Source organism: Lagenorhynchus albirostris, chromosome 8, assembly GCF_949774975.1.
Source record: "Lagenorhynchus albirostris chromosome 8, mLagAlb1.1, whole genome shotgun sequence".
Taxonomy (NCBI): domain Eukaryota; kingdom Metazoa; phylum Chordata; class Mammalia; order Artiodactyla; family Delphinidae; genus Lagenorhynchus; species Lagenorhynchus albirostris.
In genome coordinates, this window is record NC_083102.1 from 18536032 (window position 1) to 18824389 (window position 288358).

The 288358-nt window shown below is 40.8% G+C and overlaps 2 protein-coding genes and 1 non-coding gene across 4 annotated transcripts in view; all 3 read right to left on the reverse strand.

The window, feature by feature from the left end:
- Positions 1 to 18672: 18672 nt before the first annotated feature.
- Positions 18673 to 137457, reverse strand: LRGUK (leucine rich repeats and guanylate kinase domain containing). Of its 2 annotated transcripts, none has more exons than XM_060156646.1 (20): positions 137137 to 137457; positions 129910 to 130017; positions 126278 to 126359; positions 115393 to 115493; positions 111665 to 111746; positions 102115 to 102239; positions 93931 to 94074; positions 88508 to 88588; positions 86877 to 86963; positions 85429 to 85535; positions 80380 to 80499; positions 67883 to 67979; positions 63700 to 63813; positions 61480 to 61681; positions 60763 to 60858; positions 40493 to 40632; positions 32318 to 32406; positions 30354 to 30473; positions 24003 to 24151; positions 18673 to 18939 (listed from the first exon to the last, which is right to left on the reverse strand). In XM_060156646.1, the coding sequence occupies exons 1-20, from the start codon at positions 137455 to 137457 to the stop codon at positions 18809 to 18811; spliced, it is 2496 nt and encodes an 831-aa protein (XP_060012629.1). In that variant the 3' UTR covers positions 18673 to 18808. The 2 variants fall into 2 exon arrangements, with proteins under 2 accessions (XP_060012629.1, XP_060012628.1); XM_060156645.1 differs by having other exon boundaries at positions 40493 to 40635.
- A 32791-nt stretch (positions 137458 to 170248) lies between these two features.
- EXOC4 (exocyst complex component 4) overlaps positions 170249 to 288358 on the reverse strand; it is an 815814-nt gene continuing 697704 nt past the window's right edge. The window contains exons 15-18 of the mRNA XM_060156642.1: positions 239014 to 239155; positions 229474 to 229652; positions 226454 to 226613; positions 170249 to 171705 (exon numbers count right to left, since the gene is read on the reverse strand). Coding sequence (XP_060012625.1) covers positions 171468 to 171705; positions 226454 to 226613; positions 229474 to 229652; positions 239014 to 239155 — 719 coding nt within the window. The 3' untranslated portion in view covers positions 170249 to 171467. The remainder of the gene's footprint in view (positions 171706 to 226453; positions 226614 to 229473; positions 229653 to 239013; positions 239156 to 288358) is intronic.
- Positions 246407 to 246513, reverse strand: LOC132525005 (U6 spliceosomal RNA). The gene has a single exon (XR_009542140.1). It is a non-coding gene; the product is annotated as a U6 spliceosomal RNA (small nuclear RNA).

Below are 288358 nucleotides of genomic sequence, written 5' to 3' on the forward strand. Positions count from 1 at the left end.
ACTCATAAATTATGTAATTACCCATAAATTATGTGTCAGTTGGTTTAGGTTATGGAAGAATATTAGAAATTGGTTCAACTCCAAAGGTTACTCGGAGAAATGAAAAAAATTATTATTGTACTTTCACAATTTAAAAATGAAAATGACTAACTCATATGTCAAAGGAGTTGTCTATCTTTCCAAAAAGTTATCTAGGAAAAATTGCCCAAAATGCTAGTAATGGGAAAATTTAAAAGGAAGGGTCTATTGGAAATTTCTATATAATGTGATGGGTTGAGCTGACATGGATGGGTCCCCCTCCTGTTCCAAACCCATAGATATTCTGGGGGAAAGTGTAACAAGGAAGGGAGGGAGGGAGGAAAGAGGAAAGGAGAAATATTAAACTACGAACTAGGAGAACATATTTGTTATATATGTATATCCTTTATATATATATAAAATAAAGACTATCCAGCATTTATAAAGAACTCCTGAAGTCAATAAGGACAAGACAAACAGCAGAACAGAACAACAGGAAAAAAAGACACCAACAGTATTTCACAGAATAAAAAACATCCATTGGCCTCTAAACATGAAAGGATGCTCAATCTCATTAATAATTAGGGAAATAACATCCTAAAACCAGAGTGATGTATCATGTCACAGTCATCAGATAGGCCAACACGGAAAAGTCAGAAAATGGCGTGTGGACAAGAACTATACCAACAGGAACTTTTTATATACTGATGTGGAGTGTAAATTGGTACAACTGACTTGGAAAAGAATTTGATGTTATCTTTGAAAGCTGAAAACATGTCTGTCCTGGGACCCAGAAATTCCACTCCTGGCTCTACCCAATGAGAAGCTCTTATACATGTGTACCAGCTGACAAATCCAAGACTATTCATGATAGTGCTGCTTGCTTTGCAAAATAAAAATAAATAAATGGAAAAGACCAAAAATGTCACTGACAAGAGAATGAGAAAATGGAAAAGGAATGAATGAACTATAGCTTTACCATCAACAAAGATGAATCTCGAAGACATACTGTTGAATGAGAAAAGCAAATCTCAGAAGATGACAAAGTGAATGATAGTATTTTCATAGCAACATCAAACAATATGTACTATAAAGAAAACACAAGGTAATGGGAAACTGAAAATTGAGGACTGGTTAGCTCTGCCTCCTGGGGCTTACATTTAATAAGGGGAAATAGATAATAAACAAGATAAATAATGAAAATGAATGTTAGATGGTGAGAGTGCTGGGGAGACGAAGCAGGGAAAGGGGGTGAGGGGATGGGGGCTTTAGACAGATTTTACATGGGTTGATCAGAAAGACCTAAGACAGTGATGTGTGAGCAAAGACCTGGAAAGGCGAGGGAGCGAGCAGTGTGGTTATCTGGGGGAAGAGTGTCCGAGATAGGGTTACAGGCAAGTTCTCATCAATAGCTTAACTTCATATGTGCGTCAGAACCAACCAGCATCCTTCACCTTAAAGCTACCTTGCCTTTCTGTTTTTCCTTCTTTTGTCTAGCTTTCTGAATCATATATTGACTGGGTTTTTAAGGACCTGTCCCCCAAACAGGCAAGTAGAGTTATTATTTAGGTAAAATTATTGGCCCAAGAAACAAATCTTCATTTGGCAGAATTCATAGTTAGATCAGGAATTCTGCTACAATTTACAAGTACTGTAATTTCAGGAAGAATAGATCTCTGTACCTAAGCTCAATGATCCAGTAAATAAAGAATTTAAATATTCCACAGTGGCAGTTGAGAATACTTCTGATTTTACAATTGGTAGGAAGGTACTATAACTTATAGGAGTTAGAGAATTAGAGGTATGTATTAGATAATAGAATTTTCAAGAGAACATTATAAACTAGGGTGAAAATTAGATTTGGGGCTTTAGTATCTGGCATTCTAATTTAACATGCTGTGAAATTCAGCTCATCAAATTGCTGAACTAATCTCTCATGACAACAACTGCCCAGGTTAACAAAAAACCTGGAGCTTTTCACATGTTAATCAATAGGAGAAAATATAAAACCGCAGACCTTTCTCCTTCTTAAATGCAAGCAGGAAGTACGTGACCTTAGCTGAGTCACTGTGATTGCATGGAGGCCTTCTAATTAGTGGATCAAACTGCTCTCACCTTTCATAGTTCCCGTTCAACACAACCTGCTGCATCTGCTTTTTAGAGGCAGTGACACCACAGATTCTGTCTTGGTGCTCGGCTGGTTATTACATGGAGGAGCTGTTATTTATGTGTTGATTTCATCATCTTTCTAAACAACACCTTTTGCTATCAGTACAGTTTGGGATTGGGATGTTTTCATTAATCAGGTACTTCAGGGAAGAGATTTTACACATGTGACCACTTCTCCAAAAAGTACGAACATGATAATATATGATGCTTATGCACTTGGAGATCTGAGTGGCAAAAATGCAGCATCTCACCAACATTGCCATGAGAAGTCTTTGTGCAGGGGGTTTGATATGGTTTGGGAGAAGAGGGTCAGGTCAGTCTCTGGGTGCCCTCACATCTCCTGCCCCCCACAGGGACTCTGCTTGAGTCCCGTACTGAGAGAAAGCACCTGAGTACAGAATTCTAGGTGGTGCTGGTGTTCAGTGGCTTTCAGTCACAGCCCAGGTTTCATTTTTTCCCCCCATTTCTCTTTTGGTTTTTGGCTTATTTGTTTTATTAAGGAGATAACTATTGTGTGTATATAAAACTATTCCATAAATATAAGCCTATATGTGTGTATTATATACAGAGATATGTATTATTTTAGTGAGTTTTTCTCTATTTGTATTGTTTTGTTTATATTCTTATCCTATTTTGCAGTTTATTTAATCTCTGTGTTCTATATTTTGTCTTTTAAAATGTATTATTACACATCCTAATGTAACACTTGTAAAATACTTATTTTGAGCTTTTAGTTTAAAATAGTTGTTTTGCTTTCTCAAATGTTTTTCATTTAACAAGTCCATGGAGAAAAGTCCATATGGAGACTTTTTACTATGGATTTTTTTTCTTATTTTAGTTTTTATTTATTCTTATTTTTTGATTTTTAAATTCTTGTTCTTAAGCTTTTATGTATCTCACTAATTCAATTTTTAATCTTTCTATATTTAAATTATTTTATTCCTCACATTGTATGACTAGAAGTGGAAAGACTGACTCCATGTGACCTACACATAGCGTGAGCATATCAATTATTATCTACATTAGGAGGCTTTTGAGAACGAAAGGGAGCCCTGTTAAGAATCTTGCTGGCACAACAGGTATAAACTGGGACAGCCCCACGCAAACTGGGATGCATGATGACTCAACCCATAAGGGAAGTTTTAGGTCCTCCCCCACCTCAGCATTCCTAGGCACCATGAAACACAGCAGCATTTCTGGTTTTCCCTAATAGATTCTTCATATCTTCCAAACACGTGTTGCCAAAAGTACTTATAAAAATAAAAACAGCTAAGATTTATTGAGCATTTATCATTTGACAAGCACTTTATATGAACAGTTCTGGGGGAAGAGGGTGTGAACTTCCCCTGAAGGTAGATGTAGCTTCTTCCCAGACTGGGATGGTGTAGCTATTCACAGTAGGCCCTTCCTGTGCTACGTGAGTTTCTGAATGCTCAGATACAGTGGTCTCTGATATCCTTCCCAGTGGATTTGGGGTCAGCCTTGCCAACAACATGCTACCACACAAGAGGGAAAAAGTCAGAGGGATGGTCTACAGGCAATGATCGCTCAACAGTCTGGGCTGGCTTGGTGAAATAATACATAACCATAGGGAGGTGGCCCCAGAGGGGCCCCTTGCAGGCTGTCCCCTTACTCTGTACCTTTTTCTAATTACGTATCCTTATGCTTCTTTGTAGTTTGACTATCCTCCCTGTTGACAAAAGGAATTTCCTGGTACATGCAGTTCTTTCCTCTCATTATAAGGCACCTGGGGAAGATGGCTAATGCAAGGGTTAGCCCTAGTGGGGCTTCTTTTTAAAATGGGAGAACCAGGGACTTCCCTGGAGGCGCAATGGTTAAGAATCCGCCTCCCAATGCAGGGGACGCAGGTTCAATCCCTAGTCAGGGAACTAGATCCCACATGCATGCCACAACTAAGAGTTCGCAGGCCACAACTAAGGAGCACACATGCCACAACTAAGGAGCTCGCGAGCCACAGCTAAGGAGCCCACCTACCACAACTAAGACCTGGCACAACCAAAAAAACAAAATTAAAAAAAAAAGGGAGAACCATATATCTGCTGACCACCTTCTCAGACAGAGCCCTAACTGGACAGCCATGGCCCTCTTAGATTGCCAGAAGTTTAAAGGAATCCATCCTACTCCCACAAACTGACCTTAGCTGCCCCTGAGGAAAACCTGGTCTCTTGCAATAATTATCACTATCATATTTTATGGAATCTAAGATGTTACAAATTATACACCATCATTTTATATTCCACCAAGAAAGAAAAACAATGCTGCCAATTCGGCAATGGCATGCCATCAATTTAAAAAGGTGCCCTTAGTTTTAAAATATTAAAATATTGAATATTGAATTAGTTCTAATTTATCAGTTAGAATAGAGGAAACACTTTATTTTTCCTTCAGTTTTCTACCACTTGATTATTAATTTTCCACCAAGACCCAACACAGGGGGTTGGAGACTTGAGGCTGGAGACCTCACTCATTACAGCGGGGTTCATTACAGCCCCTACACCGCTACCCCACCCCCAGGTCTGTGAAATGACATCTCCATCGGTCCCTCCATGACTGAGCCCGGCGGTGGAAGAGACGGAGACTTGAGTGAGTTGCCTAAGGTCAGACTCCAAGCTAATGGCTGAATCAGGGGTTGAACTCAGGAATTCTGACAGCAGCCTCACATAACTAATAACCATTATATCATAGCGCCTCTCCACATATTTAGACAGGGCCTCTCAAAAAATTGCTTTTTTGGGGGTGGAATGAGGTGGGTAGGGATTGTGATTTTATATTACACAGTCTACATTGCAGGACATTATAAGAGATAGCTGTGTCAAACTCAAGACTCTTCAAGGCCTGTAAGGTATGGAGAATGTGGTCCACATGTTCAGACAGCACCCACTTTGGGAAAACTAGGAAAGAAATGTCCCCCAAGTCTCATTACCAAGAAAGGCTGTGCTGCTTCTGGGCAACTACTTGTCTTTATCTTAAGGTCACCATGAATCTTGAACCTGTGGAACTGCTCGTGCTTCCTTCTTTACTGTGACTACTAGGAAGCTTAATTTTGTGACCCTCCTCCAACAATTAGGGCTTGCACTTGACATATTAAAGCATCATCTTTTTTCTCTTTGCCTCAATATCCTTACTTTTTCATGTGTTATCTGACTGAATTGAATGCACCACTGTACACGTCCTCAAACCTTTTTGGAATGCAGTGGTAGACCATATATACGTACATACATACATATGTTCATCTTTATGAACTTTTGAAAATTTTGTGCTTCCTGGAAATTGAAACGTACATGTCCAGGTTAATATGGCAACATATAACCAGCTACCTATCCTAACTTCCCATTCAATAAATAATGAAACACGCTGCCTTTATAAAATCCAAACAAAATAACAGTAACAAAAGTAACTGGTACTAGGAATGAAATCTAAAGTTAAGTTCATATAGAAAGTCTTGGAATATTTATTGAGTGCAGGATCCTGGGAGAGTAGAAAGAAAATATATCCTGGGAAAAGCAGAATAAATATTTTAAAAATGTAAAAAGAGTTCCATCAGCTCTCACCTCTTGTTTTTCCTACTAGAATACAGAAATAAGATTACTCCATTACTGTAGAACTATTTTCTGAAATGCTTCCCTTCCCTCACTCTCCCTTCAGGCTTTTAGATTAAGAATTTGACAATAAGAAAGTAATCATATAAAAGAATTGGTAGTAAATACTGACATTACTGAAAAGTCCAGAGAGAAATAAAATAACATTAAGTATTGAGTATAAAGCCAAAACATCTCTTAAAGATTTATTTGGGGAAAATAGAAAGCGGGGTGAGGGTCTATAAACTGAGTCTACAATTCCTAATTAAATTTATAACTGTGGGAATGGAAAAGGCAGGGAGAACTACAAACATTTTAAATTCCAAGATATACATCAGGGTAGGGAAAAATATACCTTCCAAATTACTATAAGTGAAAAGAACAAAAAAATATATAGCAAAAGACATAAACCAGTAAGTGAAATGGTCAAAAAAGAGTCTCAAACTGTCAAAATTTAAGATGAAACGATAGAAAAAGGACTGAGCTCATCAGTATTAAAAAGAAATAAAAATAGTTTTGCTCCACAACTGAAAAGGCAGAAACCCAGACTGAGTTAAAAAAGAACATCCAACTGCATGTTTCTGACAACAGTGAGACCAAAATCAAATCACATGGAAAGAATAAGAGTAAGAGGATAGCACAAAATGTGTCAGGCAAATAGAAATAAGCAGAGGTGACACTGATATTACCAAAGGAAAGTTCAAAGCAAAAAGGATTCGATGAAACAAAAAGGACTCTTTTAGGACCCTTTTATATTGAAACAAGGTGAAATCCATAATTATGAAATAATAGTCCTGAGCATTTATGAGCTGGTTAACATAACATCAAAATCTAAATAGCAAGAAAACTAAAAAACTATAAAAAAGCAAACAAAATAAAGGAAAAACATTTTTATAGCGAAAAACTATTTGATATGTAAGAAGAGACAGAAAACAAAAATACAGTGAGATACTATAATACCAAGATCGTTTATGACAGAGCAAATTGATAAAAATAAGAGGATATATTTACTCAGCCATAAAAAGGGACGAAATTGTGCCATTTGCAGAGATGTGGAGAGACCTAGAGACTGTCATACAGAGTGAAGTAAGTCAGAAAGAGAAAAACAAATGTTGTATAATATCGCTTATATGTGGAATCTAGAAAAATGGTACGGATGAACTTATTTGCAAAGCAGAAATACAGACACAGATGTAGAGGACAAACGAATGGATACCAAGGGGGGAAGGAAGGAGTGGGATGTATTGGGAGACTGCGATTGACACTACTATGTATAAAATAGGTAACTAATGAGAACCTACTGTATAGCACAGAGAACTCTACTCAGTGCTCTGTGGTGACCTAAATGGGAAGGAAATCCAAAAAAGAGGGTATATATGTATACATATAGCTGATTCACTGTGCTGTACAGCAGAAACGAACACAACATTGTAAAGCAACTATACTCCAATAAAAGTTAATTTAAAAAAAAGATGAGTAGAAGTCCAAACTCGAAAACAAAGAGGATATATGTAGATAGTTTTAATAATGTAATTAGAAAAATTGAATTAGTAGATGTAGCAAAATTTTATACCATAGACTTTCTTTTCAATCCCATTGATGATTTTTTAAAATTCAGCACATGCCAAGGCATAAGTTTAAAAAATATAAATTACAAAAGCCATATTTTCATTTCTTCATTATAATCCACCAAAACTAGAACTTATAAGAGAACTCTCAAAATAACTGTCAGCCAAAAAAAAAAAAAAAAAAATCCCAAGACTATGAAGATAAACCCTTTAGAATTGTACTGTTCAATGTAGTAGCCACTAGTAACATGTAGTTATTCACATCTAAATTAATTAAAAGTATGTAAAATTAAAAATTCAGCTCCTCAGTCATACTGGACAATGTAGATATTTTTACATATTTCCATCATCACCGAAAGCTCTATTGGACAAGCACTGCTTTTAGAGAATAGATTTCATGATCATACATAAGCAAACGCTTTATAAGAAAACACAGAGTTAAAATCTTCTCTATTTAAAATAAATCTTCTCTATTTAAAATAAATATAGACCAATGACAAATTGGGATGGATATTTAAAACAAATGGGGACCCCATAGTTAATATTTAATAGACAAAGCTCTCACAAAAATATAAAACACTGACATCCCAGGATAAAAATGTAATAAAGATATGAACCAACAGTTCACTAAGATGGAAATACTAATAAAAAATAAGCATATGAGAAATATTAAACCTAATCAATAAAATAGCATTTTTCAACTATCAAATTAGTAATGATAAACAATTATGTGGGAGTGTAAACTGGTGCAGCCTCTATGCAGAACAGTATGGAAGTTTCTTAAAAAACTAAAATAGAGTTACCATGTTATCCAGCAATCCCACTCCTGGGCATATATCCAGAGAAAACTCTAATTCAAAAAGATGCATGTACCCCAATGTTCAAAGCAGCACTATTTACAATAGCCAAGACATGGAAGCAATCTAAATGTTCATCAACAGATGAATGGATAAAGATGTGGTACGTACATACAATGGAATGCTACTCAGCCATAAAAAAAAGAAATAATGCCATTTGCAGCAACGTGGATGGACCTATAGAGATTATTGCACTACGTGAAGTAAGTCAAAGACAAATATCATGATACAATTTATATGTGGAATCTAAAAAAAAAATGATACAAATAAACTTATTTACAAAACAGAAATAGACTCAGACATAGAAAACAAATTTATGGTTACCAAAGGGGAAAGTTGGGGGGTGGGATAAATTTGGAATTTGGGATTAACACATACATACTACTATATATAAAAGAAATGATGAGGACTTACTGTATAGCACAGGGAACTATATTCAATATCTTGTAATGACCTATAATAGAAAAGAATCTGAAAAAGAATACATATATTTTTATACATATGTACAACTGAATCACTTTGCTGCACACCTAAAACATTGTAAGTCAACTATACTTCAATAAAATAAAAAAATATAAACATTAAAAAATTATAATATAGTTTATGCGAATAAGGGTGTGGTGAGATGGTCAGTCATCTGCTGAAGACAACAACAACAAAAAAATTGATAAAATCATTCTAGAAAAGCCCCCACTCTATCTTCCAGGAGCAGTGGCTCTCGATCCTGACTATCCAATTGAATCACTCTGGGAACTTTAAAAAAATACAATGCCTTAGCCCCCATCCCTACAGATCCTTATTTAATTGGCTTGGGATGGAGCCTGGACACTGGTGTTTTTTAAACTTACGGAAAGAGTGATTTGCCAATCCAGTTGAGAACCATTACTCCACAGACAACTTCAAGGTCTAGGATACAATAGAAATCCTACTTGAATGTGGGACCTGAAGAGCAGGGGTCCACTGTTTGGCTTCCCATACGGAGCTCTACCAGGCAGCCAGCTGACTGCCAGCATATCCCATGACTGACTGCCCAACATATCCATGTTCTGGGAACTCAGCAAAGAAAGAAGACTGCAAGGGTGTCAAGGCAGAGAGGGCCTAAGACAGACCCCTTGCCCCAGACTGGCACAGCAGAGCAGCTGGTTTCTTATGTGCTTTCACAAAGAGAATCAAAGTTACATTAAAAACAAAAAGTCAACATACCTGGAGTGGTCAAAATAATAGGGATGTGTCAGCAGCTATAGGCATGGTCCCTGGAGAGTAGGCAAGACCCAAGAATTTCTCATTAATGCAGGAATCAGATGCCTCCCGCTGATGCCTTAAAACTCTGTAAACCCTTAGAAGTTGGATGAAATCCCAGGTTAAAAGCAAGAGAGAGGCAACAGAATTGATTGAGATTGTCCTGAATTGATAGGGAATAAGATTAAATTTCTTTCACTTTGGATTTGAGCTTAAAATTAAGAGTTTGTGGCCTGAGGTATCTGTACTCACTACATACACACATCGTCCAGCTTAATCATCAAAAAAAATCCTAACAGGCGATCCTGTTATAATCCTAGGTTTATGGATGAGAGCACTTTAGATAGAAAGCAATTTACATTTCTAACATTTTTTTGCTTTATATACTTTGATGTTATATGACCCAATTCCTAAGCGTTCATGACTGTTATACCTTTGTAATGGGATGCACCTGTTTTAATGTAAAAGGGTGTTTTATGTATCATTTAATGATTTTCATCTTGACCTCTTATTTTGTCTGATTATAAAATCACTACCCTACTGCTTTTTTAAAAATTTGTGTGATGTTTACTTTTGATGCTTCTGTAAGCATGCTTTTTTTTTTTTTTTTTTTTTTTTTGCTGCGTTGGGTCTTCATTGTGGTGCACGGGCTTCTCATTGCGGTGGCTTCTCTTGTTGCAGAGCACGGGCTCTGGGGTGCACAGGCTTCAGTAGTTGTGGTGCGTGGTCTCAGTAGTTGTGGCTCGTGGGCTCTAGAGGGCAGGCTCAGTAGTTGTGGTGCACGGGCTTAGTTGCTCCGAGGCATGTGGGATCTTCCCGGACCAGGGCTCGAACCCATATCCCCTGCATTGGCAGGTGGATTCTTAACCACTGCACCACCAGGGAAGGCCTGGTAAGCATGTTTTTTATGTACCACTAACTTTTCCACAGTCAGCAGGTAATCTGGGAAGGGAGGAAGGAGAAAGAAGAAAGGAAAGAAGGAAGGAGGAAAGGGAAGGGAAAGGAAGGGAAGGGGAGGAGAGGGGAGGGGAGGGAAGAGGAGGGAAACCCAATCATAGTGAGAGGGTGTTTTTTTTAACATTTCAGTATGAGTAAGTAGAAAAAAAAAACAAACTAAGAAAATAACAGTTCGGGGACTTCCCTGGTGGCACAATGGTTAAAAATCCACCTGCCAACGCAGGGGACATGGGTTCGAGCCCTGGTCCGGGAAGATCCCACAGGCCACGGAGAAACTAAGCCCATGCGCCACAACTACTGAGTCTGTGCTCTAGAGCCCGCGTGCCACAACTACTGAGCCTGCGTGCGACAACTACCAAAGCCCCCGCACCTAGAGCCCGTGCTCAGCAACAAGAGAAGTCACCACAATGAGCCTGCACTCCTCAACGAAGAGTAGCCCCCACTCACCACAACTAAAGAAAGCCCACGTGCAGCAACAAAGACCCAGTGCAGCCAAAAATAAATTAATTTAAAAAAAAAAAACAGTTCAAATAATACAGTAATATGATTGAATTAATATATACCTCAAATTTTTGTACCCAACAAAGAAAACACCTTCCTTTCAATACTCTTTCACTGTAAAACTCATGGTAAGCCAGGAATTAAATGAAAATTTTTTTCCAAAGATTATCTGCCAAAAATCTACAGCAAATTTCACACTTAATAGTGAAACATTAGAAATATTCTTTTTAAAATCAAAAGTGAGACAAGGATGTCCACTATCATTGTTTCTACTCAACATTGTATTGGAAGTTCTCTCCAGGTAAGTTTTTAAAAGAAAAAATAATGAAATGAAATTTTAAAAACAGAATAATAATAGGAATGTAAAGAAACGGGGGAAAATTGTCATTTTTTATGATATTTGCATGGAATCCTGAAATAATCTGCAAATATACTGTCAGAATATATAATACACCTGATAATTACAGAAATGAATTGCATTCCATACACCAGTCACAGAAAATATAATCTTAAAGAATATTCCACTTAAGATAACCAAAATAAAGGGTACCTAGGAATAAACCTCACTAAAGATACATATATCCTTTATGGAGAAAAGTATACAAATTTATTAAAGGAATTAAAGAAAACGTACAAAAGGGAGCATGTTTAGAGAAGGGGAGATTCAATATCATAAAGAAAACAAGCTTCCTCAAATTTATGAACTAAATGTAATTCTAACTAACTTTAAATAAGGCATTTGCAAGTTTGATAATGTCTAAAATTACTTGGAAAGCAAAATGTGAATAACAGTCATGATAATTTTGAAGAAAATCAAAGGGCATAACTTGTCCTACCAGGTTGTAAGTCTTATTATAAATGTATAGTAAATAAAACAGTAACATAGAGCAGAGAACCCAGAAACAGACCCAAACAATTATAGAAATAATATGAGAGACAAGGTCTTACAGATTAGAGAGAAAAAGAGGTGTAACAACTAGAAAAAAATTAAGTCCTACCTCAGAGCATACACAAAGCTCTATTGCAGGTAGAGTATAGACCTAAATTGGGAAGGCAAAACTTTTTTGTACAAAGCATTTAGAATAATATCTAAGAGACTATAGTTATGACTATGGCATAGGGAAGGAACACATAAGACATAAAAAAGCACAAGCTATCAAGAAAAAGTTTGAAAAATTTGGCCATATTAATAACTTTTACTCATTAAAATATAACATTTTTAAAAGGTGAAAAGACACAGCCTTTGAAAAGATGTGCAATTCATATAACTAAAGAATTAATAACCAGAATATATAAATAAATCCTGCAAATTGGTAAGAAAAAGATAATAACCCAATTTAAAACTAGACAAAACATATAAATAGGCAACTCACAGAAGATGAGCCATAAATGGCCACTAATCTTATAAAAAACGTTCAACTTTCAGGCTTCCCTGGTGGCACAGTGGTTGAGAGTCCGCCTGCCGATGCAGGGGACATGGGTTCGTGCCCCGGTCTGGGAAGATCCCACATGCCACGTAGCGGCTGGGCCCGTGAGCCATGGCCGCTGAGCCTGCGCGTCCGGAGCCTGTGCTCCACAACGGGAGAGGCCACACAGTGAGAGAGGCCTGCTTACTGCAAAAAAAAAAAAAAAAAAGTTCAACTTTGGAGAAATCCAAAGTACCACAATGAGTTTACATTAACACCTATTGGATTAGAAATAAAAAGATTGTCAATTCCACTCGTTGCTGAAGATGTAGAAAAATAAAAACTCTTACATATTTGTGAGGGCATAGCAAAGTAACCAATATCTGGTAAAGTTAAAGATTTGTATACCTATAACACAGCAATTCCACCCCTATAGAAGAATTTTTTCAGCTGCACCTTTTATAGTAGAAAAAAACCTGAAAACAAATTTAGCATTCATCAAGAGGAAAGTGGATACATTGTGGTACATTCTTACAGTGGAATAGTACACAGCAGTGAGAAACCTTAAAACTAGACCAACACAATGTTCATGGATTAAACCCATAAACATAAAGTTGAGAAAAAGTTAATTGATGAATATATACAGTATAAAATAAAGTTTAAAGTCATGGTGAACAAAAGTGTATATTGTTTAGAGATAGAGACATGTACCAAAGTCTTTATCAAATAGAAGAAAGTCTCCTCTATTCCTAGATTTTTATCATGAATGGGTGTTAATCTTTGTTAAATGGTTTTTCTGCATTAATTGATCTGATCATGTAAATTTTTCTTGTTTGCCTGTTATTATGGTAGATTACATTGGTTGATTTCAATTAGTGAATCAGCATCCCTGGGTTAAACTCTACTTGGTCATGGTGTATAATTCGTTTTATGTAGTGCTGAATTTTATTTGCTGAAATTTTTAAAGGATTTTTTGCATCTATTCATGAGTGATACTGGTTTGCAGTTTTCTTTTTTTGTACCATCTGTCTGACTTTGGTATCAGAGTAATATTTGCCTCAGAAAATAAGTTGGGAACTGTTCCTTCCTTTTTCATTTTCTAAAAGAGATTATGTAGAATTGGTATGAATTCTTTTGTAAACATTTGGTAAAATTCTCCAGTGAAAGCATCTGGGCCTGGAGATTTCTTTTTCATAATTATGAATACTTTAATTCAATTTAATTATTCAATTCCCATAATACATCAATATTTATAGGGTTACTCAAACGATCTATCTCATACTGTGTGAGTTGTGGTAGTTTGTTTTTGAGGAATTGGTCCATTCCATCTAAGTTGTCAAATTTGTGTGTGTAGAATTGTTTGTAGTATTCCCTATTATCCTTTTGATGCCTGCAGAATCTGAAGTTTCATCCCATTTCACTTATAATATTGGTAATTTGTGTCTTCTCTTTTTTCTGTCAGTTTAACCAGAGAGAGGTTGTCAATTTTATTGATCTTTTCTAAGAACTAGCTTTTTGTTTTACTGCTTTTTCTCTATTCCTTTTATGTTTTCATTTTCAATGATTTTTGCTCTGTGTTGTTTCTTTCTGCTTATTTTGGGTTTATTTTTATTTCCCAGGTTCTTGAGGTAGGAGCTTATTGATTTAAGAATCCTCCTCTTCAGTTTCTTTTTTTTTTTAAACATCTTTATTGGAGTATAATTGCTTTACAATGGTGTGTTAGTTTCTGCTTTATAACAAAGTGAATCAGCTATATGCATACATATATCCCCATATCCCCTCCCTCTTAAGCCTCCCTCCCACCCTCCCTACCCCACCCCTCTAGGTAGTCACAAAGCAACGAGCTGATCTCCCTGTCCTATGCAGCTGCTTCCCACTAGCTAGCTATTTTACATTTGGTAGTGTATATGTCCATGATACTCTCACTTTGTCCCAGCTTACCCTTCCCCCTCCCTGTGTCCTCAAATCCATTTTCTAATAGGTCTGCATCTTTATTCCCATCCTGCCCCTAGGTTCTTAATGACCTTTTTTTTTGTTTTTTAGATTCCATATATATGTGTTAGCATATGGTATTTGTTTTTCTCTTTCTGACTTACTTCACTCTGTATGACAGACTCTAGGTCCATCCACCTCACTACAAATAACTCAATTTTGTTTCTTTTTATAGCTGAGTAATAAATAGAACTACCATATAGTTTCATGTATTTTTAAATTCCCTTGAGACCATAGATCTCTCTTTAATTCTCCTAGGCCCAAAGATTATTTAAGACTGTGTTGTTTCATTTCCAGATGTTTGGAGACTTTTCTATTATCTGTTATTAATTTCTAGTTTGATTCCATTGTGGTCAGAGAACATACTTTGTATGATTTGAATTCTTTTAAATTTGTTAGGTTTCTTTCATGGTCCAGGGTATGGTCTGTCTTGGCTAATGTTCCATGAGAACATTCATGAAACACTCTTGAAAAGAATGTTTATTGGGCTGTCACTGGACTGGAACGTTCTATAAATGTCAATTAAATCCTACTGGTTGATGATGTTGTTGAATTATTATATACTCTTGGAGGTTTTGTCTAATTGTTCTATCAACTGTTGAGAAAGAGATGTTGAAATATACAACTGTTTCTCCTTTCGGTTCTGTCACTTTTTGCTTCACGTTTTGTAGTTCTGTTCTTTAGCGCATACATAGTTAATCACGTTATGTTTTCTTGGTGGACTGACCCTTTTATCCTTATATAATGTATCTCTATATCTTGTAATTTTTTTTTCTCTGAAGCCTACTTTATCTGATACAAATATTACCACTCTTCCTTTCTTCTGATAATGGTTGCATGATATATGCAAACACTTTTCCATTCTTTTATTTTCAACCTATGTTGTTAAGTTTCAAGTGAATTTCTTGTAGAAATGATATAACTTGGTCATGTTTTTTTAATCCCCTCTGCCAACCTCTGCCTTTTAATTGGTGTATCTAGACCATTTACTCTAATGTAACTGTTGGTATGGTAGAGCTTAAGGCTGCTTTTGGTATTTTGTTTAGTTTTTTGGTTCTCTGTTTTCTATTTCCTGACTTCCTACGTGTCACTTGAACATTTTTAAAATTCCATTTTTATTTAGCTATAGTGCTCTTGAGTGTATCTCACAAAGTAGCTTTTTTAGTGGTATCCTAGGTATTATATTATTCATATATGACTTATCACTGTCTCCCGGTGTTGACATTTTAACCGTTTGAGTGAAATGTAGAAAGCTTACCTCCTTTTAAGTCCCTTTACTCCTGTTTATAATTGCCTTAAATTATATATACCTTCTACATATATCGAGAACCACATCAGACAACGTTGTAATTTTTGCTCAACCATCAAACATAATTTAGAGAACTCAAGATGAGGAGGAACTTCTATTGTATTTATCCATATTTTCACTATTTCCACTGTTCTTTTTCTTTATGTTTCAAATTACCTTCTTTTATCATTTTCATTCTGTTTCAAGAATTTTTTTTTTTTTGGCCATTCTTTTAGGCTATGTCTGCTGTCAATATATTCTCTTAGTTTTCCTTCACCTGAGAATGTCTTGATTTCCTCCTTCATTCCTGAAGGACATTTTTACTGAATAGAGAATTCCAGATTGACAGGTTTTTTTCTCTTAGGACTAGAAAATGTTGTTCCATTTCTGTGGTTTCTGGCAGTACTATAGTTTCTGATGAGAAATATGCTATCACTTGATTTGTTTTTTCCTTATAATTAAGATATTGTTTCTCTCTTGCTGCTTTGAGATATTTTTCTTTGTCTTTTTGACAAAGTTTGATTATGTGTCTTGTTGCAGATTTATTTGGGTTTTTCCTGTCTGGGATTCATCATCTTCTTGAATTTGTAGGGTTTTGGCTTTTGCAAAATTGGGGCAATTTTCAGTAATAATTTTTTAGCTCCATACTCTTTTTTGTTCTTCTGGATCTCTAATGACATAAGCATTAGATCTTTTCATATAGTCCTACATGTCCTTGGAGCTCATTTTATTTTTCAGTCTATTTTCTCTCTGTTGTTCAGATTAGGTAACTAAAATTGCTCTGTCTTCGAGTTCACTGATTTTTTTTCTTCTGTCCTCTCCATTTTACTGTTGAGTCCATCCAGTAAGTTTTAAAATTTCAGTTATTGCAATTTCAGTTCTAAAAGTTCCATTTGTTTCTTCTTTATATCTTCTATTTCTTTTCAAGACTATTTCTTTGCTAAGATTGTGTCTCTTTTTCAGTTGTTTCAGTCATGTGCATAATTGCTTGTTGAAACATCTTCATCACAGCTGCTTTAAAATCCTTGTCAGATAATTCCAAGATCTGTTTCACCTCTGTGTTGGCATATGTTGATTGACTTTTCTCATTTAAGTTAAGGTTTTCCTTATTCTTGATAAGTATTTTTTTTTATTATTATATCTTAGACATTTTGGATAGTATGAGACTCTGAATCTTATTTAAACCTTCTGTTTAGTTGACCTTCTCTGACACCATGCCAGTTGGGGAGAGAGCACTGAGTCATTACTGCCAGGTGGAGGTAGAAGTCTAAGTTCTCCACTTGGCCTCTCCTGACACTTAGGATGGGAAAAGTGGGAATGATGCTGTATTAATGCTGAGTGGGTGTGGAAGTTTAGGTCCTCACATGGCCTCCATTGACACTGCAAGGAGACAGGTCAGTGGTGAAGGTGCTGGACCTCCACAAGACCTCTGACACCACCTGATGGGAAGGGGAAAAGGTGCGTCATTACTACCAGGTGAGGAATGGCAGTCTAGGTCCCTAAGTAGCCTTCAATGATACTCTGAGAGGGGGTTCTTATTAACACTGGGTGGTGGTAAACATCCTGGCTCTCCACAAAAATTTCCCTGATACTATCACATCAGGGAAGAGAAGGGGAACATTGTTACAGCTAGAAAAGTGTGGAAGCCTTTGCTAACAAGGGTGAGAAAAAGGATGGGGCCAGAATTTTACTCACAGTATTTAGCTGGAGTAAAGCAGTCCTTGTCTAAAAGGTTTCTGTGTTGCTAGTCTGCTCCTTTCCTAGTCTTTTAGCTAGAAGGAGCAGGCTCTTTGTTGGAAATTTTGTTGTCTGTATCATTAGTGTTTTGGGGTTTTAGCTTCTCCAGCACCCAGTTTAGGATAACTAAGGCAAAACGAGACCCAGGGAAATTACCATTATGTCATTACTCAGGTCCCAGGGTCCTCAGGTGGTCTGCCTTCTTCCTTCTAACTCTCAATCTTACCTTTGTTTTATATATAATTTCTATGCTTTTAGCTGTGCTTAGTAGGAGAAATTGTTTTTTAAAAGCATCTCTTCCATATTGTTTGAAATTGAAACTATTATTTTTATATCTTCCCTTGTGTCTAAAATATTTTATAATAACTTTTAAAAAGATTAGATGATGCTGGTGAATCCTTGGGGCACAGCGACCCACTCTCTGCACCCCTACTTTTCCAGAGAGCATTGCCTCCCTTCTCCGGCTCAGCCTGGCACTCTCCTCCACGTTCCCCCTCCCAGTCTCTCCTACCCACCCCAAGAAAAGAACTTTAACCAGCTCCTGTTGAGAACAGGGTTAGGTGGAAGATAGGAGCCAATAGCAAATTGTGTTACATCCAAAAATGAGTTACGGGAAAGGGGATTATCAAAGGAAGTTTTGAGATTTTTTAAAAAGGAAAGCATTAGAGGATTTTGATATTTAAAATATTTAACAATTAGTGCCGTACTATGGGAAGGCTCTTGTTCCCATGAATCACCATGCACAGAGGATTCAGAGGAAAGACCATTTACCCATCCAAACGGGTGCATTTCAGTGTTTTAACAACCAGCATAGTCTCGCTCACACAAATCAGCCGAATACCAGCCTCGCCTATAACTGCTCAATTTTTCTTCTGCAGATGGCAGGAAGTGAAACCACAAAGACAATGAAAATTGCTTATAAACCTTTCATAATCAGAGTCAAAAAAGGGTGAAATAAAAGAAATACCTGATTTATTTCTTCATATTGCTAAAGGAATTTGAGGTATCATGTTGGTCAGAAGTTAAATGGAACTCCATAATTTTTTCATAATGAGAAGAACAAAATATTTCAATCCTGTAAAGTATACACTAATGCTATAAATGGACGCATTGAAATTTTAAGAGCACAATCTTCATTGTCTTTATCCCACAATCACTATGCATGTAGCAAGGCAGAGATCTTGGGAGATTTTGCCATCTGATATTTCAGAGCAGGAAACAGCTAGAAAATTCATTCATAGCTGTGGGAAAAACTGAAATTCCATTTATAAAAGCTAAGAATAACTTACATTTTAAAAAAGATAGACACTATTCAGAGAATCACAAAAGAAACTGAGAGAATTAAGGCATATAGAACATTCTTTTGTAGGTAGTTGGTTGAGTGAGGAATAGCCAGGATCCATGGCCAGGGGAGACAAAGGGACTGGACATGATCAGAGCAAGTTTTCCATGTTAAGATCAAATGTCAGGTACGGGTCTACTTGCGGCCCTGAGGGATCGGAGGGAGGGTGGGTTTGGTGTTGGAACCTGGGCGACTGATGCTTGAGATCGTGTGTCTTCTGTGTTGGAGAGACCCTTTTCCACATGGAAATACCTGTTTATGTAGTGCTGTAAAACATTAAGGAAAAAAAGATACGGTATGTATAGTTAACCCCTTGGTACACTAAACAAAGAAAATAAACATTGCATGATGTAAGAACCAGAATAACTTTCAGAATTCATTCATAACAAACTATAAGAAATAAATGACACCCAAATAAGAAAAATAAGGGATGAGGTTGAGAATATATCATGTGCGTGGTTGGACAAGCCTTGGGCTGGGTAGACTTGCCCAATGACCAGAAGGTTGCTACAGCAAGCAATTCCTATGCTACTCTTCTACCCTGCTCATTCATACCCTCTGTAATAATGCCCTGCACAATATTCCTTTTCAATCATATGTGAGTAGACTTAGCACAGACACAAACACACACTCTGAAGTCCTTCCTAGAGAAAACTCATCTAGTGCCCTTTAAGACTGGCTTGTTAACCAAGGAGGAAGACACCAAGGATGAACCACAGAGCTAGGTTCCTCTGGGGACTATGGAAGCAAGAGGAGTTTGGAAGATGAGACTGAAGGTGGAAGCATAGTGTCCACAGAGGAAGCCGAATTCTCAGTGGGGAGAAATCAGTGTAGGAGGGATTGAGAGAGTGAGGTAGAGGATTCTACAGGAAGTGAGCAAAATGGAGTGACCTATAAGATCGGGAAGACGCAGCTTATTAAACAAACCAATGCAATCCAAAATGTTAAAGGCAAAATGGACCTTTTTAAGGTATATTTAGAGCAAGAATGGCATACTCCTTGAGAAGATGAGATCCTGTTAACAGAGGACAAAAAAAGATAAAAGGGACTTCCCTGGTGGTCCAGTGGTTATGACTCCACGCTTCCAACTGCAGGGGGCGTGGGTTCGAACCCTGGTTGGGGAACTAAGATCCCCACATGCGGCACAGCCAAAAAAAAGAAAAAAGAAAAGGCTCCTCCTTATTTTCTACTTTTTTTTCATCATGGAGATATTTTTTTAAGCTGGAAAGGGTAACAAAAATATCTTAAGCAAATAAAGGCCCCGAAGAAGAAAGAAGACAATAGAAGAACAGGGCTCCCTTCTACATCAGTTCCCTTGTCCACACCCAGGTAAGCTACCTCCCAGGGTGCTGAAATAACTGACAGAAGTACTTTTAGAGTGTCTGGTCTTTGAGAATTCATTGCAATGAGAAAAGTACTGGAGGCAAATAATATTGCCATTTAAAAAATATAAATAAAGATCTACAAACCAGCACACCTGACTTTAAACCTCAGCAAATTCCAGTTTATTAAAGAAATGGTTTGTGCATTCAGAAAGAACTGTAGTGAGTGATAAGTGTTGGAAGGGATTTGCAAAGAAAAATTATTTCAAATTAACTTAATTTCCCTTTTACTTATGCAAGGGTCAACAACCTATAGCACATAGGACAAATCTGGTCTGCAGCCCATTTTAGTAAATAAAGTTTAATGGAAACCAGCCCATGCCCATTCATTTACATATTGTCTATGGCTGTTCTCACACTGCAATGGTAGGGTTGAGTGGTTGCAAAAAAGTCTATGTTGTCCACAAAGCCAAAAGCATTTACTGTCTGGTTCTTTACAGAAAGCTTGCTGACCTCTGAGTTAGAAAATACGACTGATATAATGCAAGGCACGCATCGCAGTTTCTTGTGTGAAGGCACTAGAGAGATGTGAGTAAGCGTCACAAAGCAGGTAGACTCTCCCTGGAAGTCAGTGTCCAAAGACTTGTCACAGGATGTTTCTCTTAGCCAAGTCCTGGGTCCCAATGTTGACAGCAACAATGACAAAGGCATAGGTGGCATGTTTGCTGGCTGAATAGAAATTTATAAAGTAGTAAATATGGAAGATGAATCAAGACCCCAAATGATCTGATCAAGTTGGAATGTGGGGCTGAAACCAAAAGGATGAAAAGCTGAAGATAAAAGTTGCATTTATGTAAAAAAAAAAAAAATCAACAGCACATATACTGGATGATATAAACTTGGTTTGGCAGTTCGTATGAAAAAAAAAAAAGGAGGGTTTAACTGACCCAGAGCCAGTAGTGTGATGTGATTTCTGAGAAAATCACCACAGAAAGATGTTGGCAAGATGGCAGGTTAGGAAGCTCCAGGCCCCTGTTCTCCCAGGGAAACATTAAAAGAAAAACTAGAGGGCATCCCTGGTGGTGCAGTGGTTGAGAGTCCGCCTGCCGATGCTGGGGACACGGGTTCGTACCCCGGTCTGGGAGGATCCCACATGCCGCAGAGCGGCTGGGCCCGCGAGTCATGGCCGCCTGAGCCTGTGCGTCCGGAGCCTGTGCTCCGCAACGGGAGAGGCCACAACAGTGCGAGGCCCACGTACTGCAAAAAAACCCAAAAAACAAAAAACTAGAGACTAGCTAAAGTAACTTAATAGGAGCTCTGGAAATCAGTCAATGATCTACAGCAACCAAGTGAACGCCCAACCATGAAAAAACCACATTAGCAAGGGTAAGAAATCTCATGTTTTTACTCACCTTTGCCCCTCCCCCTCCCAAGGGGCTGAAGTACAGTTTGGGGGAAGAGGGGCCTGGCTCCCAGTTCCCTCCTGAGAGCCCATCTAGCGGCAGCCTGATTGGCCTCTGTGTCACCTAACTCATAGCCCAGATGGCTAGAAGTGGCACAGCTGGGATCTCAGGCTAGAGGAAGCTATAGGAAGCAGCGGGCCGGGCTCCTGAAAAACCCTGAGGAGGCACAGACCTAAAGACGCCTGGGACAAGAGATTCTTACTTAAGGAACACCACAGAACAGCTAAGGCCCCAAGAAAAAGCAGGAGAAAGATGCTTAGGGCAATTAATACATTCATTTAAAAGCATCTGTGTATACTGGGGAACTGGGGAAAAGCACACATAGAGGTCAGGGAAAGGGCATGCCCAGAAAGGGACTGAAAAGACCCTGAGCCTTCACACTGGACTGACCCTGGGCTCAGAACATGCCCCACCAGTCAGCGAAGGGCGTCCCCTGCACGGAGCCAGTCCACGTCCTGGGAGAGGTAGCTGCTTTTTCAAATGCCCAATTTTCAACACGGGATCACAATGCACATAAAGAAACAGGAAAACCTGGCCCATTCACATGAAATAAATCTCCAGAAACCATCCCAGCAGAAAACAACCACAATCTTTTATGTGTATAAAAATTTACAATCATAATACCTAGCAGATATCCAGCACTTTACTTCTTACTTACACCATACCCCACCTTGCTGGTCCTGTATTATTATATTATGTATTACATTATAATATATATATATTACAGTAATATAGGATATTACCATATTATTGTGGAATGGATATTATTATTCCTAAGGCTCAGACATTAATTGATTTGCCCAACACTGTACAGCCAGACAATAGTAGAAATGGAACCAAAACCCAGGTCTTCTGATTCCTAATGCAATGTTCTTTCCACAGCCCTGCCCCACGGGTAACAGCCCCCCTTTGCTCTGGCCAGACTATGTTTGGAATGTAGTTTTCAACTCTTAAGTATCCCATTTATAAGGAAGGATACAGGAAGAGGAGAGAAAATGAGACGGGAAAGGTCTGGGAACACGACCTGTGGGAAGCCAGAACCATGATGAGCTTTAAGGACATGTCTGTCCCAGGGCTCCTGGGTTCCCTCAGGCTCTGAAGTGGCAGCTCACAGCCTTTAAAAGAGGGCCCAGAACACTTCACACATCCTGTGAGATGACATAGTATGTCTACTTGAGAATTTGGGATTATATCCTGGAACTTGAGTCTTGGGACTTGTAAAAAATTAGTAACAGAAACCTCCATGCAGTGGAGCTGGGAGACCAGAAGGGGGAGCCTCTCACGCCCTGCGACCATAGCAGAGCCCCAAAGGAAGAAGTCTCCTCTTCTTTCCTGGCAAGGACTCAGTCAATGGAAAGCCATGGACTCTTTCTTGGTTTACTAAAGCTCTCCCAATTCCCTTTCCCTCTATAAGAAGCTTTCTCCTTCCTTTGCCCTGTGCGGCCTTGCATGTGGCTCACTGTGGTTGTAGACCCCGAAGTGATCACTAATAAACCCATCTTGGCTGGAGAAATACCTGGCAGTCTGTTTACTTCAGGCCAACAGATTCTAATTTATTGCTTCTGTCCTCCCTTATGAGTAAAATGCTGGAAAATACCCTATCTCGGTCAGCTGTCCTGAATACAGCTACACCTGAAGAGGGCGTCCACCTCTGAAATGGTTAGAAGGTGCCTGATTCGGGACCTTCCTTCTGGAGATGCCACCTACTGTGTCCTATTGTCCCTGGCGACCTAACAGGTCTGTACTCTTTCTGGCTCCCATGGTCACCTGAGGAAGCAGGGGATTCTCAAGTCTTCTTCTGGTCTCAGGCAGACCACCCCACCTCCCGCAGGCTACTAATATTGGCTTCTCTTAGCCTCCAGGTCCTAGAGAATTCCGCCCAATTTATTCATTCCTCTATCAGTTGCTCACAGAGCCCCATAATGGGTTACTCTCTCCCTTTTCCATTTTCACCTCTAGCCCTTCAGCCTCCCCACACTGTTTAAGGTCTTTACTCAATGTTCTTTATGAACATTGCCAGAGACAAAAATGCGATGGCCATGCTGTCTGTGCCAGGAGACATGCATTCGCAAGTCTGTTGGGGAGCAAGGTGTAAAAAGGAGGTGAAGAGGAGGGGCTGGCCTGATCCTTCAAACCCCAAACCACCAGGATTCTGCCAGACCCCCAGGGCAGGAGACTGGTCAGTGATATGAAAACTTCCCTGCGTTTCTTCACCTTCACTGAATGTAGCCCAAGTTGCTAAAACCTCCTTTCGAGAGCACGTGCCCCTCATCCCAGAACACCCCTGCAGGCCGTGTGGCCAGATGGGCAGAGCAGCAGTCCACTCTAAGTGGCTAAGCAACCCTGGGCACATTTCTGATCTTTTTTAACTTTGTTTCTCATCTATTACAATGGGGGATAAATAACCCAGCCTGCCTCAAAGGAGAGATTCTCAACTTTAAACACACATTTAATTTTAAAAAATCAGAAACAGAAAGACAGTGGGAAATAGATATAATTATAATATTAATACTTATATGAGATCAATATGTAAATGACTCATACCTTTTAGGGCCTGATCCTCAATATCACCTATTGTTGATTCTGGGTGTGAATAAATTCTGTCTTCCGGAGGCCGAAAAGGCAAGTCTTTTGACCATGGACAAGATTCAAATAATGCAGAGTATTTCATGGAATCACTGGAATCCATGCCACTGAAAAATGAAAAATGAATATATCTTTGAGATGAAATACCATTAATGGCCATATGATCATTGGGTTATCTTTGTCAAATCATTCAGTAGTTTGCAAACATATCTCTGTTGAGCTAAAGTTTTCAATGATACATAGGTACCAAGACCTATTAGCAGCTGATATGTTAAGTACTGTGTATATTAGCATAGACTTCTCATCCATTATACAAAACATCACTGAATATCTTCTAAGAGCAAGGCATCCTGAGAGGTGCTGGCGTCTATAAAACAAGATGGGTCAGGCATGGATCCTAATTCCTAGGACTTCAGAATCAAGTGCAATTTATATAGGGCAGTCCTTGGACAGAGAAAAATGAAAGCGTGTTAGGGGGCCTGATCTGGACCACACATTGGGCATACCTGAGGCTAGTTTTTTGTCCCCCTTTTTAGGACAAGGTTGGGGTGTGACCTGGGTGCCTGAAGTCTCTGTGTCTGGGCCAGTGGGCTTCCTACCAGTTGGCTGCTCTCCTTTGGGCTCCACCTGCTTCCTGGCTTCCTCTGGGGGAAGCAACTCCACTGCGGCAGAGCTCATCCTGCAGAGCGAGCACTGTGAACAGCTGAGCATGGTTCGTGGCAAGATTAAACATTATTTCTTGTATTTATTAATTAGCTTTTGTGAACTATTTACCTCTTTTCTTCATTTCTCTTTTGAGGATCTAAATGTTTTCCATATCAATTTATGTGAATATATATGTTATATATTATATATTGAATTATATATTATAAATTAAATATATAACATAAAACATATATGAATATTATATTCAATATATTATATATGTTAGATGTTACATATACTATATATCATATATAGTATATGTTATTAATATATATTTTATATAGCTTCCTGTTTTCCTTTTTAATTTGTTTTGGACCTAGAGCAACTTAAAATGTTTATATAATCAAAATATATTCATCTTTTCTTCTGCGATTTTACTCATTTCTTTAAAAACATTTCATTAACACTTTAATCAGCCTACTAAATACATATAGTTAGAATTAAGTCATATAGAAGGGCTTAAAATAGAAAGTAACGGTGACCCCAATTTCATTCTCCTGAGAGCCAACCATTCTTAAATGTTCTTCGATATTCTGACAATAAACATTTTATTTCTAAATGTCACTGATTTTTATTGACTTGCCAGTTTTAAACATATCTTTGATACAGATTTCTGCTATGATCAAAAAGGATTTAGCTAACTTAATAACCTCCCCCCATTTTTCTCCCCACAAACAGTTCTATCACTATTTTCAGTTCCTCCATCGGTCAGATCTACATCTTCATGTATCATATTTAACAATCCCCATTTCTTGTTCCATCAACAGCAGATGATATATACTCACTTGCCATCTCCACCTCCTAAACTCTGTCATTGGAAATTTTTACTGTCAAAATTGATTGTATTAAGTTTTTTTAAAAAAAATAATTAATTATTTATTTATTTTTGGCTGTGTTGGGTCTTCGTTTCTGTGCGAGGGCTTTCTCTAGTTGCGGCAAGCGGGGGCCACTCTTCATCGCGGTGCGCGGGCCTTTCACTGTCGCGGCCTCTCTTGTTGCGGAGCACAGGCTCCAGACGCGCAGGATCAGTAGTTGTGGCTCACGGGCCTAGTTGCTCCGCTGCATGTGGGATCTTCCCAGACCAGGGCTCAAACCCATGTCCCCTGCATTGACAGGCAGACTCTCAACCACTGCACCACCAGGGAAGCCCTGTATTAAGTTTTGTATTCATAGTTATGTCTTTTCATAATTTAGCTAAAGGTTGATTTAAAATGTTGAAAATCAATAGATAATTGTTTACTGCAAAGCCTAGTAGGTGGCTATGATTATGCTTTCTTCTCTGTATTTCCAACGTAATGATTCCCATCTCAGCAAAGAAGTACGAGTCTAGGATCAAGTTCAAGTTGACCTCCACTTGTTCACATTCCACATTTAACTTCAGTTCATACACAGCAGTAGCAAAGGCTGATCCAAATTGGGTCTATTCAAGATAAAGCCTGTCATTTAAGTGAGGGTGTCCACATCTTACCAGGATGATGTTATGACTACCAGAGATGTAAAGGGTAGAAGCAAGTCTCAATGAGGTGTTCCCAGGAGCTCTATCACTGGAAACACAGTACAATTAGCTCTCTGGGCCTGTCCTTGACCCAGGATGAAATACAGTGGGTGGTGTAGGCATACTAAGGGAACACGTGCAATGTGTCTGAATGGCAAGCAGAGGCTGCAGCTCTTGGGCGGTAGTTCACGGCTTGAATCCAGAACCAGTGCTCCTGGAAAGCTTCCATATTGCTGAGCATGGACATGGGCTGCTCGCTGGACCTAAGCTTCCTGTCAACTACAGCCAGGGCCAGATGGCATCAACATTCCCAGGCAGGGATACTCCGGGATGGGGCAATCTCCCTGTGCCTAGGGGTTCTGCTCAGAAGTTTTGACTACTGGTTATCAACTAGAGAAGTCTAATGGCTTGCTTGAAGGCGGGGGTACCTCTTACTGGGTTGGACAGAGTTCTTGGGTCTGTCTTCCTGTTACTAGACAACAGCTTTTGGACCCCCTCACAGAATGCTAGCCCCCTTCAGGTAGAACACCCACGCTCCTCGAAGACTTTGTTTCCCAATTTCTTGCTTCCATGTAAGGTAAGTGAGCTTGTCCAAGAAGCGCTTCCTAGAGAAGTATATAAACTGAGACCAGTACTGCCAACATCTGGATTTTCCAGTCACTGAACAACTCTCTCCTCTACCCCTGCAGTGGAAAAGGGCCGTGATTAACCCATGCTTGGGGTCTTCTCTCTAGAAGTATGACCAGACTGAGTCTTTTCCCCCTGAACACAGACGTAGATGCATTTAGGTTTTATGGGTTACATCTTTTATTCCAAACTATAGAAGCATAAAGATGTTCTTCTTTTTTTAGTAAAAAAACCAATAATCCATAGATTTTATGGCCAAATCTCTAAAGTGATATAAATAGAGTATGTTGAAGGGAACTTAGAAAGAAAATGGCACCAAAAATTTCACTGGATTTTTTTCGGTACACGGGCCTCTCACTGTTGTGGCCTCTCCCGCTGCGGAGCACAGGTTCTGGACGCGCAGGCTCAGCGGCCATGGCTCACGGGCCCAGCCGCTCCGCGGCATGTGGGATCTTCCCGGACCGGGGCACGAACCCGCGTCCCCTGCATCGGCAGGCGGACTCTCAACCACTGCGCCACCAAGGAAGCCCATCACTGGATTTTTAATATATATTTTATTTGCCTGCTAGGGTTGCCGTAACAGAGTACCGAGGATTGAATGGTTGAAAGTCACTGTCTCACAATTCTGGAGTCTAAAAGCCCAAGATCAATGTCAGCAGGGTTGGTTCCTTCTGAGGCTGTGCAGGAGAGTCTGTTCCAGGTCTCTCTACTAGCTTCTCATGTTTTGCTGGCAATCTTTGACCATCCTTGGCTTCTGCATCACCCAAGCTCCCTTGCTCTGTGTGTGTGTGTGTGTGTGTGTGTGTGTGTGTGTGTGTGTGTGTATGTCCAAATTTCTCCTTTGTATATGGACACCAATTATATTGGATTAAAGGTTCACCCTTCCCAAGTCTGACCTCATCTTAACTAAATGCATCTGTAATGACCCTACTTCCAAATAAGGTCACACACTGAGGTACTGGGATTAGGACTCCAATATGTACATTTGCGGGGAGTTGAATTATGTACACAATTCAACCCAAAACACATATGTTTTGGTCTCTTATTTTTGGAAAAGAATGCCTCTTCATTTAAAACACACACCAAAAAAGGGATCACAGAGCAAGTTCTGCCTTTCAAACGATTACTTTTCTTTTGTATCAAAGGAAGTATTAAGAGTAAATGAAAATGCTTTGAAAGTCAGGAGTCAAAAAGTGGCTGGGAAAAAAAAAAAAAAGTGGCTGGGTTGAAAGGCACATGTGTTACCACGAGGAAAGGGTCAGACTTGAGTGAACGTCTGACCCACCCTTTTCACTGTGGGAACAGATGATAAATAAGCCCACTGCAGCCTAGTAGGCATTTTATTTTATTTTATCTTTTTAAATTCTGCTATGGACTGAATGTTTGTGTCCCTACCCCACCCTGCCCAAATTTATATATTGGAATCCTAACCCCCAATATGATGGTGTAAGGAGGTGAGACCTTTGAGAGGTAATTAGGTCAGGAGGTGAAGCCATCATGAATGAGATTAGTGCCCTTATAAGAAAAAGCGAAAGACAGCTTGCTTCCTCTCTCTGTTTTCCACCATGTGGGGACACAGCAAGAAGCCAGCCATCTGCAAACTAGGAAGAGGACCCTCGTCAGAACCCGGCCACGCTGGCCCCCTGATCTCAGACTTCTCAGCCTCCAGAAGTGTGAGAAAGAACTGTCTGCTGGTTAAGCCACTCAGCCTACAGTAATTTGTTATAACAGCCTAAACGAAGATATTCTTTCTCTCACTGTACTCCTATCAGGCTACCTAACTGTACTAAAAAATCCAGAGTGTGAATAAATCCTCAGAGATCTACAGTTTCAACACTGTCATTGTAATTTGTTAACTAACTATAATCTAGAGTCTCTAGTATCCTGTGAGATGTGCAGACTTGGGTGGCCATTTAGTGGGGCCTGTTGTTTTTCATCATCAAATTTATGAAAGGAAACCCAAAGTATTACAATAATAAAACTCAGAAATAAAGGAAAGCATTACTCCTTTTTTAAATTGACACTCTCATTATGACACATCACCCTCATAAAACATCTCTTTGCTGTGGCAGACTTTTTAAATGACATATTAATATTTTAAAGTTATATTAATACTTCAAATATTATAAAATGCTCATTGTTGAAAATATCGGGAAGAACAAAGAAAATAAAAATTGGCCACAATCCCACCACTAGAAGATAATAACTGATACTATTTTGGTATATATCTTTTTAGTGTTTTTTTTCTATACATACACATGAATATTTTTAAACCTGTATTATGCTGGATATACATGTGCACCTGATATTTAACACACCATTTATATTATAAGCATTGATTTGTATTTAACTCTTTATAATTTATCTAAAATTTGTTTTAACATATAAAGTGATATAAGAAACTTAATTGTATCTTTAGGACCTATTTTTCCCATTTACTGAATATTTCATCAAATTCTCATGGATTTTTAATAATTTTTTTAGGATATAAAAATAAACCATATATATCCTATACAGACGATTTAGAAGTTACAGGAAAAAAGATAAAGAAGAAAATGAAAATAACTGATAAATCTAGAGGAAGACCCACTGCTAATGTTTTAGTGTGCTTGCTTCCAGTCACTCTTGTCTACTTTGTTGCCATGCATTCAGAGAGACCAAACCCACGGACCCCTTCTAAAGAGTTCTTTACTTGATTCTCTGTCACTGCTCCGGCCACAGATGATTGGATAAAGGATGGTTGCTTGACCTAAGGGCAACAAATCTATAGACCAGCCTGTTACCTATGAGGGCTCTGGCTAGAGATTCTACTCAAGAGTGGCACCCGTAGTAGATAGTGATTGACTCAACCAGCCAGATCTTTGCTTGGGAAGTGTGGATTCAAGACCTATAGAGACATAGTCAATGGTAGTGGCAGAAACAGCGGAAGTAGAAAAGGAATGTAATAGAATACCCACAAAAGCCAAGCACTAAAATCAGTGGTGAAGGGTCTGATCTGGTCTATACGGGGTTTAAATATCAAAAAGGGAGTTATTGAAAAGCTATTTGGTAGTTTATAGATTTAACGGAAAACTAGAGAACCCGGTTTTTAAACCTGGCAAGAGCAAAGGTAAGCTAGGTGCCAAGAACACAGCCAAGTTGCAATACAGGAAGAGACTGGTAGACACCATTGCTTGCGCTCCACAATGGATTCTTGATTCTTCCACCACTGGTGACTTGAATGATCTCTAACTGCCCCTGCATCAGTGTGGCACTCCCTCAAGTTTCAAAGTCCCAAAGAGAAGCTTCTTAGGTTCCAGTGAACCTAGGTTACAAGCCTGTGCCCTCCCTAGAGGGCCAAAATCTATTCTATTCAAATTCCATAGTGGGAGTTGGGGCCCTGCTTCCCAGCTTTAGGAATTCCCTGAAGTTTAAGGATGAGTGCCATCATTTGAACTAACCAGCAGAAAATAACTTATTCTATCCAATAAAACTCAACTCACCTCTTTTCAGAAGGTTCAAAGGGAGTTTTAAAGTAACCTCCATAAAGCTCGAAACTTTTCTTTAGTTCTAAAGCTGTAAAACAAGGTAGACTGTCGATGACGGGTGCTGGTACTAGACCCCTGAAATTGGAAATTGAAAAAATCCACAGAATTTTGTAATAATACCAAGCGTACACACATGTAATACCTAAATACTGACCTTTACACGTCCCAAGTAAATGCATACACCAATAAAACCTATTTGGAATAATGTAATATATACACTCATAAGCATTCACGTCAGAGCTTGCCTTAGACACTGGCATTATTACATTCTAATTTGTAGATTAACCAAATTTGTATTTTTCTGAATATTCCTTATCAATTAAGACATTAATATAGGCAGATTTTCTTCCTACTGATTGGTACATATTCAATTGTAAACGCTCATTCATTTGTTATGTGAAGTCCAGCAATATATCAACTGCTATAAAAACTGAAATAGATATTTTCCAGTTTTGTTTATAATCTAATGTTTTGAAATAATACCAGAAAATATTTATAAAAATTCTAATATTGTACTTTCAACTGAACTCTAGCATAAAATATCTATTTTTCATCTATACTAGCCTGTTTCCCCAGAGTGACTTGAAAAGAATCATTAACTATTTTTAGTGAATAAATCCTACTGCTATTCACTCTAGACTTGCTAAATAGAGGTGCTATGTGCAAAGCAGCCCGACTGCATATAAATGCATGAAAATTCAAAGCATCCTTCTGCCCTAGTATAACCCATTTGGAGCTCAAATTTAAAACAGCTTAGTGTCCACAGTGTTTCAATAGGCATGGCCACTCTGCTGGTGAGAAGTCGCACAGGCCCCAGCTTTAGCTGCTCTGGGGGACAGTGCCCATCTCCTGGCCACCACCTTCCCATCCCCCCAGTAGAACTTTGTATATTCCACACAGCCTGCCTCTTGAATCAGACTACCCAAAGATAGCTTGCCAATGTGGAGAAAATTAACCACACTTTTTTTGCTATATAGCAGACAAAGACAAAACTTAATTTATATTGGTTAAAGATTTTTAACGGATCGCTTAATATTGCAGACAATAAAGAGAAGTGAAATTGAAAAACATTTTTAAATGGCTTTTGTATTCTGCTTCCCCGACTCACCGCACTTTAAAAAGCTCTTTAAAACACTATAATTAAGGTCTTGTCAGTGCTCTTAGTGACTTTCTGAAAACAGGGATCTCACTTTATTACTCAAATTTTCCAAAAGGTCACACAGAAAAGAGAATTCAGAATACTGAAGCCTATAACATTCATGAGAAAATAAAACACAAACATCTCATAAACATCGTGGTTATTCACTTTGAGTAAATCTTAAAGTCTAAATGTGCCTCTTCACATGTAATAATTAATAGTACAATAATTATTATAGCCACTAATATCTATGAAGCCTCTACTATGCATCAGGGACTAAGTGAAACATTGCATATTAAGGAATAAGAATTCATGGCTTAATAAAGATACAATGGTCCCCATCCTGATGGAATTTACAGTTTAATGTGGAAAGGAGACATTAAACAAATGATCCCACAAATCATTAACTACTATTTTTTGAGATTCATGAAGGACAAGTATAGGATATTCAACAGGATATAATTAACCTTCCATCATCAAAGCCTTGGCGAAGGCTGATACTTATATTCAAACACCACCAGAAACATCATTCTTTGCAGTCTTCAAAGACTGCAAAAAATCATCAGTTTCTAGTAGCTGTGAGTATATTGTGCCTTTAAATATATATATAAATGAAAGGGAAATACAACTTCTAGTACTAGGTTTACTATTGAACCACTGGGTCCATTTTAGTACAAAGGTCCCTGCTTGTGTTGATGATTTAAGATTCATTTGGTATATTTGGATACTAAAAAATCAATTTAAAGATGCCCAGGTGTAAATAAATGTGATAAATCACTACCTTTGAAACAGGGATGTGTGATGAGGAGGTGTCTTTCCCATTAGGGCCTGCCGGGCTGTCTCATACTGTCTCGCCATAGACTCTCTTTCCTAGGCAAGAAATATGATTTAAAATTATATTGAAGTTAAAAATATGTCAGATGATTAAAATAGCTATAATCATTGTCTTCTTGCTAGAGACTGCCAAATGTGTGGAAAGAAAAAGGGAAAAAACATGGGCCTAAAAAACAATATTTGTTCAGTGGAAAGAAAGAAAACTTTATAAATAAAATAGAAATATTTTTATGAAGACTACAATTTAATATGTAAACTTTTATCTGACATCTAAATAATAATGAGGCAATTTTTTATTAAGATATCATGTTTATATATATATTTTTATCTTTTTAATGAGATTATCTCTCAAGGATACAGACTATTATTGTCTTTTTAGTTTTACCAGATCTTAGCACACCTAGTAACTAACTGATAGAATATATCCAACGATGTTAAGTATGATCCTGAAATAGGACAGATTGGGAGGTCTTCCTCCTATGTTTCACCAACACCCCATCACTATCACTAAATACTTGGTGAGCATTTGATTATGGGGATACAAAGATACAAAAAACATAGTCTTGGGACTTCCCTGGTGGTCCAGTGGTACAGAATCTGCCTTCCAATGCAGGGGACGCGGGTTCGATCCCTGGCCAGGTAACTAAGATCCCACATGCCGCAGGGCAACTAAGCCCGTGGGCCATGGCTAGAGAGAGAGCCCTCATACCACAACTACTGAGCCTGTGCGCCTCAACAAGAGAGCCCACGTGCCGCAACTACAGAGCCTACATGCTCTGGAGCCTACATGCCACAACTAGAGAGAAAACCCACATGCCACAACTAGAGGGAAGCCTGTGCACTGCAACGAAAAATCCTGCATGCTGCAACTAAGATCCGATGCAGCCAAAAAAAAGAAAAGAAAAGAAAAGAAAAAAAAAACATAGTCTCTGCATTCAAAAGGTTTATAATCTGGTGTCAAAAGGCAACTGAAAAGAGGAAAAAACCAAAGATAGCACATGCTGTTTTATAACTATACACGCCGTTGAGAAATTCTAGGTCAAGCTTGTGAAATTGTTCCTTAGACACATGACACGAGAGCTAACATGCAGACTCATTGAACACAGTCTCTCAGGTGGATATTTGATTGCCAAGACCACTTTACTGTTCCCCTGACCATCATCTCTGTGGTTCTGCGTAAGCATAATGAGGAGAAAATGTCTGCTGGGTAGGAGGGAGGGGATTTATAATGGGATAAGAAAGGAAGAAACAAACTCTACTTACATTTTAACACTTAAAAACTATTTTAAATAGTTCCATAAATACATCTAAATTGTCTCATATTACTATAAAAGTACTACATATCAACTAAATCCACTGTCTTATTCTGTTGATTTGTTATTATTTTTCCCCCAATCACTCTATACTAGTATATACATTTTCTATTGTGATTTTACTTTATACCACCCTTATTTTTTCCTATATTGATCCCTGATCTAAATTATATCATGGCTGGGAAGATGACAGTGTAGTGGAAGCATAGTTTGTGGACCTTCCAGAATTTCCATGTAAAAACAGATATAGCAACTAAATAGCAAAATGAAAACATATCAAACATTTACAAGAAAACTAGGTGACAAGCTCTCCTCAAAGCCCCCAATACAGGTGACAATAACCACAACACCTGCATGGTATCAGTGTCTATGTAAGAGGAAGCCAAAGAAAGAAACAGGGTGACTAAAAGACCTGAGAACAGGAGAGCCCCAAGATAGCTAAGAAGTATTCACTAGGAAGCACAGCAGGACAATTTGGAAACCACGGATGAAACATAGGAGGGGTTGTTTCCATTCTAATAGTAGGTAAGAATAAGGGGTCCACAGTAAGTTCTGCAGGAGCTGGATCAACTGTGAATTCTTGAAACTAATCCACTAGGGCTCCCTTCTAAGACAGGGTTTTACACTAAAAAAAAGCTGATGGGGGTGGAATAAAAATTAACTGGGAAAGAGCAAACAGAGACATAGGAAAGAGGAAATCTAGACCAAAGCGGGAAGTGGAACAGAACCAGGAAATCTCAGGAAGGAAACTGCCATATACCTTGATACTATTTGAAAAAACCACCTTCCTTCTAAATGTTTGAGAAAATGAATTTCACATAAAAATGAGAAAATTTCCAGTCAAATCCAATGCAAAGTTATAAGAAATAAGAGGAAAAGGAGAATAACATCTCTGTACACAATGAAGGGGAAACAGATAAAATCTATAATCTATTTAAAAATAAACTAAAAGACATTAAGAAAATGACACAAAACATGAAGGAACAAATAAATTACAATTTCTGCAAACTCACAAATGAGGTGCTGGAAATCAGGAAAGAATTAGAATATACAGGAAAAAGTCGCTTAGGAAATGAAAACTAAACTAGAAGAAATACAGGAGTGAATAAACACAACAAATAATGACTTAAGAGAAATAGAAAATGAAGGAAAAACTTTAACCTCAAAAAGAAATGAAGAAAGAGGTAAAAAGATTCAAGAGAAAATGACAAATATTTAAGATAGATAAAAAAGATCCAACATATCAACAATAAGAGATCTTGATAAAATAAGCCAAAACAAAGAAACAGGGGCTTCCCTGGTGGCAAAGTGGTTGAGAGTCCACCTGCCGATGCAGGGGACACGGGTTTGTGCCCCGGTCCAGGAAGATCTCACATGCCGCAGAGCGGCTAGGCCCATGAGCCATGGCCGCTGAGCCTGCGTGTCCGGAGCCTGTGCTCCGCAATGGGAGAGGCCACAACAGCGAGAGGCCCGTGTACCGTAAAACAAAACAAAACAAAACAAAACAAAGAAACAGGATAGATACTAAAAACTACAATTCAAGTGTAAAGTGTAACAGACTGTTATCAACAGGCAAGAATGCAGGAAATATTTTTCCCACAGCCCTTTCTGTATCTAGTAGAGAATAAGCTTAGGCAATAAAACAACTAGAGAGACACTGACCTGAGGTCTAATGATGAGTATTAAGTATGAAGGTATTTGATAACTAAGACAAAATGAGAGTTAAAAGGGAGAGAGGATATGAGGGCACCCTCTGATAGTACAGCTATAACATAATCACAAACAATGGCGGGAGGAACATTTGTAAAAACACTTTTTTATAAACTGCTTTCAGTTTTTATAATGGGTGCTGGTAGTATTTAGTATTGTTATTCTGAGACTCTTCTGTGTGTCATGTGGTTAAAACAAACGAGAAATTTAGTAAGATATTATAATTCTATCATCGCCTCTATCTCTGAGAAGCAGGACTCTCAGCGTGGAGAAAAGAAAAAATATGTAACAGAGAAGGAGTTAAGTAAAAATGCTGAAGTCTTGAATCCAAATTGGAAATATTAACTTGAACTCATGAAATATTTTATCTATCCACAGAATAGGCCTAGAAACAATGGCCACCCCAAGAGCAATGAGCATTCCTAGCAACCATGATGTGTTTTCTTGTACAACCATCTCCCACTTGAAGAAACCAAGACTTCTTGGACAAAAGACTGATTCCAGGTCTAGGACAGGTAATGAACAAAAGAGCATAGACTATCTCGTCATACCAACCAGTAAAATGGGTCACGTTAAAAGGACACAGGTGTCAACCTGCAGAAGCTCTAGCTGGCCAAAGATAGAATAATTTGAGTTTCGATAAGGATAAAAAATGCAGTGGGTGGATAGCCTTCAATATGCACAAATCAAAATCATAATGATTACAAATGATATTTTAAAATTAGTTGGTCACCTTCAGAGAATAACAGGAAACCAATTCATTATCTTGAAAAAGGCACTTGGACTGCTGATCCTACATGAACTGTACCACTTGGTAACTAGGTGGCAGATAAGAGAAGTATCTCTTTATAGTGTTATTCCAGCTAATAGATATAGTGTTGAACACCATGCCCTGAAAAATGTACTGAAGAGAAGAAAGCATTTTTCTTTTGGAGTCGAAATAGACACTTCTAAGCTGTGTTATCTCTGACAAGCTCCCTGAGCTGACCTGCCTCACAGTAGTGAAAGAAAATAGTGCTTAGTAGATGTAGGGCCCAATATTTTGTCATTACAGGTCCACTTTCTCACTGACCTTCATATCTTTGGGTGCTTTTTGATTGCACTGGCCTTATCTGCCACACACATATATTCACTAAATTGGCTTTGAATGAATTGGTCATTCAGCAATTTTTTTCTAGAAAATTGGCTTTCAGTAACTTGGGCTGCTTCAGGAGTAAGGCTGTCCCCTAAGGAGATCAGAGGAGCTGGTTGGAGAAACAGATACAATTGAAGTTCTGAAAATAAAGCTTCTCCTAGAAGGCAAAGATCTACTCACAATAATTCCACAGCAAAAAATCTTCACACAAACACACACATGAATATACACTTACCCAACCAGTTATGACATGTGGCTATGTGACTACCCAGGAATAGGGCTGGTTTTCAGAAGACACACACAAAACCAGCTCTGTTGTTTTGTAATCACACCTTGACACGCACGTGGTGACAAACCACACACAAGGAAAGAGTAGAATATTAGAATAGAGGGGGTAAACCGAAAGACCTCACATATGCAGTAAGTTTAGGGTAGGTTTCAGGAAGAATGCAGTGTTCAACGTAAGTGGAAAGGGTGCTTTTGAAAGAAACAGGACCAAAAAAGCACTGACAATGGGAATTCCTATTTAGTCCATCAGTGTCAAATGGCTCTCTTGACAGTTTCTACAGGTAAATACAAACATATTAAATCTACAGTTAAGACCCCAAAAAAGCACAAACATTTCTATCTTTTTCTTTTTTTGGAAGATTTATGATATAGGTTTTTGACAGAGATAGTTGCAATTACTTTCCTCAATCCACCATAAAGTTCCAAAAATACATAGGGATTTATGTTGGGAAAGTAAACGAATAACAACATCTCCTGCGGGTTGCAATAAGGGGTTCATGAGATAATTTACACAAAAGCCCTTTCCAAACTATAAGTGACATATAAAGGCTATTTATGGCCTCCAATATAATCATAATATCTCATTAAAGCTTCTGTGGTGATGATCTTAAAAAGGTTTTGCTCATTTTGCAGCATTATAATGGCTTGGCAAGAGGTTAATAACTTATGAAATATCTCAAAATTTGATAAATACTTAAAATTTCAAAATAGCATTGAATTCATAATCTTTACAAGAAAACGAGGTACTAAAAATAATCTTAGGCAAGTTTACCCCATACATATGACAGTGGCAATTAAGTACTACCTTTGTTCTAATTTTTGAGGGGTGAATCTGTTGGTTCTTGGGGGATTTGATTTGCTTTTCTATGAAACTACTCTGTTACATTATACCTCCACCAGTACTGGCAGGCAAAATTACCAGAACCTCAGGCTGCAAGGGGTTTGAGCGCTGTTGCCATCATGGATGAGAAACTGCCCACCCTCTAACACAGGACACAGTAGATTTCTACACTAGGCTCTAGATGCCCTGGATTATGGGGGCTGAACAGTTTCTCAGGGAGGTGACTACAGGTAAGGAGTGGTGCTGGACATGTCAAAATTACATAAGAATTTTTGACAACACGTGGTCCACATACCTGCTCCCCTCCCGCCACCAAGGTGGCCCCTCTACTCTCGCATTGCCTTTTTATCATACCCTCCACTCTCCAGTTCCCCCATACTGTTCATTAGTTTTATATTGAGATGTCGGAGATGAATTACAGCTGAAAACCCACTGTGTGCGTGTTGTGTGTGTTTTTCATCTGTTCCTCTGTTCTTGCTCCTGGGTACCTGAGTGCCCTTGACCAGAGAAAAGCTATCTTTAGGGACTTCCCTGGCGGTCCAGTGGTTACGACTTCACCTTCCAATGCAGGGGATGTGGGTTCAATCCCTGGTTCGGGAGCTAAGATACCACATGCCTCGCAGCCAAAAAACACCAAAACATAGAAGCAATATTGTAACAAATTCAATACTTAAAAAAACATGGTCCACATAAAAATAAAATCTTAAAAAAAAAAAAAAAGAAAAGCTACCTTTAATTAGGCCTGAAAATTTTCTAACAGGTAATATTCAGATTTGTCATATTTAAATAAATCATGGATACCCACTAACAGGCAGAGGGTGTGACTCAACGGTGTGTATGATATTGTGCGGCAGGACAGTCTAACTGGGACATGAGCTGGCTCTGGTTGTCAAGACACAGACTTGTAATTAAAGAATAAAGGTGGCTAAGGATGTGTGCTCTGGAGTTTTTACAGTCTGGATATGCCATGTCCTGGGAGATTAAAAGAAGACCTTATATTTGAAAGTCTAAGCTCCAAGAAGCATGAAGCTGTACAGGACAGCAGGTGCAGAGAGAAAGTGGTAGACTGACTTGAAAAGAGCTGGGTGTCCCAGGACTGCAAGGACAGAGGCTGACGGGCTCCTCATGTCGAGTGCGCTCCCAGGGTGTGGTGAGACCTTGGGGGTCGGCACTGGGTGAACATACAAGCAGGAGAGGATCTGGAGAATACCAGAGCCCCTGGCTCAGAATGGAACTCCGGGTTTCAGACAAGGAACATCTCCATGGTAACCATGATAGTCTGGACCAGAGGCCCTTCCCTAAGTTTGTAGCATGACATAAACCTCAGGATTCTTGAACTTAATCCAAAGAATGGGAGTGATCCCCACTCCTAATGACTGATATTTGATTTCCCACAGACCCTGGTAGGTGGGAACAATTCCAGAGTTAACTTATTTTGGATAAATAAATAGGGCATTTCCTGTACTCCAGTATCATGATACAAATTTATATTATTTTTAGATGTTTAGAGTGCACCCATCCCCTGCTGCTTCTAAGAGGCCAGAATGTGTATCAAGTGGCCCTGCCTTTTGCCCTGCCACTGGTGACAGGACAAGCAGTTTAATTTGATCTGTGTGGTATGGCTAAAAAGTCCAGCTGTGCCAATTAGATTGCTTTGCTTTCCACAGTATGAATTAAAGAGACAGAGAGAAGTGGTCAGGAATTGTGGGCATAGAGCCACAGGCAGAGAGCCATGGTGAGTCAGGGCTGGCACGTGTGCAAATGAGTTCAAATTATGTGGGAGGGAAGCTGAGTGAGTGGAGGAGGCCAGCCAGGAGAGAGAGGACAACAGAGCACGGGAAAAACAGAAGCAGAGATGAGAGGAACTTGATGCCTTTGGGATGCACTTTCCAACCCTATTTCGTTCCTGTGAGATCTGTACTTCATCCCTGCTCCCGATGCACTGTGAATCCACTCATCATATATTTTTTAATAATGGAACTACCTCTTACTTAAGCTGACTTTAACGGGTATCTGTTCCTTGTACTTCAAACATCCCATTCTTATGACTTAATCAGAGCAGAATGTATAGCTATGCCCATGTACACCACAGCCCTAGACTTTTCAACTGAAGTAACCAGTCTGATTCTTGTGACCACTGCCCATGGTTCTGACTTTAGAAGACAACGTGATTATTTGCTTAAAACAGGCAAGGCTTAGGGAAACACGACCAAGGAGCTGACAACCAAATCAGAAGTTCTGTCCCTTCTGAGGCAATGGCAACAATCTAGGTCTCTGTGTTCCCAGACCATCACAGAAAAACCATCACAAACAGAAAAGAGCATGACCTAATATGAAGGTAGGGCCAGCTTCCACATATCCTGACTTCTCTGAGTTCTCAAAGAACGGGATCTTTTAAGTCATAGGATGGGTCTAAGTACTGCAAGGTTATAAGACATGGACTCTTTGAGTGGACTCACTTTGAAGGCTCAGCACAAGAATACTCAACAGTATATCCCAACAGTAAAGCAAGTTTTCCCTTGAAATACATATTCTACAGTATTAATTCCATGTAGTTCTTGTCTATGCTTGTTAAATAGGAGAACTGAGCGTCAGAACTTCCACTGGGAGCCTGGGGGAAAGGTACTCAAAAAAATCTACACTGTATATTCTGTTTTTAGAACCCATGCCTATTCTTAGAGGTGTAGAAAGAGGGGGAAAAAACTTGTCTTCAGCTGACACCAGTCAGAGGACAGTTTTGGTGAAACTTATTAGTCTTGAAATATCCAATGCCCTTTTTGTCTGACTTTTGTAATGCTCAGTTCCAGCTTCCCTCACCCCTCTATCCCTTCTTACCGCTGGTATGTTTTTGCCTGAAAGTTTGGCCCATAATTTCACAAAGTAGTTTCTGTCTGCAAAATCCAGGGACTCAAATTCACTCGAAGCTCTAAACTTCTTCGAAGTCTTTTCAGGTTTCAGCTGAGGTTTCTTAATATCTGCTAGGGAAAAAAGTAAAGTTTAAAATAAAAGGCATAAAATTGGATAAAGCAACTTTCTGAAGTAAGAGAATGTTTTATATGTGGATTTGCCCAAACACAATAAAGTGTATACTTAAAGTCTGTGCATTTCAACTTGAAAGTAAGATAACTAAAAATTTATGTCTCAGAACACGATAACAATAATAATTATTATTGAAAATTATAAAGTCAGCCTGCAGCACCTAGTAGACATGTCCTGGGAGTACCCTTAGTGTTCAAATAATACAGACTTATGAATGGAATTAAAGGAAGTAAAACTTAACAAAAACAATGGCTTTCAGATACTTAAGTGAAAAGTCCCCTTTATAATTACTTTCCATTTGACAAAATTGTCCTAAAAGGCTAAAATCATCATCATCATCATCATCATCATCATGCAACACTAAGAAAAACCTTTTTAAAAGAATGGAGTGGATGATGAGGTCAGTATTTAACAGAATTTACACATAAATACTGTCTAATGTTCCCTACAAAACATCAGAATGTCCAGAGGCCTAGAATATAAAGAATTTAAATTTCTATCACTGCTCATGTATAGTGGGCCCAGGTGTACATACATTTGGATTTATTAGGAACATCAACACTTACAGTATTGCTACAAAAATGCCAAAATAAATAATCTCCACACCTACACTAGCCAATATGGCTGACTGAGCAGATGTGGGAAGCTATCCCCACCCAAGACAAAATAAATAGTGGATAATATATAACAGAAATTTGTTTTTATCACATAGCAAAACTGAAACCAAGCAAGAAAAATTTCCAGGTGCTGGAAGTGAAGTGAAGATTCCAAGTCAGAGGAGTGGAAATTGATGTCAAGAGGTCAGAGAGTGCCTCAGGGGCTGAGGTTTCTGGACTGAGAGGCAAGGCCAGTCCCTGTGTGCTTAATGTACGAGACCTGGGCTCTCTATTAGGCGAGAAGTTGGAAAGGGAGTGTCTGGAAATCTCAGCCCACAGACCTCAGGACTTAGCCTGGGCACAGTCTCACCTGGACTGAGGGTGGAGACACCCGTGGGAAATCAGACCTCTACTCCTGGGCTGTGTGCTGGTATGGAATCTGAAATTGAACTCCTACCAAATTGTGTGGCAATCCCTAGCTGATAAAAAGAAGGTACAGGGCTTCCCTGGTGGCGCAGTGGTTGAGAGTCCGCCTGCCGAGGCAGGGGACATGGGTTCGTGCCCTGGTCCAGGAAGATCCCACATGCCGCGGAGCGGCTCCTGTGAGCCGTGGCCGCTGAGCCTGCGCGTCCGGAGCCTGTGCTCCACAACAGGAGAGGCCGCAACAGTGAGAGGCCCGCGTACCGCAAAAAAAAAAAAAAAAAAAAAAAAGAAGGTACAGGCTGGACTTCCCTGGTGGTCCAGTGGGTAAGAATCCACCTGCCATTGCAGGGGACACGGGTTCAATCCCTGGCTCGGGAAGATCCCACATGCTGCGAAGCAACTAAGCCCATGAACCACAACTACTGAAGCCCGCATGCTCTAGAGCCTGCGTGCCACAACTACTGAGCCCGCGCACCATGACTACTGAAGTCTACACACTCTAGAGCCTGCGCACCACAATTACTGAACCCATACACCGCAACTACTGAAGCCCGCATGCTTTAGGGCCCATGTACCGCAACTACTGAGCCTGTGTGCTGCAACTACCAAAGCCCGCACACCTAGAGCCTGTGCTCCGCAACAAGAGAAGCCACCGCAGCGAGAAGCCCATGCACCTCAACGAAGAGTAGCCCCCACTTGCCGTAACTAGAGAAAGCCTGCGTGCAGCAACGAAGACCCAGCACAGCCATAAACAAATAAATTTTAAAAAAAAAGTAGGTAAAAGGTGTTGCAGACAAGTAAAAGTGTTGAACCATGGTAGGGAAGCCTAAAGCTCCACAACCCAGCACCAGTCTTGAGAGAGGGGGAGAGACTCAGAAGATGCAACAAATGGGCAAATCCACAGCCAAGAAATTCCAGGTGATAGAGCATTCTGGAAAGGACATTGAAGTAATTATGTTCATTAACAATCACAGAGGTAACAGGACACGATTATTATGTGGAAACATACTCTGCTAAATCTTCATAATGGAAAAGCCATTCAACCCGTATCGGTTGAGCACCTACTATGTGCCAGACAGCGCTCTGGGTGTTGGGATAGAGCAGTAAATAAAATGTCCTTGACCTGTGGGACTTACATTCTAATGTTGAAGACAGACAATAACACCAGATAATGTCAGGTAGTAGTGATAAGTGCGATGAAGGACCAGGCAGGCAGATAAGGAGACAGTGAGAGACAGCATGATGGCCAAAGGAAGTCCTCCCTAAGATGGTGACATCTGCACAGTGATCTGAAGTCATAAAGAAGGAAGGTATTCAAATATCTGGGGCAAAAGCATATCAGGCAGAGAGAGTGGCTTTGTATAAAGACCCAGAAGCATGCTTAACACAACTGAATTACAGTAAAGAATTCAGCATGGCTGAAACAAGGCAAACTAACAACCAAAAAAGAGACGGAAGGGCTGAATCTCATGCTCATTAAAAAACAAACAAACAAACAAACAAAACCAAAACACTTGTCCTCTTGATGGGACTCTAAGAACACTGTGAAAAAGACCAGATGAATCTGAAAAAAAAGATGAAATTTAAAGAAATAGAAGCTATATTTATATAATTTCCATAGAAATGACCCTCTCTATGTATAAAAGCTTATTTAAAATATAGTATATATTTGTGTCAGGGTTCCTTCTTCCAGCTTTCTCAGACGTAAGCCAATTGTACTATGATGTAAACAAACCAAGTTCTATCTGATGATACAACGCAGCTGTAATTCAACAGTTTAATGTCTTAATGGTTTCTCAGCAACAAAACAATTTGGGTAAAAATAATGTGTTTAGATTACTATTAAACTACATTGTAATGCTACCACTTTAGGGACTCGGACTCCTATAATAAAGAGTTTCATACAGTTCTTAATATAGTTTCAAATGTCTTAATACATTAATGAACAAGAGATCTTACTTCTCAATAAAAAAAACAACCCAGTTACCAGTGTTATAATACCCTGCAATCAAGTTTCTTAAAGTGATCTTATTCAAAGTATCTAAAAGTCAACCTTGAGGCAACATTAAATTATATATATGTTACTGTACAGTCCACAAAAATGACCAAGTTCTTCAGTATATAAGCTAGGTACATTTACTTAAACACCTTCAATGAAGCCTAAGTGAATGTAATGACGTGTGACAGATTTTCAAGCTATTTTATGGATTGGTATCATTACCAAATATAAGAAAATATAAATGAAATATCTGGAACAACCAGAACTACATCTCAAATTAATTCAAAATAACTTAGACCTTTTGTTTAGAATTATCTCTCTTTGCAGTCAAGTGAATTAAAATAATATTCGTATAAAACATTTTAAACGAATAACCACAGAATCCAACCAAAATAACAAGTGCAGTAGAAGCCATGCACCTAAGATAAAACATCTGTGTATATTTCATAACACATTATGACACAGACTGTATAGGGCCCTTTACTGCAAAAAAGGAGAAAATAAAAGATGCTGATGATCTGATATTATAGGCACACAGCCATTTCAATAACTAGTAATAAAATTAGAATTTGGGGGTCAGATTGTGTATATTTTGAAAAACAAAAATCCCTATTTTGATAATCAATTTTTCTACAGCAGTAAGGTTACTTGTATAGCAAAACAACTAAGTCAATCTCCTGTCTAAAAACATGAGACCAAATTAATATTTAAATAAAACTTTGCCAAAAAAACACACAAAAAATCAGCACCAGTGTTTGTCTCTCTTTGAAAACACTTGGAAATGTATGACTTGGAAGTAGGCTTTAATTTTCATACAAAAGTTCTCAGATAGCCAGAATCATTCAGTTTTTCCCACTCAAATGGGGCTTAAAAAACATGTTTATTCTGGTAGTAGTGAGGTTTTTTAAATCAGCAAGAGTAATTTACACTACCATGATTAAATACATATACATATGTAAAATGTAAATAGCTATAAAAATCCCTGTAAAAGTCTCAATGCTGAAATATGTAACCATAAAAAGGACCAAAAGCAAATTAAAGCATAATAATCTGCTACACAATTTAAAATATTTATTTATTTTTGATAGGATAGTTGCATAATTCACGGTTAAGGGAAATGCTCAGTTCATTAGAAAGTATTATCACAAAACTGAAGGTGCCAAAAGAAGCCATTTTTTCCAGGACAGAATTAAATCTTATAAGTCTTGACTATCTGTGTTTCTGAGAAAGGAATAATAGCAACCAGAAAAATAATCATTTCACATAATATCCATAAAAATTTTCCATAGCAAAATAAGCTTTTATAGTAGAAAGCTATCATATAGTAATAATGTTCATGCTATACATGATAAAATGAGTGCACATACTAAACTATTCTAACAGTAAAGTGCTATATTCTTGAGTGTCCAATCAAAGGAATAATCAGCTATTTAAACAGAGAACAGATTCTACATCAGGACAAAGGAAGCATGTGAATGGGCCTTCTCACACTGAAAGAATGAGGTACAAAAAGAATGCTTTTTTCCATTGAACTTCATACTTTGAAATGTCTTCAGTAGAGCTGAACTAATGGGTTAAATATTTGGACATTGTATAGAGGATGTCCTAAATAAAACATAAAACAATAGTACCATGAATTTCAGGGTTTCTTTTAAATGAATGAGTTTATCATGAAGTAGTTAACTGACACTTTGAAGGAGAGAGGATGTAGGACAGATAAACTTCAAGAGTGGAAACTTGATGCATAAGATTTGGACATGTACAGAATTTGGGATAAGGAGAGAAGGAAAGGGTAGCTATGGCTGACAGAAAATAGGACAGAAACATTCAGGGAGCTGGAACACAAACTAAAGGCTTCCTCTCCTTTGAGCAGTACGTTTGATAACTAAATTTCCGATGTGACTTCCACCCAACCCTACAGCCCCACCTCTGCTAAGTGTAGTTTTCGTTTGCAAGAGCTCATCCTTCAAGAACAACATTTTCAAAGATGTTGTTTCATTGGTCACTTCTCAAGCAAAGACATCTTTTGTCTTTCTTCCCTTTGCTATCTTTGTCCTTGGAAACCAAGGGTCTTTAGATCCGGTACCATGTAGAAGCCAGTCTCTGTTTCAACCTACCACAAAGAGAAAACAAAATGCCAGCTATCTGGTAGTTTATTCCTGAGTCAAGTAACTTGATGCCATTTACCATCTAACCTAGACGAAACACAGAATGTAAATGCCTTTGATATTATCAATGACATAATAACAATAAAAATAATAGATAACATTTACTGAGCATGCTACGTTCTAGGCGCTATTACAAGTCTCTTCCATGTGTATCACACGTCAATTTCATAATAACCTCGGAACTGATGTCTCCTCACTCAGTTCTCCAAGCTGCAATGCTACCTGTGAATGTGCGTTAAAGAATCTCTTGATCTCAGTAACATTTTCCTGAACTGCAATTTCTTTCCAATATAATCCTAATTCTGTTTAAGGCCCTTTATTCAATTAAGGTTGTCAAAAATTTTAAAGGATTTTCAGAGAAGACCACATCATTTGCCAAATATTTCCACCAGTCCTTTCCAATTAAGGATAAAATGCTACTGGGACTTCCCTGGCAGTCCAATGGTTAGGACTTCGCCTTCCAATGCAGGGGGGTGTGCGGGTTCGATTCCTGGTCAGGGAGCTGAGATCCCACATGCCTCGTGGCCAAGGAACCAAGACATAAAGCAGAAGCAATGTTGTAACAAATTCAATAAAGACTTTGAAGATGGTCTACATCAACAACAAACAAAAATCTTAAAAAAAAAAAGGATAAAATGCTATTTAAAAATTTTTTTTTTTTACTGCTTACATGTTAATGCTAACAAACACTCATATAAGTACTTACTATGTGCCAGACATTGTTCTGGGTGTTTTTCAATATATTAACTCATTTAATCCTCACAATAATCTTGAGGCAGGTACTTCTATTATCTCCATTTTATATTACATGAGACCTTTGTAAACTGCTCAAGGTCACACAGCTAGATTATACTGGAACTGGAATTTCCAATGAAAATTTTGACTCAGTGTTATCTGAAATCATGAATTTCTAAGGTTACAAACTTTTTAAAAAATGTCTCCAGCTTTTGCTAATCAGGACTGCTCTCTCATCATCACCTTTGAGATGAACGATTTGGTGGTCTAACATTATTTATCATCAACACAAAGAAACAGTCTCTTCTTATTTTCTTTTCTGAATGCCTGTCAATAAAGAAATGTGATTTCTAGAATGATGTCTTTAAATTCATTTATGGACAGACTGTGATTTGGAGGAACCTTTACAGTAACGAGGTGATTTTCAGTGTTGTCGTGAAACAAAAGGAAAGGGAACCAGCTAAGGACTTAGTGGTTAAAACACTATCGATCAAGACTGGTTTTTTTAGCTTTACATAAGAACTTTATACTATGCATAAAAATTTTCAGTATACCTTATCCAGAGTCCTAACACTGACAAAGAGCACAACTGCTAATACACTGAATCCTTCCGCTGTCACAGAAAATAATTCAGTATAAATCACGCCAATCCATCCCACCTCACTTGAAGGCAACCTGAGCAGGGTAGTACCTGGTCAGTAGGCCTCTAAGAACAGAACCATAGCAAACCTCCAGAGCACTCAGTACAGGGTTTTTCAAAAACTGCAGGCTGCAGACTAAATTGTGAAATCAGTTTAATAGGTCATGACCAGTGTGTTAAAGAATTAAGATTGAATAGAATAGAAGGTATCAGAGTTTATCACCACAGTGAAGGTATTTCATTATACCTTTGTTTCCATGCGTGTAGGTCTGTGTGTAGGTTATGATATTATGAGCTGTACCCCTAGTTACCGGTTTTGGACTAGAAAGTTTGAAAGCCACTGATCTAATGAGTACTAACTCTGCAATTTTCTAGTACTAGGCTCTCTAGTTAATAAAATAGGCTGCCGGGTTCTTCAGAGCCAGCCAGTAGAGCTAGCTGTAGTGAACAGATCACAGATTATAAAAGGAACCTTAAATTTCAGCCAGTCCGACTAATCACCCAACCTAAGGAGACTTTCTGTGAGATTCCCATCACAGAGCATCTAAGTTATGGGGAGAGCCTGTCTGCTCCTCTGTACATGACTCTGACTCCTAGAAAGTTCTCATTAAGCCAAATCGAAATAGAATATTAGGGTGCTGCTTTCACAGGACAGCTTTTCATATGTGGGAATTTACTTCTATATAACTTTTTCTGAATACACACAGGCTTGTTGTAGAAAATTTACAAAATACTAAAAAGCATAAAAGAGAAAATAAAAATTACCCATAATCTAACAACCCAGAGCTGACAACTGGAACCATACTAGCTGTACCTCCTTAACCTGCTTTCTTCTTAATAAGTAACAAATATGTTCCTCTTCCAAAATTCTACAACATGATTATAAGGGCAACATACAGCTGAACCAGAACTTTTGGCCCATAACTTATTTCTGAAATCCCATTAGCTGGCTTAATTATTTCCAGGTTTTATTACAAAGACATTAATATGAACACCCTTGTACATACCATATTTCCTTATAATTCTTGGATTGGAATTGCTAGGTTAAAGACATGCAATATTTGGAGGCTTTGACAGGTACTGTAAAGCTGTCCCCAGAAAAGTTGTGCCCATTTAGCTTCCCAATGATGATAGAGAAAGTGCATTGACCCTCAGCCTCACCGAGAACAGGCATTTGTTTTCCATCTTTGCCACTCTGGTACCCAAAAAAGTCTATTCTGTTTTGACTTAAGTGAGAGTGAAACTTAAATACTTTTTGACATATTTTTTGGCCATTTTTACTTCCCCTTCTGTAAATTACTACCAAATTACCCTTTGTCCAATTATCTTTTGAGGTTTGAAAAGAATTGATTTAGCTCTTTAAATATTTGAAGAAGGCTCTTGCACCCAGTGGAATTATCATCTCTGTTGATTTGAATACTAAATGCCAGACTTTTTTTAAAAAGCTGAAGATTGTATTAGCTAATAGAATGACTAAAGTCCACAACGTTCTTTTTTTTCCCCATAAAGATCCCTTTGCTGAGGAACATAGCATATGAAAGTGATATGAACTTTGTTTGTAAATGTAGATGGAAAATGACAATTTTTTAAATATTTATGTTCTACAGTTAAAAAGCAGAAGTTCCCCTTATACTGAGAAAAATCAATAATAGCTGTTAAAAACCTCTCACCAAGGGAGGAGTTGGTAATCTTTTCTATTCCTTTCCTTGAACAACAAACAAAATGTCCAGCTGCACTGAATCTGAGATGTTAATACGACCAAAACACAAACACGAACCTGACACCATCATGGACCCCGGGGAAGGGCGTTAGAACTTCTTCCAAGTCAAAAGATGGGAAATTTGGCGTCTCACTTTGCATGAGAACCCTAATGAAAATGCAGCCCCAAATGCCTTAAGGAGCCTCAGAAACAGCTGCCCGAGGAGGAGACCAAGGAAATTTCTATAGTTTTTCACCTCAGTGAGGTACTAGTGCCTCTAAAATGCCCCATACAAAGGTCCTAAAGGTGGGTGGGTATCCTGATTTTCCTCCTCTCTTTCACAGTCTGCACTCCCTCTACATCCAGTCCAATATCTTGAATCTGCCCATTCCTGCCACAATGCCTTATTTCAGGCCCTTACTAACTTCCTGTCAGGACTAATGCAATAGCGTCCCAGCATTCCTGCTGCCATCTAAATTGCCCTCTTTAAAGTGATCCTCTACGCTGACTCTAAACAGATGCCTCTAAGATAAAAAAAATTTCACCATTCAATGGCTCCCCATTGTCAGAAGATCAAGTTTCCAATCTCACGAGCACAGCACAATGTGCCCTTTGGAGCTACGTACGCCTATAGCTCTCCTGACACTTCGGTCCAGAAGGTGCTACGCCTGCTCTTCCCTCCACGCTTAGGCATATGCTGTTCCCTCGTCTGAGACCTTCCCTTCCCTTCCATCAGTCTGCTGACTGCTCTGCAACCTTGAGGACTTGGCTGAAAGGATGACTTTCTCTTGGAAGTGTTTTCTGATCCAGTTCTCACATCCCAGCCTGAATTCAGTGGTCTTTCTTAGTATTCTTATGGCGTTCTGGGAGTTTCCTTCTCTATTTGATGTTAACCCTATCCTAGCGTGCTGTGGGGCCTCCAGCTGCCCTGATCACATGTAATGAACCTTCCTAATGAAGGAAGTAATGTAATGAACCCTTCGTCTCCCTTGAGAAGAGAGAGCTCCTTGGAGTGTCCTCACCATCTTACTCTATGTAGAAACTATCACAGTGTCTGGCATATATGAAGTACTCAATCAATGCTTGTTGGGGGACTTGAACTAACTTAAGAAAAATAAGTTATGAGATGTTAAAAAATTCACCTTATTCATTTCATCTTGGACAAACCAGACAAATCAGAGTGTAATTATTAGTATAACATAGGCTCTTCATTATACAAGAAGAGTCCTGCATCCTGGATTATAAAAATATCAATTTTCTCTACTGCACTTGAAATAACACTTGACATACACACAATTTTTGTGGACACATGCTCTTTGTGTAAGATAAGACACGTTTACACAGGCATGTAGTCATCAGTTACATTTTTAAAATACAGGATGCCAAACCCAGCTTAACATGTATACATAGTAAGTACTCAATAAATATCTTGTAAATTCTTAAGAGTCAAATATTAAACTGGTTGCTCTGCTTACGGTTATTCTCTTTTATGTGAATGCTAGGGTTCACAGGATTGAATGAAGTCTCACTTCCCCCTGGTCAAAAGGGCCATCTGAAAAAAGTGTAAAATCCGGAAAGGCAGGACAGGCCATGGAGAACAGGGAGCCTAGTTATTCTGATGGGAGGGATGTAAATTGCCAACAGCCACTCTGGAGAAGTGTATGGTGTTTCCTGAAACTTCTAAAAAACAAAGCAACAGAGCCTAGGGCACTGCCACTTATGGTCCTATAGCTTAGGGAAATTAAAATCAAAAAGACACAGCCACCCCAAAGTTTGGGACGGCTCTGTTGACAAGAACCTCGTCGACGGTACAAGTTAATATCCCAGAAAGCGAAAAATGGATAAAGAAGTTGTGGTACGTACGTACAATGGACTATCACTCAGCAATGAAATCTACGTCAGCAGGCCCGTAGCCCAATGAGTATTGAACCCAATGAGTATATCTAAATGTGCCCTGTCCCCAGCCAGAGTAAATTGGCTGTGGAATGAGCATCTGACCCACGCTGGGCCAATCAGAGTCTTTCCCTGAATATAATTTTTTAAATCTTAGGACCAAGGAGCATGTGAGTTAATCCCTTTCTGGTAGTGGGAGGTGCCAGATATAATACCAAATGTAAAATGTAAGAGCTACTGATGGTCATGTTCCCTGCCATGTGCAGAAACTGATATATAGTCATTTATATCATAGAGAGGAAGCCAACACGGAGAAAAAAACAGAGATGAGAAATGATAAGAGTCCTGGAGATGACAAGATTCTAGGAGATGACAAGGGTCCAGCAGATGACGAAAAGACTGGAGATGATGACAGTTCTGGTTATGTTCAGAGATGGTCCCCAATCTCTCTGAGGTTCTGCTGCCCCTCTGCCCTCCCCAGAGTTTGGTTGAGTGACATACTCCCCTCCCTTCTAAAAGATTCACATAAGCTGGCTCAGGTTGGATTCCTGTCACTTGCCAGCAAAAGAATCCTGATGTTATGAATAGATAAATAAAAAATGTGTTCGCCTCAGTTTTCTCCCTACTAATTCTTTTAACCAGCTGGTTTGGCATAACGAAGGCATGAGCTAATTTACATGAGGTTCCCCTTCAAAGAGAGAAGGAAGGTGTCCATTTCAAACAAAATAAGTTTCAGGCAGTATAAGCCAATGCAAATCCGAAGCCCTCGATCACTTGTCATGGGCGTAAAAAACCTGTCCTCTTCCCACAAATTAACTGTGGGTTTGGAATGTTTGTGGGAGAGACCAAGACCCAGAAACTGCAAAGGATTCCTTTCTCAGAGTTCTTTTTGCTTCTGGATCCCTTGATAACGCAAGAAGCATGAGAGAATTTTCTAATCTACAAGTGAATTTTCCTAATGAATAAAAGAAAGCTTAATGGCAATTCAGCACTGCTTCTGCCAGAGCCTGAAGTCAGGCTGGAGTTCGTCCAAGTCTGGACACAACGCCTCCCGGCCGGCACCAGCCTTTCAGACCAGCTCTCTCTGCTGGAGCAGGGGCACTGCTTGCTGGTGAACCCCACCACAGGGCTGCTCTTCCAGGCTGCGAGGGTGAGCCACAAAGGTGGCACACATGTGCGAAGGTTAACTACCTTCTAATAATGCAACGGAGGGCCTCCCATCTATGCTGGCCAGGGGCTGCAGAGCGAAGCCGGTGTGCAGACCACAGCGCCCTGGCCATAGCTTTCCACTCTGGATGGCACTGCTTTAGGGGGCGCAGACGTTCATGACCTGGTGGCCCAGGGACGGCTTACACCTTGGTGCTCTGCCTGCCCCGAGCTCACAGCCTAACCTTCCAGTTGCCCTGCTCCCCAGCAGATGCCTGATTCTGGGGTGCTCCCCTGTGTTTCCGGGTGCCTCTCTCTTTGGCTTGCTGCCTGGAAGCACCGTCCCTTTGGACAGAGTTCTCTCTGGTCTGACTGGTCCCCTGATGGGCTTGAGTCTCTTTGACAGGCTGCTGGGCGGGGACCACACCATGCCGCTCTGGGGGTCCGAAGCAGCCTCTCCCTTCTGAGACCTTCCCCTTCTATGAACCTCTTTCTTCTCGCCTTGGGTGCTCCCTGGGTGCTGACTCTGCAGAGGCCCCCTCACTCTGGAGAGGTCTCCTTTGTGGGGGATGACCCCCTGGAGTTGGCTGATCACCGCTGAGCGTAGTTATATTTTCTTGAGATAATCCTCCAAAATTGTCTCTTTTCAAAGATGGTCCTTTCTTGGACATGGCTACTTTCTGCGAGGAGGTTGGCATGGGCCTTTCTTCTGGAATAATGTACTTTCCCCCTTCTCTCTTCCTGTATCTGGGCATCTTTAGGCAATGGTTCAGCGTGGGATGGTTCAGGAATGGCTGGTGATTGGACTTTCCCTCTCCAGTCCCCCTGAGGGCTCCGAGGAGGCTGGGGGCCTCTGGGGGAGCCGGCTTACTCTGGGATTCTGGCTGCAAGGATGCCTCGTGGCCTCCAGGTGGTGCCCTTTTCAGCTGTGAGGGCCCTTCAGCTGTCTCTGTGGATGGGTTTTTTGTTTTCCTAGTTCCTGTCTGCTGTACTGGCTCTTGGTTTGGGGGCAAGGCCTGTACATCTGGAATCTTCTTGCTGGAGGAGCAGCCTGCCTTGGGAGCGTGCCTCTCCTCTGCAGGCCTCAAATCATGAGGAGCGGCCCCCGTGTTCTGAGGCAGCTGTTCTGAGAAGGGGGCGGGAATTCGAGGGAGCTTGACTACCTGAACCTCCCCTTCCTCGGGCGGATCGGGGGCGGCCTGTGGTGCCAGCTCCTGCCCCGGGGGCCTGATAAGGGGGAGCTTCACTTCCCTGACTCTCTCTTCCTGGACTTGCTGGGGACTGTGGCCCGGATGGGGGCTCAGGTTGTGTAGCTCTTTGGAATGGGGGTTGCTGGTGGGAGGAAGTTTACTGGGGTCTCCTTCCTGAGCTAGCGGGGGCCTGGGAGAGGGAGTCATAGTTTGATCTGAGGCTGTTCCGAGAGCCTCCTGTCTGCTGGGTGGGGGGAGTTTGGGTGTGCGCCTCCGACTCTGGAGAGGAGCAAGGACCCGGGGCTGGGGCAGCCTGGTGGGAGCCAGCCGGCTTCTGGGAGGCAACGTCACCGGGTCTTCCCTGTCCTGGGTCTGTTTGGTATTGGTTGAGTCCTGGGGATGCGGCAATTCTGGGTAAGGAGTGTCAACCCGAACAACTTCTGCTTTGGGGATTCCCTCCTCCAGAGGTTGCTGAGAATCTCCCAGAGGTGGTCCAAGCTTCTTGGCCTCGTCGGGACCAGAAGGATCTCTTGGAGGATCACGATGGGAACTGCCGGGTGGAAGACTGGCTGACCCAGTTTCCTCATCCTGGGTTCTCTGGGGGCTAAGGGATGTTGGGTCAGATCCCTGTGGAAGTTCAGAGCGGAGAGGGCCAGTGGAGGTTACCTTGGCCTCCCCTGAGTCTTCATCCTGGTCCAGCTGAGGGCTGTGGGCTGACGGTGGGTCAGGGTGCTGAGAAGGCCCTTGGTAAGGAGTGATGGCAGACTGCCCCCCTTCACCTGCTTTCACCTCAGGTGTCTAGGCCTCATTCCCAGGGAGATGTGTGCTTACTGTTTTTGAAGAAAGATCTGAGTGTTGAGCATCCCCTTCCTTCCAGTTTGGGGATAAGTCTCGGGCCTGCTGGGGAACACCAAGCGCTGATGAGCTGGGCTGTGGTGGAGGCACAGCGCTGACCTGGCTATTGGGAGAACGCTCTTTCTGACGGGTTGCTCCCTCCTGAGTCAGCTCCTGGTTCTGGGAGGGAGCTGGGCTCTGATTTTCAGGGACCTTTGCAGGAATCTGCATTACAGAGAGATGCTCTGCCATGTGCTTGCAGTTTCGCCAAGTGCCCTGGGGACGGGGCCAGGTGTGCTGGCACCCCAGAGGCAGCCCCCGCTTCACTATAAAAGGAAGTTAGCTCAAAACATCTCACCACATACGATGATGTAACCTTAGAAATTGATAACCAAAACGATCTTTTCTTTTTTTTGATGCACCTGGGATCTTGAAAAGAATAAAGTTACACATATCGAAGAATTTAACCGTTCCTTCTCTGTGGGGATACTAGTGCCTATAATTCACTTACTTAGTGGAATTAGAGCAATATTTAGTCACCTGAAAACAGAAACTTTTATGAATAAACACAGAGAGGCTTCTTCACAGAACCAAAATTTATATCTAGGTCTGAAAAAGTGGCCAGAAAAGTTTCTAAGTGAATGAGATATAAAATTTCACCACCTTAGGGGTCAATGCTGCTTTTCATGGTAGAAACTAGGGAATGGACAGCTAAGCCAGATGAAGCCCCATTTGTTTCCTTGTTTACCAGCCTTTTTCCTTGTCCCATAAAGAAACTGCGAGCTCTGTGAGGAGTCATGCCAGTTTACCAGTACCTAGCAAGGTGCAGAAGCTCAGCAGGCACTCGGTAAATAAGTGGTGAATGGAGGAGGGAAGGAAAGAATAGATCTGATGGAATCACAAGGCACCGTGGCTCAGGGAAGCTGCTCCTGAGGACCCACCATCCAAGCTGCTTGCCACCCCACCCCCAGGGCAACCACTTCCCTCCAAGTACTACCCTGGCTTCAAAAATGGGTCTCAGGGGCTTCCCTGGTGGTGCCGTGGTGAAGAATCCACCTGGCAATGCAGGGGACACAGCTTCGAGCCCTGGTCCGGGAAGATCCCACATACCGCGGAGCAACTAAGCCCCTGCGCCACAACTACTGAGCCTGCGCTCTAGAGCCCGCGAGCCACACCTACTGAAGCCCGCGTGCCACAACTACTAGAGGCCGCGTGCCACAACTACTGAAGCCCATGCGCCTAAAGCCCATGCTCCACAACAAGAGAAGCTGCCGCAACGAGAAGCCCGCGCACCACAACAAAGAGTAGCCCCCGCTCGCCGCAACTAGAGAAAGCCCGCACACAGCAATGAAGACCCAATGCCGCCAAAAATAAATAAATAAATAAATTTATAGAAAAAAAGAAATGGCTCTCAGAGGGGCCACTAACCATGCCAGTGTTGCAGAAGGGGGTTGCTTCCTTTAGTCACCACCACTGGAGCATGTTCTTAGAGTGATTCTGGTCTCCTGACACAATCGCCCCAGCAGGCACTTGTTTAGGGTAGAAGCCCTGGTATGTTCTGGTGACCCGTATATCATCGTAACCCAGTCCTTAGGACACAGCTCTGAAATGCTAGTGGTCACTTCGGAGGCGGCACACCGGTCTGGAACAGCCTTGAAGAAACTAGTCTCAGCTTACTCTGGGGGAGACCTGAGGGTCTCTGGGGGAGAGTCCAAACCGCATCAGATCTCAGCGGTGAGCCCAGGGTGGTCTATCCCCAGAAGCCAGCCAGGCTCCTGGCCACCAGCCCTTCTCTCCCCACAAAGCAGGAGGTGCTCGGACTACTCCGGGTTCTTCCTGAACCTCCTAGCCTGGGAGTGTACCCCGAGCACCCAGTCAAGCCAGGTGTCTCCAGGGACCGGGAGGAGACGGGGAGAAAGGAAAACCTTACCACTTGGTGGGGTTTCTGAGCGGCTGCCCTGTTTGTCATTCTGATCACCCTAGTTTACAACAGTTATAAATTAAAACACAAACTTAGTCAAGAAACAAGGTTAAAATAAAATGTGAGAACAGTAAAAATATCTAGACTAGGCAAGTTCATAGAGACAGAAAGTAGATTAGAGGTCACCGGGGGGCTGGCCGGGAGTGGGGCGGGGTGGGTGTTGGTTATTTTGCTCAATGGGTATAGAGTTTCTGTTTGGAGTAGTAAAAAATATTTAAAATAGGCAGTGAATACAATTAACGCCTTTCAGGTGTACATCTAGAATGGCTAAAATGGAAAATTTTATGGTTTGTTGTTTTTTTACCACAATAAGAACGTATTTTTTAACAAAATAGAAAAATATAAGAATAGTGAAATCCAATGCTGAAGGTTCTTTCCATCTAAGCCCTCCTGGTTTCCTATGATCAGAGTTTTTCCCCCCACTTTTGCAATTTAACAATTCACATAATTTGCCAAGTGATACCATGACCTTTATTAGGGACAAAGGCACCACTTTATGGACTAGTAAACTGCTCAATTTTCCCCTCTTTGACTCATCATCACCATTATCATTTTTATCTATCATTAGTCAGAATTCTAAATAATGATTTTCAAATAAAATTTTATTTTATGATCTCTATAGCGAGAACTCAGGGTGGTGGTTGGATCAGCTATTTAAAGCTTTGCAGGAAGTACTATTCCAGAAATCAGTTGTAAAGAGACAAATGGAGAGTAAAGGCATGCCATATACTGAGTTCTGAATATAGTGAGTTTTTCCTTATTTTATAGACATAATATTGTTTACTCAGGAGTTTTTTAAATCTTCCTGCTTTAGAAATGAATATTACCTGCATTGTTATAGGGGAAAAAAAGACAATTCTGTACCTTAATTGATATACATTTTTAATTAACGGTAGATCTTGAGGGTTTATAATCACTCTGTACCCAAAGTTACTATTTTATACATGCATCTAATGGAAATTTAATTAGTGTCTCCTCTGGTGAAGGTTTGCACTTCTGGGTCCAGGCTGATGGGCCGCTGTACTGAAATCTGGATAAACATTGGGCTTTCTTTCTTCACTTTATTCCACTCTCATCATTAAGAGCAGAATTTAAAATTGCATTCTCAGTTACAAATTAGTAACATGGAATTACTAAAGATAAAGCTATGTATTATTACTTCAAATATTTGGCAATCATTTTCACTTTGCACTGACACAGGATTACTGCTTCTATGAAAACAACGCCGTTGTCCATCAGATTTCTCTCTGTACTGAAGCTGAATATACAGATGGACGCTCTAGCCTAATTAGGGAAAACCTCAACTCTGGAAGATCAGATTCTAAAATGTTCCAGAATATTATACAGAGTTGTTTGGGTTTTGTTTCTTAGAAATGGGAGTTCAAGTGATTTCTCTAATCAAGTTAATGATTCTTGATGAAAGTTGGAATGCAAAACTAAGGCTTCCTATTTCCAGTCCAGTTTTTTAATTGCTCAGACAAAAAAACTGGCTTTCCTAGAATCTTAAATATTTTTAATTTCTTACCTTTGACAGCTCAGTTATACATAAAAATTATTCCAGTATACTAAAATTATGGATTTTTGCTTCTAGGGATCCCATTTACATTTATGTAAGTTATGTACGTCTTTACGTAGATATAGCTAAACCACAGAACCTAAAATCGGAGTGATCCAGCTCAGAGGGGAGGCCAAGAGTTGAGAGCCAGCCAGGCCTGTGGCAGTGACCCTCTGGGGCTCTGGGCCCTCCTCAGGGAGTCACGAGATTCATTTTGAGGTGATTATGGTTGGGCTCTGCTCTCCTGCACTGCACCTGTTAACATCTGGCCCGCGTGTACCTCACAGCCCTGAGACTCAGAGGGGCCGCTGGCTCTACTCCTGGGCCACCAGAGACACTTACTTATAAGCTTATTAATAAGGACTATGTTAATTACAATTTTTAAATACTTGAATAATATATGGCTTCCACAAAAATCACGTTATGTGCAAATTTATCCTTAAACTATCAACTGAAAAAAAGTAACTTCCTCCACAGATGAACTGCATAAATAAAATAAAGGGTTTGGCTTCTTAAGAAAACACATTAGTTTACAAATAGTAAACTTGTCAGAAAAACTGGCGTCTATTGAGGTCAATGATTTGGTATATTAAGTACAAACCTGCCCATCTACTTTTAAAAGCTGGGATTCAATTAGTCAGTAACTGGATGGACCAGTTTCAGGTATTAAATGTATCTGAGAGTGAGAACACTCTTACTTACAAATTCCATAATTCATACTTTTCATTAAATCAGACAGGTCTAACCTAATTAGCCCAAATAAATGAAGTTTCATAAAACCCTTCAAAACAGGAGTCTATTTTCCTATGCGTACATTATCTGGTCTGTTAATTTGCCAAGTGGCAGCTACAGCCAGTACTCAAGTGCTCCTGATGGCTGCAGAGCAGGGCAAGCTGGGGGCCGCACCCCGCCGCCATGGAGGCTGAGTCTTGCTCAAGAACCACAGTTGAGAGGCGCCCTCAGTGCTGCTGATGGAAAACCACGCTTGTCTCTGTTGCTCGGAACTGCTCAGGCTCAGGGGATCGACTCAGCTTTCTCCAGACCCCCGAGGGGCTGATTTAAAAGCCACAGCACCAACTTATGAATTCACAATGGGAGATGGGCCTGGCACAGGGATGGGGCAGGCTGCTCTCACCTAGGGGGCAGCCCCATGGGAACAGATCCATGCAGGGGACCAAATTAAACATCAGAGGTTGCTGGACTAGCAAAGATTTAAAGCAAAGGGAGCCAGATTTCCTCAAGAGAAACTTCCATGGAGCTTCCATGGAAGCCTCATTAGATACAACTGGACAGGCTCAGCTTTCTAAAGAACAGACCTGACGTGGAGGAGGAGGCCATGCGGGATGAACACCACCCAATGCTCACTGGACGTCCCCCTCCGCGACACAGCACAGCCCTCCCTCCGCCAGAGGGGCCCACTTTCACAGCACGCACTTTCTTCTGGTACTTTCCGGCTACTTGTCTCCTAGGAGACTCAACTGGAAGGAAAACCTCGGTCATTATCTGTTGGTTGTTACCATTTTCACACCGACCTCATTCCAGAATTCCATGGGCACCTGATCTGGAGAAAGTGTGTAGAGTTGCAAAGCAGCACCGTTAGTTTGAACTCCGGCAAAACCGTGACCGGGCCTGCTTCTGCCTGGCCAGGATGCAACCTGGCCAGCAAGATCCTACGTGGGCAGAGTCACAAAGGCTAAACCACACGTACACACAAAGCTGTGGAGCATCTGCACAGCATCGGCACAGCAGCAAGAGTCTTACGTTATATTCTACATTATGTGATACGTGAATGCAGTTCAGTCCACTGGGGGGACATGCTTTTTATTATTATTATAGTGGTGGTAAAACATAAAATTGTAACATGTAACATAAAATTTGCCATCTTAACCATTTTTAAGTGTATGGTTCAATAGTGTTAAGCACACTCACATTGTTCTGCAACCAATTCTCAGAACTCTTTCCATCTTGCAAAACTGAAACTCTGCCACCATTAAACAATGCCCCTGTTCCTCTCTCCCCCAGCCCCTGGTAACCACCCTCCTTCCTTCCGTCTCCGAATTTGTCTACTCTGGGTACCTCATATAATTAGAATCATGCAGTATATGTGTTTTTGGTTATTTCATTTAGCAGAATGTTCGCAAGGTTTATCCATGTTGTAGCGGGTGTCAGAATTTCCTTCCTTTTTAAGGCTGAATACTATTCCCTTGTACATATAAACCATATTTTGTTTATCCATTCATCTGTCAATGACTGCTTGGGTTACTTCCACCTTTTGGCTACTGTATTGTGAATAATGCTGCTGTGAACGTGGGTGTACAAAGGCTGTGCAACACCTGCTTTCAGTTCTTTCGGTTCTTCCACCCAGCAGTGGAATCACTGGATCATACGGTAATTCTATTTTTAACTGTTTTGAGGAACCACCATACTGTTTTCCATGGCAGCCACACCATTTTACATTTCTAATTTCTCCACATCCTTGCCAGCACATTTTCTATTTTTTGTTTTGTTTTGCTTTTTCATAGTAGCCATCCTAAGGGGTATGAGGTGGATTTGGGGGGAAGCTGTTAAATACATCTCAAAATACTCATGTACTAAAATTCTAATTTAGGGCTTTAGAATTCCTAGATTCCAAGGAGATGCACGCATATATCCCACGTCATTTGCTGTGCATGATTCATGAGGCAGGTGGGGAGCATTAATTCCATCTAACAAGACAGAAGCTCAGAACAGCTAAGCAGCCTGTCCCAGGGGGCAGCAGGGCCAGGACCAGGCTCACATCCCCCGACCAGTGCTCTTCCGTTATACTCTGTAGTGCAACATTTTGAGGACTATGGAAATGCAAACAAAGGGGGAGAGAATCTCTTGGATTGGGACAATGCTGTCAAGCAGAACACCACCTCAGCCCCCTTAGGAGCCAAACTTCCAGGAGGTGGAGTTCTGAACTGTGGGGCTGACCCATACCTACCATGAGTAGGTACTCCAAGGTACTGCTTAAAGGAAAGTCTTGTGAGGTCCATTATGGTCACCTTGACAAGCAGAGGGACTGGCCCAGAGGGCTGACTCATGCAGCTTATTTGTGGGGACCAGAGGAAGTACAGGGATTAAAGAGTCAGAACCAGCCCCATGGGAACAGGTTGATGAGTCCCCAAATAACAACCCACAGATTTGTTTTCCTTTCCATGCCGAACAAAAGGGACAGAGCAGTACCTGTGGTTGGAGCCAAACTCTTGGCAGTTGCCTCCAACAATCCAAGGTATTCTCTAATGAGCTGACTCAGAGTTTGGTAGGCAACATCCAGATCATCTACAGTAAGGAAGAGAATGTATGTTAAAGCAACAGAATTATATCAAAATAGAGCCAATCTGTGGTGATGGTTTTTTAACTAGATCTACTTTTATGAATACTGTGGTAGGCAGAATTCTAAGACCCAATGACACTTCACCCTTGTATAATCACCCCCCCCACTTGAGTGTGGGCAGAACCTGTGAACATGATGAGCTACGACTCCTGTGATTACGTTAGGTTATATGGCAAAGGCATTTTCACGAATGTAAGTAAGGTTACTTATCAACTGAGTTTGGGCTAATCAAAAAGGAGATTATCTAGGTGGGCCTACTCTAATCACATGATCCCCATAAAAGGAGGTTTTCTGGTTGCAGAAGAGGAAGGCAGAGACTCGAAGCATGAGTAGGATTTGATGGGCTATTGCTGGCCTGAAGATGGAGGGGGCCATGTAGGTAGGACCTGAGAGCAGTCTCAAAAAACTGAGGGTCACCCTTGGCAGATAGCCAGCCAGCAACCAGGGACCTCAGTCCTACAACCACAAGAAACTGCATTCGGTCAACAATAAGAAGGTACTTTAGAGCAGATTTTTCCCCAGTAAACTTACACTTCAAAAATAAAACTTTGCTGAAAGTTACTGACCTGCATTGATTACTGCATCAAAATATCCTGGATATTTCTGATGAATTTTAATATAAAGGTCTACTCTGGAGACAGCAAATTCAATCTCTATACGACTGAATAATCCTTTTCTCCTCAAGTAGCCCTCATATTTTTTCTTGTCCATGGGTACCACCAGGATGTATCGAGGCTCAAAATAGGAATGTTTTAAACTTCTTACACCCTATGCATTTAAAGAAAAGATAATCAGTTAGAAACAGAGACACAATTTAGAAATCATTTAGAAGATACGTGACAACATGGGTGTAATAAGTACTGAGGAATTTATTTTACCTGTATAATTAGCTATTATTTTCCTACAAGTATCCCAGGATTAGGTTACTTCTCTCTGCTCATCAAATATCACATTATCACTGGAGAAATAAGAATTTGTCCTACCTGGTTATCCTCTAACTAATCATTCTAATGCATATGACTCTTAAAAGAGAAAACTGCTAGAGACAAATAGGTATGCTCACTGCATCTTTATTACTGAAAAGTAATTTCAATTCTACATTTCAAAAGGCATCCTTGCAGCCCCAGGAGATAGAGATCTTACCACAGAGCAAGGCTCCTCTGTTACCCTTTTGTCATCAACTTGGGCCCTTCCTGTTCCTAAACCAGCAACCTGGTTGGCTGGTGCCTATCATATCTCACAGCCTGTACCCAGAGCATTGGAAGGCCAACCTCATGATAACCTGCTAACCGGGAGCCCACACAACCAGGGAAGCAGTGGCAGGTAGTGCTCTGAGGATCTGGAGGGCTGGGTCAGGGCTGCAGCTCTCCAGCTTCTGTGACTCTGTGCAAATCCCTCAAGCTCCCTGAGTAATCAGGGTCCTCATCTGTGAAATGGAAGAGCTACTCCAAATGGACTCTAAAGTTTCTTCCACCTCAATCCTACCATCAATAATTTAACTCAATGTTCAAAATCTTTGTTTTTAAAAATTCAGGGGGAAGAAATACAGGATCTTTTCAAAAACAATGTCTACAAGAGTCAATGATGAGGACAGTTGGGAAAAATGGTTTAGCTTGGAAGAGTCAGGAATAAAGCCTGGTTTATGGACTCAACCTCTTAGAAATGAGTAGGAGAAAGCTCTCAGGAAGGAAAAAAGTAAAACAGGGGCCAGAACTCAGAACCATTAAACTGGAAAAAGTTAGACACAGGAGCTGGTGAGTCTGCACTCAAAGTTGCATTAATTTTTGTTTCTGCCATGTCCAAGGAAGACATTTTAGGGAAAAGGTCTTTCTTTTGGCTAATTAGCATAGAAACAAAGTAAACCTTCTTAAGGATGCACAACCAATCAACTGCAGAATGATAAGAATTGCAGGATTTTTAAGTTAGGAAAATTAACGAACTGGAAGAAATGTGACCAGTTTCACTGAAGTGAGGCAACACTTAGACCAATACAAAGGGCTGAAAAGGAATCCCAGTCTCCTGCTCTTGGAAGTCAGAGAGGAAAAAAGTTTTAAGGGAGATTCAAGTCGATAGTAAAGGAAAACCAAAAAACCAATCAACTGTCTTTGAAGATCTCAAATAGTTAATAAAGCCACATATTTTTAAAACAAATGAGTAGGAAATTCCTGGTTTTACTCTGGAGTTGATTTTAGAGAGACTTCTGTATATTCTAATTACAGAAGATCACTGGGGGAAGATACTGGGGAAGAGAGAAAGATCTCCTGAAATCTGCAAGTCTAAATTGCTCAAAGTATGAAAAGATAGTAAACCAGTGAGCAGCTGGAATCAAATGGCAGCATGGCCCATGCGCCTTCCCTGGAGAAGGAAGGGACAAGGTCAGTGGCAGGGCCCTGCCACTGTCCTGTGTGGACAGGGAACCAGTTCCACACCCTGTAGGAAACATTTTATCTGATATCACTTATACAGAGACCAGTGCTCTAAAAAGAAAAACGGACAATTTAGTAAGGAAATAACTTAGAAAATAAATCTTGAGTGGCAGTTTTACTCCATAGCGTTTGGGTGATGTCTAGTATTGTAATCCAACTCCTGTCATTTGAATTATTTGTATCTTTCTTCCCCTAAGCTAATTACGAACTTAAAATCTCCCACATTTGTATGCATTCCTCTTGGGCCAAGCAGTGTTCGGCCTACACACGGTAGATCCACACACTGTAGCCCCTTCCCCAATCCCAAATATATACACATTTACGCATTAAAAAGAAATCGACTGAATGAAAAGTACTTACTTCTATTTCCATATGAACACAGCTTGCTAAACCATCTCTTGCGATATCTTCTATGGTGTCCCTACTTAATCCATACTTGTGATTACCATAATTAAAGGTTAGAATAAATTTCCCCTGCAATGTAAGAAGTACAAAGATTTTCCTATAACAGCTGCCATCACGGAATTTAATATAAATAAAATGATTTGATGTCTTACTTTTATACGATTCCACAAAACGTATAAATATTAGCAATTGTATAAGGATGACAATGGGTTGATGAAACTTAATACCAAACTGTGATACAGAAATTCATTCAGAATTCCCAGCTGGCCAAAAAATATTAGGCTTTTGGAAATAACCAGCTGACCAAACGTTAGAGCGGAGTGAAGGCAGTGAAGCTTATGATAAACAGATCATTTTGCTTACTTACCCACTTCCTGCCAAACCTGCACTGTAAACCTTCATTACTGAGAAAGCAAAACTAATAGTTCACCCTTTGCCTCAGCCATTTCGGCTATGCCAGTACACCAGGTCTCCCCCAAAAGCTTCCATTCTCAAGTGCCTTGCATTTCCAGATAAGCCTGAAGGCCATGAATTACAGCGACATCCATAAACCTTTGCATCCTGAGATAAGCGATGAAAAACAGACCCATCCTGCTTTTCCTTATAAACATAGCTTTTTATTGAAACTGCCCCAAATGTATTCAGCATCAGTATTGTGTGCCCTCTAGTCATCTGAGGTACAAATACTGCCTTCTTTCTATATTCTGGAAGCCCAGTTCTTCCTGAAACTGTAGTCTCGTGCAAAAAAAAAAAAAAGCAAGTAGAACACATCTCTCAAAATTGTTTGAACTGGGCTTCCCTGGTGGCGCAGTGGTTAAGAATCCACCTGCCAGTGCAGGGGACACGGGTTTGAGCCCTGGTCTGGGAAGATCCCACGTGCCGCGGAGCAACTAAGCCCGTGCGCCTCAACTACTGAGCCTGTGCTCTAGAGCCCACGAGCCACAACTACTGAAGCCCACGCGCCTAGAGCCCATGCTCCTCAACAAGAGAAGCCACCGCAATAAGAAGCCCACGCACAGCAACGAAGAGTAGACCCCGCTCGCCGCAACTAGAGAAAGCCCGTGCGCAGCAATGAAGACCCAACGCAGCCAAAAATAAATAAATGTATTAAAAAAAATTGTCTGACTTTTCCTTTGATGATATTATATTTATTAGACAACAAGATTTAATCTAAACTGGGATGTTGATGACAACAGAAGGAATAAAAATGTGGACATCCTTAGCCACCGTGACTCCTCAGATAACATGATTTTGAAATAAATAATGAAGTGAAAACTCCCAAGGCCAAATCCCATCAATTGAAGCCCAGCAAAAGGCAGCGCCGTCATTAAAAACAGTAGCAGTCAGGGGTCTTTGATGCTGCCCTGTGCCTCCTGGCCCAGATGTTCTGGAGATTTGCGTGTGTGTATGTTGTGGGGGGGGCGCTGCCTGGCGGGGGGTTGTTAGAAGGCTAGGAGACGTACGGTGTCCCTCAGGAGGGTGGGTCTCTGGGGGATGTGTCTGTTGCGGGTGATGAGGAAAACCCCCATCCACCATAATCAGAAGACATTTATGTCATATATTCTATAAGTTAAAGACCCAGCAATAAATATCCTTTTACTTTACTCCCTCAATGTCATACTGTGTTCTTTGGGACAAATACTGTGACTCCTTTCCTTTTACCATCTATCTATATTATATCTATATAGATAGACACCTGAGTCTCCCGTCAGGTACGCCATACTTTATCTTGTTTACTGTGACTCACTCTGTTTTCAGAATGTATACTTGAATCACTTTTCAGATATATACTATGAGTTTGTTTACTTGTGTGTATAAGGGCCTCCCTCTGTGGATCCCAAAAACATTTTCTGGAAGGATGTAAGGTTGGGAGAAATCTTGCACTGTACTTGTGTATGTAAAACAGGCCTTGTTCCACTGATTTGTTAAGAATTGAGATGAGTGGTCCCCCAGCTTCTGGAGGGTGATACTCCTTTCACTGCTTCCTGCCTGTGGATTTCTTAATAAATAGCAATAATCATATCTCAGAGACCTCCAGATCTGTGATCTTACTTCCACAAGAGTACAAGAGTCTCTGCAGGTAAGTGACTGTGTATATGGGCTTAAGAAGGGTTCACGCGTCTGTGGGCACATGGGGGGATGATCTTTGTTTTTGGGGGGGGGTGTGGAGTGTATATGGAAGCATGTGCTAGTCTATGTGTACCTGTCAGAGTGGAGAGGTATGACTGTCCACAGCAGGCATGCTGGGGTGGGGTGTGCCCGGGCTGTCTGTCAAGGGGTACTGTGACTTGGGAGGGGGCAGGCTGGCTAGGGGAACGTGCATGGAGAGGGGCTCTGTGTACAGAGGCTGAGTGTGTGGGCGTGGTTGGCTCACCTGACAATGTGTCACGAGTTTCTAATCTCTAGGTTTGTCTCTCTTCACGAAACAGCCTCAAGCTCACTTGAAAGAAAAGAAGATTTGAAGCAAAATTCAAGTTGAATATGTTGATGCCCTTACAGTGAAGTAATATGTTAGCAGAAGCAGGAAAAATGAGTACTTCTCAAACACACAAGCACTCCCATAGAGGGAGTAAAACTAGAAGACTAAATATAGTACAAAAGTACAGTGATTTCTCAGACTAGGAACCGAACCAGACTTACTTGATTACAGATATGATAAGGTATGAAACATCAGAGGAGCACATGGGGCACTGAGAACAGTGGAACTAAATCAAGAAAAAATGCCCCAGACTCTAACAAGAAATTAACATCAATTTTGGGAACTAGCTGTCTTTCAACCCAAAGAGTCTTAAGAGAATGCTTCTTACTAATATCAAGATAACTCCTCAGGTTTCTCGTAATGGCTTTTAGAAATATAAAGTCTCAGAGTACCCTTGGTGCATAAAACTGAACTTCTAAAACATAGCCCTAGGAGAGAAACTCATAAAGAATTTCCAAGATGTTCTTTTGACAAGATTAAAGGGAAAATGGCCTAGGGATTATAGGGTTTTTTCACTTGGGTTTCTCTGTGAATGCAAGAGAAAATACGCACCATGTGTAAAGCTGGTCATTCAAAATTAAACTCGTGGCAACTGCAGAGCCTATGCTTAAATGCTCCACAGTTATGAGCACAGGTATAAGCCAGGTCTATTATTTGGGGATGGGGCAGAAAAAGAATGGAGGATGGAGAAGGGGAGGGAGGGGAGGAGGGATGTAGCTGTAAGAGTATCACTGGTTAGATGGTAATCTTTCAAAAGCAGAAGCATAGACTAGTCCTTAATCCCATCCTTCAGGAAGCTTCAGGGGAAAAAAAAAAGAGTTGTGTAGGATTCATTTGGTGATAGAAAAAATGATAATATAAACAAAAATAAGGCCCAAGGTGAAGAGAAAATAAAAGGCTTACAGATCCATCGGTAGTGATGAAGATATGAGATGTTCTTTCTGTTTAACTGAAGTCATGGGTGAATAAGGTCGCCCAGAGCTTCAATGAAATGGACAAGGGCAGGGTAGTTATCCTCACCTAGGAAAGACACAGACCTCAAAGAAATGAGGAAACTTCTCCTGTCTACTGTCGAGAGCTTCCACATGCATTAATGACCTCCAGGACTTAGGACTTCTCACACAGCGATGTTATGGTGGAAGGTCAACTCTGTGTATGTTGGAAGACCAACTGGCTGGGACACACCAGTGTGAAATGGTGTTTAGGGTCACAACAATTAGAAAGCACCAGTGATACCAAACAGAGGGAGTGGTCTCTGGACAGAACACGCCAACCCCCAACCCCCGGTAAGGGCTCCATTCCCAAGCTTGCTGCATCACATCAAGTCTTTGGGAATTGTTTATCTTGAGTCAAATCTGACCAATAGAGCAGCACCTGATACACACAGATCTCAAGGTCTTTTCACGGTGCTTTCTTCCATTTTCTTAAAACGTCTATTTATTCAGTGTCATTGGAAATTTACAATATTTTCTCCAAGATCATAAAATAAAGCAGCATGTGAACAGTGATGTATCAAATGGTTTAAGAAAAAAACCAACTCAATAAGAACACGTCTCTCAGGAAAAACACAAATATAATTCTCTTTCTTAACACTATTTCCTAATATTTCTACCACAGAACATGCATTTCTTGTGCATTAAATATAAAGAGCAGTCTTACCATGTTTAGCATTTCATCAAAAACTTCTTGAGAGATAAAATGATAATCAACCCGCTCCCCTTCTCCAAAGTACGGCCGTCTTGTGGTGTGACAGGCCCTGAAAACAGAACGTAGAGAACCTCGTCTCTTTCCATTAGTTTGAAATTCAAAATGGAAAAGGTTTTGGTGTAAAGTATGTTTTCAAAAATTAAAATTGATCCACGAAACATAAAGTAACGTTATTCTGAAAACCCCGAGTTCTGGCAGTGCTAGACTACATTCACTTGCTATACTTCATAGGGATTATAAAAACTTTCAGATTATCGACACCAAACTTTCACTCATTGTTCTTTATCACCTTCTGAATCACCACCTCTGACATCACATCATAATACTTTAAGAAGTATAACAGTATTTATTACCCATACACTTTCCACCCAAGTGCTTTCATGCTCTCTCTGATCTATGGGCTTTTTCTGTAACGCTTCCCTCCCCGCTCCTCTGCCAGGTTAGCCCACTTGTCTTCAGGACTCAATTTAAGGGTCACCCCCAAAAGGCCTTTCCTGACCACCTGTGGATGGGTTCTGCACCTCTTCTTTATCCACCCTGAGCCTCAGTGCCTGCCACCAACTCCTCCCAGCCCCTTATTCAGGACCCCATCTCCTCTGCTGCTTGAGGGCAGAGACCAGCTCATTCCTTATTCCTGCCACACTTACCAGTACTATGTACGAACCTCCCACGGGAAGCCATGATTCCAAAGCTGAATGGCATTCTCAGCTCAACCAAAGAGGCCTTTTCTGCCCACTACCTGAAATAGCATCCCTACCCCAGCCCACCACGCCCCCAATTACTCTCCATCACCCAAACTGCCTTCTCTTAACTGTTTTTTCCTATCTTCTCCAGCAGGACATACAAATCATGAGGAGAGGACTTTATCTTGTTGATTTTATCTGCCACTGCATTCCCAATGCCTGGCCCACAGTAGGCATTTACTAAAGATTTGTGACATGAATGAATTAATCGAACATGTGAAGTGGATGGCAGCTGTGATGAGCTCCATTTTAAGATGACTATAAAAATGACTTGCCCGAGGCCACAGAGCAGGCCAGTATCGGTCCCAGAACTAGACTATGGGGCTCCCATCTAGACCAGGACTGTTGATTTCAGACCATGCTGACTTCCCAATGTTAAGTTCTGGGAACGCAAACTGATTTTTAGATTATCCTATGGTTTTAAAACAGGAGATGCAAGTAGCTAGACACTTGACATGCTATTTCATTGACTCCTCGCAAAAAGACATGAGGTAGGTGCTACTGTTTTTATTTTACAGATGATGAAACTGAGGCACAGCAGTAAAGTAACGTGACTAAGTAACAACCACAGGATGACACCAAAGTCAAGTCCTTTTAGTATCACACTAAGAGGGTAAACTCACAACCTCAAAATCTTCTCCACTTCAAAGTCAAAGACAGACAAATTTTCTAATTCATACCGCTGTTCCCCTTCCTTAAAATCAAGAATTAGCTATAAGGGAGGGAGATGCAAGAGGGAAGAGATATGGGAACATATGTATATGTATAACTGATTCACTGTTATAAAGCAGAAACTAACACACCATTGTAAAGCAATTATACCCCAATAAAGATGTTAAAAAAATAAAAAATAAAAATATAAAAATAAATAAAAAAAAAGAATTAGCTGTACTATAAATTTAAAGGTCTTAACATTACATTTAAATTGTACACACAGGAAAGAGCACATTTTAAGAGAAGGCTGTCAAAACACCATGATGTTTGTTGTGCTGTTTGCATGCACTGGAATTTCTTTATACCCCTTGGCAGGGACCTGAGACCTTCTGTCTACTGGTGTCCTTGACAGTCAGGACAGATAACTCGCTGACTTGGCATCCTGTACCACACACCCTTAGCATAGCCTATACACACTGCACTGAATTTGCACTTTCCAACAAAGGAATTGAGTAGCAGGGATTTTTTCAGAATTTCTAAAAGGAAGACAAAGCAAAGAAGCAATCTGAAGCTTCTAGGCAGGTAAATAAAGAGATGGCTTCACTGACACGGAGAAAGCTATGACAGAACCAGCATCCACTACGGAACTTTCTATTAAGAAGGACCTAAGATGACCTGTGGTTTTTTGAATCTGTCATCCAATTTTCACATATAGAAATGTTCGCTGTGTAGTATGCTGCCCAAATATGAATGTCTTGAAAAGGAAATGCTTCACAGTGAAAGCAATGTTTCATTAAACTCAGAAAAACATGACACCAGATTTGAGACGAAGCAATTTGCTTGGGCCACCACCTTCAACATCGTTCCTCTCTCCTGTCTAGATATAATTTCAATTGTAAGTTACATTTCCATGAGTTTATTATTTACTAGTTAAATCATGGAAAATTAATTAAATCATGGTTTGCAATGGGAGCCATACTCCCTGTTAGTTTCATTTAACAGACAAAGAGCTGTGTTCGCGATTAACCTCAGAATACAACACTGGCACTGAAAGGCTAAGGGTGAGTCAGACATTCTTAAAGGCCAATTCACTGGCCAGCTGTCACTGAGGATCCTAACACACCAAGTCCATGGAGAGGAGGAGATGATCAGGAGGGAAAGGAATCTGGAAGGCCAGGCCAAATAACGAAATGTTACTAAATCCAGGAAAATGTAAGAGGAAGAAGAAACAATGCCTAAGAAGGACTAGCAGGCAGCTGAGGAAGTAGAAATTTTTTTAGTGTGATTCAAAAGAATTTAGAAGATTAGAATCTCAACTCTGGACCAGATTGCTTCAAGAAATAACTTGTTACTGCACATATTTAGGCAGAGGCTTGGCTGTGAGCACATCCAAATTCAAGCACATTTATAGCATGCCATATTGTTAGTAAGGGAACTCTTTCACTGGGTGTCCACAAAAGCCCACGTATTCCTAGGGCATTTGGTAGGCAAATTAAATTGGTCCCAATGCCCAATGCAAATATATGTCAATAAACTGCTGGACACAATTTAAGAGATCACGAACAGAGAAGATTCCAGCACATACTGTGTCTGAGTATCAAATTCCAGGAAGCCACTACTCTGTCCACTTTCCTGTAACTGCATACCACTTTCTAATTCATGCCATTATCACCTGTCACTATACCCTAACCAGTCTCCTCATCTCCAGCCTTCCCTCCCCAAGCACCCTCCCAAACTGCCCACAGGGGACACTTTCTAAAATGCAGCTGTGATCATGACACTCCCCTGCTTAGAGACCCCTTATGATCAGACCCCTGTCTATTTTTCTGGTCTTCTGCCATCTTCCTCCATGCTTCAAGCTTAGCCACACTACAGTGTACTTTCAGTTAATCAAATGTGCCAGGCTTCCCTGGTGGTGCAGTGGTTAAGAATCCGCCTGCCAATGCAGGGGACATGGGTTTGAGCCCTGGTCCAGGAAGATCCTACATGCCGCGGAGCAACTAAACCCGTGTGTCACAACTACTGAGCCTCAACTACTGAAGTAGTTGTGCCACAATTACTGAAGCCGGCATGCCTAGAACCCATGCTCCGCAACAAGAGAAGCCACCACAATGAGAAGCCCATGCACCGCAACAAAAGAGTAGCCCCTGCTTGCCGCAACGAGAGAAAGCCTGTGTGCAGCAATAAAAACCCAACGCAGCCAAAAAACTCAAATGTGCCTGTTGTTCTTTCTGCCTGGATCTCAGGCACCTGTTCCCCCCTGCCTCAAATCTCACATCCCACTTATTTTTTATTTCTCCTGTCACAGAGGCTCTTTACTTCCCTCATCACAGCACCCATCAAACTGTCTTGTTAGCATTTACTTATCTAATCTCACAGTAGAGTGTAAGCTGCCAGGAGGGCAAGACTCACGTCTGCTTGTTTTACAATTTTATCACTGGTACAATGCACGTGGATGGTGCTCAAGAAACACTGCCTGAAGGAATAAATAAACCATTCTACTAGTCTGTCACACCTGTATAAAGAGACATTAGATTAGATGGCTCTTGGGGAGCTACAGCTCATACCATCTCATTTAGCTAAATAGCTGCAGGCTTTTATTTTACCATATTATAGTGCTAAAAATAAAATATAGTTAGTAGTCAACACCATGAAAAAGGTTACACAAATAGAGATTGCTATAAAATAGAGATCTAAGGAAGAAGTATACAGTTTTACTTTCATGACTATTCAGATCACTTTCAAGGCCTTAAATCTGGAAGATGAACAGGCATGCCAGTATTGCTTTCTGTTTCTCTCATTACCCAGCACTTTTCTAGGGAGCCACTGATTTGTATGGTACTGTTAAGACTGGAAATAAAAGGAGAGACTCCGAAGGCAGTAAATGCCTATCTCTAGGCCACTTGTAACTAATACAAGTAAAGAAAGAACATCCAACCTATTTCTAAAACCAAGAACAAATGGTAAAATCAGATCCTTGGACAAGAGCACAATCCCTCAGCCACTCCAATATCTGTTATACCACCGAGCCATGTTTTTAATATTTATACATCGGGATATGCAACTTACCATGTGAAAATTTCATTGAATGTCTTGGTCTTGGGTGAATGCAATTTAAAAAGGAAGACAAGGGCTTCCCTGGTGGCGCAGTGGTTAAGAGTCCGCCAGCCGATGCAGGGGACACGGGCTCGTGCCCCGGTCCGGGAAGATCCCACATGCAGCAGAGCGGCTGGGCCCGTGAGCCATGGCCACTGAGCCTGCGCCTCCAGAGCCTGTGCTCCGCAACGGGAGAGGCCACAACAGTGAGAGGCCCACATACCAAAAAAAGAAAAAAGAAAAAAAAAAAGAAAGACAAAATGCTGGGAGAAAATGAGATAAATAGGAGGGAAAGAAAACATTCAAGCAAATGGCAGAGAAATGAGACTGTATTCAGCCCTTTTTTTTTCCATTTAATTAAAAATCAATAAAATATATGATGGATAAAAAATAAAAGAAAAGAAAATTTAAACAACAGCAATCAACAGTCCCTCCCACCAGGAAACTTGCACAAGCTTCTTAGATAGCCTCATCCACCAGAGGGCATACAGCAGAAGCAAGAAGAACTACAATCCTGCAGCCTGTGGAACAAAAACCACATTCATACAAAGATAGACAAGATGAAAAGGCAGAGGACTAGGTACCAGATGAAGGAAGAAGATAAAACCCCAGAAAAACAATTAAATGAAGTGGAGATAGGCAATCTTCCAGAAAAAGAATTCAGAATAATGATAGTGAAGATGATCCAGGACCTCAGAAAAAGAATGGAGGCAAAGATCGAGAAGATGTAAGAAATGTTGAACAAAGACCTAGAAGAATTAAAGAACAAACAAACAGAGATGAACAATACAATAAGTGAAATGAAAAATACACGAGAAAGAATCAATAGCAGAATAAATGAGGCAGAACAAAAGATAAGTGACCTGAAAGACAGAATGGTGGAATTCACTGCTGTGGAACAGAAAAAAGAAAAAAGAAGGAAAAGAAATGAAGACAGCCTAAGAGACCTCTGGGACAACATTAAACACAACAATATTAGCATTATAGGGGTCCCAGAAGGAGAAAAGAGAGAGAAAGGACCAGAGAAAATATTTGAAGAAATTATAGCTGAAAACTTCCCTAACATGGGAAAGGAAATAGCCACACAAGTCCAGGAAGCACAGGGAGTCCCATACAGGATAAACCCAAGGAGAAATACACTGAGACATATGGTCAAACTGGCAAAATTTAAAGACAAAGAAAAAGGATTGAAAGTAGCAAGGGAAAAATGACAAATAACATACAAGGGAACTCCCATAAGGTTAACAGCTGATTTCTCAGCAGAAACTCTACAAGCCACAAGGGAGTGGCATGATATACTTAAAGTGATGAAAGGGAAGAACCTACAACCAAGATTACTCTACCCAGCAAGGATCTCATTCAGATTCGACGGAGAAATCAAAAGCTTTACAGACAAGCAAAAGCTAAGAGAATTCGGCACCACCAAACCAGCTCTACAACAAATGCTAAAGGAACTTCTCTAAGTGGGAAACACAAGAGAAGAAAAGGACCTACAAAAACAAACCCAAAACAATGCAGAAAATGGTGAAAGGAACATAGATATCGATAATTACCTTAAACGTGAATGGATTAAATGCTCCAACCAAAAGACACAGGCTTCCTGAATGGATGCAAAAACAAGACCCATATATATGCTGTCTACAAGAGACCCACTTCAGACCTAGGGACACATACAGACTGAAAGTGGGGGATGGAAAAAGATATTCCATGCAAATGGAAATCAAAAGAAAGCTGGAGTAGCAATACTCATATCAGATAAAATAGACTTTAAAATAAAGAATGTTACAAGAGACAAGGAAGGATACTACGTAATGATCAAGGGATAAATCCAAAAGAAGATATAACAGTTATAAATATATATGCACCCAACATAGGAGCACCTCAACACGTAAGGCAACTGCTAACAGCTATAAAAGAGGAAATCAACAGTGACACAGTAATAGTGGGGGACTTAAACACCTCATTTACACCAATGGACAGATCATCCAAACAGAAAATTAATAAGGAAACACAAGTTTTAAATGACACAGTAGACCAGATAGATTTGATTGATATTTATAGGACATTTCATCCAAAAACAGATTAAACCTTCTTCTCAAGTGTGCACGTAACATTTTCCAGGATAGATCACATCTTGGGTCACAAATCAAGCCTCAATAAATTTAAGAAAATTGAAATCATATCAAGCATCTTTTCTGACCACAATGCTATGAGATTAGAAATGAATTACAGGGAAAAAACGTAAAAAACACAACCACATGGAGGCTAAACCATACGTTACTCAATAACCAAGAGATCATTGAAGAAATCAAACAGGAAATCAAAAAATACCTAGAGACAAATGACAATGAAAACATGATGATCCAAAACCTATGGGATGCAGCAAAAGCAGTTCTAAGAGGGGAATTTACAAAATAAAATTCTACTTCAGGAAACAAGAAAATTCACGAATAAACAACTTAACCGTACACCTAAAGGAACTAGAGAAAGAAGAACAAACAAAACCCAAAGTTAGCAGGAGGAAAGAAATCATAAAGATCAAAGCAGAAATAAATGCAATAGAAACAAAAAAACAATAGCAAAGATCAATAAAACTAAAAGCTGGTTCTTTGACAAGACAAACAAAATTGATAAACCATTAGCCAGACTCATCAAGAAAAAGAAGGAGAGGACTCAAATCAATAAAATTAGAAATGAAAATAGAGAAGTTACAACAGATAAACAAAATTGATAAACCATTAGCCAGACTCATCAAGAAAAAGAGGGAGAGGACTCAAATCAATAAAATTAGAAATGAAAATAGAGAAGTTACAACAGACACCACAGAAATATACAGCATCCTAAGAGACTACTACAAGCAACTCTATGCCAATAAAATGGACAATCTGGAAGAAATGGACAAATTCTTAGAAAGGTAGAACCTCCCAAGACTGAACCAGGAAGATAGAGAAAATATGAACAGACCAATCACAAGTAATGAAATTGAAACTGTGATTAACAATCTTCCAACAAACAAAAGTCCAAGACCCGATGGCTTCACAGGTGAATTCTATCAAACATTTACAGAAGAGTTAACACCCATCCTTCTCAAATTCTTGCAAAAAATTGCGGAGGAAGGAACACTCCCAAACTCATTCTATGAGGCCACCATCACCGTGATACCAAAACCAGACACAGATACTACAAAAAAAGAAAATTACAGACCAATATCACTGATGAATATAGATGCAAAAGTCCTCAACAAAATACTAGCAAACAGAATCCAACAACACATTAAAAGGATCATACACCATGATCAAGTGGCATTTATCCCAGGGATGCAAGGATTCTTCAATATATGCAAATCAATCAATGTGATACACCATATTAACAAATTGAAGAATAAAAACCATATGATCATCTTGATAGATGTAGAAAAAGCTTTTGACAAAATTCAACACCTATTTATGAAAAAACTCTCAAGAAAGTGGGCATAGAGGGAACTTACCTCAACATAATAAAGGCTATATATGACAAACCCACAGCAAACATCATTCTCAATGGTGAAAAACTGAAAGCATTTCCTCTAAGATTAGGAACAAGAGAAGGATGTCCACTCTCACTACTATTATTCAACATAGTTTTGGAAGTCCTAGCAATGGCCATCAGAGAAGAAAAAGGAACACAAATTGGAAAAGAAGAAGTAAAACTGTCACTGTTTGCAGATGACATGATACTATACATAGAGAATCCTGAAGATGCCACCAGAAAACTACTTGAGCTAATCAATGAATTTGGTAAAGTTGCAGGATACAAAATTAATGCACAGAAATCTCTTGCATTCCTATACACCAATGATGAAAAACCTGAAAGAGAAATTAAGGAAACACTCCCATTTACCACTGCAACAAAAAGAATAAAATATCTAGGAATAAACCTACCTAGGGATACAAAAGATCTGTATACAGAAAACTATAAGACACTGATGAAAGAAGTTAAAGATGATACAAACAGATGGAGAGATACACCATGTTCTTGGATTGGAAGAATCAATATTGTGAAATGACTGTACTGCCCAAAGCAATCTACAGATTCAATGCAATCCTTATCCAATTACCAATGGCATTTTTTACAGAACTAGAATAAAAAATCTTAAAATTTGTATGGAGACACAAAAGACCCTGAATAGTCAAAGCAGTCTTCAGGGGAAAAAACGGAGCTGGAGGAATCAGACTCCCTGACTTCAGACTGTACTACAAAGCTACAGTAATCAAGACAATATGGTACTGGCACAAAAACAGAAACATAGATCAATGGAACAAGACAGAAAGCCCAGAAATAAACCCACGCACCTATGGTCAACTAATCTATGACAAAGGAGGCAAGGATATACAATGGAGAAAAGACAGTCTCTTCAATAAGTGATGCTGGGAAAACTGGACAGCTACATGTGAAATAATGAAATTAGAACACTCCCTAACACCATACACAAAAATAAACTCAAAATGGATTAGAGACCTAAATGTAAGATGGACACTATAAAACTCTTAGAGGACAACATAGGAAGAACACTCTGACATAAATCACAGCAAGATCGTTTTTGATCCACCTCCTATAAAGTAATGGAAATAAAAAGAAAAATAAACAAATGGGACCTAATGAAACTTTAAAACGTTTGCACAGCAAAGGAAACCATAAACAAGACGAAAAGGCAACCCTCAGAATGGGAGAAAATATTTGCAAATGAATCAATGGACAAAGGATTAATCTCCAAAATATATAAACAGCTCATGCAGCTCAATATTAAAGAATCAAAAAACCCATTCCAAAAACAGGCAGAAGACCTAAATAGACATTTCTCCAAAGAAGACATACAGATGGCCAAGAAACACATGAAAAGCTGCTCAACATCACTAAGTATTAGAGAAATGCAAATCAAACCTACAATGAGGTATCATCTCACACCAGTTAGAATGGGCATTATCAGAAAATCTACAAAGAACAAATGCTGGAGAGGGTGTGGAGAAAAGGGAACTGTTGCACTGTTGATGGGAATGTAAACTGACACAGCCACTATGGAGAACAGTATGCAGGTTCCTTAAAGGACTAAAAATAGAATTACCATATGATCCAGCAATCCCACTACTGGGCATTTACCCCGAGAAAAACCATAATTCAAAAAAATTCATGTACCAAAATGTTCATTGCAGCACTATTTACAATAGCCAGGTCATGGAAGCAACCTAAATGCCCATCGACAGATGAATGGATAAAGAAGATGTGGTACATATATACAATGGAATATTACTCAGCCATAAAAAGGAACGAAATTGGGTCATTTGTAGAGACGTGGATGGATCTAGAGACTGTCATACAGAGTGAAGTAAATCAGAAAGAGAAAAACAAATATTGTATATTAATGCATATACGTGGAACCTAGAAAAATGGTACAGATGAACCGGTTTGCAGGACAGAAATTGAGACACAGATGTAGAGAACAAACGTACAGACACTAAGGGGGGAAGCGGCAGGGGGATGGGGTGGTGGTGGTGTGATGAATTGGGAGATTGGGATTTTCATGTATACACTGATGTGTATAAAATGGATGACTAATAAGAACCTGCTGTACAAAAAAAATTAAATAAAATTAAATTCAAAAAATAAATAAATAAAATAAACAAAAGCAATGATTTGCCCCTGAAGATGTGCTTTGGTTTTATCATTTGTTTTAATTAGAAAGTTGCTGCATGGAATAGTAGTACTATCTGACTTTCTCAATGCTTGAAATTACTAGCTCCCTAATACCTTTTCTTATCCAGTGATATGTTCTCTGATCCTTGCTTTGGTGAATGATGTGCTATTGAACGAGCCCTGACCTCTGCCCCCATGAGGGTGCATGGTTAGGCAAGGCTTCTGAGCCTGTGAGGGAGGTGGATGCATGAGTGTGGGGTATTTATGGGTGTCTTTCCTCTTGCTACTAATGCCATCCAGAGGAGAAAAACAGCAGTGGCAACAGTAACAGTAGAGGAGCAGGAAGCTAATTTTAGGATTATGTTTTGTCATCTTGTGCCTCCACACAAACTGCATATGATGCTAACTAAGGTCTGAGTCCCCTACCAGGTTGTAAGTTTCATTAAGGCAAGGGCCTCACCGATCTTGTTCCCACTGTATCTTCAGTACCTATCACATGGGAAGAACTCAATAAATATTTATTGAAAGAATGGATGAACAAATGAATGAATCCCTTCATCTCTCCATGTATCCATCAGTGGAGGTTGGGAAAAACCACCTATGCTTCTTACCACAGTTATTTCCCACTAAATTTTGCATATAATACCATTAATTCATTCATCCATCCATTCACTCAATCACTTAGTGTTTCATTTAGCAAATATTTCTCATGCATTTATTAAGTTCCTGGCCTTCTGCTGAACAATGAGAACTCAGTGGTGAACAAAGCTGACATTGGTCCCCACCCTCATTGGGCTTACAGTCGAGCATGGGAAACAGGCATTAAATACATCATCCCAAGCTTGACGGATAGACATTCTAATAGGGGAAAAGCAGGATTTAATGAAAATGAACATTGAGGGGGCCTATCGAGGTGAGAATGTTGAGGCCGACTGGATCAGAATCCTGACGATGAGTTAATAAACACCTCTAAGAACACATCTGGCCCAGCGTGCCTCAGAGTGCATATCACAAACAAATATGAAGGATAGGCTATGAACCATTTGCAACAGAATTGGTGTCAGAGATGTGAAAGGACTTCTAACCAGGGAAAGCTTTGGTTTATGTAAGTCTTTATGTAACCAAAGTCTTCAGCAAAGCTTTGGTTTGCTGAAAGGTTCCAGGTTTATACATTAGCACGATAGTCAGGATACACCTTCCTGCCCTAATTTGATCGTCCGTTCATTGTGCTCCACTTATCTTTTGAAACAGGTTCAGTACCGCTGTATAAGCATGACACTCTGTACTTTTTAATTCTGATATTAAGTTTTAATTTATTTTGGTTGCTTCAGGGTGTTTAGAATATATTAATGAGTAAATTATTCTACAGTATTTGTATTCTGGATTTGTTCAAATGAGGAATGTAATTTTAGATCTCTAGATAACTAGACCTGTTTAAAATAGTATTTACACTGTCTGAACATGTGTAGCTTAAGGGAAGGAACCTGTGTGCAACAGCATTAGAAAATAATGTGCATTTCTTTTTCTTGCTGTCCTATATATCTTTGCAGTCACATTCTCAGCTCACTGACAAACATCACTAATCCAACAGTAATGTCTCTGCCATACCTAAAACAATAAAAGAGGAAACCAGTTTAAAAGGTCACAGCAATAACTAAACCTGAGACCCAGACACCTTTAAAAAGTCTGTAAATCCAGCTGAAGATTTTCTAGGATGGTTCTAGGCTTTTGGATATATTCTGCTATTTTAACTGAGTCATTAGGGAACCACACAGCAAAATATCTGCTCCAGAAAACTGAAAGTGTATTGAATGCTAACCTGAGGGAAAGGAAAAGGAAATCTTTTGCTGCCATTTCTCTTTCCTTCCTTCTGAAATATCCCTCAAAAGACAAAGACCCGCGTGGAAATAAAGCAGCTGACGTGCTGGCAGCGTGGGCTCCAACAGAGATGAGGAGAGGCTGTCACCGGTGCACAGACCCACCCACCATCCATCACAACATTGTGATTCATGTTGTCACACCACATGGCAACAGGAGGAGCCCGTGTTCCAACACCATGATGCTTTATTACAACCACGTGTATTTCCAAACCTTGGGGCGTGATTTCGGCTGTCACTGAATTAAGTAAAACATTTGGAGGATTAAAGTAAAAAAAAAAAAAAATACAGTGAATATCACAGTGTAATAACTGGCAAAGAAGCTCATAAGCCTTCTATGTACATTTTAATAGCCAACATTAGCAATATCCGACATTTTACAGCCTTAACAGCCAATAAAGAAACTTACCCGTATCTGAAGTAAGTGCTGAACTGTCTGCAGAGGCGGTGAGCGAGTTCTTGTTTACCACATGCTTGAGGACCAGCTAATACCAACATGGGATAAGGGGCATCCAGACTAGGAAGGGTGCTGCAACAGGGCAGAGCAGACATGCATATTAATGCATCCAGTGTGTAAAGTGTCCATGTCACAATCACAATTAATCCAGTAATCCAGCATTTACTATATGTAGACACTCTATGGAAGGATGGTCCTACTTTCCAGAAGCAAGTCGACTGCAAAACAGCAAAAATATTTACCTTAACAAGATTTTTTAAAGGAAAAATATGGTAAGAGATATTAATTCTTGGTTGATAAAGTATTCCCCCCAAGAACTTCAAAATGAAAGAAATAAGACTGCCCTCTGAGAGGTAAACTTTAACATCTGTATCTATCCAATTAGAACACAGATGTGAAACTAACACAACATTGTAAAGCAATTATACTCCAATAAAAAAAAAGAATACTCATGGGCAAAGAAAACAGTAATCACTGAAATTTACCTGAACAGTTACTATATGCCAGGCGCTATTCTAGGCGTCTTACATGCATTACCTCATTTAATTAGCACAGGAAGCTGTAATAACACTTAACACATAAAGAAACTGAAGTACAGAGAGGTTAATTAACTTGTTCAAAGTAACAACTAATAAGTAAGAGCTGATATATGAATCTCGGCATGGCTTCTGGTCTAAAAGACCAAAGGACTAATTTATATAAAATCTCTTGCAACATGCAGAGCTGAAGTGTTTGGGTTCCACTCAAGACACAAATTCTAGAAGTATGGAATAAAATATAATATTTTGAAAAAAATCATGGTTGAGGTATAGATTCTGTGAAGAATGGGGGCAGTGCAGCATAATTTTTCAATCCCTCTGAACACTCACAGGAAAACAGAAAAACTTGAGAACAAAAGCCCATGGAAAATGTGGGTAACAAACCAGATGAAAAGCCACAAACCCACAAGACTTTTACGGCACTGGAAGCTGGGCAAGAGGAAGAAGGAGGAAGCAACGGGCAGCGTCTGAGAACAAGGGAACCCAAAACAATGGGTATCCAGCAGAAAGCAGGCAGGTTGAAACTGCAACGTCCAAAAGCCTACATGTGAATACTCATAAAAGCTGTATTTGTAGTAGCCAAAGACTGCAATCAGCCCAGATGTCCTTCGATGGTTGGTTAAACTAATTGTGGTGCATTCACACCAAGGAATACTACTCAGCAATACAAAGGAATGAGCCACTGATATATTCAACAGAGGCTAAGTTAAAAAAAAAAGTCAACCCCAAAAGGTTATACATATACTCTATGATTCCATTTATATAGCCTTCTTGAAATGACAGCATTACAGAGAAGGGGAACAGATTATTGGTTGCCAAACGTTAGGGAAGATAAGCAGGAGGGAGGTGGTTGTAGCTATAAAAGGGAAGCAAAGGGATCCATGTGATAAAACTCCTGTATCTTGACTGGAGTCATGCTCATATGAATCTATACATGTGATAAAATCGCATAGAACTAAATGTACACAGGAGTACATGCAAAACTGGTGAAACTCGATAAGGTTGGTGGCTTGTATCAATGTTAGCTTCCTGGTTTTGATATTCTACTTTAGCTAAGCAAGATATTACCACTGGAGGAAACTGGGTGAAAGATATCTAGAATTTCTCTGTATTATTTCTTACAACTGCATGTGAATCTAAAATTACCTCGAAGTAATTTTTTTAAGTAATTAAAGAATTTTGAGAGAAAGTGACAAATATTGAGGATAGGCAAAGGAGACCTTCTTCCTGAAGAAAAAAACCAAAGATAAGGAACAAATATTAAAGACTGTCATTCAAGAAAACCTTTCTGAAATTAAAAAAAATAAAATAACACTATACAACATACCTGAGAATATTAGCCTAGAACAACTGGGCTATAAATGTTGTAACAATAATACCAAGACATAGTCTAGTAAAATTACTGGGCTTAAAAAAAGCTGGGGGGATTATTCAGCTAGAAAAAGAGAACACATGATTTATAAGGGGAAGAAAATTAGATTGTCACCAGTTTTTTGACAGCAATGTTTTGCACCAAAAGAAAATGGAGAAACCCTTCTAATATTCTCAAGGGAAAAAGTGTGAGCCATGGACTTTACATATAGCAAAAATGACTTTCAAGTGTAAAGGGCAGAGAATATTATCAACATGCAAGATTTCAAGAGATACTGATTCCACAGCTCTTCCTAAGGAATCTGCTAGAGAACAAGCTTCATACAACCAAAATGACTCAAGAGGAGGCATCAGTTGTAAGGGCTGGCAGTGAGCAATAAATATGCCGTTACCCAGAAAAGTAAGACTAAATGACAGCAAAGGAGAAAGTATAGTGTGTGATGGATATATGTTCTGACAATATAAATACAGTACACTATTTTTAAAATGGAGTGATTGATGCTTATATAAAATATATAGAGTAGGCAAATTCAGAGAGACAGAAAGTACACTGGAAATTACCAGGGACTGGGAGTAGCAGGAAATGGGGAGTTATTGCCTAATGTTTACAGAGCTTCTGCTCAGGCTGATGAAAAAGTTTTGGAAACAGATGGTGGTGATGGTTGCACAACATTGTGAATATAATTAATGCCACTGAACTATACACTTTTTTTTTTTTTTTTTTTTTGCAGTACGCGGGCCTCTCCCGTTGCGGAGCACAGGCTCCGGACGTGCAGGCTCAGCGGTCAGGATCTTCCCGGACCGGGGCATGAACCTGTGTCCCCTGCATCGGCAGGCGGACTCTCAACCACTGCGCCACCAGGGAAGCCCTGAACTGTACACTTTAAAGTGGTTAAAATGGCAAATTTTATGTGTTTTATATATATATATATATATATATTTTTTTTTTTACCACAATAAAAAACAATGAGGGAATGGTTAATGGGAGGAACATAGGCAAAATATGTTTTTCATGTTTCCAGTAATTATTACTACTGGTATTCTGACACTGTTGTGGTGTAATATGGGACTTTAAAAAAGAGCAATTATGGGATATTCCATCTTCCTCTGTCTTTGGTGAGGGAGAAAAGGAGATACAGATGTAACAGAGATGAGATTAAGTAAAAGCTCAACTACAGTCTTGAAATTGAATTGTACCAATATGAATTCAGGAGGTGTTTTAGCATCTATCTATAGATGGATCTATCTAAATACAGATTAGATAGATATAAAAGATTGAACAGATGTAATAGGTAGGTACAAATAGGCAAGATAGGTGGATGGATAGATAGAAAGAACAGATAGATGGATCAATGAATGTAGGGAAGGAAGGAAGGAAAGAAGGAGGGGAGGGGAGGGAGGGGAGGGAGGGGAGGGAGGGGAGGGTGGGGAGGGAGGGGAGGGTGGGGAAGGAGGGGAAGGAAGGAAATATATCCCTAGCTCTGTCCACTAAAAGACGTGGAAACAATGATCAACCCAGTGCCATGTTTGTCTCTAGCACCCACATTATGATTGGGAAATACCATTTCTCACTGAAACAAACCAGGGCTTCTTGGAGAAATGGCCGATTCCAGAGTTTGGACAGGACTTGTACAAGATCAGCCTGGAGAACCTTGTCATAGGTGAGAGCAAGAAAGCTATCACTGACTACCAGGCCAGAGTCAAGGTTCTGCCATGTCATTTCAATATTGGATCCTCACCCCAATCCCGCCAGAAGAGGGGACAGTGATTCCCAAATATCACAGCCTAAAAGTCCCAAGACCAAGAGTCAGGGTTCCTCTCCTAGAGCCTGACTCCTGGGGCTGCCAGGGAGCTGCGTCCTGACTCAGAGTGGGAAGGGCATGGCACCCCTGCTCCTGCCTCCGTGAGCTTTTCAGAGTGAGCCCTGCTCCATCCCGGAGCATCTGGGGCTGCTTGGCCATTTGCTCTTCTCTGCCTGACAGTCAGAAATGATCCAGAAATACGTGTTTATCAGACATTGCTGTAAATTTCTTTGATACATATTTTTATATAAATGTACCCTAAAGCATGAAACAACTAGCAATCTCATAAACTAGAAAAGAAATACAATGAGGACATAAATGCCCTTCTTTTAAATCAAATGTGCTTTTCCAGATGTATGCAAATAAATGATAAATCATTTCACCTAGAGAGCTACCATAAATATATAAAACTGTCAATGTCTACATTATTAAATTACATGTAAAAAATCATGTCCTAGACGCAAAATAAAACATCTTCTCTCTGTGGGAAACCAACTGTGTGAAGTACAGGAGCAGACCACATGAAGAAGAGAAGCCATTTATAACCAAGAGATTTTACAAGTAATTTTAAAATGCCTTTGGGCATTGATAGAATTTCTGTATTATACTTATAGCGTAAATGGCCATCTGCTCCAACAGACTGTTTAAAAAGATATGGAGAAATCGTGGTAAATTTATCTTCGAACTCAGAGGTGAGAGATGCTGTTCCTGTGTTCAACCAAGCTGGATGACTTCTCCCTGCTAGGTTGCCTGGGGCTCAGGGCAATCACTGTAAAGACTGTTTCGGGTTTCCCTCAGGTGAGGAGGGCCTCCTTCTAGGGACTCTCTAACGTATAACCTGCGGTCTTGGGTGCTCTTTGGCAGGGGTATCTAGCATTCACGCACAGCTAAGGAGAAACTGACAATGGATAGAGATCGTCACAATTCTCTGTTAATGAGGCTAAGGTCTGTGGTTCTATCCTACAGCAGAAAAGTTGGCAAACTTTTTTTCTTTTTCATTTCACCATCCTATGTCACAGGCTAGCCACCATTCAAGGGTCCAGATGAAAGAGGGATGTTGAATCTACTCATCACCACACTTGGGAAAATGCCAACAAGTGAGCCCCACATTCAAACATGTGATGGTAATACACTATATCTGAGACTACACAGCCTGTCAAATAAAGACCTGATCCCCTCCCTCAGAGAGGTGAGAAAGGAATGGGTCACAAAATAGAGGGCTAGGGAAATGATGAGGTTGTCCTATGCTGGCTACCCCGTGTTCTACCCAAAGGGTCCCTAAGAAATACCTGTCAAAGATCCTCTGTGGCTGCATCAGGCTGTTGAAAACATGGGTCATGTGATCTTGGGCTGCGGCCACTTCTGGGGGAGGGTTGTATTTGTTCACTGCCGCGACCTTTTCCAGAATTAGAAATGCAAAGGGAAAAGAAAAAAAATTCGTTTTAAAAGGAAGACAAGCCTTAGATTTTCTATAATTAAATGTCCTAGACACGTGACCAGGAATCTGTGTTCTGTCTTCATGTCTACTCTAACTTTCCTAAAACCTAAAGAATAATAATTATTTTAAAGTATTGAGCTGGAGCCCCTTGGTCACCTATTTCTTTATACTCCCTGGTTTGAAAGGAAAAAAGCAAAATCAAAACCTCTAAAGTCTAAGATGACCTTTAATATAGTAAACATTTCAACTTTTAGGATGAAAAGAAATAAAATTCATAGCTCTAGATTCCAGGTAGTTGTTACTGCAGAATTTTTCCTCATGCCATCATGCCAAGAACTATTCCTACGATCTCAAATTCTACTAAACCTCCCCCTCTTTTATTGTAACTTTCTCTTTTCAAAGATATGGGCCTTTTCCCCACGATGGACAGTTCTCCGTCCCCCGGCCTTGTCATCCCTGTAAATACACTATTCTTGTCTACCATACCTTTATCTAATGCGTGGTTTTAAATGTTATTCCCTTCGCACAATGTTAAAGGGAAAGAGAAATCTAATAAGTGCCTTTGAGTGAGAGAATGATAACAGACTTGCATCTGTAACTATTTTTTAACCAAGATTTCAGAAAGGCATTTATGAACTGGAATATCTGCCTCTTTGCGTATTTATACCTGCTTTTTCATTCCCATCTCAAATTTGCATCCAGTGTAAGAAACCCCTCATTAGTGGAGATTTCAGCTGACACCAGTCATGACAGCATGACAAATTAGCTTCCACAGGTATGGAAGGGGCTGGCAGGTGCTAGCATTCAATGTCTGGTTACTCTCAACTTGTGTCCAGAAGAATCATTATCTTAAAGAGTAGCATAAAGGATTTAAAAATCAGAGTATTGATTTATTTGAGTCCTTTTCGATGATGTGTTAGAATGACATTATAATTCACTTCATTATTAAGTGAACTTTTCGAGTAACACAGATAGGATCACACACCCTCCAAATATGATAGCTACCATCCAAACTAACAGTCGGCTATACTGCTGCCAGCCTACGTACACGGGGGCTGCTTCTGTTTCCCACAGCCAGTCTCCTCACTGTACCAAGAGCAGGGCTTTCACTGCATTTGTGTTGACACTCAGCTCTGCAGAGGGTGAAACAGATAGATCCTAGGACAAGGAAACGCCCCCTAAATAATGACTGTACATACTGTTATGTAATCATTTATGGATTGTATTGGTCTTGCAGCAGGCAGCATGAGCTTTTGAGCCTATCAACTCATAAACACAGGAAATGATACGATTACATACCTTTTCTTCCACTCTTATCTTCTTCTGATCTAATTCTGTTAATCGAAGTAGCATAAAAATTACGAAGGAACAATAGTCAGATTCTTCCTGTTTAAAATATCAAGAGGGTTATTCAGTTACCTTCCTTTTCCACTAGCAGTCTACTTTCATGAGCTTAGGGCTTTCACCTACTAACGCTGTCATTCATTCACACACACACACCCTGCATAGGTCTTTACATTTTCAGCTTACCAGTCCCCTTATATTAACAACTCAAACACAGACTGTGCCTTGTAACTTATAAAGCTTTTCAAATGTGTGATCTTGTTAATCTCCCTGTGAGATAAGCAGGACAGCTCTGATTATGTTCATTTCTAGAGAAAAAAACAACTGAGGCTCGGAGAAGTGAAGTATTTCATCTAAGGTTCTATGGCCAGTGACCCAAACCCTATCTTCTAATTCCAAGGAGTTTCATTAATTTCTAATTATTTATTATTTTGTATTGTTTTATATTAATTTGTATGATTAATTATGAATTTGTTTTACAATAATAAAATGATATTCACTTACAGAACAACCCTCATATTACTCCCTGTCATCTTCTGTGTTAGGATTACCTGCCTTTTAGAAATATAGTTACAGTTATTTTGTATTAAGAAGCTACATCTCTTTGAAGGGAAAGACATTAAGTGGGTGATGCATTCTGAGGATGATATACATGAAATGAATATACAATAGTACCTTTTGTGTACTTCAAAGTGCAAATGTGGGGGAAGTTTATATATAAATGAGTTAACATGTGAAAGGGTTTGTGCTATTTATTTATGCAAACACCTAGATGCTCTTTATGGATCTGGAACTGGGAGGGATGGCCACTTTAAACACTTTCTTTCCTAGGGATGCTTTAAATTGCCTGCCACTATTCTCATACCAAACATTGTTTTTATTTTTAGATCTTATTTTTCATTTTGATTTTTTGCCTGCCCGGATACGTTTCTCAAGACACACACAAAAAGAAAGGTACTCAGAGATACATACAAATTCAAGAGTCTATGGAAAGGCGAGTGAAGGATATAGATAGAAAGGGGAATGAATGACATACGCACAAAGAAGGAGGGACAGATCTGAGGCGAAAGGATCTATCACTGGGGGAAAAAAAAAAGAATCCTGAAAAAGTCTGAAAGTTTGATATCCATAGGTGAAGAATCAGTAGGAAATACATGATTTTTTTCTATAAGCATTTTACAATGCCAATTTTACAACAATCCCAAGGCGAATTTCTTTAAGTGTCTAATCTTAGACTTTCCCCTGTTATTAAATAGGAACCACATTCCGTCTACACCTCAGGCATCACGCATTCCTTCATGTAAAAGGACATTGCTCTACAATCTCAATAGCTCCCGCCTGATAATCTTTATTACCACCCGGATGAGTCACAAATGACCACACAGAGTAGGCAACCAGTATTCAATTTCAGGCTTTACATGCACCTATGGTGGTACATAGGTGCGACTTTGCTTACACCTTCTAATAGAGAATGAAGATAAACACACCTTATTCACATTCCTGATGTTCTATCAAAAGCACTTCATGAAGAATTTCAAGAAAGTCCTCATCCCTCTCCTCTGCCCCCAACATAAAGGATGTCTCACCCGAATTGGATTTCTTAGAAGATTGAGAACTCGAAGGAGACGTAGGTTTTCAATGTATTCTATTTCACCCAGCTCAGCAATCTGTTTAATCCAAAAACAAACACACACACACACAATATAATCAACAGACTAAATGCACCAAGACAACAGAGAACGTAATATAAGAGGAGCTACTTTGGATCCCTTAAACTCAGCTTATTTTAAAAATTGCTCTTGTGACTATCCAGCTTTTTAATGAGACTCCACAAAGCTACACAGAACAAGGGAATTATTGCATGCTCCTTCAGTAAATGCAAACTCACAGCCACATTTCCTTTTTTCCTCTCTGGATAGACAACAGTGAGGTAGATGTTCCTCATCTCACCCACGTTTATCTTAAGGCAGAAATTAAATAGTACATAGAATCAGAGAAACTGCAAAAAATGCACGCAAGGGCTACATGCTTCTCCCCATCACTATTGTGCCTAGCCTCCAGCTCCCCAATCTCCCTCCCCAACGCTGCTTCTGCTGGTTACTGTGGTCATCTGTGGCTGGGGAAGCCTTCTTACTGCATGTACATGTGGAGCTCTATCAGTTTTTCAATGAGATAATTGTTTTAAGAAAAGGTAAACATGGGAGATTGTATGACATATTTCTTTTCTTTTTTTTCTTTTTTTTTTTTTTTTGCAGTATGGGGGCCTCTCACTGCTTTGGCCTCTCCCGTTGCGGAGCACAGGCTCCGGATGCGCAGGCTCAGTGGCCATGGCCCACGGGCCCAGCCGCTCCATGGCATGTGGGATCTTCCCGGACCGGGGCACGAACCCGTGTCCCCTGCATCAGCAGGCGGACTCTCAACCACTGCACCACCAGGGAAGCCCATGTATGACATATTTCTTGATGTGAATGTTACATGACTATTCACCTTAAAATTCTTTGCTAAACTGTACGTTTATGTGTTATACACTTTTTTTGTCAGGTAATGTTTCATGACTTTACAAAGTAAGAGGGAAAAAGGTTGCTTGATAGTTCCTTAATTTGAGCAGGGATAGAGCTTGGGTGGCAGCAGGCCTGAATTCTCCACTAAACTAAAGACAAACAGTTTTCCTTGAATGTCCTGTAATTAGCATAATTATAATCTTATTTCAGATGTAGATGCTGAACTTTTACAAAAAATTAATAATCACTTTTTCATTTCTATTTCTCCCCAAGTCATTTCTGCATGCATGGTAAGATCACTCCAACAGCAGAGTCACTAATAGTTCCTGAGTTATCCAATGACAAAATGCAGTTGAAATGTAAGCTATTCCCAAAGCTAAATCAGGGGAGGAGCACATGTGCCATGTTCTAAGGATGCCATTTTCAAAGACATAATATGAGAGGCCAATTCTGAGTTACAATATACAACCTGCACACATTAATCTGGTTATAGCAATGTTATGCTTTTTCCATAAGATGACTAGACTCTCCATTAAACTGCTATTTGGATCATCTACAAGATAAAAGGATCAATTTTTAAATACTGTGCTATTTGGGAAGGTGGAAGAGTCACTTTGGTTCACACCGCTCAATCAATCAATAGATTGATTCCCCTCTAGCCTATAGCTCTTGTGTTTGGACCTAACACAAATGTTAGGAGGAGATGTTTCCTCGCAGCCAACATGTCTCACCAACGCATCCTGGCCACGTGCACTTGCAGACATCGCTGGTGGGAGGGGATGTGCTTGCTACACATGCATAAGCTATAAACCAGCTGTCCCACCTTCAGGAGGTTTATACTGAAAAGATCATCAGACAGACGAAAATTAGATACATGAGCATTCGGTCTAACGTTTTGGTAAAAGTTTAAAATTTTCTCAATTCTGAAAAATTCCATCATTATGTGATTAAATGAGCCATGGCACAGTCCCACAATAGGAACACTAGGCAACCATTTTAGAAGATGGTAACATCGATGGTGCTTAACATGGAAAGATCTTGTAAATGCTGTGAACACTATGAATAGAATAATCACAGACTATGTAAAATATTATCACTAAGATGTCAGTTGGGACGAACCAGTCTTTTGAGAGTCAAATGAGAGGGATCCAGCTCCCCTCCCAGTCCTTTCAAAGGTAGGATGAAGTGGGTAAGGGCAGAGGGGAACACATGTGGAGGCACCTGGCTACCAGTGCCCACCTCTGCTGAACTGGTGATGTGCACCAGACACGGGCCATCCTGCATGCGCCGCCTACCCCGTCCTGCAGACCTCACCCGGCAGCAGACCCACCCTCACGTCTTCTCTCTTCAAATGCCAAGACCCAAGGCTGTGTGTGTCACAGGCGATCACAAAAGGTGTACAGACACAACTCCCCCAAACCACCTGAAGTGAAACACTGCCAGAAAGATTATATTCTGAAAGGAACTTCAGCCATCTGATGCCAAGAATGTCATACCAGCAGCGCTGATCCCCAGATTCCAGTCTACACTTCTTCCCTGATCTCCTCTGCCCCGTTGGCCACTCCCCACCAAGCAGAAGCCTTTCAACTTCCACTATGTAGGGAGAAGTTGGCTCCTTTCTTTGACATTTCCTTTTAAGCCATGCTCTCCAAGCCTAACCATCCAGACCTAAAGAGGCCTGTTAAGTCTTTTTCGTAAAATACATGCTAGATAGAGAGAGAGATGAAATAATGACACCAAGTAAGACTCAGAGAAGTAAAAGAGCAGTCTCTAAGTAACTCCCAGACCAATATCTTGCTTCTAGAAGAAAAGGCTGAAGTTGTAATAGAGTTAACATTTGGGGGATAAGTTTTAAATGATAGAAATGACTTCAAATCTAACAAGGATTGTAGAGTGGAGAGTGGCAAAGGCCCCCAAATCACCAGCTCATGATGAATTTGCAAAAAAACTTAAAAGAGATGTTCAAACGATCATGTAAAGCTACGGCAATGTTTCAACAGCTTATACCAAGTAAATAATACTGATAAAAGTGCTCCCAATAAGATAATATTCCTAACATCAAGTTAATCATATGAGAAGCAATAGCTATGTCATGTTTCTCTTAAATGATAAATCTTCCATCCTCGATACATAGTATTCTCAGTAGTGCTAGAGAAACCTCTGAGGAAATCTTTGGATGGCTTGGCTTACAGAATATTTCACATACTGTTGGTTGTTCCCCAACCTGCCCAGCGGGGAGTGAGGGAATTGTGCCATTGTTACGGACCCCATCGCTTGTTGCCAAAGGATCCCTCCTTTGGGACGTGTGGCCACTTTTTTCTTTTTTAATGGAGTTTCTTCAACATTTGAAAATTATAAACTCTGTTCTTCCCTAATGATCCCCCTTTTTTTCTTCAACTATTTCAAATGTAATCTGAAAAGTCTCCTGGAATGGAAGAGAACACCATACTATTCATGAGGTCTTTCTAGACCTGTGCTACCCAATATGGTAGTTACTAGCCCTATGTGGCTACTTACCACTGGGAATATGGCTAGGATAAATTCAAATGTACTGTGCAAAATACACAATAGATGTCCTAAACGTAGTATGAAACAACAGAATATAAAATAACTCATCAATAATTTTTATAAAGATTACATGTTGAAATGACAATATTTTGGATATATTGGGCTAAATAAAGCAAAAAATTAATTTCACCTGTTTCTTTTTACCTTTTTATTGGGGCTACTAGAAAATTTAAAATTACACATGAGGCTCACATTATATTTAAGCCAGAAAGCACTCTTCTAGATCATGACAACACCACACACTTTTCTGAAGGGAGGGCCATTAGCATTTCATTTAATGTATTAGCCTGCAAGGTTAAGAACACTGACTCTGGGCAAATCATTCTGTTTGAACCCTGGCTCTGCTATTCACTGGATATGGTATAACTTTGGACAAGTTACTTAACGTCTCTTTGCTCTAGTTTCTTCATCTGTAGAATAGCGATAATAATAGGGTTATAATGAGGATTAAATGAGATGATATATGCAAAGTGCTTAAAACAGTGCCTTGTGCATAAATACGCAATGAAAATCTCTGCATTATTTTATGACTGTAATTGTCATTATTATTACCATTACTCCTTTTCCTAAATCCTGAGATGCACTGAGTTGAAATGTAATGAGTGCATTCTGCCATTTGAACACCACCTGTATGTATCTGCAAACCATTTTAATGACCATTTCATGAAAAAGACACTAAAACCATATGAGACAGAGATTGGGCTGACTTCCTAAGACAGGTGGGACAGTGAACAAAAGTCACCCACTAGAATTAACCTTAGAAGTTAACAAACAATTTAATATGTAAGTCAAGTGAAAATGAGGAGGAACAGTTTTTGCCTGTGATTAAAAATCCACTTCTTCCCAGACCTAAAGATTGCCTCCTTCTCTTGATTTTTAGAAATCTAACAGCTAATGGAAACTCATTGGAGAAAGAGTCATCAGACCCAGCTGATAAGCACCAACACAGCCGAATAGAGAAATATCTCCACAGGAACGCATCTCACTCCAGCTAGGATCTATGTCTCTTTCAGGGTTAGCCAAAATTTTCATCTTCAAGAAGAAATAACCATTCGTCTTCCTTATGAAATCTTTCCCCAAAATATGAAAAAGTACTCGAGATGAATAAAATCACAATGTAGATCTGATTGCATAAGAGGTGAGTTATAGGTACCAACTTAATACACCATGATTAGGAGCACAAATGCTTTATTAAAAATAAAATGTAATTAAGAGTGAAAGCCGGGCTTCCCTGGTGGTGCAGTGGTTGAGAGTACGCCTGCTGATGCAGGGGACAAGGGTTCAGGCCCCGGTCCGGGAAGATCCCACGTGCCGCGGAGCGGCTAGGCTCGTGAGCCATGGCCGTTGAGCCTGTGTGTCCGGAGCCTCTGCTCCAAAACGGGAGAGGCCACAACAGTGAGAGGCCTGCGTACCGCAAAAAAAAAAAAAAAAAAAAAGAGTGAAAGCCAATTGGTGAAGTAATGTGTGCATTAAGCCAGATAGGGTAATTTGAGTAAGTCCAATCCCCAACTCATTCGGGTTGGGAACGTACCCTATTGTTACAAATAGGATATAAGAATTCACTTCCTGTGTCTCTTCTCATTAAATGGGACACCGGCAACACCAGCCTGAGACTATTCTCTTGTCTCTAGTTTCCCTCCTCTGACACGTCAGACATTCCTCATGCCATCTTTCTACCCCAAATTTCACACGAATATATCTACTTCACAAAGTCATGTGCACCTGGTTGCAGTTTAAACCTTCAAAACAATGTAATTAGGAATCTTCAAATTTTCAAAAATTAAGAATTATTACTATTTAAAAAAAAAAAGCAGTCCTTCAACTGTTGCTCCAGGAGGTTTTCTAGAATAACTTTCCTGAGCTGGCATTGAATGTGATAGCACTTGAGAAATAATTATAGACACTAAAACCAAGACATATAAAGTATAATATGACATTACCTTATTATCCTCAAGGTTGATCACTTCCAAGAAGTCATGACTCTCTAAGCCTTGGAGGCTACTGATCTGATTGTGGCTCAGATCCAGGATCTGCAGGACCCTTAGGTCATCCAAACCTGTGATCTTCTCAATCTGGTTATTGCTCTAAAATTGACAAAATACACTTAATGTCCTGAAGGGAAAAGTGTAATGACAAGTTTTCATCCTGGATACTGCCCCAAACCTCTTAAAATCAGTAAGACATTCTTGTCCTCCCCTCCCATTCCCATCTTTCACCTCCCTAAACACATATACATACACCCCAGAAAGAAATCCCAGTCTTTCAGCTGGAAGACTCAGAACATAATATTTTCGCTAGAGGTAAAGCAGATGAATGTTTGAATCAATAGGAAAGACAAAAGCTAGGTAGTATAAGCTTCTGACATTGCTAACCTCAAGCTTAATGGCAGCATGGCTCCAAGCTTATCTTTAGAAATGTAAATTTAATGCAATTCTTTCATCACCATCACAGAAAACCACTTGAATACTGTAACTCCCACATACACTCTGTTTTCAGAAATATTCTGAATATAATCACCTCATATCATGAGGACTGCAGTAGTCTGGTACCTGCCTCCACTTATTCATGCTCTTGTACAGTTTCCACCTCTTGAATCCAGGATAGACCTGTGACCTGCCTTAACCAAAAGAATACAGCAGAAGTGTCCCGGTTCCAAATCTAAGACTTAGGAAGGCCTGGCAGCATCTCCTCTTGTGTCTTGGAGCCCTAAGCTGCCATGTAAGAACTCTAGCCACTCTGCGGGAGAGAATCTGCGGAGAGGTCACCTGGAGAGGAGCCCTGAGACTAGACAGAGAGGAGAAACCCAGCCATTGCAGCATCCTGGCTGAGCCCAGCCCCCAGCCAATCTGCTAGCTGGACGTGGCAAGACCAGCAGAACCGCCCAGCTGGGCCCAGCTTAGATTACAGAACTGCTAGCTAATAAAATGGTTAACTAATAAATTTCTCCATGCCACTCCACATGGGGTGGCATGTTCTACAACAATAGATACATAAACAAAGTTCTTAAATAATTCACACGTAAGCATCTTCTTAGACAATACCATGAAACAGAGAAAGATATAAGACTTAAACACTGTTCTTCTTCCCAACCCCCCTGTACCCATAACAACAAATTATAGTGATAACAATAATTTGTATTTTCTTGTACATTTCCCAACATTCTCAAAATTCCTTGGGTTCTTTAGCCTTTGAGGTATAAAACTATGCCACAGTAAAGTTAAACTTTGAGTTGAGAAGCACAGTAAAGTGTAATTTTGAGATCTCAATTAATGCCACATTATACCCATCCTTAAACTTTTTTTTTGGCCACACCATGCACGCAAGATCCCAGGTCCCTGACCAGGGATCGAATCTGTTTCCCTGCAGTGGAAGTGTGCAGTCCTAACCACTGGACCACCATGGAATTCCCCCCATCCTTAAACTTTTAAAACTTTTACTAAGCACTTTAGAACTAAAAACTTAAATTATAGTATTCTCTACCATCTATAATATTTTTCCTGGTACATGCTTCCCAAAGTATTTAATAGTAAGAGTTCATTTTCACTCAACTTTTCATAAGATTTCACTTCAATAATGAGCAAGGTTTATGTTCATTAGTATAATTCTATGGCTGTTTAAAATATATTAATAGAATGCTGATAATCTATAAAACTGGATTATAGTACATGGGGGTTCATTAAACTATTCCTTTTATTTTTATATATGCTTGAAAAATCCCATAATAAGAAGGAAAAATACTCGAAACTCCATTTGCCTAAGTCAAATTTCCTACTGTTCAAAAAAGTTCTAGAAAGTGTAATAGAAAGGGGAAAGAAAAAAACTACAGTAAACTGAACATAATATCCTTATTAATTTAACTTATTGAAATAAGACCTCAATATCCTATTTAAAATATGCCCACATATCAAATTTATGTATAATACACCTCTTCCCCAAAGACCTTTGAAGTGCTGTAGATGTGGAAGATGAACTGTAATTCTTCTTTAGAGTGTCTCTGATGGCTTTCAAAGTGGTAGATGTACAAGAACAGACTGAGGCATAGAAAAGTTTAATTACATAACCTGTGGTCATAAAAGAAAGCAGAACTGAGAAGTATTACGAATCAGAATTTCTGAGTCAAAGTTATCTATTAAAACCCTATATCCAATGATGAAAAACTGATACATCTCTTCTCAAAGTGCACGTCTAGTGCCTGCATGAACAGTTCTTGCTTGTTTTATCATGATTAGCAGGGAAAAGGCGGTCTTTAGAGAGAAACTAAAATGAAATGAGAAATATTCTCGATCTCCCAAGTTGGAAGAGAAAAAAAATGGCTTTTACTAAGACAAAATGATGTTTGAAGTTTGGAATGTATTGTCCTTACTTGCTAAAGGAGGTGGTTGACAGAGCAGACCATAAGTGAACCACATTTCCCCCTAATATTTATGGTAAAAGTTGATGGAAGAGGGACTCTCCTGTTGGCGCAGTGGTTAAGAATCCGCCTGCCAATGCAGGGGACATGGGTTCGAGCCCTGGACCGGGAAGATCCGACATGCTGCGGAGCAACAAAGCGCGTGAGCCACAGCTACTGAGCCTGTGCTCTAGAGCCCGCAATCCACAACTACTGAAGCCTGCGTGCCTAGAGCCCTCTTGTTGCTCTGCAACAAGATAAGCCACCACAATGAGAAGCCCGTGCACAGCAACTACAGAAAGCATGCACGCAGCAACGAAGACCCAACACAGCCAAAAATAAATAAATAAATTTATTTTTTTAAAAAAAGTTGATGGAAGAGAATTAACTGGTTTGTATGGTGAATTGTTCTTTTTTCTCTAAAGTGTAAAGTGAATTACTTTCAGTAGTAAACCAATTGGATTACTGATACCACAAACCTTTTAAAAGTATTAAAAACTACTGAAATAAATGAGTATCATTTTATTTTATGAATTTTATTAATATATGGAAAAGAAAACCTTCCTATTCTCAAAAAGTTTAAGGAAAATGAATGATGGCATATTCTGTATTTTCTAGTTCATTTTGGGTGATGAGGATGGGGGTTGGGAACAATCCACCTAATCTACTTATAGGAAAAATAAGCCTTTTATGCTTCTTCTAAAAGCTACTTGAGATGAAATTATCAACACAGATTATTTAGTTATTGAAACAAAGTCTTAGGATGAAAGTGCTATGTGATGTCATTCTTAATAATCAGTTCAATTCTCATTCCCTTAAGCACACCCCCAATCTCTTTCCACACATCATGCTCCACTTAAAGTTTATGGGAATGCCAATGCAAAAAGATATGTAAATAAAAGGATAAGGTTCTAACAAGCTGCAAATTAAATAGAATATACTGCCAATAATCCTTCAAATTATCATAATTTTAAAATGTGACTTTCTTTTATAATTTTTAAATTTGCAATTCAGCCTACCAAATTCATTTTCATTTATGCTTTGCTTACATGCCTTAGTGGACAGAAAACAGAAAAACTCAAGGAAATTATTAAACCTTTCCATGCTTCATTTCCAACCTCAGTACTCGGAACCAGTGCTTTACCCTCACCTAACTCACTGTAAGAAGTGAAGGCTCTTGAAAAAGCACTTCAGGCTTAACACATAGCCAACCTTCAGCTGTCTGTGGTTAAATTAGACAGGAATTGTACATGTATATGTCAAAAATCTGCAGATAACCCAAGATGTCATTTCAAACAACAATGTTCGGGGCTTCCCTGGTGGTGCAGTGGTTGAGGGTCCGCCTGCCAATGCAGGGGACACGGGTTTGTGCCCCATGTCGGGAGGATCCCACATGCCACAGAGCGGTTGGGCCCGTGAGCCATGGCCGCTGAGCCTGCACGTCCGGAGCCTGTGCTCCGCGACGGGAGAGGCCACAACAGTGAGAGGCCTGCATACCGCAAACAAACAAACAAAAAAAACAACAATGTTCAACACTCTCCTTTGGGATAGTTCACGTAAGAAATAAGCTACTAGCCTCATGGCTTAAAATCCCCCCATCCACCTCATGACAGATATAATAAAGAATCCCAAAGCCATCCAAGGGTAAGAAGTGAGAAGGAGAAGGAAAGGAAGAAGAAAGAATCCTAGATAATCTACAAACTATATAATCACCCCCAAATTAATGAGCTAGACTGTTATTTCAAAAATACTGTATATATCTTTGGAACAACTATGATCCTGCTGGTTTTAAAGTAAATTGTATTTTCATTCAGTCAGAGTCACACTGTCATACAGCTTAAGAAGCACGCTCTCTATAGGAAAAACATTAAAAATTTTAACTTCTTGATGGGAATTGTTCATTTATTCTCAGCACTAATTCTGGTTTTCTCGAATGGGAAACTGGCACATAGACATGTAAAAGGACTGCCAAATTCAGTGCCCAGTGCTTCATTTGAGAGCAATGAAGTTTCAACTGCAAGAAATATTATGTTTAAATATGCTTAAATGTTATTTCATCAATGAGACATTAAAATATATTCTATTTTTTAACATCTTCAGTGGAGTATAATTGCTTTACAATGGTGTGTTAGTTTCTGCTTTATAACAGTGAATCAGCTATACGTATACATATAGCCCCATATCTCCTCCCTCTTGTGTCTCCCTCCCACCCTCCCAATTCCAGCCCTCTAGGTGGTCACAAAGCACCGAGCTGATCTCCCTGTGCTAAGCGGCTGCTTCCCACTAGCTATCTATTTTACATTTGGTAGTGTATATAAGTCCATGCCATCCCTCAATTCATCCCAGCTTATCCTTCCCACTTCCCACGTCCTCAAGTCCATTCTCTACGTCTGCGTCTTTATTGCTGTCCTGCCCCTAGGTTCTTCAGAACCATTTTTTTTTTAAATCCATATATATGTGTTAGCATACGGTATTTGTTTTTCTCTTTCTGACTTACTTCACTCTGTATGACAGACCCTAGGTCCATCCACCACATTACAAATAACTCAATTTTGTTTCTTTTTATGGCTGAGTAACATTGCATTGTATATATGTACCACATCTTCTTTAACCATTCATCTATCGATGGACACTTACGTTGCTTCCATGTCCTGGCTATTGTAAATAGAGCTGCAATGAACATTGTGGTACATAACTCTTTTTGAATTATGGTTTTCTCAGGGCATACGCCCAATAGTGGGATTTCTGGGTCATACGGTAGTTCTATTTTTAGTTTTTTAAGGGACCTCCATACTGTTCTCCATAGTGGCTGTATCAATTTACATTCCCACCAACAGTGCAAGAGGGTTCCCTTTTCTCAACACGCTCTCCACCATTTATTGTTTGTAGATTTTTTGATGATGGCCATTGTGACCGGTGTGAGGTGATACCTCACTGTAGTTTTGATTTGCATTTCTCCTATGATTAGTGATGTTGAGCATCCTTTCATGTGTTTGTTGGCAATCTGTATATCTTCTTTGGAGAAATGTCTATTTAGGTCTTCTGCCCATTTTTGGATTGGGTTCTTCGGTTTTTTTGACATTGAGCTGTATGAGCTGCTTGTAAATTTTGGAGATTAATCCTTTGTCAGTTGCTTCGCTTGCAAACATTTTCTCCCATTCTGAGGGCTGTCTTTTTGTCTTGTTTATGTTTTCCTTTGCTGTGCAAAAGCTTTTTAGGTTCATTAGGTCCCATTTGTTTATTTTTGTTTTTATTTCCATTTCTCTAGGAGGAGGGTCAAAAAGGATCTTGCTGTAATTTATGTCATAGAGTGTTCTGCCTATGTTTCCCCCCAAGAGTTTTATAGTGCCTGGCCTTACATTAAGGTCTTTAATTCATTTTGAGTTTATTTTTGTGTATGGTGTTAGGGAGTGTTCTAATTTCATTCTTTCACATGTAGCTGTCCAGTTTTCCCAGCACCACTTACTGAAGAGGCTGTCTTTTCCCATTGTATATTCTTGCCTCCTTTATCAAAGATAAGGTGATTATACGTGAGTGGGTTTATCTCTGGGCTTTCTATCCTGTTCCACTGATCTATATTTCTGTTTTTGTGCCAGTACCATACTGTCTTGATTACTGTAGCTTTGTAGTGTAGTTGAAAGCCAGGGAGCCTGATTCCTCCAGCTCTGTTTTTCTTTCTCAAGATTGCTTTGGCTATTTGGGGTCTTTTGTGTTTCCATACAAATTGTGAAATTTTTTGTTTTAGTTCTGTGAAAAATGACATTTGTAGTTTGATAGGGATTGCACTGAATCTGTAGATTGCTTTGGGTAGTATACTCATTTTCACAATGTTGATTCTTCCAATCCAAGAACATGGTATATCTCTCCATCTGTTTGTATCATCTTTAATTTCTTTCATCAGTGTCTTATAGTTTTCTGCATACAGGTCTTTTGTCGCCTTAGGTAGGTTTATTCCTAGGTATTTTATTCTTTTTGTTGCAATGATAAATGAGAGTGTTTCCTTAATTTCTCTTTCAGATTTTTCATCATTGCTGTATAGGAATGCAAGAGATTTCTGTGCATTAATTTTGTATCCTGCTACTTTACCAAATTCATTGATTAGCTCTAGTAGTTTTCTGGTAGCGTCTTTAGGATTCTCTATGTATAGTATCATGTCATCTGCAAACAGTGACAGCTTTACTTCTTCTTTTCCGATTTGGATTCCTTTTATTTCTTTTTCTTCTCTGATTGCTGTGGCTAAAACTTCCAAAACTTATGTTGAATAACAGTGGTGAGAGTGGGCAACCTTGTCTTGTTCCTGATCTTAGTGGAAATGGTTTCAGTTTATCACCATGGAGAACAATGTTGGCTGTGGGTTTGTCATATATGGCCTTTATTATGTTGAGGTTAAGTTCCCTCTATGCCTACTTTCTGCAGGGATTTTATCATAAATGTGCGTTTCTTTCATTGATTGATTTGCGTATATTGAAGAATCCTTGCATTCCTGGGATAAACCCCACGTGATCATGGTGTATGATGCTTTTAATGTGCTGTTGGATTCTGTTTGCTAGTATTTTGTTGAGGATTTTTGCATCTATGTTCATCAGTGATATTGGCCTGTAGTTTTCTTTCTTTGTGACATCTTTGTGTGGTTTTGGTATCAGGGTGATGGTGGCCTTGTAGAATGAGTTTGGGAGTGTTCCTCCCTCTGCTATATTTTGGAAGAGTTTGAGAAGGATAGGTGTTAGCTCTTCTCTAATGTTTGACAGAATTCGCCTGTGAAGCCATCTGGTCCTGGGCTTTTGTTTGTTGGAAGATTTTTAATCACAGTCTCAACTTCAGGGCTTGTGACTGGTCTGTTTATATTTTCTATTTCTTCTTGGTTCAGTCTCAGAAGTTTGTGCTTTTCTAAGAATGTGTCCATTTCTTCCAGGTTGTCCATTTTATTGGCATATAGTTGCTTGTAGTAATCTATCATGATCCTTTGTATTTCTGCAGGGTCAGTTGTTACCTCTCCTTTTTCATTTCTAATTCTGTTGATATGTCTTCTCCCTTTTTTTCTTTATGAGTCTGGCTAATGGTTTATCAATTTTGTTTATCTTCTCAAAGACCCAGCTTCTAGTTTTATTGATCTTTGCTATTGTTTCCTTCATTTCTTTTTCATTTATTTCTGATCTGATCTTTATGATTTCTCTCCTTCTGCTAACTTTGGGGTTTTTTTGTTCTTCTTTCTCTAATTGCTTTAGGTGTAAGGTTAGGTTGTTTGAGATGTTTCTTGTTTCTTGAGGTTGGATTGTATTGGTATAAAATTCCCTCTTGGAACTGCTTTTGCTGCACCTCATAGGTTTTGGGTCATCGTGTTTTCATTGTCATTTGTTTCTACGTATTTTTTTATTTCCTCTCTGATTTCTTCAGTGATCTCTTGGTTATTATAAAAATATTCTTAATAGTTGCTAAAAGTATGCCTTCCTTTCTCAGTGTTAAAGTCAATCTTTTAAAAAATGGAATTTGTGTACCAAATTAGAAAATCATTTTACTTTAGCATGAATTATTCATCTCTCTCTCTCTCACACACACACACACACACCCCACACACACACCCCAGATATGGAAAGGAGCAAACAGAACTAAAGACAATGCCATTTCATGAAGGAATTAGCTCTTTATAAAACTGAAAAATCCTAACCATCATTCATATATTTACTAAGACATTAACTAGTACTTCTATAAAGAATAACAGTTTTGTTAGACTCACCAGACAAAGTATTTTGATAGGTAACATTCCTAAGCCATTAATGGTTGTGATCTTGTTCTTGGCCAAACTAAGGTGGGTAAGACTGCTACACAGCTCTAGTCCGTTGATTTCAGCTATCTCATTGCCTATACACCATGACTATGTTTAAGGAAAATGGTATTAGAAACATTTGGAAGAAAAAATGAATTAGTGTCAAATCATCATTAGAAAAATCAGACAACAGCATAAATAAAAAAGTACTCTATGCTAATATAGGATGAATGCTAAATCTTAAAATGATATTTTTTTCATATAGAAGTTAATAGTGCACCAGGTAAAATTAGTTTGTTTTTTTTAAAGGCATAGCTTTTGAGTGTGCTCAGTTGCCTTTGTGTTCATATGTGACTCATTTAATCAGTGAGGAAAAACACTTCAGAGTGGTTCAAAGCTGCCACCTTGGCAGTGTTTTTTCCTTGGTTCCTGAATGGTCTCCATGAGAAACCCTTGTACTTTTCCACAGGCAGAACTGAATCCAGGGTTGCCCTGGAGAGGCACATGCACTTTATCATCCCCATAACCAGGGAAACAGTCCGGGAGGTGTCATCTGCAGAAAATCGGTGATACTGAGAGGAATAGCCTTTTCTTCTATCTATATTGGCTTCTCTTCTCTTTATAATAAATGAGGCCTAAACTCAGCCTTCTTTTTTTCCTCATCTGTTGATTTTCTAGTTATTTTAAAATTTAACTCTTAGCTTTTGTTTTCCATCCTTATAGTCACCTAAAAGTACAAACTCAAAGTCACCAATTCTACTTACCTCTCTCTGTCCTCAATCTTTCTGGCAAATTTCTAGGATTTAATATCACTTCTCCCCCCAAGCTCAGTTTTCCCTCCCAAGTAGCCTAAGACATCACCATTTTCTCAGCCACTTGTAATCTTCAGGGCATCCAATCATCACCAAAACCTGGCAGATTTTGCTTTAAAACATCTCTTCAAATATGTCCTTCCTTGTCATTCACCCCTCTGCCAACTTAATTCAGCTTTAGTACCAATGGATACCTCTAACATCCATTTCTTCCTGCCCTCAAGTCACCTTACACACTGTAGTCAGGTTAATTTTTTTCAAAATATTGACTGGATATCACGCTTCAATTAAAAAATTCTCACAGGACGAATTCCAAATTCTTCACTCTGGCATTTAAGGCCCTTTACTTTAAGCAAAACCTATTTATCGAATTTCATCCCCCATAATAATCCAGTGAGAATGCTCCAATTCTGCCAGGTCAATCTTCTCAATACTTCTGGAATATACCCCTTGACTTTCTTAATTTTTTAAAATACTGCTTTCCTACTCATTTCTAAACCCTACCCATTCTTCAGGACTTAATTTGAAATTCCACTTTTTAAAGTTTTTTCTCTTTTTTAACATTTGCATTAAACCAACATCTTAAGTATTTCTTTTTGACAACCTCATTTCTCTACTTCTATTAGTTTTTAATTACATAAGTAAATACAGGTGACAGACTGGGCGAATATATTCACAACATATAGAGTATAATACAAAGAATTACTATCTAGAAAACACAAAGAATGACAATTACCCAATAGAAAATGGGGCAAGAATATATCCAGGAAATTCCCAGAAGAGCAAATCCAAGTGGCTAACATAATAAACGTATGAAAAGACACTCTGCTTCACCTGTAGTCGGGAGAAAGCAAATTAAGATGCTATCCTTTGCCTATCAGTTTGGCAAACATTTTAAAGCTTTTGAAGAACAGATTCTTTCATACTACTGGGTGAGAGGGTTCATTATGGTATAGCCTCTCTGGAGGCAATTTGGCAGTGACTATTACAGTTGTAAATATCAGAGCAATTCCAATTCTTGGTATCCACTCGAGACAAACTCTTTCTTCCTCAAAGCCTTTTCTGGTCAACTTCTAACACCCCACCTATGGAGATTAATCACACAATCAACAAACTTTTTAAGAGAAAGGAAGGGACTGTAAGTATCACAGAAATGTACATTTTGCCTCATAATTATTTGTAGTTACCCTAACTCTACTACTTACTAGTTACGTGATGTAATTTCTCTCTGCTCAGATTTTTCATCTGTAAAATGGATACAACATCAGGCTGCCGTGAAGGCCAAAAGATAGATCATGAGAAAAAATTTAGAAAATGTATGTGAGTGAGTTGTACAAGTACCTCACAATTATAAGGCATTGTTATCGTTACTAAATTACAAGCACATGAGGCCAAGGAATCACATCCTCTGCCTCTTGGCCAGCAGCACAAAAAGGAGGATCAGGCCAGGACTGATTCTGAAAGAACAAAGACAGAGACAGAGTTTAATTAAGAAACTAAAAGCAATGATGAGAAAATATTGCCAAATGGACCAGAAATTCCTCGATTTTCCCCACTGGTTCCAGAGTCAATCCTTGGGCTGAAGCATAGTTCGGCTTGTTGTCAACATGCATTTCAAAACCACTTTCATAAAGCTTCCTGCCAGACTAGCTCTACAAATAGACACTTATGCTCACAAACACGATTCTTCTTTCTGCTTCCATTTTCTTTGGGCTATTTAAACAATCACTCTATAGATGAAATAAAATATCCTCAGTGTAGCAATCTTTGGTAAGAAAAATTAAGCACGGAAAACTTCAAATGGCCATGTCTTAATCTAGCAGAGGAAGCAACAGTCTTTAAGTCCTATTTCAGGAGCACTAGTGTCTTGGTAGCTCAGCTTCAACAGAAACGAAGATACTCTGAATTATGACAGAGAGTAAAACAAATGCTTGTGGGTGGCTGAGTCAGGAAGCACTCCCATGGGAAGCAGGCAAGGATTAGAAAACTAGAAAACAGGAATCTGGACACTGTTAAGAGATAACGGGAACTGAAAAGGAAAGCCTGTATACAGTAATTTTCCAAGACATTAGAGGCTGTTCCCTTGGTGCATCCAGCTTACTCTCTAGCTTTGACTAGTAGGGCAAGTCATGTCTTATGAAATTAGTATTGCAAGGGCCAAAAGGAGGAGGAATACAGATGGCCCCCTGCAATCACGGCCATGGCTTCTGCAGCTGCCACTGCCATCACTCACAGCACTGGGGCAAAGGGTGAGGAGCTCACTGAACATCTCTGCTGAGACATAGGTTCATTTCACCGAAACCATCTCCTATTTCCCAACTCTTCACTCCCCTTTAAATTTCAAGGAATTTTAGGCACTATAAATTACAGGTGACCCTTGACAAACAGGTCTGAAATGTATGGGTCCACTTATACATGGATTATTTTTTTTTTTTTGTACTAAATACATACTACAGTGGTACACCATCTGTAGAGGTTGGTTGAATCCACTGGTGCCCAACCGCGGATACAAAGGGCTTACTGTAAAGTTATGTGTGGCTATTCGATTGCTCTGGGCGGTCCCCTAACCCCCACCATTATTCAAGGGTCAACCGCAATCAAGCTCTTAAGCAAAGAGTACTTTTCACAGTGGCGCAAGGGCTTCCCCTGCTAATTACTCCCATGGTCACATCATATGTGACTGCCAGCAATGCCAACAGTCAATATGCAGGACTGGTCCATCCGGAGCTCTAAATTCAGGAATACCTTTATCTCTCCAATCTCCCCTTTTCTTAAGAACCTTCATGAAATGTTACTTGCCCTTCCTCCTAACATTATTCTTTCATGTTCTTTCATAAGTCTTGGGACATTCCGATAAGAAGAAATATAATCAGATAAGCCACTAAACTGTTACAATGAATTAGCTTATTGAGTTAATCCTCTTAGATATAGTTTAATTTTAAAAGGCTACTATCAGGAGAAAGAGACTCAAAGAACACAAGATCATCATACTGCATTCCAGCTCTAAAATTTTATGATTCTGTGAATAAATCTTTTACAGTGGAATGTTAGATCCTCGTGGAAACTGAGTGAAGGAATCCAAAGGCACATAAGCATAACTTTACAGCTAGGGAAAAGCCCAACAATATATTTTTACATTTGGGCAATGCTGTCAGCAGTTCACAGTGCTTGACATGAATTATTCACTAGTCAGCATTTGCTCTTATTCATTTGTCTACAACCATAAAATATGGGCCGGGTGTACAGAAAACAGTTACTAAGAAATAAATAGGAAATCCATCACAATTCTCTTAGTGGAAAGAACCACAATGATGACTTTAATCAAAACCAATCCTGAAGGATCTATATCACCTTACCGGTGAAAAATGTTCTTCACTATGGGAGTGAATCTCTTTAAGAAATGAAACATGCATACACTTTAAATGGCTATGTGATAAAAGTAGTAATTATTCAATGAATTGCAACATGAGAAGAACAATGGAATGCAGAAGACTAGTCTCAGCTCAACCACTTACCAAATAATATCGGATGTTTCCCTGAGTCTCAGGCTCCTCTCCCATAAAATAACAGCACTAGATGATCCCTAAAGTCCTGTCTGGATTTAAAAATTCTATAAATCACTTTTTAAAAACTTCATGATTCTATAATCATAGAATAAATTCCAATGATCAATTAATATTTATAGATAAAGAATAAACTGCATCCTTTCTTAAGACTAAATAAATATACTAATCCTCGGCAAAGTTTATCATCTTTCGATTTGGGGTGATTATCAATTAATCATCAGTTGCCCACCTACAGAAGGAAAAAATAGCATAATAAGATTAACTAAAAAAGTTGATATTTTATAGTTAACAATTCATTCTGAGGTATTAACATAATCTACTACAATCACATTGTCAGCACTACTAGCTTGATTAACTGATTTGTTTTTAATTTTAAATAACTGCTTTTAATATTGATAATTATACTTCTCTTTTATTTTAAACAAAAGTGCAATTTTTTTTCCCTCAAATAGAAAACACAGATGCTCACTAAGGAAATCTTGAATAAATACAAAAAGTTTAAAAAGCCAAATTTCTAAAGCATTTAAAAAAGGACAAATGGAATGGCAGCAGATGAGAAAAGCATGACATTCAAGATATAACAGACAGGACTGATTAGCTTAGAGCTGTGGATCTCAAAGTGTGGTCCTCAGACCAGACAGGACTGATTAGCTTAGAGCTGTGGATCTCAAAGTGTGGTCCTCAGACCAGACAGGACTGATTAGCTTAGAGTTGTGGATCTCAAAGTGTGGTCCTCAGACCAGCAATGCCAGCATCATCCCAGAACTTGTTAGATATTCAAGTTCTCAGGTACCACCCCAGACCTACTTAACCAAAAGCTCTGGAGGGTGGGGACCAGAAACAGGAGGGTGGGGACCAGAATTCCAGGGAATTCTGATAGAGCTGGACTTTGACATTTGGTAACTAACTGTTTTCAAGGAAATTAATTTCTAAGTTTCAAATTTAAAAAAATTTTAATGAAGACAGGCACATAATTGGCCATACATGGCCTGCTTTTATTCACTTTTAAAAATTTGATGAGTATTCTTGAAACCACCACCATTCCCAGCCCAAGAAGTAGAACATTAGCAGTAAGTTACATCTACCTCTGCACACCTCTCCTGTCACGTCTTGACGGCTCCCTCTCAGAGATAACCCCTAGGCTGAATTGCCTATTTCTTCTTCCCTTTCCCCTTTGGTTTTATACCTAAATTATATTTGGTTTGGAATTCCCTGGTGGTGCAGCGGTGAAGAATCCGCCTGCCAGTGCAGGAGACACGGGTTCGATCCCTGGTCTGGGAAGATCCCACATACCGCGAAGCAACTAAGCCTGTGCGCCACAACTACTGAGCCTGTGCTCTAGAGCCCGTGAGCCACAACTACTGAGCCCACGCACCGCAACTACTGAAGCCGGCACACCTAGAGCCCGTGCTCCACAACAAAAGAAGCCACGGCAATGAGAAGCCCGCGCACCGCAACTAGAGAAAGCCCGTGTGCAGCAACAAAGACCCAACGCAGGCAAAAATTTTTTTAAAAAAATTTCTAATTAAAATTTTTTAATTTTAAAAAATTTTTAAAAATTATATTTTGTTTTATTAACAGTCAACTTTACTGGTGCATGGAGATATATACAGTTTATTCATTTTCACAACTATATGATAATGCTATTGTATCAGTATACCATAATTTATTTATGCTCTCTTATCAAGGAATATTTGGGCTATTTCAATGTTTTGCTATTACAAGCCTCCAGGTACACGTATGCTAAACTTCCTATGTATAGGAATGAAAGTGCTAGATCATAGAAAACGTGGATGTTCAACTTTACAAGATTGCACAAAACTGTTTTCCAAAGTGGTTGAACAAATTTCACACCCATAAGGAAGAAAAAGAGAGATCCTCTTGACCTATGTGTTCTCCAACACATGGTATTTTTAGATTTCTTACATTCTGTCAACTGAATGGATATAGTCATGTTTGTTAGCCTTTCTGATTCATTTTCTATAAAATTATATTTACACATCTTCTCCCATCTTCATATCCAGGAACATACTATATTTCCCTTTAGTCAGGTCTTTAATATCCTTCAATAAAGTTTTATTATGTTCCCCCGACAGGTCTTATTCATCTTTAATAAGATACATATTCTTGTAAATGGCGTTTCAAGGCGGTGTTTTCTAGTTGCTTGTTTGTGGTGTAGAGTAATGCAATCGATTTCTGTTTATTGAAGTCATATCCAACTACCTTGTGGAACTCTCAAAACTATTATTTCTAGTAGTTTATTGCAAGTTCTTTTTTATATTCTGTAGACAATCATATCATTTGCAAAAAATGACTTTTTCTCCTTATCCATCTTTATACTTTGCTTTCATTTCTTTATCTTATGCTGCTGAGTAAGACCTCTTAAACAATGACGGTTAGAAGTGGCAAAGGCGGTTATCTGCTCTTGTATCCTTGATTTTAAAGAGTGCTTAGAACATGTCCCCAGTTAGGATAAAGTTTGTTTCAAATATTTCTGTTGACATTCTTATCAAGTTGAGGAAACTCCCTATTACTAGTTTACTAAAAGTTTTTATTGTGAATGAAGAATGGATTCTATTAAATTTTCTGTATCTATTGAGCTTCTATATCTATTTATCATATGATTTATTTCCCTTAATCTGTTCATGTCGTTAATGACATTTTAAAATTTTCTAATGTTAAACTACCCTTACATTCATGAGATAAACCTAACTTGGTCATGGTATATTACCTTTTTCATATACTGTCAGAATCGGTTTGCTAATATTTGTTTAGGATTTTTACATCTATATCACAAGTGAAATAAGCCTGTCATTTTCTTTTCTCTTACTGTTCCTTGTCTGGTTTGGGTAACAAAGTAACCTCATTAAAATGAATTGTGAATATGCCTTCTATTTTAAATCTTTGAAAGAATTTGTTCACTTTTGAAAGGTTTGTTCTTGAAAGTTGGGATTTTTTGTATGCAGATTTTTAATTTAATTGATTTTAATTTGTAATGAACTAGTTTTATAGGTATAGGACTACTCAGGGTTTCTATCTCCAAGTCAGTGCTTTGGTGTATAACATTTTTCTAGGGATTTATCTATTTCATCTAAGTTTTTAAATGTTCTGGCATTAAAAAGTTGTTTAGAAATTCTTTTTTATCTCAAAGCTTTTAAGTCTTTTCAAAACTCTAATTACATAATTATACACAATATGATATGCCTGAACAGAACAAAAGGAAGAGGCATAGTTAGTACTGTTTAAAAATTAGCCTACTCTCTTTTCAAAATTGTAAGCTATCTAAGAGGTAGTTTATGAAGGGGAGCTAGTTCTGGGTGTCTGTCTTTGCATTTTTAACAACAAAGATGAGGAATTGTGCCACAGTATTTACATTCTAATTATGTGTCTATGTTCTGAATTCCAATCGGTTCTGATGTAATAAAGCTTTTTACACTTTGGAGATAAGACTCCATTGTTACATCTAAAGTCAAGTTTAAAAAACCCTGATTCTTTCCTCTGTTGACATTTACAAAGTCACAACAGTTTAGCTTTTTACATGGCAAGATAAATTTATGTAGAAATTAAGACTTTCATGATAGAAATGTTTTAAAATGCATCCTCCATTTTCAGTCCAAAATACTGTGAAGTTTTCTCTGGCAATTCCATGCTTGCACATAGAATATTTTCTGGGAGACAGAACTCCAGACTTTCGTGCCACCATTCTCACTCACGGTACACTGAAGAATAGAAGGAGCTCTGGATGCTCAATCCCTTTTGTCTGGTTGGAGTTTAGGGGGGCAGCTGACAGCTAGACCAGGGCTCCTCAAGCTTTAATATGAACTCACATCACCTGGGGGGTCTTGTTAAAAATGCAGATTCTGATTTCAGAGGTCTGGGGTAGCATCTAAGAGTCTGCATTTCTAAGAAGTTCCAGGCAATGCTCACACTGTTGGTGGTCCCTAAGGAGCATTCTTCTAGATGGCCTGAGATGAGTAGATCTCTGAGCCAGACAGCTTCTGGGCCGTCAGACTCTATCTCTTTCCAAATGAAATATATATACAGTCAAGCATAAAGTGCAGGTTCTATGGACGGCTGCCGGTAATGTGTACTACTTTTAGTTTGTCATCAAAACATTTCATTTTGATCATTTTCTCATTCGGCTACGTTCAGGAAAACTTGCTTGTTTCAAGAGCACCCTCTAAATGTCCACTAATTGCTCATTTTCACACACAAGTTCTAAAGAGAGTGATGTGATGTTTTAAGCTTTCCATCATATACAAATAAAGCATTTTTCCTACAAAATATGTCTTCAAGAAAACGTACCTTCTGTTCTCCCCACATCTCAGCCTCATTACTAGTGTGTACTAGCTGCTGCCACATCCCTGGAATGAGGTATCCAAGGGCAATCAATTCGTTCTCCACTCTGCCCTGAAAAAATCCTCAGGGGGGTAGAAAGATACTGAGAAAGGGAAGGCGCCGCTCCCTTTTCACCCAGAGAACACTGGTCTCTAGGGTAAGGAAGAGATTCAAGCTCATTAAACTCACAGATTCCCAGTCAACCCCTTAGGGTCCAGAAGCTGGAGTGTGTCTATGTTAAGGTAGGTGCTCTGTTTGCACAGGAGCCTGGCTCATGCAACAGACATGTTCTGGAATTTGGCTGCGAATCAAAAATTGTTGGTTTTACTTTTTTAAAATTTTTATGAAAGCGTCATTTGAGATACACTAGAGAGGACTGCTAGTTCAAGGGAGCTTAGTATGAATTCTTTTGTAAAATAAATAATCACTAATTTGGGCCATATCTGGATTTTCAGACACTGAATTTACATAAAATAGGGCCCCAGTTTAAGTAAATTTGAAGAAAGGAGTCGGGTAAAACAGAACTTCTTATCTGGTTCTAGAATTAAAAATAAGCCTATGTTTATCAGAAGAATGACTGTCTTGTTAGCTTTTCAGGTGTAAGATGTTCTTGGCAAGCTCTGATTTGCACTCTACTCCTTGGTCAGTAAAATATCCTCATTCTGTGAATATCAATTCTTAACCGTTTAAATGAGTCACACATCTCTAGTAAATTGCCTATCCCACACTATTTCAGGTCATCCAGTACACATGTATTAATGGGCCTCTTAATCAAACTTTCCCCTTTAATCATTCAAAGGATACTGTCCAAAATTAGTTTCGTGAGAGACTCATATGCCGACAAATCACACATTTCTGAAATCTGGTTGTAGGAAAAATCCACCTTCTGATAAGAGAAAGAGAGCAGGATGTTATACTTTCTCATTCATCCTAACCACACAATTACCTGCACAACAAGAATGTATTTTCTGATGAGGGGTTACAATTCATAGTTGAAAATACGCTCAGGCTAACATACTTCCTTTGTGTTTAATCGTTTCCTAGCTGGGACCCTCGTCTGCCCACTTTGAGGGGTACTAAGGGGGAGACCCTTCCCCGTGGCTGGCGTGGACAGCCGCGCAACAGAAACGCTTTCTGTTTCTTCAGTCACTCTCCCCATTTTCAGCACTTATTTTAAACTTTCTTGATCTTCCTTCAGAGCTTACCTCAGTTTCACCCTTACTAACCACCATGTCTTCGTTTTCGCTGACGCCCAATAGCCTGTGTTCATTTAGTTTATATGCACATCTTGCTTCTGGCTTCTTTGCCTTCTCTGTTTCTGGCTCAATTTACTCTCCTGTGTCACCCCCTAAAGGCCAAAAAGTCTTTCTTATTCATCCCTCAGGCCATACCTCATCCACTCAGCACCCTTTCTCAAACTTGACTATCTTAGGAAAGCATTTTCAACAATATTGGTTGTTCCTACTCAAAAATATGAGAAAGAAAAACAACATTAAATAACTTTAATTATTCACCTACTGGCAAAAGATAAAAATATATATATATTTTTAAACACTGCTTTAATGTGTTAGGCACATGGTGATCATTTTCTGGAAAACTATCAAGCAATTATATAATAAGTACTATTGTTATCTTCTTGTGCCCTTTAAAACAGTAATTTTACCTCCCCCAACCCATGCACTAAGATTATTTTTATCAATGTATTAAATACTAAATACTTTAAATACTAAAAACTTTAAATACTGGACACTAAAAAAAACTTCTTTGAAAACAGCTCAAGTGGCAAGTGTAGAAAATTGGTTAAGTTGATTACAATACAGCAACAAGACTGCATAGTAAGTAAAATACAAGTATGTGAATCATGTGAAGAAATAGAAATGTGCAAACAAATCCGGTTAAAAAAAATCAGAAACAAAATTTTATGCATATGCAAATTGCAACTATGTAAAATGCATTCCATGACTTAATTAAAAAATCAGTTTGGCATGAAAAAATGAAATTTCTCATTCGCGTTTTTCTCCTATATAATAATGATGGGCTAGAAATAAACTTATAATTATCTAGGTTTACTTATAGCTGACATTTTTCCATCAACACCTTTCATTCTTGTGCCACAGCTTGTGTGTGCTCATGATACCTAGCTAACTACACACCTGTTGGGACTATATGCCAATACTGTGCCCTCCATGCACTTATGATACTGGGCTTGTTGAGAGACCTTAAAAGGGTTATGATATTGCCCTGACTCCCACTGGGAGTTCCACTGGAACCCAGAGCTTGTAAGAAGTGCCCATCAATCAAACGAATCTTCTTCACCTACTAAGAGCAAAACCATTCTAGGAAATACAAAAAGGGTACAAGTATAAGCTCCTGCTCTTCGGGACATGTATGCTTTCTTTGGTTGGTGGCACAAGGCACATAGATAATAAATGAAACATAAGCAGAGCTTTCCGAGAGGGTGAGACATTAAACACAAGCGTGATTTACTGGAAAAATGGGCTTTGGGTCTCAGACATGGGATTCAGTGCCAGCCCTGTGACCTCCCAGCAAAGGTTAAGTAAGTTATTTAACCTTTCTGTGCTTCAGCAAACTCATCTGTAAAATGGGACCATCCCAGCTGCCTCACAGTTCTATTGGGAGGATTTAGTAAGACCCTGCATTGAAAACATTGGAAGGCCTCAATCATTCCCCTCCCAGGTTCACAAAGGGTTCACTTAGGGTTCACATAGGGTTGAAGTACCTTGTCAGGGGCACTCCGGCACTTTGCAAGCACTTTCCTAAAGTTACCAATACATCTGCTCTTAATCCTCTAGGAACTGAAACACTGAGGTATCTGCCATAACGATGGAAACACATCATCATACATTTGTCCAAACCCACAGAACGTACAACACCAAGAGTGAATCCTAATGTAAACTGTGGGCTTCGGGTGATTATGATGTGTCAGTGTAGGTTTGAGTGTAACACATGTCTCACTCTGGTGGGGGATGTTGATGATGGGGAGGCTGTGCATTTGTGGGGGCAGGAGATATATGGGAAATCTCTGCACTTTCTCCTCAATTTTGCTATGAACCTAAAACTGCTCTTAAAAAAAAAGATGGGGTATCTGATTTGTTTTTGTTTACTTGTGCAGTCTTTTGGGGAGGGGGTGAGGCAAGGTTGTGAATGAAAGAAACTCTAGTCAAGTTTTTCCCAAGGAAGGGGGTCACGCTCTTGCCATGGCTGATTTCACTGGGGCTTAGGGCAAAGCAGAAGGGGACAGCAAAGGAGGGAGAATCAAGACAGCTCTGCAAGAACAATTCCTGATGACCTGGAGACCACAAGGCCCCATACTGAGGACAAATAGGCACCTTGTGTGGCTTTTCTGGATAAAGGAATGTCACCACAGCAATAACTGTAATTTCAAAGGGAAAAAACTCACTACTGATAAAAATGTAGCAATGTGAAATAAAAGAAGAAAAATTAAGAAAGGCATCTCACTGACAGTATGGAGGATGTCAGATTCTTAATTTCAAACAGACTTATATTTGTGCAAGCTCCAGCAGAATACGTTGGATCTACATTAATTTGGCTTGTAAACAAAAGAAAACTAATAGGTAATAAAAGGCAATCATTGATGTCCACTCCTTAAAACAACTTTTTAATGAAATATTTGAGTCCAATAGAAAAATACTTGTCCCAAGCTGCGGCAATGGTTCCCAAATTTCTCAGCACATTAGAGCCACCTGGGTGGGGTCTTTTAGAAATTCCCACACCCAGGCCTTACCTTGGACCACTTGAACCAGAATATCTGGCAGTGGGATCCAGGCATCAGTAGTCTTTAAAACTCTCCAGGTGATTCCAGTGTGCAGAAAATCGGAGTACCATTAATCTGTGACCTCTCTGCTTCCGTGTGGTCCATGGATCAGCAGCAATGGATCATCAGGAAGGCTGTTAGAAAGCAGGGCCTCAGGCCCACCTCAGACCTACTGGATCAGAACCTCATTTTCACAAGAACGCCACGTGACCTACACACACGTTAGAGTATGAGCCACCGTGCTCCACAGCAGAGTAAGCTGCTCTATCAACCACCATTCACAGAGTTTCCTTCTGCCTCAGAAATGCAAAAGCAAGTGCAGAGAAGCAAGAATGAAGATCTGAAATCTCCGCTTTCTAAACAAAAGTAAAGGTTGGATGAATAAAGAAGGCAAAATTTAAGACCCCAGGAAATTTTTACAGAATTTTCAGGTATAAAATTGTTCTGCTATGATAAAAATACACAAACAATAACTAGTATTTAAATGAAGCAGAGAAAAGGGAAAGAAGTTAGTTCATTGGTTTGGACACTAGGTTTTAGCAAAGTTTCCGAAAAAGATAATCTCTTGAGAGACTATCTCCCTTTTCTAAAATAAATGATACACAAATCCTTCTCCTTTTTTATTTCATTTCTCCTCTGTCTTATTCTCTCTGAATTCTCTTTTAGTGCTGTTTTGCTCATTAATGTATTTCACAAACCAGTTAACACATGTAATTAGTGTATTAATAAAATCTACCTTGAGATTTTTGGGTGGTTTGAAATTGAAGAATGTCGTCAGTTTATTCTGAGAAGCATTAAGTTCTAGAAGATAAGGCATACAGCTCACACAAGACAAATCTGGGCGATAAAATGAATAAAGAATAAGGTAAGTAAATAAAATAAAACTTAGATGAAGTCATTAAAAACAGCATACATTATATCAGAACATTTTAAAACTATACCAGTTGGAAGCACATCTTAATTATTCCAGATGAGTGAAATGAATAAAAATAGGAATATGCAAAACACACACACACAGTGTGGAAAAGGCACCATGAGTCCACAATTTAACCTTCTTCTCCAGGGCCGCCCACCTGTCCCATCCCCATCTTCCATCACAACCAGGAAAGAAATGACCAAGGCCTCCTTGCGGCCCAGCTCACTCTCCCCTGAGTTGCTAACAGTCAATGCTTCAAAAATGCCAGCCTTGGGGGACACCAAGATGGAGGAGGAGTTAGACGTGGAGATCACCTTCCTCCCGACAGATACATCAGAAATACATCTACGTGTGGAACAACTCCTACAGAACACCTACTGAACGCTGGCAGAAGACCTCAGACCTCCCAAAAGGCAAGAAACTCCCCCACGTACCTGGGTAGGGCAAAAGAAAAAAAGAAAAAACAAAAGAGACAAAAGAATAGGGACGGCACCTGCACCAGTGGGAGGGAGCTGTGAAGGAGGAAAAGTTTCCACACACTACAAAGCCCCTTCGTGGACGGAGACAGGGGGTGGCGGTGGGGGGGGAGGGAAGCTTCGGGGCCGTGGAGGAGAGTGCAGCAACAGGGGTGCGGAGAGCAAAGCAGAGAGATTGCCGCACAGAGGATCGGTGCCGACCCGCACTCACCAGCCCAAGAGGCTTGTCTGCTCACTCGCCGGGGCGGGTGGGGCTGGGAGCTGAGGCTCGGACTTCGGGCGGATTGCAGGGAGAGGACTGGGGTTGGCTGCGTGAACACAGCCTGAAGGGGCTAGTGCACCACGGCTAGCCTGGAGGGAGTCCGGGAAAAGGTCTGGAGCTGCTGAAGAGGCAAGAGACCATTGTTTCGGGTGTGTGAGGAGAGAGAATTCAGAGCACCACCTAAACGAGCTCCAGAGACGTGCATGAAATGCTACGGCTGCTGCTGCCGCCACCAAGGAGCCTGTGTGCCAGCCAGCACAGGTCACTCTCCACCCCTCCCCTCCCGGGAGCCTGTGCAGCCCGCCACTGCCAGGGTCCCGGGATCCAGGGGCAACTTCCCCAGGAGAACACACGGCGTGCCCCACTCTGCCGCCGCAGGCTTGCCCTGCATCCATACTCCTCCCTCCCTCCGGCCCGAGTGAGCCACAGCCCCCGAATCGGCTGCTCCTTTAACACCGCCCTGTTTGAGCGGGAGCAGACGCCCTCACGTGACGTACACGCAGAGGCAGGTCCAAATCCAAAGCTGAACCTCGGGTGCTGTGGAAACAAAGAAGAGAAAGGGAAATCTCTCCCAGCAGCCTCAGGAACAGCGGATTAAACCTCCACAATCAACTTGATGTACCCTGCATCTCTGGAATACCTGAATAAACAATGATTCATCCCAAATTGAGGTGGCGGACTTTGGAGGCAATGATATATATATATTTTTTTCTATTTTCTCTTTTTGTCAGTGTGTATGTGTATGCTTCTTTGTGTGATTTTGTCTGTATAGCTTTGCTTTTAACATTTGTCCTAGAGTTCTGTCTGTCCAGTTTCTGTTTCTTTTCTTTTTTGAGATAGTTTTTAGCACTTGTTATAATTGGTGGATTTGTTTTTTGGTTTGGTTGCTCTCTTTTTAAAATTATTAATAATTATTTTTTATTTTAATAACTTTATTTTATTTTTTCCTTTCCTTTTTTCCTCCCTTTTCTTCTGAGCCATGTGGCTGACAGGGTCTTGGTGCCCCAGCCGGGTGTCAGGCTTGTGCCACTGAGGTAGGAGAGCCAAGTTCAGGACATTGGTCCACCAGAGACCTTCTGGCTCCACGTAATACCAAATGGCAAAAGTTCTCCCAGAGATATCCATCTCAACATGAAGACCCAGCTCCACTCAACAACCAGCAAGCTACAGTAATGGACACCCTATGCCAAACAACTAGCAAGGCAATAACACAACCCCGCCCATTAGCAGAGAGGATGCCCAAAATCATAATAAGGTCACAGACAACCCAAACACACCACCTGACGTGGTCCTACCCACCAGAAAGACAAGATCCAGCCTCATCCTCCAGAACGCAGGCACCAGTCCCCTCCACCAGGAAGCCTACACAGCCCACTGAACCAACCATAGCCACTGGGGGCAGACACCAAAAACAACAGGAACTACGATTATGTAGCCTGTGAACAGGAGACCCCGAACACAGTAAGTTAAGCAAAATGAGAAGACAGAGAAACACACAGCAGATGAAGGAGCAAGGTAAAAACCCATCACCAAACAAATGAAGAGGAAATAGGCAGTCTACCTGAAAAAGAATTCAGAGTAAAGACAGTAAAGATGATCCAAAATCTTGGAACGAGAATGGAGAAACTACAAGAAACGTTTAACAAGGACCTGGAAGAACTAAAGAGCAAACAAACAATGATAAACAACACAATGAATGAAATTTAAGATTCTCTAGAAGGAATCAATAGCAGAATAACTGAGGCAGAAGAATGGATAAGTGACCTGGAAGATAAAATAATGGAAATAACTACTGCAGAGCAGATTAAAGAAAAAAGAATGAAAAGAATTGAGGACCGTCCCAGAAACCTCTGGGACAACATTAAATGCACCAATATTCGAATTATAGGGGTCCCAGAGGAAGAAGAGAAAAAGAAAGGGACTGAGAAAATATTTGAAGAGATTATAGTTGCAAACTTCCCTAATATGGAAAAGGAAATAGTTAATCAAGTCCAGGAAGCACAGACAGTCCCATACAGGATAAATCCACGGAGAAGCACACCAAGACACATATTAATGAAACAATCAAAAAATAAATACAAAGAAAAAATATTAAAAGCAGCAAGGAAAAAGCAACAAATAACAAATAAGGGAATCCTCATAAGGTTAACAGCTGATCTTTCAGCAGAAAGTCTACAAAACAGAAGGGAGTGGCAGGACATATTTAAAGTGATTTAGGGGAGAAACTACAACCAAGATTACTCTACCCAGCAAGGATCTCGTTCAGATTCGACGGAGAAATTAAAACCTTTACAGACAAGCAAGAGCTAAGAGAATTCAGCACCACCAAACCAGCTTTACAACAAATGCTAAAGGAACTTCCCTGGGCAGGAAACACAAAAGAAGAAAAAGACCTACAATAACAAACCCAAAACAATGAAGAAAATGGGAATAGGAACATACATATCAATAATTACCTCAAATGTAAATGGATTAAATGCTCCAACCAAAAGACACAGACTGGCTGAATGGATACAAAAACAAGACCCATATATATGCTGTCTACAAGAGACCCACTTCAGACCTACGGACACATACAGACTGAAAGTCAGGGGATGGAAAAAGATATTCCATGCAAATGGAAATCAAAAGAAAGCTGGAGTAGCAATACTCATATCACACAAAATAGACTTTAAAATAAAGACTATTACAGACACAGAGAAGGACACTACATAATGATCAAGGGATCAATCCAAGAAGAAGATATAACAATTGTAAATATTTAGGAACCCAACAAAGGAGCACCTCAATACATAAGGCAAATGCTAACAGCCATAAAAGGGGAAATCAACAGTAACACAATCATAGTAGGGGACTTTAACACCCCACTTTCACCAATGGACAGATCATCCAAAATGAAAATAAATAAGGAAACACGAACTTTAAATGACACATTAAACAAGATGGACTAAATTGGTATTTATAGGACATTGCATCCAAAAACAACAGAATACACTTTCTTCTCAAGTGCTCATGGAACATTCTTCAGGATAGATCATATCTTAGGTCACAAATCAAGCCTTGGTAAATTTAAGAAAATGGAAATTGTATCAAGTATCTTTTTCGACCACAACACCATGAGACTAGATATCAATTATAGAAAAAAATCTGTAAAAACTACAAATACATGGAGGCTAAACAATACACTACTTAATAACCAAGAGATCACTGAATAAATCAAAGAGGAAATAAAAAAATACCTAGAAAGAAATGACAATGAAAACACGATGACCCAAAACCTATGGGATGCAGCTAAAGCAGTTCTAAGAGGGAACTTTACAGCAATACAGTCCTACCTCAAGAAACAAGAAACACCTTAAATAAACAACCTAACCTTACACCTAAAGCAATTAGAGAAAGAAGAACAAAAAACCCCCAAATTTAGCAGAAGGAAAGAAATCATAAAGATCAGATCAGAAATAAATGAAAAAGAAATGAAGGAAACAATAGCAAAGATCAATAAAACTAGAAGCTGGGTCTTTGAGAACATAAAATTGATAAACTATTAGCCAGACTCATCAAGAAAAAAAGGGAAAAGACTCAAATCAATAGAATTAGAAATGAAAAAGGAGAAGTAACAACTGACCCTGCAGAAATACAAAGGATCATGAGAGATTACTATAAGCAACTATATGCCAATAAAATGGACAACCTGGAAGAAATGGACACATTCTTAGAAAAGCACAACTTTCTGAGACTGAACCAGGAAGAAATAGAAAATATGAACAGACCAATCACAAACAGTGAAATTGAGACTGTGATTAAAAATCTTCCAACAAACAAAAGCCCAGGACCAGATGGCATCACAGGTGAATTCTATCAAACATTTAGAGATATCAAACATTTAGAGAAGAGCTAACACCTATCTTTCTCAAACTCTTCCAAAATATAGCAGAGGGAGTCATACTCCCAAACTCATTCTATGAGGCCACTATCACCCTGGTACCAAAACCAGACAAAGATATCACAAAGAAAGAAAACTACAGGCCAATATCACTGATGAACATAGATGCAAAAATCCTCAACAAAATACTAGCAAACAAAATCCAACAGCACACTAAAAGCATCTTACACCATGATCAAGTGGGGTTTATTCAAGGAATGCAAGGATTCTTCAATATATGCAAATCAATCAATGTGATACATCATATTAACAAACTGAAGGATAAAAACCATATGATCATCTCAAATAGATGCAGAAAAAGCTTTTGACAAAATTCAACACCCATTTACGATAAAAAACCTCCAGAAAGTAGGCATAGAGGGAACTTACCTCAACATAATAAAGGCCATATATGACAAACCCACAGCCAACATCGTTCTCCATGGTGATAAACTGAAACCATTTCCACTAGATCAGGAACAAGACAGGTTGCCCACTCTCACCACTATTATTCAACATAGTTTTGGAAGTCCTAGCCATGGCAATCAGAAAAGAAAAAGAAATAAAAGGAATCCAAATGGGAAAAGAAGAAGACTGTCACTGTTTGCAGATGACATGATACTATACATAAAGAATACTAAAGACACTACCAGAAAACTACCAGAGCTAATCAATGAATTTAGTATAGTAGCAGTATACAAAATTAATGCACAGAAATCTCTTGCATTCCTATACAGCAATGATGAAAAATCTGAAAGAGAAATTAAGGAAACACTGCCATTTACCATTACAACAAAAAGAATAAAATACCTAGGAATAAACCTACCTAAAGCGACAAAAGACCTGTATGCAGAAAACTATAAGACACTGATGAAAGAAATTAAAGATGATACAAACAGATGGAGAGATATACCATGTTCTTGGATTGGAAGAACCAATATTGTGAAAATGACTGTACTACCCAAAGCAATCTACAGATTCAGTGCAATCCCTATCAAACTACAAATGTAATTTTTCACAGAACTAGAACAAAAAATTTCACAATTTGTATGGAAACAGAAAAGACCCCGAATAGCCAAAGCAATCTTGAGAAAGAAAAACAGAGCTGGAGGAATCAGGCTCCCTGACTTCAGATTATACTACAAAGCTACAGTAATCAAGACAGTATGGTACTGGCACAAAAACAGAAAGACAGATCAGTGGAACAGGACAGAAAGCCCAGAGATAAACCCACACACATATGGTCACGTTATTTTTGATAAAGGAGGCAAGAATATACAATGGAGAAAAGACACCCTCTTCATGGTGCTGGGAAACTGGACAGCTACATGTAAAAGAATGAAATTAGAACACTCCCTAACACCATACACAAAAATAAACTCAAAATGGATTAAAGACCTAAATGTAAGGCCAGACACTATAAAACTCTTAGAGGAAACATAGGCAGAACACTCTATGACATAAGTCACAGCAATATCCTATTTGACTCACCTCCTAGAGAAATGGAAAAAAAAATAAACAAATGGGACCTAATGAAACTTCAAAGCTTTTGCACAGCAAAGGAAACCATAAACAAGACCAAAAGACAACCCTCAGAATGGGAGAAAATATTTGCAAATGAAGTACCTGACAAAGGACTAATCTCCAAAATTTACAAGCAGCTCATGCAGCTCAATATCAAAAAAACAAACAACCCAATCTAAAAATGGGCAGAAGACCTAAACAGACATTTCTCCAAAGAAGATATACAGACAGCCAACAAACACATGAAAGAATGCTCAACATCATTAATCGTTAGCGAAATGCAAATCAAAACTACAATGAGGTATCACCTCACACCGGTCAGAATGGCCATCATCAAAAAATCTACAAACAATAAATTCTGGAGAGGGTGTGGAGAAAAGGGAACCCTCTTGCACTGTTGGTGGGAATGTAATTTGATACATCTACTACGGAGAACAGTAGGGAGCTTCCTTAAACATCTAAAAGTAGAACTACCATACGACCCAGCAATCCCACTACTGGGCATTTACCCTGAGAAAACCATAATTCAAAAAGTCGTGTACCACAATGTTCATTGAAGCTCTATTTATAATAGCCAGGACATGGAAGTAACCTAAGTGTCCATCGACAGATGAATGGATAAAGAAGATGTGGTACGTATACAGAATGGAATATTACTCCGCCCTAAAAAGAAACGAAATTGAGTTACTTGTAGTGAGGTGGATGGACCTAGAGTGTGTCATACAGAGTGAAGTAAGTGAGAAAGAGAAAAACAAATACTGTATGCTAACACACATATATGGAATATAAAAAAAAAAAAAGGTTATCGAGAACCTAGGGGCAGGACAGGAATAATGATGCAGATGTAGAAAATGGACTTGAGGACACGGGGAGCGGGAAGGGGAAGCTGGGACAAAGTGAGAGAGTGACATGGACTTATATATACTACCAAATGTAAAATAGATAGCTAGTGGGAAGCAGCCGCATAGCACAGGGAGATCAGCTCGGTGCTTTGTGACCACCTAGAGGGGTGGGATAGGTAGGGTGGGAGGAAGACGCAAGAGGGAGGAGATATGGGGATATATGTGTATGTATAACTGATTCACTTTGTTATAAAGCAGAAACTAACACAACATTGCAAAGCAATTATACTTCAATAAAGATACTTAAAAAAAAAAATGCCAGCCTTGGAGGAACTAAAGCCTGAGATATTCCTCTTGATAATTAGCCCCTAAATAACTGCATTAGGTGTTTTCAGGAAGACTAAAAATGCCACAATTTGTTCTTTGTTATAAATTAAATTTTGTTTTAGATGGACTGAATCTTAAATCTCATTAATTATTTGAAGTGATTTAAATTATTGCTATTATTTTACTGTGATTTTGCGCTGCTTAAAAAGTATGTCTGAGTTTTGCATTTTATCCCAAGCCAATGTTCTGAACCTAGAATACTAAGTCAAGGACTATTGTGCTAATACTCGCCTCTAATGAAAATATATACAGGACATAAAAATAGTGAAGCATCTTTGTTATGGAGCGGAGGCTAGCACACCGTTGTAAAGCAATTATACTCCAATAAAAAAATGAGAAATAAAAAAAAGGAAGAAATCATGGATACATGTAAAAAAAGAAAATAAGAATGGATACATGTAAAAAAAGAAAATAAGATAACAGAATAAGATCAAACATACCAGTTTTGATAACCAATATTTAGCTATATAGATAAAAGTTTAACTTTTTAAATAAAATAGAAAAACAATGAGAAAATGATTTTAAAAACACAATCTGGGGACTCCCCTGGTTGCTAAGTGGTTAAGAATCCACCTGCCAATGCAGGGGACAAAAAAAAAAAAAGAAAAAGAAAAATAGTGAAGCATTATGTTGCTTTGTTCTGGGACTTTACAGCAGGTGGACTTTGGGACAGCAGGAGGATTAGGGAAAGGCTCAGAAAGAATCACGTGACAAGGATTTACAGCCCCGTCTCTACCTGTAACTTGCTTCTCCACCCATCTTTTAACTCTAGATCACACAACCAGCAATCAAAGCCCCGCAGAAGATGGCCTCTGGAGGAGAACAGAGCCTCCACACCTGAAGCCCAGCAAAGTGCTTCTACCCTTCACCAGGGGACAAGGTCACTCCCAGGCCAGGAGAAGGAAGCATAGCTGAGTACTGGGGCCCTGCCCTGGAGTAGGTAGAGCCAGAAAGGTGAGGGGCCCCTGACCCCATCCCCCCAACAGCTTTCCTTCTCAGGGTCACAGAAGCCAGAAGATCTCCACCAATTTCTCTGGTCTAAACCACAGCCTTCTTTAGCCTTCTTTAGCCTGTCTTCTTTATGAAATTGTTCTAGGAGGAACAGAACACTGAGACATCAACACTTTGGTGGGAATTCATGAGCAAATCCAGAAGGGCTGCTTGTGAGAGGAAAGCTAAGAAGAAACTGTAATTGCTTTACAAGTTTTGCCTATTTGTCCCATCTGAGCTCAGTTCCATATCTGTCAACGGTGATCGCGACCCTCTTATTTCCACGGGCCCCCATGCCCCCTTGGAGCTGATCTTTCTGTGGGCAGGTAAGTGCTGTACCATGGAGCTCTGTCTTGAAGCAAAAGCAGCAGCTACCACTTGGACGGTGAGTACATTTCACACTTTGTAGATGCTCAATGCTTTCGAATCACTTTGATAGGAAAAATCCACCTTCTGGGTTGCTGGGCTTCTAACGCTCCCTACTCGGTGTAGTGACCTCCTTGTCCACCAGATGGCAGGAGCTCCTCATGTCTACAACTGTGGTTCTCAAAGTGTGGTCCTGTACTGGCTTCCAGGGAAACTAATCAGAAATGCAAATTTTCAAGTCCCACCCCAGATCTACGGAATCAGAAAGTCTGAGGGTGGGGCACAGGCATCTGTGTTTTAACAGGTCCCCTCCAGGTGATTCTGATGCAAGTTGAAATCTGGTCCATATCAGGTCATCAATAAAGCTGTTCTCTTGAAAAGAAAAATATATACTGTGCCTTACACACAATAAGTTCTCGAACACTTGATGAGTTAATAAAGGGGGACATAAAAGACTGAAGGAGACTGATCTGAAGAGGAAAGCTTCATTTACTACCGGGGACTGCTTGCTCAAGGGGCAAGGGTATGAAGCCACATCTCTTTCCCCTTTGCCGCGCACAAAAGATTGCTGGAGTCTCCCCAACCCTGCAATCCCTTAACCAGTAAATGAAACCAATCTTGGAGGTATGGGGTGTGGGGAGAGCGCCTGCCATTAACACTAAAAATTCTTTCCGATGATAACTTACCTGGCATTTGACTTAAATGACCCTGGGAAGGATGGATGTGGCAAGATGGGCCATGGGCTGACAATTGTTGAACCTGAATATTCATTACAAACCTCTCTACTTGTGCACGTTTGTAATTTTCCGTAAAGAAGTTTTATGAAACTAGAAAAAAATTAACAAAAAGCCTTTCAAACAGTAGCATTTTAAGAATTAAAATATGCTAGAATGCTTCTTAGCCATTGAAAAGAGTGAATTTTAATTATTGCAGTCAGATGGGAGGAAGAAATCAGAGAAGTCCATGTCAGCAACACTTAATCGTCTTATAAAAAGCTAAAGTGGGGCTTCCCTGGTGGTGCAGTGGTTGAGAGTCCGCCTGCCGATGCAGGGGACACGGGTTCGTGCCCCGGTCCGGGAAGATCCCACATGCCACGGAGCGGCTGGGCCCGTGAGCCATGGCCGCTGAGCCTGCACGTCCAGAGCCTGTGCTCCGCAGCGGGAGAGGCCACAGCAGTGAGAGGCCCGCATGCCGCAAAAAAAAAAAAAAAAAAAAAAAAACAAGCTAAAGTGAACAGAAAGGTGATCAATGAAGAAAGAAGCAGGTCAGAAATTTCAAATAGGGTCAGAAAATTAGAAACAAGGATCAAGGTTTGAAGAAAATGTGACTAATTTCATTCAATGTGAGCAAGGTATCACAACAGATACCTTATATGGAACCACAAATGGCAGAGTCAGACTTGTAAGAACCCACTAACTATATGGAGACAGCAAAGAGAGGGGGAAAAAATAAATTTCTGAATCCCTGGTGTTCAAATAAGAACAGAAGTAGCTAGCCAGGATTAAGATGTAGATGCAAATGCAAAATAAAGAAAAGCATCCATTAAAGGGGGAAAAAAGAACTAATTCATCTACACTGAATAAACTAAAAGAGGGAAGGAAATGGGAATCATCAAATATTCAGGAGGCATTAAAGAAGTAATGATCCATCTCTTGAAAGGAAAAAGCAAAGCAAACATTCCATCTGACGCTCTTTAATATCACTGAGTGGGTCTCAACCATCGCATAATGTAGCATGTTTGCTGACCTCTGCCTTTTTCTTTTGTCATCAGTTATAGGTGCTTTTTTTCCATGGAAGACAGAGGATCAATGTGTAAAGTGATCCACAATAGCACTTATATCAAGTTTGGTAGTATTAAAGTATATTACATTCTGCAAAGCTTAAATTTTTAAATAATTCAGCAATCCACTGACTTACTAGAATGACAATTACATACCTTCAATTTTATTTACTGAAAGATCCAACTTCTGCAGGTGAATGTATCCACAGAGGATGCTAATGTCAATTAAATCAAGACCCTGAGAAAATAAAAGGTAAAAGATTTAATGTTGCTTTAACAGATGAGTACTCAGGCTTCTCAAGACATCTGGAAATAGAGGTTGACAGAAAGAAGTCCAGAATTTCCTTTGAAAGTACAGTAGAAGTGAGGGAATAAAATCTGAAGCCTACTACCAATAGGGTCTCAAAACAGACTACAAACCCCATCCAAAAATGCATTCTTCTGAAGGAAATAATAGCTTGGAAAATTAGTGTTGTTAGCAAGAACATACACAACATGAAAAGGCAAATTAAAGTGTGTTCATGAAGACCTTTAGAGCAGAGTTTTATATTTAAAAAAACCCACACATAAAAGCAATAAAGCCAAAGCCTTTATCTAGTAGAAGAAAAGAAAAAGCAAATGCCTAGAATTCAAATGAAATGTTAGAAGAGTTCACACCTAATCGAGTGATCATTAATAACAATACTTCTTAGGCTTCCTCAGGCTTCAAAGCTCTCTCCCAATAATCTCATCTGATCAAACAAACCTGTGAGATCCGTAGGGCAGATTATCCCCAGTGTAGGGATGAGGAATGTGAGGTACAAAGAGGTAGGTAAATAGCCTAAAATCACTTAGCAAGTTAGCAACACAAAAGCAGCTCCAAGTCTCCTGAATCTTTGTCCGAGATCCCTTCCATGAAATCTTGCATCAGTGAACATCACGAGGGGTTGGAGGGGAATTTGGTCCCTTGGAACAAAGACTCATGTCACTGGTTTACGTTGTGATGTCAGAGTCAGAAAAAGCCAACCAGTGTCATGATAAGCAAGTTCTCAAATATAAGAATGATAATAAAGGCCTCTAGAACAATAATAAGTAAATTACTGATGACCTACTACATACAAGGCATTAAGCTTGGCATGATGAGAAACACGTACAGAGTTGGGCTAGAGCTATATTTTGCCTTTAAGAAACTTACGACTTTGGGTAGGAGAGAAACTGTGTACACAAGTAATTAGAGAAAGTTAGAAAATTATGTGCAACATAAGTTAAGACATAAGGCGGGAAAAATCACTAACCTGGCCAACCCTAAGAAAGTGTATTCAGTAAGACAGGCTATTAGGGCAAAGTAATTCAACATGTAATATCTCAAATGTAAGGAGGTCAGTGGCAAAGTAAGAAGCTTCAGTCCATCTAGCTGAAATAAGATTTAAAGGATTGTGCTTTCTTGTAGATCAATTTAAGGCGTAGCACTACGTACATACGTAGAGTATTGATTGAAAAGGACTTGTGTACAGATGTACCGCTACTGGAATTATCTTCCATTCCAAAGTCTGACATAGTGCAATGCACACAGGGTCCCTGTACATTACTGCCTGACTGGCTGAGTCATCCATAAAATGCTGTAAAGTGAAAACAGTAAAAGATTGGAGCCTTCGTATGCTGTTCTCAAAGGACATGCCATGAAACCAGCATGGGTAAAAAGGGCTTAACATTTGTTGGACAGTTTACTAGTTCAAATCCGAGATAAAACAGCCTTGCTATGAATTGTATATGCTTGAGGCAAATTAGGGTGCTGTAGCAAAATTTCAGTGTGTTTTTTTCACCTACATATCTGCATTTACTCTGTGGACCTTCACGGAGCAGTTAATGCTTTACAATACAAGAAAGCAAAAGAAATAAATTAATTTTCTAGGACTATAAAGAAACAAAATGAGGAAAGAAGCCGAAATACTGAGTACTCTGCTCTTACAGCTTCTCATGATAAATTTAGAGTCAAGATTCTGTGCTGGACCTACTAGAGAATGGACTTGAGGATATGGGGAGGGGGAACGGTAAGCTGTGACAAAGTGAGAGAGTGGCATGGACATATATACACTACCAAACGTAAAACAGATAGCTAGTGGGAAGCAGCCGCATAGCACAGGGAGATCAGCTCGGTGCTTTGTGACCACCTAGAGGGGTGGGATAGGGAGGGTGGGAGGGAGGGAGGGAGACGCAAGAGGGAAGAGATATGGGAACATATGTATATGTATAACTGATTCACTTTGTTATGAAGCAGAAACTAACACACCATTGTAAAGCAATTATACTCCAATAAAGATGTTTAATAATAATAATTCAAAATTGATAATACACTTAAGTGTAGAAGATAAAACATTAAGGCCTCTAGAAGAAACTAAAGGGAAATATATTTATGATACTTCAATAGGCAAAGATTTTTAAAATTGGACACAGAAAGCACTAATCATGAAAGAAAAAATATTGATGTCACTCAAATTTAAGAAATTCTGTTCATTAAGAGATATCATTAAGAGAGTCAAAAACCAAGCCACTGGGAGAAGATAATGTGTACATCTGACAAAGAATACATATCCAGAGTATATATCCACAAATTAATAAAGATGGACAATCCAATAAATATACGGGCAAGAGACTACAAGAGGCATTTAGCAAATCTAAATGGCCAATAACATACAAAAAGGTACTGCAATAAAATACCACTATACTCCCAAATATCCTTTTGCCACCGGTTTCATAAAAAAAGGATCCAAACAGGGACTTCCCTGGTGGCAGAGTGGTTAAGAATCCATCTGCCAATGTGGGGGACGCAGGATCGATCCCTGGTCCAGGAAGATCCCACATGCCGCAGAGCAACTAAGCCCATGCGCCACAACTACTGAGCCTGTGCTCTAGAGCCCGCGTGCCACAACTACTGAAGCCCGTGTGCCTAGAACCCATGCTCTGCAACGAGAAGCCACTGCAATGAGAAGCCCGTGCACCGTGATGAAGAGTAGCCCCCGTTCGCCGCAACTAGAAAGCCCGCGCGCAGCAACGAAGACCCAATGCAGCCATAAATAAATTTTAAAAAAAGGATCCAAAAAAAAAAAAGAAAGAAATCTACAGTAAAGAATATATCAGTATACCATATTTTAGTTAAAGAGAAACATTTCAGAATAATTTGGAAAAAATAAGTGTTTTCAACTTCATGTCATATATAAATGTAAGCAAAATAGATAATATTGATTGATAAAGAAATACATACATACAAAAAAAAGATTCTGTGCTGGTATTGAAATCTTGAAAATTGATGAATAACAATACATTTTTCTCTTTCATAATAGCTACCTTTTAGAAAGTGAGCTACAGCTCACAGCTACTGATTTCTTGCCATACTTAGGGGGAAAAAAGTCAATACAAAAATATTTTGTTCCCTTGGATTCAGATATAAATTGTAGTCCTGGCACTGATCAGAAAGAAAATTCTTAAAGAGTTTTTGATTGGTTTTACAGAATCAAATTCAACCTCCTGGAAGGAAAGCATTGATTACTATAAAACAGACTGCTTAAGATGAAAGAAACAGACTGTGAAGGAAATGAAAACAAAGGAACTTGGCGGGGGGCAAGGGGGCTGATTATTGGACTGGCCAGGGCTCCTTGATGTCAAACATAAATAACTCATCGCCATTCTCCATCACATGCAAGACTCTGAGATTTGGGGGCCACCAAAAACGGTATGAGTACCAGAGAAAATGGATGTGGTCCCACCAGTGTCAAGATGTAGCCAGCCAATGGTGAGCTTCTCATACTCACTGATAAAGTCAGACTGAGGTAGACCTGCTCAGTCCCAGAGCCTGAGCGCCCCAGTTTGTAGAGTTTCTCAGCCACGACCTCCTGTCTCAGGACCCCATCAAATTCTCCCTGCAAAAAAACCAGAGAGGCGGACAAAGAAAGGATTTCCATTAGAAAAGAAGTAATCCACCTCATCATATCCAGCACTTATTTACTATATTACATATCTGGGAGCTGAGCCTTCCAAAATTTACCAAAGAAAACTGTGTTGTTGGGACTTCCCTGGTGGCACAGTGGTTAAGAATCCACCTGCCAATGCAGGGGACAAGGGTTCGATCCCTGGTCCGGGAAGATCCCACATGCCGCAGAGCAACTAAGCCCATGCACCACAACTACTGAGCCTGTGCTCTAAAGCCTGCGAGCCACAACTACTGAGCCCACGTGCCACAACTACTGAAGTCCATGCACCTAGAGCCCATGCTCCACAACAAGAGAAGCCATTGCAATGAGAAGCCCGTGCACTGCAACCAAGAGTAGCCTGCTTTCGCCGCAACTAGAGAAAGCCTGTGCACAGCAACGAAGACCCAACGCAGCCATAAATAAATAAAGGAAATGGTAATTTTAAAAAAAAACTGTGTTGAAGACCCATACATATTACATATGATTAAGAAAATATCGGTCAAATCAATGTATTGCTGCTGAACTTTCAGGTGGTTGCTTGTATTAGGTATTCAAAGCAGAATTAACACAGTAGCAGTAGAAGCATCAATATTAGTGATGACAGCTACGTTGATTTAGTGCTTCTGTTCTGGGCACTGTGCTAAGAGCTCTCAGTGGGTCCACTCATTTAATCCTCCTGACAATCCTGAGGGAGGTACGCTTAGCTCCATTTTACAGATGAAGAAACTAAGGCTCACAGAAGTTAACTTGCCTGAAACCACATAGCTAGTATGTGACAGAGCCAGAATACAAATCCGAATCTGTCTGACTCCAGGGCAGTTCTAACCACTACACTTGACTGCTTGTCCACAACCCAAAGGATGGTTACATCAAATTAAGGCAATTACTTCTCTACATCTGGTATTCTTGCTGGAGAAAACAGGTCCTCAGTTCACTTTGTACTGGCTAATTTTGCTGGATTCATACAATTTACAAGATTAATTAAAAGGGTAATATCATTTGTAGAAGGAGCTTGGCCCTTAGTGTATAGATACCCTGGACCAGTGGTGGCCCAACACACCCCTCCGCCATTTATGACAGATAGAACAGATAATAGATGGACTAGTGCTGTGTTTGTGCTGCCTTCAGCTCCATTATGACCAACACACTAACATCAGCACGAGGACACAAAATACAAGTAACCACGTCAGTCACGCCAATATTACTAACCAACTGGTATAGGGACTGTGATGGCAAAACACTCTCTCAGGTCTTCTATATTCATTCAAGGACCAATGATGCTGCTCAGGCTTCTAGTACTAAGGACATAAGTATGCAGGCTTGTGCTACTGTAAAGAGCTTTCTTTCCTCCCCCATTTCCACTAACCCAGAGAAGCAAATATCACTCAAATGGAGATACTGCACAGCTGGTTTGAACCCCAGATCTGCCATTTTGGATATATGACTTTGGGAGACAAAGTTTTCTCTGAGACTCATAATTTTTCATCTATAAATTTTTCATCTATATATTATTACTTTTTCTTAATGTTTTGGAGAGAATGAAAAATAACCGTGAACATAAAGCTCTTAGCGTGGTGCCTAGAACACAGCAAGTGTCCCCAGTAAATGGCAGCTGATAGCACAAACTGGTGAATTCAGAAATTCCACATCTTATTCATCCATACCAATCAACCTGTTCACAAAATGGGGGAAAGAGATCTACTTTTCTGAACAAAGTTACAATTTTTTATAGTAGGCCTGGGAAGGAGTAGAGGTGAGAGAGTGTTACCTTCCCTCCCAAAACTTTCCATGTGGCCCACCCCCTCCATTTCCTGGGAACAAGAAACTACAGAATCCCTTATTTACAGTAGGTGGACATCTGTTTTTCAACACAGCCATTGATACAGAGACTGGACACACTGTCAGCACTGTCCCAAAGCCCCAGGGCAAGACTCCTCACGGCCACCCCCTCACACATCCTTTGAGGTTCCTGCCATTTGCCAGTGTCATGTCTTTCCCTTCTGGTCTTTGGTCATCTTCAGACCTTGACCAGCCCTATCTGTATCTTGGGTGGTTTCAGAATCCCTAAGGAGGGCCACTCAACACCCCGACCATTCCAAGTACATGCACACATACATGTTCCTTTATTTTCTCAACTCCAGACACCTTAAAATTGATCTCTAGCCAACTTCAGCCACTCACTCCCCTGGGCATGCCCTGGACTTAGTCATCATGCTAAACTGCTCCACCCTAGAAACCTCAGACCTCAAGTCTTCCATTGCTCTCGACTCCCACAGCTGCCCATCCTTCAACCTTTCCAACACCTACTGAACTTGGTCTCTGACCACAACAAAATCTCCAGTCTGTTCAGCCTTCCCTTTACCTCAGAGTCTATCTGTCCCCTCCTAACTATACTTCCTTCTCTACTGGGTCTCCCATGGGCAATTTCAATGTCTCTCTACCCTCAAGTCTCTGACTCCTTGGCCCCTGACTGCAACTGCTCCATGTGTACCCAAACCTGAATCAACTTCACGCTCAACTACTGCCTTGGGGCAGGGATTATGTCATGTTCATCATCCATTTGGGATAAAAATCTTTCCAGCATACGAAGCACAGGTCATCCAAGTACACAAACTATTTCAGGAGTTTGATAAACTACAATAGAGGTAGGCGGGGTGCTTTCACTAGGAGCAGGGCCCCCATTTTATGGCCGTTGTAGTGGGGAGTAGGGGGTTAGCAAAGACTTCCTCGGTGAGAGAACCACTGAGACCCAAAATTGTGAGTTATTCTGGCAAAGGGGAAGAAAGGGCAGAAGAGGGCCAAGAGAGTATTGCAGGTACAAGGGGCAACATGTACAAGATCCCAAAGGCAACGGCGAGTATAGCCCGTTGGGGAAACTACAGAGTTCAAATAGCGAAAGTGTAAGGTGGGGAGGAGGGATACAGTACCTAAGGCATGTTTGGTGCTAAAACACCGGCTGAATGAATAACAAGACTACTTCTCCCCCCGAGGGGCTGAGTGGGCGGGAAAGGCCCACTCTGGTGCCACGTTCAAGTCAGCTTCTAGCTGGGCCTCGGCGCTATGGTGCTATTATGGTCCCCTTCTTCCTCAGCTGCCTTTCCTGTCCCACCTTGCTGGTGAGATCTCCAGCCCCCTCCTCAAGCTGTCAGGTGCCTCCACTCCTTTGTCCTCACTCTCAGCAGGGGACCCTCTCAGTCCTTCTCTTCCACTTCCGAGGCAAGGTAGGAATGGTCAGACATCAGCCCCTCCACATCGTGCACCTGTCCTGATGCTTCCTGCTGGGGTCTCAGAGGAGGTCAGCTCCTTCTCCACACTCAGGGTCCAGCACCCTCTGTTTCCCCAGAGACCATGTTCAGGGATCATCAATGTTGCCCTCTTTTGCCTGTGGTTTCAACTGGTCACTCTCCACTGTCATTCTCCAAGCTGTCACTTCTCCAGCTCTATGAGCATGTGAGTCCCTTCTGTCCTACAAGGGCTCTCTTCAGTCCTGCATGTTCCTTTAGCTATAGCTATAGTTTCCCTTAATAGCCAAGCTAGTTTCCCCCTTGTTCACCTCCCATTCACGCCTCAACTTGCTTCACTTAGGTTGCTGCCTTCACATCACAAAATCCACATGGGCCAAGGTCTACAGTGACTGTCAAATAGGCAAAGCTAATGAACCCTTTTTTTTTAAAGAAATATTTATTTGAGGCTTAATAATTTGTTGGGTTTATTTTATTTTTTAAAGATTTTTTTTTTCCTGATGTGGACCATTTTAAAAGTCTTTACTGAATTTGTTACAATATTGCTTCTGTTTTGGTTTTTTGGCTGCAAGGCATGTGGGTCTTAGCTCCCCAACCAGGGATGGAACCCGCACCCCCTGAATTGGAAGGCGAAGTCTTAACCACTGGATGGCCAGGGAGGTCCCTAATGAGCCCTTTTTGGGCCTCTTCCCACTTAACCTCTTGGAGGCATAACCCACGCCAATGTTCTCAACACCCTTTCTTGCCCTGGCTTCCCTCCTGTTCAGCTCTCTTCCTTCTCCTTTTTCTCTTATCAGTCTTTTCCAGTTTCTTCCCCTGAATCCTCTTCATCTGCCTGCCTCTGAAATACCTGTACCCCCAGGGTTTTTTTCTTGGCCCTCTCCTTCTCTTCTTTCTTCTCTTCCTGGATGATCTCACAGACTCCAATGCTGATGATTTCCAGGTCTCTGACCCTGAGCCCTCCTCTCCTGATTTCCAGAGGCCTATGATTCACATACCCAACTCTTGAATGCACAGCTCCACCTGTCCCTGTTTCCCATGGTGGTCAGTGGCCCTAATATTCCCCCCGGAACACGCCACAGACCTAGCAGTCACCCTAGACTTCCGATATTCAATTAGTAAGTGTTTCATCTTAAATATTTTAAATACTATTTCTCTCTAGCTTCCTTTCCATTCCCATTGCCTTAATCCAGACTCGCGTCTCTTCCCCAGAGATATTGCTCCTCTTTGCACTGATCTCCCTGCCTCCAGGCTCACCATCTTCTTATCTAACCTCCCTTGGCCAGAAGAGCCGTTCCCTGCTGCTTAGAGTCAAGTCCACAGTCCCTACAACAGCACAGAGCTCTCCACAACCTGGCCCCCACCTCATCTGTCTTTCTGCTCTCACCTATAACCCACCACTTGGAAAAGCTGCCGTCTGCCTGCCCACACACCACCTCTGCACCCAAGTAAGGGTTGACTTCCTTTCCAGTCTTCTGCCATGCCTGCAACCCGGCTATCATCTGTACACATCTCTTCATAGGATGAACACTCACTCTTATCTCACCTTGAGAGCTGGGACCATGTATGTCCTCCGTCACACTCTCATCTTTTTCTACCATTACTGTAGCTATTATGTATTACATCTCTAATTTTCTGAGAGCCTGCACTGTATCAGACACTATGTTAAGAACTTTAACATAGACTTTCCCATTAAATTTGATGTTCATAACTATCCAATGAGCAGGCATTATCATCCACATAAAGTTACTGGAGTGGTTTTCGTGCAGCAGAAACATATCACAGGCCCAGACATTTCTTCTGCCCTGTAGAGTCAGAGTACTTCCAATATAGCAATCACTTGTGAATGCTTGTTCAATGAAGGCTAAATTAATGAAGTCACCTGATGGGCTGTAGTTAATAGATAAGAACAGGTAAGTTATTACTTGGATTAGTAACAGTGTAAATAATATATTGTGGTAAGTAGTTTACACATAGGATCTCATTAAATTTTCACAGCTCTCCATGAGATAGATAGTATTATAATTCCTGTAGCGCAGATGCGACACAGAGAGTATGAGTAACTTGCTCAAAATCTCACAACAAACAAAAGGCTTTATACAGATCTTTGAATTCCAAAGGCAATATTCTGAACAGCTGGTCTGCCCTAACTCCCTCAAGTTCATTGAGGCTAATTACGTTATAGGCACTTAATAATCATTTTGACCATCAGAGCATTATAAATCTTAATCGGGCTAGGATATGTAAAATAAATCACTGAACATAAAAGTCCAAATGTTTCCTCTGAAAACTTTTTGGTTTATTCAGCATATCAAAACATATGAGACACTATAAAAAGGTAAAAGAGAATGTGAGAACACAAAACAAATATTAATTTTAGAATATAAATAGAAGAAATAATAAACTTTTTCCACACAAAAGCCTACAAGCCAAAAAGGATTAACTAGTTCAAGTCAACCCCCTCCCTCTATGGTTTGTTAATGGCATATTGAAGACAGATTAACAATGGTACTAATGAACCCCACAGCTGAAGAACATGCATTAATTAGAATAACCTGGTGATTCATTTGTTAATTCCTCTGGGGTGGAAGCCATACAAACACCTGAAAGTTGTAAAAACATCTCTACAGTTTTCCACTAGTCACTGTTAAGCATGGCAAAGTAAATCAACAAAAGATGAACAAAATAAGTAGTAATTTTCTGTGGTCCACTTTAAGCAAAACTGATGTGTAACTAGGCCTGTATTCTCTGTATTATATCTACTTCTGAAAAGAATTTGAAGCAATTTATACTGTGAAGAAGGAGGAAAGGGAAGAGAAAAACCTAATCTAAAGAAAAACTACTGAAATTAAGAAAAATACTGAATTAAGAAAAAAAGTTATGTTTCTTGGCAGGCAAGACAAAGAGGAAAACCTAACAGTTTATCAAAAGAAAGCAAATCCAAAGAGTGGATATATGTATATGTATAACTGATTCACTTTGCTGCACACCTGAAACTAACACAACATTGTAAATCAACTATACTCCAATTAAAATTTTTTAAAAAAGAAAGCAAATAATGTATTAGAAAGCCAAGAGAAAGAAGTGACATGATGTGAAGTGGAAAGGGATAAGAAGGCAGGCAACGGGCTAAGGAAGGAACAGGATGCTAATAAGTGTAAGTGGAATTGGGTCATGTTTAGAAGAGGTATTGTAGAAAAGAGGGAATCTGTATTAGTGTGAAAGGCCAAGCTGCCAACGAGGCACATTACAGGTGGGAATGTTGGGAACATTCCCCACATCCTGAAATACTCTCACAGTGAGCAGTGTTGTTTGTATAATGCATCATATACCCCTGGCAGAAATAATATATCAAAACTTTCAAGTCACTTGGTCTTTGAGGAAGCACTTAGATTATTTCAAAAGGGTAATTTTCTTTTTTTTCCCTAGAGGAAGGAGGATGAAGGGACTCCTTCATCGGGGAGAGTGTTGGAGTATTTCAGTCATGAGGAAACGGTGCAGGGGGTTCAGAAGTAGAAGTCTGTCTATTCACAACACCGTCAAGCCATAACTCCCATACAAATAGAACTTTTTCCTCAAAGATGCTGTGTAACTTGACTCTTAAGAAATCAAACGAAAAATAAAGGATATACTTGAAGATATTTCAGGCAAAGGGTGAGGAAATCGGGTAACAGAAATGGGAAGGAGAGAGAGGGAGTCTCAGAGCAGTAAGGAAGAGGCGTTCCTGGAGGCAAGGAGCCCTAGGAATGGGCTCAGCCGCAGGCTGGTGAGGGGTCCGACCGCTGGAGAAGGAAGCGAGGGGGTAAGGGGTGGGGGGAAGGCACACCTCAAACTTCAGCATTTCGGACTCTGAAGACTCCTCGAACTCCACTTTGCCCTCACCCTCTCCCTCGCCCTCTTCCTGGTCATCGTAATCTCTGTCCACGTCCGACTCTTGATAGCAGTGAATGAGCTGCTGCAGTAGGTCGGAGGAGGTTTTGCGGAAAGTATTTTTAGGTCTCTGCCCCATGCGAAAAGGAGACCAGAGAAACTGACGTTCCTTTTCTGAGTGCAGCAGTTTCGACTGGGCTCCAGTTCGTGAACTGCTCACGGCTCCCTGGAGACAGGAAGGCTTCGGCAACTGGGGATCTCTCCCGGAGGTCGCCATCTTATTTACCGGGATTGCCTAGGAGACTGACGCCAGGGGAGGAGGCGCCGCAGGGGATTTTGGGGGCTGTAGTCTCCGCCCCTCCCTGCGTCCTCGCTTTCAGCTTGCGCTGCCATTGGTACGCGACTTTCCGTGTGTGTGTGTGTGTGTGTGTGTGTGTGTGTGTGTGTGTGTGTGTGTGTGTGTGTGTGTGTGTGTGTGTGTGTGTGTGAGATCGCTGGCTTTGTTTTTTTTTGCTTGTCTTGCTCGTTTTTCACTTTTCTCTGCACCCCCTTTTTTGTGTTCAACTGTTTTCTCTCAACCTCGAGGCCCCTCTTAGATATTTTTCATCCCGCCCTGAGATCACCGGTGAGCACCCTATCCTACTTCATTCACGGAGGCTCTTTACGCAGAATTAGTGTTAGATGTCTCTAAAGCTGTCTGTCTGAGAGCTAATAACACTGATATTTTACTCTATGCAGAGTGCAGTGCGCATAAATGAAATAGAAGGCATGGTTCCTGTCCATATTGCGGATAATAAAGAGAAACTACCAGACAACGACTGAGAGTTGGTTGGCAATTAACTTACATTTTTACACCTAAATGATAAGCCATGTCCTTGGGTAGAAAAACTGGCAGTGGTCTAACAATCCAAACAGAGACAAACAAACGACTGTCAAACTGACACTGTATCCGAAAGCCTCTGTAAAGCTATTAGCATCGCATAAATAATTGTATTAGTCAATGACCTGCATTGGTAATTATTTTTATTTTGTTGCATAGGTTCTCTTTGCAGTTTTCTAAAATACTCTTTCAAGATTTCAAAGCATGATTTTATGCTAGCGTGATTTCATGTAACCCAAATCCCATCGCCTTGAGCTCCACAAAGTAGACACTGTATAGAAAAGCAGAATGAAAATTATAGTAACTATTATTGCCATAGTGATGACAATAGAGATCCTTGTGGGGAAGTCACCCTCATCCTCCTGGCCTTACAGGGCCTTTTCTCCATGCTTCAATGACAGCAGTTGCAAATACAAAATGATCCTGTCAGTGGCTGTCAGGGGAGAAGGAGAAAAAAATTCTTATGGACACCATCCATTGACTGTTATCTTTCTCAGTGCTTGAGGGCCCATTAAAACTGACAGAAAGCTTTCAGAATTACCTTCCTTCATTATCTTGCTAGTCATAAATGTAAAGGCCATAATGAAAGTATCTCTTTCTGCTAGGCTCATCTTACTGCTTGCCTGCTTCTTTTTTTCCAGTGTCTTAAAAACTCCTCCAAGGGATTTTTCTCTACCCTCACCCCCATAGGACATAGCTAGCTAACTGACATAAGGATGAAGGGGGCAGAAAGTATAAAAATGGAAACCCAGTGTGTTTTTTGTAGTTTTCAATAACTTAATCAGCATTTTCAGCAAAGCAAGCTTTGCCACTGTCATTCTATTGAGAAAAGTGTCTTAAGGCAGTTAGTTAGGACCTGTTAAAGAGTAAATTTCAAAAAGTTAAAAAGAGGGCTTCCCTGGTGGCACAGTGGTTGAGAGTCTGCCTGCGGATGCAGGGGACACAAGTTCGTGCCCCGGTCCGGGAAGATCCCACATGCCGTGGAGTGGCTGGGCCCGTGAGCCATAGCTGCTGAGCCTGCGTGTCCAGAGCCTGTGCTCCGCAACGGGAGAGGCCACAACAGTGAGAGGCCCGTGTACCGCAAAAAAAAAAAAAAAAAAGTTAAAAAGATGATTACCATACAAAAATAGAAACACGTGTGAAAGATTTTATTCAACACATCAATTTATGAGGGAACCAGTAAGATGTTAACAGGGTATTCAGAGTCCACAAACAGAGACATTCTGAAATAAGTCCACTAGGTTAGAGATAAAACTGGTTTATGCCCTACAGGACATTAAACTCTAGCCTTTAGAGTTATATATTTCTAAATGTTTCTCTCTTTTCATCTGCACATCTACTCTCTGTCTATCCCCATTCAACAGATGAGGTAACTGAGGCCCACAGAATTTAAATAACTAGGCCCAACGACAAGCAGTGGTGCTGAAATCCAAACCTAGAATGACCAACTCCACTGTCTACCTTCAACTACCGCTTTTGCAGGTGGAAAATGTGAGGCAAGATAAAGGTACACAAGATGTCTCAGAAAAAAAATGTTATCAGCTAATGTTCTTAAACATAAATAAAAGAACTCAGAGAATAACCCTTTCATATAGAATCATAGCATGTCAGAACTAGAAAGAACTTAAAAGCCCACGTTATTCCAACTCTCCCTTTTATAGAAGAAGAAATTGATGGCCCTCCAAGGATAATGACTTACCCAAACTCACCTGACTTGTTAGCAGCCAAGCAGGAATTAAAGTCAACACCTCTCCTTGCTCAATCTTTGCTGTCGCTAGTTCACCAAAATTCCCCCTATGCTGGAACTGTATGAATAGAATCCCCTAATTTGGAATTCTGGGCATCAAAATAGAAGGCATTCTCTCTATAAAAGTTATTTTACCAGGTAGAGAAGACAGAATTAGGCAGAGGGAGGGAGGGGAGGGGAGGGAATATTTTGTCAAAAGTCTTCCTATTAGCATAAGACGTCAATAATTGCTTCTATTTATTCATTGCTTACTGTAAACCAGGCCTGTGCTACATGCTGTAGATATGTCTCAGTTAATTATTCCAACTGCTCTCCAAAATAGGAATTGATATCCCCATTTTACAAAGGAAAAGAATGATGCTCAAAAATGCTAAGCAAGTTGCTCAGTAACAAAATTTGTATCCAAACCAAAATTCCAACACAAGTCTTCCTGGATCCAAAGCCCCTGATCTTAACCATTAATACTCTGCTTTCTCCAGAAGTATGAATTAGTTTCTCAGGAAGTAATTGTGAGGCACAGAGAGTCTGGCCCTGGTGAGGTACTAAAGGTGTGTGTGTGTGTGTGTGTGTGTGTGTGTGTGTGTGTGTGTGTGTGTGTGTGTGTGTGTGTGTGTGTGTGTGTGTGTGTGTGTGTCTGTGTGTGTGTGTGTCTGTGTGTCTGTGTGTGTGTGTCTGTGTGTGTGTGTGTGTGTGTGTGTGTGTGTGTGTGTGTGTGTGTCTGTTGGGGGCCAGGCAGGACAACAACTTAAGATTAAAATGATTAAAATGTTAAAATGATGACCAGAAGGGACTATATACAGTCTTTTGGAAGAAGATATGAGGATGTTATGCTAGGACATTCAGAAGAAGATCGAAGAAGAGCAGAAGGAATTCGGGAAGAAATCATCGCAGAAGGGATAGAAAGGAAAGGGCGTTTGAGAGACATGAGGTTTAATAACCAAAGCCTCCCAATGGCACCAAATAATAAAAACAGAAGGAAGGGCAAACAGAAGTCAGGTGAATGAACTGTGCTAGAAATCCCACCACAGCCACACGCTTCAAAAAGCACAACATACTTCATCTAGTTAAGAGCAAGTTTGCAATGGTGGCGCTCTGTGGGAAAGCAAACCATGCAGGCCGTGATGTAAAACACAGGAAATACACAGATCATTATTATCAGCAATTAAATTACACAACCTATGTAAGAGGGGTCTGTTTCAGGTGCTGGCGATATAAAAGTTAAAGTCTGTATCTCTTTAATCAAGAGATTTGCATTATTGTTGGGGCAGCAGGATACAGAGATTTTCTAAATGAATTAAAAGTACACAGGAGAGGGCTTCCCTGGTGGCGCAGTGGATGAGAGTCCGCCTGCTGATGCTCTGCAACGGGAGAGGCCACAACAGTGAGAGGCCCGCATACCGCAAAAAACAAACAAAAAAGGACACAGGAGAAAGTAAGTCCCACCTGATTGATTTCTAGTTAATGTTACAGGCCCTCAGGGAGGGACTGAGTTGGAGGCAACAGGACCACCACTTTCCCTTTACCACTCTTGGAAAATAGGACTCACTCCTTGAGGTGGATAAAGCAGGGCCCCAGCCTGGTCCATGGGAGTGGTCTGTTGAGATCAAAGCTGTGTCCCAAGACAGGGATGCTCAGAAGCTTCATAGATGAGGTAAGAATTGAGTTAAGGTCTTCAAGAAAGGAGGAGAAACACAGGAAGAGGTGCTGGACAGTCCCAAAATGGGAAGTGGCATAAATAGAGGCAAAGAGGCTGGCCTGGATGTTTCAGGAAGAATCTCTGAGAAGTCACTGATATTGAAAGAAAACCTGCTCACAGGAAATTGGAAAGATGGGGAAGGGTGCTGCCTTCCTGGGAGAAATGGAGCATGAGTGAAGAAGTGGATGAAACTGGCTCATGTGTCAAAATGTCTTAGCAGAGCCTAGGGGATAACACTTTGAAAGAGGGGGAGAAAAGATGGGCCTGGTGAGAGATTCTGACAGCCATGAGGGGAAGGCAGGAACCTTATAATTCTTGTAATGGACAGTTTCACATAGATGATGCTTTCCCATGAGATCAATAGGAGACTCTGTTGGTCTCTGATATACTGTGTATTTTGGGCACTTTACACGACATACATCTACACCTTATGGCCAAACTTCCTTAGTTACCTCTCTTCACTGAGGGCCCCTCCTTTCCTTGCAAAAAGTGCCTTGTCCATAACAGATGCTTTATAAACATATATTGACTACACAAAAGCTTGGCTTTACAGTGAGAATATGGAATGTAGCTGCCGCTTCACTCCTCCTGAGTGAAATCACACCTGTGTAGATGAGTGTTGGGAATTAAAACAGCAGGATGCCTGTCTCAGAACAGAGTATCTGGACTCTCAAGCTGCCAAAGAAATAAAAAGACACAAACCAGCATTCAAAGCGTCTGATAGGACTTCTTTAGAGTCAGACCTGGCTAATCAAAGCCAGTCCTCATGCCTGCCTCCCAAGGTTACAGAGAGAGTTAAATGAGATGAGTGTGAAATTGGCTGACTCACATTCAGCCAATGGTGTGAGGGGTAGATTGCAAATATGGCCACCGATTCTTCTTATCCCTGTACACACCCCTTGCAGTGTGACTTTAGCCCCTCCCATCAAGTGGTAGAGTCTACTTCTCCACTCCTAGAATCTGGGCTTGGCCATGTAACTCGCTCTGGCCAACAGAATAGTAGCAAATGTGGTACCAGCAGAGACTTGGAAGTGCTTGGGCTTTGGGACGCTGTGATCACCCTGTGAAGAAGCCAGGGCCAGCCTAGTGGATAATGAGAAGTAATGGCCTAGCTCTCTGGGGCCTTGGCCAGCTACTCCCATTGCCAGACATGCAAATGAAGCCAGCCTCGGTCATCCAGTACCAGCCACCGACCTGCCAACTGATCTAAGATTCCTGAGGGAACCCAGCAAAAACCAGACCAGAAGAACTGCTCAGTCAACTCAAAAAATCATGAACTAAATAAATGGTCATTTTAAGCCACTAATACCTGGGATGGTTTGAAAAGGCAGCAAAAGTTAATATAGAGTGCATGAATTGCCTACAGTCTCACCCAACTGGTTAGTGACAGATTGAATTTAGAATCTTTATCTTTGACTCTCACTCAAGTGATTATTTTCATATTGGCCTTTGCTACTGTCAGTATTATCTTCCATCAAAAACAAATATTTGCTGCTATAAAGCCCAAAAGAGAGCTGCAAATCTTTCCAACAATGCAGGTGTATTAGTTAGGGCTCTCCAGAGAAACGAAACCAATAGGATATTTATATAATATTTACAATAAGGAATTGCCTCACATGATTAGAGAGGCTAGAAGTCCCAAGAACTGAAGTTGGCAAGCTGGAGACTCAGCAGAGCTGATGATATAAATTCCAGTCCAAGAGCAGAAGACAGATGTCCCAGCTCAACAGTCAGACAAGCAGAGTTCCCTCTCATTCAGTCTCTTTGTTCTGTTCGGGTCATTAACTGATTGAACGAGGCTCACCCACATTAGGGAAGGCAATGTGCTTTTCCCAGTCTACGGATTCAGATGCTAATCTCAACGAGAAACACCCTCACAAATGTATCCAGAATAATGTTTGACCAAATGTCTGGGCACCCCATGGCCCAGTCAAGTTGACATGTAAAATTAACCAGCATAGAAGGTGACACTTATGGGTGGTTTCTAAGTAAGGTATGGAAAGAAAGTCCTTTGGAGTCTGTGAAAAAGAACAAATCTCACATCTTTTACTGTCTTTGTACCAGCCACCCTGTCCAGCCAAGTGGCCTTGAACATCAGCCTCCATTTCATGTCCCACTGTATGGGAAGCACTCTTGCTTTCCTTAAGATCTATGATGATGCAAACCACTAAGAGTATTAAAAAAGTCCAGGATGCACACAGAAATGATAGCAACAACAACAACAATAATAAAGCCACACTTGCATGAAATCGTACAAGTAGATAAGAGGTAGCTTTGGAATACTTTTCCCTTCAAATGAAACATTATATATTCAAAAGTAGAACGAAGATGGTAAAGAGAAATCATACCTTGAGTCATGCCGCAGGGCCTTTTAGTGAGTCATGGGACTCTTTACAGAGTCTTGCAGATACAAACAGCTCTGAATACGCATAGTATTTTCATGATAAATAAATGGAGGCTTAGGGCATTTTTCAAAGTTCATTAATTAGTGAGTTCCCCTCAAGCAGCTCTCACTCTGTCATGTTTTGATTTTTGTTCCTGATCACTAAAGAGTCCATCTTGACTGTGAATTCATTCAGAAAGTGATTTATGGCTTTTATAAAACTCTTTTGCATAAAAATCATCTTGGAGAAATCTGATTTTAACTATTTAAGTACTGAGTTGCTTTTTATACTATGCCTTTTAAAAAATTGTGGTAAAATACAGATAACATAAAATTCACCATCATAACCATTTTTTTTGTTGTTTTTTTTTGCGGTACGCGGGCCTCTCACTGTTGTGGCCTCTCCCGTTGCGGAGCACAGGCTCTGGACGCGCAGGCTCAGCAGCCATGGCTCACAGGCCCAGCTGCTCCACGGCATGTGGGATCCTCCCGGACCGGGGCACGAACCTGTGTCCCCTGCATCGGCAGGTGGACTCTCAACCACTGCGCCACCAGGGAAGCCCCATAACCATTTTTAAGTGTACAGTTCAGTACCATTAAGTATATTCACACTGTTGTGCAATCATCACCATCATCCATCCCCAGAATTCTTTTCGTTGTGCAAAACTGAAATTCTATACCCATTAAATAATAACTTCCTATTTGTCCCTTACCTCAGCCCTTGGAAATCACCATTCTACCTTCTGTCTCTCTGAATCTGACTAGTCTAGGTATCTCATATTAAGTACAATCATACAGTATATGCCTTTTTGTGACTGGCTTATTTCACATAGCATAATGTCCTAAAGGTTTAGCCGTGTTGTAGCATGTGTCAAAATTTTCTTCCTCTTTAAGGCTGAATCCTATTTCACTGTATGTATAGGCCACATTTTGCTTATCCATTTATCTGTCAGGGGACACTTGGGTTGCTTCCACCTTTTGGCTATTGTGAATAATGCTGCTATGAACATGGGTGTGCAGAGACCCTGCATCCAATTCTTTTGGGTATATACCTAGAAGTGAAATTGCTGGATCGTAAGATAATTCTATTTCACTTTGTAGTGAACGGCCATACTGTTTTCCATAGCAGCTGTACATTTTACATTCCCACCAAAAGAGCACAAGTTTTCCAATTTCTCCATATCCTCACCAACACTTGTTATTTTCTGGTTTTTTTGTGTGTTTGTTTTGTTTTGTGCGATAGTAGCCACCCTAATTGGTGTGAAGTTGTATCTCCTTGGGCTTTGGTTTGCATTTCTCTAATGATTATTGACATTGAGCATCTTTTCATGTGATTATTGGTCATTTGTATATCTTCTCTGGCGAAGTATCTGTTCAAGTCCTCTGCCCATTTAAAACTCACGTTGCTTGTTTTTCTGTTGTTGAGTTGTAGGAGTTCTTCATATAATCTGGATACTAATCTTTCATCAGACATGATTTGCTAATATTTTCTCTCATTCTAAGGGCTGCATTCTCACTCTATTGATTATATACTTTGATGCACAGTTTTTTATTTTGATTTAGTCCAATTTATTTATTTTTACTTTTGTTATCTGTGCTTTTGGTGTCATATCTGAGAAACCACTGCCAAATCCAATGTCATGAAGCTTTTGTCCTATGTTTTCTTCTAATAATTTTATACTTTTAGGTCTTATGGTTTGGGCTTTGATTCATTTTGAGTTAATTTTTACATATGGTGTAAGGCAAGGGTCCAGCTTCATCTGCACGTGGACATCCACTTTTCCCAACATCATTTGTTGAAAAGACACTACGACTTTAAAAAATATTTTCAATTCTTAAAAAAGAAAAAAACCCGGGGCTTCCCTGGTGGCACAGTGGTTGAGAGTCCGCCTGCTGATGCAGGGGACACGGGTTCGTGCCCCGGTCCAGGAAGATCCCACATGCCGCGGAGCAGCTGGGCCCGTGAGCCATGGCCGCTGGGCCTGCGCGTCCGGAGCCTGCGCATCCAGAGCCTGTGCTCCGCAACGGGATAGACCACAGCACTAAGAGGCCTGCGTACCGCAAAAAACAAACAAACAAACAAAAACCCCAAGACTGTCTCTTCAGGCAGACAGCATTAACACTATTAACACTATACAAGATGGGACTGACAATAGGGTAGGCACTACTGAGCACCTGATCAGTATTAATTTAATAATCTGTGAGACATAGACACTGGTTAGTTTCCCTTTCTCCCTGTCCCTTCTGTTTCCTTCCAATCTCTGTATCCCTGGAGGGGTTAACTCCTGCAGACAGTATCACCTGGATCCCTTGCCCTCTGTCTTTTAATTGATTTTGCCCAATGGAAGGTAGAGGATAGGTGACAGGCAAGAGAATGGTCAGAATTTCCCTCACACCTGTATTGCTCTGTGACCGTGGTTCCTGTCCGAAGGTCCCTTTTCATGGCTTCAACTAAGGCATTGTTTATATACCATTCAGCCATAGAGCTATGTTTACAGTTTGGGCATAGAAGTAAACCCAGGGGTGGATTACATTAAGCAATAATTTATATCAGAGGCTAACAAGAGATGGCAGAAATCTGGGACTATCCAAGTATTCTATTCCTTTAAATCTTGCTCCTTTAAGTCATCTCTCAAAGGAATCATGTCTTTCCTTGTCTCATTTCTCTTCTATGCATTTGAATATAACTGATGGGCAAACTCAATCCACACCAAAGCCTGCCTCAGTTATTGAACTAATCTGATTGGTCCGGAAAGGACCTCTACTATCTAGCTATCTACTTGAATTAAATCATTCTATAAACTACCCCTAGAATTTTATACCTTAGGGGTGAATCTTAGGCACATATAGTCAGTATAGCATTTCCCACACGTACCATCTACCATTATTGCTGATTCAATTCATAAGACAATGCTTCTGTACTTACAGATATCCCCAGCTACCTCCGGCCAGCAGCTATCAGGAAGAGAATAATCAGTGCACTACTTGTGGGATATTTTGTAAACACAACCTATTCCAAGGATGACAGTCTTCACAACTTACCAGGTTACAAGGCTAATTCTTAGTCCTTTGCCATCTCAAAAATTACCCTTTATGTTAACATTTTAAAGAAATAAATGGATATGGATCATAGTTATAAATATAGGTGGAGAGATCTTCATGCCCAATCAGTTCATACTTATTCAAATAACGACTAGGAAGCTAGGAGACAGGACTTCCAAACTTGATTCCTATCTCCCCATCCAACCATTTCTCAAAGAAGCTACCAGGTCCTCTTAGACAAACCCTAAACAATATTTTATATTTTCATTATGCTTGTTTTAAAAAATGAAAGTAAAAAGACAAAGTATTTTTCATCCTGGCAATAAACCTGCACAGGCAGAGAATTAGATGTCAGAATCTTTAGTAGCAGCTGCATTATTTAGCTGATGAATTAATAGGAATTTGTAGAAGAAGAGGTAGGATTTAAAGTTAAAGCTGAATAACAACTAGGTTTTAGTGTCATTAAAATTCTTCTTTCAGCTGCTACTAATTTTCTTTTTGAACACAAAAGACATTAGTTTTTCTGAGTAAAGAGGAAAAAAATCTATATTGTTTAACAACAGTACCCACTGAAGAGGCTGCCACTGTAGTAAGAGGCAGTCGTTTGAATTGTGTAGACAGGAATAGATGAACAGAAGAGAGGAAGATTGAGAAAGGAAAGAATGTGCTGGGATGCTTGCGAATTTAGAAAGCATGAGCAAACTTAGAATGGAAACAGTAAGACTGTTTCTAGTGGTAGGAAAACAGATGAAGGAGAGTAAGAAGAAATAGCACCTGGATCCCTACCTTGACATAGGGGGCATTATTGAGAAAAAGATCAGGTGCTTCGAAAGGGAAGATTGGGGGCGTCATGTGAGGCCAAAGACAAGTCCAATTAATGAGAAATTACAGGGTGGCTATTGGTTTTAAGCCTTAAGCAAATTTCCATCATTCAGATACTGGTTGGTATTTGGTACTTACTTGGGGAGAAGGACTTGGATTTATAGCATGGTTATGTTTTACCACACTTCCTTCCCCTCCCCCCCAAAAATGCTGGTCTACTATTCATGTTGCCATGACTATCCACCCACCCAACTCCTGATTAGCAATATTAAATATGGAAATGAAATACATTTCATTGTTAAGCAGGTCCATTAATGTATTAATTGAGAGAAAAAGAGCATAAGCATTTTAATTATGTGACTGACTGCAGAATGTGGGCTGTAAGCTGTCAAAATTACAATTCTGAGCTCAACCATTCAAAAACCGAACCATCTAGAGAGAGGAAACACCACAGCATGAGTAATGTGTGGAAATCCCAAAATAGGGACTAGGGTTACTGCCAAACCTCAATCAAGACTGTTTAAAAAATTGGACATTCTTCTTGAAGGAAGTCTGGTAAACACACAGCTCCTGAAGAAAAGCAGCAAATTGAAGAGAGCTGACTCCATAGCTTTTGATCCACTCTACTAGAATAGAGGAACAAGAACTCCCTCTCAAGGAGCAGCAGTTAAAAAGAGAGCTGCCAAGAGAGGCTGAGATAAGAAAGGAATGACTCAGCAAGAAGATGGCAGCCGCTTCAAAATTAAATGTGGGTCAGAGCCTCATTCCTTCCTACCCTTCCTAACGGCTCCTCTGAGGGCAGTTCTGTTAGCTTTGCAGTCATCCCTTAAAGACAAAAGCAAACATTCCACGACCACATCAGAGCATTAAAAGGGGTCACAAGTTAGTTAGCAAATGGCAGTCTCTCTTCAGAATTTACATACTAAACAGAAGCTTCTATTCCTGGAATTTCTCTTAGGGAGACAAGATAAATAAGAAAAGGTGCCTACGCTAACCCTTGGTCTAGTAGGAGAAACTTAAGTATAGATGATTCATCAAGATGCGTTAGTTTTTTTTGTTTTGTTTTGTTCTTGTGATACGCGGGCCTCTCACTGTCGTGGCCTCTCCCGCTGCGGAGCACAGGCTCCGGACGCGCAGGCTCAGCGGCCATGGCTCATGGGCCCAGCCACTCCACGGCATGTGGGATCTTCCTGGACCGGGGCACGAACCCGTGTTTCCTGCATCGGCAGCTGGACTCTCAACCACTGAGCCACCAGGGAAGCCCAAGATGGGTGAGTTTTGTAATACAATGTGAGAGATGCTAATAATGGAGCCATGGACCAAGAGCTAAGGAAAGCAGAGGGGGCTGTGGCTACCTGAGCCCTTTTAGAACCCAGCCATTCTCACTATCGTAGGCTAGTGAACAAGCACCAGTGTCAAATCGAGTGAGGAGAGAAAGGGCATGCCCATGGTTTCCCCTTTGTTTGGGTCCCCTAATTCGCTAGACTGATTCTAGATGCCTTCCTTCCTCAGTATTTATGAAAAAATACCTCATTGCCCCTGTTTCTCAGGAGACTCTGTGGAACTGTAAATTATTTCATGTGTTTCCCCTGAAAACAAATCTAAGATGTCACCCCCCCAAGCAAATTAACAAGTAGCTGGCCCACCCAGTATTGCTACCATTTCTAACACAGCTAAAGGAATTTCACAATAAGGGCACCTGGTATGTGGCAGGCATTATGCTAGGTTCTATACATACTCTGTTTCTTAATATTCACAACAATGGGAATTACTATTCCATTTTACAAACCAGAAGACAGAGTTTAAGAGGTTAGGTGACTTGCTTAAGAGTGCATATGGCCAGTAGGTGGTAGAGCAAAAAACATAAGCCTAGGTCTCTGACCCCAAAGCCCATGCTCTTTCTACCACATTCTGTGCATCCCATGGAAAACTGAAGTATAATTAAGTACCAGTGAAATCTCTTAGAGGAAAAAAAGCTGATTAGTTTAACGAGTAGAATTAAAAACTGATACCCAGGTTGGAGCGTACCCTATTTGCAGACCTAGCATCTATTACCCCCAACCTCTGCTGCACCCCTCCTTCCTAACAGCACTTCAACCTCCTCCAGGAACCCTGCCTTCCAGAAGCCAAGTGCTGCTTCCAGGAGGCTGGCCCCATGCAGTGGCAGCCCCTGCTGAGGGCCTTGATTCATTTCAGTCAATCAGAGTGTCCTGTTCCCTGCTGGTGACTGATTTAGGTTGATCACATGGCACTTGTCTGGCCAATGGTATGTCTCTACTGGAGGGGCTTCTGGGTCTCCTCTAAAAAAAAATGGTTCAGAGGCAGAGATAGTCTCTTCTTACGTGGATTGGTGACACTCCAACATAGGGCTCTTGCAACTGTGTTAGTATAACATCACCAACCTTTGTAGTGGTGGGATGGGGTCAGACGGAGCCTGGGTTTCCCAAAATGGCCACCTTCTGCCCAGGCCAAGGACCACCTTGTGTCTTTATTTCCCTTGATGACGGAATTCACTCTTGAATGTTTCCAATGGTTAACCTGTTACTTGAGCTATTTAGTGTTTTTTTTTTCCTTTTGGTAGAATCTGGGGCAGTTAATAACTTCTCATTCATTTCTGTTTTGTAATTTAGAGAGCTTTCTCTGTGAAATGCAGAGCAATTTCGCAGAAGCCATAGGAAACTTCTCTCCCCATGTTCTTTTATAAGATCAAACAGGTATCTGTCAACAAAGGGCAGTCAACTTGGGCTCGAGCTCTTTAATGTGATAATGAGATAATGCCAGGTCTCTGATTTCTCTGGGGCTCTTCAAGGGTCTGCCGACTGCACCCCGCATGCACCTCTTCTCCCAATTTGGTCTCCTCTCAGCATGCTCCTCCTACTTGTCTGTCAAATTCAAATGAATTTCCCAATATCCTCTGTGTTCTTTATACTCTTAAAACTTTTCACACTACAACTTTATGCTCATAGGGCACCCCAGATTTTTATCCTTGAATTCAATTCCACAAATGCTTATGGAGGACCTACTATGTGCAAAGCACTATGATAAGCACAGTGCAAAATACAGCCTGAGGGAAGTCTCTGCCCTCAGGTAGTGTATACTCTAGTAAGCTCCATAAAATACCCCAAAACTTTAAAAATATTAATTATACGTTGAAATGGTAATATTTTGGACATATTGGGTTAAACAAGCTATTTTATTAAAATGTTAAATTTTATTAACTTTAATTTCACCTGTTTGTTTTCACCTTTAAATGTGGCTACTAGAAATTAATTACTTGTGGTTCACTGTTGTGTATTGGTTTGATATGATTTCAAATCCACTTGCTTGTGACAAAGACCAAAAAAAAAGTTGTTTTTAGAAGTGGTTTTGAAACTGTGCAACTCAGATTGGAACTTGAACCCACGGTCTTTTAATTGAGATCACACACCTGGTGTCAGGACTTAATGAAGCTCAGTTTCTTGTTGTCTCCTTACAGAAAGAATTCAGTGGGAGACAAAGTGACAGGTAACAAGTGGATTTATTTATAGAGGAACACACTCCACAGACAGAGTGGGGGACATCTCAGAGGGCAAGGGGCCCTGAACTACGGGGTGGTTAGTTTTTATGGGCTGGGTAATTTCACAGGCTAATGAGGAGGAGGATTTTTCCAACTACTTTGGGTAAGGGGCGGAGATTTCCAGGAACTGGGCCACCCCTCACTTTTTGATCTCTGATGTTCGTCCTGGTAACTGTCATGGCGCTGGTGGGTGTGTCACTCAGCTTATGCTAATATATTACAATGAGCCTATAATGAGGCTCAAGGTCCCCTGGAAGTCAGATCTTCTGCCATCTTGGACCTAGCTGGTTCTAACCAATATTTGTCATGTCCAATGGCTATGTCATTCTTTTAAAGGTTGTGCGCTGCCCCCTTCCCTCCAGTTTCAGTTTTGAAATAAGAACGAAGTAAGCTGTGTCCAGATGTCATCGTCTCATCTGTTGTCATGGATAAGCACTCTGAGCTCAGCTGCCCAGAGGCCCCGATGGGGGCTTATCAATCAAAACATATGAAAAAGCAAACATGGTGAGGGGACATTTAGATGATAATACCCAGAGTTTGTGAGGACCATCCCAGAGTTTTGGTCTGAGCAAGGCGACCCTTTGCGGACCTAAATAGGTCTCCAAATACCCTTAGGGCCATGGCAAAGGTGACTCTTCTAGTGGCAGTGGCAAAAGTCACGCAACCGCTCTTGGAGATCACTTTGCCCACCAGCACCATGGCACCATATTCCCTAGAAACATGCTTGAGCCGCAAGGGACTTTGGCCTTTGTGCCGGCAGCTGGACGTCAGTTCTTGGTTAGTCAAGTCATCTCTACCGAGTACCAACTCATATAAAGGTACCTCCTGAACTAAATTTGGACTTTATTCCTTTTGTCTCCCCTTGCCTGGAACAATAGTGTGATTAATCTATCCTTGCATTGGAGTATGTTCTTTCTTTATTGGCTCATTACGAGACATTATCCTGTATGCTATTGGCTTGTGAAATTATTATAATTCCTGCAGTGAACCTGTGTTAAGTAAAATATTGGCAAAGACAGGCTTCCCTGGTGGCGCAGTGGTTAAGAATCCACCTGCCAATGCAGCGGACACATATTCGAGCCCTGGTCTGGGAAGATCCCACATGCCGCAGAGCAACTAAGCCCATGAACCACAACTACTGAGCCTGTGCTCTAGAGCCCGCGAGCCTAGAGCCCATTGTCCACAACAAGAGAAGCCACCGCAATGAGAAGTCCACGCACCGCAATGAAGAGTAGCCACCATTCACCGCAACTAGAGAAAGCCTGTGTGCAGCAACAAAGACCCAACACAGCCAAAAATAAGTAAATTAAAAAAATATATATTGGCAAAGACAATCTCAGCCTCTGTCCCCAAAATAAATCTGTCCCCAAAATAAAACACATTATATTTTTATAATGAGGCAATGAGGTAGTGAGTAGTTCGGGTGACACGCCACCATGGGAACTCTTATCCACTTTTACTGGGCTTCATAAGTTTTGGTGATGAGATTGTATGAGCTCTGTTCACTTTTACCTGCTTAAGTGTTCCTGAATCTTATGCAAAGGCGTTAAGTATGGTCAGGTATGAGTTAAGTATATTCTTCTACTACCCTTTACTGTTGAACTTAACCATGGCTTTTCTTACTCTGCTTTAAAGAAAGTACTTTTCCATTCTGGTGCTAAAAGCATCCAAGGGGTCTTCTTCCCAGATGCTGCTCCTTTTGTCTCTTTCTCCTGATGCATCAGTTAAGAATACTTTGATGACCAGAGCTTCCTCTGTCAGAAAGCTCAGTACTCACCAACTAATTAACTCTCCGAAGAAAGCCAAGCTGCTGTGTCTGTCTTTGCTTTCGTCCTCTCTTGGTGGCTCCACTTCTGCTTCCTCTTTCCTGCTGTGGCCCAAAGAGCAAAGCAGGGAGATCACCTTCAAGGGCTGCAGGGCCTCGGGCTTGAGTTCATGCTTTTGTTTTTCCAGTTGGTAGAGACCTTCCTTGATAAACAGCTATTCATTTCATTACTTCAGCCTTCCACGGGGAGGGATGACTTTGCTAAAAGTGTGGGACTCGAGAGACATTGTTCCAGCTAATGATTAAGAACTCTCCAGACAATAGGGGCTTCTTAGACAATGGGTGAATTTCCAGGATGTCCGGCCCCCTTCCGAGAAGGAGGGAGATAACAAAATGTAAAAAAGGTGTCTGTCAAAGACCAATCAGGCAGCTGGGGAGAAGGAGGGAGATAACAAAATGTAAAAAAGGTGTCTGTCAAAGACCAATCAGGCAGCTGGGGACAAGTTCCCTCTCTGGTCCGAGCCTAAGCCGGGACCAATCAGCAGGAGAACACAACCAAATCTATAATTTACATACGGGGAAGTGGGAACCTATAAAACTGACATATTCGCGCCCAAAAGGGTTCCTTCTTCGACCTCCTGCGTGAGGACCAAGGAACCCCGGTGCACCGGCCTTCAATAAACCTCTTGCGTTTTGCATCGACTTCCGATTCTTGTTGTTTCCTGGGCGAGTCGAAACTCCTAGGAGACCGCGCAGGTCTAACAAAAGCAAGGTTCAAGCAGTTTTTTCCACTAAATGTTTTCTTTGTTAATAGTACTTTGAAGCAAAACAACCCATATTTGAATATATTAGAACAATCTTCAAATGGATTAACACTGTTTTTTTTCACATTTCTAACACTTCTAACACATTAGAAGTGTTATTTTTCAGCTGGCTTCAAAATTTCAGTTCTCTTATCTAGGTGAATGATGCCATATTTTCTTCCAAGCTCAACTGGCTCCTGGACTCCTCTGCTTGGGGCCCACACAGTCACCCCAAAGTCAGTGTGCACAAAGGAACTGAAACCGAACAGGACATGTGCGGCCTTTCTGTCCCCTGTTTCTTGACTCCAGCCTCCACGATCTTTCCGGAGTCCCAAAGGGCAGATTCCAACAGTTGCTAATCCAGGACAGGAAGGGATGCAAAGAAAAAGGAGGGGCAGACAGAAAACAATAGTGCAGCCTTGGGGCAGGGTCCTGATTCCACCTCAAGGGATACACATGACAATGTCTTTAAGCCCTTCATAGAATTAAAACCCAGAAAATGGAAGATGTCAGCATTCTCCATACTAGAGAAGACCACCCGGGGCCACACTAAAGGAACCAGAGAAGTTCATCAAGAAGATCACCTGAGACCAGATTAAACGAGTACAGCACCCCCCTCCCCCCCCACACACACCCTAATCTTATCAGCAGTCCCACCCTTGAATCCTTGCCATAAAACTCCAAACCAAACTCCCCTGGGTTGGGACACATACTTTCCGAGTGCAGGAGCCCACTGTGTCCCCCTTTGCCTGGCAAAGCAATAAAGCTATTCTTTTGTACTTCACCCAAAACTCTACCTCCGAGAGTCGATTCGGTACCGGTGTACAGAGGCTGAGCTTTCGGCATCAGAACCCCTCAACTCCCCCAACACTGGAAGGAGTTCCTCACTAAATGTGTAAATGGCACTACTGTCCTCCCAGTCACCAAGCTCAGAATGTTAACAACATTATGGTCAATTCCTCCCTCTCCCTTCCTCTCCACTCACGAACATCTGCCAGGTCAACATAGACTTTTACCTTTTTACCTCCTCCCCTCTTCTCTGTTCTGCTGCCACTTGCCTGTGTCAGTCCTTCTTTGCTTCTTTTTCAGATGACGGTGCAGCTTCTTACCGAGGTTGCTGCTTGCCTCTCATTTCCCTAAGGAGGTGGCCAAGTTCAAGGTGGCCAAGTTCATTTTCCCGTGGAGGCTCCGATCAAGTCACTTGGCAGCACACGACCTGGTTCCCCATGACCTACAGACTAAAGGCAGACGCCTCAAATCACTTCCTGCCCAAGTGGATGTAAAATAAATATAAACGCAACATACATCGGCTGAGAAGCAAACTCCCCCAGATAAAAAGTTTCCTGGCATTCCGAACTCTCTATGCCTGACTCTAATAGAGCTTCCCCCGGCTCCTCTCCAGACTCTTGGTTCCAGTAAAACTGAACTGTAGGATGCTCCTGAGGTGCGAGCACATTCTCAACTGAATAAGCTTGTGCTCTTCTCTCCACCCAAGTTTCTCTTCTCCCATGTCTAAAAATATAGTCCTACAAATCTGTGTTGGTGTGCTAGGGCTGCCATAACAAACTGCCGCAACTGGGTGGCTTCTTAGAACAACAGAAATTTATTGGGTCACAGCTCTGGAGGCCAGTCCAAAATCAAGGTGTCAGCAGGGCCATGTTACCTCTGAAGGCACTAAGGAAGGGTTTGTTCCAGGCCTCTCTCTTAGCTTCTGGTTAAGTTCCTTGGCTTGTGTCAGCATAATTCCAATTTTCATATAGCATCTGTGTGTGTGTGTGCGTGTGCGTGTGCGTGTGTACTTTTCTAAATTTCCCCTTCTTTAAGGACACCACTCACATTGGATTAAGGGCTCACCTTACTCCAGTATTACCTTATCTTAGCTATTTACATCTACAATGACCCTTTTCCAAATAAAGTCACATTCTGCCGTACTGGGGGGTTAGGACTTCCTCATATGAATTTTGAGGCGATACGATTCAACCCAAAACATCATACTTATAGCCAAACTCAGATGTCACCTCCTTATGGAAACATCCTGGATGTACTCTTCATCTCCCTATCCAAGCTTGACATAATCTCTATCCCTCTTTGATGGCCTTTGCCCTAAGTAACCCCTATAACTTTTCTGTGCTTTATGACATGAGCACTGGCTTTGCATCTGGTTCAGGTACTCGAATGGGCTCCAAGCTATATTTTGAAGGGAATGTTGACACTGCTTGCAGGGTCTCTAGTTCCCACGTCCATTTCTCATCTCCCTCGGAAGAGGCAAGAGAAGCATATGTACTTCAAAGAGGGCTCTCCTTGGCCCTGGGAACCTGCTGGGTGTGATGAGGGGGTGTCCCAGTGGCAATTCCCTGCCATGACAGTTGTCCCCAAAACCAGTGCTGGAGGTTTTTATTTTGGCTGTGTTGGGTCTTCGTTGCTGCGCGTGGTCTTTCTCTAGTTGTGGCGAGTGGGGGCTACTCTGTTGTGGTGTGTGGGCTTCTCATTGCGGTGGCTTCTCTGGTTGCAGAGAACGGGCTCTAGGCACGTGGGCTTCAGTAGTTGTGGCACGCGGGCTCAGTAGCTATGGCTCACAGGCTCTAGAGCGCAGGCTCAGTAGTTGTGGTGCACGGGCTTAGTTGCTCCGCGGCATGTGGGCTCTTCCCGGACCAGGGCTCGAACCCGTGTCCCCTGCATTGGCAGGCGGATTCTTAACCACTGTGCCACCAGGGAAGTCCCAGTGCTGGAGTTCTGAAGACAGTACAAGCTCAAGGCTGTACTTCCAGCTGCTCCCACGAAAAACTGAGCTTGCTCTGAACCATGCCCGCTTGCCAGCAGCTCTCCCAACCAGAGCAGTTAATTTGCTATTTAAGATGCACATCTTGATTTCTCTCCACAGCCTGCCCAGCCACATTTTGCAGTTTTGATTAGGAGATAGCGCCCTGTGTGCAAGAACTGGGTCGGGTCACACCATTTAATAAAGTTATCATGACTGACGTGAGCACTACACAAAAAAGGGAACGGGAGTCGCACAGCTGTACTTTGCGGCGTGAGATCATGCAGCTTCCACTTGGGTAGAGACCTTTTTGATGTCACAGGGTGAGGGATTAAGTCATAATTATGTAGATCTAAATTACCTTCCAGCAAAGCCACTGGTGCTTCTTCATTAGCATCCCAGCAGGCTTTAATTCCAGCATAAGACTGATCACCCTTCAGCTGCCCGACATCCAGCCTGCAGAATATGTTTGGAATTAAGCAGGGACTTTGGTTGGAAAGAAAATCAGGTGCCGTTTCTCTACTTTTGTCTCAGACTTGATTTCGATGAATAACTGTACAGCCTCCGTTCATGACAGTGCTGGGGATGCATGTTTGCCGGGCTCTACACATTTGACTTCACTGCCCAAGGCTCACAGCACTGGAATCTGAGAATGCAGTAGTTATTAGGACCTTGGATATCCCGGATCACCTGAATTTTCATTGGAAGGCAGTACAATTCCAAGTCAGATTTCTTCCAGAACCTTTTATGACTAAGGTGGCCAACTGATACGATCATGAACATTTTCTAGGCCCAGTCAGACTCAGAATCAGAGCTGTAACACCTTAGTGTCTTTTTCAGGGGCACTGAAATAACCAGGAGGAGAGACTTAGGGATTAGAGGGACCTGCTAGGAACTTGGATGTTTCCATCCCATATCAGGTTGTGCCAGTTGATCCCTGGTCAAAGTACAGGATGCCTTGGGACTGGTGAGTTGACCCTTGTCTTGTGTCACCCAGGAGCTTGTTTTAGCAAGGATGGCCTATGAGCCAAAAGCACTTCCTGCACCTTCCATTGGGTGGAACCAAGGAGACTGCCTCCCAGTGTTAGCAAGATTCAATAGCCTTGTGTTTTTTGCGGTACGCGGGCCTCTCACTGTTGTGGCCTCCGGACGGAGCACAGGCTCCGGACGCGCGGGCCCAGCGGCCGTGGCTCACGGGCCCAGCTGCTCTGCGGCACGTGGGATCTTCCTGGACCGGGGCACGAACCCGTGTCCCCTGCATCGGCAGGTGGACTCTCAACCACTGTGCCACCAGGGAAGCCCTCAATAGCCTTGTTTGAGGAGATTTCAAGGTGGTCCCTGGAAGATATGGACAGTGAGATCTGCTTTTCTCCATTCAGGAGGGAGCCAGGCTTTCTCATACTCACCTTAAGGGATCCATTACAAATCAGTTACAGTGCAACACCTTAAGGTGTTACAGATACATTTTTTTCTATCTGTAACAGGGAATATTCTTCAGTTTACCTTAAATTGGGTAATGTTTAGCCCCTAAGAAAAGCATAGAGGAGATGACAGAGTTGGGAGGAACATTCCAGGCCAGTAGATCCTCCAACCAGAAGTAGCTAGTAGGCTTAAAAAAGGAACAGACTGCCAGGTCCCACTCTACACCTACTGAGTCAACATCTCCAGGGGTTGGGAGTTGGATTTCTTCTTCTTTAAGCTTCCATCAGGCTTACTTTTGATTGCAGTAATTTTCCTAATTCTTCTATGTGGTTTCCGGTCTCTGCTTTTTGTTTTTATCTTAGCTTGTTTATGTATATGTGTCATAATTCCAGAGCGCTTCAAATTCTTTCTGGAAAACAGATGGCAGTGGTAGTGATGGGTGCCAAATTCTAAGTAAAATTGAAAACAGAGGTCATTCGCAAAAATCATCTACCCACTGGAGAAGGAAACCACATTCATCACCTAGGATAAGTGGCCATCTATCTTTGGTTGAAACCTTTAAGTGACAAGCAGCTCACTACTTTAAAATGTGACCTGTTCCACTGTGGGCTGCTCTCACTGTAGAAAGTTCTTCCCCGTTTTAAAACAAAATTAGCCCCCTGGTAACATTTCTCTAATGACCTTAGTTCTTTTCTTTGATTATTTTAGAGGGTTTTTCCTCTCAGCATGTATTAGTTACTACTTGGGACATAACAAATCATCCCCAAACTTAGCTACTTAAAACAACAATTTGTGTGAGACACACAGCTTCTGAGGGTCAGGAATCCAAGAGCAAATTACCTGGATGGTTCTAGCTCAGAGTCTCTCATGAGTTATTTGGATGTCAGCTGGTGTATTTACAGCCAGCTCAAGGCTTGACTGGAGCTTCTGCTTTGCTTCCAAGGTGACCCACTCACACGGTTGTTGGCAGGAGGCCTCAGTTCCTTGCCATGTGGCTCTCCCCATGGGGCTGTTTGAGGGTCCTCATGACGTGGCAGCTGGCTTCCCCCAGAGCAAGTGATCCAAGAGAGCAAGGCAGAGCCTCAGTATTTATAGGACCTCATATGGTCACACACCATCACTTCTGCCATAGTCTACGCAGTAGAATTGAGTTGCTGACTGCAGCCCAACTCAAGGGGAGTGGAATTAAACGCTGCCTCTTTTAAAAAAAACAATTTCTCTCTCTTTACTGATGTTCTCTACTTGGTGAGACATTATTCTTATTCTTCCCTTTAGTTCGTTACACGTGGTTTTCTTTAGTTCTTTGAACATATAGCTGATTGAAAGTCTTTATATAGTTAAGTCCAACATCCAGGCTTCCTCAGGAATAATTTCTATTGACTGCTCCTTTTCCTGTGTGTGGGCCATACCTTCCTGTTTCTCTGTGTGTCTCATAATTTCTTTGTTGAAAAGTGGACACTTTTGTCTTAAAAATAGTTTGTTGTTGAGATATATACCATAATATTCACACTTTTTTTTTTTTTTTTTTGCGGTACGTGGGCCTCTCACTGCTGTGGCCCCTCCCATTGCGGAGCACAGGCTCCGGACGCGCAGGCTCAACGGCCATGGCTCATGGGCCCAGCTGCTCCGCGGCATGTGGGAATCCTCCCGGACTGGGGCACGAACCCATGTCCCCTGCATCGGCAGGCGGACTCCCAACCACCGCGCCACCAGGGAAGCCCCACACTTTTAATGTGTACGACTTCAATGGATTTTAGTATACAGGCATTCATGGGTGATATTGTGGGTTCAGTTGCAGACCACCGCAACAAAGCGAATATAGCAATAAAGTGAGTCACACAAAATTTTTGGTTTTCCAGTGCATATAAAAATTATGTTTAGACTATACTATGGTTATTAAGTATGCAATAGCATTACGTCTAAAAAATGTACATATCTTAATTAAAAATACTGCTAAAAAATGCTAACCATCATCTGAGCCTTCAGCCAGTCGTAGTAGTAGCATCAAAGATAATTGATCACAGATCACTGTAATAAAATAATAATGAAAAGGTTTGAAATATTTGAGAATTACCAAAATGTGACATAGAGACATGAAGTGAGCAAATGCTGTTGAAAAAAAAAATGGCTCCAATAGACTTGTTTGATGCAGGGGTGCCACAAACCTTCAATTTGTAAAAAATGCTGTATCTGTGAAGAGCAATAAAGCGAAGCATCATCTTCCTCCTGGATTATATTAGTCTCCCTGTCGTCCACCTTCCAATTCATTATTCATCTTCTTCCCAGGGTAATATTTCTCAAGTCAAAACCTGATCCCACTCTATTGCTTAAAATCCCTTAGTGGTTACCCCGCATTCCTCAATGTAAACACTAAAAACACATTCATATCTCCTACGAGCCCCCAGGTCCTTCTCCAACCGCATGTCCCCCAAGTCCCCGCTAACAGCCATAGCTACTTCTCGTTCCTTCAGTAAGCATGGTGCTGAACTTTTTAAAACCTTCTTAAGCTCCTCTCTTCTCATTCCACAAAGAAAATAATGGGGTTTTATTTTGTTGGTGGTTCCTTTTTATTTGGATTTGAGATGCATTTTAGAGAACTTGGCTCCCTTTAAAAGAGCCATTCATTAAGAAAGGGTAGGTTTGGGGACAGGATGAAACTTTCTAATCAGTAAGGTAAGAGCTAATCATGCAAATGAGGGACCTTTGTAGCTTGACTAAGTCAGAGGCTGCAGCTATACATTATTAATAAGCTATGGGCTAGTGGCATGGCCCTAGATAGTAACAGGATAAGTTAGATGGACTTTAATTTGGGCATGATAAGGGTATAAAGCTCTACACCCCTGGACAGGGAACCAGTTTGCACCAACAGTAGGGGTTAGGTTTGGGGGGCTCTCTCTACTAGTTCATGGTTCCTAATTGTAGGCGGCTACAGTGGAGCCCTTAGTGGGTCAGAAAAGCACCATATCACTGGGGTTGAGCCCAGCCTTGTTTTCTGTGGACCTAGTTAGTGTCTTTGTACTCTGAGGCAGGTTGGGACTAAAGCCTGGGTCCTGCCTTGCAAATTCGAGTTTTAGGTCCCGAGGTCATATGGACCACTCAAAGCAAAGCCACGTCCACAACTAGGAAAATGACAATCAGTAGATGTCCTACTGTGGGGCATTAGAAACTGACACTAACGCAGCATCTGCAAGGCGGGATATTAATGAGAGGCAGGATAGCCCGAGCAGGTGGCTCCCTGAGGAATGCTGTTCCTCAAGGCCAGACCCCGGGGCATCCTTCCAGAACCTGTTCTCCAGAGACGGCTGTGGCAAACTTTTTAAGTCCTGCCATCTAAATCTGCCCAGTACCAGAAGGTTGGTTAATTACCAAGAGAGGGGCTAGAAGTGAGTGGTGAGATGTGTTCAAGACATGAGCTTGGCTGCTGAGACGTCATAGGCTTTACCACCGTCTCATGAATGAATTTAAAAATAAGGAAACCCAGTACTTGACAGCTGTGGACTTTGGACCCAGTACTTTGGGTCCTCGATCCCCCTTAATTACGGAGAACTATGCCACCAGATCTGACTAGAAGGTGATTCTGATCCTGCTGTCAAAATGTTGCGTTTGCCTTGAAGTGAACATTCCAATAATGGTGTTGGTCAGAGGGGGGGGGGGGGACAGAGGGTGGGGACTTTGCTGAACTTACAGAGCATGTTGAAAGACAACTTTTGTCCTCGCTTGCTAAGTGCTGTCTGTGGCCTGCTTACTTTGTAGCATACCACCTGCTAGCAAAGCCATGGGCAGGAGGTATGCTGCTCCTACTTAGTTCTTATGGTTGAAGGCTACTAATGTGTACCAAAGGAAGCTGACAAATAGGAATATCAAATTGGTTTAGATCCATGCCATGGGCTGAAGGTTTGTGCTCTCTCAAAATTTATATATTAAAATCCCAATCTCTAAGTGATGGTATTAGAAGGTGCTTAGGTCATGAGGGTGGAGCCCTCATGAATAGGATCAGTGCCCTTATAAAAGAGACCTCACAGAGCTCCCTAGCCCCTTTCACCATGCGAGGACATGGTAAGAAGGTGCCATCCATGAACCAGAAAGTGGGCCCTCACTAAACACCAAATCTGCTGGTGCCTTGATCTTGGACGTTAGCAGCCTCCAGAACTGTAAAAACTAAATTTCTGTTGCTTATAACCTACCAAGACTCTGGTATTTTAGTAAGTCTCAGCCAGAAGGGACTAAGACAATCAGTTCTCAATCGATGGGTGGAACATGGGGCAAATTATTTAGATACCCTTTCTTGCCTTCTAAACTCTGAGTAGGGTTTGGGACAGTGTGTAACCATCACAGGGGTCTGCTGGGGCATGACCTGCACCACAACTAACTGTGTCTAAGAAATAAGGAAAGGTAAATGCAAGAAAATTATAACAGTTAATAAAACTGCAAAACTTAAGGATTTCTATAACCTCTGTGAAAATACTTTAACATTTGCTATATTGTAGATGAGTGAATTGCAGCTGTTTAAGTGCCAAAAGGCCTAGTACCTTGTGCTTTATTAGTCTCTTAAAACTGGCTGAGTTAACAGCATCTCAGTGTTATGTTTTCTCTTTTCAAATTGCAACTTCGTACCTCCTTCAAAGCCATTAACATTTACTTCCACTGGAACGCCAGAGAAATATAAGGAACTCTGCGCTATTGGAGAAGAGGGTAGAAAAACAGAAAATAGATTTTTCTCCCAGTCTTTTTCATGTTTTGGTGAATGGACCTGTTGTTGTCAGAGGATACAAACTCAATTCTGGGGACTGGCACTGAATGGCACTGCTATGGAAAGCTTCCAAAGAAAAAAGGGTCTGGTCCATTGAGATGATTAGACCTCAGTGAAAATGTAGAGGTTTTAAGCTTTAATAACTGTTAATTATAACAGATACTAATTTTTCCTCTTTATGTATTGAATATAGAAGCTTTCCTATGAATAGTTAGAAACACTGAACTAAGACGTATGTACGTGGTGTACTAATATTACAGGAGTGGAAATAAAGGAAGGAGGCAGAAAAAGCAAAAGACATAAATAAACTGGGGGCTCCAGGGTCAAAACACATCCCTGTTGTTGGGCGAAAAACACATCCCTGTTGTTGCCTCCATCTCTAGGACAAACATGCTGACTGAGCACCTGACATTGGCAAAGCACCACCTCTTCTCCCCTGAGCCTCCAAACTTGGCTCCTGTGCCCATCACTCCACTCAAACAGTCCTCTTTGATGTAATAACTTCACTACATCTTTGATGTAATCCTTCATTAAAACTCCCTTGATCTTCCCGTTCTCCTCATCTTTGTTATGTGCATTATTCAGGATAGGCAAGGTTATGATGCAGTAACAAACACTCCCCCAATTTCAATGGCTTAAAACAAGAAAGATTCATTTCAGGCTTACATCACATGTCCACTGCAGGTCAAATGGAGCTCTTCATCTTCCTCCCTCTGGGACCCAAGCACACTGAGTGGTCACCATCTGGAATGTTCCTAGATGCTGTGGCAGAGGGGGCAGTGCCGTGGAGGCTTGCACACAGGTAATTAAATGCTTGGGCTGGGAAGTGACACACCTCTACTCACAATTCATTGGCCACCTAATCTTATGGTTCCAGCCAAACACAAAGGAGCCAGGAAATGCAATCCTACCATATTCCTAGAAGGTGGAGAACAGGAAACATTGAGAATCTAATTAAAACTATCAGACTTTTATTTCATATAATGCAGTAACAAACCATCCCTCCAAATGCCGCATCCATGTAATCCCAAGAGATTCAAAGATCCCACGTATCCACTGACTCCCAGCAAGGTCTGGAACAAATGAAAGCACATCCAATGTGCTGGGCCTCCTCCCTGACTCGTTTTCCCTCTTGACTAGTTTTCATAACTATACTCTGCTGATCCTTCTTCTATTTCTGAGAGTTTTCTTTTTTGCTTAATTTTCTTTGCTTCCTTCCAAACTGTAGCATTTGTCAAAATGTACCCCTTCACCTCAAGTCCCCCCATCACTACCCTAACTCTACACTTTCTTCAAGACCGTAGTCCAGTTCCTACCCCTCCATGAAGTTGTATCCGGCTAACAGTAGTCTATAATGTTATTATTTTTTTCTGAATTCCTCAAGTACTTAGCCTAAACCACATAATGAACTTTCAGCACCACGCTGGCTTGCAATATTCCGTAGTTGAGTCCTGTCTGTGGCCCTGTTCTTTCCATGTGACAGTCATGTGTTTGAAGGCAGGGCCTTGCCTTCTACTCCTTCGCGTGGCAGCCTAATAGGGTGGGGGCACATTTGGGCTCTAAACGCAGGCTCTCTGGAACTGGCAGTCAAAAGACCTGGGTGCTGGTCCTGCCTCAGTCACTAAGCGTCTCTACTCTGCTCCTTAGCACTCTTCCCCTGACCCCTCAGAAAACTGAGATGGTTGGGACGAAAGCGCTCCAAAGTTCTATCCAGGTCTTATGAATCCACTACTGGGCAAGTTACTGAGAAATCAGTTGACGTCATCTCCTCATCCCCAACTAGAATGAATACTCCCTCCCTCTGCCGCCCTATGGGAAGGTTATCTGGAGCCTGTTCCTGGAGCTCAGCACGGCAGAAAAGAAGAGGGAAGGGGGTGGAACTCCCTCAAGCAGGCTATTGTTTTGAAAGGTCTAAGCCTTGGGAAAGGACCTTGGGTCTCCCAGTGGCAGAAAGGAGAAGAGATTTTGGCATTGGGAAGAGAGAGGGGAGAATTGTCCAACCTGGAATGTTGAATCCCCCAAAGCTGAGTAGATTGACAGGGGCCGTAGATTCCATGGTGGCTCCAACCTGCGCCCAGCTCAGTGCCTCCCAGTGGGCAGGACGTGGGTGGGGCTGACGGTGGGGGGGATCACGCGTGGAGGCTGGTCACTGCAGCCTCAGAACACTGGAGGGGACCTCCACATTCGGAGCTGCGGCACCTGAGGGCAGCTGGCATCCGGACCAGCAGTGACGAAGAGATCAGGACACAGTGATGACCATATTGTCTTCATGGAAGCCTCCCCTTCCCCGCCCCCAGGAAGAAACCACAAAAAATTACTGAAGTTGGACTTCTGCTAAGAATGGTAAGTGAGAGCTCAGAGCCGGATTTGATTTTTAAAAGTGACCCTTTTCTCACCTCGATTTCACAGACCAATTTGTGAACTTAGAGATCCAGGATCCGACATTCCTCAGCACAGGTGGGCAGAGTGACACACAGCAAAGTCAAAGCCCAGGCAGGCCATTTCCTCTGTTAAGGTCCTGGTCCCTAAACGGTACTGGAGCCTTCAGAGTTTAATGAGATGTGCATAATACTTTGGTGGGCAATCAGATGCAAACTCACTAATAGCTGTTGATAAAAAGGAAGCAGGCTTGAGAACCAGACACCAAGGGCAGTTGTCCTGTGTGGGAGAGGGGGCTGAAACAGTGGAGTAACAAAATCAGGAATGACTGTTGGCGGGTGGGAGGGTGGCTCTTCAGGCTTCCAAATCCTGGGCTCCTCCTGGCAAAACCAAGGCCTTTCTAAAAACAGGGCCTGTCAGGGTGGCTGTACTCGTATGCCACATCAACAGGGCAGGTTTTCTAGATACTGAGTCAATAGCACCTCAAAGAAACAGACAAGATCATATTATTATTAGAATAGTATTTATCATGTATATGTAATACTTATTATGTGCCAGGTATTGAACACCCTCTTTTACTTTACAGAGCAACAGTGTTGGATAGGAGCTGTTATTATTATTATTATCCCATTTCACAGATGAGGAAACTGAGGCTTGGGGCATTTAATAACTTGTACAATAGCAAACCACTTGTAAAAGGCCGAGGTGACCTTCTGAGCCAAGGTAGAGCAGATTCTAAAATCTGAGCGTTTAGCTCTCACCCTCCTGGTCACTCCAACACTTGGCCGAGGTGTGGGTCCTCTCCCATCTCCAGCTGGCTGGGCTCAGCCCCTGCGCCACATGTTTTTGTTTCCAAGAGTTATGTTGATGTACTGGCCACAGAGGTGGCCTCAGGCAGTGGGGGGCTGAGGAGAAGCAGGGGAGAGAGACAGGTAGCCCCAAATTCAGTGGGGCCACAGGAGAGGACAGAGCAAATGGAGGTGTCAAACTACCAGAAAATGTCATTTGGAACTCAAATGCAGCACGTGAAGTGCCCTCCCTTTGCTACAAGGGATGAGGGGTTTTGGCTCAGGATAGAGAATAGAGGGGTTCCAAACATGGACTCTGGCGTCAGCATCTGTCTGGGGTCAAGTCCTTAATCTAAGCCTGTGTTTCCTTACCTCTGTAAAGTAGGGATGATCATACTACCTACCTCATAGGATTATTGTGAGGATTAAATGGAAGTACGCGTTAAAGCATTCAGCACTGCACCTGACACATATTCAGTCTTCAATAAGCGGTATCTAAAATAACATAATAGCAACCATAAAATAAAAACGGTAACAAAAAACGGGTACTAAGCGTTTCCTGCTCTCTCACAGTAAATAAATCCTTGTGAAAGAAAACTCAGCTTGGTAGTAATTAAATAAGTTTGGGATGAGGAGATTGCCCATTTTTCTCCTCCTAGAGTATCTGTTTGCAAAGTCAGCAGGCATCTGAGGCCACATTTCTAAATGAGATTGAGTATAATGGGAACTCCACTCAACCGACAGCACCTGACTTTATTTCTTTTCACTTGTATGTACATAAATAAACTGTATATACATGAATAAAATACATGTGCTGCTTTCACAGCTCACTGCGTTCTCTCTCGGGTTCCTAGGGACCCCTGCTCCAGGTGTGTGAATGTTCTGGTGATATTTTTAATTACAGACATAAGTCTGTGGCCCAGGTATGTGAAAGCAAGTCCTCAAATCAGGCACATTTCCCTTTGAAAGAAACTTCCAGCTCAATTCCAGGGGCTTCTGCATCTCTTGATAATTAACTCTCTCTCATTACACCCCGGCCCAGTTGGAACAGGCCAAGCTGTTTTCAGATGTGACGCTGTGGTCGGTTTCCCTCTGCACCTCCTCAAAATTCCAGGCAGGTCTTGAGCCTCAGCCAAATTAGGACAACCACCTCCAGCTGTGTACATCTCATTACAACTTCCATCTCAGGAAGAATCTTGGCTGTATTTCACATCTGGTCATCTGCTTATTAATTATGTACTTCTTAGAACAACTGTGCCTAATTAGGACAGAGTGGAGACCTTTGCTGAGCCCAGTCATTCTTTGTTTTCTTGTTCTCGGTATCTCATTTCGCTCCCTCCAAATTATGCCCAGTTTGTTTTCCAACCCTGCCACATTAAGACAATTGCTCTCAGGTATGTGTATTACAGCACACGCTCTGCTTTTCAAAGCTCCTTGTTTTCACATCCTGCTAGAAGGACGGCCACTTCGCTGGTTTTCTCATTGCGTTTGTCTCCAATGGAGTGAGTCTAGCTTGCGCTTGTGGGACCCTGGTTACCCTCTGTTGTTTACTGTGAATTTTCTGTGCCCTGGTCCTGGGGAAGCAGCCACAGCTACGTCTCAGAGCAAGAATCCTGAACGCAATGGCATTGGTACATTCATGGAAGCTGTGAAGCGGGAATCCATTTGTTCCATCAACTTCCACGCTCTTTGCTGGTTAAGGAGGGAAGAGTGAATAGTGAGATACAGCCCAGGGCTTCCAGAAAGGCAAAGCTCAGAGAGAGCAGAAGAGGGTTGGGCTGAAGATTTCAGTCCTCAGTCCTACCAGATGTCTTCCTAAATGAAAGGGGAGCCTTGGGATGTATGGACTCTGACGAGGGCAAGATCAGAGTGGAAGTACCAGCGCCATGTCACAAGGGACTGTCTCTTTTGCTTGCCATTGCATGAATCCGTATCCGGATTTGTTATTGCTGTAACCGGCAATCATATCCTTTTGACAATGAATGCCTTAGCGCTAAGACATTCATGGATATGACTCGACAGTAAGAGTGATCAGGCTTTGGTTGCCAGTTCAACTTGGCTGTATTTGAGGTTTTCTTCTCAAGCTATTTGAAACACAAATTAATGACTGTCAGGCCGAGAAAACATTCAGGCAAGAACGATGTCCTGGAGAGAGGCTGGGGCTTCTGTGAGTGAGGTCACTCTGCCCAGGGCTGTAATTCCAGGTGGAGAGTCCCCGCCACATCCTGCATGACAGGCCGTCTCAAGGGTCTGGGCTGTGGGAGCTCAGGCCTGGTCCTACCACTGAGGTTGAGCTGATTTGCCTCCTCAGAAATGAACTTGTCTTTCAGAGCCTGGAAGCAGGGGTCCTCTTCGGCCAAGGGCTGCACGAGGAACGTCTATCCTTGTTCCTCATCTTATCAGCAGAGATGTAATCACGTGTGAGAGGGAAAAAGTTCTACTTGGGCAATACGACTAAAAACACCTCATTGTGAAGTAGGAATAAAAACACTGTACAAGGATGAAAGTCCCTGAGAGAAACTGTAACCATAGCACAGGTGTAAATGAGGGCTCATGGGGTGAACGGCACAATATTATCCAGAGTATTGTTTACAGATTAAGAGGTGTACTGATAAGTGATAATAAGATAATCGAAAGTAAGAAAACACGGCAGAAGAAGAAACCACTGTCAGCAGGCAGTTCTGAGAACACGATTTACCAAAATCTATCAAGGGTTGGATCCTATCCTTTGAAGAATACCTCTTCTTCAAGGAATTTATTCTAAAGGAGGCTGAGTTGGGAGAGACTCCTTTAATATTTTCCAATCCCTTGAAAGAAAGTAGTACTGGCGACATGGTTGTGGGACAGCATGCTAAGTACCAGACAGTAGATGACAGTGACGGTAAGAGAAGGAATCTCTCTCTGGGGCTGCTCTTGCTTGTGGAGCTGGTTCTCTGATGACCGGGCTGGATCTCACCTCAGGGTCCTCCTTCCTCGTGCTCTTGTCTGTTCTCCACCTCCAGACCCTTCCTCATGAGCCCTCTCCATGGTGCTGACAGTGGTATAGACAGTAACCCACGCATGTCCATCCCATTTGCCGCTTTGTAGAAGAGCGAGATAACGGTTTGCTTTGGCTTAGTGCCCTTTCTGGGGAGGCCTATTTTATTGGCCTTTTTCGCTGCAAAAGCACATTTATGGAGTGGTCTTCATGGCTGGAAATGAACTCTTGTGGCTACATATCAGTGTCAGTTGAGGTTGGACCCCACCCTTGGCAGACCCTGGCTCTCTTTAGTGATGTCCGGTCATGGCTGTGAACGGCACAAAAGCAGTCTCACAAAACATCCCCAAAGTAGGACCACAACAAGTAGAACTCTTCACTGTGTCCCAGAAGGGGGTAGGTCTTGAGGCAGCTGTGCCATCTCCATGTGCATCCACGTGACCATCCACCGAGTGTGTCACTGGCTATCCTTGACCTGTTGAAGAATAATGACTGATGCACCATCTTGCATAGAAATTCGGGACAAAGAACCCTAGATCGCTTTTTCTGTGCAGAATTGACCTTTTTCAATCTTATCATCGTTGTAAGCAAAGCAGGGATTTCACTTTTCTAAGCGCTCCCCCGAAGCAGCTCATGTGGCCATTTGTCTGCCGGTTCTCAGTGTGTTTGGCATTCTACTCTGTCCAAACCCACGTCCCTTCCCACATCCAATCAGATGATCCTAAGCACTGCCTCATCCCACCCTGGCTCTTCTGGCCTCCCTATCACCACTCCAAGGTTCTTTGTCTAGAGTGGACAGGAAGGGGAAGAAAAGGCACAGGGGCTCTGTGGGCAGGCCACGGCCACTAAGGGGAGGCTTGCAAACCACAGTGATCAGCTCTGATCTCCCCTCGTCTCCCTCTTCCCACCTGCACTTCTCGGGGAGACTACTTCCAGTGATGCTGTTTAGGGGCAGTACATTTTTCCATGGTCATCTCCCATATAGATTCAACTTCTCCCCAGTTGGGCATCTGAAGCTACACAGATTTACAACATTCCTTCCAGAATCTCCTGGAAGACCATCTTCCAGCTGCCTGTTGAGTTCCCTTCACAGATGCCCCACTGGCCTGATTTCTAACCCAGCCCCGAGTGCACATCTCTTACGATTTTGGTTAGAGTCCGGTTCCCATCCCGTCTTAGAGGTAGGTAATAAGGGTGTCCTCATTACTGAGGATCTGGCCCCCTGCCCCGCAGCATTTGGTACATGTTAGGCTCTCAGGGAATGTTTGCTGAATAAATACAAGAAAAACAATACTCAACATTTACGCTTCTCAAACCATTTTTTAATTTTCTGCTTTTCCCAACAAGACCTAAGTTGTACAAACAGGTGTAAAATTCTGAACCATCAGGGCATAAGGCATGACCTCATGTGGTCCAAGTTCTTTCCACTCTCCTTTCCACGTGTTTTCAAGTTGTGTCCCGGTCAGGACATTGCTTTCTTCTGTGACATATGAGCCATAGGCAGGAAGAGAGCTTGGAGATATGGGGACAGTGGGGAAGGCGAGTGTGCCAGGAGCGGCGAGCTCCCACACCAGCCGAGGGCAGCCTCAGCTGGTGGGTGCACAGAGGAGGAACGTCACAGCTGTTCCGGCTTCCTTTCACTCAGCTGGCAGGCCTGGGCTACTTTCTAAGATGAGAAAGACCTAGGGGCTCCCAAGGAGAGTAAGCATTGAAGAATCATTCACACCCAGACAATGTTTCAAGTAAGATAAAAAAATTCTCTAACCATCATTTTCTCTTGGAGAACAGAGGAGAAAAATCAAGAAGAGGGTTGAATCGCCTTTCCTTCTTTCATTTTCGTCATTAATTTGATGGTGCTTGGTTTTGATACAGCAGAAAAAAAAAAAAAAAGGCATCAAACCAACCTATCACCTGGGTCCAGGCTACTGCATACAAAACTCTCCCAAGGATTGAGATAAAAGGATTTTTTCTCCCAATCCCTGAAGAGGTCCTGTTTCGGTCAGGGAAACTTGTTGAAAACTGCAGGCAGCTGAGAAGCCATTGGCAATAGAGACAGAAAGCAATGCACATACACTTATCGAACTGTAAACTGACAAGGTCAAGACAGTAAAAATCCTACTGTTTATGTAATAGAACCCTATTAAGTGATTTTAGGGAGGGACTAGAACTTAGGAACAATCTACTTACCAAAGATTGCTGGGTATTAGTCATTCATGCATTCATTGTTTTGCAGAGTTCAATTCGACACAACCTTCCACCCCATCCCACCCTAGGCCCTTTGGAATTGACTGCATCAAAGTAAATGTTCAATCCAAACATTCTGTACTGCGAAGTCCCTTTACAGTTTATATGAAAAACCAAAACCAAAGAGAAAAGAACCCTTACAGCTTCTCTCCACTCAAGCATCAGTGTAGAGGAAACGAAGTCAGCTCGGAATATACAAAATAACATACCAAAGAAAGGAGTATGACCAAGGAAACAAAATGAGCAGTCCCCCGCCCCCTCCCGCGGTGTACCCATTACACCGTAGTTATTTTCTTATCCTTGGTGGCTTGCTTGATGGCCGCCTGCTCGCAGATGATCTCCTTGAGCCGCTGCAGCCGCATGTTCTGGGTGGTCTGGTCTCCCACCCCCGTCTGGCTGCGGTGCAGCAACGTCAGGGCGTGGATGTACTCCAGCTCTGTGTACTTCACGCCCTGGTCCACTACCAGGTTCAGGAGTTCATCGGCCGTGTTGTACAGCATCTCGTAGTACTGCCTGAGAAAGCAAGACACAACACTGCTCACTGGCTCCGTGGTCAGCAGTCTATGTGGTTTCAGTGGTAATGAATGTGCTATTTATAAACTACTTAGTTTATCTATTCAATAAACATTTATTGATCACTAGACATTGTTCTGAGCCCTATGAATGTAACGGAGAACAAGACAGACATGATCTCCATCCTCTTGGAGCTCACTTCGTGAGAAGTCTAAATGAAGACCCAGGGACACCTGTCATCAAGGTCTCAGTTCACGCAAGACTTTCTCCTAATTTTGCATTTGCCTCAGGAGATCAAAAGAAAGAGAAGTTGGCGTACAGAAGCAAGAGAGAGAAATAACCACCTGGCAGGCATTGCTAGTAGTTTCTGTCCCATTCAATCCCTCATTCATTGACTCATTCATTGGAGGCGCTGTGAAATATATGGTTTTCTCCATAAAGTGGGATAATAATAGTATCTCTGAAGTTACAGTACCTCTTAGGTTGTTGGGAGAATTAGTTAATCCATATAAAGTACTTAGAATGGTGCCTGACACAATTCTACCTGCTCCATAAACATTAACTATTATTACTGGAAATATATTTATAATAATGTATTAATAGTAATGTAATAATAGTAATAGTAGCATATAATGATGAGCAAGACACAGCCCCTTTCCTCAGATAGCTCAGAGACAAGTAGGGAAAGGTAATGAAAAGCACAGAAAACTGCTAGCAAAGTTAATTTCCATGTACTGCGTCATGTAACCCTCACTACACCTAGGGAGCTATTACTCCCTTTTCTCAGATAAGAAAGCTGAAGCCCAGGGAAGTTATAGGACCTGCCCAGTGTCACAAAGACATTTGTGGCTGTGACAGAATGAACCCAGGCTTCTGACTCTTAAGTCCAACACTCTGCTTCACGGACAAAGACAAGAATGTTCCAAGTTCCCGGAGTGAGGTATCAATGGTATGAATTTCCAGCAGAGGAAGGAGGAATCACACCATGTTGAAGGGAGGTGAAGGATCAAGGAAGACTTCAAATGGGGTAGGACACTGTCAGGCAGGGCTTCCAGGAAGGAAATTCTAGATTAAAGGAAAAGAAAAGAGATGAGCAAAGACAGGGAAGAGTAATCTGGTTAGCCTGGGGAGTGCAGCTGAATAGCGGAGAGTCAGGGCAAAAGGCAGTGAAGGACAGAGGTAGAGAGTCTAACAACATCAGGATGGTTAAGTCAATAAAGCACTTTAGGTCTAGGTAAGTCAAGAAAGCACCTCCCATCTGGGGCCCCAAGTTCTGCTGAGAACAGAGGCACCATTCCAAGTTGTGCTTCCGGAAGGTTAATGTGACAGCAGTATGTAGGATGGTCTGGGAGGGGACCAGGTATAATTCTAGCAAAAAGGAAGGGCCTTGAGAGCCATTTGGCTCAAAGCCATTGGCCCAGGCGATGGAGAGAAGAGTAGTGCCTCCTAATGTAAGGGAAGCAGGCATTAGAGTGAACGTGCAGTGCAGAGAAAACATGAAGCTGGGAGCGAAGGACGGAGAGGGCTGCCACTTGCCAATCTTAACGCCAACATGATGCCACTACAGTCCTCACCAAGTCTACTGGGCTCTGAGGCTATGACTTGCCCAGGTACTACAAATGCCCCGGGAGGTAGAGTTCAGTGCAGGCTCTGAGCCAGTGATGCTATCGTAGCCAAAGGACAGAGGAGCCTCCCCAGGGACGGTTTACTTCCTCTTCTCATCCCCACAGAAAAGGTGGCTCTTCCAGGATTGAGGGGACAGAACAAGGCAGTTTGCCCAAGGCAACTTGGGGGGGCGGGTGAAGGGACCTTTCAGGATCACTTGCCCCAAAATCTTGTACTATTGGACTTGGAGCCTTGGGATGTTGGATTTCTTCTTCATCAGGAACATCCTGAAAAAAAGACTATCCTATGGGAGAACTAAGCCATCTTTATGGTAAGGAATACATTCTGGGAGCTTGGTCATTTCAAGAATACTTTATAAACTGCTGCTACAAATGGGAAAGTGGCAAGAGCGCTGGCATCTTTTCACGTGGCTAGTTCATTTTCCTGCTTTGCTAAGCCGCCTTTTCCAATTAACACTCTTTTTTTTTTTTTTTTTTTTTTTTTTGCGGTACGCGGGCCTCTCACCGCTGTGGCCTCTCCCATTGCGGAGCACAGGCTCCGGACGCGCAGGCTCAGCGGCCATGGCTCACGGGCCCAGCCGCTCCGCGGCATGTGGGATCTTCCCGGACCGGGGCACGAACCCGTGTCCCCTGCATCGGCAGGCGGACTCTCAACCACTGCGCCACCAGGGAATCCCTAACACTCTTTTTAAATGGGGGAAATAATGCTCTTTTATGACTACTTCCTAAATGGTGGCAGGAATAGCAGGTGCTCGTCTTAAATTGGAGAGTTTTTGAGTTACTCCTGGCAGCAAATAGCTCAACATCCTTGTGTAAACGGTCTTCTTGGGGCTAGTCTTCTGTAGTGGTTTCAAACCAGTGTTCACTCTAACCTCATGGGACCACGTATTTAGGAATCACTGGTCAACGGTAACTTTGAACATAGACAGAGGTACTTCTGAAAGAATAAGTGAATGAACTCTGACTTCCAGAGGTCTTGAAGCCCAACATTAGCTACGGTCAAGAATTGTTTTGAAGCTTCATGTTAGCATAAAACTCATGTGAACTATTCCTCCTCCACAATACCTCTGCTGGAATTAAAAAAATACTATTTGTAGGAAAAACTTGCTGCCCTAGGAGAGTGCATCACATTTAATCCATGGCTTCACATGTCCCCTGGCACACCTTGGCTTCCTCCCCCATACCAGCCCCAGTTGTCAGAAAGGAGGCCCTACAGCCTCTGATTCCTCTTACCTTAGATGCACAGTTGAGGGAGAGAGCTGTCCATTTAGGAAACTACTAAACAAATGTTCAAAACACTGTTCAAGAAAAATACATGTTTGAATCTAGAATTGTCACATGGAATGAGAGAGAACTGGGGGCTCATGGTTCTTTCAAAGCTAGAAAGGACTTGATAGCTGCAGTTCCAGAATGGTGATTCTCGAACTAGAGTTACTGGGAACTTATGAAAAGTACAGATTCCTGAGGCCCCATCCCCAGATACTGTGATTTGCAAAGGTTTGGAACCAGCCAGGACTCTGAGCCAGAGTTTGTTTGATGGGGGAATAGTTACAGACCCATTCCCATCTGCTTGAGCCAAGGATCTAAAAGCATTAGGGAAGAAGACAGAAGCAGTAAGTGGGGTTGTGATGCTTTTCGCTGAGATTAAACCAAAAGAATTGGGTTTCTTTGTATTATGATGTTGATATTTTCATCATTCATTTTAAAAAGTAACACTGAACCCATTAGACCAAACGAAATTGGATTTCTTTTGAAAAATCTGATGAATTGTTTCCAGGGATACTGGCTGGTTTTCTACAGAGACCGCTGTTCCATGCTGGGAGCAGACACCAAAACAAAGATGCCTGGATTTCTAGTCCTGGAGCCTGCAGCGTGATAAGTGATAAAGGGCATGCCACTTAAGTCCTTAATGTTTCAATATCCTCTGTGCAATGAAGACCTTTATAAATCCCAGGATGACACTCTGTAGTGGACTGAGAGACTAAAAGAGTCCTCAAGAGCCTCAGATGAACAGTGCCCCAGAATTGCAAAGCTGAGTTATTAAACAAAATTGACAGGTAACTGATGGTGTATTTTCTATAGTTAGGGGAAAAAATCCCCATAACCATGATGATATATTAGATCATAAAGAAACATAGATATTTAAGACAGAATGCAATTCATTCATCTTTCAGAATAGTACCTAGGAGCAAAGACTATACTAAATCAGCATAGCAACAGTTGTACTTGGAGGTGGAGAAAGGGTGCTACAAGGTGCTCTAAGGAGGAAATATTTAGGAAAATGCCTCAAACTACACAATTAGAATGAGCTTCCATGGTAAACACTGACACACTGAAATGAACATGTAACCCAACTGGAATAAATAATTTAAACACTGATACACTGAAATGAACATGTAACCCAACTGGAATAAATAATTTATCAGGTCCCAGGGAAATGAAAGCTTGATCTTTATCATCACACATTAAAAGAGCAGCCATGGCTTCCAGGGCACCACATTTTATATGAGATAGCACTTGACTTAGCTGCCTGGATGGGACCAGTGAACACATATTTGATTTAAGCCTTTTTTGGCTCATGACTTGTAGAGCAAGTTTCTTCATAGCCTGTGATATTCAGGGTCCAGTTGCTAGACGTGGACCAAATATCCCATTCCAGAAACCAGAGATCCATGTCCCCCTTAGGGATGGAAATTTCTGTGAGGAGGTGGTTCTTCCCTGTGGTTTCTCTCTCCCTTTGCTGTGGGACTTTGGGCAGAGTTCCCAAAGTGGAGAGGGAGGGGAGTGCAGAGATAGAAAAGTGATGTCACATAGACTGGTCTCACAGTCTATAACATGACAACGTTTAAATTTTGTTCGGGTCCAAACAGATAATTTTCTCATATCTTCCTCATGTTTCCTTTATCCACAGACTGTTCTTCCTTGTGTTTTTATCTTCTTATTTTACTTCAATGGTATTGCACTGCAACTTTTTCTCCCCAGTGATTCTATCTGAAAACATGCATACCAGTAAGGATACGAAGGACATTTTGATAAGTTGGGCAGATCTTCTTTTTAAAGCGTAAAAATAAAGTTTATTTTGCTTTTCTGTGATTGGGAAATTAATACACGTGTCATATAAGATATACAGACTATACAGAAAGATTAAGCGGAAAAAAAATTACTCATATCATTCCATCAAAAAGACATACCACATTTTGGCATTTCCTTCTAGATTTTTTCCCCCACATGTAGTAGCCTACCAATTTCTTTCTTATAGTTGAAATATTTCGGCTGACACACTATTGGACACTTCGGTTGTTTCCAATTTAAAAAACTTGCTTTCCTGAGAACAGATTTCCAAAGCAGAATTAGTCAAAAGATAAGTATATTTTTTTAGGACTTCGGCAATGCCACCAAATTGCTTTCTAAAAAACTTGTATCAATTTATCTTCATACCAACAGCATATGACAGCACCTAGCCCCTCATATTCTTCTTATTTTAATTAATTAATTTTTGGCTGTATCGGGTCTTCATTGCTGCGTGCGGGCTTTCTCTAGTTGCGGAGAGCGGGGGCTACTCTTTGTTGTGGTGCGCGGGCTTCTCATTGCAATGGCTTCTCTTGTTGTGGAGCACGGGCTCTAGGCATGTGGGCTTCAGTAGTTGTGGCACGCAGGCTCAGTAGTTGTGGCACACGGGCTTAGTTGTTCCACAGCATGTGGGATCTTCCCAGACCAGGGATTGAACCCATGTCCCCTGCATTGGCAGGAAGATTCTTAACCACTGCACCACCAGGGAGGGCCCCCCTCACATTCTTTTAATTCATATGAGGTTGAACAATTTTTTATCTACATATCAGTTTTTTTTGTTTTGTTTTGTTTTTTGCTACGTATCAGTTTTTAATGTACATGGGTATGCACACATGTATAAGCAAATTGTCGATATCTTTGTATCTTTTGCGTATTAGTGTTTTTCTTACTTCTATTTCAGAGCGCTTCATAAATTTTTACAGGTACGAAGCAACGAGTGCTCTAGTCCCTCATCCCTGGTTCTCCCTCCCACTTTGCCATACTCAAAGTTATCACTGTATCTCTAAAAGCTACTGGAAACAGATTCAGTTCTCTTCTTTGTCAAGTGAGGGAAGAAAGCCCTAATAAGACCAGTTATTCCCAAGCCAGGCACGCCTCATTCCTATACCTGTAGGAGGCGCATAAAGTCTGCGTGTGGGGATGAAAGGAAGGCACTGACTGGGGGACTGTTCACTGACTGGGGGACTGTTCACAGCTCCACCATCTGCCCCCCTCTACTGGATGGTGTTCAGATTCCTAGATCCCCAAATGGAAACTACATTTTCCACAGATATACAGCTATGTGACAGGCTGGGTTTTAGAATTCGTCTTGATTGTAGTAATAGTTAACAGTAATGTTGAACTTTTAGATGCATTAACATATTCAACCCTTGGAAGTAGCTTCTGAGATCACCTACATTTTACAGATAAGCAAACTGAGTTTTAGAGAGTGTGAGTCATTTGTTCAAGGCTTCAAAATGAAGGACTCTGAACCCTACACTTGCTCTAAAGTCACTGTAATACAGAAATAGTTGAACCTGTAAAAAGCGGAAGTACTAATTACAAAGGATACTTGTCTAGCTAATTCATTTTTAGTCAGGATTTAGGAAATATGAATTAAATAAAATTCACATTCAACTCTGCCTTCCATTGTAATGGAACAAACTAGTATTGTGGCAATTCAAAATTCATTTATACAATTCACAATAATATTTGAATAACACTGGATTTGATCTGAGAATTCACTGCTCTAAACCAAATAATGAAGTCATGTTGTATATTCAGCATTCAAGAGTTACAGGAGGGCTTCCCTGGTGGCGCAGTGGTTGAGGGTCCGCCTGCCAGTGCAGGGGACACGGGTTTGTGCCCCGTGTCGGGAGGATCCCACATGCCACAGAGCGGCTGGGCCCGTGAGCCATGGCCGCTGAGCCTGCGTGTCCGGAGCCTGTGCTCCGCAACGGGAGAGGCCACAACAGTGAGAGGCCCGCGTACCGCAAAAAAAAAAAAAAAAAAAAGGGTTACAGGAAAGACTTTTGGCTTTTTCATTCTGTCACTTCTCTCTACTTCTCCCTTTCTGCCCCTCCAATCTGGTAATGGACAAGGTGCCCTTTCTTTCCAAAAGTTGGCTGCCTTTCTGATTCATTACTTCCTCGAGGAAGGGGGATAATTAAGTCGTTTCATTGTGAAGACTTTCTCATCTAGTCCTTCCTGAGATAAGGATAGTATTAATGTCAATAAGAGAATTAGGCTCTGAAACTGACTTAAAATGTAAGTTTCAAAGGAAGAAAAATTTACGTGAATATAACCTAGCATCGACTGTAGCCCCGCAAATTCTTTTTAGCCAATAGTTGCAACATTATGAGCAATTTAATAAAAACCCAGGAGTTGATGGGTCACTAAATTGTCAGGTAAAACATTCAACTCCTGTTTTCTCTACTCACTCAATGGTATACATGGTAATAAGCAGGGAGATGGAAAGAGAAAAGAAAGGAACTGAATAATCCATAAACCAGATAATCATCCCATGAATAACTGAGAGGTAGTTACAGCAGAAAGACTTAGAGGAGTAAATACTCAAGAGATCAACTAAGCTCAGATTCTGGTTAAGTCTTTCATTCCTCCCTAACCAGCTGTGTGACCTTGGACAATTGCTGTCAGCTTTTCGAATCTCTGCCTCCCCCCACGTGAAAAACAGAGGTTACAGCAGATGCTATTTTAGCACTGGCATTAAAACCTTTACAGCATCCTCTGCTTAGTCCTTTAAAATCATGGGCTTCTAGCAGAATTAGTTGATGCTGACTTTCCCTAAGCTATGGGAAGCAAGATGCAGTAGTGATTGATTCAAAAACATTCTGAACAAGTGTAAACTTAGCTCAGATGTACTTTCCAGACCAGTAATAAATGGATGGTAATTCTGTGTGTCAGAAGAATAAATTAGTTTATTAAAAAATATAACATAATTGCTCTCATTTGTCTTCCCCTTAAAAGAGCTTAGAGTTTATTACAGACATGATTGAAAATTCTAATTTGAAAGAGTTGAAGTTATTTCCATTTCAGGAATGAGAAAACGAAGGTAGAGAAAAGCTAAATAATTCTCAGAGCATCAGTGGCAGAATTAGATTCGTATTCTATATGGGGATAGTTATTAACACGTCCTTACAAGAAGTTGTGCAGGTCTTTTGTTCTCACCAGGACAATCTGAAGAGAGGTAAAGAAGGCCAAGGTAAAGAGGGGTGAAGAGAGGTAAAGAATGGTCTTTAGAAAAAAACAGTGCATAAATTCCCTCAGCTGGTGGCAGCAGAAACCCATTCAAGAGGTAAAGAGAGCCCGGGAGCCTGCTGCTGTCAGGCTTGCAGAGGCTTCTTTGATGGGTCGTCTACCTACATTTTCTCTGTATAATGAGGCACACACACCACTGCCTCCATCAATGGCACCCATGCTTAAACGGCCGTGCTTCAGCAGGACTAGGGGCGGGGTGGCAGTGGCTCTCCAGGGGAGATGTTAAAATTTAAAGTCAGCTGCCTTCATTCCTCTCAGTAACGGACCCTGATTTTTTTTTTTTTTTTTTTTTTTTGCGGTACACAGGCCTCTCCTGTTGCGGAGCGCAGGCTCCGGACGCGCAGGCCCAGCGGCCATGGCTCACGGGCCCAGCCGCTCCGCGGCATGTGGGATCTTCCCGGACCGGGACACGAACCCGTGTCCCCTGCATTGGCAGGTGGACTCTCAACCACTGCGCCACCAGGGAAGCCCCAGACCCTGATATTTTTGATAGCAGTGGCCAGAGCCTTGCTTTATTTCTCTTCAGAAAAATAAAACCACTCAAAGGACTTCCTCTGAGAACCAGCCCTTTTGTGATGATGACCCTCTCCCCAGCTCAGTTACACTTGCTGATATGGGAAGAAAATGTCTCTTTGTTCCCTTCGCTGGAAATTCTGCTCCCCAACTTTGGAACACATTCTGAATTTATAAATATCTGTGGTTAGAATTTTCTCCTCAACAACTTAAGGATTCACATGTCACTCTCTGCTACATCAGATAATTTTTTAAATTAAGTTTTCTAAAACAGGGCTAGAGGAAGAGCTGCATTTTAAATTCAGTACAATTAAAACTGTGTCTCTTTGGTCTGGCACTGCCTTTGGTCAAACCCCATTTGTATGAATAATTATTCAGTCCATTAAGAAGTCTGCTCAACTCCTTCTCCCATTTTGAAGGTTTTAATAAATAGTGATCGGGCACATTTTTGTTTGCACTTGCCAAAGCAATTCTGATGAAGTCATCTTCTGATGTTATCAAATAATGAAATATGAAAGAGTGAATAGAATTATCCTCCTGTTCTGTGACTTTTTTATTTACGTCCTTCATTTTACTTTCATAATTGTGTTTGTCTCATACTCCTGTAAATGCTCTTTTGATTATCAAAAGGTGAGTCCAGGTTAAGGAGAGCTATGCTGTGCTGAATATCACTTAAGAGAGTCTTTTCCATTAAAAAAATATAATTTATTGAATATCACTTTAGAGTCTTCTCAATTAAAATAATAATTTATCTAATATCATAGGTGGATAAAAGGACATAGTATTATGCACTTTGGTGGCCTCAACACTACAAACTGTTTACCAGTTAGCACAAGGCCCTTGTATGGGATATTATCTATATTTCTCAGATTAGCAATCCGGGAAATAACTGCTGAGATATGCTGAATAAAAATAATTCAAAGGCCCTATGGTTTTCTCAGTTTTAAGTAATGAAATGGAATGATCAACTTTTCAGTAAATAGTGCAAAGGATCTCTTCAAAGGAAAACCCAGTATTATTATTACTAATGCTTAGGAAGCTCTAATAACATTTTAAATGCTAATATAATATACAAAGGTATAGTCCTTGATTTCAAGAAGCTTTTTTTTTTTTTAATCTATACTTAAAAAAAAAAAATCCAATCCAGGCCCAGATCAAAGGTCTCTAAGACACCAGGCAAATGTTTTAATTTAAAGTAAAATAAGTCCTGGGCTTGCTAGCCAGCCTGCCTGCTAATTGTGCTACTCTCTTTTGGTACATGAGAAAGAAGAGCTGAAGGGCCCTAGACAAGGTACAGAAACCAAGGTTTCTGCTTCAAGTGATAGAGAAGTGAAGCGGTAACAGGTGCTGGGTTACTGTATTTATAAGATGGAGATTCTTCTCTACCTGTAGTGCTTGGGGAGAAGGGTCAGTGAGGATAGGCATGGGCTGTCTGGTCTGATGGGAGAACATGCCCGTTAGACTATTAAGCCGATGAATCCAGGATGATGGATTGATTCTGGTAAGTGCCAGTTAGTTGTATTCTTTAGCTACTGACTCTGACCCTAGCCAGCTACCTCACCAGTGTGTCAAAGACAAAAACTCAGTGAAGCTGAATGGACAGTTCACTGCAAGCCATTATCCCTGCTGGGGGCTTAAGATGCAAAGATTGCTATCCAGCCAGCAGTCCGCTGAGTTACTCAAACCCTGACTCCTTACCCTTTGGTCCTAGGCAGAGACCCTACTATGCTGCTCACTTTTGTTACAGGAAATTTCTCCACTTTGCCAAGACAAAAGACTGTATCTTTTAGGACTGAAGGGCCAGAAGGGAAAACGGTTTTGGCAGAGGGACCAAAAAATCAGGGGATTATTTGAAAATATGAGCATATGCCAATCAGTAGGTCCCAACGGCAAACACTCGAGGGGGTATTTACTAAACCCTTAGGTTATTTATGAAAGGGAGAAAAGCTAAACAAAACAAAGCTACAGAATGGGCCACCTGAGATTCACGGACATGTGACTCAGAACGGATGTCAATTAGAAAAATAATAGACTAAATCAGAAGGAGCTAATGGAAATATGTACCATAACCAGCAGGGTTTAATTAAAGACCCAAATACTCTGACAAACATGATGGATAGCTTTGGATAGCAATATGAATTTGGTGGATGTAAAGACCACTGTGGCTGATATATATTTGGATGTCAGTGAACCATTTTATACAGTGCCTCTAAAAAACTATAACTAGCAAAATGAATTTATTCTGAATGGCTACTCCTGATAGGACACAGACTGAAAAACAAACAAAGGATAACAATGAAGGCAAATCAAATTCAGAGGAGAAAGCATCTACTGAATGCTAAGGACACTGCTTTATAACAGTGATCTCACCTAATACTTTAATTAATGTGCAAGAACTACAAAGAGTGTTGAAAAGGTCAAATGTTACTAAGTGGGGAAAGGCCGGGAACAGCAACAAAGTAATAGAAATAATGTAAAGGACACCAGAGAATTTAGAATTATGGGCAGCTAATAAAGAAAGGAGATTTATCTTAGAAAAACCCAAGTGAATATGTCTGGAAGAAATTATGATCTCCTATATTCAATAGTTGGGAGAAACTTTAGAACAGGACTAGTAAAAATGGTCCATGAGGGTGTGCGGGGGTGGGGGGGGTAAGGGCCTTGAACCAGGGCATTTTTTTTACTTACTATTAAAAAAGTACCCGTTATAGGGCAAGAAGGTGATGATAATCCCTGCCTTTGTTGTACTTCATAGTTCTGTGTTGCTTTATACTGTAATCCACTTGAAATAAAATCAGAAAAGAGTATCAAATGGGATTAAAGGGACAGAAGACTGGAGGAAAATAGAAGATTAGAAGAGATTCAGTCCAATTTTTGCTCAAATGTCAGCTTATCAGTAAGTGAGGTTTTCCCTGACCACCTTAGGTAAAATGATACCTGGCCCATCCTCATCAAGCTTTGTCCTTTTGCTTAGCTTCTTTTCTTTTTAGCCTTCATCCCCATCAGAAGATAGATATATTTCCAAAATATATTTTTAACATATATGTGGTATATTTAAAAAAATATGTGCATATACACACACACACACAATTAGAGACACAGCATAATACAGTGGTTAAGATCATGGACTCAGGAGTCAGGGGCCTGGGTTTGAATCTCAGTTCCGCCTCTTACTATTCGTATGTTCTTGGGCAATTTATTAACCTCTCTGTGCCTTATTTTCTTCATCTGAGAAAGGAAAAAGTACATGAGGTTGTTACAAGGATCAAATAATGAAGAACAGTGGCTGGAACAGAGTAAATGTTATGTAAGTATTTATTACATAAATTAACGTCTGCCTCCCATCCTAGAATGCAGGCTCTCTGAGGGCAGGGTTGGATTCTGTACCATTCATTGTTAACCGCCTGGGCATCTAGTGAGTGGTGAATAAATGAAAAGGAAAGAATGAATGAGAGAGCCAACAGTCAGTAAATTTCATTAAGTGATAGACCCCAAGATAAAAAAGCAGTCAATGATCCTTTGACCTTGGGAAGGGAGGAACTATGAATAACACAGGTGCTCTGTGTAACAGGCTAAGGGGTATTATTCTGATGTAATTCTGAGGGGGCGATGTGGATGTTTGGGATAACTGGTTGCAGGTGAAAAAGGGGAGGGCACAGAGGGAAGACATCTGTTTTTGGCTAGTCATCTGCAATCCTCCCCAACTATTCTTTCATTCGCTGGCAGAATTAGACATGAATCCCGTATCATTTACTTAACCTGTTTGACCTAAGAAATTTCTTAGCCTGTCTGAACTTCAATTTCTTCATTTATGGGTAGATAATATAACATCACAGGGCAGGTTTGAGGATTAAATCAAACAACATGGTAGAATACCTGCTCTGTAAAAATGGTAAAAAAAAAAAAAAAAAAAGCAAAAACAACAACAAAAAAACCACAGGTAACTTCTATTGTACCAGCCACATATATATTCTCTCTTTGGAGCCGACTTTACCATAATTGTGTGAGGCATCCTATCCTCCACATTGAAATGATTTTTTATTAATCTTTTCCCGTCGACTCTTGGCTCAAAAGAGGGGTTTCTTTTCTAGCCTTTTTTTCCCTTTCTTTCTAAGATTGGCCTTATGCTTTTAATCCCAATCCCTCCCATTGCCTTTAGGATCTTGCTGGAGTTTTGTTTTCAACTCCTGTATCTAGTATCTACCCCTTTCACAGGTTCTTTCATGTCTGCCTTCAAATATCCTTGTTTCTCACATCTGGACAAAAACAAAACCAAACAAGAAACTCTAAGCCCTTCACGCAATCCTGTGTCCACTCTATGTCTCATCTCGTCTCTATTCTCCCTTTCATTGTCAAATTTCTCAAAAAAATCATTTGTATTTGCTATCCTTCAAAAGCCTCCACTTTGTCTGAAACTATATTCAAAAAGGTCACTGATGACATCCTAGCAGACAAACACAGTGGTCTTTCCCCTTGACAGTTTCCATCCTGGACTCACCGTTCCTGGAGCCACGTGGTTCAGGCTCCTCCCCCAGCTCCCAGAGTTCCTTCCTTCCCTTTAATGGCTCCTATTCTGTCTGCCCACTGCAGGCCTTCCTCCCAGTCAGGGGCTCGCCCTGCTCTTTGTTCTTCTCTCTCTGCTTCCAAAAGTCTCTATATGAGATGGTTTCTCTCTCATGATCTGGTCTCTGAATAGATCAAAGCTTCATTTTCACTGATTTGCAGACATTTCTATCAGATGCCCTTATCAGGTGGCCTCCCTAACTTGCAAGTTTTGCTTCATAGCACTATAGTTTGCAAAACCTCTGGATGTCAGTGTCACTTTTGAGTCTTCGCTCTTTATTTCTGTGCCTGATGATCACTAGGTCTATCAGTGCAACATCTTATATATTCATTTCTTCTTACCAATCTCATTATCATAGATCTTAACTATTTAAACTCCTACCTGCGTCTCTCACAATCACTAAGTCCTCCTAGGTTAATCTTCTCCAGTTCTACCTGCATCAGATCACTATTCTGTGTTAAAACAACAACAACTTGTGTATTCACTAGTGCCAATAGGATAAAGTCCGAACTCCTAACACTGACATCCAAAGCCTTGGATTTGGTGCCAATTCCACCTTTTTTCCCCACTTTTCTCCTCTATCAACCTTCTATTGAAGCCAAACTGAGCTATCAATGCCCCTTGAACATATTTAGTTCTTTTTGGCTCTGGGTTTGTGTATTCAAAGCCTAATCTTCAAGATTGCTGAAACCCCTATCCTCTATGAAGGACGCTGTCCTAAGCAATTTCTTCCTTCTCCGTTACTTACGGATGCGTCACCCATTTAACATGTATCATCCACAGTAGGATCTGTTTATTTAAAGGACAAAACAAAACAGAGCAACTAAGATTCTTCTGGAACTAGAAATGTAATTTTTAAAAAAAGTATCGGGGTATTGAGTTACTACCTGTGTGAACTTGGAAAAGTTACCTCTCTGGGCTTCAGTTTCCTCAACCATGAAATGAGGATACTGACGATATCCACCTCATAGGGTTGTCAGGAGGATTAAACTAGTTAATATCTGTAAAGTGCACATAATACATAAGCGTTTGTTAAATAAACAAAATAAAAGGGACAAAAAGCATACAGTGCAAAGTCTCTCTCCTACTTCTATCCCTTAGCCATCCACCCTGTTTCCTTTCCTGGAGACAATCGCTGTTACAAAGTTTCCAGGGTATCCTTTCAAATACATTTTATATTCAATACATATACAAGCATAGTTGTGTGTGAGTGCACACACACGTGTACGTATGTGTGTGTGAGCACGCGTGTGTATGTACCCACACACAGCACACATATTTAAAGAGAAGTGGTGTTTACATGCTCTTCTACAACTTGCTTTTTCCACTTAATGTATCTTAGATGTGGTTCCATTTCAGTACATATCAATCTGCCTCATTCTTCTTAATAGCTGCAGAGGATTCAATTATATGGATGTACCATAATAGATATATATTATCTTCTCCCAGAATGCAGCCTTCTTGATGACAAAGACTATGTCTTATGACTCCCTGTAGCATCCTCAGTGCTTATACAGTACCTTTCAAAATTCTTTTTTTGTTTATTTGCTCAACAAATATCTAAGCATCAATTATGCACCAGGTAGTATATTGTAGGCACTGTGGATGCAGAAAAGAGTAAAACACAGTCCTTGCTCTCTGGAGATGCAGAGTCTGGTGTGACACTGGCCACGTATTTACAGTAATGTGACAGCAGCGCTAATAAAGGTACAAACGAGACGATCTAAGATCACCGAGAGGAAGGGCTGTGTACTTTTTAGATCAGTCAGGGGAGGCTTTTTTGAGGAGGTGTTACGAGGAGGCAAACATGAGAGAAGGAAAGAACTCTTAGAAGGGAGGCAGAATGTGTGAAGTGGGTGGGAAGGTAGGAAGAATATGGTATTTGGGGGGAACTACAAATGGTTTATCCCTCCCCAGAGTGCAACGGGTGTGTGGAGGGGGAAGGAGGGATGAGAGGTTAGCAAGGTAAGCTAGACCAGATGATAGCGGACCTTGTGCGTCACAGTAAAGACTGGACTTCGTGGGTGGATCAAAGAAAGGGATGCAGGGTGTGACTGTTTTAGAGCTGTTAGCCTTTTGTTTTGCTCAGGTTATTAAGACAAAACTATTATCATCTATTATTACCAGGATTCAATAAAAGAAGGTATTTTAATACTCCTCAAGCAGGAAAGAAATAATCTCAGAACAAAAGGGACATGTTTTCCTTTATGAGAGACTCACAAACTCACTAGACTGTCATTATTTTTCTCATTTTCCTAAGGAAGACAACAGCGGTCTAGCTTCAGTTTCCACGCTGACATTTGGGAACCAAAGCTGTAGTTGATGGGGAGGAATCTGAAGAGAGGAGTTTTGGAAGAAGTCAGACATGATGACAACTGGGTTTTAGAAAGACCTCTCCACGTCTTTCTGTAGGTGGAGGACGGACAGTTGGAGAAGCTAGAGAGCCTTCAGGCTGTCAGACTACCCAGCTTCTCCTTGGTTTGCTCAGATTCTCCTCTATCAGGCCATATCCATCTTCTAGGTTTCCTCACAACTCCTGTTCCTAAGCTTGTAGCTGAACAAAATCAACCTCAAAGAGAGAGAAGGGCACCAATACCTTGACAGGCCCTCATCTCTAGTAGCTTTTGTTCAGGTCACGACTGGCATGAACTACTACAATACCCACTGCCGGGCTGAGATGAGGCAGAGAGGAAAGGGAAGACAGGCAGTAACAACAGGAGAAAGCAGGAGGATACCTTGTACCAGAAGCTACCTTCTATCCCTACTCCTCCACTGGTCTGGTTGAGGGAGCTCAATGTGAGGGAGAGAGGATTTAAGACACTTACTGTAAGGTCGGATCTTAAGAAACGGCACCGCGAAACAGAGGAAAGCTTCAAGTGAGCTTTATTAGGGAGCGCTCCCAGGCGAGGTTCACTGGTCCGAGACAAAGGGGCCAGAGAAGTCGCACCCGGGCGAGGGTTGGGCAAGATTTTATAGGGGAAGAAGGGAAAGGGGTGTGGTGAATCTGGGAGGGCGCAGGGTATTCCTTATTTGGTGGTCTTTTCGGGTACCCTGGCAATATCTGGTTGCCAGTTGCATCAGTCTCGGGACAGTTAGTCGCGCCCCTCGAAAGGCGGGAAGGCTGGGCCGGGTGGAAAGTCCCCAGGTTAGTTCCTGGAACTGGGTGGTCCGGAAAGTCTCCAGGTCAGTTTCTGGAACTGGGTGGTCCGGAGAGTTTCGGTCTGATGCAACCTGTGAATCTGATTGCGTTCCCCTGCCTTGGGCCAGTTGGCCTTACACTTACAATTACATATAAAATCATAAATTAGGAGGAAGGTCCCTATGTTGTTTAATCTCTTGACAACCACACACATTAGGCTTGATAACCTTAGTTGGCAGATAAATAGAGGGTCTGAGAAGAAGGTCAAGTTCTCCATGAGACTGACCCTAGATTCAGACCCTGGCCCTTTGGATTCTCTACTGTAGTTATGGGGAGCTTCTGGGAACACTGGTACAGGGAGCCTCATATTACGTAGCAAGAATTGGCTGGCACTAGGTTCTTAGTTTATAATCGGGATTTGAGTTCCTAGAGGGTGTCTGGAGAAAAATGAGACATAATAGGATAAAATTAACCATAGGAAAATTCATTCTTAGAGTCAGCAGAGAAAATCAGGCCTTGAGGGATGGAATAGCAATTTTTTTAAACTGACCCTTTCCATTAAAAAGACTAATAGTAAGACTGATCAACAATGCCTTTCTCCTAAGTCTGTATATATAAAGAAAAGGGCCTTTGATGGGGAAAATACATACAGCATTTGCATTCCTTTTTTAGGAAGAAAAAAGTATCACATCTGAAAAACCTCCCAGAAAGGGCAAGTTCTGAGAGAAAGGTCTTTGAGCATGCTTAATACTTCTATTTAAATGCTAATGCTAACCTATAGCTCTGGACCACACAGAAACTAGAGTTTTCAAAGAGCAGAAAGTGAATTTAAAATGAAAACTTAATTTCTGGAATAAAAGATTTTCTTAAAATTTCTGCAGAGAAGCTAACACACAGAGTCTCGTGACAGCAATACCCCTCTGATCAGAATGGAAACCAGCCGATGACACAGCAGGTGAGTTTAGTGGCTGAGTGAGGGCTGCCTCCATTGTAAATGGGAGTCTCCCCTCAAAAGGTTTGCCTTTGCAGGTCAACGTCTGTCACAAACTGTGCCTGCCCAGAGGTGGTGCTTTTTCCCCCTCCCTTGTAATGGCCCGTGCTAAAGGGAGTGCTGGTGTTTGGAAGGGAAGCTGGAGACCAAGACAGGAGAAGCATGAGGCCTGGGGTCAGGTGGCCCAGAATAGCCGGGAGGACACAGAGTGCACAGCGAGGGGCTCCTGAGAGGTTCAGTATTGCTTTCCTTCCCATGGGAACTAACAGTAGTGAATGCAGTGACTGAGGCCCTGAGTGCTGAGGAAATGTCTGTTCTGAAACCAGAGTTCGCAGAGGCTGGGACACCCACATGGCTGCATGGCGGCTGTGCAGGGAACCGAACTCAGAAAAATAAAATCAACCAAAATCAGGAAATACCTTTCCTAGGGGTAGTGACTAAGAAAGGGGTACAAGGAGGCTTCTGGGGTGATTCTAATATTCTCTGCTTTTATCTCGGTGATGGTTATCTGAGTGTATTCACTTTGTAAAAAGTAATCAAGAGCTCCCCTGGTGGCGCAGTGGTTGAGAGTCCGCCTGCTGATGCAGGGGAAACGGGTTCGTGCCCCGGTCCGGGAGGATCCCACATGCCGCGGAGCGGCTGGGCCCGTGAGCCGTGGCCGCTGGGCCTGTGCGTCCGGAGGCTGTGCTCCGCAAAGGGAGAGGCCACAGCAGTAAGAGGCCCGCATACCACAAAAAAAAAAAAAAAAGTAATCAAGCTGTATAGTTAAGATTTGTAAAGTTTACTGTCTGTATATTATACTTCAATAACAACATATTATCTTTCTTTTCTCGCTTCTCTCCCTACTCCAAACAAAAAAGAAAAGACAAAGAGAGCAGGCAATAGGCCAAGTGTTGGAGTGGGTACCTGGGTTTTTAATTCAGTCTCATATCCTAACATTAAGACAACTGCTAACTTTATGAACCTTGAAAACATCCTAACTAAAAGAAGCTCATCACAAAAGATCACATGCTGTATTTATATGGTACATCCAGATTAGGCAAATCCACAGGGGCAGGAAGTAGATTAGTGGTTGCCAGGGGTGGGGTGGGGGGATGGGAGTGACTGCTTGTGGGTACTGGGTTTCTTTTTGGGGTAATGAAAATGTTCTAAAATTAGCTAGGGATGATGGCTATACATCTATGACTATATAAAAAAAGTGAATTTCACACTTTAAAAGGGTTAATGTTTATGGTATGTAAATTCTATCTCAATAAGGCTGTTATAAAAATGCTAATTTTATGAACTAGAATCTTGACTTTTTTAAAAAATATTTTTTAAAAATTAGTGTATCTATTTTTGGCTGCATTGTGTCTTTGTTGCTGCACGTGGGTTTTCTCTAGTTGTGGCGAGCTGGGGCTACTCTTCGTTGCGTTGCATGGGCTTCTCACTGCAGTGGCTTCTCTTGTTGCAGAATACGGGCTCTAGGCACGCGGGCTTCAGTAGTTGTGGCTCGCGGGCTCTAGAGCACAGGCTCAGTAGTTGTGGCGCACTGGGCTTAGTTGCTCCGCGGCATGTGGGATCTTCGTGGACCAGGGCTTGAACCCGTGTCGCCTGCACTGACAGGCGGATTTGTAACTACTGCGCCTCCAGGGAAGTCCTAGAACCCTGTCTTAACTCTACAGAAGACGTACATCCACAGCCAATACTGTTGTGAAGATTGATCCATTAATCAAGACATTTGCTGCAGTTCCATGGTCTTCTGTGACATTTGCAGAAAAGATTCTGTAAGCTGCCAGATACAGAAACGTTTTCGCCAGCTCACATTTTCATTACGTGTCCCGAAATGAACTAAAGCCATTTCTCAGGGTTCTACACTTTTGTAGGTTCTGTGACTCCCCAGCATCTTGGCACTACATGCCTTTGAACTCTCTCCATCCCCATTCTCAAGAAAACTTTACGAAAACTCATAATAAATAACCTCCACTAGAAAAACAGGTTAGGATTGGGAACAATTCTATGTGTATGATTACAGAGTAATAGAAATATAATTGAGTCAAAGATCCACTAATGATTATACTAATGCTTTTATTAAGGGGAACAATGACTACTTATTTAACACTTGATATATGCCAAATGCTTTAAGGTTTACCTGATTTCATCCTCACAATCGAGCATCACAAGGGCTAAATACCTAAGGTCAGCAGGCTGGTTAACAACACCCGGATCCCTATCCTACCTCCCTCCCCCAGATCATTCCAGAAAAACTCTTGAGTTGGGCCATGAGAAAACAATTTGCACCCAGAATCAAGCTTGGGGAGACAAAAATGTTTACTCATAATCAAGAGACTCATTATGATCATACTTGTGACAGCCCTATATAAACTGTAAAGGGCTAATGCAAATACACGTATCTGGCAAGAATATATGAATACTATTTTAGCCTGGGCATCAGATGGGGGAAAAAATTAGAAGCGGAGGTGCAGATGACTGCTCTGTGAAATAAAATTCGTATTTTATGGCAACACAAGAAAAATTTAAACATAAAAATTCTCTGCCCTTTGGCTTCCCCCGCTCCACTGTGCATTGCGTATCTGCATCATGCATTGTCCAGACCTCCCCCATCAAGCAGGAATACCTGCTCAACCATAAAGAGAAACGTTCTCCCAGCATCAAAAAGACAACTCCTTAAAAGATACCACTCCGTCTTGGGCTTGTGAGGGGTCACATGTCGCACCATGATGACACTTAGATCTGGATTATGTAAACTGTCAATAATACATCATTTTATGTACAGCCCTCTGTCTCAGAAAACTTATATGACTGTGCCTTGACTTCTAATGGGTGTAACAGTTCACAGAGCTTTCTGAGATGCTCTTCTTGGGTTATAATCCTCAAATGTGGCTCAAATAAAATTTTCCCTTTCTTTCTTAGATCGACTGATTAATTTTCTGTCGACAGCTCAAAGTGTGACTGTTGTGCTACCTTATGCTAAATTAAAGTGAAATTCGAGACTTCTTGCACTCATCTGCTTTTTCACACAGCTGACCTTCAGATCTTTATTCATGGTAACGAGTGACTCCTCAGGGTTGAGCTGAGGCTGTACTAGAAAGGAAGGTGTACGGTGGGATGGGGACAGATTTTACAGAAAAAGTATGTTGATCTATAATGAGAAAAGTTGAAAGTTATTTTAAAAAGCAGCAAGAATAGCCTGGACTCCTGAACCCAGTTTTCCACAAATACTGTAGAATAAAGTGGTAGGAAAGAGTGAGAGGGCTTATTCCATTTCCTCCCATCTGCTACCTTCAGAGTTAGTGTCTCATAACTTCCAGGGCTTTCAAAAATCGAATGCACTTCCACAGTGCTTCACATACAGTCTCGTGGGGCTCTGTCAGCAAGCAGGATGGGGCCTATGATTATTCTCCCGTGGCCCCAGGGAAATGCTGCTTTCGAGACCTGGGATCAGTATAGGAAACGAAATGAGAGGAAGGTGGCAGAGGGGAGTGAAATCAAGTCTCCCTAAAACTGAGTTCCCCTAGTGAGTTTATGATGAACCTCTTTTTTTTTTGTTTTTGGCTGCACTGTGTGGCACGCAGGATCCTAGTTCCTCGGCCAGGGATCCAACCTGCGCCTCCTGCAGTGGAAGCAGGAGTCTTAACCACTGCACTGCCAGGGAGGTCCCTATGATGAACCTCTTCATCTAAAACTTGATTCCCTTTCTTGTTCCATCCCTGTTCCCCTCAGGATAGAGGAGTATCAAAGAAAAGGGGGGACTGAAACCAAGCAGGGCTCTATGGGGTCCTCCTGGGTACAAAAGCGCCTCCGTGTACTCTGTTTCCTGTTTGTAGAAAAAGGGTTTGGTTTCCTAGACCTTTCCTGAGGTCCAAAGAGCAGACTAAAGCAGTTATCAATTAGGGAAGTGAGGGAACACAGAAGCAGTCAAGCAAGAGTAATGATAGTTTAAACAATAGTTCAGCGATCAAATAGAGTCCTAGCTCCTCCTCAAGGGATATACATAACCATCTGACACATATCTTTGAGTTGTTCTGTAGAAACAAGGACCCCCACCCTGGTAGACAGAGGAAGGTGCTACATGCTGACCCCTAGCACGTAGACTCCAGACTGGACAGAACCAGAGGTTGCTGATTAAGATTCACAAAACATCACCCTATTACCCCACCACCAACCAATCAGAAGAAAGTCTACGAACTGCAACTCTCACTCCAAATACTGCCTTTAAAAACCCTTTCCTGAAAGCCATCGAGGAGTTTGGGTCTTCTGAGCACAAGCTGCCCATTCTCCTTGCTTGGGGCCCTATGATAAACGCTGTAGTTTCCTTCATCACAACCCAGTGGCAGTAGACTGGCTTTGCTGCGTCGCAGGTGAGTGGACCAAAGTTTGGTTCGGTAACAGGATTATTTGAGGTAATCCGTAAGTCAGAAGTAGAGTTATGATTAAGCCCCCTCTGCCTGGACCCCCAAGTTACTGATCTAGTCACTAGTCCATGCTCCATCATTGATCAGGCCAGTGCTACTAACCAAGGTTAACCTAGATACCCCGCTTGAAGCCAGCACCACAGTGTTGAAGCTGCACACTCAGCAGGGTAGGGTGGCAAAAAATAAGGAAGAAACAAGTAAGCTGGCAGTCTGTGAGTCAGTGAGACTTTCCGGCCAGTTTTCTGCTTCTTCTCTCCTCACTTCCCCTTCAACACCTTGTCTAAATTCACAGGCACAGGAGGGAACTAACCTGCTTACCCACCCCCACCCCCACCAAAAAACCCTCACCTAACCTGTAGCACTTCTTCATGTACCTATTATACTTCAAAACCAAAGAATGCCACAGTCTAAGGTTGTGCTGGGAGACGCTGCACGTTCCTTCTGGGCCTGGAAGAGACTGCTGTGCCTGGAGGTCCCTGAATGCCCCAAACCAGGTAGCTGGGAGTGTCCCTCCCACTCCAGGCTTACGCTTCTGTCGAGAATCCGCTTTACTGGCACCATTTCTAATGTTTTCAAAGGGAAACATTTCAAGTGTGGGGGGGTGAAACAAACATTGGTTTGTGACCCAAATGTTCCTGCAAATGTTTTCTCAGACTGGGAGGTGCAAATGTTTACAGACCATTTGGGCAGGGAAACTGCAGTGACATGTTTCAGAAATAGTTGCTTGGGGAAAAAAAACTGAGTGTTACCAAGTGCAGGCAGGATGTCCCTAAGAAAATGCCCATGTGGGGGACTTCCCTGGTGGTCCAGTGGTTAAGACTTCACGCTCCCAATACAGGGGGCCCAGGTTCGATCCCTGGTCAGGGAACTAGTTCCTGCATGCCGCAACTAAGAGCCCATATGCCGCAACTAAGACCCGGCACAGCCAAATAAATTTAAAAAAAAAGAAAGAAAGAAAATGCCCATGTGTTCTTTTATAGTCCATGTGACGGTGCAGACCTGATCTCAGAGGCATCTATTCTAATCCTGGCCCTGCCACGAGCTCACCAGTGATCATGATTATACCACTTAATCCCACTGTACCTCAGTTTCTGTATCTGGAAAAGTAAATGGATTAAAACTAGAATGGATGACATTTAAAAACCATCCCAATCCATGAGGGAGACTGAAGTAGGCAGGAGGGGCAGCATTCTTAATATTATTTCCATTTTCCAGGGAAAGAAATTTAGGCGTGGAAAGATTAGGTCTCAGGTCACACAGCTAATCAACAGCAGAGCTTTAAATCTGTTTCTCCTAAGCCCAAAGCCTGGAACTCTTCTATCACACCACACAGGCCCTCAACAGTTTTTCTGGCTCACTGGCTTCCTGGGTGTCTCTATACTGAACAACAGTGTGCCCAGTCATAGATGGCCTACATTTGTTATTTGTCCTCTCACTTTCTTTTTTCCTTTTTTTTTTTAAACCATGCATTGTGTCACTCAATCTGCACTGGAAAAAAAATGTGCTTTTTGACAAGAGCACTGAGCACCCTGGGAGTGCGGTAGATGTGGCTTTATTTCAGTGCATACTCAATGGAAAGTAATAGTGGCCTCATTGTAGTAAAAGGCTTTATTGTGCTTTGTAATGAAGACACAAAGCACTTAGTTGAAATCAGTCTTTTAAATAATCTGCTTTATATTCTATAGCGGAGTCGCAGATACAAGGGAATTCAAAGTGATTTCTACAAAACAATTTATTCAAAGAAGCCATACTCGGGAACCTCAGTTTTGCCCAGGGACTTTCTCCTGGGTCAGGGTTTCTTATCTTCTCCCTTTTCCTACTGTGTTTATGGTGGGCATTCTCTGATCTTTCTCAGTGTTTATCCTACTTGTGAGAACTGGTAGATTTCCCCATACAAACCATTACATATTATATGATCTCAATCAGGGTTTAAAAATCCTGTACCACCTACCTGTGTACACACACACACACACACACACTCACATGTGCACACCAGAATACAAGACAGTTAGCTCAGTGGGAGGAGAAGATTTTAAAGTCTTTAAACAAAGATTATAACTGTTGTTGGACTGCACGAAGATACAGAGTAATTAAAAAGCTCTTCAAAGAATGGAATAAGTCCATTAAATCCAGTTAAATAATTTTTCAGAAACACTGCAAGAAACACTCCTTGCTGTTTCGTTCTCTCACAATGAACTGAAGGAAGAATATCTCATTTTCTAAATGGAACTTTATGGAGTTTTCAATAAGTCCCCTCAGCACTTATCTAAATCTTTAATTAGTTCTATAATATACTGATGATATCGAGCCTAATTAAATTTATATAGATAAGGCGCAATGAAATTCTAACCAAGTGAGCTGGAAAGCATATATTAAATAGTAAATTTAATGGTTCAAGCTGATAACTACAATTTTATATCAAAAAATTAAATTCAATTTACATGTTGTATTCAAATTGATTTTGAGTGTGCAAATTATTGGAAAAATCTCTTGAATGTATCAGTAAAATTGCTAATCCAGCCTGTTTAAATATCAGTTATTAACGTCTGCATTTGCAAATAAGCCACACACATTTGCATTTTTACTGCATATAGTAAAAAAATTATCTAAACCTTATGCCATTTCATTAAGAATACTAAGTGGTTTTTCTTTGGGCTTCATGCATAAATTAAGGAGGCAAAGAAATGACTATTGGCTCTGAAGAAGAGAGAGTCAGCAATTTATAATACAGCAAGGCAAAGATGATATATATATTTTGCTGACTAAAGCAGTTTACGTTAACCTTTGGGAATAGCAATTACAATGGTAAAATTCTTCCTTACATAGGATCAACTGGAATGGAACTGTACACAAACGTCTGATGCCATAATCACAGGTAGAGGTGGATGTACACAAATTTAGTGGTGTTTCCCATCAGTCTGGGGAAGGGAAATGCCTTATGTTTATCAGAGGGTAAAGGTATATACCGGCTGATCTCATTTCACAGTTCAGCCACGGAATATGCTTCAGAAGCTATATTAAATATTCACTTGACTGGTCAAAGAGAAGGCCCAGTTACCTATACCATATGCGTCGATTGATGAAAGTACCATTCTTGGTTACCATGGGTGACTGCCTACCCCTTAGAAGCATCAGCATTAAACATGCACAAGACATACAGGTATATTGAAGATATGACAGATAATGTTGTTTGAGCCTCAGTGACCTCAGAATTAGCTGTATATTTGTAAAAATGTGTGCAGTGATTACTTTGGACCAGCCATTATCTGCTTTTCCCCAAATATACCTTTTTATTATTATTAGCTTCCACTGGTTAGAAAGCTATCCTTGAAATAATCAAATATTTACTAAATATCTATTATATGTCATGTGCTTGCATTATGGGAGATACAAATAATATGCCAATGACTGTAGAGAACAGAAAAATGAGTGTCAGCTGGAGCAGTCAATCATTTCAAAAAAGGTGTGGGAGGGTGATGCATTTTGAAGAGGAGGAAGTTTAAGAATAAGTAACGACAGCCAGAACAAAGGCATGGAGACTGGACTATAAATCACATGTAAGGAGGACTGTGGGATCAGTGGGAACAGAAGATTCTGGAAGAAATAATGGGAGAAGAAGCTGGCCAGTTAAGAAAGGACAGTGATTAGCAGAATTTTTACTCACACCTGAAAAGTTTGTGCTGGATATAGTATTTACAAAAAACTCACTCTAAGGATTGAGCAAAAAATTAATTTCAGGGAGCAGTATCACAAAGGATGACCGAAGGGAAGAGACGAAAAGACATAAACATCAGCTGCAGGATTGTTGCTTTATTCCAGATGTGATATGGTAGTGATGGTGGGAACAGCAAAAACAGGAATCAAACTGAGCACCACTTAGAGGAAGAAAGAGTCAACAAGGACGTGAGAGCTTGACATGATAGACGGATGAGCCATGGTGAGGTGTCAGACATTTTTGTAATGTAAACTCTAAGGTTCAGGGATGGGGAACAGAATTTAGGTTCAGATTTGGCACACTGTGAGCCGGCTCTTAGAACCAAATCCAAAGTGAACGAACCAATTATTAATACCTGAAAACTTGGAGGAAGAATTGCTAGGACCAGCAAAGAGTGATGAAAGAGAATTAGGAGCCAATGACTAACCGGATCTCCCTCCTGAATGGAGAGTGCTGTCAGGTTTAGGAATGGGAGCTTGCTTTATGAAAGAAGATGAGCTCTTTTCGAATGTAAATGCTTCAATTAAGTGAAAGCCTGTGTATTCTGAGACTCTATGCCCCTGATCATTCTATTCATTCTATTGGGACAGCTAAGCAAAGCAATATGAATATCTGGGGAGGGGTTGTCAGTTCTGAATGGAGGACCATGATGGTGGGCAGTGAAGAGGGAGACAACATTCTCAGGCCTGGGCAAGTTTATATCATTTCATCAGTAGCATGATTGTCTGTTCTGATCCCTAACTTTCTGTTCAGAATGTTCCAAGGATGACAGAGGGCCGAAGAGAAAGGATTTAGAATTTCATAGCGCCTTTCGAAAATTTGGTAAAACCATGGACTATCTTGCCAGAGAAAATTAACATCCACATAAACACAGATTTTGCACATAATTTAGGGGTGTTTATGGACCTCCTGAAGCTCCATCATGTACTTCAAGTTAGGATTATATCGTTTATACTCTGAATACCACACATACACACAAATATCTATATCTAGAGAGACACTCATCTTTTCTACACGAACACGCACCATACGCATGTGCATGCGTATCTATCTATGTATCTATTAATATGGCTGCACGTAGCTCTCTTTCACCCACTTCTACTTCTGATTAATCAGGGTCTCTATCCAGACCAGATGGAAGCAGAAGAGTTGGGCAATGGAAAGGTGGGTGGATCTTTCCATGTTGTAGCAAAGAAAATGAAGGAAGAAACCTCAGTATCAGCAGAAGTAGCAACACAGGTTATGGGATTTATTTTATGGACACATATATGGATATCTTTCCGTGTGCACCTGGAGTGCTTTGAGGCTGCTGGGTAAGCAAATGTTCATTTATTTTGATTCTTAGGGTCCTGACCTAGAGCCAGTCAAGCTCTAGAGAGGTCCTGGTTCAAACATATAGCCCAGGGATCTTACAAAAGCCCCTCATTATTGCTGCTGGTGACATAGACAGGTTGGTAGTGTCCTGTGTTGTGCCTGCTCTGCTTGGTACAGGCCTCTCACTGCTTACTATCTGGGAAGATGAGGGCTTAGGGACCCTGGAGAACAGCAAAGGAACATAAGGCAAGAAACAGTGAAAGAAGTAAAACAGAGATGAGAAGGCAGAGATAGGGAGAGGTGCAGAATCAGAATGTTTTGCAACTCATTTCTCAAAAAGACTAATTTACCCACATAATTTAGCTCAGCACTCTAAGACAAGTTAAAAGATATGGAAGACAAATTAGAGAGGCCAACGACTTCTGAAGAACTGACTACATGCAGTGGTTCTCAAAGAGGAGAAATTCAAATTCAGATGCCTACAGTATCAATAGAGCACTTGGAAAAAATATTTTTATGCCACAGAGCTGGAATTAATAAAGGCTTAAATCTTTTTATGTGTTCACTGGATATCCACCAGAGAAGTCTCAGGTTGCTACATCTTGGGCTACATGTTAAAATCCTAAATCTGACGTGTGAAAGTTCAGCAATGCCAGTCCACCTGGTGCAGATGAATGAGTTCAGACAGTCCCCATCTGCCAGATATGCTAATTCTTACACAATCAATACTGCAACTCCTTAGCCTCATACTTCTCAGACAGGTCTCAGAAAATGTGATGTCTGTTCCACTGTGCAGCCCACAGTGGGGGAAGGAGGCTGATATTGCAGCGGATTTTGTTCTCATCTTGACCTTTTAAAAGTAGGTAGTGGAAAGACAAGTTAACATATTTTATTTCCTTGTTATTCATGGTGCTAGGAATTTTGAAAAGAACTCCCTAAGTTCAGAATCAGTTGGTCAGTAGTAAGATGCTGAGGATTACTCTTTTATAATTGGAATATTGGAAACAAAAACATGTGCTTTTTCAAGAACACCTGGGCTACAGGCAGGGAATAACAATGTGCAGAAAGTCACAGGAAATCTTCAGTTTACTTTGTTGTGACATTTCATTCAACTAGAGCAACTGCTCTAAGGGCATCCAGAGATGAAACAAGAAAGATGATGCCTCCACTCAGGACCAACAAAGCCCCCGAGGAGGGATGGGGATAATCTACTTCCACATTGTGCCTAAAATGTTCATGGCAAAGTATATAAAGCCACGATGCTAAAACTACAGGAACACTGTTCTGCCTCATTGCCTTATTCTACAATGTGAAGAACAGAAAGTTAAACACCAGGCCCTCATCGCCCTTGACTGACGACTGACACATGTTGTAACTCATTGAGATGATACATTTGAATTTTTTGAGTTTCTCCACCAGGGAAAAACACTCCAGAAATTCAATTATTATTGAATTGTAATCCTATAATGTATTTTAACCACCATCTCATGCTTTTTGATTATCTGAACCTGATTTCTTTTTATAATTCAAAGTGAAGAAATAAACTCACCCCAGTCTCCTTCTGTGAGGAAACCATTCCACTGAAATCCCCTTCAATGGCGCTGCCTAGGATCCAGCTCAGGTCAATGTGACAGCAGCTTGCTGTCTTTGATTGGGGAAACTTGGTCAAAACCACTGATACCTTCTTTCTTTGGTCTTTATCCTTGCTACCTTTCATCTCTCCCCTTGTTACTATATTCACATTTCAAATGAGAATTAAATTCCTCTACCTTGCCCCCTAATTTGATTCACTTTTCAGTAATGTCTACCAACTCTCAAACATAAAAACTGGGAAACCAGGCACTGGCTACCCTTTTGCATGTTGCACTAGGAAGAAAAAGAATGAACAGTTGCCCATATCCTCCTTATATTTATACTAGGTACTTCTATTTGCAGTTTCATTTAATCCTTAAAATCACCCTACAATATAAACAAATCGTTTCCATTTTAGAGATAACTCAAGTGTTCAAAGGTTAAGAAACTACTGGAGGTTATACAGCTACTAGTAAGTGGTAGAGTTGGGATTCAAACCTGGGGGGGTTTGCATTTTGTTTCCACTTTACCAAGGTACAAAACATGGAAGTTTTGAGGAGAGATACAGAATTCTTCTCTCTCTCTAGAATCTACATATTATGTAAAAGCTATGGATTATCTAAAGAGAGGAAGGATATTTTAGGATCTATGAATTATATAAAGCTGTTTAATCAAAGGAAAAAAAAACTCACTTAGCCGTTCCGAGGATTCAGATTTGATACATAAGCCAGAAAACAGGAACCTATATATCTATATCTCAAGGGAGGATTGCCAAAGAAGGAAATTAGATTGTCTCTATAGTCTTTTATTCTGAACTATGTCTGTAATTGAACTGAGTACAGAGATAACACAGACAACTTTTCTTAGTCCGTTGGTATAAACACTTATCAATTAAGAGAAAGATGAGATTAACAGTTGTCATGCTCAAATCTTAGGTTCATGCTGAGATACAAATCGCCATTTTGAGGGAACTTCTGCCACGTCAAGTCGGCTGACGAGTGGCTGCAGGAAGGCAGCTTTCCATTTTTGTTGCCAATGACTGGTTTAGGGGAGGGTATGTGATGCAGTTGGGGCCAGTAAGACATGAGAGGAAGTCTGCTGAGGGACTACTAGCAATGTTTCCTTGTTGACAAACCTAAAGCATAGGAAGGGAAACACTCTCTTCCACTGGATATTTCTATGGTGCTTGGAAATGCAGGAACCAGCACAGGACCGCTGAGGGGGCTGTGGAAGATGAAGCCAACACACCTTGAAGAAGGAAAAGCAAAGAAATGGAAGAACCTGGGTTCTTAATGACGTCAGTGGGCCACTGAATTAGCCAACCCTCAAGAAACCCTACCTTGGGACTTCACATGATGGGAGTAAAACATTTTTTTAAATAAATATTTTAAGTCATTTAAGTCAGGGTTTCCTGCTACATGCAGTCAAAAGTATCCTAATAAACCTCTTGATGTGAAAGATAAAGATATAGCTCACCTCTAATACTTCTCTCCTCTTCCTATATTTTATCATTTTAGTGTGAAAATGCGGTTCTATTTATTTATTTATTCATTCATTCATTCTTGGCTGCATCGGGTCTTAGTTGCGGCACGCGGGATCTTCCTTGCGGCATGCAGGATCTTTCGTTGCGGCGCAGGGGTTCTCTCTAGTGGTGGCCTGTGGGTTTTCTCTCTATAGTTGAGGCGCATGGGCTCAGTAGTTGTGGTGCATGGGCTTAGTTGCCCCGCGGCATGTGGGATCTTAGTTCGCCGACCAGGTATCTAACCTGCGTTCCCTGCATTGGAAGGCGGATTCTTTACCACTGGACCACCAGGGAAGTCCCTGAAAATGCTGTTGTTAGTAATTTAAATAAACTACCTAAACCATTATTTTTACTTCTGCTAGTTTCCTGCCTGTCCCCACTTTCTGAGATGAAGCTATTAATGACCCTTTTTAAAACTGTCCTCCCGCTATTATCCCCCTACCACCCTTCACTCTACCCCCGTCTTCCGTTTTCTCGCAGCTACATTTTTACTGTTGCCTGTGCTGTCCTGCAAACACAATCAAGTCTTTCATGATTTGTCTACATTATTCATGAAAAGCTATAAAAGCATTTACATTATCGTGTGTTCTAAGTACTCTTCTGTGCTCGGCTTGGTGCAGTCAGGGATACTTCCTGCTCCACCAGTCGGTCACAGCCCTTGGGCCTCTCAAAGAGGAGAGCTCTAGAAGTTTACTTTGTACTTGGACCATACATTTCTTGTAGAGTTTTTTTCCCCCCGGAAAATTTCCAGTTGACTTTCCTTTTTCTTGCATTACTTGTATTTATCATACTTAGATTTTTTCCCCCTAGATTTTTTTCCCGCCTAACTTCTCAATCCTACTATCTATTTTCTTGAGTCTTTCCCCTCTCCAGAGACCATTCTGAGGAGCTGTATCTTATTACTGCAACTTGGACTGGTTCTCTGCACCTGCTTTATGGCTGCCCTTTCACTGTTTTTCTGAGTGGGAGCAAGTGTTTTTTAAATATTACATTTTTCTAATTTTTTGGTTTATTTACTCTCTTTGCTCAAACATACACTTAATTAGTTCCTCAGGAAGAAGAACATGAGAAGCAAACTTTCTGAATCCTTATAAATCTGAAAATGTCTTCATCTTGCCCTCAGAATTGGCTGATGCACTCTTTGGATATATACTTCTAGGTCGAGATGGTTCTTTTTCAGAACTGAGAAGATACCAGTTCATTATTTCGTAGCACTTAGTGTTGTTGGTCGCAAGTCTGACGCCAGCTGACTTTTTTTCCCTCTTTCTCTCCCTCTGTAGCTTTTAGTGACTTTACTTTTGGCCTGATCATTCATGAGGCTGTGTTTAGGTGAGGCTGTTTTTTCATTCACTGCACTGGGCGCCCAATACGCTCTTTTACTATGAAGACTTGTGTCCCTCCTCAGTTTTAGAAAAGCATTTCTACTAATTCTGCAGTACTTTCCCTTCCCCTTCATTTTCTGATCTTTCCCTGGGACTCCAAGTAATTGGATACTAGGCCTCTAAGTATAGATTCCTAAAAAGCCTCTTCTCTGAGTGGGAGGGAGTTCTGCCTTCGAGTTACCATGTGAGTGGTGCAGACAGTAGTGTTAACAGGTAGGTTTCTCTTTAGGGTAAGCAGGTAGGGTGCCAACTGTCAGTCTGGGAACCTCCTTCTCCGATGCCACGATGAGGAGGGTCTATCCTGGGGTTCCAACATCCACGCCAGAGCCTTGACTTTCCTTAACTATTTCCTAAGATGGCTCTTTCAGGAATAAATTCTGGATACCACCATGTTGAAAGGGTGAATAAAACAGTGCTATATATTTTATCCCCATTTTCAGTTTTTCGTGGCACGTTCACCTTTTGTGTGTGTGTGTGTGTGTGTGGCAGACTGTTGATTACGAGCCTGGAACTTCTCCAAAGCACTCACTGCACTTCCCAGACTGAGGTTTACCCCCACTGGTTTATCCAGTGTCCCATCTTCTTCCCATCTTCCAGAAATCTGTTGACAACACTTGTTCATTGGTAAATCCCTTCCTATTCTTTCTCAGTTGTGGATTTATTCCTTTTTGCTTCTCTGTGAATGTACAGGCGTTGGTCTGCCATCTTGAACCCTACGTATTATTTAAACCTCATGAGCTTTGTTAAAAATATTGGAGACGTCATTGGCAGTATGAGAGAGTACTTGTTTTGTCACACCCTAAAGATGATCAGATCTTCAATCTTTGCCAGTTTGGGACGTGAGAATGGCATCTCATTTTAAATTGTACTGTTTTTATTACTAATGAAATTGAATGTTTTTCCTAAATAGAAGAGTCATTTGTTTTTTCTCGTTTGTGATTGTTTGTTTATGTCCTTTTCTGGTCAAATTGTCATTATGATAATTGTGACATTTATGATTTTTTTCCATTTTCCTAGAAGGATGTATTGGAATGCATAACTTTGAGCACAGTGTCTTCGCACTAATACTTGACGGCATGCCAAACTGGCCTGTATTTGAGGGGACATCAGATGTGGAAGTGTCAAAGAGAACACAGCCGGAGGTCATGATGTGACTTGTTGGTTGTGATAGTCAGCATCTGGGAAGTCAAGTCTACCCAGAGAGTACCCATCCTCCCTCACCCAGACCTTGTGGGCACCCCATCATCACCCTGAATCCTGCCCTGTCCAGGCAGATGTGTTACAACGCCTGTTGACAGAGGAATAATAAAAATACAACCTGTTGGCTAATAAATATATATATTTTATATATATATATATATATAGGAGATGATGCAGATCATTTTAAAATATCTTTTAACGTATGGCATTGAAATTCAGTGTACGGTCAGGGAGCACAGTATTGCTTGGTTTTCAACTTGCTTTCATCTCCAGAAACAAATAAAGAAGAGAGATGCTGGGTTCTAACGTGCTGACTCTTAAAAGTGCAGGATTCTTTGAGTGCCCAGGGCCAGCCGAGGGCCAGCCTCACTGAGAGGCCCAGCTGCTTCCACAGGTAGCAAGGTGACTATCACACCCCGTTCACCAGTGAAGCGATGGTCTCAGCTGGCATCATTGCTGGGAGGGTGGTAATGAGCAGTAACAGTAAAGGATGCCAGATGGCTCTGCGCCTGGGGTTGGTGAACAGCTTCTGCCCCTTGATGTGGCACAGAGAGGTGCCCATCAGTCCCATTAGCAGCAGGATGACAGTCGCAAGGGCAACAGCTTGTATGGGATGGTGATGACAGCAGCCATAGTGAGAACAGGCTGGCAGCTGCTACAGACACCCCAGTAGCAGCCACTGGACAGTGACAGCAGCTCCAACTGCAGCAGAAGTGGTGACAGACATAGGGCAACACATACCTAACACTTGGATGTAATCGATTGAAAATCACTTTCAATATATAAAAAATTGCTTTCCAGGTAATGTGGTTATGAGAAAAGACTTCAGTATGCTTAAAGATGCCTCTGACGAAAGGTGCCTCTGTTAGAAAGATGCCTCTTTCTAACACCAACGTCAGAGGACCTCATAAAGGGCCTCTGTCACCATCTCTGTATCAAAGATTCTGATTTCCGGCTTACAAGGGGTTAATTTGTTTCTAAAGAGCTTGTGTTTCTAGATGGGCTGTACTCTTTGTTGTCATCAGGTGGCAATAAAGAGTCATAATTTATAATCCCAGATGGTTTGGGTTACTCGGGAGATCAGACGTTTGGTATTTTAAATCACGACTTTGTAACTAAACTCACTGTCTGCTTGTTAAAACAACCTGAACTGAGAGATGCAGTGAGAAACAAAAACTTAGAAAAGACAAAGCTTCATTGCAAATACAAAACAAAAGAATGCCCTTACATTTATTTAGCTTTCCTTAACTTAATGGATCTATAATGAAGTCTTAGCTTCATTTGCACAGAAGTTTCTTTCTCTTCATTAGATGCATCTATTTTAACTTCCGAGTTGTTATTCCTTCTGTAGCTTCTTGTAGCCCAGCTCCTTTGCTATAATAAGAAAGTCTTCATCCAGCTGGGATGGCAGTAGGTATCAGATTTTGAACCAGTAATATACCTGTCTCTTCCCTCCCAGTGTGATCTACTCTTTCTCTACCTGGAAGTTCTTTAGTCCTAATTAGCTCCATCTCCAGGACTAATAAAAGCACCCTCTTGCTACCAGAGGCAGTGTTACAAATTTTGTGTCTGTCTTTCCTTAACCAGAGACGAGAGAGAGAGAGAGAGAGAGAGAGAGAGAGAGAGAGAGAGAGAGAGAGAGAGAGGGAGAGAGGGAGAGAGGGAGAGAGGGAGAGAGGGAGAGAGGGAGAGAGGGAGAGAGGGAGAGAGGGAGAGAGGGAGAGAGGGAGAGAGGGAGAGAGGGAGAGAGGGAGAGAGGGAGAGAGGAGAGAGGAGAGAGGGAGAGAGGGAGAGAGGGAGAGAGGGAGAGAGAGAGAGAGAGATGGAAAAATAAAAGGGTAGGGGGAGGCTCCCTGTCATTCTATACCACTACTCTCAATTTTTGTTCTTATTGGGGTTTTTTGGAAAACAGATTTATTGAGATACAATTCACATACCACATAATTCACCCATTTAAAGTGTACACTGGTCAGAGGTATACAGATCCTCCCTGTCTACCTGGCATTTTAAGGCTACTTCTCTACATTATTATAATGAACTCTGGGCTCAGGAGGAGAACCCATGGAGAAATCCTCATTGGAGATGGAAGACTAGTACCAGAGTTAGCACTTAACAAGGTAGTATTGACATTCAAATTCTAAGCCTAGGCATCTGCACTGTGCCTACGGGTTCAGGAGTCCAGCCACCCTCCACATTGGGGTGACCTCAGAACCCCACGTTCTCCTGTTGAGGACTTGACTTTCCACTCCTTAGTAACAAGAGAAGTCTCCCCCTACAATATCTCCCTCTCATGTAATCACAATTCTTATATTTTGTTTTGACTTAAGAGTTTAGTGGAATTTAGATGGTAACTAACTGTGTTATCATTTCTACTTTAATTTACTTGAGAAAAATGATTCAAACTGATGTGGGCAGAGCAGATATTTATAGCTTACAGAGAACATGGCAATATCAATACTAAAAGCTAAGAAAACTAATAATGTTTCTGTGTTTACTTAATAACAAGGACACGAGCATGTGTAGATGATGAACAGAAGTCGTAATTATTATCACATAGTAACTTCTGTTTATAAAGAAGTGTCCAGCAGCAATGTTATTCTGGTTAATCTTAGAGAAGGCAAACATTAAGGGGAGTGGGGTTAGCATGACACCCTTAGAATTTTATCAGAAACTGGGAGGGAGGGAGGGTTCAAACCACAGGATGATGTCTCTTCTCCTCCAGTTGCCTGTCAACTGCCCTAGGGCATCACGGGTTCCGATGTGAATGTGAACTTGTGAGTGCTTTTGACAGTAGCCTGCAGGAAGCATCAAGGTCTCCAGGAGGGAGCCCTGAGTGAGAAGTCAGGAAATCTGGGCTCTAGTCCTATCAGGATCATTTACTGGCCAGTTACTGCATCTCTCTGAGCCAGTTTCCTACGTGTTAAAGGAAGTGGCCATGTGATACCATTTTGAAGTCCTACCTAGCGGAGCCTTTGTAGAAAGGTTTCTGGGAAGACAATATGATCTAAGAAGTCTGACAGCTCATCAGAACTCTTCTTACCAAATTCTATTTCTGTTATTTTATTGAAATATAGTTAATTTACAATGCTGTATTACTTTCAAGTGTACAGCTAAGTGATTCAGTTATACATCTCTCTCTATATACACACACATATATATGTATTCTTTTTCAGATTCTTTTCCATTATAGGTTACTACAATATATTGAGTACAGTTCCCTGTGCTATATAGTAGGTCCTTGTTGTTTACCTATTTTATATATAGTAGTATGTATATGTTAATCCCAAACTCCTAATTTACCCCTCTCCGCTAACTTACCAAATGTTAAACTTCCCCCCTAACCCTCTACTGCTTTCTCTTTTCACCAATCTTATCGAAACTGTAGTCAGTTTAGACAGTTCAGGTTTTGCTACTGTCTCCTCATACTCTTGGTTATCTTTCACTGTCTTTGAGATCTAGACAGGGAGACAGGGAGCTGGGCTCACTTTCTTTCGTTCCTTTGCACATGAGACAGGAGCTAAGTTAATTCACATTCATAGAAACTTTCAACTTCACAGGAGGACTATAAATGCAGAAATACAGATTACTGTTATTTCTGGTAATTTCAGCATTTATTATTGATCCAAGTGACAGAGGACAACAAATGAATATATATTTTAAGAGATTTTCTTTTCTTTTGATAGCAATCACCTTGGAAGTTTTATTTTTGTATGAACCCCTTAAACACTTAAAACACCCACATGCCACATTCAGGGTTAAAAAAAAATTCTTCCTTAGAACCAACTAAATCTGAAACTATACAGTACAACACACTATAGTAACCAAACTCTCAGTTTTCTTAAAGGTATAGTTTAAGGAGAGCAGTAGCATTCCAGAACTATACTTTGTAACCTTCTTTTTAGTAGCTTTTGGTTCTTGACAAAGTAACCCTTCAGCTGTCTATAATATCCTCCCATTCCTTCTATATCTCACCTCTTTCAAAGTACAGCTCAAAAACTGCTTCTTTTACATTTTTCTCTAATTATTCCAATCCACTCTGAATAATGTCCCAGCAGCACCTCTAGCTAACTCCTTCCATAAAATAATTTTTAATTGTCTATCTTCTTTGGCATATGATAAACTCCATAACTTTATTGGCCATGCCACTCACTTATTAAATTTCATTCATTCAGCAAACTGCTATTGGATGTAGTAGTTATCTCTTTTTGTTTATCCAGCATCCGTCCCACTTCTTTTGGTAACAGAACCTTTCCTCTTCTCTGGAACCCATTCTATGAGGTCCAGGTTGGGCTGATCAACCCTTCACAATAGGTGTGGATGCGTGATTGGATTGCCCAATCAGAATGCTCCATTCTCCTGGGCCACAGCAATTGGCTCAGAGATGGATAGGGCCCATCAGAGTCCCTCCAGGAGATTTGCCATATGGATGTCAGAGGAGAGAGGGTATCCCTTTCCCTAAGATTTCCAGCTATGAGTATGATGTAACTTTGGGGCTACTATTTTGCCACATGGGGAGTGAGGCTATACAATGAAAGCTTAGCAGGTGCAAACAGCAGCAAGACTTTGACAGAAAAAAAAAAGATTGAGTCCTGCTGATATGGTTTGAATCCTTGGACAAAATCAAGTCTAAAACCAATCACCCCTTGAATATCCCAGTTTCATGATTCAAAACATTCTCTTTTTTGGCTTAAGCTAGTTTGGATTTGGTCTCTGCTCTTTGCCACTGAAAGAATCCTGACAAATACATGAGATATTTACTGTACCAAGCACGGAACATCTAACCTAGGGCCTGAAGTTTCGATACAGTGCTAGCTAAATTTCAAAGATAACCCCTAATGAACCATGCCTTACCTTATCCATGTCTTTGTGTAGTCTCCTCCTATATTAAGTCTGGGCTAGGCCAGTGACTTGCTTTAACGAAAAGAATGTGGTAGACGAGATATTGCACCAGTCCTGGGTCTAGGTCTTAAAAAGGCCTGGAAGCTTCTACTTTCATGCTTTTGGGAGTCTTCTTACTGTGTAAGAAGTATGACTACCCTGATGGAGAAACCACATGGAAAAGCTATATGAAAGGGAGGAATCTCCGAGACTACATGGGGTGGGGGGAGGGATCCAGCCACCTGAGCATCCCAGCCGAGCCCAGCCTTCCAGCTATCCCCACCGGACATATGGGGCAAACTATCTTGGATGTCCCAGCCCCATGTGCCACCAGATTACAGCCATGCAAAACACCCCAGGATGGGCCAGCAGAAGAACTGTACAGCTGAGCCCTAGTCAATCTTCTAAATCAGGACCAATATAATGGTCATGGTTCTTGGTATTAAGTATATAATACTTATATATAGCAAAGTATATAGCAAAGGATAATGCAAACAAATGTATAGAACCAGTAATTAAGTCTTCTCAGCTACAGGGAGCCAAGCTATAGGGCATGCAATCCAGCCAATTTTGTTTTCTTTTTAAAAAAGTAAAATTCTTGATTAGAATTTAAGTATTCTCTATAATGGATCAAGATAAAGAGATATGATATAATTTTTTATATCAAAACTTCAATAGTGATGAGTAATAATGTAAGACTCCAAGCTTTACTGAGGATTGACAGGATTAAAAGCTAAATTTTTTTACTATGTATGTATGGAACAATCAAGATTCTAAGCTACAGAGACGGAATTATCGAAAGGATTCTGGGTAAGTCATAGATGATTCAGGAAGACTGAAGAATCAGACTTGGAAAGTGAGCAGGGTAAACAATGCTAGGCACAGTTGGGTTCGAGGCCAAAATCACTCCAGGATCACTCTTCAAGGACAGTTTCTTGAAGATACCACCATTGCTGCTGCTAAGCATAGAACACCACGTCTTAACTCTGCTGCCAGCAGAACTGGATGCTGACCGTGCCATGGCCACTGCTGCTTTTGCTACCCCAGGTGACTGAAAGTTGCCACTGCTGCTGATACCATGTCACAAGACTCTATATCACCCCTGCACTCAGAGTCCTGAGCTCCGATTTAGAGTTTCGAGTAGGTGCATCTGATCGGCCCAGCCAAGGCTGGGTCCCCATCGAGTGATCAAGCCTGGACTCTGGGTTTTTATAGTGGAAGATGGGCTCTGCCTCCCTCCAAGGCCACGTTGTGGGGAATTCCCTAAACACAGAAAGAGATGTAGAAGCTAGGTGGTCCAAAAATGACAAATATCAATCATATATCACTATTTTACTTTCCTTTAAAAATGACTTGGTTTTCTATTGATAGAACAAAAGATATAACTTCTTTCTTCCCCCTCCTTTCTGAATACATTAAATTCATTTGAAAAAAACAATAGCTTCTTAAAAGCTATTTTAAGACAATTTCATCAGTCATTGTATCACCATCACATGTAGATGTTTTACTGATACGTTGGGAATTGAGGTTTTTCACTTGGCAGTAACCCCTCTCTTCCTGTGCTGTCTGGTCTAGCCTTCCTTCCTGACCTGGACACCCTGTAATGCTGCTGCTGGGCCAGGTCTCTTGGAGGTCCCATCCCCCATCCTGGCCTTGTTGGACCCAACAATGACTATGATCATTCCTAGACAGGCCTTAGGTGCTGTGCTAAAATCCATTCTCATAATCTTTCTGGTTTTCTTTTGTTTATCCCTACAGGCCTACATAACAATCTCTCCTTTCATTTTCCCTCAGGGAAGATAAAAAATTGTTATGCTTCCTTCAAAAGCCCTTTCAACTAGGAATACCCCGTCATCATTGTTCTAATAGAGTCTACAAGATCATTGAGGCTGTGGTATATCTTCTTGAAATACTAATGCATTACACTGTCATGAGCTGTATAGCACAACAGCTAAAATGCAGACAGACCTGGCTTTGAATCATGGTTCTGTCATTTACTAGTTGTGTACACCTTGGGTTATTTAATCTTTCAGAGACTCAATTTTCCCATTTGTAAAACGAAAACTAAGAGCTAAGCACACTAGGTTATTATAAGGATTAAATAAGATAATGTGTATAAGTCACATAAGCAGAGTGCCTTACACAAAGTATGTACTCAATACAATAGTTGTTATTAGTAATAATAACAAGAATAAAATAATAAACAATATTTATTTTAAGCAATTTGTTGTTACTACCTAGTTTTACTTATGTGTGGAAAAATGAGATGCTGTGACCGAATTACAGAGCTATAAAAACTTTATGACGCGGCATGAAAAGAAAATGAGGCGTTACAGTTAATCAGATGTTCTGGCCTATACTGAGACATCATATTGAATCATCAATTTTTAAAAGGCAGAATACAGTAAAATATACATAATGCTAAAACTATACTAAATGCAGGAGTCTTCTTTGATGAGGGACAGGATTTTCCATCCTCAGGGGTAAATCTCATTACACTGAAAAAACACAGAGGTCCCAGGTGGTATGATTTTTCATACAGAAGAATTATCAATAACCGATTCTTAACTGCTCTTCTATCTGGTTCTTCTATATTTAAATATAAATAATATTTCAAAGAAAGATTAATATGGGAAAGGGAAAAACAAACTTATTGTTCTAAGAAAAGGACAGTCTGATATAGGAGACTAAGCAAACCTTTGAAGTTAGGGTTTATAATGGCTCACTGATCAGGCAGGAATGGCCAAGACAGATTAGACAGAATAGAAAAACTTTATTAATATTAATTATTTGAGTTAAAAAGAACTGTGAACATGTCTAATGTATAGTTCATATTTTTAGGGGTGAGCCAGCCTCAGCGCCAACAGCAGGATACCTGTGTGTGATCGTTAAGTCACGCTGGCCAGTATCTGCCTGGGTGAAGATCCCTTTTAAGATAGTTGCCAAAAGGAAATTTGTCTTTCATTCTACAGGTGAGCTAACACAGGGGTGGATGTTATCCAAACAGATCTGCACAGGTCCTGTGAGAAGAAAGGGATCTCATGAAAGGAGCTGCAGGTTTTACTGGAAAACTGCATTTTTTTCTAACTTAAAAAAAGGAAAAAGAGCTATTAGAGACTCTGTGGCTTCAGGGCCCAAATTTAAACATATGCCATTGGTGAGGAGACTCAAAATGCCTGAGAGGACATTCTTTTCCTCTGCACACAACAAAAAGTAAATATTTAAGGCTCATTAGAGGAACTGGCAAATAGCTGATAGCCAATAGCTACAAAATTTAATGAAGGCAATCAGCTCCCTGGCAGACATATGCTTCCCTTGTTCAAATGTAAGTTATGTGTCATTATCACTTCAATACTTTCATCCCTGGAGAACTAGGAAACCAAGAAAGGAAAAAAATGCAAAATTTCTGAAAACTGAAAAATAAAAATTCTTCGATGCTATATAATTAAAGTTAACAACAGAAACAGACCCACCGCCACATACATGCAGCGGAGAGAAGCTGAAACTTCAAACAACTAACTTATCACAGCAAGTAATTACTTTATGTTTTTCACAAACATTTGAAACCTATTATTACTTTCACAGTGGCACACATCAACAGAAGACTGTCACCTAAGGGAGAAATAGTGAACTGGGCTGTAATTAATTTCTGGTCGAATATATCATGAAGCCTTTAATGTTGTCAATAAAATGCTCTAGCCACTAAAAATCCCCAACCTCTCCCTCCCTCCTCTGTCCCCTGTACCCCAAAATGTTTAATCAGCGTCTTTGTGAAAGACTGCCAAAAGGAGTATGAGATGCGGTATTAATGCTCACTGCAAAGTTGAGGCCATCGATCCGCTCCTTCCCTTGACCCAGGTATCAAGAGAGAGACGTCAATCAAGAGCTGGCCTCTCATACCCCCCCTTGTTTTTTCATCTGACTCCCATGTCCAATTGAGAAAAACAGAAGGTGTGCAATTCTTTGGAGAAATTTAAACATGTGGATACCAGGCAATGGAAATCATTATAGCAGCAACTGAAGGCTATATCCTTAAAGGTTAGAACACAAAGATTAAGAGTGCCTCCAGGAAAAACTGAAATGGCTGATCTGAATAAAACCTTTCCATCAATTGGAAAACCACAGCACAGCAAAGGAGATGAAGAGCTACAGCAGATGTGACATTTATATTTTTGAGTACCTACATGTTTATTTTTTGAGTTACTGTTCAGAGTCTTATATGACCTTTATAGGTCATGCAAAAAACAGTAGCCAGCTTCTCTATCTGTCTAACTCCCCAGTACGTGTGGTGAGCAAATGCTACAACCATGATCTTGACTGTGAAAAGAAACAGGCCTACAATGCTTCTTTCTTCATTCATTCATTTATTCATTCACACAAACATGCATTAGTTTGTCCATCCTGTCAACAAACATTAAAGCACCTGCTTTACACTGTATACCTGAGGAATCTTTACAGTATCTTTATGGAATTAGATGGAAGTTAACTACCCTCCTTTTAAAAGCCTTTCCTCTGATAGTCTCTTTTGACAGGGGTTGAGGTGGAGCTCTAGACCCCTGAACCCCATCTCTGGCTACACATAGTGCAACTCGGGGCGAGTCTTATCTGCAAGATACCCTAGAGTTGATCTTCTAGTCAAACCCTTATTTTATAGATGAGGAAACTTCAGCCAAGAGAGCTCAAGTGACAAGTGCACAAGTTTATGCAAAAATCATGTGCTGAATCTGTTTACCAGCCACCCATTAGATAAAAAAATACTATTTTGTTCACCCCGAAACTTCCAAGAACAGAACGTGACTCTGCCTCAAAATAATAATGGTGACTCCGTAGGGGTTTTAAATGATGATTTAACCTAATCCATAAACGTGCTTTCAGGTAATTTTTACTTTCACTGCCTGCAGCAGGAGAAGAAAAAAGAGTAATGGGGACTGAAGGGGAATAAGAGGCTGAAAGAAAAATGGCCTGGATATTGTAGAGTCTCAAAGAACATGAGGTTAGGCCAGCATTCCTCCAAGAGTGCCCCAAACTACCTGCATCAGGATCCCCTGGGCGCTTGGTAAACAAACTGCAGTTGCCCAGGCCCCACCTTCAACCTTCTAAGTTGGAATTTTTAGGAATGGAATCAAAGAATTCCACCTAAAGCAAGTTCCCTAGGAAATTCTTATACCCTCTAGCTTTTGAGAACCACCTGGTTAATCGCTTGGTGTTTTAAGAGTATAGGCGTATGTACTTGGGATTTATGATAGAGTTTACCAGTGATATGAATCGTGTACTGGTTCTAATTTGCGGTATGTTTCCAAGAGCATGGTCTTGGGTGTCCAGTGCTATTGCTCCAGGACGGTTGTTTGGAAAGCGGGCAGAGGACCAACAAGCAGCACCAAGGACCTCATGGCTGAGCAAAACCAGGCCCAACACATTCCAGCATAAGAGGGAGCTGCAGAGTCCTCCAGTGACACTGCTAATTAAAGCATTGATTACAACTGCCAAGACCAGAGCTCAATGGAGACACACAACCAGAAAAAATAAAGGAAAAGAAAATGTCTGAAAGATGAGAGCCTAATTGAAAAATAAAATCGTATTTTAATTAAACGAAGCAAAACAGAAACCCAGTATTTACCGGATGACAGCCCTGATTTCACATGGTTAAAGAACATTCAGAGACTTTGGGGTTGGACTGACCTAAGTTTGAACGCTGAATCTTATTATTCTGTAAACTGGGAATTTACTTAGCCTCTTCAGGCTTTAGTTTTTTTCAACTAGAAAATGGGGTAATAATAGCTACATATATAGTTTCAGGGAGGATTCAGTGAACCAATGTAGGTAGAGCATTTCCTATGGTTTGTGTCATTTACTGAGTTCGATTATATAACAGTAACAATAATTGCCCTTTCATTAAAATGGTAACATATCATCATCGTCACTGGGAGAAACTAACTAAGTTAGGCCTCTGGGGGATTTACACTAAAGGTACTTGATTTCTAGAAGCTGCCTTTGCTTTAGTGAAAGTTAGTCCGGAGTCAAAGGTTTACAAGGCTAGGTACATGTTTATTTCTTGGTAACCTATCTGTAATTAGCTATGGACGCTCTCTGATACGTGCATGGAAATTCATATTCATCAAACATACTTGAAAACTCAAATTATATTTTGGAACACTTTAGATTGCTTACTATTACGAAGAAGTAAAGGAAAATGAAAACAAATTCAGAAACCAAAAGCAAGCAAAATAAATCATGGCAACTAGTCACAGGAACTTTATAATGAAGTGGGGAGGAAGAACACATTAATAAAAATTAGAGCAATAAAATATTAAATGATGGGTACAAATGAAGAACCATATTGATATAGTGAGGTATTAATTAAAGAGTACAGAAAATAGAGGTGGGGGAGGAGAGAGATTATAAAGCGAGAAATCGATATGGACCTGGCTGTTAGGGGGGCTGAGAGAGCAAAAGGGCCTGGCTGGGTGCTGACCACTGAGCTCACTGTGGCCACCTGGCCTCCTTGCAGCACTGTGGTCTTGTTCTCTTAGACTGGCAAATGGTGTTAGGCAAAGCAGGGGGGTGGGAATGGAGAGAAAGGCTTTTTGTAAAAGATGGAACAAGAAAGGGAGTGCAGAAGGAAGTCTGGTCTTGATATGGTTTGTAAGGGGTTGTAGCTCTGCTTTTACCACTGTAGCAATTGTGCCTGTTTCCTACTTTTAAGCATCAAAATTAAACATTCTATCTTAATTTATAAAACAAGACAGGTCAGCTTTCAGCCTCAAGTTTTTCAGTAAGAATTCTAATAGAGTCAATAAATGGTCATTCATGGGCTCTAGTCACAGAATAAGCTTAATGCCTTTCTAGAACAATGCAATCTTTTCCTGGCAGAAAATGGCCTCACTGGGTGAATTAATTTAATTTCCGCACTACGACGACTACAGAGGTAGTGCAGGGGATATAAATAGCACAATGTGATGACAGATTCTGGACAAGTCACTTCTGATTTCTGTTCCTTGGGATCTTTATTGGAAATAACAACACCTGTCACCTATGCTAATCTCTGAATCATTCCAATGCACGACCACTGGCTGCCAATAATCTCGAGGAACCCTAAATTATACATTGACATTACGTATGTACAAGGTATGGTGACATTAATTGAGTGTAATCAAAAGAAATCTTACTTAATCAAGGCCTCACACATCAGATAGTTTATGAGAAATCAAACACCAGTACTGACAGGTATTACTTTTTGAGAGCCTTCTGAGTACTCACTGTTTTATGGTGCTCTCGGGGGATATGAAGACCACGAGGCATATTCACTTGCCTTCAGAGAGCCCTAATTAAGCAATTGATGTATGGAACCTACTATAAGTGCAATAAACATAGAAAAAGGAGATCAGTAGAAAGTGGTATGGTTAGAAATAGGTATGGTCAGAAACAAAATCAAATAAAAGTTTAATTAGGGGGATGTAATGCTATTTAAATCTACTCATAAAGATATTTACGAAAATTCCTCAGAGATCATGCCATACAAATTTGTTTTGTTACTAAATTTTTACTAACTGGCATACTTCCTTAAAGGTATTTAGCCCATTATATTTCCCAATTTACTTGGGTACTTGGGAAAGTCAGGGCTAGTTTTGCATCACCATTAAATTCAAGAGGTATAACAGAATTTTTAGTGACATCATCATTAAAAGAATTTTGGTAGCATACTAATCTCTCCTACAAAATCAATCACAAATCCACATGGTTAATGATCTTGAGTCAAAAATCTGGAGTATTGCAGGTAAAGGGTAGAAAAGGTATAGGTTACCCCCGAATCAGAAAGGCAGTTAAGACTAATGGCACAATAAAGTTGGGGGAAAATGTGCAAATGATGTGAAAAAAGAATTTTTTTTAGAAACAAAGTTGCTCTACAAGCAAGGCAAGCAAAGAAACTTTTACGAAATGCGGGGGTGTTTCATATTTTCAGCCGAGCCACCTCTGAAGCTTACCCACCTTCTGACTGTCGCATCAGAGTGACAGGGAGTTAGGGGACCACAGGTCTGTCTAGATGTCTGTGGGTGCTTCCAGCAGATGGCAGCATGTCATCGCTATTCCCTATCCATCAAAAAATGCCCTGGTCACTCCAAAGAGGAAAACCCATAACTTTTCCTGCCCAAAACCAAAATAATGTTCCTCGTACAACAGGTTTGTAGGAAGTAAGTGTACCTAAGCAGCTCCCGTGGAAGGAATTCAATATTCTCAGCTACGCCAGAGGTCCTTCCTGGCCTTAGAGAAAGTACAAGGTCAAGGATATAGCAGGGGTCCAAAACTGATATATTTAAGCTGGCTTTGTCACTTGCTCTGTCACCTTGAGGAAAGCACCTGAACAGTTTACCTCAAAGAGGAGTTGGAGAAATTAAAATGAGAAGATGCTTTCATTTACTGAGAAGAAAGATGCTGTATCAATTTGTGGGTAAAGAACTACTGCAGTGCAGGCAGCACCTTCACACGCCGTCCTTTTCTGGTTCTTGTACTGTGGGACCATTCCTTCCCTATCCTCTTCTGGGGTTCCTCTTCCTTCTCATGCCCTTTACACGCTGATGTTCCACAGGAGATGGTTTGCCATCTCCTCTAATAGTTGTTTTTTTTGTTGTTGTTGTTGTTGTTGTTTTTGGCGGTACATGGGCCTCTCACTGTCGTGGCCTCTCCCATTGCGGAGCACAGGCTCCAGACGCGCAGGCTCAGCGGCCACGGCTCACGGGCCCAGCCGCTCCGCGGCATGTGGGATCTTCCTGGACCAGGGCACGAACCCGTGTCCCCTGCATTGGCAGGCGGACTCTCAATCACTGTGCCACCAGGGAAGCCCTCCTCTAATAGTTTTAAACAACAACCCCATGCTGATGATTCCCCAAACTGTTCAATCCAGGCCCCTCCCGTCCTTCACTCTCCTCCAAGCTTCTAGCTTACACATCCTGTTGCACGTGAGCCACCTCCACTCGGAAATCTCACAGGCATCTTACACTTGTCATGTCCACGATGATCTTCCTTCCACAAAGCCTATTCCTCCCTCTTCCTGTAGGCGTATCTTATTTGATGGTACTGGGACCCAGCTAGATAGCCATGTCAGAGAGTGGAGGGTCATCCCTGACTCATTTTTCTTTATCTTCACCATTCAATCGCTCTTTAAATCCTGCACATTTTAGCTCGTTCATACGTCTCAAATCTGTCTCCTCCATCCCGACCAGGACAGATCTGGTTCAGGCCCTACACACCTCTCTCTTTACAATCACCTTCCAGTTGGTCGGCAAGGCCTCCAGCTTTATTGCCCTCAAGTCCATTTCCTATACAGCTACTGAAATAATGTTCTTAGAATACAAACCTGACCATCTCACTCTTCTGCTTAAAGCCCTTTAGGCCACCAACAGAATAAAGTTGTCACTCCACAAGTATTTATTGAATGCCTACTACATGCCAGGTATTGTTCTTAGCCCCAGGGCTACAGAAGTGAACAAGAGTCCTTGCCTTCTGGAGCTCACAGACAGGCGAGGAACAAGTAAACAAGTAAATATAAAATATGTTAGATGGTGACACGTGCTGAAACGTAAATCAGGGTAAGGAACATAGGGAGTGCTGGTGGGAGAAGAAGGCATGATTTGAAACTGTAGAGAGAAAGCCTCTGATAGGGTGGCGCTTATCCGGAGCTAGTTCTGATTTCTCCTCAGGTCTCCTATTTTATCACTCCCTTCCTTGAGCATCTGCTCCAGTCACTCTAACTGCCCTTTCTGTTCCAAATGGCTCTCTCCCTACCCTGGATAATTTCATTTAAGATTAGTATTAAGTATCACCTCCTCCAAAAATTAATTCTGCCTCCATCTCCTCTCTCTCCAGATGGGTTAGGGGAACTCAAAAGAGCATTAGATAGTTCCTTTATAAAGTTCCTCATTAATGTGAGTAAAAAACTTGGGCTACTTATTTCCTATGACTTAACATTTAGGATTTTCAAAGCTTTAAAGCTCAACCTTTAGAAAAATTGAGGTATAATTGACATATAACATTATATTAGTTTTTCTTTTCTAGAAAAAAAAAACCCAGCTTTATTGAGATGTAATTCACATACCATACAATTCACTCATTTAAAGTGTACAATTAAATGTCTTTTAGTATATTTACAAGGTTGTGCAACTGTCAGCACAATCTGTCTTGGAACATTTTCATCACCCCAGAAGGAAACCTTGTACCCATGTCCCCATTTCCTTCCAACCCACCTACTCTAAGTAACCACTACTCACTCTCCTTTCTACCTCTATAACTTTGGCTATTTTGGGCATTTCATATGAATGGAGTTAAACAATATATGGTCTTTTGTAACTGGCTTCTTTCACTTAACATAAAGTTTTCAGGGTTCATCCATGTTGTATTATACATCAGTACTTTAGCTTTTAGTTGAATGATACCAATTGTATGTATGGATTTATCAAATTTTATTTATCAGTTGATGGTTACCTAGCTTGTTTCCACTCTTTGGCTTTTATGAATAATGCTGCCATGAAAATTTGTGTACAGGTTTTTGTGGAGATATAAGTTTTCATTTGTCTTGGGTATATGTCTAGGAGTAGAATTGCTGGGTCATGTGGTAACTCTATGTTTAATTTTTTGAGGAACTGATGAATTGTTTTCCAAAGCAGCTGCACCATTTTATATTCCTATCAGCAATGTATGAATGTTCCAGTTTCTCCACATCCTCTCTAACACTTGCTATTGTCTCTTTTTGATTGTAGCAATCCTAGTGGGTGTAATGTGGTAACTTATTTTGATTTTGATTTGCATTTCCCTAGTAACAAATAATGTTGAGCATCTTTTCATGTGTATATTAGCCATCTATATATCTTCTTTGGAGAAATGTCTATTCAAATCCTTTGCCTATTCTTTTTATTAATAATTTTATTTTTCCCCAATAGTTTTAGATTTAGAGAAAAATTGAGTAGAACAGAGACTTCCCATGTAACTTACCCCGAGATTCCCTATTACTAACATCTTACATTAGTATGATACATTTATCACAACTGATGAACCAATATTGATACATTATTATTAACTAAAGTCCACAGTTTATTCACATTTTCTCAGTTTTTACCTAACATCCTTTCTCTGTTTCAGAATCCTATCCCGGATACTACATTACATGTAGTTGTCATGTCTTCTTAGGTTCCTCTTGGCTACAACAGTTGGTCAGATTTTCCTTGTTTTTGATAACCTTGACAGTTTGGAGGAGTACTGGACAGGTATTTTGTAGGATGTGCATGTATTCGAATTTATTTGATATTTTTTCTCTCTATTATATGTATGATTTATGCATGTTGATGCTGACCTTGACTGCCTGACTGAAATACTGTGTGTAAGATTTCTCCACTATAATGTTACTCTCCCCCATTCCATAGGTACTCTCTGGAAGGAAGTCACTATGTGAAACCTACCTTAAGAAGTGGAATGTTTGGCTCCCCTACCTTTATTTTTTGTAAGTTTATTTATTTATGTATTTATTTAGGCTGCATTGGGTCTTCGTTGCTGTGAGTGGGGTTTCTCTAGTTGCAGCGAGTGGGGGCTACTCTTTGTTGAGGCTCACAGGCTTCTCACTGCAGTGGCTTCTCTTGTTGCAGAGCACTGGCTCTAGGCGCACGGGCTTCAGTAGTTGTGGCACATGGGCTCGGTAGTTGTGGCACGTGGCTCAGTAGTTGTGGCTTGCAGGCTGTAGAGCGCAGGCTCAGTAGTTGTGGCACACGGGCTTAGTTGCTCCACGGCATGTGGGATCTTCCCAGACCAGGGCTCGAACCCGTGTCCCCTGCACTGGCAGGTGGATTCTTAACCACTGTGCCACCAGGGAAGTCCCTCCCCTACCTTTAGAGTACGGTAGCTACATAATCTATTTGGAATGCCTCTGCACAGATTTGTCTCTTCCTCGTTTACCAATGTATTCAATCATTTATATCAGTATGGACTTATGGATATTTATTTTATACTTTGGGTTATAATTCGGTACTACTTTATTTATTTTCTTACTCAGATTATGCCAACTTTGCCATTGGGAGCTCTTTCTGTTGGTTCCTGTGCCTCTTTGACACAATGTGTTATGTGTGTGCATGTTTTTAGTACTTCCTTACTTTCTGGTACTACAAGATGCTCCAGGCTCATCTTGTATATTTCCTGCTCCAGTCCTACAATCAGCCATTTCCCCCAAGATCCCTGCTTTCTTTTTTTGAAGAATAGTACTTAGAAACCAGATTCGGGTTACTAGGTATGCTCATTGCTACTGAGATATCTTTATCTGGTCTTTAATTAGATTATTTGTTTTTGTATTATTGAGTTGTAAGAATTCTTTATATATTCTGGATATGAGTCCCTTATCAGATATATGATATCCAAATATTTCCTCCCACTCTATTGGCTGTCTTTCACTTTCTTGATTCAATCTCTTATTGAGTTAAACAAATACTGGTGTATTGTACTTCTCCATATAAACTTATGTTCAGAGGCGGCAGCTCAGGTAAGATTTTTTTTCTCTTTTGGTCCCCGGGTACCAAATGGTTCCTTCTCTACCAGTGAGATTTTTCTGGTATCTTCTGTGGAGATGCTCCTGCTTCACAGTATGGGCACTATACATGGGAGATATAGAGCTTCACTGGTTAAGTCAGCATATATAGAACAGCTTCAAAGCTAACCTGGAGCTGCGGGAAGAGGGACTGGGGCTAGAGAGAGGTGGGGCATCTAGAAGCAGAGAGTGCCCATCATTAAAAACAAAATCACTTGGTTAGTATCCCTCTAAGAGTGATCATAACTCTGCTACATCATGGGAAATAGATGATGAGTACCTATGCTGGGAAAAGCAGGGCTTTCTTAGTAACCATTCAATGAGAAAAGAGAGGCTGCCAATTTGGTCTTTTATACCTCACACTAGAATCACTCTAATTGCATTTTTGTTTGCTCTGAATGCTTCAGACCCTACCATGGAATTGAGGAATGAGCAGCTTTCCCCAAATTTGAAGTTTATTCCTACACTAGGTAAGTTGTATAGGGCAGATAAAGGAATGCAGGTCTCCAAATATGCTTAGAGGTTTCAGTATGTCTATTCACTATCCAACAACAAGGATATAAGAGATTATAATTTTGATTTAATGTGAAAATGGGAAGTGGTAGATAGGGTGTAGTACTACAAATCAAGTACCATTTATTTAGGAAATGAAGAAAAATTTAATACACTTTGATATTCATTGACAGCTTACAAATTAATTTTCCAAATCCAATATCATCTGTTCCTGAGTTCCATTAAGGTAGGCAGTGCAATTTTCATCAGAGAACTTCACTGATTTACCTAAAGTAACACAGCTCCAAGCTAGGACTCTAGCACCTTAAGAGTGGTTTGACTTCCACCACAGTGTTCTTGCTAACAGAATCTTAAAAGGTCGAATGGTTTAAGAGGGCAGCCAAGGAAGCCATCTCAATTTTAGTGTGTTCTTGATATATGGATCTAAACACAATCTGAAAAGACTAATCTAATATATTTTTGACCCAGAGTTGACCCAAACCCAATCCTAACTTGCAAAAGGAGGAAAGCTGAAGTTGAAGGTTTGAGGCCATCAATCTTGTTGCACATCTTAGATGGAAAACGTCAGCAAACTAGCCAAGAAAAGGATTACTGAGCAAAAGTGAAGGAAAACAGCTAACAGGTAGGAGTATTCTAGATGTACATAAAAGAGTGTGAGTTTAAATATAATGAAGATCCTTTACATTGGAAAAATTCTCTGTATATGAACTGCTTATGTTTATACACACACACACACACACACACACACACAGAGTAATATCTTTTTTTTTTCCAACAAAGATATTCTGAAATTTACATGGAAAACCAGTGCAGGAAACATTGGAACATGGAAAACAATGGAATATTGAGGAATGGCCAACCTTCTCTCATGAGGAATCTAAAAATACAAAATGTGACTGCCTGTATTCTTCAGCATTCTCCAGAGAAACAGAACTAAATGGATGTGTGTACATAAAACTATATTACGTATATACACATATATCTATATCTATATATATAGAGAGAGTGATTTTTTATTGGGGTTATAATTGACATCTAACATTATATTAGTTTCAGGTGTACAACACGAGTCAATATTTGTATATATTGTGAAATGATCACCACAATAAATCTAATTAACATCCAGGAAAAAAAAAAAAGGCCTTCTACTTTCTAGTTAGTCTGTAGTGATTTTCCAGGACAAAGCCTCTTTTTGAGTCTGAAAAATCAGCGGTTGGGTCAAAACCATAGCAGAGAAAATTACCATAGGGGACAGGGTCTCTCTGCAATTCTGGTCATGTTATAGGTTATCTTGATCCTTTGCTTACCCAAGATTTATCCCTATTAGAGATTAGCTGGAGCAAAGGTGTGTATGAAAAAAGAGACAACTCAACAATACCACTGAGTAGTGGTTTACCACTACTCAACAATACCACTGAGTAAAAGAGTCAGCATAAATGGAATCAGTGCAGATCTCTCATTTCTTTATTATGGAAGGAGTGTTCTATTTTCCACTGGCCGGGAAGGCTATGAAAGTAAAAAACTACAAGAGCCTTGCAACTTCTTGTTAAATAAGTTTTCTGACACATGGCAACTAGTGATTAATTACTGTGTTAGAAGATTACATTCCTATAGAGATTTGCTGGAAATACAGATGCTGTCTATGCTTGATTAGACATTGCTTAAGGAATGCTGAGACACACTGCTGCTACAGTCTATTATTTCTGGCTATTTTGGTATCGCTGTTATATTTACTTTACATAGCTTCACATTCAGTAGAATTGATAGAGCCCATTTCATAAAACCTGTCCCTACCAAAAACAAGAACAGAAAAAAATAAGGCTATGAAGTGTGTTTATGTATATGTGTATGTATGAGAGCGAGAGAAAATGAAGGAGAAAGAGACTATGAATAGTAGGGGTGTAGTACTCCTTTTTGTAATACTTTCTCTCTACAAAGAAAGAATTGCAAGGGAGATACTCTGTTTCTCATAAGCCAATAAGAAAACTGACCCACGTCAGCTGGTTAAAACGTTCAAGGCATTAAAGATAAACTAAACTTTGTCATTATCCAAATTCTTTACCACAAAAAGAAGCCTTGATTTGATACCTAGTTGTTCATCCAATACACAAAATGAGCACTTACTCTGGTCCATGCACTGAGGAAACAAAAAATCTGGGCTTCCTGGAGCTTACCAGTCTGGTAAAGATGTGTCTTTTGAGCTGAGATCAGGACAGAGTCATCCAATGCTATACACTTAAGCTAGCCTATCTCCTCTCATAATCCATTAAGAGTAGTAACAGCAGTACCTCTCCCAAGAGGTCACATTTCAGCTTACACCCACTTCCTTGGATACCACTCCCAAATCCAACTGTGAAAGGCATGGCTTTGCTGAAGAATTGCTTTGCCGGTATATGGCCCATCGATGCCACCCTCAACACCGCCCAGTCAACATTTCATTATTCAGATGCTAGTGTTTTTACTATGTGTTCGGGCCCCATACTGTCTGCCAAAAGCTGTGTTAATTTACTTATTTCAGCTAAATAAAAAAAAATCATTTAAAAAAAGGTTGATTGAATTTAGGAATTATATTCCTCAGAGAATTAGTAATGCTTCTCTGTATCCCTCAGGCCTCCATGTTCTCATCTTCCCCTTGTCAATGTTATTATGAATAGACTAATTCAATAATGAGATCATTCTCCATCAGAGAGACCAAATAAATGCAGCATTCAGTCACACCTGGTTTCCCTAATCTGAGCAAGGAACGCTTTCCAACAAATTTAGCCTAAAATAGGGAATTTAATGAACACACACACAAATAGAAAGAAAGACAGGGAAGGAGGACAGAAAAGCAGAACAACAGGGTAGCAGTGGAACAAATGGAGTGATAGATTGGAGAAGACAGGTTAAAAGTGAAGATACTTGGTCATACGATTTCAAAACAAAGATCGTAGCATAGATGTCTTAATAACTGTCAAAGTAATATAACATTTCATCATCCCCTTAAGAAGAATTATTTCAACTTTTCTTGAACTTCTGCAAGAATCAAAAAATCAAGTGAAAAAACACAGAAATACTAAATATTGGTAGGAGCATTCTGGACTATTAAAAACAAAAGACTTCCTCGCCATAAAGGAGTTCATGGAATAATTCATCTAGGTATAATCGTCAATAAAGCACCAACACCATAATCATTATCCAACCTGTTCAAAACTTGAGTTTTCATTAAAGCTCCAAAGGTCCACTGATTTAAAAAAGGTATGGCTAGTGTTGAGACCGTATGAAGAGAGAATAAAATTAACTCTTGTATCTGAAAAAGTGTACTATAAGGAAACACTAAAAACTGAGATCAGCAACCCTAGAAAAGAGAAAGTGAAAATGCTATTTAAAAAACAACCTTCAATTACATAAAGTAACATTGCGAGTAGTGATGAGTGACCATTTTCCCCCCAATGAAAAAAAGAAGGGGGGATGGGTTTCAACTGGGAAAGATAGAAGAGATGAGGAAAAAGATTCATGTAAAAATACATTCAACACGTTATTTAGGATGAGAGAAAATGTAAAAGATTCAAATGTCTACAAGTCTGCGCATACGTAGATAACTAAATTATGGTTTACTTACTCCATGGAACATTTGTTCAGGTGTTAAAAATAATACTTTCAAGGGATATTAATGGATACGGGAAAAACCATGCTTTCACAGATTATTATTGATATAGGAAAATGCAATTAAATGAGTAAAAAACCCATTAACAATTTTGTAAAGAGAAATGATATGCATGCCCATGAGAACTCACCTAGACACACAGCACATGTACAAAAACCAGGAGAAAGTATATCACATATCATAGTCTCTAGATTAAAAGTTTATGACTAATGTTTATATATTGTTCTTTATATTTTATATTACATATTTTATGCAATGAGTATATATTACTTTTACAATTAGAAAATAAAGTTACTAAAGTTCTGTAGTAAAAGAACTTAGGTTCGACAATAGGAAAAATTACCTGTTTAAGAGTTGTTAAACATCCAATAGAATTTTAGAGAATTACCTTCTCTATAACCAAAGTACATCTATTTGTTCCATTTTTTTCCTTTTTTTGAAATTGAGGTACAATTGACATATTAGTTTTAGATGTAAACATAATAATTCAATATATGCATATATTGTGAAATGATAATCACAATAAGTTTAATTAACATCCATCACTTCTGTTTCTCTTTTTTTTTTGTGGTACGCGGGCCTCTCACCACTGTGGCCTCTCCCGTCGTGGAGCACAGGCTCCAGACGCGCAGGCTCAGTGGCCATGGCTCACGGGCCCAGCCGCTCTGCGGCATGTGGGATCTTCCCGGACCGGGGCATGAACCCGTGTCCCCTGCATCGGCAGGCGGACTCTCAACCACTGTGCCACCAGGGAAGCCCTCATTTTTTTTTAAACTAAGTTTTTAAGTACTTAGAACCCATTTTAAAAAATGACTTGATAGACAATGAGGCCTTGGCTTTGGTACAGGAACTGAGCCCAATCTTTCCTCCTACCTTGCAAAGTCCAGGTCTGCCTCCCGAGACATGGTGATGTTTGTCAAATTCTGCTGAAGGACAAAAATGTTCCGACACATCTTCTTGATGCCAGACTCACTGATGCGCCTGAAGTACTGGGCGCCGTTAATAAGAATGCAGGAGATCAGGTGTCCTAGGCCTGAGGGATCAGCACAGGGCAGTGGGGAGGAAAGAGAAGACAGATTAGTGCCATCTTGCATAAACCGACATAGGATTTCTCTCTTCTACTGCTCAGAAAATTTAAATGACCAAGGAAAACTTATTTCTGATGGTTGGACCAGCTGATCTTACAATGATTTCAGAGTATTTAGACAGTGCCCAAGTAGTTACAAATGGGGAGACTTTCTGCTGGCAAAAAAACTGGTATATCTGCAGCTCCAGCACTGCCATATACAGTTAAAGCCACCATTCCAGGGCTTAGAGTACATGCCAGGTTGCTTTAAACTACTGACGTGCAAAGAACTCTTGTTTTTCTGTACAGTTATTTTAAAGCAGAGAAGAACACATGTAAATATGATGATCTGTTTGGTCTCCTTTTCCTCCTACAAAACAAGTAGGGGTGTACTCTTGGCTCAAAAGTTGATTGGCAACCTACATAAGTAAAAATAAGATAATGGGCTATTGGCATTCATGGTACTACACCTCAACACTGATAATGGAGTATACTTCTAAAGTAGTAACTGGAGAGAATGTAAGCAGAAACAAAGTGCAAAGGAAAAGCAGATCATGCATTAACTGTGGAGTTCCTACAAGACGCCTGTGCACTTCTCTGGGGTATCGTTAGGTGATGTGTTCTCAAGGTCTATGAAATTCAGCAAAGAGCTGGGTAGTACATCAACAAACTAAGAGGTCCCATTCAGGTTACCCTAGGTGATGAAGTTGAGGAATGCTGGTTCAGAACAACCCGAGGCACATGTGGGTTACCATTCTTAGAAGTTAGACTTTAATTCTAAATACTTGGAAGTAAGTAAACCTCTCTTCCTTCTTTTTCTCTTCTTCTTACAAAGTTGCACTCTGGCAAGATGTTCTCCCCAAAATTCTAAAGTTAGTCTGACTAGTCATAAGCGGCCTACTATTTTTATCTCAGGGCGTAATTTCAGGGTCAATGGCTCCTTCTGTCTTCAGAATGAGTTTTCCCTTGATTCGGATAAATATAGAAAAAGGACAGGAGAAGGCACTGTCTCTTGCTTCAGCTACACTCACCCAGTGTTGCTTCAAGACCACAAATTCGTGTGTATGTGCTACTATTTGAAAGCGAAGTAAAAAGCTTTTCACTCGAAGGGAAAGAAACACACACACGGATTTTACATTTAAAGCAGGACAGTTTATGTGAACAATCTCTGTAGGTTATTTTGCTGTGATTCTCCTGAGCCCATAACTTCACGCAGAATTTTGTTCTGCAGTGCTTTAGTGTGGTCTGCCCTACTTGGAGGCTATGAGGCAATGCAATGCTTGTAGAGAATAATAAATAAATAAAGAAATGTATATACCAATTACATATAAGCAGTTATAATAATAAACCAATTAAAAGTTGGTCTGCTTTGTATTATCACTATACATCAGGAATTCTAAACAATATCTGTGATTAAAATACTCCTTAAAAAAAGATTAAATACTCCTTCTTGACACACCAAGAAGACTGAGACCACTGCCACCTCCCCAACTTGGGAAACTCAATGTTATGCCTTTTGAACTTGGAAAGTGATATCACAGAGGGGTAGCTAGCTTTTTAAATAGGAATTCTCAAATTTATGATTTTTTTATAGCTAAAATATCTTCTATGTCAGAGGATTATACCTGTATCTCAAGAAGATGTTGCTGCCCAGCAGAATTAGATGTTAAGAAATGTCTGGTCAAAATGAGAGGAAACCTCTGGGATGTGAATGTTGATATGTGGGGCTTGGAAGAACCACTGTCAAGAGCCCGAAGGGAATTCTGCGTAGTCAGGAAAGTGATTTCTTAGATGCGCCCTGTACCGTCAAGCTACAGAGTATTGCTGCAGTCTCCAATTCACAGAGCCATGGGGCTGACTAATAGCTAACCTTTTTTCATACTTTCTGGCTAAAGTCTTTTAGGGATACTCCCCGTGAGAACAGATCTCCATCACTATAATTTAATGGGAAGACAGGATTTTTTTAGGGGGCAAGGGGTCCACATTTGCTAGAACAGGACCATTTCATAAAGCAAGACATGGTCATACGTTGACACTCTCTTTCCATCTTTAGGCTGTCACAATCCTTTGCGCTAAGTACCTTCTTAATTGTTTTAAATGACACTGGCTCAATTCTGTGAGACGCCACAGATACTTTTGGCCCCCAAGTCCACATATAAACCAAGCAGAACAAGAATAAAAGGGGATATAATTTGAAATCCTAAAAGGGGTCCTTTGGAGGAATTAATCATGAAAATGATTTGGCTGGCGGTGCATTTTTTTAAATGTTGAAGGCGAATGCCTTTGGAAAGTACTGTCTTTCACACCCTTCCTTACTTGCTTGACCCTGAAGGCATTTATGGATGCAGCCTTCTTAAAACTGCTGCTAATCAGAGGTTTCTGTGTTTTTCAGACAACAATTCATTCTCTGAGAGAAACCTTCCTGTTCCAGTGATACTTTTAGCCAACGAGGGGATCTTTCAGGGTTATCTCCGTATGGTGTGTGTGTGTTTCTTTTTCCTTTATGAGCTTCTCTTGAGTTAATCTGTGGTCCACTCCACAAATTTACCCAGCTCTCATGAGCAGCATGTCAATGAGGCAGCCTGGCTGCCATCTGCCTTACCTCGGATTAAATCTCCTTATGAAGAAGGAGCAGATGGAAGCCATACTGTTGCCTACCTAGACACACACACAGAGGCTAGGCACTGCAGCTTTAAACCAAAAGGAAAAACAAACAAAAAATCAACAACCTTTTCCTACAAGTTTTGAACTTCAGTAATAGAGAAAATCAGGAAAACCTTCACCTTTCCTTCCTCCCAAACTCCCAGGGACAGAGGCAGGGTCTGACCTTCAAATATATACTGGAACTTGTGCTGCTGGAGGCTCGCACTCATGGCCTCCTCAATGGCGCTGATATCTTTGTTGAGCTTGACCACCAGAGGGTCATAATCCATACTTTCCACATTAGCGACAATGGCGTAGTTCCCCTCCTTCGCTAGAGGGATGAGATAGTGGAAACAGTGAACCCTGAAAGGGAGAGGGATGGGGAAAGCAGTTAGTAACAACTCTTTCTGATGAAAATAACCATCTTCTTGTGACAGAGCACCCCAAAATTTAAGACAGCAGTGGCCCTGTAATTTCTAATGTATCCCTCCCCCTTTTCACCAGAAAGCCTTCTAAGTTATTCTATAGAAAAACTGAGTGATCTCAAACAAGTCAGCTTCTGTGATCCTCGCTTGTTTAATCCAGACATGGGGGGTGAAGAGTAGATGAGCTCTAAAATCCTTTCCATGACAAGATTGCTTGCATAGAGTGAAAAGCATTATCTCTTTCAAGCAGATACTGTTGTAGTGAAAATGAGAGGCAGAGGTCACAGATCTTTGAAACTGGTTTCAATTGCCATTTACTAGCTATGTGACTTCAGGCAAGTTACTTTCTCTCTCTAGGCCTCAGTTTCCTTATCTGTAAAATGGGGATGATAACAACACATACCTCATAAGGTGCTCCGAGGAGCTACTACATAGAAGGAGTAGAGAGCACGGGGGCTGGCGATATTATATTTACTATTGTTAACCTATTACTTAACCAAAACACTTACTGAGCATGTATGAGTGTGTTAGAAATTGTGCTAGGCCCTGGGAATGTAAGACAGTTTGTGCCATTAAAGACTCCACAGCCTAATGGGGATGACCAAGAAAAAAATGACCAAAAGATGACAGTTTCTCACTCAGAAGCATGTGTACCCAGGGTGCCATGGAAGTTTGCAGAGGAAAGGTTCAGAACAGGACGTGATACCTGTCACAGAGGACATATCTGAGTGAGTTTGAGGAAGGAGTACATTCCTATGTTGAAATGCCCCGAGTCAGTCTGATAATGTAAAATTCTTAGGTTCTTTTTGGTAGGTATCATTAACTGCCAAGGAACTCTGAGATGCGTAAGGATTGGCTACTCCATAACCTCTGTATTAAGCTGTAATGAAAGACGTTGCAGGCCAAATAATTCTACCACTCATACAGGTATTTATTAAAAACAACCCCCCTGCACCATCCATTGGCAGGCATAGTTGAAAACAGGTTGTTCTGTAAGCTTAGGGATTGTTTTAGGTTCTCTGTCTGATCTTGACATGGAAGGTTGACTGGGAGTAGACATAATGACAATTCAGAGTTAGGATTCTGTTATGCTTAGAGTTGGCATCAGGTAACAAGAAATATTCCTAAACAAATGGCCACAGCCTTGGGCATCATCCCCAATGATGCAACTATAGGCTTAACCATAATTTTTCTTTTTTTTGAGTCAGGTTTATTGACAGATAATTTACAAACAGTAAATTCACCCGTTTTAGTGTACGCTTTTATGAGTTTTGACAAATGCAGCCAGTTGTATAAGCATCAGCATGATCAAATTATAGAACAATACCATCACCTCCAGAATTCCCTTGTGCCACCCTTGAAGTCAACCCCTTCTTCTACCCCAAGGCTCCTGCAGCCACAGCTCTATTTTCAGTCCCCACAGTTTTGTCTCTTCCAGAATGCCATATAAATGCAATCATGCAGCATGTGGCCTTTGGGGTTTGGCTTCTTTCAATCTGAGATTTATCCATGTTGCTGTTCATTCCTCGTGATTGCTGAGTGGCCTCCTGCATATGGATGTGCTACAATTTAACCCTTCACCAGCTAACATCTGGGTTGTTTCTAGTTTGGGGTGATTATGAATAAAGCTGCTTCGTGTATAGGTTTCTGTGTAAATATAAAATTTCCTTTTTCTTGGGTAAATATCTACAAGTGGGATTGCTGCATCATGTGGTACATAGACGTTTAATTTTATAAGAAACTGCTAAACTGTTTTCCAAAGCAGCTGTGTGCTATTTTGCTTTCCTACTACCAATGTACAAGAGGTCCAGTTGCTCCACATCCTCAAAAGCACTTTCTGCTGTCAGGTTTTTTTTTAAAATTTAAGCTTTATGGAGGTATAATTGACATTAAGTTATAAGATATTTAGTGTATGCCATGGTAATTTTTTTTTTTTTTTTTTTTTTTGTGGTACGCGGGCCTCTCACTGTTGTGGCCTCTCCCGTTGCGGAGCACAGGCTCCGGACGCGCAGGCTCAGCGGCCATGGCTCACGGGCCCAGCCACTCCGCGGCATGTGGGATCTTCCCGGACCGGTGCACGAACCCGTGTCCCCTGCATCGGCAGGCGGACTCTCAGCCACTGCACCACCAGGGAAGCCCTGCCCTGGTAATTTGATATCTGTACACCCTGTGAAAGGATTCCCTTCATCTAGTTAATTAACACACCCATCACCTCACATATTTAGCCTTTTTTTTTTTAACATCTTTATTGGAGTATAATTGCTTTACAATGGTGTGTTAGTTTCTGTTTTATAACAATGAGAACATGAAGTACTACTCTCTCAGCAAATTTCAATTATACAATACAGTGTTATCAACTATAGTCATTCTGGTTTACATTAGATCCTCAGACCTTATTTATCTTAGAGCTGAAATTTGTACCCTTTTACCAGCCACTTCCTATTTCTCTCATCCTCCAGCCACCACTTTTCTACTCTGTTTCTGTGATTTTTTAAAAAAAGATTCCACATATAAGTGATACCATGCAGTAGTTCTCTTTCTTTGTCTAGCTTATTTCTCTTAGGATAATGTCAAGTGCTTATCAATTAAAAAAAAATTTTTTAAGTCATTCTAATAGATGTATAGTGGTGTCTCACTGTGGTTTTAATTTGCATTTTCCTAGTGACTAATGATGCTGGACATATTTTCATGTGTTTATTTGCCATCCATACATCTTTTTTTTTAAAGTTTTTTGATTTGGACCATTTTAAAAGTCTTTACTGAACTTGTTACAATATTGCTTCTGTTTTATGCTTTGTTTTTTTGGCCAAGGGGCATGTGGGATCCCAGCTCCCTGACCAGGGATCGAACCCACACTCCCTGCATTGGAAGGCGAAGTCCCAACCCACCAGACTGCCAGGGAAGTCCCGCCATCTATATATGTTTGTGTTCACATCATTTGCCTAATTTTTTTATTGACTTGTTTTCTTATTATTAACTTTTGAGAGTTCTTTATATATGCTGGATACAAGCTGACACGCATTTCGTAAACATTTTCTCCCAATCTTTGGCTCGTCTTTTCATCTTAACAATGTCTTTCAAAGAATTGTTTTAAATTTTGATGAAGTTTAATTTACCAGTTTTTTCTTTTATGGGTGGTACTCTGGGGGTCAGCTTTAAGAAATCTTTGCCCAAACAAAGTTACAAAGATTTCTTCCTATATTTGCTTCTAGGAGTTTTATAGTTTGAGGTTTTACAGTTAGAGATATGATCCATTTTAAGCTAAGTTTTACAAAGGATGTGCTATAGTTTTATAACCTGCTCATGGAAGGGAATCCAAGTATCTTGACTACTAGTTCATTTTCATGATAGGTGATCACCTTAACAGTTGCTAATCAACTAATGATTAATTTTGCTAATAAAAGCTCATTCTGACATTCATGTGCTAATTATTAAAGTATATGGCTTTGATCAGGATACCAGTAACGGCATCAGTTGCAGTCCCTCCAGAATGTGACATTTTTGGTATAATGAAAGTTGATCAACCCTGGAGTGGGATTCACGCCTAGGGAAATTGATTGCTCCTGTGGTTGAAGTTTAAACTAAGTAACTCTTAGTTGAAAATAAAATCAAGCCATTAATGCTAAAGTATTTTTACAGTAAATTATAGACATTACAACCTCAGACGATGGGAAGACCACATATCAATACAAAGGCATGAGGGTGTGAATGGAGGACAGTTTTAAGGAATGACCGGAAGTTCCTTTTAGTACATACAGATCACATGACAGAGGCGTGAGGTGAGCTTGGGGAGATGTGCAGGGGCCAGGTCATCATAAGCTTTGAGGCCATCTAAGGACTCTGGGCTTTATGTGAGAAGTCACAGGGAGTCTTAAGAGGATTTTAAGAGGTGAAATTATATAATCAGATATGAGCTTTGGCAAGATGACTCTGCACAGTATAAAGGGTGAATTAATGGTGGAGAATGGTAGAAATTAGAAGTAGAGACTACTTAGGTAGGAAATTACTATGAATTGGAGGTGAGTGCTTATGCGATCCTGAAGTGAGTGGCAGAGAGGAGAGATAAAAACTGTTTTAAGATATTATCTTCCTCTCCCAAAATGATTAGAGATGAAAAGAAATTAAAATAGTCATTGGCACATGTCAAATTCAGAAAAAGGGTTTTTTTCTTTTTCTTTTGAATTCTGGCATGTTGTTGCTGACCTTAACACAACTTTGGCATTAAGGTTTTCTGCAAATATTGCTGATTACACAGCGGGATGGTTGATTTTCAGAAAGTGCACACTTAGGATACCAACAGCGACAGGCAGTTACTGTGCAACCCACTTAGAACCCTCCTGATGGTGAGAGAAATCAGCTGATAAATCTTAGCATCTTAGACTCAAATGGCAACTTAATTTTCTTCTTCTAAAGTTCAAATAGAAAAAAAAAAACAACGTCAACAATTTTTAATGGTCTCACCATGTCTTTCATCTCTTGGGGGTGTCACATGCCTTATGATTCAAACTGTAAAAAAGCACTGCTTAGTGGTTAAATGTGACCTACAGTGACACAGGTAAAATGTCACATGCTCTTTGGATGGGTCCTTCAACACAGAACCTACTGGATTTGAGAACGCTTTTCGTTTTTTTTTTTTTTTTTTTTTTTAGTGAAACAAATAAAGTGTTTATTAGGAGGAAAAAGAGTACGTGTGGATAGACACACAGGCGGGGAGAACCCTTTTTGGTTTTAACAATGTTAAAGAAAAAGATGGGCTATGGATATAAAATATTTGAGAGAATAAGACAAAGTTTTGGCATTTGAAGTTGTTCTGGACTTGCTAGCTTTCCCCATTAATCTTTTCCCATTAAGTTTTTTTGTCTATTCTATCTGTGCTCTCTTATTATAGTGGCTTCTTGGGTAAAAGTGCCAGAGATAGTGCCTAACTAGCCACTTCTTCATTGTACCAGCTCCTGGACCACAGGGCCTGAGTTCTAATTCTCCTTTACAGCGGGATGGGAACAAAACAAACCTTAGCTGCTGATGGTGACAAGGATGATGCTGGCCATGCAGTCTTTGTACCTCTTAAATACATGTCACGGACTGCCAAGTGAAAATGATCTCCAAACCCGTTCATTTTCTTTAATGAGCAACAGGTTTTGTTTGGGGAACCCACACGTACTTTATCTGGGTTTGATTTCAAACCAGCTAATTCTCGAGAGTCACGGAGCGCTTATCATGCAGCAGGATGGTTCCAGGTTCTGGAGCCAGAGCAGTGAAGGAGGCACCCCTGATTCCTGCCTTCTATGTGCTAATGGTTTCTTCCACAGTCACCCACCATGGGTGCCCAGAGCACTTAGCCATCTCCTCTATTCTAGCTTTGGACAACTACAGTAATGATTTATTTGAGATTTTCCTTATTAATTTTCTATCATCAACTGTACAAACAAACAAAAGCTTGTCACTGTGACAAGGAATGAATAAAATTGTGTCAACATTCACTATCTGAGCAGTACATGGAGTGTTCTGTCTAGTTTTTGTACCATACTTGAACAGGAACAAAGACAATTTGGAGCACACTCATAGGAAAGCAACCTGAATGTTGAAACCATGTTAAATGAAGACATAAGGAAATTTAATTTGGAAAAAATAAACATGTTTACTGTTTTCATTTAAAGTCAGGGAAAGATAATTCTGCATCCAGGACTCTAAAACTCAGTGTTTTTTTGTTATCTATTCTTAAAATGATCTTTTTCTGTTTTTAAACTAATGATGAAAGAGATATAGCAATAGGTGTTACAGCATTGAATGGTTTCTTGTAAAGTTAATAAACAATGACTAAAATATGTTCGGCATTATTAAGAACAGTACTGCCAATATGTGCAAAAATAAAAAGGGCAGGATAGAGGTCAAGGATTGAAAAGATCTTACTCAAAGACCTTTGGGTAAGGCAAAGATGCCTTGAAAGTATCCCACTTGGAATTGACTACACACTACAGGCTGATAATTCCAAATGAAGAGCACACCGTGAACCCACACAACCAATGGCATAAATTCCAGGAGCCGTGATAGTAATTAATTTGATGTTCCCTTGTTTTTCTATGCAACCCAGGTAACAGAGGCAGCAGAGTGTTACTGGGTGTTTTTTTTCCCCCGTCGACTGCGTTTATCTTATTCACAGAAAATACCCGATTTATTTCACTGTCAGCTTGTAAATAAATAGAAAACAAATCTAACACTTATCATAAAACAAATCAGAAATCATAGAGGAAAAGTCTTTATTTCTCAACAACTGCATGTAAGAAATAAGATCAGAAATAATGCTCAGTAAAATAGACTTGAAATCTACCATGCTACTTCAGTTGCCCTACTCGAAGGTCTCCACAAGCAATACAGAAGTAACTCACTGCACAAGATAATGAAGAATGAAAAAAGCAAGCAGCATACAAAAGAAGTGACATCAACAATACGTTATCAAGTAAGCTTTGCCTGAGCACACCTGCAAGACAGCCAAGTTCTAACAGGAGTCCAAACATACGAACCAAAATCCTATTTACATTTTTAAAACCTAAATCTACTAAAGACTCGAAACAAAAAGGCAATATACTCTATCAACTTTAATAATGTCTCACAGTAATATAAAATCAAATGTATTACTATACACTTTCTGACCCTGAGGGTTTTTTGTTTGTTTGTTTTTGGGTTTTTTTTGCGGTACGCGGGCCTCTCACTGTTGTGGCCTCTCCCGTTGCAGAGCAACAGGCTCCGGACGCTCAGGCTCAGCGGCCATGGCTCATGGGCGCAGCCGCTCCGCGACATGTGGGATCTTCCCGGATCGGGGCACGAACCCGTGTCCCCTGCATCGGCAGGCGGACTCTCAACCACTGCGCCACCAGGGAAGCCCCAGATCTTGAGGGTTTTGATCCTGATGTTTTAAAACTATATATCCAACTGTCTCTTTGACATTGGTATCCAGATGTCTAATAAGCATCTCAAACCAAACATCACCAAAATGGAATTCTTGATTTCTACCCCTCCCCCAACCTTTCTCAGTCCCTCAGTCTCTCTCACCTCACTCAATGGTCTTGGCATCCACATAGTTTTGCTCTGTGGTTTCCCTGGAGTCCTGGCCCCAAAGCTGTGGTTTTCCTGGAGTCCTTTCTTTCTCTCACTGCCACCAGTCCTGCACCCAATCCAATCTATCAATATATCAGCTCTACCTTGAGAACATGTCCCAAATCCAACACTTCTCACGCCTTCACCTCTGTCATTCTGGTGCTCATATCTGGTCTTAACTGATCCCTCTGCTTCCATTCATATTTCTCCCTGCAATTTTTTTCCCATACAACAGCCAGAGTGATCTTTTAAAAATGTGAATGAGTGAATGAATGAATGAGTATCTCCCCCTTGCTTAAAACCTTCTAATAGCTTCTTGATGCACTTAGAATAAAATATGAACTCATGCTGTACAGCAGAGAATGGCACAGCACTGTAAATCAACTACACTTCAATAAAAAAAATAAAACAATCCCAACTCTTCATGTGGTCTGTAAGACCCTATAATGAGTCGGGCTCCATGACCCCACGTGATCAGGCTCCAGCCTGCCTCTTTACCTTTCCTTCCATTCCTCCCCACCTCCTTATTCACCGGGCTACAATCATACTGGATTCCTCTCTGTTCCTCAAATCTGCCAGTTTGGTTTTGTCTCAGGACCTCGTGAGTGCCCCTCCCTGCCTGAAACTCTTCTCCACTAGGTCTTTGTACAGATGGCTCTTTCTTGGTACCTCGTCACAATTTCCCTGGCCATTTTATCTATGAAACAAAATACCAGACCTCCCTTTCTCATCAACCTTAGCCATCCTCTACACTGTCCAGTATAACAATAGCTACATGTGGCCACTGAACACTTGTAACGTGACTAATCCAAATTTTGACGGGCCGTAGCGTAAAAGATGAAGTAGATTTCAAAGGCTTAGGACAAAAAAATGCAAAATAGATCAATAATTTTTATGTTAATTCCACGTTGAAATGATAATATTTTGGATATACCGGGTTGGATAAAATATATTATGATTTACGTGTTTCTATATTTTCAAATGGAACCATTAGAATATTTAAATTATTTATGTGGTTCACATGTGTAAGCTCACTTTATATTTCTATTTGATAGCATGGTTTAATTCCATTCTGCTATTTTATTTTTTTAGTTACACTAAGCTGAAATTTCCCTTTTTATTTACTCACTGGCTGTTTACCCCAATTAGAATGTAGCTCTATGAAAATAGGGACCTTGAGTGTTTTTGTCATTGTTGTATCCCAATTCTTAGACCACTGTCTGGAACAAAGACAGCACTCAATAAATATTTATTGAATGAATAAATAAATGATTGGAGACTTTCTGGTCTTTTCTTCCTACTGTTTCTAGAGGTGTGATAATAGAGTCTACTAAAGCTAATCAGAACATTCTACACTTCAGGGGAAGAAGCAAGAGTCCAAGAATATCATATCTTGGAAACTTCTTGAATTATGATTGAACTTAATGTCTTCAATTGGGTTTTAGGTTCTTTTGTTTTTTAATATTTATTTCTTTATTTGGTGGCACAGGGTCTTAGTTGCAGCAGGTGGGCTCCTTAGTTGCAGCTCCAGGGCTCCTTAGTTGCGGCTTGCCAGCTTCTTAGTTGTGACATGTGAACTCTTAGTAGCAGCATGAATGTGGGATCTAGTTCCCTGACCAGGGATCAAACTTGGGCCCCCTGCATTGGGAGCACGGAGTCTTATCTACTGCGCCACCGGAGGAGTCCTGGTTTTAGGTTCTTAAAGAAAGGGATCATGGTTCTTGCATCTGTATACTCCCTTCTTAGTATAGATTAGCATAGTACCTTACTGAAAATATCAATGGCAATAAAGTCATCATAGTCGAAAAGCTACCATATTTTGAGCACTTACTCTGTGGTAGGCATTGTACTTATAACTTATCATTTCATTTATAAAATCTCTAAGTTAGAAATTACTCTTCCTATTTTTAAGAGGAGGAAACTGAGTTAGTAAAGTTAATTAACTGACTTAAGATGGCCTAGCCAACTAGTATAGACATTCTAATCTAGATCATTCTGATGTCATAGGCCATGCAAACTCCAAACCACCATATTCACAATACAACATGTGCTTAAAAACTTTAACACTAAAAATCACTTTCAGTGTAAAAAAAAGACATCTATAATATGAACCAAAAATGATAGTGATACTCTCCAGACATAAGCGAGTGATCTATGACCCACAGTGCAATTAAATCACAGTCTTCTGCTTGGCTGTGTCATACCTGACTTCTAGGTGTAGGACCAGCAAGCAGCGGTCAGCCATGTCCTGGAAAGATTTTGCAAGTTCGCTCAGAGTCTGCATGATCTGCTCTGACACTGGTGGGAGATCCACATTCACGTGGGTATCTTGAGCAGGAGACAGATCTGAAAGAAGGGGTGAGGACAAAACACCAATCATTTCATTAGATGCCTACAGACAGTTTTTGAAATGACATATGATTTTGTTGTTCATCATGTTGTTTTTATCAATTTGGCTAATACTAGTGTTGGCAGCATCACACATCTGAGACATGACAGACTATTTCGGTACTTGATTAAACATAAAAGCCCAGCTGATTGTCTTGCATCAATTCACAGAATGACAGAAACAGGAGCTCAGAGTTGGAAGTGAACTTAGTAATCTAGCCCAACCATGTGGTCTATGCTTGTGTTATTTGTACATCTTCAAGTGGCTGTTCAGCTTCTGCTTGCACACCCACACAAATGTTTGTGAAAGGAAACTCAATTCCTCTTGCGGCAGCCTATTCCATCTAAGAAAGATATGACCATCTTACATCAAGCCATGTCTGTTGTCATTGACTTCTAATCATTGGCCCTGGTTCTGCCGACTTAACAATCACTCTTAATTGTGTCAGTACTTCAAGTACTAAAGATATCTCTTTTGGCTTCCCTGAAGTCTTCTCCTTTTTGGGCTAAATGTCCCCAGACTTTCAACTATTCTCCAAATAACCCAACTGAGTCATTTTATAATTCTCATAATTCACCAAAAAAAAATTCCAATTGTTCTATATTTCCCTTGAAATGTGGGACTTAGGGCCAAACATAATAAATACCACAGAGTGGTCTGACCTGTCTAGAAAGAGTGATCAATTCCCTTGTTCTAGAAGCCGTGCTCCTTGCGTGTAAGCCTAGAATCTCCTGGGGTGGTGTGGGGCGAGGGAACAGGATGTGCTGCATTCTCCTTAACTCAAACAGAGCTTACTTACAATCGGTTAAAAGCCCTAAAAGGGTCTTTTGGGAAAATTTGATAAACCTACCTTCTCTATCTCTTGCAAGTAATTGATAAAATATTTAATAGCATTTGGCCATTTTCTACAGGAAAACACTAAAGAGCAAAAATGTGAGCTACATTTCCTTATGTCTAGACTTCTGTTGTGTATCCAGTTCCCCATAATTTCTCAAAGATCATCAACAATAATTTGGCAATTTAATTCAAAAGTTCTTTGAGCTCTCTAGAGCCTCAAAGGCTGGCCTTGAGTCCTGTCTCCACTATTTACTTATTATTGTGACCAAGAGCTAATGGCAAATGCCTTCCGCCTCAGTTTCTTCTGTAAGATGGAGATAACATACCTTCAGAATGTTGTTGGGAACACTGAGTAAGTTTACAGCTGTTGGGAGTATTGAATGGGTTAATGTAGATAAACTGCTTCGGACAATAGCACGTAAAACTCACTGAATATTAATATAAATAATAAACACAAGTAATAATTATTCTTTAGCAAGTGATTTGTCCAGGTTAAGAGTCCTAAGCTTAATTATAGCAACAAGGTACTTAAAAGATATAATTCCATCCACCTTGAGGTTCAATTTCCATTTATTAGTATCTTTTGCTTTTCCATGTGAAAATTCTTCTCCTTCTCAGAGGATGCAGTGTCACTTGGAAGAAGGGCTAACTGGACTTAGGGGACATGGGATTTGGCGAGGCACTACTGGCTAACTTGGGAGGTGTCCACCTCACAGAGCAGGGAGTCAGCATATGTCGTGGAAGGCATATCTGCAGTTGTGGGCTTTCAGAGCTGCATCTGTTCCTAGACTCAGCCAAGCACAGAGACAAGCCTGGAGAGACCGTCAAGAATTAAAAGGTTAAGTTCTCCTCAGTGGAAACAGACTTCAATAAATTAAAATATCATGGCAAACACACACAAAAAAGAATTTTGTTCAAGGGAACTGACGTGTAAGGAGGAAGGAAATATAGCGATGGAGATTTAAACTTATTACCAGCCTTGGCATCGTCCGAGATGTTCACTAACTCGGTCTGCAGGACTAGATGTAGACACTGCTTTCCTTCTAATGCTATCATTATTCAAGTTGTTTGACTGCAAGGTGAGATTACTGCCTTCATAATGTTTTCTTTTGGCAGACTGGATGAAAGCAACTATAAGTAACACTAGCCTAATATTTCAAGGCATTTTAGTGCTTTTGATTCCTCTGTTGTGTGACACTACCTGTTCCATGAAGAGCAACGTATATATCAATAAAAAAAGGGAAAGGGGCTTCACTGGTGGCGCAGTGGTTAAGAATCTGCCTGCCAATGCAGGGGACACGGGTTCAAGCCCTGGTCTGGGAAGATCCCACATGCCGTGGAGCAACTAAGCCTGTGCGCCACAACTACTGAGCCTGCGCTCTAGAGCCCGCGTGCCACAACTACTGAGCCTGCGCGTTAGAGCCCATGCTCTGCAACAAGAGAAGCCACCACGATGAGAGGCCCACGCACCGCAACGAAGAGTAGTCCCCGCTCTCCACAACTAGAGAAAGCCCACACACAGCAACGAAGACCCAGTGCAGCCAAAAATAAATAAATAAAATAAATAAATTTAAATAAATAAATAAAAAGGAAGAAATCAGACCCTAAGGAAACTGGGCTCACGGTCCAAGGTCTAAGGCTATACTAATCTCCCAACCTACCAAAGGCATTTTGGACAAATTTCACCAAGTTAAAAAACATTCCCTTTCTTCTTATAGAAATACGTAATTTCATCATGTGTAGCAGCTGACTGGCCAAACTCTGCAAATTAAAAAAAAAAAAAAAAAAAAAAAAAGAATCCAAGTAGAGTAAGTTAATAGCCAGGAAAGCAGTCTACATAAAACTTGCAATAGTTTAGAATAGCAGCCTGCTGTACGTTTAGCTAGACTGTAATCTACAGCAAAAATAACATTTTAGTAAAGCACATGAAAACTGATGCCCAGGGCTCCACTGAAAAGCTGGTCTGAGAATTCCTCAGGGCTCACTGAAATTTATGAAGTTTTCTTAACAAGAAGGAATGTACTGAGAAAAGAAGTGCTGAGCATTGCAAAGCCAACACAAAACAATTACCTAGTTCTCAAATGTCAAATGGAAATCTACAAAAAAGCAATGCTGAGAGAATCTGCTTGGGAGATTATAGTCAAGATAGGAGGTTACTGGACACCCACACACATACACACTCAATCTTTCAGAGGTTCGTGGCTGTATATTTATCTCAGGGATTGCTCTTCACATTGGCGGAGCCCACATATATTAGGCTTTAACAATATTAGTACTTGATTATTTTATTAAGATATGCACTTTGAGCTGTTTTTCTAATACTGGGGATGGGGCACATCAGATCATTCAAAGTATCCTTGTTCCTCTTACAACCACTGCATAAAAGCAGGCATCTTTGAGACGCCTAACTATTTGTGGCAACGTGACTGTGGCTTTCTGTGCTAAATTGGTTGGTTTATATGAGGATGCTGAACCTTGGTCTCTGGGGCAGACACTGCTTGTTAGGTGAACCAACAGATATTGCCAATTCTCTCTTGTTCACTCCACGGTAGGCTATGAGAAGCTAAATGTCTGCATTCCCAGCCTGGCTTGTGGCTGGAGGTGGCCATATGCCACTGTCTGGCCAATGACTCTCTAGGTAGATTCTTCTGTGGCAACCTGATCTAATCCTGGGCTAATTCTGCGACTCATCTTTTGACAGGAAAACAGAACAAAGTACAGACTGTTGCCACTAACATTTTCTGGATTTTAATCCCCCGAAAGTCTTCACTACCACCTGTCAATCCTTCACTAGTACTTGGCTAGTTCCTTTCTCTTTCTCAGCAACTTTCCCAAATTCATGCTGTGCTCCCCAGGCACTTTGTCCTTCCCACTCTCTTAACTCCTCTCTTGAGCACTTCAGATTCTTTTTTTTTTTTTTTAAATATTGTATTTATTTACTTATTTTTGGCTGCATTGGGTCTTTGTTGCTGTGCACGGGCTTTCTCTAGTTGCAGCGAGCGGGGGCTACTCTTGGTTGCGGTGCACAGGCTTCTCATTGTGGTGGCTTCTCTTGTAGCACGGGCTCTAGGCACGCGGGCTTCAGTAGTTGTGACTCGTGGGCTCAGTAGTTGTGGCTCACGGGCTCTAGAGCGTGCGCTTCAGTAATTGTGGCACATGGGCTTATAGGATGTGGGATGCTCCCGGACCAGGGCTTGAATCCGTGTCCAGTGCATCGGCAGGCAGATTCTTAACCGCTGCGCCACCAAGGAAGTCCCTCAGATTCTTACTAAGACTTCAAAAGGACTGTCAGCATTTGCTTTCTCCACAGTCTTGCCTTCCATTAGTTCTTCCATAATCTGATTTCTGCTTTCACCTGTTTATTAAATAATTATTCTGATAATAGTCACCAATGGTATCCTAATTGCCAAATCCATTGGGCACTTTTCAATCCTACCCTCAGAAAGGCTCTCTGCTACATTCCACAGGACTGCCCATTTCCTTCTTGAAATTCTGCTTTCTTTTGGCTTGTACGGCACCAAAGTTCTCTGGGTGTCCTTTCACCTCCCTGCCGTTGTTTTAATAATTTCCTTCACTGGATACTCTTCCTTTAGCGCACCCATAAATGCTGGGGTTCCTGGGGATTTTTTTTCTCTATTGGTCTCCCTTGCTTGTCATTCTATATGCTCTCTCTGAGTGAGCTCATCAATTTTCATGGTTTTTCCTATTATCTTGGAATTGTTGACTCCTAAACTACATTCGATCAACTGTCTGCAAGCTATCTTTACTGTACATCCTGCAGGCCTCTCAAATGCAATGTGTTCAAAACTAAAGTCTATCTTTAGCATCTGCTCTTTATCCTGAATTCTCTTTCTATTGATGGTATATAATTCTAGGAAATCTCAGCTGCAAATACTGAGAGTAATCTCCTCTCTCACTCCCCTCAGCAAGGAATAATTTCTGCCAACTTTATTTCCTAAATGTTTTCTTAATATATTTTGTCGTTTCTGTATCTGCTCACTTTCTTGGTGGAACCCTCATCTCTTCCATGGACTACCGCAATAGTCTCCTAACTGATGTCTTTGCCTCAATGCCTGGCCCCTACCTTACTTCAATCTTCCATATTTAGCTAATTAAATATAAGTTCAACAGTTATTTATCTAAGACACAAAATTTGACTATGTCAATTACTTGTAAAAACAGTATCAATGTTTCCCATTGCTTATATCATGAACCTCCTTAGCAAGGCTTTCCATGATTTTGGGTTTCTGCCCAACACAGTTTTTCTCCATCTTTCATCACTTTCTCCTTCCTCTCCAACTTCTCTCTTCCGCAACTCTGCGCCCTTTGACCTGCCACCCTTTTAAAGCAAATTCCCTAAACATGTTATGGTGCTTTAGGATTCTACACCTTTGATGGCTCTTATTCCTCTTTCTGAACTATTCATGCTTTCTGCTCAGAAAGTCTTTCCCGATTCTCCAGGCAGGGTCACTTGTTCCTCTGGTTGTGTTTTTCACACAGTTCTATTAGTTATCATATTCCATTGATATTATCCGTTTATCAGTATGTATCCCTACCAGATCATTAACTCCTTCAAGTAAGGGATTTTATACACACACACACACACACACACACACACACACACACACACACACACACACACAAATACACACACATATACACATGCACCCACATTTTCAGGGCCAGCAGAATAACAGGAGGCATTACAGGAGCTTGATCAAGGCCTTTTAAAACAGAACAAATGATTTAATTGACCAATGTAACATGACAAATAATTCATATAATAACAGATTGATAAAGATCAGGCAGGAGAAGGAATGACTTGCCATTTACAACTATAACTTTCACTTTAGTTTCTTGAGTATATCCTAGGGACAGAGTAGGATAGGGAAGTAATTTATTACAGCTGGTTTCCTGGGCTGTCTAGGAATCTTGCAAAAGTACAATTTAAGACAATTCTGGCCAATCCCTACAGCCTAAGTACTGTTTCTATAAATTGTATTGCCTTTAGAAGTCACCTTGATTTCATGAGTCCACCTTCCTGAAGCCAAGACTTGGGGGTCTCTCTCTTCTACTGAAATAAAATCCCTGGCATATCGAATACTCAGCATCTCTCAAGGAAAGCCATATACTCACTGTCACGGAGAAGCAATCAGCCTAGGACATTAGGATGTCTCAAGTGGTTCCACATCCTAATATTCACCAGACTGAAATCTGTTTAGGTCTTAAAATTAGTCAAAATTGAACACATTCAGACCCAGAAGAGCATCTGTTTTCAAGGATGCAGCTGCTACACTTTCAATGGCAACTTACTGTGACTTCTTTAATTGATTCATAGGAGGATGTCCTTGTGCATCTGCAATATTATCTAAAATTGTTGCAATATTAGCTTACACTAGTATCAGCTGTCATGAAAGTGATAAATTGAAAAGGGGAAGATGGTCGTAGCAGGAAAAGTAAGGTTAACTCTGTGAATTCAAACTTTTTAGAAGATGGGAAAAGACAATGAAGAATGACCTCATGGGATTTTCTCACTGGAAAACAGTTTAGAAGATCAAATTTTGGTATAATCGTTATTTCTGACTCCTCTTCCTGTTTGTACAGATACCACATAAGATCTCTGCTTGCACCTGGGATAAAATTATTTAGTTTTCAATCTTCAGTTTTCCTATTTAGAAAATGGTGGCGATAGGACCTTCCTAACTCTAGAACAATGTATTAATAGATCTTGGAAGCAGTTTTGAGATCCTCTGATGCTGTAATCTGGCACACGTTATAAAAAACTAAAATTAAGGATATGCCAATGAGCCTGTGACACTGAGAACTCCTGGGGCTTCCAGAGTCAACAGGGGCTGTGACAGGAGACCCCCATCTAACCTCTTTTTTCTCCTTAAATACCTATGGGATATGCTACTATCGAGCCCAACACTAGGATAGGATTTAAAAGTGTCCTACACTATAATACCACAGATCCAAGTTGGAACTCTAATGCCAGCTAGCTCTATCCTCAGCCTTCTTAACTTCTCTGCACCACTATCCCTACTTTTTTTTTTTTTGCGGTACGCGGGCCTCTCACTGCTGGGGCCTCTCCCGTGGCGGAGCACAGGCTCCGGACGCGCAGGCTCAGCGGTCCTGGCTCACGGGCCCAGCCGCTCCGCGACACGTGGGATCTTCCCGGACTGGGGCACGAATCCGTGTCCCCTGCATCGGCAGGTGGACTCTCAACCACTGCGCCACCAGGGAAGCCCACTATCCCTAGTTTTTATTCATTCCCTTAAATTATTTGCAGCATATGTATGCTAACCTTCCTCCACCCCAGTGCTCTGTACACATTAGGCACTTATAAGTATTCTTCTTTTTTTCTTTTGCTTAAAAATATGGAACGCTTCATGAATTTGCGCATCATCTTTGCGCAGGGGCCATGCTAGTCTTCTCTGTATCGTTCCAATTTTAGTATATGTGCTGTCGAAGCGAGCACTATAAGTATTCTTTTGTTTTTGTTTCTTTTTACTATAAGTATTCTTAAATTATTTATCTATGAAACCTACTGGCTTCCAGTATGGATAGGTGATCTTCACATGCTAAAGTATCTACTGTCTTATTAGCATCTAATTTGAATTTTCTTATGATACAGACGTTCTTCCTCCTTCACTAAGCCAATTACTCCAAGCTAAAATTTCATGGTGACTCTTCCGATCACTCTTTCTCTTTCCTGAAACACATTTTTAACACCTAGCTACTCTTTGCCAACAGCCCTAGCGTTAGCCCCTATTATCAAGTCATATAGTCACTCTTTCCCACTCTCCTAACAATTTAGAACCTAGTTTTAAGTTCTTTTCTACATAAGTATGGGCCTTATCTAAGAAACATGTTTGGTAGGTTCTCTCAATTTTGCTTCCTATTTCAGAAGCAATGGTTCTTCTGTCCCCAAACAGTAACTACCTCTTTTCAGTCCCGATTACTTTAGAAATTTTGGGTTTAAACTAGCAAAGTCAATTGATTTTGAAAACCAAAATGCTGACTCAAATTGCTCCTTGACCTATAAAATTATGATTGTAAAGTATGGGGACATATTATGCATTATTCAGATTAGAACCTGTATGTGCATGCATACACAGGTGTATATGCCTGTCCCACTCACTGCCCAGCCCAATGTCCCAGATGTTCAATAACATTTATTTGGGAATGTATTATTATAAGACAAAAACAAAAACAAAACAAAACCTACACCAAAAGAACCCGAAGACCAGCTTTGACAAAGAAATTGCACTTTTGCCATTTGCAGCAACATGGATGGACCTAGAGATTAGCATACTAAGTGAAGTAAGGCAGACAGAGAAAGACAAATATCATATGATATGACTTATATGTGGGATCTAAGAAAATTACACAAATGAAGTTATTTACAAAACAGAAATAGACTCACAGACACTTAAAACAAACTTATGGTTACCAAAGGGGAAAGGGGGGAGGGATAAATTAGGAGTTTGGGATTAACAGATACACACTATTATACATAAAATAGGTAAACAACAAGGTCCTACTGTACAGCACAGGGAACTATAGTCAATATCTTGTAATAACTATAATGGAAAAGAATCTGAAAAAGAATATATATATATATATATATATATATGAATCACTTTGCTGTACACCAGAAACTAACACAACATTGTAAATCAACTATACTTCAATTAAAAAAATAACTTGCACTTAATTTTGTGGATGATGCTTAAGAGTAATTTTCATCTCTGTGAAACCATACTCTTTTCTATTGTTTCCCAAAGGAGTAAAATTTATTCTCCCACTTTTTAATCACCTCTAGAACACATTTCTTAACAACCCCAAGCCTCATTTTCCTCATCTCTACAAGTCGGAGCCTTGTTGTGAGGACCAAAATGGGGAATGTGGTCCCTAACACAGCACCTGCCACAAAGCTAGGGACCGTCCCCTGAACTCTAGTAACTCTCTGTCCCCCTCTTCTGGCCTCACCACTTTCACCTTGCACTGTATTTTCCCTGGTAGATTGTGAGACCCAGGACAACAAAGGCAATAACTTATTCTTCCTGGTATCTCTCATAGTCTATAGCTCTTCTTTACACTCAGCAGTAATGCCTATTGAATTAAATCTTCAAGTTAAGAACAAACCAAAGAATTTCATAATTTTTTTTCCCATTATATCTTCACAATGCTGTTAACCTATGTTTTCCAAATAGTTTAGTAGCCTGTGACATTATTCTATTTCAGGGTAAGAAACTGAAGCTCCAGAAAGCCTATGAGTGTTTGAAACTGCAGAATTATGCCAAATGCTGACCTATACAGGGAAAGCAAGGGAGATTTGTGTAAGGCCCATTGTGAAGAACAAATCAAAAGTAAGAACCAAGGTAAAAAAGGATAGCTGTTTCCTTAGGCTACCAAGGAGAGAGGCCAATTCTGAGCCAACAGTTTATCCTACACACCGCAGAGTTCCATGGTGGGAAAATCACATCCAGTTCCTCACGAAACAGTGCTTGATGGTCACAAGCTTGAGCAAGCCCTGGACCTCCATTACATTTAGCATTAGACTCCTATCTCCATGCAGTGCAAACGGCACACACACATGGTTTTTACACCTTGGGAATGACAGAACAGACCTCAGTCTCTTTCAGTCCTGGGGGGAAACATTAAGATTGATTTTTCTTTTATTCCAAATAATCCTCCCTGAGGCTTGGTAAAAACCTAATCGTCTACTGAAAAGGTGTGCGGTATGGCCAATTCAGGTCCTGCCAGATGTGAAAGAGAAATGGGGGGAAACGTTAACGAATAGCTCCTGTCCTTCTGTTGAAAGACACTATTGTAGAGCTATCTTAGATTTCCATGGACTTTGTAAGCCTTTTGTATTCCTGTAAAACCCTGCATCTAGGGGCTTCCCTGGTGGCGCAATGGTTGAGAGTTCGCCTGCCGATGTAGGGGACGCGGGTTCGTGCCCCGGTCCGGGAAGATCCCACATGCCGCGGAGTGGCTGGGCCCGTAAGCCGCGGCCGCTGAGCCTGCGCGTCCGGAGCCTGTGCTCCACAACGGGAGAGGCCACAACAGTGAGAGGCAAAAACAACCCTACATCTAAGAGCATCTTAAATGTTAATAAATACTTAACCAGATATTTTGGTGATAAAACGACACAGATTTAAGTTTTAACAGAATTTTAGAGGCAAAAATATTATACAGCAAAGCAATAACATTTATGCGTGTGTTCAAACAGGATCCTTCCAGCTCTGCATTTGTAAAACTTCCAAAGAGCTTAAGGGGATGGCTTATTCACTGGGTAAATTAGAAACATTAGGTCCATTTACAAATGGTAAAACTGAACCAAACGGAAAGAAAGCATGTAACCCAATATGACAGCAAAAAAGTGCCACAAATAAAGATAGAACTAAAGGAGTTAAAATGAAAATCCTATATGTCATCCCTCTTCATTTTAATTTTTTCTTTGCCTTTTTTCACGAGTTTCCTGCTCAGGCAGCTGCATCATTCATAAGTTTGGGCCAAGTTGAGAAATAAACATCACCTTTTTGACTGACAGCAAGTACAACCTCACTTTTATCTTTGTAGCCCCAGCATAGAAAGCAGTTTCTGCAACCTGCAGTCAAGTATCAAGTTCAATGAACAAGATGGTACCCTTTGGAGACAGACCTGAGTTCAAATTCTGACTTTCTCATATACCATTTGGGTGAACTTCTCATCGCAGATTCTCCACTTGTAAAAGGAGAATCCTCATACCTACCTCATGGGCTTCTGAATATTAAATGAGAAAAGGTATAAACAGAATAGCGTTCGGCACACAAGGGCTTAATATAAGGCAATTACTATTACTACTACTATTACATACTCAGTAACGATGTGTTGAATGAAAAAAATGACAAAAACCCAGTATTCTTCTCCTTTATCTATATAGCTTCAGGTAAAGGAACAATTATACTAGCTTTATGCATTTAATGGGAAAACCTGATGAGCTACTATCACTGCAGAGAAAAATAGGTAGAATTCTAGAAGCATTGGTCACTCTGATCCTATTGCTATGCGGACGACACACAGACAACTGACTTAACTGCAAGACAGAGTTGACCCGGCCACCAAGCACACAGACCATCACCGAGACTAGCTGTGTAGCTGGTGACAGCTCGCTTTGAAGCAGGCTGGAAGTAAGAAATATGGAGAGAATTAACTTGCTAACACACAGGGCAGGGTTTGCAGATGTAAATTTTGCTAAGAGAATTTCTACTCGGTGAGGACAAGCGTGGCCACTTCTCCAGGATGCAGTAAAGGTAACAGTTAAGTAGCTCCCCTTTCGTTTCTCCTGGGTCAGATATTCCCTGTGCGGGCTAAGCTGATGAATGGGTGCCACACACCTATTGACTAATGCCTTGTGAAGGTTCATAATATACAGCCATATTTCTGTCTTTATACATTAGTAACACATGAATACTGTTCACACATCCATTCTGGTCTTGCCATATAATCCCTAGGATAATTAACAGTTCACAGAGATGCTTCCAGAACCAACTTTCTAAAAACCAAAATTAATAATCTGTTTTTTATGCCAGTTAAGGGTAAGCTACGTAGAGAAGCAATCATTTATCTATCAGGTGATTATATAATTTCAGGATATTGCCTGAAAATCTAAATAATTTTATTTCCTGAAGTAAAAGAGTATGGTTCTCATATTAATTATGAACCTGATTTTTCTACCTACCACAACATTTCTTTGGGGTTAACTACCGATGTTTAGGCTCAGAAAGTAGTGGTTAAATTCTGACTCAACCACTTGACTCGACTCAGCTGAATAACCTTGGGCAAATTGTGAAAACTTTGAATTGGAGCAGTTATTGTTTCAGCCTCCAAAGGTCTGTGTAAGGATTCAACGATATAGAACACATAAAGCTTTCAGAACAATGTTTAGTACATAGTAAGGGCTCAGTAAATCTACGCTATTATTGTTGGATCTCCTAGTGGGAACTCTGGAAGAGTGAAACTCCTAGACTCATCTCCTTACTCATCAAAACACCTTGCAAAAAACCAGACAGCTGTGGGCTTAGTTGTTCCTGTGGCTAACGCACAGAAAGGAAATCACATGTTGAGCTATTAAGACATTCAAACTGTATAAACTCATGACATTTTGACCTTTAAATAAGGAACTGCAAAGGTCTGAGAACACTACAGAATTCTCTCAATGTTCAAATCAGTGGAGACATGCAGGAGGAAAAAAAGGATTCAGGGTGGCAGGCTTAAATTTGCTCTTTTCATCCACAAAAAGGGGAGAATGATTTTCTTCAGGGCTGCAAATCCAGTAAAAGAGGGCATTTCAGGCAGGCATGAGGAGGTGGCCGTTTGGTGGGAAAGCAAGGAATGACACTCAAAAGCAGCTTGGGAGGAGATCAAGTAGTCCTCCTCACCTTATTGTGAGGGAGGAATGACAAGGATCTCTCTTTTCCAGAAAAGGATGTCCCCAGTACTTGATTCTTTAGCAAAGTGAACTGGGGTGTTATCTTAGGAGTTCAAAAGGATATTCAAAAAAGCTTTGAAATTGTGTTTTTGAGAGATCAGGTCTTCCTTACTCACATAGGGCTGGAAAGGTCATATTTATATTTATATTTTGAATTAGCATTTATTTCATGGTCACAGTTTATTTTCCCTCCTGCCAAAGGCACTATGAGGAGAGAGAAGAAATACACACGAGTATGTGTCCATGTGGTAGAGGTAAGGGAGTAATGATGATGAATCCATATAGACTCTGAAATTTTGACCTGAAATGATAGAAATTGCGATTTCACTTGAAGAGACTGAAATTGCGTTATAAATTATTTCAATATGCACATAAAGACACTGACAAGTCAGGTCTTCTATTAAGGCTAAAACAGCTGAATCAGGCTTAGTTTGGAAAGATGGTTTCTATATTTACCACCATAGGAGACTTGTTATTTTATTTGCTTTCTTGGGACTATGTTCCTTTTGATATCACCCTAGATTAAATTTACTACAGAAAGTGAGATGGGCAAATAGTCTTTGCCCTTGTCTGCTGTCATCTTGGCATCATCCCCAGCCCCTTTCCTGGAAGCACATTTTCCAACTTCTTGCCAGTAGGGTTTGGAGTTTAGATTCTGCCAGTGAGAGGCACTCCCGAAAGATGTGGAAGGCGAAAAGAAGGGGAGGGCATCATTCTCCTCTTGCAGCGGGAGAAAGATGCTCAAGCAGATGGCAAATAAGAGGCTTGCAGCAGCTTCCAGGAGAGCTCCTGCAACAGCTGCTTCCTGACTGCAGGCAGGTGAAACCACTGGCGCAGTTCCTGTATTTCTTCATCTCCCTGCAAGCCAGCCGCTAGTTCTCCTTGCTCTTTGCTTCCTTCCAGCTATTTTCTAAGCCCTTTTAGCAATTTTTAAAACATCTAATTCCTTGTATTCAATTCCCTCTTGCTTGAAATCCCTAAAATGGCTTCTGTTTTCCTGACTGAGCCTTGATGAATAAATATAACCTTCTGCTCATGAGATATTTCTGAGCTAAGGCAACTCAGATCTCAGAGCACATCTGGAGCAGGAAGGAGTGGGATGAAGGGTCACCAAGAATCCCTGGGCCACCCTTCGATGGCATGTCGTAACCCCTGAGGCAAGGATTTTCAGGATGTGCTCCATAGCCTCCGCCATCGGAGAAGCTCCTCTTTCATTCGTTACCCATTAAGATTTGGCAGGACAAGTCTGCTGCTAAAAGAGCTGTTTGCAAACCACTGCCCTTGAAGAGGAAGGATCTGGTCACAAGCAAACAACGTCCCACTGTACTGCCACCTCCGAGTGCCAGCCAAACATTTAAATTATGGGACAACTCCTAAAGAATGGGGATGAGTGGCAGGAAGAGCTATATAAGTAATAAAAATAATATTTACCTGGAAACGAACGACTTGCTTTCTCTTTATCATTTTAGTTACACGAACTGTAGGATAATTTTTTTGGTACTTACTGAGTACTGAACAAATTATAAATTGCTCTCATTCTGACTAATGCACGCCAAGATTCCCTTGCAAAGTAGATTCAATCTTCCCTTCAGGAAATGTTTCACAGAACCATTCTGCTGTCTAATTTTTCAGAAAACCCTGCCATGGGGTTTTCTGCAGTTTTCTAAAGAAATCACAGATTAAAGGTATAGGCTCAACAAAGTAGACTTCTTTATTTTCTTTTATTTATTTATTTTTGGCTGCGTTGGGTCTTCATTGCTGCACGCGGGCTTTCCTCTAGTTGCAGAGAGCAGGGAGGCAACTCCTCGATGTGGTGCACAGGCTTCTCATTGCGATGGCTTCTCTTGTTGCAGAGCACGGGCCCTAAGCGCCCGGGCTTCAGTAGTTGTGGCACACAGGCTTAGCTGCTCCACGGCATGTGGGATCTTCCCAGACCAGGGATCGAACCCATGTCCCCTGCATTGGTAGGCAGATTCTTAATCACTGCGCCACCAGGGAAGTCCCTAGACTTTTTAATCTTAGCGACGTCACTCAGTTTGGAGCTGCTTTCAATGACTATATAAAAGCTTCGGCCTCATACTGAGGTATCTTCTAAAATACTCCATGTCCGTGAGAACACTAAGTATGTAGCAACTTCTGGGCTCCATGGTTTGGATCACCAGCCCTTTGGCAACCAGGTTAAAGGCCTGAAGTTTAGAAGGAACCATCTAGGTATTGACCCACAAAGGCTTAGATCTCTTTGTTCTTAGGCTATTCATCAGAACACTCACTTTTAAAAAGTGAATAATATTCTTAAATTTTTACATCTTCCTCTGTTGGACTAATAGAATTTCATTTTCAGAGAAACAACAAGTGATTTTGGTAAATCTTGGTTTGATAAAACTAAAGAGCTAAGTTGAAAAACATGTTCATGTCTATTTGGAAATTAAACATACACATTTGAGATTGTGGCTAGACTTGTCTCTGCCCACTAACTAAACAGATATATGCACAGTGGCCATTCTCTCCACTATAAATGCTGTCCAGTCTCTTTTGGTGGCTCTTGGGCAGCTATGATGCCTTCCTTTGCCTCCTGTCCGTCATCACATTGTTCTAGGTGCCAACAATCATATCAGTTCTAGGGATCACTGTCAAACTTTTGTCTATAGTTTCTAGAATTTCTTCAGCTTTCACTGTTTTAAGAATAGGCATTTCCACTGCAGGGGGCATGGGTTCGATCCCCGGTCAGGGAACTAAGATTCCACGTGCCATGCAGTGTGGCCAAAAAATTAAAAGAAAAGAAAAAAAAGAATAGGCATATCTGCTGTAATCTGGTGTTCTGTCATATTTTACATGCTCCACATTTCCTCAAATTCAGCAAGTTTCCTTAAACACCCCAACATAATATATTTGAACTCCACTTTGGAAGACAGATGCCACCTGATGCTTTCCTCACAACTGTTTCTTACCACGAGTTGTCCTACCCTTTCGTTGGAAGAACAGTCCCCTTTCTAAGTAAGACAGAAACAAAAGAGAAATAGAATAGTTGTGCTTTCTGTTAATGGCCTTCACTACTTTACTAATTGTGGGCCTATACATTTCCTGTTTTCTGTGCCTAAACATCCTCAGCATCTCTAATGAGCAGCAAGGCATTCTGGGTTTTGCCTCCCTGGCTCTTTACCTAAAGGCTCCCCTTACATTTCGTGTGCCTGCTCTGCACTCATCTATGATTCTTCTATGTGAGCTCATCAGAGAGCTCTCTGGATACTGTACAGCAGTGTGGTGGTTAAAAGTACAGACTGTGGAGGCATACTGAGGAAGTTCAGATTCTGGTCCACCACTTGATAACTTAATAGCTATGTGTCCTTGAGTAAGTAATTTCACCTCTGTGCCTCAGTTTCCCGGTATGTAAAAAATGGGAATAACTACGGTATCTACTTCATGGGTTATTGTGAGGATTGAGTGTGTGTGTATGAGTGTGTGTGTGTGTGTGTGTGTGTGTGTGTGTATTTTAAAAATACACCTTGGCACAGAGTGTGTTTGATATTATTTTTTGTTGAAATTACTTAGCATTATATGGTTCAAATTTTACACTGTATAATCTCTCACCCCTCAATCATGAACTATATTTATATTCCCTTTGATAGGTTCTAACCATCACATCTATATTTTTTTCCCAAATCTCTGAAAATGTATTTCACTTTCTTCGCTGTGTGAACTCTCATTTGGTAAAATTCTCCAAAGACTATTATAATTTTTGCTTCTTACATTTTCTTCTTTTTGGTCAGAATTAAGTACAGAATATTTAGTCTCCATATTTTTCCCTCTTGGAAGGAAAATCATCTAAAAGACAAGTGGAGAACTTACATCTCAGCCTATTTTAGTTGAATTAGACTTCTGAAAACATCAAGCTAATTGCAACCTCCCATCACGACTATCAGCATATCGATGTCATAATTATATCAAGAGAGCACCATCCATCGTCTGTAGCTCACTGAGTGGTCTGTAGTACACTTTTATAACAATATTACTTGCTGCTTCTTTTTATGTTTCACTCTTGAACTGAATGTTATTTCTAACCTCTCCTCAGAGAGGTGGATTTTCACAAAATATTTCTCTCATGTTATCTATTAGCAAGGATGGTTGCTAAACAATTGTGATTTCTTCCATATGAGATACAGAACTCATAATAGATGTAGAAGAATTTCTACAGGGTTTTAATTTCCTTAGGTACCACAAATAGTCCATTTTGTATTGTGCCATTATTTTACATGAAAGCACTGTACATACAGCAAACATGTTTATAAGTAATCGCAAAATCAGTAGTAGAGTCAATTCCCAATGAAACTTATACAGGATCCCACATCTTAATTTTAGTTGGTAGCGTTAACCTCTTCCTTCATTAAGCCATTCACAAGAACTTTTGTTGTGATACCAACAATACTAAGTTGAGTTACTTTAGGGGTATTCAGAAGTTTATTGCCCAGTGTGGGAATTACCTCTGAACCCCTCTAGGTTATTTATCTTACAATTATCTTAACATGCTTATAATTCTACGTTAACCCTATTTCACTCTTATCTCTCAACATGGGGCAAACACAGGGCATGAAAAAAAAGACATTTGAATGAGTCCATTTTGCAACATCTAGCAGGTCTGCTAGGAAAATAATAATCATCATCATCATCATCATCTAATAACAATGATCATGATCACCATCTAAGACTACATTTGTGTATTACAGATCAATTACTACTAATACAATTATCTCTACGATGAGAGAAATTTCTGTGAATCAATTGAGTATATATCCTAAGGAGAATTTTATACAATAAAGTTCTAGTTCAACTAAATCATCTGGATATTCTTTAGTTGCTTGTATGTAGATGTAAGCTGTACTACACATCCATGATGTGCAGGGAGGGTTTCATTTTAACGAGCGTCATTTTAACTTCTGGCCCTGTTTGGCAGAGCTAATTCCATATCCTGGCACAAAGCTTAGCACAGCCATAGTCCACCCAGTTGTATAGCCAAGGAACCTGGAAAGGCCTTGGATGCCTCCTTCTCCTGCACTTCCTATATCTAACTAGGAAGGCCTGCTGATCATTCTTCTGTAATCTCTAAATCCAACCTCCCTGTCTCCATCGTGGTTCAGGTTTTCACCATCATCCGGTTTTTTTTTTTTAATCTAGTATTTTTTCTTTAAATTTATTTATTTATTTTTGGCTGCTTTGGGCCTTCGCTGCTGTGCGCGGGCTTTCTCTAGCTGCGGCAAGCAGGGGCCACTCTTCGCTGTGGTGTGCAGGCCTCTCATTGTGGCCGCCTCTCCCGCTGCAGAGCATGGGCTCTAGGCACGCGGGCTTCAGCAGCTGTGGCAGGCGGGCTCAGTGGATATGGTTCACAGGCTCTAGAGCGCAGGCTGGGTAGTCGTGGCACACAGGCTTAGTTGCTCCACGGCATGTGGGATCTTCCCAGACCAGGGCTCGAACCCATGTCCCCTGCACTGGCGGGCAGATTCCTAACCATTGCACCACCAGGGAAGTCCTATCACCCATACTAATGTAGCAGGTTTCTAACTAATCTCTTTGCCTCAAGAATTATTCCTCTGTAGTCTTGCTGAAGAAATCACTCCAAAACCCCATCTGACCATCTCTCTACATCTAAAATCTTTCAATATCTTGGGATTTACCTGGTGGTCCAGGGGCTAAGACTCTGCACTCCCAGTACAGGGGGCCCGGGTTTGATACCTGGTCAGGGAACTAGATCCCACATGCCGTAACTAAGAGTTCACATGCGGCAACTAAAAGATCCCGCATGCTACAACGAAGATCCCGCATGCAGCAGCTAAGACCCTGTGCAGCCAAATAAATATTAAAAAATAAATAAATAAAATAAAATCTTTCAATATCTTGACATCGTCTTCCAAATAAAATCCCAGCTGACCTTTGCCCCATCTCTAGTTTCATGGTTGTTGCTCCCCTACTGTGAACCTCATGTTCCAGCCCTCTGGAATATTTGAATTACCCTGAACTCACCATATTTTTTTCACATCATAGCCTTTTCTCCTCCCCTCCCCCTCCCTTCTTGGTTTCTCCTCCATAAAATGCCCTTCTGTCTGGTGAATTACTATTTAATCATTTAAGATCCAGATGAGCTGCCACCTTCTCCAGAAAGCCTTCTCTGATATTTATATTCTCCTTTAAAATGTGCACTTTATATATTCCCATAGTATGTTGCCGAATCACAACATGGTGTAATAACTTTCATGCCTGTCTTTTCCATGACTTATAAATCCCCTGCAGGCAGAGGTTGGGTCTTGTTTATTCATGTCCCCAGGACCCAGCACATAGCTGGTACTGTGTTATTTGTTAAAACAAGTTGATCCATAAATATTTACTGAATGAATGAATATCTTCCCTGATGGCTCCATGAGATAGGACTTCACTGATCCAGTAAATTAAACTAGATAAACTTATCCAATAGAAATTAACTATTGGATAAATTCAATAGAACACATGATTTATGAATCCTTGTCTATAGCTGTAACCATTATGACTCTCGAGCTAATTGACCATGTGCCTTTTTGTCTCCTCAGTAGGGGACGCCTACCGGAGAAGATGGATGTAGGGTGCAGCAGCTGGTAAGACCAGGGAACACGACAGAACAGTCAGAGGTCAAAGGCAAAATCAGAGGAAAGCCAAATTCACTTTTGTAAGGAATACACTTCCAGCCCTTCCTTATTCTCTGCAATTCAAAAAACCCATAACACACAGAATCACAAGAAGTTCCCTAATACAGAGAGTGAAAATCTGTAAATTTTTGCATTTGCAGTGTTCATCTAAGACTTGCTTTATTTAAACATAAAGACACATGAATAATACTCCCTCTGCACATCCTACCACAGTATGCTTTCAAACATGCTTTGATGGGTAAAGACCTAAATAGACATTTCTCCAAAGAGATATACAGGTTGCCAACAAACACATGAAAGGATGCTCAACATCACTAACATTAGAGAAATGCAAATCAAAACTACAATGAGGTATATCACCTCACACCAGACAGAATCGTCATCATCAAAAAATCTATAAACAATAAATGCTGGAGAGGGTGTGGAGAAAAGGGAACACTCTTGCACTGTTGGTGGGAATGTAAATTGACACAACCACTATGGAAAACAGTATGCAGGTTCCCTCAAAAACTAAAAATAGAACTACCATACGACCCAGCAATCCCACTACTGGACATATACCCTGAGAAAACCATAATTCCAAGAGAGTCATGTACCACAATGTTCATTGCAGCACTATTTACAATGGCCAGGACATGGAAACAACCTAAGTGTCCGTCGACAGATGAATGGATAAAGAAGATGTGGCCCATATATACAATGGAATATTACTCAGCTATAAAAAGAAACGAAATTGAGTTATTTGTAGTGAGGTGGATGGACCTAGAGTCTGTCATACAGAGTGAAGTAAGTCAGAAAGAGAAAAACAAATACTGTATGCTAACACATATATATGGAATCTAAAAAAAAATAAATAAAGGTTCTGAAGAACCTAAGGGAAGGACAGGAATAAAGATGCAGACGTAGAGAATGGACCTGAGGACACGGGGAGGGGGGAAGGGTAAGCTGGGACGAAGTGAGAGAGTAACACTGACATATACGCACTACCAAATGTAAAATAGATAGCTAGTGGGAAGCAGCCGCATAGCACAGGGAGATCAGCTCAGTGCTTTGTGACCACCTAGAGGGGTGGGATAGGGAGGGTTGGAGGGAGACACAAGAGGGAGGGGATATGGGGATATATGTATACATACAGCTGATTCACTTTGTTATACAGTAGAAACTAATACAACATTGTAAAGCAATTATACTCCAATAAAGATGTAAATAAATAAATAAAGAAAAGAAAAAACATGCTTTGAACTTAAGCAATGCTGATATTTCAAGTTTGTTAAAATGTCATTATACTTCTTTTAGTAGGTAAGGAAGCAACTTAAATGATAAGAAAGAGAAATAAAGGACTTTCTAATCCAGAAATTAGAACACATGTCCAAGACTCACCAAAACGTATTTTTTAGAAGGAAATAAAGCACTACAGATGAATGATTGGTAAAAAAATCTGTCATATGAGGAAGTGGAAATCACAGATGGACAGACTCATCATGTACAATGAGGGGTGCTGAAGAATGAGAAGTACAGAATTTGAAAAGAAAAAAGTTAGAGAGGCAGAGTAAAATGTCTTTTTAGTTTAATGAAAAGTAATGAGGCTCCGAGATCAATACCCGAGCTCTGTCACTGGCTAAGCATAGTTCACACTGTTTTGCTTCAGGTTTTCCATCTGTAAAATGGGAATAAAGATGTTGCTTTCTAATTAGCTCAGAACATGGCTGCCGGGATTAACCAATGGATGACTGCAGTGTAAGTTACAAATGTGTAGTGCCAGAGGTTCTGCTGGGGACACAGAAGGAAGTCAAAGAGCAAGTTAGAAAAGTTTTAAATACACAGAGTAACTCAGAGCTTCTTTGGTACCCCTGGCCTGCTCACTTCAACGAAGACAGGAGAGATGCCCAACGAAGCTCAGAGAGCGGCGTAAACTCACTGAGATGAGCTGTGATCAGCAGGCCTGACCACGCTCCCCCCAGCTCAGCAGACACTAACGCGGGAGAGGCTCCCCTCAGCTCAGCAGACACTAACGCGGGAGAGGCTCCCCTCAGCTCAGCAGACACTAACGCGGGAGAGGCTCCCCTCAGCTCAGCAGACACTAACGCGGGAGAGGCTCCCCTCAGCTCAGCAGACACTAACGCGGGAGAGGCTCCCCTCAGCTCAGCAGACACTAACGCGGGAGAGGCTCCCCTCAGCTCAGCAGACACTAACGCGGGAGAGGCTCCCCTCAGCTCAGCAGACACTAACGCGGGAGAGGCTCCCCTCAGCTCAGCAGACACTAACGCGGGAGAGGCTCCCCTCAGCGCAGCAGACACTAACGCGGGAGAGGCTCCCCTCAGCGCAGCAGACACTAACGCGGGAGAGGCTCCCCTCAGCTCAGCAGACACTAACGCGGGAGAGGCTCCCCTCAGCTCAGCAGACACTAACGCGGGAGAGGCTCCCCTCAGCGCAGCAGACACTAACGCGGGAGAGGCTCCCCTCAGCTCAGCAGACACTAACGCGGGAGAGGCTCCCCTCAGCTCAGCAGACACTAACGCGGGAGAGGCTCCCCTCAGCTCAGCAGACACTAACGCGGGAGAGGCTCCCCTCAGCTCAGCAGACACTAACGCGGGAGAGGCTCCCCTCAGCGCAGCAGACACTAACGCGGGAGAGGCTCCCCTCAGCTCAGCAGACACTAACGCGGGAGAGGCTCCCCTCAGCTCAGCAGACACTAACGCGGGAGAGGCTCCCCTCAGCGCAGCAGACACTAACGCGGGAGAGGCTCCCCTCAGCTCAGCAGACACTAACGCGGGAGAGGCTCCCCTCAGCTCAGCAGACACTAACGCGGGAGAGGCTCCCCTCAGCTCAGCAGACACTAACGCGGGAGAGGCTCCCCTCAGCTCAGCAGACACTAACGCGGGAGAGGCTCCCCTCAGCTCAGCAGACACTAACGCGGGAGAGGCTCCCCTCAGCTCAGCAGACACTAACGCGGGAGAGGCTCCCCTCAGCTCAGCAGACACTAACGCGGGAGAGGCTCCCCTCAGCTCAGCAGACACTAACGCGGGAGAGGCTCCCCTCAGCGCAGCAGACACTAACGCGGGAGAGGGCGCAGCTGCCACTGGTGAGGAGGACCCAGCTGAACACTTAACTAGTTTTTCATTTTGTGAATTAACAGCCTTCATGGTGTGTATACTCCAACCAGTAAGAAATTGTCTCCTTAGAACTGCCTGGGGTACTCCTCTCTGCCTCTGCAAGAAGGCATACGTTTCACATGGAAATTATAGCACTTTTAAGGAGGCAATAACTCTTCCAAAAAAGGTTTGTTTTCAATTAGTTTGTGCAAACATCGTGCCTTAAGAAAACGTACTCCCTTCCTCCTTCTTCCCTTCCCTTCCTTCCTTTCTCTCTTTCTCCATCTTACAAAAATTAAAGAAAAAAGGGGCAAAACAATTCTCCATCAGATTTTATAGATAGATATATCTGATTTATATAAGAGCCCAGATGTGAGCCGGGAATATTTTTTAAAAACCAACAACTCTGAAGCCCTATTGGTCCTCTACAACAATAAAGAGCAATCAATCTTTTACGAGTCAAGCCTTGCACATTAACCCTGATGATCAGGTTTCTCCATTTGCCAAGGTCCTCGAAACCTTATCTCCCCTGCAGAATTCCAAAGCCAGGCCTGGGCCGCTGAGGCACATCATCGTATTTCATTTCTCTGGGGTTTGTAACCACTGTAGTTCACAAAGGACTACACAGTTAGGGCCTAGGTTCTCTTTTCAGCCTTTAACCAGCCTCTCCACAGGTGGTTCTTAAGAAAGATGGGTCTGGGGAAGGCCATTTAGAAACTAGAGTCTTCCTTCTGGTGGTGGTTGTTTGCTCTATGGCTGACAATCTTGAACCAGTGAAGTGTAGACTGATAAAACTAAGTTTAAAAGCCTGAGAGACAAATATGGCTGTTTCTTCAACTTAGCTGGCTTTCTGTTTTAATATAAAAAGTTAGTATCGGGCTTCCCTGGTGGCGCAGTGGTTGAGAGTCCGCCTGCCGATGCAGGGGACACGGGTTCGTGCCCCGGTCCGGGAAGATCCCACATAACACGGAGCGGCTGGGCCCGTGAGCCATGGCCGCTGAGCCTGCGCGTCCAGAGCCTGTGCTCCGCAACGGGAGAGGCCACAACAGTGAGAGGCCCGCATACCGCAAAAAAAAAAAAAAAAAAAAAAGTTAGTATCAGGGAGACGGTATTGTATTCTGTCGTAAAGAACTAGATGAGGAGCCAGAAGACCTGAGCTCTATGACTGGTTCTTTTACCGATTTTTATAAGGGAGTTTTGGATTTATTTTCTTCCCCAAAGATTTATATACTGCCGATTTTCCTAAGAACTTGTTCTTTCTTATAGATTCTCTCATATTAGAGTTGCAGATTTTAGTTGAAAAGATTTCACAGGGGCGTACATACATAATAAAAACAACCTCATAAAATATATAAGACAGGCTGCTATTTCTAAACTTACTCTTAACATTCATCTCTTCAAGTCGAGCTACCCCTTTCTTCTTTTCTCCATAATCTTCGATATTTCCTAGGTGACTGTGTTAAAAATAAAACAAAACCTCTGTGTAATTTAACCACGTATCTGCATTCACGTCTTATGTAGATAATGGCCCCACGAGGCTCTAAGGCCCCAAATGGCATGGATCCCGGATCTTCTGTTCACCATTGAATACCCTTCCCCAGGCCTGGGCACAGACTGAAGGGACAGACGGTTTGGTGTCAATTTCATCCTGCTCTTTCCCTTCATGGAAATTCTCATCTCTTTCTTTTTTGATACTTTAATATCATGGATTCCTCTCTAAAAATTTAAGTATAAAATCGGTCTTTTCCCCAAATCCTTGACACTAATTATCCCCGTTTGGTGCCCACGGCCTCCACTATCTGTCACTTTCTTTCAACTCCTTGCCTTACTTGTAAGAAATGCTTCTGGGCGCTGGTACTTCTTTTGCCCCTCGACTGTCTGTAGTCTAAAGAGAAGTTCCTAAGAGTTCAAAATTCCTGTGTTCCACTATGGACCATATTTCGTAGTTTATTGTATCACAACACTATACAAGGGAGGTTGATGTTGGTCAACCTGATTGTTGGTCAATCGGCATTTATTAAACACTTAGAGTATACTCTAAAATGTGCTCTAAACCTGAAAGGCATTCCCAGAGCTGGTCTTTTTTTTAAAAAAAAGTCTGAGCCCTTTAAATACTGAAGGACCCACTCCCCCACAAAACGGGAGCCCCATGACAACCTTTTGGGGATATCTGATGTAGGGGAGTCAGATGAGGCACAGGGGCAGGGAGTGATTAGCTGGGGCCACCTGGTAAAGTGGAGGAACCAGGGCAAGTGGCCACAGGCTGTGGTGCTGGCTCCTCACGGAAGCATCTCTTTGTTTGTAGGGTGCCTGCCACCCTAGCATCGCAAAGCCATTCCTATATGTACCGCATGTGAAAACATATTGAAAGCCTCTTTGGATCACAATACATCTGTTCTAAGAGGCTGAATGAGTGATGCCAGGGGAACATTAACTCAGAATTTCCTAACTCGAGTTCAATTAAAATCTCAGCCACAGCACGGAATTAATGTAGCCCTTTGCATTTTAAATACATATTTTAATTAAATGACACCCATCTGTAGAATATGAGACTGCATTTTTATTGAGGATTTCAAATGATATAATCTGTTCCTATGAAGCGTAAATGGTTTGGTTCATGTTTCCAGAAACCTCCAAAGAATTATATAGATCTGGCATAAGCACATGTGGTGACACTCAATTTTGCTTAAATTTAAATCTGTTTAACTTGCGTTATGTGTTGTTTGTGTGATAAGATTTAGATTATGTACAAAAGTGACAGAAAATAAGAGCACAGCCCTTTCAACGTCTTGGACCATTTCTCTGGAGAGTCTGTCAAAGGAAACACAGGGTCAAGGGCGGTGCATCTCAGCCCCAGCTAGAGCTATGCAGTCAGGGTGATCATCTTTTAACTCATTTAACCTAATGAGAAGCTTCACCTAGGTAAAAGATATGTTAATGAGCCTAACTACTAAATTACAGACAGGACAGCTACCTGGGAGCTGCACACTTATTTGTGACAGAAATGATTTGGGGTCGGTGTAAAGTTTCTCAGGAAACTGAACTGCACCAACAAGAAGTAGAGAGCAAATGTACCCTTTTCTCTCTAGAGTATGTTTGTTTCAGATTTTTTTTTTCCTACCTGTATTTCCACATTAAGTACATTCTTCAAGAAGATGAAGCCCTAGAGGAGGCAGGAGGTAACCTGGGTTCTCCATCTGGCTGTGGCTCCACGTTGATTGGTGACCACGCAAGAGTCAGCCAGCTGACACTCAGTTCCCTTGTCCATCAACTGCAAGCGGATGGCGAAGTGGTGTTGAGATGAAGAGTAGGGGTACTCGGGTCTGATGGTACAGATTTAAATCGTACCTCCATCACTCTCTGTTACCTCCCTCAGCCTCAACTTTGTCCTGTAAGAAGTGAGGATAACTACCCCCTCCCTCACAGGTTGCTGTAAGGACTAGATGAGATAGCACAGTGGAGACCTTAGGACAGGGACTGCCTCATTCTTGGTTGGTGTTCAATACATGTCAGCTACAACTGCAAGCGAAATGTCAGGATTCACTCTTGGGAAACCTGGGAATCACACTGTCCTAGGTTCCAGTCCTGGCTTTGCCACTTACTACATGCTTGTAGTAAGCATGCTTGTAGAGAAGTTACTCAATCTTTTCAACCTTATTTTTATCATCTTCAAAACAGAGACAACAATGCTTACTATATTAGTTTCCTATTGCTACTGTGACAAATTACTACAAATGTAGTAGTTTAAAACAACACAGATTTATTATCTTCCAATTCTAGAGATTAGAAATCTGACACGGGTCTCACTGGGCTAAAATTGAGGTGTCAGAGGCTCTAGGGGTGAATTTGGTTCCTTGCCTTAGCTAGCTTCTAGAGGCTGTCCACATTCCTTGGCTTGTGGCCCCCTTCCTCCATCTTTAAAGCCAGCAATGCAGGGTTGTCTTTCTCTCATTGCATCACTCTGGCCTACTCATCCGTTTCCCTCTTCCACTTTTAAGGACCCTTGTAATTACACTGGGCCCACCTGGATTATCCAGGATAATTTCCCTACGTTATCTAAGGTGAGCTGACAAGCAACCCTAAGCCCATCTGCAAACGTAATTCCCCTTTGCTGAACATCTTCACAGGTTCTGGGGATTAAGACATTGACACCTTTAGGGGGGGTGATATTCTGCCTACCACACTTACCACCACAGCATTAAGAAAGTTAGAAATAATATTCTAAAACTCCCAGTACAGGTAAATGTTTTGCTAAGTTTTACGTTTTGAACATAAAGAAGTAGGCCTCAAGTTCTGATCATATACCTATAAACACTTATCTGTTAATAGCCAGGATACTATTACAGCACAGTATCTGGCTCTCTGGGTTAATCTGTTGGTAGCAATTTGAGGTAAGTAAAATCTTCTTGCATGATTATTATACTACACAGGGATTTGCCTCAAAAACTCTGTCATATAGTTTGTGGAAATATCTTAACAATAGTGAATTATTTATAATATTACTTACGGGGTATAATGTTATATCTCTAAATATTAAACATACTTGAATTACTTTACCAATTTTTTCTCTTGTGCATTTATTTATGCATGCATGCATGCGCAATATAAGGGCTTAAATTTTTTCCATTGTATCTAAAAAAAAAAAAACCTAAATCAAATTATCAGGGTTCTACTATTTCTCATGGAATTATTGCTGATAAACAGAATCTAGCTCGATCTAGTCTATGTCAGGCATCCTATTAATTTTAGCTATCTAATAGTCCTTATGAAACCAGAAAACATCTTGGTCAAGATAGTGTATCCACAAGCAAGGCAGAATGTAGAAGCAGCCTCCTGGGATCTTATTACATACTGGATACTAGAGCATTTATTATCTCACCCAAACCCAAGCAAATACTTTTGGTAAGATTTGGGTTTGGTGGAGAGAACTAGGAACAAGGGCAGATTACATAGTTATCATAAACTTCACAGGAGAAATCGTGAAAGCCCAGATTCCAAATGACATTTGGAAGGTCTGTTTTTCTCTAGTTTTTGGATCTCAGGAAGACTGACTGAAACTTCGTAGACAATAGGCTCTTCTTAGATTGGGTCTACCTAACATGTTCATATAGTAAATTATTCATTAGAATTGATTAAAACTTAAAAATGAGGGCCCAGGGACTTCCCTGGTGGTGGAGTGGTTAAGAATCCGCCTGCCAATGCAGGGGACATGGGTTCTATCCCTGGTCCGGGCAGATCCCGCATGCTGCGGAGCAGCTAAGCCCACGCACCACAACTGCTGAGCCTGCGCTCTGGAGCCCACATGCCCAAACTACTGAGCCCAAGTGCCACAACTATTGAGGCCCGCATGCCTGGAGCCCGTGCTCTGCAACAAGAGAGGTCACTGCAATGAGAGGCCCATGCACCGCAACGAAGAGTGGCCCCCGCTCGTCACAACTAGAGAAAGCCCACACGCAGCAATGAAGACCCAACGCAGCCAAAAAAGAAATACATAAATAAATACGTAAATAAATAAATTAAAAAAAAATGAGGGCCCAGCGAGGACCTTTACTACTGTAATCAATTTTTAGCTCCCTTTTTATTTTAATCAAATCTAGATATGCACATAAAGAGCCAAGTAGTGTTTATAAGCTTTTTCATTAGGTGACAACTTTCCACTCTTAGTCAATTTCCTTGGTGCTTATCCCTGTATGGTTAAAGAACTTGTCTACTTTGCTACTTTCTTAATTTTTCAGGTTTAGGTGTTTATTTGTTGCCCTCCCACTAAGAAAGATTAGGATTTAACTCCCTCCACTTATGCACTCTCTTCCCATTACTTTCTCACTCAGTTGTCTCATAACTGTGGTTAGACCAGTATTTCATGTTATTATGACTAGATAAATGCTACTGACATCTAGGGCCATGCAAGATGCCACATTTCCCCCTGCACAATAGGTTTGTTTTCTCTGGTGCTAATAACAGCCTTGTTATTTGTTTGCTTCGTTTTTTTGTACTTGACAGATCGTTCAACCTCAAACACTTCTCTCTCAATAAATCCAAACACACTGGGTTTTCTAGCAACATCACCTTCCTGAACAAACCTCTCCTGTGACCTTCTGAATCATTCCTCTGGGGGCTAGTTACTCCCTATGCCTGTTGCCATATTGGCACCTCCTGTCATGATCATTTTCTGGGGTTCCCTCTCTGTGTTGGAATCTCCATTTCTTGTATACCATGCCTTCCTAATTTTACGTAAACTCTTTCAGTTTGGTAGATTCTGAGAAAGATGGCATGGAAAGTAAGTTTTTTGAGACTTTGTGTGCCTGAGAAGGTTTTCCTTTTCCCTCACGCTGAATTGATAGTGTGGTTAGGTATATAATTCTAGGTTGGAAATACTTTTTCTTAAAAATCTAAAAGGTATTTTTCTATTGTCTTCTAGCTTCCAATGTTACCTTTGAGGAGTTATTGCTTTTCTGCTTCTTTCTATAAAACCTTCCCCCTGCCCCCGCACGCCCCCACACGCCCCCGCACGCCCCCACACGCCCCCGCACGCCCCCACACGCCCCCGTACCCTGACAGCTGTAGGATTTTCTTTTTATTCTGAGGGCTCTGCAGTTTTGCAGTGATTGACCTGGTGGGAATCTAGGTCTATTTTCACCCACTCTGCTGGGCACTCTGGGCCCTTTCAACTTGAAAATTCATGTTGATCCAGCAATCCCACTCCTGAACATCTATCCAGACAAAACTATAATTCAAAAAGATACACACACCCCTATGTTCATAGCAGCACTATTCACAATAGCCAAGACATGGAAACACCCTAAATGTCCATCGACAGATGAATGGATACAGAAGATGTGGTACATATATACAATGGAATACTACTCAGCCATAAAAAAAGAATGAAATAATGCCATTTATAGCAACAGGAATGGACATAGAGATGATCATACTAAGTGAAGTAAGTCAGGAAGAGAAAGACAAATACCATATGATATCACTTATATGTGGAATCTTAAATATGACACAAATGAACTTATCTACTAAACAGAAACAGACTCACAGACATAGAGAACAGAAAAGTGGTTGCCAAGGGGAAGAGGGGGTAGGGGAGGGATGGATTCGGAATTTGGGATTATCAGATGCAAACTACTATATATAGAATAGATAAATAACAAGGTCCTACTGTATAGCACAGAGATCTATATTCAACATCCTGTGATAAACCATAATGAAAAAGAATATATACATCTACGTATAACTGAATCATTTTGCTGTACAGCAGAAACTAACACAATACTGTAAATCAACTATACATCAATAAAAAAAGTGAACATCCAGATGATTCAGAATAAATTTCTATTATAAAGATTAAAAAAAAAAAGGAAGAAGGGTATGACCATAATTTAGCCCAGAAGTAGGCAAACTTTTTGTTGTAAAGGGTAAGCTAGTAAACATTTTAGGCTTTGTTGATCAATGACTGCTGCAACTGTTCAGTTCTGGTGTTGCAGTGCGAAAGCAGCCATAGATAGTATGGAACAAGTGGGTGTGACTGTGTTCCAGTAAAATTTCATTTACAAAAACAACAACAAAGAAAATTCATGGTTTTTGTTTTGGGAAGTTTTCTTAATTTTTCTTTGATGACGCTCTTTATTTCTTCTTCTCTCTGTGACCCTATTATTCAGTTCTTGGACATACTGGTCTGCTCCAGAGGGTCCTTTTTATTTTTTTCCTATTTTCTATTTGTCTTTATGTTCTACTTTTTTTTTTTTTTCTTTTTGGCTATTTCTTCAACTCTGTCTTGTAACCTTTCTTCTGAGATTTTTATTTTCACAACTTATTTTTTATTACCAAGCATTCCTTTTGTTTTCTGAATGCTCCTTTCATATAGTGTATTATTCTTACGTCACGGATGCAATATCTTCTCTTATTTCTTCTTCTAGGGAGAGTAACTATAGTTTTTTTTTTTTTAAGTGGTTTTTCCTTTCTGGAGAATCCTCTAAGTTACTTTTTTGGTTTATTTCAATTATATGGTCTCCTTAAATGTCTACTATCCTTGGCTGTCTGCTCATATTTAAGTGGGGCTGACTGAAGTTTTGTGTCTGTGGAGGTGGAGCCTGTGGACTGAGGTCATCATTGTAGGTGATCTGGCTGGTCTGTTTCATTGGGGAACCACAGACGTCAGTGTCTTTGGTTTTTGGGCTGTTCAGCTTCCTCAGAGAAGACTTTCCAGTCTCTTATTTGAAGTTATATGCCTGGCTGCCAGCCAATCAGTGAGGGAAGGCAGGTCTCAATAGTCATTAATGTGAACTTTGAATTAATTGCCCTAATGTCAGGATGGTAGCCCCACACTCAACTGTGTCTTATGTCTTGCAGTCCAAGGAATTTCTAACCATTTTTAGAGAATAAATCTCTAGCATTCTTTTGTGATTTTGATAGGAGCAATGCCACAGCTACATGAAGTAGGGGAGAAAATGTCTCATAAACAGACTTTCAACAAGTCTTCCTATTTTTAGCCCCATCTTCATTCCCTCTTTCAGAGGTAGTTAGCTATGCCAATTTTTTTTTTTTAAATGTAGGTTGAATAACCTCTTGGTGTCCTCACTACTGGTACAGAAATTGGCTTTCTTGGATTTCCTCTTCTGCTTTTTAGTTTCTGTGGACTTGTTTTAGTTTCTGTGGACTTGTTTTGTTTCAGTGGGGCAAGTGGTGGAAGCACTGATAAATGTATGTGTTCGTCCATCATATTGTTTTTTACAATTACTTAACGCTCATACTAGGTGACAAATTGCTTATCTTTATTAACTATATGGTTATATAACCACGTGGTTGGACCTGGGTTGTATTTTACTCAAAACGGTATTCTTCCACTTTCCCAATCTACAGGTTTGTCAATTTGATGAATATCCTTCCTAAATTCTATGCCAGTCTCCTCCCTGGCAAATTACAATTAGCTAATTATAGTTAGATAATTTCTTCAATGTCTTGGGAAGAAATATACCAGGAACAACATAAAAGATGGAGTTGGCAGCCTTCAGTGGTTTTTCAAAGCCTCTGACTCTGTGGACATGAATGAGTCATAGCTAAGTCTATGAGTTGAGTTCAATACTAATCTCAGTCACTGGCCTAAAATTTAAGAAGGGGCTCTGGTTAAAGGAGAAGGTAGAAAGCCTCAAACTATGCCTGCTCAGGACCCCTCTAATCTGTCTGAAAAACCACTGCTCTATGGCAAAAAAAATTGGGGGTCTAAGTCAACAATTCATTAGTCTACCGGAGTGAACCTAGTATTCTTTTCTGGGAAGGATTTTGACCCTGCCCATAGTGCCTCCTTTAGTCCAACTCCAGACAGGTTTTCTTAATTGGCTCTCAAAAATGTTTACTGGATCTCTGCCACAATACTGCCCTTGTGAGAGAGGTTGTTCTTGTTTATATTATAGCATTAGATTTGGTCCACATCACATTATTTAAGGTGTAGTCTCATAGTAAGTAAATGTCAGAAATCAAAACTAGGGGAGCTATTGGAACCTGTAGGGGCAGTGGTGGGGAGGAAAGTTCTCTCTGAGACTTCAGAACAGGGGGCTGTGTTCTTGGAATTATTCAGATAGAAATATATATTTCCTCCCTGGAATAATATTATTAACAGAGGTTACGGTCAATTAGTTTATCCATTCATTTGCTGTTTGATACAATCACATTTTTGAGTCCCTTCTATGTACTAGTGGGTGGTGTTAAGAGGAAAGAGACAAAGTGCATACTTTCAAGGCACTTACAGTTTGGTTGGAAAGGCAGATAGAGTAGTAAATAAATGCATAATACAGTATGTAAAATGCTAGAGATAGTTCTTGGGTATTTTTAGAGCTCAGCCTGAGCTCTAAAATACAGCCTGAGAAGGCTCCCCAAAGTTTCTTGAAGTGGTGATGCTTAAGCTGAATTTTAAAAGAGGAACAGGACTTAACCAGGTTAAGGAGAAAGGGTACTCAGAGGGGACAGCTTGCATAAAGGCAAGAAGGTGAGAAATGGCATGGCACTGCAGGAGAACTAAGGGCAGATCAACGCCCATAAAACCATCTAGATTGTGAAGAACTTTCTGTGTCATGTTAAGGATCTCCCAGGGGATCATGAGAAGCCACTGCAGCAAGTTAGCTGGTCATATTTGCATTTAGATAGATCACTTTGGTATGGCAGTTGTATCATAGGAGGATAAGGAGAATGGAAACAGGCCAATCAGTAGCAGGTACTGAGATAATTCAGGTGAGAAACAGTGAAGGTGTAAATGTATAAATTAGGTCGGTGATAGCAAGGATGAAGAAGAAATGACAAATGTATACATATATATTTAGAAATTAAAATTAGCAGATCTTCACAGCAACTATCAAAAATAGGCATTATTAAAATATGCAAATAACAAATGCTGGAGATGGTGTGGAGAAAAGGGAACACTCCTACACTGTTGGTGAGAATGTAAATTGGTGTAGCCACTATGGAAAACAGCATGGAGTTTCCTCAAAAAACTAAAATTAGAGTTGCCATATGATCAAGCAATCCCACTCCTGGGCAAATACCCAGACAAAACTATAATTCAAAAGGATACATGCACTCCTATGTTCACAGCAGCACTATTCACAATAGCCAAGACATGGAAACAACCTAAATGTCCACTGACAGAGGAATGGATAAAGAAGATGTGGTACATATATACCATGGAATACTACTCAGCCACAAAAAGGAATGAAATAATGCTATTTGCAGCAACATGGATGGACCTAGAGATTATCATACTAAGTGAAATAAGTCAGAAAGAGAAAGACAAATACCATATGATATCACTTATATGTGGAATCTAAAGTATGACGCAAATGAACTTATCAGCGAAACAGAAACAGACTCACAGACATAGAGAACAGACCTGTGGTTGCCAAGGAGGAGGTGGGGTCAGGGAGGGATGGATTAGGAGTTTGGGATTAGCAGATGCAAATTACTATATATAGAATGGATAAACAACAAGGTCCTACTGTACAGCACAGGAAACTATATTCAATGTCCTGTGATAAACCATAATGGAAAAGAATATGAAAAAGAATGTATATATGTATAACTGAATCACTTTGCTGAACAGCAGAAATGAACACAACATTGTAAATCGACTATACTTCAATAAAATAAATTTTACAAAATAGGCTTTATTATTATACCTAATTTGTAGATGAGAAAACTGAGACTCAGAGATTAAAAATCATGTCCTGTAGCCCATAACCAGAAATAACAGTGTTTCTATGGGAGAACCACACTCAGAGCTTCTAGCAGTCAATTTACAAAAGAACTTCTAGAATATAACACATTCATTAGTCAATGAGTGAGTATTGGTGCCAAAACAAGTACTGCAGGAAAGGTTATTAAGGAAAGGAAAGACAAGTCAGAGTGGAAGGTCAGAAAGAACATTTTCAGTAAATAACATCCACATTTGGCAAAAGAGAAAATTGATAGCGACTTAAATATACTGCTTTAAATAAGGAAGTTAATGGCCAAAAATATTGTGGAAATCCAAAGGTAATCATACTGTTTAATCCTAGGGGAAATTCTTAACAGAGATAAATGGGTGCCTTGGGAGGAACTTTCCTGTGCTATATAACTGTTGCTATCAGTGCTTGAATTGAGAGGGGAAAGAAAGGGAATGGAGAAAAAGAGCTGGCTCATTTGCAGACATAGATTTACCAGCCAATTCAGCAAATGGAAGAAGGGTAGCAGATTGCAGGCCCTCACTGGAAGCATTTTGTTAATTTAATTCAACTTGATGAAACATTTACTGAGTACCTGCTATGTTCAAGGAGATAAGCCTTGAATTGGCTTTATTACTGATACTGATAATTAACACTGCCCTTGTCAACATCTGTATCAACATGAAGTACTACTCACTAGGCCCTGTTCAGCACGCCTGGGTTAGGTGTGATTTCTACCTGGTGCTTTGGTGTACAATCTAAGCCAATATGGAGTATTGATGAGGGAAGAAAGAAGTCTCAGTACTAGCTGATCTGGCAGTGGTGGCAGGGTTGTTAACTAATTCACATGACTCACTCAGTGTGGAAAGTAGAAAATTAAGTGAACTGCAACATGGGTAAATGACCCCTATAGAATTTAAGCTAAATAGCTAGTTTCACTGTTCTTGCTTCTCATCCTTTCTAAGTATATTATTGGGATGCACTTCTCAACTGTTTAGATGTTTCAAGTGATTCTGCTGTAGTAATAGAAGCTCTGTGATAATGAAGTCTTTTTGTTGTTTCACGATGAAAGTGAAACCTTAAGAAGTGATCCTTAGTAAAGGGTTGGTATACAAGGGAAATCATGGAATAATCCATTACCGCAACAGTGGACATAGAAATTACCATATTAGCACTTAAGAATCTTAACTTCTATGAGGTACATATATATAATGGAATACTACTCAGCCATACAAAAGAATAAAATAATGCCATTTGCAGCAACATGGATGGCCCTAGAGATTACCATACTAAGTGAAGTAAGTCAGAAAGAGAAAGACAAATAATACCATATGATACCACCTATACGTGGAATCTAAAATGTGACACAAAGGAGCCTATCTACAAAACAGAAACAGACTCACAGACATATAGAACAGACTTGTGGTTGCCAAGGGGGAGGGGGGTGGGAAAGGGATGGACTGGGAATCTGAAGTTAGCGGATGTAAACTATTATATATAGAATGGATAAACAACAAGGTCCTACTGTATAGCACAGGGAACTACATTCAATATCCTGTGATAAACCATAATGGAAAAGAATACAAAAAAGAATGTGTGTGTGTGCATATACATATATATATGTATACATATATATGTATTTATAACTGAATCACTTTGCTATACAGCAGAAATTAACTATACTTCAATTAAAAAAGAAAATCTTAAATTCTTAATCTAAAGACCAGAATGGCCTGAACTCCTCAGATCCTTATAAGAAAATCCTACTTTGGACTAAGTCATACTTTGCCACGAGAATTTTACTGAACATTACAGACTATAGCTAATAAAATCTTAGTATGTTAAAGTTATGGCAGATGTTTTAAATTAATGCATATTTACTTCTTATTTTAAAAATTCTACCATTTATGGCATTAATGAAGTGTCAGTATCCTGTTCACCTTCCTAGGGATATTCAGGGCTACTGAGACATTTAATAGTCTATAGTTATTCTGCTTTTTAAAAAATAAAACAATTTATAAGACATCTAACTGAAAAAAGTCCATAGGAACAATCAACTCAATGAGACATGTTACAAGTTAGTCCCTAATGAACAAAAGAATGCAGCTGAACACAGACAGAATCCTTTGATGCCTCTAAAAGGCCCAAGAGCTTCAGAGCTCCTACTGCCTCTGGAGTTGGATGGTCTGTCATTTTTCTTAATAGTTTTTACTAAAACCACAGTGCAGCAATTTCTTCATTTCCATATCTCCTGATACGGAAGTACAAGTTTACAGAGAAAGTCATTTCATGAGAGCTGAGGTTTAACCTTAAGTTTCACTCACTGTGGCCCCGAATAAACACACCCTGTGCGTGAGTTCGAAGGCCACATGGATCTTGGAAGGCTGTTAAACGTAAGTGCTCAAAGTTGAATTTCAAACGCAATGTACCAGTGATCCCTTGGCGGTGAAATTCAATGATCAAGCAGAATGGGCCAGTCATCAACAGGAAGGATAGGAGAAGGGGGGAAACTGGAGGCGGACTTGGGCATTTCACACTGAGCACCATCATGGGCAAATATGGAGAGTAAAATGAAAGAGTTGGAAATGAAATATTCTTAGGATGGCTAAGATTGAGGCAACGAGTTTAAAGAGAGAAGAAACAGAAGGAAAAAACTACCATTTATTGAGAGATCATTGTATAGTAGGCACCGGATCAGCGGTCATGCGTACAGTAGTTGGCTTGATCCTCAAAGCAATTCCTGTGAGGGATTTAGGACACAGACAATATCATCGATGATATCAAAAGTGCCTTGTGCCAGGCCGAGGCCATGCTCCTCTGTTTTGTTGGTGCTGAGTAATAGAAATAAGGCAGGATTGTAACGTTAGATGTCGGTCTTGCCTCAATATTCCATGGGTAGGGCTGGGTCAGGGGAGGGAAAGTCTAGGCATGGTGTTGAAGAAAAGCATCCCTCCCCGCTTGTTTGTGGGAACAGGAGGTGGTGGGAAGAGCTTCTGGCCACTGGTGTCGCTTGTGGCAGCCATCTGTCTGTCAGTGACCCCTGTTGTGCTTCGCAGATCGAGGCAGATCCAGCAGCATATGCAAAACTCTTTTGCGGGGGCATTTCTCTAGCACACTTCCAAGATTTCTGTGAGAAGCCCAAAGGCTGTTGGCTTGAGCAAACGCGTTAATTGGGCTTGTGGTACTTTTAAACAAATAATACGATGGTGGATTTTTCATCACATTCCCTCTTTCAGAAGTAGACATGACAGAAGTTCTGAACATCTCTCTCTGGGTAAAGTTTGAGCAAATATTTTTCTTCATAAAGCTGATCCTACAGGATGGCCTTTATAATTAGTGTACGAAAAAAGACTCTGATGTTATGTCTGTTTTGATACTTACAATAATAATCCATGAACCTTAAAATGAATATTTCAGTGAGAATTTCTCTCTACACGGTCTTTCTCAGCGTTCTGGCACCACTATTTAAAGGCTGTGGCATAAAAGGTCAAAAATCTTGTCATCATTTCTTGAGTGAAGTTCTCTATTTCCCTAAAAATTGTGCAACAGACTCTCTTGGAGAAAATGGACAGGTCCTCAGTAGGCCCAAGGAGAGAGTTTCCAATAAAGTCAGAGCGTATGTGGCCGCTTTATTCTGATCCTTTGTTCAGGCTGCCTCACCCAAATCTCCCAGAGATTCCTCATTATAAAGAGAAGAGACTTGATCTTAATTTGAAAATAGAACTATTCCGTGAAAGTGGCCAAGATAAAACCTGGGATAAAATGTAAACACCTAAAAGTATGTGTCATGGAGCTTTTAAAAATCATTCACTTGGAACCACAGGTAGCTGCGTTTTTTCAGACTTAAAATGTTAAGATTCTCAATAATGAGCTATATATAGAAAGAGATATTGTTTGAACTGGCAATCCCCCCACCCCAGGTGTTAGGCTGATGACTTTATCATTTTCCTTTCAGTAAGTTTCTCATATAAAGACAATCTTTACATACAGAGACCCACTTACATAGCTTATCACCACCTTTCCTGAGGTTCAGGAATACAATAATTCAAATAATACGTTGTCTTCTAGCAACATCAGGCTTCATAATACCTCATCTTTGCTGTACACTGTGTGTTTTCGAAGAATGAGGTTCCAAAGAGATACAGAACACACAAATATTGGAAAATAAAAAGAAAGAAAAAGAAGAGCGGAAACCCCAATTGCAATTAAAATGCAATAGTCTTCCACTGCATATCCCAATGCTAGTTAATACAGACATTTCCAATAACTTTAAGTGGTGATTGTTGAAAAAAAAAAAGAAATCAAGTTTGCGTTTCTTAAAAGACAAGAGGGAAGAAAATGACTTGTCATATCTGGCTGGTTCAGAAATATAAAATCCAATTCTGAAGAAGTAGAGATAAGAAAAGTGCTGTGGAAGTGCCGTCAGCCCAGCAAACACCAAATAATGAACAATGCAGAGACTGTCCAGCATGATAAAATACTCTATTAGAGGGACTGTTTTTAAATGAGTGATAATTGTGGCACATCCACAGTGAAAGGTTACTGAATTTTTATCTGTAGCAAGAAGCTTTTGACAGACTTGCTGAAAAGTCACCTGCAAGTAGCACCTTCTTTAGATGAATTTGACCAAAGGGGTTTTCCAGAATGTAACATCTTTCTGACATTTACAGGATTTTTGCTTCCTTGAAGAACCTGATCAGATATTCTTGGTTTCTAGAAAAACATTTAGGTTTTTCATTAGTCTTAGAGAAAAGTCCTCATTATTCTTCCTTTCATAAAAATTGGATTACGTTGTTAGTTAAGAACTCCAGTCAAATTCACCTAGGATTCAACGACCAGACCTCAAAGATGTTAGTACACAGAATTAACTGCTATTCATAAACAACACTGTGCCTTGGAGACCTACACCTGATATATTCCTGTACCTCATATGAAGAAGAAGGGAGTTCTTTTACATTTTTATTGTATAGTTTATAAGAGTGGATATAAATTACGATATTGAATTTAGGATAATAAAGTAACTGAGAACCTTTCCCTAAATACACGACTATAAAATTTGGTTTCGAAATAGATCCTTGGCAGGGGGGTGGAGGTTTTCCAGCTTCGGCTTCTTACAGCAGGTGAAGGTCAAGACCACCCCCTTTAAAGTGCACCCAGTGTCATTCACAGACGCATTCTGGGATGCAGCGTGCCATTTATCTCGCTGCTGTGATTTTGGCAGACAGCTAGAGAATGGCATTGTCCCGGGGAGGGAAACAGAGGTGCGCTAGTTTGGTGTTCTGGGGCACGCTAGCAACAGGCAATTATGTTGTTTTTCTAGACACTGTGGTCTGCACTCTGAGAACAGTAGGGTTCAACCTAGATTTTGTCACCGTCTCACTTTGACCTTGGGCCAATGGCCAAACTTCTGTTTCATGATCATGCTTTGTAAAACTGAGAGAATAAAGGCTATTAACTGCAGCTTGAGGCAGGGATAAAGGATTAAGAATGAATGATTATAAAGGTCCTTGAAAAAGTATGAAATGCAGTCTAAATGTTGAGTGCCATTGTCATCATCTTGGCATCCTCTGGGACTGTCACATGCACACACATTCACGTATACCGTCCCTTTGTTACACTTTCCCGGGGGCTGGCTGACTGCAAAGGGTCTTTGTGTACTACTGACTAATAAGTAAGCTGTCTGAAAAAGCAGATTCAGTTTACATCCAAAAATGTTTTGGAACATTTTTCTAAATCCAATCCCACAAAGCGATAGAGATTTCTTCCATTCAGTCCAGGCCAGCCCTCTATCCTCTTTCTGTTTCCCCCATCAGGATTCATCTTTCCTGGTCCCCTGCACTTGTAGTATACCCACGCTTAGTTTTGAGGGTGAAGAAATTAAAAGACACATTCTTTTTCTAGTGAGAAGTTCATGAAGTCATGGCTTCATGTTGGTAAGGGGGCTTATCTCACATTTTAAAGCACCCAACTATCTGAGGGCTTTTCCAGATAACAGCTTACATTTAATAGCACAATCAGTGCCTTCAGGTACAATCTTTCACTTACTTCTCATTCATTATAAGAGGTTTTTTTTTTCTGTGTGGCGGCCAAGTCGGTCCCCTCCAATTTCTCTTTCAAAACCTGCTGCCCTAGCAGCCACTTCTCCTCACCTCCGCTCAGGGTGTCAACCCGGGTAATTCTGCATTTCCACCCTCTCCTCCGTCTGGCTCTGCTATTTCAGCATGCTATTTTAAAGCCCTCTCTTGCTTTCCACCTTCTTCTGCCTCCCCCTTTCCCCAGAGATTTTCATTCCTATTTCTTCTTCCTGTTTCCACTTTAGAGTTTTGTTTGAAGATACAATCATTCATCTGGAAGCTCCCAGTCACCACACTTAAGCCATCCATGATATTACCATATTTTCATAAAATATTTCCCTTCTCGATACAAATGTTGGCATTTTCAAAGAAACAGCCACAGTATCTATGAGTAGATACTTAAAACTCACTTAAAACTCACAGTATCTATGAGTAGATACTTAAAACTCCAAAATTACATCAGAATGCCCACAGCACTAGCCCTCCATAGCTTCACAACTGATAATCACCTCCTTGCTAAGGGAGGTAGGGTGCTGTTTTCTAATCAGTACTCGGCACAGGACAATGGACTTGACAGATGACCAGCTGATTGACAAGAAGGAACTGTATTTGCTCCTGGCATGTTTTTCAACAACATCGGAACCCTCTTTTCATAGTTTTGAAAAACAAAAAGGACAGATGTTAACAGGGTTTTAAAAGCAACCACAAGACTTGAGATAAAAGAGAACCCTGAAGGGGTGGGAGAAGGTGAAGACCCAGCATTCGGGGAGCAGAGCAATGAGCGAGAGCCCCAGTGATAGGATTCATAGTAGTAACCCCAGGAACCCCATATTAAGTTCCCACTCTGTGTCTCATGCTTAGAACTCCAAGTTCATCATCTCATGTAATGGTTACACCAACCCAGTGAGGATGCATCATCATATCTATTTAACAAGTAAGAAGACCTATTTAGTCCAGAAAGGTGAAATCATTTTCCTCTGGTGATACAATAACTTGCCTCATTTGTCCCCAAGTGTACTTGACTTCAAAGTCAAATATGTACTATAAGCCTCCAAGACTAAAGGAGAAGCATGGGAAAGAGTCTATGAAATAAAAGAAAAACATAGAGGTTTAGAGGGAGGCAAAATGACCATGATCTAGGAGCCATGTGAGGGTATTCAATGAGAGGAAAGGGAAAAAAATAAGAAATGTTTAAAAAGGGGACTAACCCGTGTTATCAGTACTTAAGATGTACTGAGAAGAAAGGAACATGGGAACGGCATGGGTCAGCCTGAAGTTTGGATGATAATCAGTAGTAACAGTGCAGAGTACATCAATGTGGAGAAGGAGCTACAGGGGTCCAGATGTTTTTCCTTATAAAGTGAGAGAATAACCAGCATCTCCATTGTTTGTAACAACATGGGCCTCAGAAAGTTCCTCAGAACAACCAGGTGAACACCCTGAGCGCAGGGACTTTCTCCACACAAGTCTTTCTTCATGAAGATAAATTTCAGTCAGCTTATAAGTAACAATAGAGTACAATTAAGACTGAAAATGAACAAAACTGAATCATCATAAAATTGTCGTTTAGTGTTTTCATTCCTACAAAACATATGATTAATTCGGAAACTGGTACAACATGGAAGTGTATTTGGACACTTTTCAAAAAAGCGATAAAGGCTCACACAAAAGTAGAAGTTGTGTCAATTAGATAAGATCAAAACAAATTCCAGATTGGACAGTAGGTGGGAAAGCCCTGAACAAGGTATTATTCCAGTGGTAATGTAATTTTCTTAGTAAACAGTATGCTCGTGAAACGAACCAATGACAATGAATTTGGAAGTTGTCAGCAATTGAGGAAGAGGAATGATAAGAGTGAAACCACAGAATGAGAGTCAGCTGAAGAAAATGACAACGAATAAGACGAAAAAATGATTATGGCAGAGAAAGCCCAACCTCGAAAAGAGGAGTCGAGACACTAAATATGTAGAGTTAGGCTAAGCTACTGCTGAGGAGGTGCTGTCTGATAACAGTCTACCAATATTTGAAACTTGTAAATACCGGAGCAGGAGAGAAATTACCAAACACAGAGTTTTAATTAAAAATAATCAGATGAAATCATGACAGAAAAATTCTGGCTTAATGGATTGACAAAAGCAAAGCTGAAATGGGACAATGTCCCAGGAGATCTTGTCTAGGGACATTTTAATTCTCATTTGTGTCAAGGCAGAAAAACAAACAGCAAGGGGAGGGGGTGGGGGTCTGCATTTTATCTTCCATTTGCCATTAGGGCAGAAAAAGCCCATGATAGAGAGCTCTATTCATATTCAATTCCTATTCCACCTTCTAGAAAATGTTAAATCATAGTTGGCAATGTATAAAGGCCTCCTGGTTGGCGAAAAAACCATATACTCGAGGGATGGGGGGTGTACAGACACCTGGACCTTGTCCATCTTTCTTTTCAGTGATATAATTGACTTGTAAACACTTCTACATTCATTCAATTGGTTTGGCAATCACAGCCTTTTGTGTTAAGAGAGACACTGATTCCTGTGCCCTTCTCATTTCACTGATTTGAAAAAGGTAAGAGGAAGGTTTTTATTTTTAATCAGACCTGGGGGACAGTTTGGCTAACTAGGAACTGCTAAGCAGAAGTGGGCAGCTGTTCTGACTCTAGTATAGACACGAATTACAACACTCTGAGCCTGGTGTTCTCGTCTGTAAAATGGGAAGTCATGTTAACCCAAAAGATATCTCGTTAACTCAAAAGATAAACTTTTGAGACTAAAACTGGCAAAATAACTATAAAGCATTTCCCAAATATAAGAGCTCTAGAAATTAAAGAAGAAATGCTGGAGGGCTCAGAAATCAGTGGGTCTCCACCTCGGCTGTTTGTTGAAATTGCCTGAGGAGACTTTTGAAAGCATGGTACTCTGGGCATCTCCCGCAGAGAGTCTGACCGGAAGCTCAATAGGTCATCCTAATATAAGCCGAGGATGAGAAGCAATCCTTTAGGACAGTGGTTCTCAACCTCTGATGTGAATGGTTTGGGGATGCCCAGGCCACATCTTGGAATGATTAAATGAAAATCTTTGGGAGTGGGGCCCAGCATCAGTATTTTTTAAAACTCCCCAACTGATTACAGTTGACATGCAGCTAACTTTGAGAATCGCTACTCTAAAAGGACATTTGTCAGGAAATAAGTTTCACTTGTAAGTGGGTTTTCAGTCAACACTGCACATTAGAAGGACCTAATGTAAATGGGTTAAAATAAAACTTCATTTTTGGTGAAGAAAAGTTCAGATAGCTCTTTTAATCTCAGCACGGCTTTGTCTGAAATTAATAGGTTTGTATACATTTACTAAGGATTGTTTAGCACGTGTGGCAACTAAGAAGTAGCTTCAGGCCCGAATCGAGTGGCTCAGGGCAGAAAAACACATCTCCTTCCGTAGGCCTTTCAGACCCACAAGATTATAATCTTTATCAACTGCATAATTGTGACGACTATTTTTTTAAGCAGCTATTCAACTTGTCCAAACATTGGGCTTATAATAGATGCATTCATCATGTTAAAAAATGGTCACTAGAAAGAGAGACAAAAGCAGTTTGTGGTGGGAAAGTGGAAAGTCGATCTAGAGTTCAGAAGGAACTGTCTAGAGGGGACTATATGAATCGGAGGCATAAAAATCAATCCCAGAACATCACTAGTGATAAGTCACATTGATAGCAGTTATCCTTGATAGATGCGATGAGAATGTTTTTATCTTTGTGGTTTTCCTTCCCCAAACCCACCAGCCCTGTCTAATCATGAAAAGAGATTAGACAAACCCATATTGAAGGACATTCTGCAAAATATCTGACCAGTATTCCTTTAAACTGTTAAGGTCGAGGGCTTCCCTGGTGGCACAGTGGTTGAGAATCCGCCTGCCGATGCAGGGGACACGGGTTTGTGCCCTGGTCCGGGAGGATCCCACATGCTGCGGAGCGGCTGGACCCATGAGCCATGGCCGCTGAGCCTGCGCGTCTGGAGCCTGCACGTCCGGAGCCTGTGCTCCGCAACGGGAGAGCCCACAACAGTGAGAGGCCCGCGTACCGCAAAAAAAAAAAAAAAAAAAAAAAAAACCAAAACAAACAAACAAAAAAACTGTTAAGGTCATCATAAACAAGGAAAGTCTAGGAAACTTTCACAGTCTAAATGAGGCTAAAGAGACAACGACTAAATGTATTATGATATCCTAGAGATGGGATCTTGGAACAGAAAAAGGACATCAGATAAAAACTAAGGAAATGTGAATACAGACCTTAGTTAATAATAATGTATCAATATTGGCTCATCTGTTGCGACAAATGTAAGATGTTAACAACTGGGAAAACTGGGTATGAGATACACAGGAATTCTGTACTACCTTTGCAACTTTACTCAAAATCTGGAAGTATTCTAAATTAAAATTTTTCTTAAAAAATCAATCTCTGGACATATTAACATTCATCAGTGAACTGAGGTGTGGAATTACATTAGTAGCTGGAATCTTTGAGAACTGTGAGTGAAGTGTAATGATTGGGCAGCAGCCAGGTTTGAAACAAGCAAAAAAGAAGCCATAGTCATTTCATATTGGTTGACTTGAACATTTCTAAAAATAATTCAATCAAGTAATAAAGTAACCAAATTGCAACAGAAGTCATCTGATGGTGTGCAAATCTGCGAATAATATGAAATTACATTCCTGCAGTAGTGAAGCATATGCCCTATCTTGTGCCTATGCTGTGAGAAATAAACGATTCTGAACAAATTATATAAATATAGCATAGGACAGTGTTTACCAGAAGTTGTTCCATAAAAGAAAAGTCCTGTAAGATGCTCTGGGGCGAGAGAATTCCATTGATAAAGACGTTTGGGAAACACTGCATTGCTGTAATTACTCCGTTGACATAAAAAGACTTTAAAAGTTTTACTGTATGCAGGAACTACATTTAAGGTTCTTTAACCTAATGGGTCTCAAGTGTATTTGACCACTAAACTCTTTTCCCTTTAGCATCAATAGAAAAAATTTTGGACAAAGCCAGGCCTAACACATACTTCTCTGTCAGGGGATTTGGAGACTGAACAAGTAAAGTATTTATCCATGTCTTGATATAACTAGGTGGACATTTCAAGTATGTTTCAAAAAGCTAACTGTATGAACTGGCATTGTTTTAGAACTTTATCAGTAGCGAACTAAGTGTTGATCTATAGCACAATCCAAAAGAACTTTCTGTGATGATGGAAATGTTCTACAACCTCGCTAATAAATACAGTGGCCACTGAACATCTGAAATGTGGCTAGTGTGACTAAGCAAATGTATTTTATATTTCAGTTAGTTTTAATTAATTTAAATGGCCACACAAGGTTAGTGGCTGCTGCCATAGGAGAGTGCAGTAGCTAGAAGATATTCTGTTAACATGGTAACGAGACAGGTAGAGTTTCTAACTTTGATAATATTTGTAGAACAAAAAAAGAGGGAGAAAAATTAATAAGATATTTTATTACAAGTAAGATGATATTCAAAAAGGGATATGTGCAATAGTTCCGTATATTTAAAGCACAGAAAGTCTGGTTACACACAAGACGATGATCAGAAATGATCAGTAGTTGACTGTAGGCATTAAAGTGCTTTCATCAAAAAAAAAAATATGATGACCTTCCTGGATGGTTTAATAGGAATAGGGTATGAATGGAACTGTTATCACTGCCAGTACTTAACCTCGGTAATGGTCAAGACAATGATGTAGTAGAGAGAAAATTAAAGTGGCAATTTGAGGGCTTGTTTCCATACCAGTTCAGGCAGAGACATGCAGAGTGACCATTCTGAAGCCTTGATTCCTCCATGTGCAAAACATCTGAGTTAGACCAGATGATTTCTAAGATCCCTAATAATAGTTCTGCTTTAAGAAAGAAGTATAATTTGCACACTTATGTGTCACTGCAGCATTATTCACAATAGCCAAGAGGTGAGTGAACTCTGAATGTCCACTAACAGATGCCTGGATAAAGAAAATGTCGTATATCCATACAACAGAATGTTATTCAGCCTTAAAAAAGAAGGAAATCCGGTCATATGCTGTAACACTTTGAGGACACTAGGCTACATGAAATAAGCCAGTCACAAAAAGACAAATACTGCACGATTCCACTTATAAGGGCGCATCTAAAAGTAGTCAAACTCATAGAAATGGAAAGTGGTTACCAGGGATTGGGGGAGAGGGGGAAATACGGTATTTATTGTTCAGTGGGTACAGAGTTTCAGTTATGTGAGATGAAAAAGTTCCAGAGATCTGTTGCATAGTAATAAATACAGAGTTCACGTGACTACTGCACTGCACACTTAAAAAGTTAAAATGGTATGTTTGATGTTATGTATATCTTACCACAATACAAGAAAAAAGAAGTATATAAATAACTGCATAACTAATACTGCAATTCATGAACCAATTCCAGGAACCAAAATTATGAGATTTATTTGACCCTGTGGTTTTGCAAAAAAAAAAAAAAAGATTACAGTATGACTTTTTATTATCAATGCACGTGGGCACAGCAAGAACTGCGGTAACAGGAGCTGAGGGAGCCAGAAGGGGATACAACTGGTGTTGAAGGAACCTGCAACATGGGCCACATTCACAAAGGCTAACAGTCAAACCACCAACCGAGAGAGTGTAAGCGAACTTGGGCCTGATCTGGGCTCCTACTTATGCTAGATTTGGTTGCCCTGGACTCAGAGACTGGGTGGGACCCTCAGGCCAAAAGTTTTTAATATCCAGAGATGGGCAGGTAGAGACCAGGGAAATGTTTTCAGACACATTAAAGTATTTCATAGAAAAAATATTCAACATTTAATTTCTGAAGAATAGGACAGAAGAAAGAGGTTTAGACTGAAGCAAAGGGACTTTAATAAAAAACAGATGACCTCCTCGATGGTAAGGTTATTTAAAGAGCAGAATATATAATCAAGGAAGTTTTAGATTCTCTAACCCTGGAGATTTTTTTTTTTTACAGAATCCGAGAAAGAGAGGAGGCGTCCCCTTGAGGAAGCAAATGCAGTCAAAACAAGCTCTGGAGCCCCCTTCAAGTTCTCTGTACCCTATTTTTAAAGGCAACACATCCTTAAAACAAAGGGATAAAATAGAAAAGAAAATCATTAGTGTTCCAATTGAATACACTCTTAATTTTTATCTAGGTCACAATTTTCTGAGAATTTTCTTAACCATAACAGTTAATCTCAGACTTCTTATTTAGGATTGTTACAAACAGCAGATATTACAGATACTATCCTGTGCCTTTACTACAAGGTTGAAATTGTGATCAATGAGAGAAAATATGTATAAACCTAGATCCTGAATGCCCAACGCTACACATGATTCTGCTCAACTTCCTTGCACTGAAAGCATATTTGTTAAAACAGACCCTGAACATAAAGACATTCTAGAAGTGGGAGTGGGAGACTGAGTCGTGGGTAAAGAGTCAGAAAACTAGGCATATACAGAGAGAGCCTGAGAGACGCATGAGAGGAGGTCAAGTTAGGTCAACCCAAGTCTTCTCTAGGACTGTTTCAGGAGCTGTTGGCAAAAATGCTCTTTTTGTCTGGGATCAAATAATCTTGGGGCTGCTGGTAACCAAGGATGTTGCCATACGAAAAGGTCTTACCTGAGACGGAAAGCAATAAAGGGAATACACCAAAAATAGAGAAAGTGGGGGAGAGAGAGCAGGTGTGTAAACATGTCTGTTACATGGTGTTATCTTGTGAACCTCTGGATCCAGCCACACCTGAAGTCTTTTGATTTACCAGTTTTATAAATCGATGCATTCTTTTTCTTTTAATTGGGCTGTGACTTTCAACAGAAAGAATCTTAAGTAGAACAGGTTTAAGGAAGGCTGAGCAGGGGAATACCAGGAGAAATGGAGCAGGAACCATGGACTGTGAAAGTAAGAGCAGTGCCTTTGGAGTAGTCAGGATCTACAGGAGGTGAGGAGACTCTTTTAAATGTAAAGAACACAGAGTGATGCTTAGGCAAGTACTAAAAGAGATGGAAAAACTGTCTTTGAAAAAATGGTCAACTCTTACCTCCTGGGCAAGTGGCCAGCCATGCTCTGCCACTAAAATGCAATATTCTCTTCACTATGACATGAGATATTTCAGGTGGAGGAGAATACTGCTATTAATATCTAAAGAGATTTTCTACTATGAAAATAATTTTCTGCAAACTTCCTCCATTCCATTCTACTAGTAGCTTCTTAATTATAAGAAAGCATGGCATTTACCATACCAAATAGTTAAAGGATGCGGACAAGAAAAGAAACTTCTATGCTTCTTTTCTTGCCTTTTCCCCATCCTGAGTCTCTGTGAGTGCTAGACAACAGTCTGGCATTTTCTTCATGCTATCGAGTCTCCAGACTTGGCAACACTTTTGTTGAGGTAATCATTTGGTTCACTTTTCAAAAGAATAATAAAGAGCTGTCCTTTATTCCCTTTCTAAAGTCACACTGACACGGCACAATCAAAGTAACCCATTCCCTGCTTTGTTCAAATTATAAACATCAGTGGGCATCCCTCCTGGGAATTCAAAGAACAGCCCCGTGTGGGTGAGCAAGGCATATTGTTAGCAGAATAAACCAGGTTTGCTGGATGCTCTGTTTTTACAGGGACAACATAAGTAGTGATTACAGTTCACTTGGGCTTTGCACTGATCGTCAAAATGCTAACAGTCACTTAAATCACTCACCGGCTGGAATAATCACCCTGAAAGGAACTGAGAGGGTACAGCCTATAAAATGGAACTGAGCACATGAGAGGTATTAATGGGCATGGGACAAGAGGTCTTTGTCAGAATAACAGAGGTGCTGGAAGACGTGAATTAGACATCAGCTGTACTAGGGACTCTCGGTGACATGAACAGAACAGGTAAATGGTGCAGTTACAAAGTTGACTGTAACTCACAGAGCATCTTTCTCTTTTTTGAGAACAGCTGAAGCCAGGTTAGACTGTGTGAATCACTCAGTGGCTTGCTGTGGAGGCTGTGTCCTATTCTGCCTCGTGGAGCTCTTTTAGGATGGACAGAACAGGAACCTGGGAGGCTGTGCTGCCAAAATAAGAGACTGCATTATGAAATACTGGACTTCGATGGCCCACTGAACGAGAGGACTCCTTCCAATCATCACTAACAAACCAACCCAAGCAGCCCTACATTTGCAAGAGTCAAAGGAAACTAGGAAAAGAGGCATCTGGTCCCTTTTCAGAGCTGTTTATTTTGCAACCAGTAAAAGGGAGTCAGCTCTTGCTGACTTTTTTTTTTTTTTGGTGGAGTCGGGTGAGTCTGGGAGATAAAATGGCTCATTCTGACTACTACTTGTGACAGGTTCCCTGATATGAGGTCGTTATAAAGTTGAAAACCTCTCAAGGATACCTACTTAGGCAGAGTCTGCTCAGACCCGATACTGAGTCCAAACTATCCTTAGTAGGTGAATACATTTCTAAGAATAAACATGTACAATTTTATCATCAGCTAAAAGTACTATTTTAAATACTAAAAAGTGCAAACATAAGAGTATAAATAAAAAGTAATATTTGAAGAAGATTTCTAAAGCAGAATACGCAATCTCAGAAGCCCTCTCCTTCCATCTGCTTTCCTCACCCCGTTGACTCCCAGTAAGCTACACAATCAGCATGAGATCATAAGTAAGTGAGCATTCAAAGGTCTCCTAGACTCTGCCCGTGGGGCCTGCAGTTCAGGGCATAACTTACTCTGGTTTATTTCATCCACATCTTCTCCCTCTCTGGGCTGGAAATCATGGTTAATCAAGCAA

Bases quoted from the DNA above. Each gene is read 5' to 3' on its own strand.
- LRGUK (XM_060156645.1), bottom strand. From the start codon at position 137,457: ATGGCGACCTCCGGGAGAGATCCCCAGTTGCCGAAGCCTTCCTGTCTC. The intron at 130,018-137,136 runs GTGTGCCTTCCC...GTTTTTTTGCAG, and splicing joins CCGAAATGCTGAAGTTTGAG to GGAGAATTTGATGGGGTCCT. The intron at 63,814-67,882 runs GTAAGACTGCTC...CTTACATTGCAG, and splicing joins TTGATGAAATGCTAAACATG to GGGAAATTTATTCTAACCTT.